This window comes from Thermobia domestica, chromosome 15 (genome assembly GCF_964235325.1).
Source record: "Thermobia domestica chromosome 15, izTheDome1.hap1.1, whole genome shotgun sequence".
In the NCBI taxonomy this organism is placed as follows: Eukaryota; Metazoa; Arthropoda; class Insecta; order Zygentoma; family Lepismatidae; genus Thermobia; species Thermobia domestica.
Window position 1 is genome coordinate 9888824 of NC_137468.1, and position 288358 is coordinate 10177181.

General features: G+C 36.9%; 1 long non-coding RNA gene and 2 other non-coding genes across 3 annotated transcripts; 2 read left to right on the top strand and 1 right to left on the bottom strand.

Moving 5' to 3' along the window:
- The first annotated feature begins 7315 nt into the window (after positions 1–7315).
- Positions 7316–7388, top strand: TRNAR-UCG (transfer RNA arginine (anticodon UCG)). Its single transcript has one exon. It is a non-coding gene; the product is annotated as a tRNA-Arg (tRNA).
- A 1103-nt stretch (positions 7389–8491) lies between these two features.
- On the bottom strand, positions 8492–8564 carry TRNAR-UCG (transfer RNA arginine (anticodon UCG)). The gene has a single exon. It is a non-coding gene; the product is annotated as a tRNA-Arg (tRNA).
- A 51197-nt stretch (positions 8565–59761) lies between these two features.
- LOC145672068 (uncharacterized) lies at positions 59762–237571 on the top strand. The gene is made up of 2 exons (XR_014128612.1): positions 59762–60041; positions 235444–237571. It is a non-coding gene; the product is annotated as an uncharacterized LOC145672068 (long non-coding RNA).
- The last annotated feature ends 50787 nt before the right edge of the window (positions 237572–288358 follow it).

The following is a 288358-nucleotide window of genomic DNA, read 5'->3' on the forward strand; positions in this document are numbered from 1 at the left end:
CAGTACCTTACTTATTGCTAATTTTACTTGCTTCACTCGTTTAACTTGCTTTTTCTAATAACATATAACGACAGGGACACGAACACAGAAACATCGAGAACAGTTAAAAATGATAGATGCTCTCCCGCCGAGAATCGAACCCGAGACTCCATACACCCAAGGCTCACGTGCTAGCCTCTAGACCAGCGGCGATGGCAACGCTCACTTCCTGTGTCGTTAGGGATTACGACCACTGTATTGCCAGCTATCACTTCTGTGGGTTGTATACTATGATCACATGTTTCTTTTTTGCTGGAAGAGTAAAACCTACATTATATGTAATACATGAGGTATTTAGACCTACATGCTCTTCATATAATGTAATAAAAGGGTCATGGTGTCGGATTTTAATACATGACGTATTGCAGTATACAACATGCTTTGCATTACTTGTTTGTTTGTAGACAGCTACTAGCTTAGTGTTCTGAAAGGTTGTGTATAAACTAGGGATGGCCTGTTCCGGAATTATTAGTTTTCGGACTCCCGAAAGTAAAGCCGGACAAATTCCGGAATTCGGAAAATTCCAATTTTGTAATAATTTCGGAATTCGGAAAAATCCGGAATTTAGAAATTTCTGATTTCGTTAACATTCCGGAATTCGGAAAATCCGGATTTTTTCGAAAGTCGGAGTTTTTCTCAATTCCGGAATTTTCTAAATTCCGGATTCTTTCCGAGTTCCGAAATTCTTCTGAATTCCGGAGTATAACTGAATTCCCTAATTTTGCGAAATCCGGAAAGTGAAAGTTCCGCTTCCGAAAAATGAATTTATTTTGGTTAATATGAATCGTGGCGGAAATAAGTCTTTGACCAGGTAATGGCGACTGCTTTGAAAGAAATGGGAAGTATGAGAATTCAATCTGTCATATTTGTAGTTTCGTGTGGAGAAATAACGAACTTATGAACCAGTGGTTTAAGAAAAATTCAAGTTATTAATATAAACTTTGCCGACTTCATAAAAGAAATACGAAAGACATTTTGAATCGAAAAATATAACATACAAGTTTGCAAGCGGAGACAAAGAAACCTAACGTAACCAGACTAAAGACGGATCGTTTACCGCGTAGCGATCGCGGTTCAGTGGTCAAGGTGCTTCTGCGAATGCACGTTGCAATTTTTTTTTCTTACTTTAGAATTTTTGATGGCGATTGATCAGCGATAACATACGTTTTATTATATTCAGATATTTGAATACTCGGATGTTTCAATACTTGAACTATCAAATCTTCAGGAATAATAATAGTAATAATAATAATTGTTATTATCTCGTAGAAGATTAAAAGCTAGAAGCTAAATTATCACTCAGGTCATACCATTACAAGGAGAAACGGAACATTTGGAAAGAATATTTCGGTTTGGTTTAATGTTGCTCACGAGGAGTTTCTCATCTCGTTTCTAAAACAAATAAAATAACATGAGAATTAACATTTTACATTCGAGACGGGTCAGGGCTAAATCAAAATTTTCGTCTCTCTTTGGAGATGAGAATCGAGCGGAGACGAAAAGTATCGTAAACATTTCCCGTCTTGTCTCGATTCTCGAAATAGTGTATGTCCATTCTTTAAGTAACAATTGCTCTGTAGACTGAATCTCATAGGCTATTTCGTTACATTGTATTTCAGAGCTCATTGAATTATGCTCTGTGTAGGTATTTTTGTAGCAAAGCTTTTATATTTACCTCTGCATATTCTAAAAATTAGTTTATTATATGCCTTACTGTCGCGTGATATTCAGTTATATTTATTACAGTTATTTTCCTCAAAACATACTTTCTACATGAAACTTCAATAAAAGGTTCTAGTTTAAAATGTTGGTAGTTGCAGAGGTGTGTCTTGAAGGTACGGAACCCTTTCCCCGAAATCTCTACTTTTAAGTAAGTTTTGCCAAATTTCAGGGCAAGTTTAAAACTATTATTATTATTATTATTATTATTATTATTATTATTATTATTATTATTATTATTATTATTATATCAACTCCATGTATAATCTTTAAAAGATATACGGTTTGTATCTGAATAGTAAAAGCTAATTGACTGTCGATCTCGGTCGTCTGGAAGTCTTCAGGAGGCAAGGACATCGGTCACGTTCTGGGTTTGAGTTCCGAAGGGGCAAGTATTCGGGCTCGAGCAAAAAATTGTTAAAAGTTATAGGCTTCATCCAAACATATTCAAAACAGCTGGGACCGGGTTTGGGCTTCTCAACGGCTCGAGCGGCTCGGCTTACAGCTCATTCAATATCGAACCGAATCGAGAAGTGAGCCGAGCCAACAGCTCACCACACCGAGCCGATTTGAGCCATCGGCTTAGTTGAGCTGAGTCGAAACGTGCTGATGAACTAGTTTCAACTTAGGTGGCTCGAACCGGTTCACATGAGCCGAGTAGGTGACCCATCCCAACCGAGAAAGCTCGAGCCATCGGCTCAATTGAGCTGAGTCGATGGCTTGTTCCAACTAAGCCGGCTAGGGTCATCGGCTCATCCCAACCGAGCCGACTCGAGCTGTTCGCTCAGTTGATACGAGCCGAGCCGGTTGATATCACTACCCGAGTTGGTCTTCTGCTTGGGCTCAAGAATTCGACCGTGCAGATCTCAGCCTTGATTTTAAGAACTACAGTATATACTTATATTGGTGATTACGACATTTGAGGCTGTCTCGTAATAATAATAATAATAATAATAGTAAACTCTTGTCTTCTCGTTACCTAGACGAGACGAGATACACTAAAATTGCCCCACGAGATGCACTAAAATTACGAGATGAGACTCACCTCTGTCGTGAGCAACACTAAAAGTATTCCACATTACTGCTTACATTTCTCATGGCTTTTGCTTTCCAGTCTGATCAGGCCAATATTTCAAAACGAGTTAAAACGAGCTGAACGAGCGAGAGAGCCATTATCAAACTCAACTCAACTCGAAACTAGACCTCGAAAACAGCGACTTGGCTCGGAACTCAATTCAAGAAAATTACCTTTGACTCGACTCAAATTGTACTCGAGTTGAATTGAATTTTGGCTCGACTTGTGCTCATCCCTATTCGTGTTTGTATTTTATGTTTCCACTTCAACAATGTCTACTCTTTTTTCTCCTTTTACCTGCTGTTTCTGGAATTCTCTTTCGGTGTCGTCCTTTATTTACACCGTGCACTATTCTTATTCCCAGCTTGTGACCCGCTTCAATGTCTTATTCAGTTTAGGCTTTTCTTCTTACATTGACTTCACATGTGATTGATTTAATTCTCACTTTCCGCGCACGACCGATGAAAATGTTTTATTATTATTATTATTATTATTATTATTATTATTATTATTATTATTATTATTATTATTATTATTATTATTATTATTATACTATTGAACTTGCACGGCGAAATTACTGTATAATACGATATCATTTCTGTAATTTTACTCCATTGTATGTTATTTAGTTTATTAATGGGCACTAAATTGTCTCCAGATCAACGAATAAATTAACTACGGCATGCACTTTGGTGGAAATATCGTTGCAATAAGATTATTGGTTCGTTCCAAACATGTTCATGTAATGATATTTCCACCAAAGTGCATGCCGTAGTTAATTTTTTTCGTTGATCTGGAGACAATTTAGTGCCCATTAATAAATTAAATAACATACAATGGAATAAAATTACTGATATGATATCGTATTATACAGTAATTTCGCCGTGCAAGTTCAATAGTATAATAATAATAATAATAATAATAATAATAATAATAATAATAATAATAATAATAATAATAATAATAATAATAATAAAACATTTTCATCGGTCGTGCGCGGAAAGTGAGAATTAAATCAATCACATGTCAAGTCAATGTAAGGAGAAAAGCCTAAACTGAATAAGACATTGAAGCGGGTCACAAGCTGGGAATAAGAATAGTGCATGGTGTTAATAAAGGACGACACCGACAGAGAAATCCAGAAACAATAGGTAAACGAAGAAAAAAAAAGAGTAGAAATTGTTGAAGTGGAAACAAAATACAAATACGAATAGGGATGAGCAGGAGTCGAGCCAAAATTCGACTCGACTCGAGTTCAATCCGAGTCGAGTCAAAGGTATTTTTCTTGTAGTACTTAAAATTATACTGTAGTTCTTAAAATTAAGGCTGAGACCTGCACGGTCGAATTCTTGAGCCCAAGCAGAAGACCAACTCGGGTAGTGATATCAACCGGCTCGGCTCGTATCAACTGAGCGAAGTTGTTGTATTACTATACATCTGCTTCCGCCCCTGTCAAATCTGGTCGATCTCGTTGACGCGACATATTTGCTTTTTTATACCCCTTTCTTCGTTTACTGAACAAAACAGTAACTATTCTGAAATATACTACTGCGCATGCCTCGTACATAAATATTTCTGATGCCAATAGTTTCCGTTTTGGCCAAGGGATGTTCTTTTTCTTATTCCCAGCATGACCCTTTTATTACATTATATGAAGAGCATGTAGGTTTAAATACCTCATGTATTACATATAATGTAGGTTTTACTCTTGCAGCAGATAAGAAACATGTGATCATAGTATACAACCCACAGAAGTGATAGCTGGCAAGACAGTGGTCGTAATCCCTAACGACACAGGGAGAGAGTGGTGCCCTTCCCGCTGGTCTAGTCGCTAGCACGTGCGCCTTTGGTGTATGGAGTTCCGGGTTCGATTCCCGGCGGGAGAGCATCTATGATTCTTAACTGTTCTCGATGTTTCTGTGTTCGTGTCTCTGTCGTTATAAGTTATTAGAAAAAGCAAGTTAAACGAGTTAAGCAAGTAAAATTAGCAATAAGTAAGTTACTGAAACACGTTCAGTGAGTCAGTTAAAAAAAAAAAGTGGACAAAGCACTGGCTTTTCGCGCCGTCCATGCGAGTTCGAATTAATCTCGGCTTGATTTTTTATCCATTTGAGAGAAAATATTGCTTCTTTACGCTACAGGTAGTCCACTCTTTTCGTATTTTTCGCTGTCGTTCACAGTTAAAGGAACTGACTATTATTCTTTCTACGAATGATGGATCTTCTCTTTGGCTTCAGGTCAAACACGCACACGTAATGAAAAGACTCTGTCGATAATAATAATAATAATAATATGAAATATTAGTAGCTAACTCGTGTGTGTATTTCGACAACATAATTTTATATTATTATGTGGAAATAAGTAAGGCTGGCTGGCGCCCCCCCCCCTATTTTTTTCGATGCGCTTTATGGGTCTACGGTGTCCAAAGTTGGTCCCATCCCAGTATCACCTCTCGATATAAGTTATTGACACTTTGCCTAAAGAGGGCTCTGCCGTGGCCCCATGACTACCCATGACAATGACTCTTCGTTCCTTTTGCATTGAAATTGCTTACTTTTCTGAGTACTATGAGTGCATACTGTCCAACGTTGCTCCCATCGCTCTACAGTTTCTGGTTCTCTCGATATAAATTGCTAATATTTTGTTTGTAAGGGAGATATGGCGTTACAATCATTATGTTTGAAGAAGAATTGATTAAGATATTACCTTGCCACAAACAACACCTATTATTATTATTATTATTATTATTATTATTATTATTATTATTATTATTATTATTATTATTATTTTACTTACCACTAATGGTGCCTACCTTTATTTGCAATGCAATGTGTTACTAAAAAGCAAATCAAATAACACTCCTCGCCATTCAGGCTCCCGAACTCGAAATACATGAGTTCTCTGTGTTAGAGGAATGCACATTTATTATATTATTCTTTCAAATAACACGTTACACAAGTTACTTCACTTTCAATGTGTAATTTCATATCATCACTAACAATCATCTTGTTCCGATAGGAAAATAACCCCCTCCTGCAAAAAAAAAAAAAAAAAAAAAAAAAACCTGACCGTAGCGAAAGGGCATGAACCTTCTTTAGGCGATTAATCGGGTCCAATATTTCAATAAGTTTCTGCACACAAATATTTCAGTAAAAGAGGAAAATTTATTCAAACTTTCTGAATACCTATTTATGGGCGAAATTTGGTTCCCTTGGAACTTTTTAAGAGTTTGAAGGGCCACCATTTTGAACATTTTCATCTGATTATTCTGGTTAACGAACTCATCAAGATATTTCAACAATTAATGTTTGTGCCAAGTTTCGTCTCAATCCGCTGAAAATTAGGGTGGTTATGGCATTCACAAATAGCGTTATATATATACAAATAGATAGATAAGTAGACACACAGAGGGAGAGAGAAAAAGTGTTTTTCTCCCTTCTCGCACCTGTGGTGCGTCAGAGCTAAACCGGGCCCCTTTGCAAACCGTATTGACCAACCTAACCTAAACACAAGCCTCTTACTTGCTAACGTAGAAACGTGGTCGGGAGGTGTAAGGCATGTAGAAATTGTATTTTTAATAACCATGAGTATGGTCCACTTCCATGTTTTTCTTTTTACTTTTTGCAGCTACATCGGAACGTTCAATTTTTATTCTTCACTAATTGCAAATGGCGTTTACATTCAAAATATGAGGAATTTTGGTGGCATTTGTTCGGATATTCTTCTCTTTGGAAATGAAGAAAAGAATAAAAGCAATACGCAAAGACAAAAAGTATTATCAGTACTAAACATTACCAATAATAATTGCTACGAAAAACTAAATACGACCTCTTTTACCATCTCTCATGAGTTGTATGTATTATTAACAAAAATTTTTTAAAATGTACTCGCTTAAGATTAGAACTTGCGTCCTTTGCATTTGTAAGCCAGCACCTTAACCACTACACCAAGATCATGGCATGGAGACCGTTTAGTTGTCGGCGTATTTGTTGTATTTGTGTTTTATGTTCCCACTTCGACAATTTTTACTCTTTTTTTGTAAGTTTAACAGCTGTTTCTGGCTTTCTCTTTCGTGTCGTCCTTTATTTACACAATGCACTATTCGTATTCACAGCTTGTGCCCCTCTGCAATGTCTTATTCAGATTAAGCTTTTCTTTTTGCCCCTCAGTAAACATTTGATTGATTTAATTCTCATACCCTCCACGGATGGAGCGCAGGAATGCCAGACTCGAAAAATAGGTGTACATTTACTTTCCTGACAGATCATACAATCTGGTGACTTTAATCGCCATCTTCGTTTCTTTGTTCCTTCCGTTAGCTCTTGTGTAGGAAAAGAAAGAAGCATGCTAATCATATCACCATGAAAACAAGCAGGAATGGAGTAACAATAAATCCATTTTTGTTCGCGCTTTCAGTATTAGCAGACAGGTATGCTAAACACGAAACCGGTCATAGAAGAACCTTAATCGCACCGAACCAATGACCGTGTGGCCTAATGGATAAGGCGTCGGACTTCGGATCCGAAGATTGCAGGTTCGAGTCCTGTCACGGTCGATAAGTATTTTTTTCATACTTGTAATAATTCCGCTCATATGTTTCAACAAAGTAAACGCATGAAAGAGTATCTTCCTTGTTTAACCTCCCCCCCAAAAAAGAAATTACGATAAAAAAAAGTCTAAGAATGCATTAGGCCAATGGTATTCAATCTAGGGTATGTGATGACTTCTTAGAGTGTACTAAAAATTAGTAGTAACATGTTTGTGAGAGCAGCGGTCCTACTTCTTTTCTTTTCAGTTATGCATAAAAATATAATTTATTTTTTTAAAAAAAGAATTTCCTTGAAAACAATTATTTTATACTTTTAAGTACGATTTATTTATTTATTTATTTATTAGTTTCCAGGACAATTTGTTTCATTCTTTTTTAACAAAGCATGTTTTTTTTAAAAAAAATATTTATTTTATTTCATTTTATTAAATTTATTATCATAATCCAGGCCTTACTATTATTCATCTAGACACATCTATAGTCGTATTTTTAGAGTCGCATTGTGTAAAAGTAGGGGAATTACGTATTTTAAAATGGTTATTTCTATGTATTGACAGCTATCAGAGCTAAAACTGTAATATATATATATATATATATATATATATATATATATATATATATATATATATATATATATATATATATATAATGGAGAAATGATTTTTGAATCAACTCAGTTCCGAAGAATAAGCTCCATAGAACAAAAACGATACTAGATAGCTAGAAGAGTATTTTGGAATTCGATTCGGCAGCATAGAAATAGCTTCCATCTTTGCCCATAATTTTCTACTATATCCAGAAGTGGTACAGCGTTCCAACTGCTCCCAGTTTCAATATTGGGGACCACTGTGGCTCAGTGGTAGAGAGTGGCTCTGTTGCGTGGGCTGCCTGGATCGATCCCAGTTACAGCCAAACGGTCTTTGTGATGGGAAAATGCCGTGGGTGTGAGTATTCTCGGGGTTGTCGCCTTTCTATATTTCATTTATATCTCATTCTCACAGTCTTCTTTAGCCTACGTGGACGTCTTCTTTAGCCTAAGTATTTTTAATATTATCTTCGGTCAGACATATAGATGGAATAATTACAAAATATGAAAAATTAGCGCTCTTCGACCGTGACAGGACTCGAACCTGCAATCTTCGGATCCGAAGTCCGACGCCTTATCCATTAGGCCACACGGTCCTTCGATACGCGTGATTAAGGTGCTTCTGTGACCAGTTTCGTGTGTACCATATCTGTCTGCTAATACTGAAAGCGCGCACAATGGATTGGATTTATTGTTACTCCACTCCTGCTTGTTTTCATGGTGATATGATTAGCATGCTTCTTTCTTTTTCTACACAATAGCTAACGGAAGGAACAAAGGAACGAAAATTGCGATTAAAGTCACCAGATTGTACCTAGATAAGTAACAGTGAGAGTGATGTTTTGGAGATTTCCGACAGTTGAAAGGGAAAAAGGATATATACTCGCAACTTATTGGAAACAGTGATTTATCTACAAATCCTAACATCCCCAAGCACCCCCTAAAATTTTCGGACACCCCCTGGAAATAAATTCCTTACACCCCCAACTAGAGGGTGCAATATTTAAAAAAATCATTCTCGTTCTGTCTAAAGCCCTCAATCGACTTTGTAGAAAATATTTTAAATGATCTTATTTTTAAGCAGAACGGGAATTCCCGTTCTGCCTAATCTTTGGAGACAGGGAATTAATTCTATGCGAGGAGGAAATTTTTAGGGAAATTTAGCACCGAAAAGCTTGACTCCTAACGTGTTTGTGTGCAGATCGGAACTCGTGTATAAAATGGTTGTAGTAACGAGGGCGGTAACTAAATCCAAACGGTCAAAATGCGAGAACAATTCTGACGAGAACGAAATCCAAGGGACAAAATCATAGGAGTATATATTGTATGTACCAGTGCACACTCTATATGATTATTTTTCCCTTCAATTGTCATATATTCTAAAATGTTATCTGTATGTTTTCAGCTGAAGTAACTTTTTCTTTCTTTTGAAATGCTGAAAACGCAATGAAACGTAAAAATGTTATAATAAAAGGGCAGGTTAGCTTTAATTACTTTCACACATACCCATTTGAGAGTTTAGGTATTCCTATTTATTATACCTTTAATATATTTGAAATACGTTTAGCATATTATAGTAAGACCATACATTTTAATTACAAAAAGTAACTGTGATGCTATTTGATTTTTAAAAAGTCGTTCTTGTGTGGTAGCATATAGCAGTCTTTTATTTTGAGTAATGTATAAATATTTATTTTAGTTCTCAAATACTGATCAAGACTTTTCTTTTTTTTTTAAGCAAAGATCAAAATGTGAAATATATACTTAAACCTACCATAACAGTCTTAAGTCTTTTATTGGATTTTCAGCATTGAAAAAAAAAAAAAGTTATTTCCTTAACGTGAATAATTTCAGATAACATTTTAGATACATGACAGTTGAAGAAAAAAATATTCTTTTATTAGACTAAGCCTATGATTCTGCCTCTTAAATTTAGTACGTTTTATCTTAATTTTCCTTGGGATTTGTCCTCTTGAATTTTGTCCTGCATTCGTAATAATCTGTTTGATAATTCTAACAGAGGCTGTAAGAAGAATAACTATTTCTTCAAGTTTCATCATAAATTTTAGATGTTCTTCTTCTTCTTGTCTTTCCTGGAAAAATGACGAGGATACAGTTCTTTATCAGCAGTGTTATTCGCATCTACTTTGGTAAAGATGAATGTGATTTTTTTAAATACCCGCAGGCAAATGGAAAATTGATTGACTCAGTTGCAAGAAGGCGGTTTGACATTCTAACTGAAACGAATATAAAATAAACTTAATTCGGTATAATATCAAATTATTTCACATCAAGATTTTATTCACTTTTTCAATAGTTCATCTCTAACGTGCTAAGAGTCTCAGTACGTAAAAGGTGCCACAGTTCACATCCTCAAGGCATGTTTGGCTGTAATGCAAGAGGATGCATAAGGCGACTCTTACGAAAGAATGTTAGTGTTCTACACCACAACTCCTTTTTCGGCATCACCTTATCAGCTGATTTGTCTTATACACATATTCTATACTATATGCAATAGTATCATATATATTTCTATTTTCATATTTATATTGTCAATGTAAATAGCAGCAATACAAAATATCAATATCAATATTGAAATACTTGTGTTTTTGTAGTTTCAATCAAATCAAAAGGTCGGATAATCGGGGATCAGGGCCGTCTTACGCGTCCTTTTGCACTGTTTGCTTAATATATGGCCAAACATGTCTTGAGGATGTGAACTGTGGCACCTTTTCCGTACTGCGAGCAGTGGCAGTTTTGGCCGGTAGGTCGGGTTTGAAAAATATATAAACACTAAAAGATAGAATAAAGAGTACATATATTTTCCACTTTTTATATTAATGGTAGATAATTATTTAAGAAATAGCATGAACCACTACTATAAAAGTAATTTCCTACTGTCATTAATCAATTAAATATGCATATGTATCCATACACGAGGGAGCGGGCCTACCCAAAATTAAAATCCTAAAGTCGCCCCTGACTGTGATCCTTAGCATGTTGGAGGTGAACTACTGGAAAACTTAATAAAATTTTGTGTGCAGTTTTTTAGACCGAAGTAAGTTTATCTTCGTTACAGCTACAATATCAAATGGCTTTCTGGCAACTGAGTCAATCAATTTTCCATTACTCTGCAGGTAGCTTTTTTAAAAAATCACATTTATTTTTACTGAAATAGATGTGAGTAACACTGTTAATGACAGAACTGTATCTAGTCATTTTTCCGAGAAGAACAATTAGAATAACATCTAAAATTTATGATAAAACTTAAAGAAATAGTTATTCTTCTTACAGAATATGTTACAATTATCTTGAAGCAATCTCTCCCTGGAAAGAATTGCTAGTCCCGAAAGATTAGGCAGTACGGGAATTCTTGTTGGGCCTAAAGATAAGATCATTTAAAATGTTTTCTACAAGGTGCTGGAGGTCCTTTAGGTAGAACGGGAAGACACCATTAATCTTGCTTTTTTGGTTTTTTAAAAATTTTGAATTCTTGTTTTTTAAGTGCCAATATAATAAAACAACTTACTTTCGACAAGATAAATTTTCAAGCAAAGCACGCAACGCAAGATTGAAAGGAAATCAACCTTTACACGGCTGTGATCGTCTCAACAACGTTTGATCAATCGATTGCCAACGATTTCATCACGACGTCACACGAAGCATAAGAAAGTCGACGCTAATTGGCTCTGGCTGAAAGAGAAATCCAATGCAATCGTTTATTGTATCAACGAATTTTAAAGTTCGTAAAAAAAAAATAAATTAAAGCTAATTAAAAAGACGATAATAGTATACGACCTTAATGCAAGATTGCACCCCCCCAGGTTTTTGAACATCCCCTTAAGTTCAAAATTCTGGATAAATCACTGGTTGGAAACAAAATTAAAAGTAATATATCTAAGACCTTGCAAGATTTAAACATGTCGCTAGATCAATAAATCCGCTATAGATTACCTTTACCTATATATACTACAATTACTACTACTAATATTCATACAACATACTTTCTTATGTGCACTGCACAAATAGTTCGTATTGAAAAAGGTTTGATAACTTCTCTGAAATAAGAAACTAAAACAAAAATATCTTTTCAGAATTTTATTATATTTCAAATGAATGAAAATTGAGCACTCTTTTTAGGTCTGAAAACAAGTAATAGTCGCTTGGAACCAGCTCAGGAAAGTACGATGAATGGGGAAGCAAATCAAAGTGCAATTCATGCAATTTTGCCATTGTTACGATCGACTTGTGACACGATTAATTTTCTTGGAGAAAGAGCACTTTTTTGTTTTTCATTTCGGGTAGGGTTTTCGTAATTTCTTCCTTCAAACGCACCAATAAGGCCATATAACATTCGCTATTAATGGTCTTTCTTTTTTTTTTTTAAGTTAATCGATGAATTAAATACCATGCACATCTTAGAATATGGAGGCCAAGACCTTATCAGCTGACATTTGTATTTTTGGTCGGTTTGAGCGGCTTTCACTAGGTTGCTGTCCATTCAACTGACTACCAATTTGACTCTGGAGTGCACTGATGGATCATGTTTCTTTCGTTATCACGTGCCGCTCGAAAAGAAAGTCCTTTTTATTGCGCTGAAACAGCTCCAAACAGCGAATTGAATCGTCGAGAGTTAGTTGTTGTTTTTTGGTCGAGAATTCCTAATTAACACGCAAAACTTTGATGTAAGTGACCCCTGGTTCTACTGTCGATAGGATTACTAAAATTGGGAATGATAATTTCCAAGGTGGGGTTTTCTAACGATTCATACATGTGACATGTATATCAATCAACTCTTCTTCACGTACGAAAGCGGTCAGTGCCAGAATTAACCAAATACAATTAAGAAATTCCCGACCCCACTGTGGCTCAGCGGTAGAGCGCTTATCTCTATGCGTGCTGTTCTTTGTTCGATTCCCGGCCAAATATGTTTCTGGTGGACAACATAACGGCCATGGTTTTTCACGGGGGTACTCCCGTTTCCTTCCACATTCTCACTCTACCAATTCTACCATCATCATTCACGTGTTTTAATAATTCCGTACTCCTTAATCTAACAGGCATCATCATGGGACGTTAAACTGAGAGATTTCATTTTCCCAGAATTCTTTAAATATCCCTCGTATTTTTAATCCCTCCATTACAAGACTTTCTATGTCGCTTCCAATTTTTTTTTTTTTTTTTTTTTTTTAGAAAAATCGTTAGGAAATCATAGAATAAAGATGTCATCTTAGAAAATTTACAACCAAGCTAGCAAAACGTAACAGTATTAAAAATGTCTGTGCTGGGATACGAACACAGTACAGTTGCTTGTTGAAACAAGAATTACTATCAGAGTACAGATACATATTGTGATGAATGACAAAAAACGATTCCAGGTGGCGCTGCCGTCATACGATCATTAAACAACTTCGTTATACACTGTCCACTTCTATAAAACACAACGGGACGGAAGTTTTTTCTCCTATTTTTCTGTTGTATTTTGAAAATAAAACATTTGTAACATTAAAAGTGAAACTACTAGAACACCATTGAACTCAGCAAGGTCAGACATGATATTAAAAAGTTGGAAGTGGCTTTTGTATCATCATAACTATGTTTATTTCCCCACCGTTAAAGAAAGAAAAAAAAAACGAAGTGTCTAGTCGAAATGTAACTACATACCATTTACAGAATGTGGACATTTTTTGCGCCATTTTAGAACCAGACAAGTAAATTTTAAAAAGCAAACTAAGCATTGTTTTGTTTATGTTATTCATACAAAGATTTATAATATAAACAATTTTTCACCTTGATCATTCGTTTTTCTCCTGTGAAAGTACTAAATGCGCTTTATTTTTTTTACAATTTTGCATTTTTATGCACGCTTTCATTCCTAATTGTGATATACGAGTTGCTGTTATCTTCAAAATAACGCACATAAAAAGCCACGTTTACTTTTCCTTTATGTATGATATTTTACAAAAATAGTTTTCACTGGCGGTTTTTAGTTGTAGAATGGAGATCATATCGTCACTAAGAATATTCATTTCTCTTGCCTTTAAAAACGATTCTGATAAGATCTTTTAAGTTAAATTAAGGAACTTCGCTCATGAAATGATATCCTTTTTTTTTTTTTTTTTTTTTTTTTTTATATTGCGTACAAAAGAAAACAAATGGACAATGAAACCTTTCGGTTTTACGCTTGCATTTATGTTGTAGACCAGCGTTTCCCAACCGGTGTGCCGCGAGGAAATCGAAACAAAATTATTAATTCTATAGCACCAAATTGCAAAACGTAGGGGAAAATGTATATTTGTATTGCACATTACTATGAACCTCTACTAGAAATTTACAATTTTAAGTTTCATACCGTGTTACTTTTCTGTACATTTAGTGTTGAAAAAAGTATTTGTTATTGTTATGACCATTATTGCTTCTTTATTGTTGCAGACTATTTCGTAACTTGAAAATTTAAAATATCATTCAATCCTTTCGACAAATTACCTACATTTCTGTTTTAAAAGTAAAAGAGATTTGTTTGTTCGTTCATTATTTAGTGATCTTCCTTCTTAGTAAAAGGTTGGATACAGTTTTCGAAAAAGAAAGCGTATTTTTAAAAACCTGAGTCCAATATTTCATTGCAATTGTTTTCCGTTTTTAAATTAGAATGAAAAATAAGCATAGTGATTTACCACGGGGAAAACCCAGTGATCGAGCTTTCTTTTCTGTGCGAAGGAGATCTGTAATCAGAGAAAAAAATACCACTATTTTTTATATTTACAAATAATAATATCTATAAGTATGCCGTGAGAATCCAAGTTACACCCGTAGTGTGCCGCAAGTTGAAAAAGGTTGGGAAACGCTGTTGTAGACGAAAGAAGACGGTATAGTAAAGAACAAAATGTAAATGGCTATGAAAAAATCTATGAATGAAAATGCGGGAGGAAACGAGAGATCCTCGAGCAATAGCGGTTCTAAACAAGAGAGGGCCAGCCAGACCCCAGGCAATGATAGTTTTTATTATTATTATTATTATTATTATTATTATTATTATTATTATTATTATTATTATTATTATTATTATTATTATTATTATTATTATTATTATTATTTGCTTAGATCGCTCCTTTCAGTTTCGGCATCTGAAAGTTTAGCCGAAACAGGGCTATCATCATTGCAATCTTCTTTGCTTTATTATTTTTCATCATTCATTTGCTTTTCCATGGACAAGGGTGAACAGAGACGAAGGATAGGAAAATTGGACGAAACCAGAACACTAAGAAACAACAAAACAAAAATTTTACACAAAATCAACAAAAAGAAAAGGAAAACAACGAAATAAAAATAGTTACTTTATAAACTCCTAACTACGTAATATTAATTCATCTTCTGACTTTTCTATTCTATTCTATTCTTGACTCAAGTTTAGCTTACTCTAGTCTTCAATTGTTTCATTTTCGTTGCTTGTATCATACTTAGCCTTTCTTGTACGAGGGAGGACCCAAAAGAAACCGGACTTTCGTTCTAAAATACATAATTTATTATAACATTTTTTACAAAATTCTTTCAGTATCCTTCAAAGTACTCTCCATTAAATGCGATGCAGTTCTCCCATCTTCTTTTCCACTGTTTGAAGCAGGCCCTTAGCCAGCCCAAAAATTTAGGGGGGCCTGTAGAAGTTAGGGGGGGCCCGCCCAATCATATTATACTTCATCATCATATTATAGTTCATTTGTAAGCCTACCGTGAAATTTTATGAGGGCCAGCCAAAATTTAGGGGGCCCCCTCTTGCCCCCCCCCCCCGTAGATACGGGCATGGTTTGAAGCACCTCTGGAACTCTCGAACTTTTATATCGTCCAATGCTCTCTGCGAAGTTCTTTTTAGAGCCACTACACCATCAAAACATTTTCCTTTTAGATTTTGTTTAATTCTCGGAAAATATCATCATGTTGGTCAAAAAGTTTGGATCACTTTAAATCTGATTTTTCAAGTCCTGGCTCAAATTCAGACGAATGATTTGATCCTGTGTGAGCAGGCGAGAAACAAACTTTGCGGCAACATGTCTCATTTGCAAAACCTCACGCTGGCACGAGCTCCAACTCACTCCTGCCTGTTTTGAAATATCATCGATCATGAAACGACGATCCTCGCTGATTTTGAGGCAGATTTGTTCGATGTTTTCGTCGTTTCGAAACGATGAAGAGCACCCAGAACGAGCACGATCTTCAACACTCATCTCACCACACTTAACGCGCCCAAACCACTCAAAAAATTGTGTGCGGTTCATTGTATCTTTCTTGAAAGCCTGTTGAAGCATTTGATACGTTTTCGTTTCCGATTTTCCAAGTAGGAAGCAAACACACTCCTTGTTCCTTTGAATCTGCCATAACGATTTCTCAGGCGGCAAACGAGAACAGTTGAGAAAAACAATAATACGATCAAAAGTTAACCTCCTACGCAGACGCCGCTTGGCGAACTGATCTGGGAAGGTCTCTACTAGACCCAAACTACACCCACTTAGCAGGAGAACTCTCTACTACGCCTAGGAACGGCAGCGCTCTTTCAATCCGGTTTCTTTTGGGTCCCCCCTCGTATGTTTATCATCTTCTTCATTGTGTCTAAGTTTCACCTGTATGATAGACTTTCCACCTATTTTTATATTATCATTTCCTTCATCGGATTTTCAATGATAGGTATATCATGAGTTTACTATACACTTTCAAAAACATATAAATAATAGCTTAAATTATTTTTGTCACTCAAAAACTGCAGGCGGGCTAGGTCCTCCGGCCCCGGACAAGGGCGCCGATTTCTCTGTAAATTTGGGGGGGGGGGCTCATTCAGATGCAGAAGGCATATTTATGAAGATTTTAAGACAAATTGCGTTCAAATTATGCCAAATATTGTATATTCATAAATACAATGCGGGGGCCCACATGAGCTTTGGGGGGCCGGGCCCCCTCAGGATTGGCGCCCTTGGCCCCGGGCTAGAAATGCCACTATCCTCGAGGTTAATCACTGACACGGTGCTTTTCACCATAAACTCAGAACAGCATAGAATCGAACCAGAGACCACTCGCTCTAGAGGCGAACGCTCTACAACTTCTTAGACTTGCAAACTATTCTAGCCATAAATGTCTGAAGTCTTATAAAAAGGCATTATTAGACCATCCGTCCATACGTCTGTCGACAGGTGTCAGAGCAAAAATGGTAACAGGTATCGAGAAGCTGTTTGTTGCAGTCGATTCAGCATCCCTAGCAGGGCAGATTTAGGGGGGTGCAAAGGTGCACGTGCATCCCCCCCCTTCGTTGTAAATAAAAGTGAGAAGCTAGCAGACAAAATAGCAACACTTTTTTCTAAAATTCCTGCTGTCATATTTGCGTTTGAGCTTAAAACAAAGGGAAGTTTTGCAAAATCGATAGTTTAAGTCAATTTTCTAAAAGTTGAAAGAAAAGGATTCAACAAAGAGACACTTAGCATTTCCCCTGCATTTCCTCATTAACAACACAGATGCCTAAAAGGGATTTTAAAAAATAATTCCAATTCAATTCAAATGTACTGGTAGTTATTGGTGTACTCCATCTCTCAGAAAATCCTGGATCCGACCCTGATCCCTAGAATAGGTTCCATCCCTTTTGTTAACCATCTATTCAAACCGGAAATGGTAGAAACAAATTATTTCAAATTTCAACTTGTTCCACCTTAGAATAAAACCGCTAACAGATAGTGAGAAACAGTTATTTACAATCGACTCAGTGTCTCAAGGAAACATACCGTAACCACCCGTAACAGTCTATCAAAACGGAATAGGGATGCGCACGAGACAAGATTTGTGGCTGTCTCGACTCGAAAATGTGCTGTAAAAGTGATGTCTCGACTCGAAAATATATATTTTTCTATTGGAAGAGCCGTGTCTCGATTCGAATTTTGTCAGGAAAATCCTGTCTCGACTCGTCTCGTATGCATCGCTAAAACGGAAGTGGTTGAAATTCACTAGAACTTCCAGTTTCGATATTGGTTTACGTAAAGAAAATGAAATATTTCAGTTTAACGTCCCACGATTATTCCCTTTAGGCTAAGGAAGAGGATGATTAAGGCACGGGAATGATAATGGAAGAATTGGTGGAATGAGAATGAGGGAGGAAACGGGAGTACCCCCGAGAAAATCCACGGGCACGATGTCCACCACAACTTATTTGGCCGCAGATTGAATCAGGGACCCCAGAACTAAGCGCTCTACCATTTTTTTAAAAGAAAAAGTTAACGAATTCATCAAACGTTAATCAGTAACTCAATTACTTAGTTATCACTATATTTACTTGATTTTTACTTTTTCTTCCATTAACCTATAAGGAGAGGAACACGAATACACAAACATCGAGGACAGTTAAAATCCCAGAGGCTTTCCTAGTGGTGGATCTAGCCCAGAGCCGGGGGGCCTAGGCACCCTCAGTTTTTCGAGTTTTTTTTTTCTTTGTTTGTTTTGTTTTGTTGCATTCGCTTAGCTGCGTTACTGTCAGCCGGTGTCTTGAGCATTCAAAACCGGCGAAGTATCATCATTATAAATGATTTCTCTTTTGCGTTTATTTATTTCATAATTTTGAAGAAGGAAAGAGAAGGGAAAAAGGACGTGAAACTAAAACAACAGATTGGACAAAAAAAAAATAAAATAAAAATAAAAGATTACGAGTGTAAAATTTGAAAAATGAAAAGAGAAAGATCCCGGTGGTGATCGCTTGTAGCGCCAGGTTTTGTAATAATAAAAAGAAAAAAATTGAGATGGCGGGTTTTGGGTTCATATTCCGTCTGTCCCTATTTATTCCCTGTGCACCACCGTTAAAGTCTCCGTTCCTCGAACTAAAATGGTTTGTGACTCGATAAGGATTGGTCTCACGGTTTGGAAATCCTATCTCCCCGCGGTGTCCCAGGGCTTTAGGGAAATAAGATCCCTCTAAAACCGTGTAAGCAAATGAAACTTGATATTATTCGCATACGTATCCTGAATTCACATGCTGCAACGCTGAAAGAGAATTTTGCTCTAATGTTTGGTTTGTGTGGACGAACTAGACTGACTTTCACTGACTTTCCAAATGGACTGAATGATAATAGTAGTAATAAGAATAAAACCAGAAAATAAACGAATATCCAGAATTTAGATTTTTAGTTGAAAATTCTGAAAATCAGTCTAATCCCCACTATAATCGAGAAATGCTTATATTGCCTAATTTGCCTAACAGATCCTTTGGAAACCAATGTTATGCTTAAGGTTAGGGATATAACTTGTTTATGAAAGAAAAAGCTTACAAATTTGATTAACAATGTAATAAAAGTTTTAATGAGCAAATGAAAACAATAACAAAAAAATGTTTTCTAAAAAAATTAAGCAAGCTGAAGGTTAATATTGAATTTTGGGTTTTCTGACAACAAATGTTCAGAATAAGGCATAAGGCCTTAACACAAAAAGAAATCAATTTAAGTAAATTACCTCGGGGCTTTCTTTCTTGAACTATGTAGTGAATGAATTGTTATCATTAACCTGACACAAATAAACAAACTGTGGAATTGATGTTTATAACCAGTGCTAGATGCAATCTTACATTGTTTACATTCTATATAGAGCTTTCCTGATTTACATAGATATCATACCAAACTGGTTAAATTACAATTTTGCATTGAAAAATACCTAATTATTTGACATCATATGCTAAGTATATAGTTTACGTTGATTAGCTGATTTATTTTGACTATAACCTTTTTAATATTTACGAGATTAAGATATTACATAGCTAGACGGAATTTTGAATATAATAACCTATATTTTATTCGGGTGAAAACTAAGTATTGAAATGATTTAAAATGAGTTAAACTAGTTGAAGTAAGTGGAAATGAGTTGAAGTAACTTGAACTAAAATAAAATAAATTGAGAAACAAGTCATGACTTTGATTTGAGATTTGTGGGAAGTATGAAAGAAACATAGAATGATCCAAAGGAGTTAAATAAACCTACTGCCTGACTGCTAACCATTTCTAATTATTTAAATTAATAACTGAGAATGAGAATAAGTGCACTAAATATGCACTTTGACATTTACCTAACAAGCATACACTATCAAATACATAAAATCAATGAGCGTAGCATTACCATTTCGTTATGCATAAAGGCTACATATATATACTCATATTAACACAAGTAGAAAATTAATAGACACAAACATATATCGATATATATATATATATATATGTAAAATCATAAGTAAATACATGCATACATACATAAAAAATCAAATAACACATGAATATAAATAATAAATGTCAAGACGTCTCTCGAGATTTCTTTAATCTGAATATATTGAGTTTTTCGTGATTTTCTCTTTATCATTCATAGGATTGGTATACGGCCGGACATTTTCATGTATTCCTCTAGTTTGTTCGTCTAGTTTATGCGCATAAACGTCTGATCGCTCGATTGTTAGAGGATCAGACTGACGTAATAATTGCGGCTTTACTTAGCCTACTTCGTATTTTTCATCTGTATTCTACCTGACTGTACTAATGTCGGTTCCGCTTTATTTATGGATTACGTATCTCCAACCAAGAAAATGATTAATTGCGAGACTAGTCGCATATACATCATAGTTACTAATTAATCCTTTAGCTCTCTTACGTAACATATTTTTGATGACTCATTACAATATTATTTATTAGAGTTTTACTAGTATATAGATCGAAATAGACTCATTTAGTACGTTCACTTCTATGCAAAATTACTTTACAAACACTATAATCTCTGGACAATTAAAGCAATGTCTTGAATATATTTTCTAGGAATATCTATTATGTCTTGTTCAAAATTATCTTAAAGTTCTCATATTACATGTACATAGCGCAGATGATGCATTTTTACTTCATACAAATTTCCATATGTTAAAGTAAATACTTCTTTCATCGTTAAAGGTCTACAACCTGTCATTCGATCTACTTTTAAATTAACTTTCTTTATATGTTATCAAAAAAAATCTAAGTGACAAATAGAGTAATGGCCTAAACTACTATCTCCTTAATAAAAACAACGACATATTCACTAAAGTCACAGAATATCTATATATAAGTATCATTAAAAAAATATCTCTATTTTAATAAGCCTTGCTCAAAAAGAAAGAAAAAAAAATCTAATTGTTTAGCAATTACAGTTCGAGTTGGAAAATCTTTTCTCCACGCGGTGTAAATACATTAACAGTTTTCAAATAGTTCCGACTTTATATCGCGAACGTCTTGCATTTTATTCAATGACGAAAATTTCCCTTTTGGAATCAACAAAAAATAATTTGGATGGGTCCTACCTTTCGCCGTACACACTGCTCTCACCACCAAGCTCACCACACACATACAGATGTCCCTGCGTTTACTGGCTTCCTTCTTTCGTGAGAAGTGTCCTGGATTCGGAGTTCCTCTCTTCGATTCCCGCTGCGTCCTCCTCTCAAACTGGAAGGGGCGTCGCTCTTGGGCGTCTCCTGATCCATCAAGGTGGGGCTTCTGTTGGTCCATCTCTGATAGGATGCACTCTCACTAACAGCACTTTCAAACGTCACACTGCACCAACATCACTCTCGGTGTTAGAAGTGTAGTGTTACACGGATAAACAGTGTTTATTGTTTTTAAGCATTGTGTATAATACTTCAAAACTGATTATGTATGATTAAAACTAGTTCAAGTGCTTTCGGTGCGTATGTAGGTTATTCTAATTGTCTGTAATAGCCCGTGATTATGTTTATAAGTACGAAACTCTGTCACTCAAAAACAATGTTTGTAGGCGTTTCGCGATCTATATATATATATATATGTTAGCAGCGTTACAAAGTTTATATATATATATATATGTTTATATATATAAATATATTTTGAAGAAGATCAATGTGTAGGTTACTATGCTAAGGAAAGATTGTAATTTCGTACACTCGGCTTCGGTGAGTTTAGCCGCACATTGTTATTGTGAACTTAACTTTTGATTATGAATGTAGTGTGTGTGTAAGTTCCGGGTATGTTTTTGTGTTGCGGTGGTGCGCTGTTTCCCGGTGAAGAATTATTTTACGACTGACTTGGAGTTTTGAATTTTTTAGCCGGCCGATCTTTTTGGCTACGCCTCTAACGGTGTCTTCGATTTCGTCTCTGCTCTCTTATTCGTTAACTTATTTTGGTGTCCTAAATTTTGATTCTCTTGGTCTCCGCCTATTTACGGTTTTCGGGCGTCGTTTCTCTAACGTACGTGCTTCCTTCAAATTTCACATGTTATATCGAAAATTTTTATGAGAGTTGATTTGGCTCCTAGTCGTCTCGTGCATGGTTTTGGACCATTTCACAGTTCTATGTTAAAATTTTATCTTGGTTCTGAGTGGCGACATATGGTCTATGCTGTGATTTTGACAAATTCGCAGAGATTATATTTCTACTTGGATTCTATTCAACGTGTTAGGACTTTATTATTTTTCTCAATTTCACAAAAAGATGCTAAAAGCTGTTTTGTTCTTCTTTCTTGCGTTCACGCCGGGAACTCTGCTGTGTGTGGTTTTCTACGTGTGTGGCTTAGGCAGTGGTATTGAGAGACAATGGAAGGGTCTTTCAACTGTCCTCGCCGCGCGGACAGGTATACAGAAAAAAATAAAACATGTTACTTCTCGGATAGTAAGGGAAAATAAAGAGAATGTTCTTTGGCTCTTTAAACAAACAAAAATGAAAATGAAAATTATATGCACTAATGTTCATAATTATACGCAAAATTGGGTTTAAAAGATTTATTTAAAAATTAAATAAAAATGGTAATGATGCAACTGTCACAGTTATCCCCCTCCTAAGATGGAGCAGATGATGCAACTTAGTTGAAGCAGATCTCCATCCTAAGAGAAACTTTGTGATTGACATTGCATCATGAATTCTAAGTACAAATTGAGCATTGCATAAAAATCCGAACCCTAGTCAGAAATTTCAAAGTTCACAAAAATATTCTGAAGTACATGAAAATTCTATCCCTAATTTTGAAGTTCATAGAAAAGTTGAAGTACATAAAAATCCAAACCCTGATTGATTTTTACCTCGTGTGCTCTGATCTTCAATCTGGATTATAGGTCTCAGGTATCGAGTTTGTGGTCAGTTCAAGCTGCTGGACACAAGCTTATGAGGCATGTTTTAAGTAATATGACTTTTATCTTAATTGTCTCTTGGAGTTCTTCTTTAATTTTCTTCCTTCTGGTCTGCATCATCGCAGGTGTAATAATTGGAACTCTTCGTTATTTTATCTGCGCGGGATACGACTTCTTACTTTTCTTCCAAAGTGCTGGCTGCCCTAGGTAACAAAACAACAAAACAATAATATTATATCATCTTCAACGTCTGGGATCATCGGGAAAGAGAGCATTGGTTACAGAGGGTGGCATGGAGCTTCAATTCCTCCATGTGCGAGGGCAAAGCCACTGCTCGCACTTCTGCTTTTATTCTTCGGCCATGATTCTTCTTCAGTAACACAACTTTAAAATATAAGGAGAGTAAAATAATTAAGGCAAAGTTCCATGTCGCGAACATCCAATTGGGGGAACTTGCAAACATCTTGGTGGAATGGTCATCTGCTCGCAGCTCGTAGCTCACTATTCTTTGGCTCGGCGCGTTTTCGCAGGTATCATCACCAAGGGGAAGGGGTGCGTTGAGTCTCTGCTCTAAACGCAAAACTCCACTTCAGAGAGCTCAAATCGGGAATCCTTCTCTACCGATTGCTCTGTATATAGGCACTTCTTCGTGCATAACAAAAATTATATCTCCTGGGCCGGTTTTAATGCTGGGTTGCGCACATTGGTGAACGTCTTTTTCCAATCTTCCTCTGTAATTTTTATTGCCTCACATCCGGTATCTGAAATAAAGTTAAAGTAAATACACTGGTAAACAATTTCACTTCTGGGCATTATGCGTCCATATAATTCATCTTCTTATTCTTTATGTTTATCTTCTAGGGTTAGCCACTTGGATAAAAGATGCAGTTACATTCAAATGCGCTGTGCCATATACAAAATTCACTTATATTTCTTTAATCAGTTTTCTGCTAAATTTTCTTCTCCGCGCTGATATTTCAGTTTTCAATTCTTCTTTTCTTGCATGATCTTCTTGCAATTCTTCTTCTTTACTTCTTGCATGCAATCATTCTATTTCTGGGCTTCCATTTGTTTTCATGCCATTATGTATTTGAGGTTGTTTTCCAGCAAGCTGTTACGTAACCTTGACTCGAACCTGGACCGTTGGAGTCAATTTTTAGTATGCAAGTATAGCCGGGTGAATGGTAACGATGCAGATACCATTCTTCTCATTTTCGGGGTTTTCCTCTCTATCATCTGGGTACCTCCAATTGTCATTACTCACTTCTTGAGTTCTCACCACTTTGATAGGGGCAATCATTGTATCGCCTTGGCCATCTTTACATCGTGCGTCTAACTTGTGTTCTTCTCTCCTGGTACCTTCTTCCTGAACGGTAATACGTTGCGGATTTGCTTCGTTCTCCCAGTTATCATCGCTCATCTCTTGTGTTTCATTTGGTCTGACTTGACTGTGAATCTCTTGTCGGTCACATGGACTTCTCTGGCCGTTGTAATTTATCCATGAATCTTTTTCTTCGAAATCAAGTACTCCTTTTCCTTCTACATTTCTGGAGTCTTCTGCCCCTTTTCTCCGTGCCGTCAGGTGATTATTCCTCCTGTAATAGTTATGGCTGCGTTGCCATCCTGGACGTTTGTTGTGGAAACATTTCAATCTTGCATCTTTGTGCCGTATTGGCTGTATTCTTGCCTTCCCAGGGACCATTCTTCCACGCAGTTTGCGTTTAATCTTGAATTTCGGTGCGTTTATATGGATGTCCACAGCTGAGTGAGTCGTCTTGGTCTCCTGACGTGTATCTTGCACAATTTCTTCTGATGGAGGTTCCTCCAGTATAGCTTCTTCCGGTTCGCTCCTTTCTACTATTTGACTGTGCTGTTCTCGTTCTGGAATAACCTCAGCGTCTTGCATATATTCCCCTTGAGGTGGTACTTCTGGAATCTCATCTGTCTCATTTTGCTTCTCTCTGAGCTCTTCTCGCTCTCTTCTCATTTCTTGTATGTTCTCGTCAATCTTCTTGTTAAGTCCTCTTATTTCTTCAAGCAGCTTCCTTGATTCTTTTTTTCGTTCTTCTTTTTGTTCATCTAACTTCCTGTTAAGTTCTTCTTTTTGTCCGTCCAACTTCTTGTTTATTTTTTCAAAGTGTTGGTCGAACATCTTGTCCATGTTTTCTAGGAGTGCCCGCAGGAAGATGGACATTTCCGGACTTAAGGAACTTAAGTTTAAAGTTTCTGTATGCTCCCCACTACTTGCTGTTTCTCCAGTGACCTGAGATCGCCTTTCCTCGCTAGGCGCCACTGTTGTGTTTAGGACGCCGCATGTAACACACTCCAGATTGGAAGATGATGGGGTTATTTCTTGCTCCCAGACATCTCTGCCGCAATCTGGGCAAATCTGTTGCTCTCCCGTCAGCATCTTGGTCCTTATTTGTTCTGTCTGTGCCCGCAGTCTTGGCATCTGAAACTAAAAATTAACGGCTTTTGCGCCGAATTATTTTTGCACACACACAAAAATATATTTATTACTTACTAGTTTAATTTTTTTTTTTTTTTTTAACAGTGTTCTTGAGGTATACTAGTGAAATGTTAAGTTTCGTCGTTAGTAATGGTTCACACACACAACACGTTTTACGTTATTTACTTATTTATTCATGAAATAAGCCTGAGTGTACGATCTTTTGCAATAATTCCAAAGCATAGTAATTCACACTTTAAATCATCTTATCTTAAAGTTTACTAAATGCTATACTTAACCTACATTAGTATTAATACGTTTCTAGCTTGACCCTATACATACTAAAAATTCAAAAAGTAAACGAATATATGCACACATCAAATATAAACTAATAGAAGAAAAGTTATTCCTATATAGATATATGAATGGATATCTTACAAATACATGAATGGTAGCAGGTTCGAGTTGATTTTAGCAACTTGTAGTTATTATCCTATTTCTATTTTCCTCACCTGGTTACCTTATTTTTCTTCTTTTTCTTCTTTTCCTTGTTCAATCACCCATTTTCAATGCAAATAAATTCTGCAAACTGAATATTCTCTATTGCTAGCTCAACGTAAACATAACTTACATTCTTCTGGCTGAAAAAGAAATGAAATTGGAGGGGAAAAGAACGTTGATCGTTCCTAGAAGTACTGTTCAACTTCCGTTGAATGTAGTTCGATTCCAAGGCTCATTATGTAGCTGATGATAATCTTAGCAAGTAGATACTTTTTTTTTTTTTTAACCCTTCAATGGTAATCGAGTTCTTTGAAGTGTATTCGTCGAGACTGTAAAGTAATTATCGTGTCTGACAATTAATTATCGCATCTAAAAATAAGTTATCGAATCTGAAAGTTAATTATCGGGTTTAAAAATTAATTATCGAGTTCGAAAATTAATTATCGGGTTTAAAAATTAATTATCGGGTCTGAGCGTAAATTATCGAGTTCGAAAATTTATTATCGTGTCTGAAAATAAATTGTCGAGTTCGAAAATTAATTATCGAGTCTGAAAAAATTAACTATCGAGTTTAAAAAAATTAACTATCGAGTCTAAAAATTAACTATCGAGTTTAAAAATTAACTATCGAGTTTAAAAATTAACTATCGAGTTCCTGTTCGGATGCGCCATATTTGTAAAATTTGAAAAATGAAAAGAGAAAGATCCCGGTGGTGATCGCTTGTAGCGCCAGGTTTTGTAATAATAAAAAGAAAAAAATTGAGATGGCGGGTTTTGGGTTCATATTCCGTCTGTCCCTATTTATTCCCTGTGCACCACCGTTAAAGTCTCCGTTCCTCGAACTAAAATGGTTTGTGACTCGATAAGGATTGGTCTCACGGTTTGGAAATCCTATCTCCCCGCGGTGTCCCAGGGCTTTAGGGAAATAAGATCCCTCTAAAACCGTGTAAGCAAATGAAACTTGATATTATTCGCATACGTATCCTGAATTCACATGCTGCAACGCTGAAAGAGAATTTTGCTCTAATGTTTGGTTTGTGTGGACGAACTAGACTGACTTTCACTGACTTTCCAAATGGACTGAATGATAATAGTAGTAATAAGAATAAAACCAGAAAATAAACGAATATCCAGAATTTAGATTTTTAGTTGAAAATTCTGAAAATCAGTCTAATCCCCACTATAATCGAGAAATGCTTATATTGCCTAATTTGCCTAACAGATCCTTTGGAAACCAATGTTATGCTTAAGGTTAGGGATATAACTTGTTTATGAAAGAAAAAGCTTACAAATTTGATTAACAATGTAATAAAAGTTTTAATGAGCAAATGAAAACAATAACAAAAAAATGTTTTCTAAAAAAATTAAGCAAGCTGAAGGTTAATATTGAATTTTGGGTTTTCTGACAACAAATGTTCAGAATAAGGCATAAGGCCTTAACACAAAAAGAAATCAATTTAAGTAAATTACCTCGGGGCTTTCTTTCTTGAACTATGTAGTGAATGAATTGTTATCATTAACCTGACACAAATAAACAAACTGTGGAATTGATGTTTATAACCAGTGCTAGATGCAATCTTACATTGTTTACATTCTATATAGAGCTTTCCTGATTTACATAGATATCATACCAAACTGGTTAAATTACAATTTTGCATTGAAAAATACCTAATTATTTGACATCATATGCTAAGTATATAGTTTACGTTGATTAGCTGATTTATTTTGACTATAACCTTTTTAATATTTACGAGATTAAGATATTACATAGCTAGACGGAATTTTGAATATAATAACCTATATTTTATTCGGGTGAAAACTAAGTATTGAAATGATTTAAAATGAGTTAAACTAGTTGAAGTAAGTGGAAATGAGTTGAAGTAACTTGAACTAAAATAAAATAAATTGAGAAACAAGTCATGACTTTGATTTGAGATTTGTGGGAAGTATGAAAGAAACATAGAATGATCCAAAGGAGTTAAATAAACCTACTGCCTGACTGCTAACCATTTCTAATTATTTAAATTAATAACTGAGAATGAGAATAAGTGCACTAAATATGCACTTTGACATTTACCTAACAAGCATACACTATCAAATACATAAAATCAATGAGCGTAGCATTACCATTTCGTTATGCATAAAGGCTACATATATATACTCATATTAACACAAGTAGAAAATTAATAGACACAAACATATATCGATATATATATATATATGTAAAATCATAAGTAAATACATGCATACATACATAAAAAATCAAATAACACATGAATATAAATAATAAATGTCAAGACGTCTATCGAGATTTCTTTAATCTGAATATATTGAGTTTTTCGTGATTTTCTCTTTATCATTCATAGGATTGGTATACGGCCGGACATTTTCATGTATTCCTCTAGTTTGTTCGTCTAGTTTATGCGCATAAACGTCTGATCGCTCGATTGTTAGAGGATCAGACTGACGTAATAATTGCGGCTTTACTTAGCCTACTTCGTATTTTTCATCTGTATTCTACCTGACTGTACTAATGTCGGTTCCGCTTTATTTATGGATTACGTATCTCCAACCAAGAAAATGATTAATTGCGAGACTAGTCGCATATACATCATAGTTACTAATTAATCCTTTAGCTCTCTTACGTAACATATTTTTGATGACTCATTACAATATTATTTATTAGAGTTTTACTAGTATATAGATCGAAATAGACTCATTTAGTACGTTCACTTCTATGCAAAATTACTTTACAAACACTATAATCTCTGGACAATTAAAGCAATGTCTTGAATATATTTTCTAGGAATATCTATTATGTCTTGTTCAAAATTATCTTAAAGTTCTCATATTACATGTACATAGCGCAGATGATGCATTTTTACTTCATACAAATTTCCATATGTTAAAGTAAATACTTCTTTCATCGTTAAAGGTCTACAACCTGTCATTCGATCTACTTTTAAATTAACTTTCTTTATATGTTATCAAAAAAAATCTAAGTGACAAATAGAGTAATGGCCTAAACTACTATCTCCTTAATAAAAACAACGACATATTCACTAAAGTCACAGAATATCTATATATAAGTATCATTAAAAAAATATCTCTATTTTAATAAGCCTTGCTCAAAAAGAAAGAAAAAAAAATCTAATTGTTTAGCAATTACAGTTCGAGTTGGAAAATCTTTTCTCCACGCGGTGTAAATACATTAACAGTTTTCAAATAGTTCCGACTTTATATCGCGAACGTCTTGCATTTTATTCAATGACGAAAATTTCCCTTTTGGAATCAACAAAAAATAATTTGGATGGGTCCTACCTTTCGCCGTACACACTGCTCTCACCACCAAGCTCACCACACACATACAGATGTCCCTGCGTTTACTGGCTTCCTTCTTTCGTGAGAAGTGTCCTGGATTCGGAGTTCCTCTCTTCGATTCCCGCTGCGTCCTCCTCTCAAACTGGAAGGGGCGTCGCTCTTGGGCGTCTCCTGATCCATCAAGGTGGGGCTTCTGTTGGTCCATCTCTGATAGGATGCACTCTCACTAACAGCACTTTCAAACGTCACACTGCACCAACATCACTCTCGGTGTTAGAAGTGTAGTGTTACACGGATAAACAGTGTTTATTGTTTTTAAGCATTGTGTATAATACTTCAAAACTGATTATGTATGATTAAAACTAGTTCAAGTGCTTTCGGTGCGTATGTAGGTTATTCTAATTGTCTGTAATAGCCCGTGATTATGTTTATAAGTACGAAACTCTGTCACTCAAAAACAATGTTTGTAGGCGTTTCGCGATCTATATATATATATATATATGTTAGCAGCGTTACAAAGTTTATATATATATATATATATGTTTATATATATAAATATATTTTGAAGAAGATCAATGTGTAGGTTACTATGCTAAGGAAAGATTGTAATTTCGTACACTCGGCTTCGGTGAGTTTAGCCGCACATTGTTATTGTGAACTTAACTTTTGATTATGAATGTAGTGTGTGTGTAAGTTCCGGGTATGTTTTTGTGTTGCGGTGGTGCGCTGTTTCCCGGTGAAGAATTATTTTACGACTGACTTGGAGTTTTGAATTTTTTAGCCGGCCGATCTTTTTGGCTACGCCTCTAACGGTGTCTTCGATTTCGTCTCTGCTCTCTTATTCGTTAACTTATTTTGGTGTCCTAAATTTTGATTCTCTTGGTCTCCGCCTATTTACGGTTTTCGGGCGTCGTTTCTCTAACGTACGTGCTTCCTTCAAATTTCACATGTTATATCGAAAATTTTTATGAGAGTTGATTTGGCTCCTAGTCGTCTCGTGCATGGTTTTGGACCATTTCACAGTTCTATGTTAAAATTTTATCTTGGTTCTGAGTGGCGACATATGGTCTATGCTGTGATTTTGACAAATTCGCAGAGATTATATTTCTACTTGGATTCTATTCAACGTGTTAGGACTTTATTATTTTTCTCAATTTCACAAAAAGATGCTAAAAGCTGTTTTGTTCTTCTTTCTTGCGTTCACGCCGGGAACTCTGCTGTGTGTGGTTTTCTACGTGTGTGGCTTAGGCAGTGGTATTGAGAGACAATGGAAGGGTCTTTCAACTGTCCTCGCCGCGCGGACAGGTATACAGAAAAAAATAAAACATGTTACTTCTCGGATAGTAAGGGAAAATAAAGAGAATGTTCTTTGGCTCTTTAAACAAACAAAAATGAAAATGAAAATTATATGCACTAATGTTCATAATTATACGCAAAATTGGGTTTAAAAGATTTATTTAAAAATTAAATAAAAATGGTAATGATGCAACTGTCACACGAGTATCAAAAATAATTGAAGCTATTATTTGTATATTTTTGAAAGTTTATAGTAAACTCATGATACCTGATTTTTTACCTTCTATATCCGCCACTGGGCTCTCACACCAGGAATCGAACCCAGGATCACGTACACCAAAAGACAACTAAGCTCCCGTGCCCCCTTGCTTTACATAGAGCACGAACGGTGAGTTATATCGAAAAATGCTTTTTTTCTTGAAATCAATTCAGCGTCCCAAGAATAGGTTCCACCTAATTCGTTAACTTCACCTCTGGTGCTTGGGGTTCCGGGTTCGATCCCAGCCCCCGCCAAGTGAACTTTGTGGTGGAGAAACACGGTGTCCGTAGGTTTTCTCGGGGTTCTCCCGTTTCCTCCCACTTTCTTCATTCCACCATTTCATTCATTATTCATCATCACCGTCTCCTTTAGCCTAACCGGCAAAATCGTGGGACGTAAAACTCAAAGATTTCATTTTTTCATTTTGTTTTTTAATTCGTTAACTCCTATTCAAACCGGAAGGGGTATAAGTCAACTGTTTCTGGTTACCACGTTGATCGTCATAGACCAAAAATAGTAAAAAAAAAAAATATCGACAAGCGGTTTTGATGGAATGGATCCAGTACATCCGGAAAACATTATAACCCCAGTAAAACTATACCGAAACCGGAAGTTGTTGAAATTTATTAGTACTTCCGGTTTCAATATTGATTTCCATAGAGCAAAAACGGTGAGATATCGAGAAGCGCTTTTTTTTTAAATCGATTCGATGCTGCAAGAATATGTTTTATCTCGTGCGTTAACCTTCAAGCCAAACCGGAAATTTTAGAAATCAACCATTTCCGGTTTCAACTTTGATAGCCATAGCACGTAAACTATAATAGATAGCGAGTTGAAGTCGATTCAACGTTTTAGAAAAAAGATACAACCTCCACCCGTATTTCTCTACTAAAACCAGAAAGGATAAAAATTTAGTATTACTTGCGGTAGGGTTGCAAACTTTTGAAAATGGAAATATCTTACACCCGTCTGGAGTACGTATACTCTTAAGATCGTGACGTCATCGCTCAAAAGTGTGAACATCCTGAAAATGGATACTTCACATAAAATTGAGCAATTGAAGCATTTATTAACCTTACTTATTCCACTTTTGATTGAGTCGGCAAATGTGATTTTTGTAGTCCACTATCAATAATACATCGTATAAAACAGAAAAGCAAATATAATTGGCAATATTATTATGGCATGCACAAAATATACTTGAAAGATAAGACTTACCAGCTTCGCTGGGGCTAGTAATTTCTCATAACATGCCTACATACATTTACTGAATCTGGATGCATTATTTAATTGGAAGATGTAGCTGAGGATGAGGTAGTGCTAGCTGCACTCTTGAAAATGTACTTTTGTTGACCTTTAGCGGTTTGATAAGTTCAGTAAAATTTCCTGCCTTCAACTCTTCAGCAAATTCCGCGCACGACAGGTAAGGTGACCAGACGTCCCATTTTAGCCGGGACAGTCCCTTTTTTTCACCGCTGTCCCGTTTTTAGCGGATTCTCAAACGGGACGCCTAAATGTCCCGTTTTAAAGCAAAGATGACCCAGGTGTCAAGTAATTATTATTCAAAATATAAATGGTCAATGCAAATTCTACACTCTTCTGTATCAACACTCATTGAGAAAGTTCAGCCGTGTCTGGAACTTCTGAATGTTCAAATGGGAATTGAGTGGTCTGTGCTTCAAGTGGAAATTCAGTTGGAATTCTCAGTGTTCAAGTAGTGAAGAGTATTGTTGGCTTGTACTTAAGTTAGAAACTTTTTTTTTTTTTTTTTTTTTTTTTTAATGCTCAGATCCGCCTCTTCAGTTTCGGCATCTGAAGATTTTAACCGAAACGGGCTATCATCATCGCATTTTATTTTTCTTTAGCCTTTTTTCATCATCCTTTATTTGCAATAATTGGAAAGAAGAAAGGGAACAAGGAAAAGGGTGGGAAGGACGAGACCACAACACTCAACATCCAACAACAATGAACAAAGAAACAAACTAAACAAAATTTCAAAACAAAAAGAAAAACGAAAAGAAAAACAAAAGGACTTGAGCTATCTAATCAATATTAACTAACTAAACAAGAATTGAATTCCTACCTAATTCCTACCTAGAAACGGTGTGTTATAATTCATACTTGTATATTTTGTAAATTAAAAACACTGCTGAGTCCCAAAATGCAATGTGGAAGTCAGATATTTAAGCCCCCCCCCTCCCGCCGGCCGCCGATTAGTATGCGTCTCGTTTTTGAAAGTAAAAATTCTGGTCATCAAATAGTTGAAATATTTGTTCCCCTCCGAAAATTGGTAGCCCCTCCAGTCATCTCTGAAATACATTACATAAGTCATTATCTATTGTGCATCACACTTACCAAATATTGTTAATTTTACTTATTATTATTATTATTATTATTATTATTATTATTATTATTATTATTATTATTATTATTATTATTATTATTATTATTATTATTATTATTATTATTAACTGAGGAAAATCATATTCACGAAGAAATTAAATGTCGACTAAAAGCAGGGAATTCGTGTTACTATTCGGCGCAAAATCTCTTGTCCTCGCGAATTCTGTGGAGGTATTTGAAGCTTAAAATATACAAAACGATAATCATGTCTGTTGTTCTGTATGGCTGCGAAACATGGTCACTTACTCTGAGGGAAGAACATAGACTGAAAGTATTTGAGAACAAGATCCTGAAACGAATATTCGGACCCAAGAGGAACGGGAATGGGGAATGGCGGAAACTTCATAAGGAGGAACTACATAATTTATACGGTTTACCCAACATTGTTAGGGTCGTCAAGTCTAGGAGGCTTAGGTGGACAGATCATGTAGCTAGAATGGAAGAAAGTAGAAACGCTTTCAAAGTCTTGACTGAAAGACCAATCGGAAAACGACCATTAGGAAGACCTAGGCGAAGATGGGAGGACAATATTAAGATGGATCTCACAGAGATTGGAAAACAAAGTAGAAACTGGATGCAGTTAGCTAAGGATAGAAGTCAGTGGAGAGCTTTTTGTAAACGCGGCATTGAACCTAGCATAGTAGTAGTCGTAGTAGTAGTAGTAGTAGTAGTAGTAGTAGAAAATATTAAACAATTGAAAGAATATTACAGTAATTCCTGTACGATAAAAATCATTGTTTCATCTGTCGTAATGAGATACCCACATTCGATTTCTGGTGGAGTAGGCCCTACATTGTGACTCGAATAAGAAACCACGTAGAACTAAAATCGAATCGTTAGGCCTATAATAATTCAACGCATAAACTTCTAAGCTCGCTTTCCAAATTTTCTGAATGCAATTGAATTACTTGCTGGCAAGCAGTTGCGTAGTTATTTACTAGTGAAAAAAAATAATAATAATTGGGTTTAAAATAATAATAATAATTGCGTTACATGTCAACATTTTTGCAGAATTAAAAGTGTAACCAATAGGAATAAGATCTTGCCTTTAACAATCTAACGCCATTACTGGAAATTTCCTAACTGATGCATTTTCTTTTTCCGTCACTAGATGACAGCATAGCAAACGTAAGGAAGACATCGTCTACTTTCACACTTACGCCATCTCGGAGAATTATAGGAAATTAGAACGTAATAATAAACTGATCACTTCTGATGCCAAAACTAGGAAAATATAAAAGTGAGTATAATTCTAGCTAGAATTGCGTGAAATTTCGTACAATAATATATTCAGGGGCACCAACTTCGGCGATGTTCAGGTCCTTGAGCATCCTTTAGAATTTTTGGGGATCCTAAGCACCTACATAAACAAGAGAAAAGAAAAACGAGACAACGAGGGAAAATTACCCTATAATCTTTCACTGTAGAACAGTCTGATTTTTCAGGGGCAGACACTTTACTACGTATAAAAAACACGTAGAATTCCGGAATTGTTGCGCTGAGCATTAAAGTATTCTACCTTTTGGCAGGTCCAGGGACTAGAGTTTTTTTTTTTTTTCTAGAAGTGTTTCTTCCACGTTTCTCGATCCTCAGTTTCTCTTTTAATTCCGAATATTTTTTTTTTCTTCTCTTCAAATCATCTATTAGTTGTGTTCTTCCCATTCCTCTCTTCCCTTCCATCTTTCCTTCTATTGTGGTATGAAGGGGACAATTTCTTCGCAAGATGTGTTCAATCCAATTGGACTTCCTACGAACGATGCTGGCCACAATAGTTATCCATTTTCTATCCATCTACACAACATTTCGAGGCTCTCTAACTTCCTTAATGTCCAAATCTCTGAACCATACAGTCCAATGTTCCTGTATAAATGTCCAATGTTCCTGACATATATGTATATAAAACATATGGGTGAAAAAACCTAAACACACAGGGAAAACCTGCAAGAAACAAGAAGAAGCCTAAGGTAAAAAGAAGAAGAAGCCAAAAGGTAAAAACATAAAAACATAAATACGCAGAGAACACAAATACCAAACACACATACAGAAATACACAATAAACAAGCAATCTAGATTCAAACTCTTTTGTTAAATTTTTTATAGTTTTTTTTTGTTTGTTTGTTTGTTTTGTTTCGTTTTTGTATATTTTCCCTCTTTTTTTTTGGTCTCTTTTCCTCCCCTATCCTTTCCCTCCCAAATTTTCCTATTTTTTTTTCTTTTTTTACTTATGGAAATAAATAAAAAAAAAACTACCATAGAAATCATTCGCAATGGTGATAACTCGTCGGTTTTCGAATGCTATAGGTAACCGACTAAGAGTAACGCGACTGAGCGAATGTAAAAAAAAAAAAAAAAAAAAAAAAAAAAAAAAAAAAAAAAAAGTCCAATGCTCCATATATAGCACTTGACCAATTTCTTCCTTAGTCCAATATTAAGGCTGCTAGTTAAGAGTGACGTTTTCTTGTTGAATGCTTCTTCGGCTATGACAATTCTTGACCTAATCTCTTTGGTGCAATAAACGTCTTTCGTCAAAATACTTCCCAGATACTTAAAATAATCACCTCTTCAAGTTCTTTTTATTCTATTTTGACCCACAAAGGCGCGTTTTCACAGGATATTCTTATGACTTTCAATTTTTCAATGTTGATTGCTATTCCATGTAATATCCCAGTTTTAACTATTTCGTCAATCATCTTCTGCAGTCCTTCTTTGGTTCTAGCTGTAATAACCAGCAGCGTAGCGTAAGAAAACGCCGGTATGCTCTGCATCGTCTGTTTGCTTGCAATTATCACAATTATTTCCACTGTAATGAGTGCAATCTTCTGGATGCGCTCTCTCGCCTTATTTTGACAAGCGAACCTACGCATGTGTGTCACTCAAATGCACATATTCTGTCTTTTTTTCTTGTCAGTCGTATGCTATGTTCCTTGGGCTTCCAAGCCGACTGTAAGCATCGGGGTTTTCGTCTGCTTTCTGTCGAAGGCGCATGTCCAACTACTTGCTTTCTTATTCTCCTCATCCTTGCAACTCTACATTTTGCTATTGCTTATTTGAGAATGCGTTTTCGAAGAGTTACCCTCTAGAGCGAACGCGACCAAGGTGGCTATTTGGTAACTTTACTTTTGCCAGAGTTATAAATCATACTGTGAGCCAATCAGGGTTTCCAGGTCTTTTTTGTCAAGTTTAGGTCCATAATAACAGAGTTCCAGTACTCTGTACAAAGCACCTTCCAAGCAGCTGTTTCTTGCTAAAAATCCCCTTGCCTGGCAACACATCTTTCCTTCCTTTTGACATCTTCTAAACAGCAGGCGGTCTATTGTTCCGAAACGCACCAAATACGCTCGAGCTGACGTTTTCTCCGCGTTTTTATTGCTTTCGCGTTTGTAGCGCATTGTGATTAGCCATGCACATTTAAATACATGGTCAGCGTATTCCAAGCGTACGCATGAGCAATAAAAACGCTTTGCAAACGCTACAAATAGCCGGGGAAGCTGGCGTATTCCCAAATATTTCCAACTCTATATATTTTGAACTAAGCTATAGTTTCTGTACAGAATGTACGAGCGCTAACATCAAGGAGATAGAACAAAACAGAAATGCCTTTTTCAAGCATGTCGGTTATGTAAATACAAAGGATGTTCAAAAAGTTTTGCACAGTGGTCTCTATTTTATTATTATTATTATTTGTTGCAGGAGGAGAATGAAATTTTTTTTGTGAACATACTTGGAACATTTAGCTATACACTGAGCCCACTCAATGTAGCCTCCATCAGCTGTGACGCATCTGGCCCAACGTTCTTTCCATGATATAAATGCACTTTGGTAAAATTCTGGGGATTGGCTTTTACGCCATCGCTTGACACAGGAAATAAGGTATTTCTCACTATCAAATGTTTTACCGCGCAGGTGGGCCTTCAGGTTCGGACAAAAACAACCATGTTTCATTCTGGGTAATGACGCCGTCAAAACACTGTTTCCACTCTTCAGTAAAGGTCGTCATGAGACCCTCGCACACATCCTTCCTCATCTTTTTCATTTCTCTTGTCAATAATATAGGCACCCAACGTGCACAGATTTTTCTGTACCCTAGTGACTGTAGCACTGATATCACACTACCCAATGACAAACCAGTCATTTCAGCAAGCTGTCGTATCATCACACATCTGTCATTTTCGATGATTTGATTAATGGTCTCCTTATTCACATCACTCACTACCGTCGATGGTCTACCGCATCGTGGATTATCCAGTAGAGAGAAATCACCTTTAAACCTCTGTAACCACCACTGGATAACTGCTGCGATTCAATGTGTCCTTCCCATAAACAGGGAGCAACTTCCTGTGAATCGATATGGCAGAGTCATCGCCGGTCTTGAAGAGGAACTCCATCACCGACCGTTGTCGCAACCTGACATCTACTTCACGGTCCATTATGACTCACCTGTAAATAAAAGAAAATACTTTTATATACCAACTTATAGCTAAATGTTCCAAGTATGTTCACAAAAAAAAAAAAAAAAAAAAAGCATTCTCCTCCTGCAACAAATAAAAAATTAGAGACCACTGTGCAAAACTTTTTGAACGCCCTTTGTAATAGTATAAAAATAGTTGCGCTTTATTCATAATTAAAGGCAAACTATTAATCTTCATCATAAATACATAGAATGTCCAGTGGCGTGGCCAGAGACTCTTTGAGGGAGCTCACACACACAAGCATAAATATAAAGCATTCTGTAGAATTACGGCCACGCCACGCCACATTAACGAAGTAAAGTTCCAAAGTTTTTTTTTTAAAATTGATTAGCAAAAGGTCTCTGCAAACCTTAACTTGTAATCCGACCAGTGAAATCACAATTATCACTCAGTCAGTAATCAATCTGGAAAATCTTAACTTTACAGGATAGCAGGGACCTAAACAATCCTCTTTACATGATAGCAGGAACCTATACAATCCTCTTTACAGGATAGCAGGGATCTACAGAATGCTCTTTACAGGATAGCAGGGATCTACAGAATGCTCTTTACAGGATAGCAGGAACCTACACAATCCTCTTTACAGGATAGCAGGGACCTACAGAATCCTATTTACAGGATAGCAGAAACCTACACAATCTTTTTTTCGGGAGGGAGTCCAAGATGTTTGACTCGACACACAGATTTAACGAACAAGTAGTTTGAACTATGATGAATCATGACAACAACAATTATTATTATTGGCTCATTACGGCCGATAAATGTTTACCGAAATCTCTGATATATTATCAGTATCCCTATTTGCAGCATGCGCAATATCCATCGTAGAATTCATGTATGTTTCGTTCACTTAGTGCAATTTTTAATATACAAAGAATTGTCATAATACACGAGAAGATAAAAGTGAAAACTTCAAAAATTAGAAACTTACTTAAAATAATAGAAGCCTTTGAAGGTAAATAATTTAATGAAAATCATAAAGCGTAGGAGGGCATAAATTTAGATTTTAAAAATATAGTTATAATTCTTCCTAACAGAAAACTGAATAAAATATAACGCCACATTGAACACTTTATATTTAAATTTACAAGTGTCTGGTATGCGTAAAAACATTCTCTGGATTATTATGAACAAATCTGTGAAACTTATATCAAAATAGATTTCATGGTTAGAGAGAAAATTGTGAATAAGCTCAACTACATTACATATCAATAGTATCTACATTCAAAATGTCCTACCTAAAAAAAAAAAAAAAAAAAAAAAAAAAAAAAAAAAAAAAAAAAAAAGTAAACGTTTTAACAATATCGCCCGAATAATTTCAGAGGTTATCACGGATATTGTCACATTTAGATACAGACGTGCGTAGATTTTTATTTATTTATTTTATTTATTTATTTATTTTTTTTACTTTTCTTCAACCTAAATAGGCAGGTTAATCGAATCCGATGCTTTTAATAAGTATAATGGATATTTTAAAAATATTATAAACTTCGATTTACGATGTTGATGCTCGTACAAGTGGTGCACCCACAGGAGGGTCCATAGGGTTTGGATGCCCCAATGTAAAAACTTAACATATATTTTGCACAGTTTCTCAATAAAACCATTCCCGGCGGGAGCTCATCTGGTTCGGATTCCACGTTAATCAGTAGGTCCACGTCTCATATAGCCTCGCTGCTGAAAGGGACGCTAAACTAAAATCAACTCAACAACAACAACTCAATAAAACCATACTTGTTTAACAGAGAAATGATTGATGTAGGATGAAAATTTGATCTTACACTTCATCTAAACTCTTTCCCTTATAAAAACAATCCAGTTCTATCATTTTTTTTTCTGAAAACCTAAGTGGAATTTCAACTACATTTTAGAATTCCTTGTCGTGTTTTTGGGTGCAGAATAATACCCGTTCAATGCTGCGTCGTGTTGGACACCCCTCTCCCAAGATTGGAACCTTCCAAACAAAAATGTCTGGGTACGCGTCTGGCTCGTACCCTAACTATCTTAGATTCACAGTTCGTACATCATCGTTTTTGGAATGAGTCACGATTTTGAATGACAACATTTGCAAGCCATGATTCATAAAATCGGGAGAAGCTCGGGAAAATATCCGGGAATTTTTCCAAGATTTTGTTTATTTCTTCTTCTTTTTTTTAAATTTGGGTGCTCATACTGGGGCATCAAGCTCAGGTACATACACGCAATTCATCTCGAATAAAATAAAATAAATATTTTTAAAAATCATGCTTTCGTTAAAGAATAAACATATCCTACTAGAAACTAATAAATAAATAAATAAAATCGTTCTTAAAAAGTACAAAATAATTGTTTTCAAGAAAATTACTTTTTGTAAAAGAATAAATCGTCGCTGCGCCTCGAAGAACCGCTATGTGACATTTTTTTGTCGAAAATGAGTTATGTCGTACAAATAAATCAGAAAGCTGTCAGACAGCGTCCCTTAAAATGTTATAAGTTAATATTCAATTGTTTCGCCACAACAATGAAAAATTATAGATTGAAATTAAAGGCTTCTGGTTCTCATTACGTACGCATTGATTAATGTATACAAATCGTCTATGTGCTTATAAAGGCGCAAAAGCTGCTACGTAAACACAAAAATAGTAATATAATACTGTTGAAGCAAGCTACAACAATATCCAGTGCATAATATACGCAGAACCAATTTTATTTCATTTTTCAAGTGTTTCCTTGTATTTGCCAAAATTTTAAGAGTTCGGAATGTTTTTTTAATTCTCCTGAAAAGTTGTGGTTTTAACACAGCGGTTCTTCGAGGCGCAGCGACGAAATTCTATTTATGCATGACCAAAAAGGAAAGCAGAAGTAGCGCTCTCATATACGTTCAATGTGTAATTTATTATCTGTAAGTAGTACCCATCGTTGCCAGGTTCTAATTCAGAAGTTGTACACAAGAAGACGAAAGAGAATGTCCTCACAGCCATTCCCCAGCCCGGGTTTTTATCCTATCCTGTTATGTAACTCCGCACATCAAATATGTATTACTGGTTATATACATTCACTGAGTTTAAGGAAAAGAAAGAACCAGAAACTTGTGTAAGTGCAGTAGTTAGTTGAATCCAAGAAGCAGTGGCGTAGGGAAGGAGGGGGCCCAGAGGGGCCGCCCCCCCAAAGAGGTCCGATAATATACTTTGGTACTTTGATGTTTGTAATTTTTTATATATTTTTATGTTTATATATTTTTTGTTTGTAATTTTTCTATATGTACTTATAACAGCACTTGAGCCCCTCAAACACACATCCTGGTTACGCTACTGCCAAGAAGTCACCTCATATAGAAAAGTACTACACTTGACATCCTTCCGCAAAGCTAATCCTTTCGCGTTCCCTCTTTTGTCTTTCATTCTATCTTTTAAGAGTCTTCATCCCGGCGAAATTAAAATATCGCTAATTTTACAGTAATTATGTGATATCTTCAAATAGATAAAAGATAATTGAAATATGGAACAAGAGCGCCCTAGACAATATTATTTTGCGTGAGGTACCATTATCACAAGTCACCTAGTGGCTTTCCGTTTTCAGCTGTTTAGAAACGCGAAAATAAATGCCGATTTTCAAAATGGCTCGAAATCGAAAGCAGATAAGTGAGTCGTGATAACGGTATCTCATGTAAAATAATATTATCTAGGGCGCTCTTGTTCCACATTTCGATTATCTTTTATCTATTTGAAGATATCACATAATTAATGTAAAATTAGTGGTATTTTAATTTCGCCGGGATGAAGACTCTTAAGGCTTTGTTTCATTTTGCAGTCTATTCAATTAAGTAGATCACAGTTTAGCTGAAAGTTCTAGAACTATGTTTGTCGCTTCTTTTATCCGATCATTCTCTTGTAGCTATTGAGCCATTGAGCTGGCATTCCTTTGAACATATTGCGGCAGTAAATGTTATCAATTGACTAAAGTGAAAATTTTTATAGGTAGTTTATACACTTTTAAGATACTCTTACACTCTATTCAGGAATGACTGTTGCATTTTCAATATATTTTAAAATTTATTACATTATGTCTATTTCTTCAATTTTTTGCCAAAATTTGGCCCCCTTGCGACGTTAAAAGGTATTAATCGATTTTGGTTTAAGTTTTGCCAATCTATTACGCGTATGTAAACAAAGTTGCAACTTTCGCACTCTTTGGATATTCAATTCTCGCATTTTCGATCCCCCGTAATGTGTACGGTAAACATAATCTACATATGTATGAATATAATTCGTTTGATGTTGGAAAATTGTTCCACAATAACATAAGAGAAAATGATCAGAAAAGTTACGGGTACAAAATTTGTCTCCCTGCAAATCGCTTAATACTCTAAAAACTGTCGTGGCATTGGTGTCTTCCAACTTGCGACAGTCCTATTAGCGACAGGAACTGTTAACTGTCCTATGAGCGACCGATTCGATCTGTTAACTGCCCTATGAGTCACCGATTCGTTCATACTAAGATAATAGAAGAAGATAAGGCTCTCTCTTCTTTAACTTGTTTCATGCAAATGTGATTTGGAACCTAACAAAATGTACTATGAAAAATTTCGCTCTACCTGAATTTAATACATGAGAATGCTCTCATTACATTAAAAATCTTTTATACGTTTTTCCTAATATTATATTTTTGAATTAATTTCTATGAATACATTGACTCTATCAAGGGGAAAACTTACTAAATATTTAGAGTAGCTCCGCCGTTGTCTATGATTCTAATATAATTAAAAATTTCATGTTAAAATGATACGGAGCATAAGTTTAGATTGAATATGTTTATGGCATAAGAAAGAAATCAGAAAGCGGTAGGGGCGCCCGAAGAAAATTTTCTAGGGAGGAGCATCTCCATGGTTGCTGTATCACGTCTGGTATATCTGGTATTGAATATACGTGGTTTGTTATATTACGTATACATTTTTGTGAGCCAGGGAGTCGACGCCTGCCTTCCCAACGGGCGCCCATCGAAAAAAGGTGTTCACCATTTGAGAATATCAAAGAAATCTAAAAAACACGGTGTATTCGAAGAAATTATTACACAACTTACAAATCTCTCGCAGAACTTAACAAGTTCGTCTAGTTATAAGGGATTATTTCAGATTGCTACACGACAAGCTTTTAAGTCAAAACAAGGGAGGAAGGCAAATTAAGCAATTATTGTAGTTTACGTTTTAGTAGCTTACAATAGGGGGAAAGTAGTTTAAAAAGTTTTACCTTTTGGATTGTTTAGAATGAACTGCACTGTAATTGGTGGGATTAGTTGATAATAGCCAATCAGATGTAAGGGATCTCAAAAGCTGTCTTTTATCATTGATATATTTTTTTAATTTTATTCATAGAGTCTTAGGAAGTCTAAAAAGTAGATAGTTGGCGAAACTGTTACACGTTTAAGTTTTTCAAAATAAAATATATTACTGTGCTTAGTGAGTAATTAGATTTTAATCAAATTAAGTACAGAAAACAGAGCTTTTGAAGAAAGGGAATATTACAACTGGGTTTTCAATAATTACATAGGAATATACTTTTCGTGGAAATATCCTTGTTGTCTCGTTAAGTTAAGTTATTGTTTTATGTCAAAACTAACTCAAAATTAAAATACATTTTATTTGCATTCACAGTAAAGGATATATATATTTGACGAACAGTATCACTGGCACGTACATATTTCATACCAAGGTTGTTCAGGCGCTAATAACGCCACAGGCAAACATATTTTACGAGATGGAATCATATCATCTTCCATCATCTCAACATAAATGAATCGGTCGCTCATAGGACAGATAACAGTTCCTGTCGCTAATAGGACTGTCGCTTCTGGGACTAATTCGTGGCATTTCTTGGTTTAAATCCAGTGTCTATATATTACAGTGTAGTAATTGAAGGGGGGAGGAAAGGGGAAATTCCCAGGCACCTCTAAACACTTCCCCGGAATCTCGTTCCCTTTCTCCTTTGGGGCGGAGGACTTGGTAATGACATCAAACCTTCATGTGTAATTAAAAATTTAATTTATAAACGAATAAGAAAGAAATCATTTAGTGATTACACAAATTACAATTATGAGCATACTTTATGGAGACGCTCTCAGAGGGTATCCAAGCACCTTTACACGCTATGCACATTAGAAAACCTGATTTTTAAAAAGTATTTTGTGTGAAAAATATTGTGAACTGAGGAATCATAACCTTTTCCGTATTGTGCACAGGGGTATTTTCCTGCGAGTAAAAGTTTCTTTTGGACAAACACTGCGTGCGTGGGTTTCCTCGGGGTTCCCCGTTTCCTTCCACTTTCTTCATTCTACCATTTCACTCACTTCTTATCCTCACCGTCTCCTTTAGCCTAACCAGCATAACCTTGGGACGTAAAACTCAAAGATTTCATTTCATTTCATTTCAAATTAACAGTCCGCAAGAGGGCTCTCCTAGTACAAGTATACATATTTTAGGCACACACTAACTCCCGCCCTAGAAATGCTTCAATTTCCACACTGATATATTGGTTTCTGTAATTAAAATTTTGCACGAAAATACGGAGGCAGATAGAAGAAGCGCTTCTCTTAAGGCTCAAAGCGACACGCTATGGCTGGAAAACGTGAATGCATGGATAAAAGTAAGCAACAGACTAATTCAATAGAGTTAGTGTGGTAACGGATAGTGTTACAAGCAAAACTCCGAATTAGAGTTTTACCTCAGGTCGAATCCCATTCATTTTCTTACTTTTTTAAAAACTTTTTTATAAAATAGTAGAATACGTGAAACACATTAAAATTAATAACAACTGGTACAATGTAATATGAAAGGTAATTAATTTAATTTTCTCCTTAAATATGACACGTTTGATAATGTAAGACATTGTACTCATGGCTTGTACATCAATTTCGTCTTTAGAGCGAAGATAAGATTTACGATATGAGCTATCATGGCCTCTTGAGTGGAAATCGAGACTAAACCGCCGTTTCAACAATGTGATTCTGTTAACAGATTATTAAATTAGGATTTTAGTAAAGTTTGACGTTTACATCACCTTATAGTTGACCAGTTACCATTCCAATGAACAGTAGCAATTCTTTAGCTTCAAGAAACACGTTTTGGTTTCTGAGAAGTGTAATAGCGTAGCCGGCGGATATAGCCAAGCGATTCAAGGCATTTGGTTGATGCTCGTGAGGTGAAACTCACTGGTTATCTTAATTCCTCTGTATAGCATGGATGAAATTTTAAGTATACTGAATATTTCTATTTGTGTGTACTAGAGATGGCCACAAAGTTCCGGTTCCGGCGGAACCGGTTCTCGGAGATCCGATTTTCAGTTTCGGTTCCAGACCTGGATCCAAAGAACCGGTTCCAGACCTGGATCCGTAAAACCGGTTCTAGACCTGGATCCGAAGACCAGTTCCAGACCTGGATCCGAAAAACAGGTTCCCTACTGGGTCCGAAAACCGGTTCCGGAACCGGATCTTCTAGAACCGGTATGTTCAGACCCGAAAACCGGAACCGGTTCTGGCCATCCCTAGTGTGTACCTGTCGTCGGATCCAGCAGTCTCGAACAGTGGTAGAAAGAGAAAAAAGAAGTCAGGAAGTTATATTTTTTAAAAAAAATAGCCAATAATGCACCTGCCCTCCAACTTGTAGACCCGGGTTAGAAAATGAAATGAAATGAAATCTTTAATGTTACGTCTCACGATTATGCCGGCTAGGCTAAAGGAGACGGTGATGATGAGAAATGAATGAAATGGTGGAGTGAAGAAATTGGGAGGAAACGGGAGATTCCCGAGGAAAGCCCACGCAGACCCGGGTTAGAATCCTGGTATGTGTAAGCATTTTGTGTAATTTTATCTTCGTTCCAATACGGCTGTGAGGCTCATCCAGATGCTTTAAAATTAATATCTAGGGTAGTAGAAGTGTCATAGGAAGGAAATGACTAAATTTTAGATAAGTTTCGAAGAGTGGAATAGGCATGTCCGTCTGGGCGACGACGCAGCAATGGGCTTTTCGTAATCAGGACAGAGCAAACAAGTTGCAGAAAGGAGCGGAGGTAATAAGATAGGTAAAACTGAATAAAATTGATGTTGTCAGAGTACTACAGTTACTCGTGAATGCTGGATAAGTAAATACAAAATATATTGACGTTCAATTTCTCTCCTACGCAAACTAATCTTGGACAGCGAGTTGAACACTTTGCATGAAGTTGAAAGCTAACACAAAGAACTTCTTAAACATTCTGAAAAGTATCTCACATTCATCCATTGCTCGTTTGAACTTTTAAGCCTTTCTTCTGTGGATTTTCAATTGAAGCTTTCCTGATATTCTCACAATGATTTGCTTTGGATTTCGGTATGTTTAAACACCGTTTCAACACTGAAAGCTTAGCAGAAAGATATTTGACCATACCTGAACAGTAATGTGCCTCTTCTACTGTGAATTCACTGATATTAAGTCACTAGTGTCAGAGCCCCCAAAAATGTAACTCAGATCCCATTTTCACAACACTCAGGTTCACAACACAACAATTAGCTGAGAGGTTTTAATGCATCTATCGTATACCCCGTATCTGGTACCGTTCTATAGTCTATTTCTGTCTCTGAAAAATTTTCTGAATGGTTTAAGTTAGTTTGAAGCGAAGCTGGCAAAAAAAAAAAAAAAAAAAAAAACTCGTGTCACAATTTTCTTTTTGCCAGAAATAATCAAAGTTCTATAGCAACGCGATTGTGGTTTTCCTGGAATAACGACAGAACGTCATCGAATAAAATGGTGCATATATGTTTTTATAATGTTATTTTTAAATAACAATAAATGTCTTTTCAATTCTAAGTTTCAAGTGCTAAATATTTTTAAGACAACCTGATATTACTCTTATTTTTCTGTGTGTAAATAGACATGGGGAATGGCGGATACTTCATAACGAGGAATTATGTAATTTATACCGTTTACCAAACATTGTTAGGGTCATCAAGTGTAGGAGCATCAGGTGGGCAGATCATGTAGTCAGAATGGAAGAAAGAGGAACGCTTTCAAAGTTTTAACTAGAAGTCCAATTGGAAAACGACCATTAGGAAGACCTAGGCGCACATGGGAGGACAATATTAAGATGGATCTCGCATAAATATGAATACAAAGTAGAAACTAGATCCAGTTGGCTAAGGATAGAAGTCAGTGGAGAGTTTTTGCGAACGTGGCACTGAACCTCTGGGTTCTATAGGCCACAGTCCACAGAGTTAAAGCCTGTGACAAACATCTTGGCATTTCAGCTAAACGAATAAAACGCAAGCTCTGGCGCGACGCTACCAAGTAGTAAAGGGGTGTGGCTATGGTTAAGCAGACAAACTACAGCGCGATCAGGTGACAGGGGATAAACGTGGATGTGTACAAAATAAACCTGGCATTACCGCTGGCCTCTCATTTGCTAGCAGTATTTAAAGGGAACTTGGAGCGCCGCCTTCAAATGCCAAGATATTTGTCACGCCGTTTAGTTAGTTATATACTAGGGGGCCACGATTTAAAACGGTTGTGTGTACCACTTGTTTACGTTATATGAGAGCAGAACAACTTTCTCAGAGATTGTCTCTCACTCTACACCAATAAATGTTCTTTTGTATTATATAAAGCGGAATCTTTGCTGGTTTGTTCCGTATACAAAACCACACTCTTTGTTGGACATAATTCCAGGTATGGAATACTTTAAGGTAACTGTAGGGAAGGGACCATAAGTTATTTAGAATTTTTCCTAAACTATGGATAATTGGTACAAATCAGTGGTGTACACAGAATTTCGTCCGGGCGGTTCAAGCATCCAAGTTCATATAATTTCAGGTGTTTGTACACATATCTTAATTAGCGATGCCAACCTGTGAGGAAAATCCCATTTTGTGGGCATTTTGATATTAATTTTTCGAATAAGGATAAAGGGAATTTTCGTAGAATTGGCAGGATATATATATAGGATTTTTCATATGTTTACTTCATCACATGGGTGGATCCAGGGGGGGCGATCGGGATGATCGCCTCCCCCAGAAGAGGAAACTTCCTTATTTTATATATAAATAAAACCCATCCCAGAGTATGGAGCTCTTAAAGGTAGCTCTAAGTAGCACTATTAGGCTTACAACCCATCGCCCCCCCCCAGAAGTCCGTCCTGGATCCGCCCCTGCTTCGTCAACGCCAATAAAAACTCATAATGTGAAAGATATAGACTAACGAGTCTTCAAAAGGCGTGAAATCAACTCTAACTGCCAAATTTTGTTACTGTAAGATGTATATTACAAGTAATATGGAATTGATTTACACAGTGGCTTGAGCATCTCAATAAACAAGTGCCAAGGAACGTAAGTTGCATCTGATATTTAAAAATAAATAAATAAATAAATAAATAAAAAGAAGAAGGATTTTAGGATTTAGGATTTACATTTTTGGCTTTCGGCATCAATGGCCATTTACCCGGTCACGTATGAGGGATGACGTCCCTGGCAAGTACACTATCCGGGGAAAGGGAAGGAAGGAAGCGGTCTGAGACCTATAAGGTAGGCCTGTTCCGATAATCGAGTAATCGATAATAATTCGATAAAATTTTAAAATCGTTTCGTCGATAAAGAATTTTAATTTTGTCGAATTATCGAACTTTCGAGACTCTCGAAATGTTTGAGACTCTTGAAGTGTTCCAGACACTCGAAGTGTTCGAGACTCTAGAAATGTTGGAGACACTCGAAGTGTCCGAGACTCTCGAAATGTTCGAGACACTCGAAGTATTCGAAGCTCTCGAAATGTTCGAGACTATTGAAATGTTCGAGACTATTGAAATGTTCGAGACACTCGAAGTGTTCGAGACTCTCGAAATGTTTGAAAGCAGCTAATACTGAAAGATCTCAGCATGATCGCAATTTATCTAGTCGTTTGAGCATTTTGAAAAGTTCAGAAAGTTCAGAAAAAACAATGCAATCGAGGTTATCATAAGTGCACATGTAATACATATATGCAGGGTGTTCATTTTAAAAGTTGCCTCTCTTGAAATGAAGTGACAGAAAAGTTTCTTCCCACAAGTCTTAGATACTCGGAACTTCGATAATATTCGAAATTTCGATAGTACTCGAAATTTCGATAATACAAGAAAATTCGATATTTCAAATACTCAAACGCTTTCAAGTAACCTTGACAATTCGATAAATTTTCACTCCCGAAGTTTGACAGGTCCTCAGCATTATCGAACACCCCTACTATGAGGTAGGTACCACTCCGGCATTTGCCTGGTGTGAATGAGGAAAATCCAGGAAAACCTCATTAACAATGACTGGCCTGAAAAGTTGTTTTTACAGTTTTTCGACCGAGTGCCTCCAAAGGAATCGAAACCGGGATCGTAGAAAGAAGAAGAAAGTAGTACAAAACAAGAAACAACCAACTTGCAAAACGTTTGGCACGTAATGACTTGAGAATGAAACTTGTCTAGTTTCGTTACGTTCTCTAAGTGACTACAACACAAACAAGCGTGCTTCAAATATTACGTTTAGACAAAAAAAAAAAAAAAAAAAAAAAAAAAGTCCTTGCTTTCGTCAACATTTTCAAGGAAGACACTTATTCATAAATCATTTGATAAACGTTGAAGATCAAAATTTACGGATAATTCACTCATATATTGAAGAAAATGAGTGACATAAAGTAGTTTCATTTTTCATATTTTATAATTTTTGAGTAATTTTAAGTTAGTAAAGAGTGGGAAATTCAAGATCAAAATGAGAATTTCTGCCCCTCGAAATTGAATTTTGTGACGTTTCAGATTGGTATCACTGATCATAATAAAATAAATTTTTGTGTTTGTATACTTCACCAAAGAGATCAGGTCAAGAATTGTCATAGCCGAAGAACCGTTCAACAAGAAAAGATCAGTCTTAACTAGCAGCGTTAATATAGAACTAAGGAAGAAATTGGTCAAGTGCTATATGTGGAGTATTGAACTGTATGGACTTGAACATTACAGAGTTAGAGAAGAAATATTTGGAGAGCTTCGAAATGTGTTGTTGGAGGAAAATTGCGAAGATAAAATGCATTGAGCGACTAACAAGCGCAAATGTTTTAAGACGGATAGGAGAGAAGAGGATGGTTTTAGCGAGCATCCTTCGTGAGAAGGCCAATTGGATTGGACACATCTTGCGAAGAAATTATCTTTTTCATATTGCCATAGAAGGAAAGATGGAAGGAAAGCGAGGAATAGGAAGAAGAAGAACACAATTGATGGATGATTTGAAAAATAGAAGAAAAATTTAGAAGTTAAAAGCGGAAGCTGAAAATCGAGAAACATGGAGGAAGATTTTTCAGGCCCAAACTAAAAATTAAGAAAGAAAAAAGCATTAGTCCCTGCCAAAACGCAGAATAGTTAATAATAATAATAATAATAATAATAATAATAATAATAATAATAATAATAATAATAATAATAATAATAATAATAATAATAATAATAATAATAATCTTACTGAAGGGATCAGTTAAAACTCCGAACCTTTTGGAGGCCATAATTATTGTTATACAGGGTGTTTCAAAACAACACCGACAAGTTTGGGAAGTGATTCTTGACACCAAGATAAGCAAAAAAGTATATAGACTAACCTGGGTGCACAAATGCTTCCTTTCGGAGTTATAGGCTGCCGAAAACACGAAAAAATGAACTTTAAAGGTTCATAGCTCCGAAACTATGGGACCTACCATAGTCGGGTCAAGACTTCACTTAGGAACTAGTATGTGCCCTATCCGAATATCCAAGTTCCAGAATCCTAAGGTACTCATGCAACACTTTTTATAAAGGGAGTTTGGCTACGGGCATACAATTTGAAGTACTCACCAACTATCTCTGTAAAAAAATCGTTGCGGAAGTATCGCAGGATTCTCAAACATGGATATTTGGATAGGGCACATATTAGTTCCTAAATGGAGTCTTGACCCGACTACGATAGGTCCCATAGTTTTGGAGATATGGACTTTTAAATTTCATTTTTTCATGTTTTCAGCAGCCTATAACCAGTGCTGTGGTCTTAAAATTTTCAGAGGGTATACGCTGTTTTGTGATCATCTATGATTATGAATAAAGACATAGAAGGTATTTTCATAATGAACAATGTAAAATACATGTATTAGTTAATTCATTTAAAATATAAAGGATACATTATGTATTATAGTCAAAAGCATTTCATGCTATTCTCATGATGATACTCTTTACCTAAATCACACGATTAATAACATAAATGGATGTAAGTATAGGGAAGGAACCAACTCACTCCGAGAAGAAACAAAAAATCGCGCCCGATGTATCAGAAATAAGAAAATTGTGCCCAAATTTAACTCTATAAAATTATTAAGACTTTTTTTTTTCAACAATAGGTTCTATATTGCTCAAAGTTACGTAATTATTACCGTCGGCATGACATTGAAAATATTCATACCTTAGTTTTAAAATATCGAACAAGTTTGATTTTCTTCTACAGCCATCGACCTTAAAACGCTTTGATAACCTGTCAGAACAAACATGTATCGATCTATCCCTTCATCTTAAAAACTAACAAAATTTTGTGTTTTAATTCCTTCCTGTATAATAAGGACTCATACCGGTATATTTGATTACCTGCTAAGAATATAAAACTAAACTAAAAAAAGAAAAAAAAAAAAAAACGTGATATAGTGACTTTATCATTGGAGTCATGTCTCGATGAAATAAATATAAAGCAAACAAAAGTAGAAAGTGCTATACGGTTTGAAGCAGAAGGTACACTCTGATTACTAAGGTTAAGCAGAGAGTACTATACACGGCGTGTATCGCCGTTTACCCTCGACTACAGCCTTGCTTGTAACCCCGAAAGGAAACATTTGTGCACCCAGGTTGGTCTATACTTTCTGTCTTATCTTGTTGTCAGGAATCACCTCCTAAACGTTGTCGGTGCTGTTTTGAAACACCCTGTATATACGTATTATGCGTATATACAGGGTGTTCATTTATTATGTAGTCAAAATCCACTGAAAGTCCATATGAACATACGGCAAAAACCGCGTTGTTTCAAAGTTACGAGATGCCGAAATCGAGAAAATTGTAACTTTGAGGCTGCCCACCTCGAAAACTATAAGATATATCAAAGGCTGTTAAACAAATACGAGAGGAACTAGTACACTGTCTATCTAAATAAGCATGTTTCAGAGTTGCGACGTATCGGCGCAACGGATTTTATAGAGGGAGCTGCGGTATAGGTTCCACTCTTCCATCTCTCTGAAATCATGTGCGCCGGTACAACCCAACTCTGAAACATTGTTATTTAGATAGAGAGTGCACTAGTTCCTGTAGTATTTCTTTAACCGCCTTTGATATCTCTCATAGTTTTCGAGCTAGGCAGCCTCAAAATTACAATTTTCTCGAATTCGGCATCTCGTAACTTTGAAACAATGCAGTTTTCGCCCTATGTTCATATGGACTTTTTTTTTTATTGTTTATGTGTAGGGATTTCAACAGTGTATTTTGGCTACAAAATAAATGAACACCCTGTATATACAGCATTCTCTAGTGAAATTTCAGGAAATTCTGGATATTCAGATTTTTCCCGATCAATGCTGTGTATTTCTGCTGCTAGTATCCAATGCAATGAATAAGTAAAAGAAATCCATGAATGAGATATACGTATATGTGCATTTCAAATAACTTGACGTGTATGTTCTTGATATAATTTTACACTAGGTTACAAATTACCGAAGTTGTTTGTTGATTACGTCAGGCTAATTAACGCGTAAGATGTAATTGGGTATTGGCAACCAAGAAGAAAGACGCAAGGAAACCATTTTATTTTTATTTTTTCTATTATTCAGAATTTTGTGGCTGTTCTTTTGATAAAGTAAATACATTTGCATATTTTTTGTGTGAATAAAAGTTCTTTCAAGCGTTTTTGCAGAAATATATGAAAAATCAAGATTCAACCTTGGATTTTTTTTCTTATTGTTATTTTGATCTTGCTTATTAATGGAATTGCTAATTCTTCAGATATTTATTTATTATTCTTTTGTACTTAAAATGACTGAAACTTTACACCTCAAAAGATGCTGTCAAAACAACATAGTGGTATACATAATGCAAAGCCTTTTAGTAAATTTTGAAAACAATTTTTTATTATTTTTTTTTTAATTTTAAGTCAGCAAATATTTCTGAGAAAATTGCAGTAGAAATGTTATACTTTTTCTTTTTTCTTCTTTTTCTTTTTCTTTTTTTTTTTAGCATTAAGCTTAAAGTTTCCTTATAGTAATTAAATAAAGTGCTTTTGCTAGAAAATGTTGCAATTCTACAATATTTATTACCGTTTTAAGGAAAGAATGTTCAAAGATTAGTAATATACCAACTGTAATATTTTCGATTGTACAAGTTTTATTTTTAACAGACTTTTACATCTGATGTTCTGGTCCTGAGAAGTAAAGTAGTGTAAGTCATAAAATATTAATTTCACAGAAGAAGCGAAAAAGTGTTTTCAAGACAATATTTTGTTGAATTGCGTCGATTGTTTATTAACGGAAAAATTGTTCACTTTCTAGTTTACAGTTCTCCACATTTCAAAACTTTCAGTGTCCCTCATACTAATATAAGTAAGAAAAAATATGATAACTCACTTTCGGTCAAAAAAATGACTTAGCATAGTTTACCTCTCAGCCCCAGATATACAGGGTCGGATTTAGGGGGGTGCAAAGGTCCATACACGTGCATCCCCCTTCGTTGTAAATATACACTATCTAAAATGAGAAGCTAACAGCGAAAATAGCAAGACTTTCCGAAACTTACTGCTATCATGTTTCCGTTTGAGGCTTAAAACAAAGCAGAGCTTTGCAAAAGCAATAGTTTAAGTCGATTTTCAAAAGGTTGAAGAAAAAGGATTCACCAAGCAAAACAATATAACATTTGTCAAATACGTAGGAGAACAGAAGCCAAGAGGAGAGAACATTCTTTTTTCTGCATAACCCTTGAGACCCTCTTTAAAATACTTTCCTCCGTTCCATGCATCAGTGTTGTCAGGCGTAAAGAATATTGTTACATGTCACTTTGAAGAGTTTTAGTGTGATCGGTTATTTTGGTAGTTATTGGTGCACCTCCCCCTCAGACAATTCTGGATCCCTGGAGATATATATATATATATATATATATATATATATATATATATATATATATATATATATATATATATATATATATATCTTAACGTGTAACAGTTTCGCCAATTATCCACTTTGGCTTCATTAGACACTATGAATAGACAGGTACACTCATGTCCAAAATGATTGTCGCATATCTATAGCTGTCTTCTTGTAAGCATATAATATGATAATAATTTTGCAGGGTACTTTTAATACTGATACTGTGTGTATAATCGGAAAATGTATATTTGTGGTAAATTTCATAGGAAAAAAATTATAAAAACGAAAATTACAATGAGTAAAATAAAATGTTGCTAAATGGATAAGAAATTTTTATTTTCGTTTTATTGTTGTTATTTACTGCTGTTTTGACATTAAATTTGCGACATACATACATGTCTTTGCCGATTATTCACGTACTAACATTATAAGAAATACCCGTCCGAATTCGTTATCAAATTATATTCCTACAACAACATATTTATAGACATGCGACAATAATTTTGCACATCAGTGTACCTAGGTACAGTGGCGCATCCAGGATATCATCAAGGGAGGGGCTAAACCATATTTTGCCGTTTTATCAAGTGTTAAGCAGGATTGAAGCCCATTTAATCCAGTGTAAAACTGAGCGTCAATGGGGGGGATAGCACCTGTAGCCCCCCTTGGGTCCGCCACTGCCTAGGTATATACTGTATACTGTAAATGCATACAAAAACACGGTGTTAAACATCATATTACATCCATTCTTGTTTAATTTAAGTTCTTCTAGGAAGCCGTAGTGGCTCAGTGGTAGAGCGTTCTCCTCTTGTGCTTGGTTCGATTCCACTTCACGTCAAGAGAGCTTTGTGGTGGATAAATACTGTGAATGGGTTTTCTCTAACTTCTCCCGTTTCATTTCATATGCTTTATTTCACGATTTCAGTCATATCTCTATCACAACAGTTTCCTTTAGTCTGGTACGTTAAACTGAAAAAAATAATGCCATTTAATATATTTTCTCCTAACAGTCTTTGGGAATAATTGTTCATTAATATAAATTGATTAACTAAGTCATTAATTAACATATAATAATTACTTAACGGTCTTTGCGAATTAAGGTATTCTGCCTTTCGGCAGGTCCTGGGACTAATGAGGATTTTTTTTTTTTTCAATTTTTTATTTGGACCTGGAAATGTTTCTTTCACTTTTGTCGATCTACAGCTTCCTTTTTTAACTCCCAATATTTTCTCCTATCTTTCAAATCATCGATCAGCTGTGTTCTTCTTCTTCCTATTCCTCACTTCCCTTCCATGTTTCCTTCTATGGCGGTGTGAAGAAGACAATTCCTTCTCAAGATGTGTCCAATCCAATTGGCCTTTCTACGAAGAATAGTGGCTAGAAGTGTCCTCTTCTCTCCTATCCGTTTTAAAACATATTCGTTTGTTGCTCTCTCTGTCCATTTTATCTTCTCCATCTTCCTCCAACACCACATTTCGAAGCTCTCCAAATATTTCTTCTCTAACTTCCGTAATGTCCAAGTCTCTGAACCATACAGTCCAATTTTTCATATATATATCAGTTGACCAGCTTCTTCTTAAGTCCAATATTGAGCCTGTTAGTTAAGAGTGATCTTTTCTTGTTGAATGCTTCTTTGGCTATGACAAATTTCGACCTAATCTCTTTGGTGCAGTAGACGTCTTTCGTCAAAATACTTTATAGATACTTGAAATTATCGACCTCTTCAAGTTCTCTATCTTCTCACTCTGATCCGTAAGGGCGTGTTTTCACGGGATATTCTAATGACTTTCGACTTTTCGATGTTAATTTTCATTCCATACATTTTCTAGTGTCAACTATTTTGTGAATCATCTCCTGTAGTCCTTCTTCGGTTTTAGCTATAATAACCGTATCATCTGCACACCTGATCTTGTTAATGATCTGCCCTCCATCTTTGAAATCTACAATTCCCATTAATTCTTCCTTCATTAAACATTCACTGAAAATGTTGAATAATTGAGGCGACAAACTTCATCCTTGTCTGACTCCTCTTCCAATCTCTATACGATTGGTTTCTCCTTCATTCAAGCGCATCTTCACTCGTTGTCCTATGTACAGGTTTTGAATGAGTCGCCGATCTCTCCAGTTGACTCCGATTTCTTTAAGTATTTTCAGAAGTTTCGTCAAATTGACTTGGTCGAAAGCTTTTCGCCAGTTGATGAAGCACAAACACAACTCTTCGTTTACATCAAGAATTCTTTCTGATATAATTCTCATCAATCCAATAGCTTCTCTGATGCCTTTTCCTTTCCGGAATACAAATTGATCTCTCATCTATCTTACTTTCCAGCCGCCTGTTCAGTATGCGTGCAATGATCTTTCCAGTGTGGGAAATCAGGCTAATGGTTCTGTGATCGCTGCACTTCTTTGCTTGATTTTTCTTGGGCAATGCAGTCATTGTAACATCAAGAAAATCCTTTGGTCATTCTCCACTCAGGTAGATCTTGTTAATAAGTGAGGTCAGCACTTTCACTGCATTGTCTCCTAATTCCTTGAGCAAATCTACTGGTATGTCGTCTTCTCCAATGGCCTTTCTCCTTCGCATGTCTTTGATTGCTTGTACTACTTCACTTTTCAATATACTGGGTCCTTTTTCATCATCATCCACCTCTTCCTCTTCTTCGATCGCAATATCTTTGGGGTGGTTCTTCTAATCATACAGCTCTTTTATGTATTCCTCCCAAATTTTAAGGATTCTTTGATGGTTAGTGGTTACATTAGCTTGTTGATCTTCGATGCCGAACGTTCATATACTTTTGTTAGCTCTCCTTTCTAATTCTTGTGCTTTCTGGTACATCAGATCATATCTGCCGCACCGTTGAAGTTCCATTATTTCATCACATATCTGCTCCATGTACATTTCTTTGGTTTTGTCCGTTTCTCTTCTCAATTCATTATTCAGCCTTCTTTATTAATTGATGTCCGTGTTTTTCGCCCTTCTGCGTTCCTCCATCTTCTTAACCATTGCTTCAGTTATCCATCGTTTTCTCGGTGCTCTTTTCATCCAACCAATGTTATTGTGGAGTGTGTTAAGTAGAATCTGTTTAACTTTTCCCCAACTATTTTCTATATTATCAACCATATCTCCCATTGCGCAGAATTTTTCTTCAATCTCTTCTTTCACATCATCGTCGATACTTCTCAGTCGCTCTAAGTTCCATTTTCGATTTCTCTTCCCATTTTTCTTGATCGACTTTAACCAAGTTTGCACTTCAATGATCCGAATCAATGTCCGCTCCTGGCAATGTCTTTTCGTCTCGTACACTATTCCTGAAACGTTGCTTCACAAGAATGTAAACGAGCTGTGAGACGAACCGCTCGGGCTGTTGACAAGACCCAAACCCAGACCAAGCAGTTTTAAACATGTTTGGCCGGCGCCCTATTACTTTTAACAACTTTTGGCTTGAGTCCGAATACTTGCTCCTCCGGAGCTCAAACCCAGAACCTCATGACCGATTCCTTGCTTCCTAAAGACTTCTCGATGACCGAGATCGACAGTCAACTAATTTTCAATATTAAGATACAAACCGCCTAGCTTTCATGGTTATACACGGTGTTGTATTATTATTATTAATAATAATAATAATAATAATAATAATAATAATAATAATAATAATAATAATAATAATAATAATAATAAGTTGTAGTAGCAGTATCATTGATAATTATATTGTCTATGTAGGATACTTAGAGAGTACTTGGAACTACACAGAGGGTTTAGCTCGAATTGGCTCGTTTTGGCTCTTCTCGACTCGACTCGAAACCCGACCCGAATTCGAGACGAGTTGGAGGAAAATTTTCGAGCCGAGTTCTCGAGTCGAGCTCAAAGATGTGTTTCAAGTCGAGTCGAGTTTAAAAAAAAAAACTCGCTCGTGCCCATCCCTAGAAATAAGCTATTGTTGTCCTCTATATTAATATGATCACCTTTTGTTTCAAAGCGAAAGGTTTATTTTAGTGGTGGGCACAAAAACCGGTTTCTCGGTTTTCTCCAAAACCGGTTCGGTTTTTCACCTGATCCGGTTTCGGTTTTCTTCAAAACCGATTCCGGTTTTTTCCAAAATTTGTTCTATTTCTGACCAGAATTGTGTTTTCTTGTTCTCCGGAAACCGAATCCATTTCCACAGAAATAGTTTTGTGTGTTTTTGAAAAGTTTTCACCGAAACCAATTTCGGTGAAAACCGAACCGGTTTTGGAGAAAACCGAAATGTCGGTTTTCGGGTTTCGGTTTTTATAGAAACCGGTTTTCGGTTTTTATAGAAACCAGTTTTCGGTTTTTATAAAAACCGGTTTTGTCCATCCCTAGTTTATTTACACACAAAGCAGACACGGTTACACAATATATTCACTCTGGTATCAAAATCTACTTCCCTTTGACATTTTACTTTTAAAAAAAAAACTTAAATTTGTCAAATTTACATACTGTAATACATAGTAAAAAGTTTATACTAACCAATCACTGCCTTGTTCTTGTTTTATTAATATCAATTCTTATTATTATCTTATTAATCTCCACTACCTGCAAAGAAACGCCTATTTTGCCTGTCTTTGCTTTTAATTTTGCGCGCCACCTGTATCCTACTTTTGTCAGTGGTATAATTTTTCGATTTTTCATTAAAGATTTTTTCAAATGTTTAGGAATATCAAATGAACAAAAGTGAAGTGTGATCACTTACAACAAGTATAGAAGCTTTAAACGAATAGACAGGAAACTACACAAAATTTATGCCAAGTCTATAAAAGAACTGATAATAATTTACAGCAACTGGGTAGCTAAGAAAATGTTGAACCAAATAAGTCAGTTGAACAAGACGACATTCTTCAAATTGTCAACTAGATATTTTTATTTGCCAACATGCCAAGAAACTGGTAACTTTGGGGAAAGGCTCCCCCCTTAACGACGCCCCTGGAACAAGGGCGCCGATTTCTCTGTAAATTTGGGGGGGGGGCATTCAGATGCAGAAAGTATATATATAAAGATTTTAAGACAAATTGCACTCAAATTATGCCAAATATTATATACTCATAAACACAGTACAATAGGGGCCCACATGAGCTTTCGGGTGGCCCGGGCCCCCTCGGTCCCCAAGGATCGGCGCCCTTGCCTTGGAACTGTCTATGGATTCCATCTCCACCTATATAAAACAAAGAGTTCTAGATGCCGAGATAGCTTCAAACAATATTTCGTATGTGTAAAAGAACGAAGATCCCCGACATTATTTTCACTATGTTACTACAGATGTGGATTGAACTTGAAAGTTGTTGCGTCTAGAAGTTACTGAACAACTGAGAAAATGAGAATAATAACTCACTGATCTTATTTATTAATTTAGATTCAAATCATAGCAACCAAAGCTTTTTAACCAATTTATATTTAGAACAATAATAAACTATCAATTGACAAGGTTAATAACTACGTATATACACAATGTCAGTTGTCAGAATGCTTGCTATAAATAAGCTGCGTGAACATTGCCCGTAACGTTATGGTTCCACTAGTTAACAGCTGATAGACTGCCTTTTTTTCGTGCGAACGAAGTTTTGTTTTGAAACTTTCTGTCAGAAGAGGCAGGTCATAGCGATAAGTTTATTTGTGTCAATTGAAAGATTAAATTCATATTTTAAAAAGAAAATAAATGTAAATCTTCCTATGCATATGTTAAATTTATAATTTTATCAGTTTAGTGCTAAATAAAACAACATTCAAAGTCTCAAAATTGCAAAAAATATATGCTTTTCTTTCTCCGTTTTGTGTACTTTTCATTTTAACAGGAAAGTTCTTCACGTGACTTGTCTTGTAATGACGTCATGTACCCAACAGGTGGCGGCAACACTGCTATAGGTGACTTCAGATCGTGGTTGTCGGCGTGTGTGCGAGCTTCTCGTGTGTTGTGTGGAATGTTTTGGTTTTTAACTTGTATTTTTTTTACCCTGAAAAAACAGTAAGAAACAAACAGTGTTTTGTTTTATTGTGTGAACAGTTTGTTTACCAAGTGATCGGAACCATCTTATAATTGTTGCAGGAAATGTCGCAGAAAGTGCTGCAAGATCAAAATGAATTGGGATACCAACATACTTTGGTGAGTATTATATATTCTTTTGCATTCCTTTTAAATAACATATTGTGCATGACAGGAACGCGTGAATATAATACGAGTTATGATAGCTTTGCCATTAATGTTTATATAAACATGTGCTTCTGTCATTTTTATTGACTCTGTATGTTACGTAAATATTGTACACAATACATACTATTTGTTTTAAGAACAAAATAATTGACAAATACCGGTTATTGTTTGGTACTGTGCTTCAGACGATTAAAAACAAGAAAATGAAATCTTTCAGTATAACGTCTCGCGATTATGCCCTTTAGGCTAAAGGAGACGGATAAGTAAGACAAATGAATGATGATGGAATATTTGGTGGAATGAGAAAGTGGGAGGCCAGAGAAAATCCACGGACACGATGTTGTCCACCTTAAATTTGCTTGGACGGGGATCGACCCAGGGCCCCATGCACCAGATGTAAGCGCCCTACCACCGAGCCACCGTGCCCCCTGATCTTAAACAAGTAAACTATACTTATTGCAATGTGTATGTTAGGGCCAAGACACGTTGTGTATTGTCGTGGGTTCGACTCCCGGTAAGGATAATACAGAAATTTCTGTTTATTTGTGTTGTGTTGTGTAGGTAATACAGAAAATGTTTATCCATAAAATGTGATGGCAGGGTAAGTTTGTGGTGGACAACAACCGTCTTCTCTGGCCTTCCACTTTCTCATTCCACCAATTCTTCCATCGTGATTCACTTGCAGTGGCGTATTTAGGGGGCTTCCAGGCTTAAGCCCCCCTCGAAATCTTACTATAGTAAAGTATACGAAATATCTTGCAGAATTTTCACATTTTCAGGCAAAGCTTCACCCCCCTCCCGAAACAAAATCGTAAATACGCCACTGTTCACTTGCTTTAATTATCGTCTCCGGGACGTTACATTGAAAGATTTCATTTCATTTAGAAAGTCTTTTGGATACTATTATTATTAATCAGTTAATATATTTAAAAAAATGTTACACAAACATTTAAGAATAATTTGCCAGAAAATTTTCGAAAGTATTCCGTGCAGAAAATGCAGCTGTATAAATCAGTGTTTCCCAACGTTTTTTGACTGACGACACTGTACTGAATGCCCATGATATGCGACACACGCATTTTATTATTATTATTATTATTATTATTATTATTATTATTATTATTATTATTATTATTATTATTATTATTATTATTATTATATAAACTGTAGTAGTGTATACCTGTAAGTTTCTAGTGGTATTGAGTACTGCCACTGCCGTTAGAAGCATTCACTGGTACATTTTTGTGAGAATTAATTTTAACTAATTATTGAATGTTTCGTCATCACTTTTAAATTATAAAATTTCGTGACACACCCAATGGGACCGTGCGACACATAATAAGAGAGATTGATAGGCTGTGGGATTATTTTTTAAAATTTGGTTATATATATACATATACAGTCCCGTAGCCAGTCCAAAAATTTAGGGAAGGGGGCGGTCGAAGGTTGGGGGGTCCGATCCAACCATATTATAGTTCACTTTTAAGCCTACCGTGAAAATTTTAGGAGGGGCCAGTAAGAATTTAGGGGGCCCCCTTAGACCCCCCTGGATACGGACCTGTATAGCTATATAATGGTCATTCCTTTCAATAATATTACAGTTCGCGCGACGTCAGTGGTATTGACATTATTTTATTTCATTAATTTATTTGGGGTGACATTTTTCTTTAAGGAAAAGTGACTAAGTGGTATAGAGCGCTTATCTCTGGTTCGATCCCAGGCTATACGACTTCGTCAAATGAAGACATAGGCCTATTTCTTGTTTAACTTTCTACGATAATGCACCGATGCTAAGGGACTCTTTGATGATGATAATGGATGAAATGATGGAATAAAGAAACGGACAAAACGAGAGAACCCCGAGAAAACCCATGCATACGGTGTTTGTCCACTACAAAGTCCACTTGGCTCGAGGTGGGTTCGAATCTGGGACTCCACGCACCAGAATTGAGTGCTTTATCACTGAGAGCTCACACGAATTTTTTTCGTATATAGCATCGTGTTCCGAGGTTTTCTGTTTCCCCGTTTTTTCCCAATTGTTGTACATAGTATTGTGTCCCGAGATTTTCTCAGAATTTTCCCATTTTCTCCCAAATTCTCATTTCATCGGTTATCGCATAATGGTTCAGATTAATTGATTGTCGTCTGCTTTAGCCTAAAGGGCAGAGAACATTGCATGTAGGACTACGAATTTCATGTATTTTGTTTCTGTAGTGTTTTAGAGTTTTCTTTCCGAAATCTCATATTTAAGTGTTCCTTTGTGTGGAAATTGTGTTCTATGGTGTGTAATGTTAATGTTTATGCATCAAATTTAATTACGAAAATAATATTAAATTCGCAATGGAATTTAAATACGAATTAAAACCAATATAATCAAACTATTAGAATCCCCGTTGATTTGAAAGAAGAAAAGAACAACCCCCCTTCTGCCTATAATAGAATATACAGTAAATCATTGGGCTGAGAAGCTAAAATAGTATACGTTAGGTAATCAATATCTTTTCCATAAACTTTTCCAGATATATTGAATGCATCGTAAATCATGGCTTGATAACACTGTGTTTTCCATGTAGTGTCATAAGCATTTGTACAAAACAGAAATATGCAGCACTGAAATGCACTACTAAATCAAATGAAGTGCTTTGTTTTGTTTTGTGTAACGAAAATACAGATAGTTGCGTTTTTAAATACATTTTTACTTCTACTTTTACATACCGTGTAATGTCCGCACGTTTTATCCAATTTTTCAGCTAAAATTTCAGAGTGCAGACATTACACGGGTTTTTTTCAAGTTGTAAGTTTGGTTACCAGAGCTCCTTCGTGGCTAAGCGGTTAGTGTATGCGCCTTTGTCGTAGGAGACCCGGGTTCGATTCCAGGCGGAAGTTTGTGGTTCGGATTCCACGTTAATCAGTAGGTCCATGTCTCATATAGCCTCACTGCTGAAAGGGACGTTAAACTGAAATCAACTCAAGCTTGATTACTGGCACTTGCACCGTGTCTGGAGCAAATAAAAGGTGTTTAGTGGACGAAAGTATCGCTTTCAATATTGCGCATATTTGAGCTGTTTCTTTAGTAGTTGTTGGGAAATATTCCTACATCATAACTAATAGATAGTAGAAACATACTCGATCTGAAGTATGGAAATCCTAGAGCAGACATTACGTGTAAATCCTAGAGCATTTTTCCTTCTGTACTTGCCGAGAAATTTTTATGTAAACATTCCACAGGCATATGGATGGTTTTAAATCAATTACGATGCAGTAATCTTTAAAAAGATACGATCCTCTGCATTTTACTGCAGACTTGATTAGGGTAGTTTGGTCTCAATAGAGGGCTTGGTTATCATACGGCATCAATTCTTAGGTTTTCAAAAAAAAAAAAAAGTTTTTTTCCTCCATATTATCGAAAACTACGCATGAGTTTATTGATTGGTAGAAATCTTGTCTCCGATTTTTTTTTTTTAACTGATAACATTGTTGAATAGGCTATAATTCATTTTGCCCTGTAGGTAATGAAAACTGAGGGACCAAGGAGACGGGGATTCCATTTGCTTCACACTAATGATGACAAGTTGTAACTTGCTGTTCGTTTGTCCCTCCTGAGCCTCGGTGTCGCTGCAGGTGCTTCTGTGTTTCTGGACTTTACCAGCTACGCTTTCCATAAAACCCTACAGGTTCCATGTTTCCGTTATCTTAATCCGACAAGATTCCCTTGGTGAATGCATTCCTGAGTTCGATATCAGATCTGAAGAAATATATGTTTGTCGTCATCATCGTTAAGTTATACGGCCTAATCTTCCAGCAGTCGACATACCGAGTTTTTAGCTTATGCTGTAATCTTTCAGCAGCTGACGTACATAGTTTTTAGCTTATGCTGTATTTTTTCAGCAGCCGACATACCGAGTTTGTAGCTTATGCTGTAATCTTTCAGCAACCGAAACATCATGTCGGATTTGTAGCCGCAGCTTTAAGCCATTAAAGTAAGGATTTCGTTTCATGTTTCGCATTTCCAAAGTACACAAATCGCCACCAGATGATATGAAGTATATTCTGCTTCACAAATGCTTAATGTTGAAGCAATAATTATTCAGTTTTGCCTTGTATAGTCCATTCGTTTCGACCTTGCTTTCAAAACATCGTATTTGGGATAACTACACATTTGGCCTGTAGCCAGAGAACACTAAAAAGAAAAACTGAGATAATTTTTTTTTGGGGGGGAGAACTCATTCGTGGCTAAGCGGTTAACGTACGCACCTTTAGCGTGGGAGACCCGGGTTCGATTCCCGGCGGGAGCTCATGTGGTTCGGATTCCACGTTAATCAGTAGGTTCACGCGTCATGTAGCCTCGCTACTAAAAGGGACGTTAAACCCACAATCAACAACTCAACTCAATTTTGGGGGGCTAACCACACATTCTTAACTGGTGGCTGTTTTCTTCTAATACATTATATTTATCTAAAGAAGCAAGTGAAAGGGTGAGAGGGTTAGAGGTAATCCTCCTAGCTACGATCGTGCCCTTTCAACTGTTAACCAAAATTGCTTTAATCTAAAGAAAGCACGATTGAAGATATTACACAGCTATGAATACTACACGAACATATTCCGTGAAATGTTTCATGCATTCCACAGATGTCAGCCACACACAATAGAAGGGACGTTAAAAGAAAATTGCTACATTATTACGCGAAATCAATTAAGTCGTTTCCAGATAACGTTCAACTAACGAGATAGGAATGTTTACAACAGTTACGCAATCATCATACCCTAGCTTCATTGATACGTTCAAAGTGATACATTCATGTCACAGGAGCAAATGTTTCATATATTTTTAAATGGTGAAGACCTTAGTTTAATTAATCTTTTCCATTTTCATGTATTTTTAGCCCAGTTTTGTCGTATTTATATAATTTTAGTGTTTAATGACAAAGAAGTCCTAGAATGATACATATATCAATTGATAGATCGCACTATGCTGAACAAAATGATGCATGTAAATGTAGAACTTCATGTGAAGTTTTCGAGAAAAATCATGGAAAGCGAATTTGTTTCAAAACCTGAAAATTGGCGCTGTATGAGAACCATACAATCTGTCAACGTGAATTGATACTGAAGTATACCGTCATCCAGGGGTAAAAGTTAGGAGAAACGCAGGAGGGCTGTGTTTCCCCACTTCTAAAAAAGTATCGACGGCGTCTCTCTACTTCCTAAGAATTACAAAGGGCAAAGATAGGCATGCGGAACGACGTGACGTCATGCGTCCCCTTACCTTTTCAGATCTACTTTTACTCCTGCCCTCATCAACAATGATGCTGCCATCTTTAATTTTTTGAGGCCGGGGGGACAAGTGGAGAAGCAGATACTTTTTTGGGTGGGCAACTACAGCTGACAGATGTCGAGAAGAACCCTAGCAGAAGTAGTGTGACGTAGGTATGGGCTCGCCCACTTTTCGCACGAGGTTTTCAAATGACACCACGGAATAGCACACAGATAATTATCCAGAGTAGCAGACGACATCTAAGTATAGACCACACCTCAAAAACCGAAAATATACTTAACCGTGTCGTTGACCTTTTCCCGCTTCCCTTCTTTAGGGTTCTTCTCGTCATCTGTGGGCTGTACACTTTGTATACCAAAGCTAAGAGTTGTATACCACGTGACGTAACACTACAGTATAGCATATCTGGGAAAGCAGGGAGTAGAGGGTGGCATATACCCACATTTACCCCTCTAGCGTCGTCAGTGCTCATCAGCATCTTCTGTGCTCCAATAACGGAGATACTCCTAATTTGTGAGATCCCCAATATCTCGGACCACCTGGGTCTCGAGATAAAAAAAAGTAGCTTTTTTAAGTATGGAGATTCTTTTCCTTAAAAAAGCCGGGTTTTGAAAAGAAAGAGCAAACTTTTTCTTTTTTAACCTTTTATGATATTCATATATCATCAGGGGCGGATCCAGGATATGATCAAGGGAGGGGCTAAACCAAATTTTGCCGTTTTATCCAGTGTAAAGCAGGATTGAAGCCCATTTTATCCAGTGTATACCTGAGCGCGCCCCCTTGGATCCGCCACTGTATATCAGTTTTATTTTACTATCAAGTGGACGATTATCCTTGATTATTGAGACACTTATATTCTTTTCTTCATCATACAATTATTATTAAATGTTTTCTTTTACGTTATAATGTAAAAAAGAAAAAGGTAATGTGTGCTATTTTTACATTAAAGTTAATATGTTCAAAAAAGTTCAGAATTTCCCAGGCAAGGGAAATTTCAATTTTTTCCACAAAAAAATTTTTGTTTTTCCCAAACCCTTGCATGTTTACGTGGGTCGTCATGTTTTTGAGTCATCTGGGTCTGGATTCGTATCTTAGAGCTGAAATCGTATCACGTCTATAGCATTATTGGTGAATTTTATGTGGGCGAGCTGAATGTTAGTTCTTCGCATGGGGGAAATAGGCTATGGAAAATTTTTGAAAGATGTATATCCTCTCTTCTCCCTTAAGATGCATTTTTTGATAGAAACTGGAATGGCGAGGACTCAGCTGAACTAGTGTTGCTCGCGAGGCGAGAAATGGATTTTCGAATTCCAGACAAGACGTAATTTCTCGATCCTCGTGAGCAGCACTAGTTCACCCAGGTTTTAGATTTGAAACACTGTTTTAGTATTTTACATGATTAATGCTCGTAGTATGGAAACTGTAAATTCATAAATTGATTATACGAACATATTAATGAGCATATATAAACATTTAACGGTACCCAATCCTTACACGGGACGCGGTGACTCAGTGGTACCCTCCCTACTGGTCTCGTGGCTAGGACGTGCGCCTTTGGTGTACGGGGTTCCAGGTTCGATTCCCGGTGGGAAACCGTTTGGAATTTTAAATGTCTTGGATGTGTTTATGTTATTGTCTCTGTTGTTCAAGGTTACTGGGAATAACTGTAAAACTAGTTGAGTTGGTTTTGGTTTAGCGTCTATATCAGCAGGGAAGCTATATGAGATGTGGGCCTACTGATTAACGTGGAATCCGAACCACATGAACTCCCGCCGGGAATCGAACCCAGGTTTCCCACGCCGAAGGCGTGTACGTTAACCGCTTAGCCAACTGTAAAACCAGTATAACGGAGTAGAAAATAGAGACAAGTTACTGATACGTTCTTTAAATGTTCTTTTTTTTTTTTTTTTTTTTTTTTTTTTTGCAAAAAGAAACTGGTAGATCGTTAACCTTCTGGTGCGTCGGGTCCTTGCTTTGATCCCAGCTCGCGCCAAGTGGACTTTGTGGTGGACAAACACCATGTGCGTGGGTTTCCAAGGAGTCTCCGATTTCCTCCCACTGTATTCATTCCACTTTTCAGTTCATTTCTCATCATCACCGTCTCCTTTAGCCTAGCAGGCATAATCGTGGGACGTAAAATTGAAAGATTTCGCTTTTGGAGTCATTTACATAATGTACTCCAATAATAAACATGGTTCGAATGTTGTTATGTGCACATTCTTGACGTCACACGGAATAATTCTGATAACTAGTAAATAAAATTAAGAAGAAAATAAGTCATAAATTTACGAGACAAGAGAAGCTTTCCGACAATCGAGACGAGACGACAATTCGACAACAAAAGAAATTACAAGACAACGCCACTGAAATTGTTTCTCGTATTGTCGGTCGGCAACACCAAGTTCAAGCGAAGTGCTGAATATATTCCCTCTTTTCCTTTCTTGCCTAACCACTTCCGTGTAATTTCCTCTTTCTGTGCTATTCTGATTCCTAGGTTTGTTCATTTCCTTGCCGGCGTTTGTGTAGTTTGTATTGAAAAAGTCTCCGTTGGAAACAGTAGAAAATATTTTATAGCGTGTATTTTATGGCGTAAAACAACGAAAAAATGGATAAGTGTGTATTTAAATGGAATAAAATAATGAATTTATTTTTGCGGTGTGAAATATTCTGTTTTGAACTCGCGCTTCGCCCTTAATATCCGTATTTTAATGAAAATGGGGAGGACGCTGGCTCAGTGGTAGAGTAGTTACCTCTGGTGCGTGGGGTCCCTGGCTCGATCCCCGGACAAGTAATCTTGTGGTGGACAACATCATGTTTGTAGGTTTTATCAGGGTATTCCCGTTCCTTCCCGCTTTCTCATTCTACCAATTCTTCCATCATCATTCACTTGCCTTAATCAATGTCTCAACGTCTCCCTTAGCCTAAAGGGCATAAACGTGGGACGTTAAACTGAAATGCTTCATTTTTTAATGAAATTGTGACATGATAACTCACTTCGAGGTAGGGGGCGCGGTGGCTCAGTGCTGGGGCGTTCACCTCCGGTGCTTGGGGTCCCTGGTTCGATCCCAGCTCGCGCCGTGTGGACTTTCTGGTGGACAAACACCATGCTCGTGGGTTTTCTCAGGGTTCTCCCGTTTCCTCCCACTTTCTTCATTTTACTCATTTCTCATCATCACCGTCTCCTTTAGTCTAACCGACATAATCGTGGGACGTAAAACTCAAAGATTTCATTTCATTTTCAGAGTTTCACTTCGAGGTAGGTTGGTAACTGTGTTTAAAAACTCGTGTCAGTCGGTTCAGCTGTAATGTGATCACAAACAAGATTAAATTTACATTTTGATTAATATGGGTTTATTTCTACTGCTCGAGCTCAGGCATTCTTGTGTTTTGATTTCCGAAGATACATTATTTCTTAATCAACATACTGTTACGGATTACGTTAAACTTTTGTCCCTGATTGTACTGAATATTTCAAATATAATTCAATGTTTATCACCCCCGGAAGAATAATACAAAGGTGGTACAATAAAGTAGAATCTGGACACAGCGGCATCGCCCGTATTCTACGCGACTATTTTTTTTTTTTCGGTAGAGAATTACTTGTTCACGCTTTGATATCTCTCGTAAGAATTACAGGATACTTTTTGCAATTACCTTCCAGTGTAGAGCTTCAACATATGCATACACAAGAGACAGGAGAAAATCATGCTTTTTAAACTTGTGAAAACAAACGCGAGTTTATCTGTATCTACAACGAGGTTTCATGGTCTCCATGTCTGAACTTGTGTAAATCACTTTTCCGCTATTTCTCTGGTGCTTTCATCTGTTGTCAGGAAGCTACACACATTTCTTGTAGAGTATTTGCAGGGGATATTAGGATGAATGAAAGTCAGCCATGTGGGCTGTTTCATTCTTGGCGAAACACACTATTTGCAATAAATCCTCCTCCTGCTTTAGTTGTTTGTTTTGAGTTTCTAAACTATGTAGATCACTATGATTTCTTGGATAAATGCCATTTTGTATTTTACATACGTTTTTCAACCCTAGTGCAGGCAAAACAACAACTAATCTCGTTGAATTCACACACTTCATTGCGGAGCAAATTGACAGTAGAAATCAAGTTGATGCAATATATACGGATTTCAGTAAAGCTTTTGATACACTGGTTCATGATATTTTATTGAACAAGCTTATTTCATTCAACTTCAGTCTCGAAGCTAGACAATTCCTAATGTCATGCCTGTTTCATCGCAGACAACATATAATTTATAAAAATATAACAACTGCAAGTTTCATTGTAACGTCAGGGGTCCCTCAGGGCTCAAACCTTGGTCCATTATTATTCTTAATCTTTATAAATGATCTCCCAAATGTGCTACCAAATTGAACTAAATTATTATTTGCTGATGATGTAAAACTCTATCGAAGAATTTCCCAGCCCTCCAATGCTCTCGCACTACATGAAGATCTAAGCGGTGTATATCGAACTTGGTGTAAGCGGTGTATACTACTTGGTGTATATCGAACAAACTTAATCTTAACATTAAAAAATGTAACGTTATTGCATTCACTAAGAAACCTAATAATCTCAAATTTAATTACAGTATAAACAACACTCCTGTACAAAGAGTGGACTCTGTAACTGATTTAGGGGTCGCTATTAGCTCCAACTTTTCCTTCAACAAGCATATCAATCGCATTGTTAGTGAAGCCTACAGAAACCTCGGCTTCGTAATCAGACTTGACTTTGACTTTTCAAATACTAATGTTCTTAAAACCCTGTTCAATACTTACGTTAGATCCAAACTTGAGTACTCTTCAATCATATGGCATCCCAACAGTGAGAAAAACAAAGCACGTCTTGAAGCGATTCAATCTCGTTTTGTGAGGTACTTAACTTATAAGGAAACCGGACTATATCCAAAATTCGAAAAATATACTGACCACCTTCGTAAGCACGATATCTCATCTCTCAAAGATAGACGTACCACCCAACTTTTGATTTTCTTAATGAAATTATTGCAAAATAATATAGATTGAGTATTTACTATCCCAGTTAGAATTACATGTTCCAGGTAAACGCACGCGCCTTAGAAATGTTATTTTTCATTTATCTACAGCTAGAACAAATACGCTATACATGTCACCTATTAGGAGAATGTATTGTATTTTTAACTCCTATGCTGAAAGTAATCCTTACGAGAAATCCAATAAAAAGTGCGTGAAACTGCGATCGAAGTTTCGAGTAATGACTGTGGTAAAATTTGTTTGTGAGAGAGTTTTATTTACGTGTATGTTAGTATAAAAAGTTGGTCTCATCACGACGACCAGTTGTATTTATTCGCGTGTGTCATCTTTCTGTTTCCTCTCCCTCTCTCTCTCTCTCTCTGTTATTAGAATGCAACAATACCTCCAGTTGCATCAATACTTCGTACATAAATTTTCTTTTTTCTTTTTTAAAATCAAAAATACTCATTGAATAAAGATTACACTGCATTTCTCTGGTTTTATCTGCTTCTATACTGGTATATTTGTGTTATTTTTACCTTTTAAACACATTGCATTATACAGTAAAATCTTTATTAACCAAATCATCACTGGTTCCATTGAAAGCCAATCGTTAATAGGTGCCGTCACTTTCTTTTCCAATACAGTATTGTTGCTAGACATACAAAGCATTTTCACACTACAGTTGCATGACTGTGTGTGTGTGTGTCATTACGACCGTGTAGTACCCGCGCCATTTTCCTTTAGCCTATTCATTGGAGAGTATTCTCTTTTCCTCGAAATGAACTGGAATTTTGATGTTTTGATTTCACTGATATCTTCTTGAAGTTATCATCATCGTCATCAGATATTCTGCCATTACTGGCGGGTCACTTACCGCAACTGAGAAGCTTCCATATTCCATGGTCTTCTGCTAACCTCTTCGTCTTCATGTATGACCTTTCTGTTTTTATATTGTTCATTATTGTAGCCTCTTTCGCCATCTTTTTACTGTCACAATATCTCTAACACGTCCCTCGTGATACAGTTCCTTCTTATCTAATGTCCCAACCAGTTTCTCTTTCTCTTTTCAATGATATGTAAAACCTTTTTTTCTTCCTCACCATTTCTAGCACCCAGTGATGAACATTTTCCGGAAAATTTTCCGATTCATAAAAACATACTCCACTTATTCCTACATCGTTGTTTAGCTGTGATGTGAGGTGGAAAATTTTCTTCTATATTTTTCCGGAAAATTTTCCGTTTTTAACAAATATCAGTGATCAAGTTACAATCCCTCAGTATTCATAAAATTGATTTAATTCATGTATAGAAATGTTAAAAAGTGAAAGATCGTTTAAAGAATCTGAAAGTTTTCATGGCTCAGACAATTTTCAGTACTATGTAGGAACAAGTGGAACAATTTTTCATGAAACGGAAAGTTTTGAAACGGACAGGACAGACAATTTTTCGATTCATGAAAAATTGTTTCATTTGTTCCTAGATAGTACTGAAAATTGGCTGAGCCATGAAAATTTTCAGATTCTTTAAACGATATTTCAATTTTTAACATTTCTATACATGAATTCAACCAATTTTATGATTGCTGAGGAATTATTTGATTACTGATATTTTTTTTAGAACGGAAAAATTTCCGAAATGGAAAATTTTCCACCTCACATCGCTACTAGTACCCTTTCATTCGTTTTCCGCTAGATCCAACTATAGATATGCTACATTAACTTGATCCCTAGTCTTCCGTTGCAAGCGCTGCTATCGGCTGGAGGAATTCCACTCGCTTTCTTTCGCTTAGCAACAGCTGAACCCTTATTGGCTCAACGCGTGGGTGTGTGAGCGTTAGTTCGCACTTTTGCCACTGCTCAAGACATTTTGGCAGCACAATAGTTCTCTCCGTTCTTCTTCCACCCAGTCGAAAGCTTCCAGTCGTTTTAAATCATTTTTGTGTGATATCCACGTTTCTGACTCATACAGTACAATACTCCACACAACGCACTTTATGAGTCATTTTCTCTATGAGTCATTTTCTCAACACTTTATTCAAGGTTCCACGAAACAGATTCTTCCTGCTCAAAGGTTCTTTCAGCATTCCTATTCTTGTTTTTATTTCACGTTCACACTTGGATTTGGTTTGATTTGATATTTGAGTTTAGCGTCCCGTTCAACAACGAGACTGATGAGACGCAGACCTACATTTTAACGTGGGATTCGAACCACAGGAGCTCCCGCGGTAAAGCAAACCCGGGTCTCTCACGCCAAAAGGCGCGTTACCCAGGTGTCGAAAACTAGTCACATGTTAATTAATTAATGTACTTAATTCACTTGAATTCGGTGAGAATTTAGCGTTGCTGTCAGCAGCGAAACCACTGGGACCTGCTCCCACAGGGTCTTCCACGTCAAAAGCGCGCATGTTATCCACGTAACTACGTGAATCTCTATCTAGTTAATTATCTGCTGCTTTGCCTGGGTGAATTTCCATCATATATGTACGGAAATTAAATTCAATTTAGGCCTTATAGATATTAAAATTATACGTCACGGAAAATAACGGTCGTAATGCAAGGAAATGGATTTGAAGGACAAAATTTTACTGTATTTCGTTGGTTTGTCGTTTACGGCATCTGTTTACTGTATTTTATTCTCGTACTGTATTGTACAATTGTTGATTGTAAGATAAACGGATCTGAGTCTCGTTTCTTTGGCTTGGTGACTCAGACTAATACTACCGACGAGATAAGAAACAAGTTTTTTTTTTGTTTTTTTTTTTCGTGTCGTCTAATCTTGCTTCATAACTTTTGTAGAAATTTTCGTAAATCTCGTTTCGATTCTCGAAAAGCTTTTCTCGTTTTATTCTATGAATTTGTGTAGAAAATTTATGCCCAGATATTTTTCGTAATTTCATCTAGCAGTTATTATAATCCTTTCACGTCAGGAGGGGTCCACAAAAGGTGTGCAGTTGCGTATTTAGGGAAGGGGCTTCCGGGCTTAAGCCCCTCCGAAATCTTACTTACTATAGTACAGTATATGAAATATCTTGCAGAATTTTCACATTTTTAGGCAAGAAAGTCCCCCCTCCCCGAAACAAAATCCTAAATACGCCACTGGGTGTGATATAAGCATTTTTACTTTTGGAGTATATTGTGTAATAACTTAAGGTGTTAACTGTATTAATTATCATTATTTTTTTTACTGTAAATCATGTAATACTAAATCAATAATTAAGAGCTAAGACTTGAGTAAACTACTGTTGCACACGAACTTGTTGAAATTTCTCCTTTCGTCACCAAAACGCTACGATAATCCTCGCGTTTCTCGTTTTGTGTCAAATTTTAAAATAATTGTAATTCTCGTCTTCTTTGCGAGACGAGACAAAGGATTTCTCGTCTCCTGGTCAAGGAGTTATTCGGACATGCCCAATGACTTGGAATCAACCGAAATATCGGCTCTGGAATATTACTGCAGAATTATATAGTGGCTTACCGTTGTTCACTACTCAAGCTGAAATGTTTGTGTTTCATTCCCGATGTGATTAAATTACTGCATTTTAATTATTTCAAATATGACTTTCATCAAATTAATAGAACGAAATCTTGTAAGTTTTACGACCCACGGTTATGCCGGCTAAGCGAAAGGAGACGGTAATTATGAGAAATGAATAAAATGGTAGAATTAAGAAAGTGGGAGGAAACGGGAGAACCCACGCTCACGGTGTTTGTCCGCCACGAAGCTCATTTGGCACAAGCTGGGGTCGATCCAAGGAACCCATGCACCAGAGGTGAACATTCTACCACTGAGCCACCGTGACCCAAATATTCTTTCATGTTTATTCGTCTGTCCATTCTGAAAAGATAATGCACCGGTTTTGATAGAAATCAGCAGCATTTCTGATGTTCACGGTAAATTTCACACAGACTCGTTCGGTTAAATTTTGACGAATTCTTATAAGGAAAATATGTAGTTTATCTTTTCTAAGCATTTTTACTCTGCTAGACCCTGTAGTTATTTCTAAGTGCAATGCTTTCACACTCACAGATGCGCACTATTGGAGGAAAAAAATATTATATATTGAGTGAGAGTCGTGTTTGGTAGAATTACGTTACCAGCGTTGTACATACTCTCCATGTGTATAATGATTTTTGATCGCCATGGGTTACGAGTCTGATTGCTCGTTACATCACATGAAAAATATTAAGAAACTTACCAGGCTAGATTAGAGTCGGAAAGAGAGAAGTAGTGATATATAATTCGTAGATAGTTCGTATATTACTATATCATCAGTTGCAATGAGAAGTGGAGATGATAAAGAGTGGAAAATTCGCAAAGGCTTGCTTTGAGACAGCATGGCAACAGGTGACATGTGAAAGAAGTCCAAAGTTTAAAAGATAAGAATGCGAAACGGGAAAACTGTACTTCTCAATACCAACAGTAAATGTTTAAGTTACTTGCAGTAGTATAGGTTTGAAAAAAAAAATAAACATACTGCCGTCTAGATTTTAATAAAATTCGCCTGACGTACTCACATCTGTACCCATTAACTTAGTCAGACATGTGTTGGAGACTATTGTGCTTGATTTATAATAAATTAGAACATGTCCCACACTGAGTATAAAAGGTAAGGATGTCAGTCTGTGCGTTACGATATCCTGAATGTTATACAACCTTGCTTAAGAGACTTGTGATGTTGGATGTGGAAAGACAAGGGGCATAATCAGAATTCCTTATAATAAACGGTAAACGGTACACTATTCTGAAATATTATACGACCTTCTTAAGAGATTTGTAATATTGGTTATCGAGAGATAAGGAGCCAATGAGAATTCCTTATAAAAAACGGCAAACATCTGAGTGCGGCACGCTATCCTGAAATGTTATATGACCTTATGAGATTAGTAATGCTGGTTGTGGAGAGATAAGGGGCACAATGAGAATTCCTTATACTAAAAAACGGCGTCGTGGTATCCTGAAATGTTATACAACCTTCTTAAGAGATTTGTAATGTTGGTTGTAGAAAGACAAGGGGCAGAGTGATAATTCCGTATAATAAACTGCATCACGATATCCTGAAATGCTATACAACCTTGCTTAAGAGATTTGTAATGTTGGTTGCGGAGAGACAGGGGCACAATAGGAATTGCTTATTCAAGTAATAAATGGGAAAAGTCTCAACGCAGCACTAATTGCCCATGGAGTTGTTGTGTATGACGAAGTCCTTGAATAATTGCATAATAATAAGTTTTTAAAAAATGCAGGCCGACTTCAACGATACATACGTGATCATATATATATTATTTATTATTGTTAAAGATTGTCTTTTGGCAGGTCCTGGGACTTATTTTTTTTTAATTTTAGGTTTGGGACTAAATGTTTCTTCCACGTTTGTCGATCTTCAGCTTTTTCTTTCAGTTCCCAATATTTTCTTTTATTTTCCAAATTATCGATCAGTTCTGTTCTTCTTCTCCCTACTCCTCGTTTTCCTTCCATCCTCCCATCCTTCCTTATGAAGAAAACAATTTTTTCGTAAGTTGTGTCCAATGCAGTTGGCCTTCCTACGAAGGATACTGGCTAGAAACGTCCTCTTCTCTCCTATCCGTTTTAACACACATTCATTTGTTACTCTTTCTGTCCTTTTTATCTTCTCCATCTTCCTCCAACAATATATTTCGAAGTTGTCTCAATATTTGGCTTCTAACTTTCGTAATATCCAAATCTCTGAACCATAGAGTCCAATACTCTTTATACCTAGGTATAATACTTGACGAACTTCTTTCTTAGTCCCGTATTAAGACTGTTTGTTAAGAGTGATCTTTTCTTGTTGAATGTTTCTTTGGCTATGGTATTTTTTTACCTGATCTCTTTGGTGCTAAACGGTACGCCAAACTTTTAATTTAACCACCCAACCATCAAATTGGTGAAGGATAGGATGATAAAAGTCCTACCATTTCTTTAAAAGTTGTTTCCTTCTATAATTTGTAGTATCACTATTAATAATCTAATATTGTGCATAACTGGCGGTTACTCATATTACAGCCTACATGAATCATTTTCCAATGCAAATACCAGTGGGGTCGTTGTCCTGTGCTTAATTAATTCCATACCAAGATAAATACTGTATGTCTCGTGTGGCTGTAATTACGACTATTGTGTTGACGGTTGACCATAATTTCACAGTATGATATTTATTGTGGCAACACTTGTTTTAATTTTAGGGCGGGGCTGTGTCTGTGAGACCTTGTTATTAGCTAATCATTATAATTAATGCTTATTATAGTGTATGGTTAAAATGCTTACAGATAATTTTTTGTTTGTACTTTGACGTGGTTTCGCTTGCATTTTTTAAAAGTCTTTATATATCGTCGTCAAGAGCTTGATATTTGCTAATGTATGGTTTCAGCTAAGAAGGAGAAAGAAATTGAGGTCATAACTTTCTGAAGTATCAAATTTTCTACGGAGGGGTTGTAGGCTGTAGTTATTCGCCCTTGCTCCCCAGTCGGGAGGTCCCTGGTTCGAAGACAGTTGCCAGCGATTTTGATTTTTTTTTAAAGTTGCTTCGGTGTTTCGTACTTCGGAGTTCAGTTTTATATGATTGTATAACACCACGTGCCCTTTCATTTCCATGATCTTGTGCATTATTATTTAGCTATTTTGTCTCCTCTGAGCCATCAGTTTAGTCTGGAAGGAGTCAGTTATCGTTATTTCTCCCTCTCAACAAGTTATTGCTAGGGACAGCTATCTGAGTGGCCTCTATCAGCCAATTCACTTTGACGAGCGGCCTAAACTAAGTGGTATTGGCCGTAAGCTCTGTTTTAAATACATGTAGGAGAAAAGAAAAAAAATGTATTCCTCATTACTATACATCATAATGTATCTCGAAAGAAATTTTACTCTATTGCAGTGGTTCTCAGCCTAATTTCTATCACGACCCCCCGTTTTATCACATCCTCTTATAATTTCTCGTTTGTAATAAGCTTGTGTGGGATTTTGCGGAGGATCGAACCAAGGACGCATGCACCAGAGGTGAACGCTCTACCATTGAGCTACCGCGGCCCAACGAAAAACTAAACTCTGTCAGAATGTACAAAGCCAAAATAATAGTCTATGTTTACAAACGAAGTTAAAAGAATTGGAAAGCAAATATAATAAAGAATTAATTTCAAAGACCGATTCTAAAATATAATATTGTGATCGTTTCAATAGAGTGGTTAATAACCGGTGGTGGATATATTACGAAAAAGTTTTATACAGGGCCAAGTAAATATGCTAATAAATGGCAAGGAAAAACTAAGATGGAGTGATTAACCCTTTGGGGATCCTGGCTTTTTGGGCTATTTTTTACACTTTCAGTCAAGCAGCTACTTCATCGTCACTATTTATCCTAGGATCATGGTTCATACCTCATTCTCTTCAGAATAGAGCTGGCTTTCAAATGGTACTACTTGCATACCCATACCATATACCAGGAGAGGGAAAATTGATGTCGAAGGGAAAATTTTGAGGGGAATTTTTTTTGGTCCAACTTTGGGCCCCCCTGCCCCCTTCCTGTGTGAACGTAGAGACCTCCAAAAAATCTGATAAATAGTTTGTAATAAGCTTGTGTGGGATTTTAAATATACCTATTGCGGAGATCTCACAATATCCATCTATTTCTGTAAGTTGAATCCATTTCTGGTATGTAGTGGATACACTAATTTCCCTAAAAACTAATGGATTGAAACCAAATTTGGTCAGTTCATTCATAGTACAAATATCGAATCCGATTTGTCATACTGTTTCAGAATGTAGGGCGTTTAAAAATTTTAAAACGTCACAACTCCCTTAATTTTGGGTGATATGATAAAAAAAAAATAAATAAAGTGATTTTTAATTTGGTTTTAAAAACAACTTGGACAGTTGTTAAAAAGTTATTGAGTATATTAAATGACTTGATAATGTGCATCACGAAGATTGAATCGGACATTGCTGTACTAGTGAAATCACACTATGCTTAGGTATGTCATTAGCTTTCAATTTTAATTGTATTTCAATATGCAGGTATTGTTACATTTGTGTTTTTCTAGTATTTCAATATGCAGTTCTCATTAGTTTCGTATCGTACCTCTTTCACTTAAATTGATTTTTAAACAATTCTGCACCTGTTGAAAATGTTTAGTAGACCTATTTTTTATTGGTCTTAACAGTATGTATAAAAATTTTTTAAAAAATGCCTATCAGAACAAAATCCAAACTGATATTTAAAAATATTTTGCGGTACTAGATTCTAATTATATTTATCTCTTTCACTTATCATCGCGACCCCCAGGTTGGGAAACTTTTACTGTAATACATTTGTACGTGAGCTCATTTGGAAAATGAGATAAACTTATAATGAATTTCATGCCGTGTATTGTTTAACATTTGTAATGTGATAGAATTTATGGCATCTGTTATTCGATGTTGTCAACTTTTGTAGCGCATACTTTTTCTCTTTGATGTTCTCTCATAGTAAAAATAAATAAATAATAATCCAACAAGGTAATGTCATGGAAGATTAAGAATTGTACACGGAGATTAAGAAAGTGGTCCACCGTGGGCAGTCAAACGATTTGGGAACGTGGCAAAAATGTCGGATCTGAAGGTTATATAGTGTTGTGCGGCGTCATCCTGTTGCAAGATTGTTTTTATGTACTCGACAACGAAGTTCTCCGACTTAACCAAGTAAGAGTTATTATTGGTAACAGTACCTTCTGGAAAGAAAGAAAAAAGGGCTCTACAATCTGATTGTCCATAGGACGACAATCTATATGTTTTCTATGAATGCGTGGGTTTTTTCTAAGTCTCATATTTGTACATTGTGGCGATTTAGTTTCACCTATAGGTAAAAGATGGTTCTGTTATTTTAACATTGTGCATGGTAGAAATATATTGTTCCCAGCAATTAGAAATGAAATATTTAAGTTTTACGTCCCACGGTTATGCCGGTTAGGCTAAAGGAGACGGTGATGATGAAAGATGAGTGAAATGAAGAAAGTGGGAGGAAACGGGAGAACCCCGAGAAAACCCACGAGCACGGTGTTTGTCCACCACAAAGTTCACTTGGCGGGAGCAGGGTTTGAACCCGGGACCCCAAGCACCAGAGGTGAACGCTCTACCACTGAGCCACCGCGTCCCCGTCCCAGCAATTAGACCCAATAGGGAGGTTGCAATTGTTTCTCGTTAGTCGTTAGGGTGATACACAAACTCATTCTCCTTATCTGGAACAAGGAAGAATTGCCACAAGAGTGGAAAGAGTCAATCATTGTTCCAATTCACAAGAAAGGCGACAAAACTGACTGTAATAATTATCGAGGCATTTCTCTTCTGTCAACATCCTATAAAATCCTTTCAAATATTCTGTTAGCAAGATTGACCCCATACCCAGATGAAATTATTGGAGATTATCAGTGCGGATTTAGACGAAATCGATCAACTATCGACCAAATATTTACCATTCGCCAAATACTCGAAAAGAAGTGGGAATACAATACCCCGGTACATCAACTATTTATTGATTTTAGAAAGGCTTACGACTCGGTTAGGAGAGAAACATTATACAACGTCCTTACAGAGCTTGGAATACCGAGAAAGCTAATTAGATTAATTAAGATATGTTTAAGTGAATCCCAAAGTAAAGTCCGGGTAGGAAAATTTTTGTCCACGAGCTTCCACGTCGAAAATGGCCTGAAAATGCGTTGTCGCCATTATTATTTAACTTTGTGCTGGAATACGCCATAAGGAAAATCAAAGATAGCAACCAGGGCCTAGAGTTCAACGGCATTCACCAGGTTATGGCATATGCTGATGATGTAAATTTAATAGGGGATGATAGGAGAACAGTAGAAATAAATGCAGAGATATTATTAAACGCTTGCAGGGACATGGGTTTAGAAGTAAATGTAGAGAAAACTAAATACATGGAAGTGCGTCGGGACCGTAATACGGCAAATTGTGGAGGCGTTAAAATATTAAATAATACTTTTGATAAAGTGGATACTTTCAAATATTTAGGATCAATATTAACAGACGAAAATCATATTCATGAAGAAATTAAATGTCGACTAAAAGCAGGGAATTCGTGTTACTATTCGGTTCAAAATCTCTTGTCGTCGCGAATTCTGTCGAGGAATTTGAAGCTTAAAATATATAAAACGATAATCATGCCTGTTGTTCTGTATGGTTGCGAAACATGGTCGCTTACTCTGAGGGAAGAACATAGACTGAAAGTATTTGAGAACAGGATCCTGAGAAGAATATTCGGACCCAAGAGGAACGAGAATGGGGAATGGCGGAAGCTTCATAACGAGGAACTACATAGTTTATACGGTTTACCCAACATTGTTAGGGTCGTCAAGTCTAGGAGGCTTAGGTGGGCAGGTCATGTAGCTAGAATGGAAGAAAGTAGAAACGCTTTCAAAGTCTTGACTGGTAGACCCATAGGAAAACGACCATTAGGAAGACCTAGGCGCAGATGGGAGGATAACATTAAGATGGATCTCGCAGAGATAGGAATACAAAGTAGAAACTGGATCCAGTTAGCTAAGGATAGAAGTCAGTGGAGAGCTTTTGTGAACGCGGCACTGAACCTCCGGGTTCCATAGGCCATAGAGTTAGTTAGTTAGTTAGTTAGTTAGTCGTTAGGGTTGATTTCTTGCACTAGTACCTTACACAGTGGAAACACCGTCAGACTTCGTGAATTGTCGACCTTTTCATTCCCAGTTCTCGTGCTGCTTGCCTATTTGTCTTCTTTGGACTTCAAACAATCCCCTTACATTTTCTATAACATTGCCGGTTGACAGAAACTGATAATGCTACCTTTTTATTTATGGTCTTTAATTGTCGGAGGGTCATTACTGTACACTCGAGGAAAGTTTCATTGCATTTAAATCATGGATTTAATTTTTCATAGCACCATACAACCTGGGATCGTCGTTTTAAGAACAGCTTACTGTTACGCCGCCACTGTGGTTCTGTAACATAAGTCAACGTGAACTTGGGGTGATTTTTTTCTTCTGCTGTTATGAGGATCTCTACACGATGACCTGAAATGATGAAGAAATAGACTTTTACATATTGTTATGGAATCTCACGGTGAACACGCTGTACTAATTAGTGATTTGAAGAACTGTTTTGTCTTAGGTACAGGTTCCGGTCAGTGCAGATATTTTCTGTCTATGGATGGCCAATTCGGTAACTTTTACTTCCCGAAATCCCGAAAGTAAAATCGGAAAAATTTCGATGTCAGAAAAATTCCGAAATTCGGAATTTTACCGACAGAATTTTTCCTAATTCCGGAATCTTTCCGAAATCCTGAAAGTAAAATTTTCGATTTCGGAAAGTTTTGGCCATCCCTGTTCTGTCCTTTAATCCAAAAGGCAGAAACATGGGACGTAAAGCAAAAATTAAATAAATAAACCAGTTTCACTGCAATAGATTTAGTATTTTAAATTTCTAGGCTTTCGGCATTTGCCATTTAGCCCGTCACGTTTTGAGGGATGACGTCCCTTGGCGAGCACACTATCCGGGGAAAGGGAAGAAAGGAAGCGGCCTGGGACCTATAAGTTAGATACCAGTCCGGCATTTGCCTGGTGTGAATGAGGATAACCCAGGAAAACCTTATTCAGGGTGACTTTTTCGACTTCGACATTCGTTGTACACTTTTTCGACCGAGTGGCCCCACCGGGAATGGAACCCTGGACCCCTTGCACCGAAGGCGAGAACGTTAGCGACTACGCTACGTGGGGCCACTTCACAGCAATTGAATTATTCGGCGTTTGCAATATAGCAATACACTAAAGCTTGCTTTGTGTTAATTCTAGAAAAAGATGTAATAAAATTGAGTTGTAGATGGACACGCTAGACTGGATTACAATAACAGAAAGAACATTTTGTTAAAGAATGAAGAAACAGGAAACAGGAATATGCTTTGCGTTGGTGTTCATACAGCAATTTGAGTGAAAATGAAAATGAGGCTTCCGGATTTTTTTTTTTTTTTTTTTTTGCCTTAAATTTCATAATGATAAAACTATTCGTCAATGTTGCTTCAAAACGGAATTTGACAAGAACTGTTCGGCGAAGCTTTTTTTTTTCTTTAAACATTCTCGGAAGTAGTGGTTTATGTTAATTTTTGTGTATACAGAGTGTGCCAAAAGTTCTAATATTTCTAAAAGTACTAACAATAGCTATCTTTAAAAGATGTGAAAAGACTGTGAATTTCGGCGAATAATATTAAGTATTATTTTGTAGGTAAGTTGCCCATGAGACGAAAAATAAGTTTGTCTCGTCTCTTAAAAGTTTCCGTTCGTATGATGAAGTTCGTGCTGTCGTGAGTCACTATAGTAATCGCATCGAGTCGTGAAAGTTGACCTAGATTTACCAATTTTACCGCCCAATAGCACGCAAGGGTGTATCCAGGTCGCCAATGTCGTCCCTCATGTTTTACGGAGAACATCTACTTAGGGCACGATGTTGTGGGATTGCTGCTAAGTTTCGTTTTGTTGTAATTGTTGTGGATAAATTATATTTTTGCTAATATTATTCTTACCATTCTATTGAAATGATTCTTGTTGTTCGTGTTATAGTTCTTTAAGTGCTCTTTTTTCTTGCCGGTCGTTCGCCATGTCTTCCAAGTTTGGAAACATTGTTTGTGCACTTTTATTGTTTAACATTTTCTCAAGTGTGCGTTCGGTAGACAGTTCCACGAATTGTGTCGAATTCTTCCAATTCATCACACATGAGGCAAAGCAGTTCTGTGATTGGTGTAGAGTACAGGCTTCATGAGTCCTCGTGGTCACTATAAGTTTTGTTAGTTGCAGTCTGGCGTTTTCCGGGTCACGAGTCGCGAAGTTCTTGTCCTATGCATACCATTACTGGAAGGAGAACATATCGCATGGCCTTAATGCCATAAGAGAAAGTTAAGTATCACATAAATAAACTCTACTAAATTTGCTACCAGCAGCTCAGGAAGGGCTGTGGCGTGCCAGATGACTTAGTTGAGGGTCATTACATCTGGCGATTTATCCCGATTTCCAAGTATTTTGATTTTAAAAGATAAACTATCCGTGCGGAGAACGTATATCCTACCACTGCACCTCTGTAAATTTCTTCTGTTATCTAATAATAAAATTCTGGGTATACTGTTGAATGCACCGACCTGCAACACGGTTATTTCTGTCCTTTTAGCGTGGTCTCGGGGTCGACTTTCGTTGAGAGAGGGTGTATAATTCTTCGATTAAGAGTCACTGAACCCCAGTCTGAAAAGCACATAAAGGGGATGAAAACTAACATATTCTTGATATTCTAGATGAATACAATGAAAAATGTCCCTGAAAAACTTTTTATATACCGAATATATTTACTCACTTGATAACGTACGTAAGTTGTAGTAATATAGGCAGCTAAAAGAATTCTACTTCTTTCGTCGCTCACAAGATGTCTCGAAGATCTTCGATTTACAGATTTGGCACTTTGTCCCCCAACGCTTTGCAGGTGGATCATACACCACAAATTGTCGTAGTTCACCAACAGATGGTACATTGTGGCCAAGCATCTTGTTAAACCAAGAAGTGCCGTAGCAATCACGTTTGGGAAAGATGATAGGACCATTAGCTTGAGTTATACTTGGCACGTATCAGTAACACTTGTTTCGTTTCATTCTTAATAGTTCGGTTCTATTTTACAATAATTCAAACCTGAGTACCCAGAGTACCATACGCGTTGAAAATATCTGCTGCAAAATTAGTATGAAAATATCTGTAATGAATATTACTGTTAAGTATTCTGCCATTTTGGAGGTCCTGGCCTTTTTTTTTTTTTTTTTTTTTTTTTTTTTTTTTAAGGATTGGGCCTTAATGTTTCTTCCACATTTCTCGATTTTCAGTTTCCTCTTTTAACTCCCAATATTTTCTTCTATTTTTCAAATCATCGATCAGTTGCGTTCTTCTTCTACCTATTCCTCATTTTCCTTCCATCTTTCCTCCTATAGCGGTATGAAGAAGAACATTTCTTCGCAAGATGTGTCCAACCCAACTACCCTTCCTACGGAGGATGTTGGTTAATAGCGTCCTCTTCTCTCCTACCCGTTTTAAAAGATCTCATTTGTTCCTCTCTGTCTGTCCATTTGATCTTCCTCATCTTCTTCAAACACCACATTTCGAAGCTCTAAATATTCTTCTCTAACTTCCATAATGTCCAAGTCTCTGAACCATATAGTCCAATACTTCATGTATATAGAACTTTACCAATTTCTTCCGTAGTCCAATACTGAGTCTGCTAGTTAAGAGTGATTTTTTCTTGTTGAATGCTTCTTTGGCTATGGCAATTCTTGACCTGATCTCTTTGGTGTAGTAAGCGTCTCTCGCCGAAATTCCTCCCAGATATTTGAAATTATCGACCTCTTCAAGTTCTCTTTGTTCTACTCATAATGAACACAGACTTATGTAATTAGGAGGTTGTATGATCAGCGCATCGCAGATTCTGTTCACATTAAAAAGATTTAAAAAATAAAGTTCGTTACCTCCATTACAGATAACTCATCACTTGTGTACTCATGTTTTCTCCAATGTCACCCGTCCAAGTATTGACCACAAGTCAGCACTGCTTTATTCCGAAGATCTTACGAGAACCGGCAGACCAGAACACCTGAGACGTTCGCACATGTACTCTCGCATGGCACAAAAAGACCCATGGACATTCAAAAGATATCCGTTTGAGAATATGGGGTTGTCCCGTTTTTCAATGGATATCCTGTGGGCTGCGGGATTCCTATAAAGCAGGGTTTCTCAACATGTGATACGCGTACCAGTGGTGGTACGCGAGCTGGTGTTGGTGGTATGTACGACTTCTGGTATTCACGCACACGCGCCCATGTTTTGCCGTAACCACACGCGGTACGGGGATTCCCTTACTCTAAAAATAACTGCCCATAGATTTGTACTTTAAAGGTATTTTATTTAGAAATTTTTACTACAGTATAACCTATGTATCTATTTGTTAAAAACATCAAGAAAGTTTGGTAATAGTTTTTGTGCGAACGCCAAAAGAATCTTTTCCAAATATGTTGAAATTGCAAAAAAATAAGCTAAAAGTTTTAAACCGTAAGCACATGGGGTGACGGGGATTGCCCACACTTTAGAAATGTATTCTCCTCGTAATCTGTAGTACTATTTTCCAGAAGCTATCTTTATTCTTGCTTGGTATGTATGAAAAAGTAGATTTTACTAAATGTAAACACATGAAACATTTCCATGTATACACATTTGGAAAACTAATATATTTGTGGGTTCATCCACATCACTACATACAGAATCCGCATCATCACCACCTATGGTTCAGCTATGTCTTCATCTTCTCTTACTGAGTTCTAAAACCCGTCTCTGCTCTTTCTCATGCTTCATTCTGATCACAGATATAAGTAACATGATTAGTAGTATGATCATCAAAAAATAGGAACGCATGCACACGCGGTGAAAGCTTTCCCCGCAACACTTTGCCTTTCCACAGCGAAAGTTCACAGAAAATTGAGCGTGCCATTTACACGCAGAAGGAAACAAATTATTAAGGTACAAGGCGCTTCACTTACGAGCATAAAGCTATTGTAAAGCAGTCACTTTTTTTCTTCAAATGCGGGGAACCCTCGCTAGCGCATGTGCTTAAGTATTAATATACTTTCGTGGTACACCGGTGGAAAAGGTTGAGAATTCCTGCCAATAAAGAATTTTTGGGCTCTTTGCGGGATAATCATAAGATGTCCAAATATTGTCCTGTGACAGACTTATCCCACTGACATCAAGGAAAATACCATGAATATATTTTCAGCATTCTTAAAATTTCTGCTGTGACAGGCAGATTGCATTGAAATTCCATAGATATTACAATTATCGTTAAAAGTTCTTCTGCGAATCTGAATGTCCCGGGACGAGTGCGGGATCAGTGAGTCGTCCGAAGGACATATTTTGGGAATGTTTTGGTATATGAGCTTAGGTCTGCATACATAAATTTACATGGGGCAACGTTGCTCATTGGTAAATCGCTCACTTGGTTCAATTCTAGGTGATGTAAGTTTATGACGGACAGCATAATATCTTCGAATTTTCTTGAAGTTCTTCCGTTTCCTCTCACATCCTCGTTCCTAGTGATGCTCCTGAGACGAGACGAGTCGAGAAATAAAGCTTTTCTAATTTCTTCTCGATTTTCGAAAAGGTTTTTTGCGTCTCACTTCATAAATTTTTGTTCAAAATTTCTCCTGATTTCGCTTTATTTTATCTAGAAGTTACTGGATTTTTTCTTCGTCACGAAAGATGTGATATAACTTTTAAAGCATATTTATTATTAGAAATGAAATGAAATCTTTGAGTTTTACGTCCCACGGTTATGCCGGTTAGGCTAAAGGAGACTGTGATAATGAGTAATGAATGAAATGGTGGAATGAAGAAAGTGGGAGGAAACGGGAGAACCCCGAGAAAACCCACGCACACGGTGTTTGTCCACCACAAAGTTCACTTGGCGAGAGCAGGGTTTGAACCCGAGACCCCTAGCACCAGAGGTCAACGCTCTAATACTGAGCCACCGCGGCCCCTCTTATTTATTATTAGAATATGTTGTGTAATGATTTGCGTTGATAAGTGCTCTTTGTTTTGTTCGTACGATCAGTTTATGAAATTGTAGTTTTGGTGAATTTAGTTTATATGATTCATCTAACCTAAAACACTGTTTGATTGCATTGGATTTGAAAAATGAAAATGAAATCTGTAAGTTTTACGTCCCACGATTATGCCGGTTAGGCTAAAAGAGACGGTGATGATGAGTAATGAATGAAATGGTGGAATGAAGAAAATGGGAGAACCCCGAGAAAACCCACGAGCACGGTGTTTGTCCACCACAAAGTCCACACGGCGCGAACTGGGAGCGAACCAGGGACTCCAAGCACTGGTGAACGCTCTACCACTGAGCCACCGCGCCCCGAATGCGTTGTATTTGAGTTTAGAGTCCCTTTCAGCAGCGAGGCTATATGAGACGTTGGCCTACAGCTTAAGAGTCCCTATCACTGCGAAATTAAAATACCGCTAATTTTATAGTAATTATGTGATATCATCAAATAGATAAAAGATAATAAAAAATTGGATCAAGACCCTCCCCCCTAGACAATATTATTTTGCATGATGTACCGTTATCACGAGGCACCTAGTAGCTTTCCGTTTGCATTTATTTAGAAACGCGAAAATAAATGCTGATTTTGTAAATGGCTGGAAATCGAAAGCAGATAAATGAGTCGTAATAATGGTATCTCACGCAAAATAATATTGTCTAGGGAGGTCTTGTTCCACTTTTCGATTGTCTTTTATCTATTTGAAGATATCGTATAATTACTGTAAAATTAGCCGTACTTTAATTTCGCAGTGATGAGGCCTCGTAACATGGAATCCGAACAACATGAGCTCTTGCTGGGAAACGTATCTGGATCTCGACGCCTGCGCTATCCACATAGTCACGAGGGCGCTCCAAAACAGCGTTTGAGGTCTAATGGTGTTCACGAGACTCGTAAAAGTTTCTTGTCTCATCTCGAATTTAAAACTAATCCTGGTCTCTACTTTCGTCTCGTTTTCGAGACGAGACGAGACGAGAAGAGAAATTCCTTAGCTTGTGGGCAACACAACTCGCCCTTGCAATTACTTCATAATCATTCACGGTCTCATTTAGTAGAAAGGGCATAAGCATAGGATGTAAAACTTCATTTAATAAACCTACGTACACGTAAACCATCCTTTAGAAACATTATTATTACTCTCCTTTTTACACACCATACTCTCTACAGGATCTTTATTTCCGCCACTGCTTGCAGGAAGTCTGGTGCGCGCGGTCGCTTGTTCGATCTCCGTCCAAGCAAATTTGTGGTGGACAACATCGTGTCCGTGGGTTTTCTTGTGGGTATCCCTGTTTCCTCCCTCATTATCATTCCACCAATTCTTCCATAATCATTCACGTGTTTAAGAGTCTTAATCCCAGCGAAATTAAAATACCGCTAACTTTACAGCAATTATGTGATATCTTCAAACAGATAAAAGATAATTGAAATATGGAACAAGAGCGCCCTAGACAATATTATTTTGCATGAGGTACCGTTATCACAAGTCACCTAGTGGCTTTATGTTTTCAGCTGTTTAGAAACGCGAAAATAAATGTCGATTTTCAAAATGGCTTGAAATCGAAAGCAGATAAATGAATCGTGATAACGGTATCTCATGTAAAATAATATTGTCTAGGGCGCTCTTGTTCCACATTTCGATTATCTTTTATCTGTTTGAAGATATCACATAATTACTGTAAAATTAGTGGTATTTTAATTTCGCCGGGATGAAGACTCTTAGCCTCAAAGGTATAATCATGGGACGTGAAATTGAAAGAAAAAAAGAAAATGCTTACAGGATGTTTACACTTTTTCTGATAATGCACGACTATATAGACTGCAACGTTATTCTGAGCCTAACACAATTATTACCGGGATATGAACCGAGTACTACGAGCCATCAGTCTAGCTGTTTGTATATTGAAGTATAACGTCTCTTTTAAGCTGTTTGTTGATGTTTAACGTCCGTTTTCAGGTGTTTGTTGAAATTTAACGTGTTTTCAGCTTCAAGGCTATATGAGACATGGACCTTCAGCTTAAGATGAAATCCAACTTTAAGTTCAGTGCTCTTCTGTCGCAAATCGAACCAAACTACTTATCTCCAAGCTGAGTCAGTGAGAATAGAATATGATGCGATAAAATTACCACCAACTTGTCAACGTGGATATCTAGAAACTTAATTTTATTTACTCGTCTCTTGCGAGCTTAGAAAGCTGTCAACGGACATTGGACAAATAAGAGGGCTGTGATTACTACGTAAACACACGCAATGTATAGAGGCTGAAGATGGTGACATTTTAGATTTATTCGCTCATATATTTTGTTGTGAAGAAAATGAAAGCCGCTAAGAGAGTCCATTAGGTAAATGAAAACTGTATTTTGCGCAGCATTGATATTATTTCTTTTTAACTGTGAAAACGTGTTTGCAATGCCGACTCAAACGAATAAGCAGACTCTGTTCTATTCTAAGAATACACGATTATTCTTTCATTATAAACAGAACAAGATGCACTGAACAACGACTGATTGTAGCAGCGTAAATAATGTGTGTATGTAGAGAGGAGTAAGGTGCGTCAAACAAGCTTTGACGCACCTTTGTACATTACATGACGCAGTCTTCTTTGTGAAGCTAAACATCAATTTTTCATTTTAATGACACAATTAACCTATTAACTTAAGTAAAATTTCTCTGTCAGACTTTGGATCTCAATATTTTCTACAGTATATACAATAAAAAATATCTGTGTTCAACACAATGGCTTTGTGATTCCCCGAATTGTGTTAAGTGGTGACAAATGCGTGGTGCTACTTCGCAGTTTGGAGTAGGGATGGCCAATTCCGAAATTTTTATTTTCCGGAATCTCGAAAGTAAAATCGGAAAAATTCCGGATTTTTTCCGAAATCATAATTCCTGAATTTTTCCGAATTTACTTTCCGGATTCCGGGAGGTAAAAATTCCGTAATTCGCCATCCCTACTCGAAAGTGCGAAGTAGCACCAGAAATTTGTCATCAATTAACACAATTCGGGAAACCACATAGTCATTGTGTTGATTTAAAAGTTTTTTTTTTTTTTTTTTGACTATATACTGTAGAAAGTATCGAGGTCCCGTTCCTCGTTGAAACGCAATTAATAGCTAATAACACATTTTCATGATTTTAAATCAATTATAATTGCAATACTCATTAATAAATAATGAAGGAAGATTATTTTGATATTGTTTTGTAAAACACAAAGAAAATATAATAAAAAAACAGAGTATCTCTTATCCTACATAATGCTCCTTGATTTTTTTTCTTAATAATGACTGCACTGTTTTTGTGTAAGAAGTGTTTACTTAGGGATTGCCATTACGAGGACATATTGAGTACATATCAGACAGGCGTCGCAGAGGTTGATAGTTTAGTGATTTCGATATATAGAAGAAGATTAAGAAAAAAAATGGTTGATGTTTGCCCTTGTAACTGATATATACGTATAGTTTTTTTCCATGTTGCATTGTTTCGTTAGGGAAAAATTTTCCTTTTTTTGAATATACTTGTTCAGCATATGTTGAAGAAAGTGAGTGAAGAAAAATATGTTCGGATTTACGTGGCATAAAATTCAGAGAGATCATGATGAAGAAGTGTATGTTTTGGGATGTGAGGTATGTTAATTTCTTTTAATTTAGTTTGTTTTGGAAGGGAAAACTAAGTACCTTATAGCACTATAGGCAGTTTTTCATATTACTGATTTATGCCTGTGAAAAATGCGGCTTTCATTTTCCTAGAATTGAAGCATTTTGTTATTTTAGAACATGAAAATGTTAAGGCCATTAAATAAATCAGATTAAGTGAAAGAGTGGTTCTCAATCTTTTCGAGTCTAGCGCCTCCCTTGAGTGAATGTGATTGTTTTGAGCGCCGCCCCCTCTCTTCATCTTAACTCAATCCGCCCATACATAAGGCAAAATGTGAGATTTGGACGAAGAAGTTTACGAGACTTCAGTTCTTAGAATGTGCCTTGAAAAATGTACAGGGTGCACTGTGAAAAAAAAAATTGTAGGTGGCGTACTTAAAAAGATAGGTTACACGTGTAATTCCTGTAGGTTTTGGACAACGTACAGCAGACGTGTAACTGAAAACGCTTGTTTTAAAATACTTTCTGTATAAGTGTTTCATCTATACGTACTTTCCGTATGCAACAATGTAGACGGTCAGGATCTCACATACAAATGGATGTATATAACATATAGCTGACGAAGTTAACATAAATATATGTATGTGATATACGGAAAATTGTTAGATGTCAGACATCCTGCAAAGGCATGATGTAACATTTAAGGGCAGTGCCTATGTAGCATACGGATAACGTATGCTCCGTACTGATTTCTATAGTAAGCAAGAGGATACCGTATATTTGTACAATATACCGGTGTCCGGAGAACGGATTTTTCTCTGTGTGTTACTTAATTAATGTAACAAATGTCGGGAGGAGACTTCTGACACCGAGATAAGCAGAAAAGATTTTATCAACATATAGCATATTTTGGGCCTATTGGCAGAGGTAGCGACGGCCGAAAGCGTGGGAACAGTAACGTCGAAGCGATGGATCAACGTGCAGAGAGACACAAACGTATGTTCGTCAGACATATCACATGAGATGTTCAAAGTGTCCACCATGTACAGCAATGTATGCATGACAACGCTTCATCATGGTTTGGCGAACCCGTTCGAAGGTGCCTGGATAATGGCGAACAGTTGCATAGGCGTAATGGTTACACTGTTCCAAATCGTCCATATTAGTGACAGGAGTAGGATACGTCACACTTTTCATGTGTCCACGGACAAAAATTCAGTGATTTCACGTCAAGAGACTGAGCAGGCTAATACACTGGACCGCCACGTCTAGTGTCTTGGGAACTTGTTCTTCAATCATTGGTGGACATTCATACTGAAATGCGCGGAAGCCCCATTATGCATGTACCACATCTTGCGGCGAATCGCTAGGGAAACATTTTCCAGTATTTCGGACAGTGTATCCTGCAGGAAAGTCAAATACTGAGCTCCATTCAGTCTTCGGTTTGGCATGTGTAGGCCGATCAGTTGTTCATGGACAGTACCATATCATACATTGAGTCCAAATTGGTGTTGATTGATGAGTTACAACCGTACCATGTGGATGTGCATGTGTCCACGTGTGTGTGTCATGCATGTTGACGACATCAGCCCTTCCAAACGTGGGCTCATCAAACTTTCCGTTGTGACATAAGTAATACGACAGACACGAGAGTTTTCCAGTGTGACACAAATAATACGACATAGATGAGAGTTCCATTGTGACATAAGTAATACAACAGACACGATAGTTTTCCAGTGTGACACAAATAATACGACATAGATGTTAGTTCCATTGAGACATAAGTAATACGACAGACTCGATAGTTTTCCAGTGTGACACAAACAATACGACATAGATGTTAGTTCCATTGTGACATTAGTAAGAGGACATAGGTGAGAGCTATCCGTTGTGACACAAATAACACTACAAGATGAGAGCTTTACATATAAAAACAAAATAGTTCAATTAGGGCTAATGCCTAAAGCTTTTCGAATTTGTGTTTCCTTGCAATAATACGAATTAAAGTAATCAATCACATGAGTACGTATTTTCAAGTTATTACATATAAAACGCATACGGTTATCTACGTTTTATTGCAAATCAATAATTGAATCGTTGAGTTCGAAAACCGGTCATCTCCATCGAAGCTAATTTGAGAGGAGTGACAAACAAAACTAAATTAGTCAATATGCATCTGGCATATAGGGCTATTTTCATTGTCGGACCGTAGAACTGACATTTGTCTACTTTCCAAAAATGAAAATAACCCTGTATGTCAGATGCATATTGATTAATTTAGTTTTGTTTGTCTCTCCTCTCAAATTAGTTTCGATGGAGATGACCAGTTTTCGAACTCAACGATTCAATTGTATTAAATGTAATATCAGATTGTTTATATACTAGGGAATTAAATGTAGTAGAAGTACTAATTTACTTATAATACATATTAATTCATGTTTCAATAATGTTTGCAAAGGCATTCCTTATTTAAACCAAACAAATCCTTTATATATGCCGCTTAAGGATCTGAATTAAAAATTCTTCACTTGGAACATCATCTCCTTCAATAGAAATCCTCATGCAGTGGTCCAATGATGAGCCTCCGAATTGATTTCTTACTTGTGTCATTATACAATTAATTCTGATAAGACCATTGGTGATACAAACATAGTAAACATCTTCACACGTGTGCTTTTTAGTGCATCTTAACCTAGAATTTAACTCAAAATATATTTTTATGCAGTGCTTTTCAACCTTTTTTCTCGCCTTCCCCTAGAAACAGTTCACCGTCCAATTGTGTACCTCTGAAGCTATTTAAAAGAAATTAAATCGAAATTAACTTATTAAACTTAATACACATGTTCTGTTGATTAAAAAAAGGGACCCAACAAAAAGAGAAGCAGTATGCCAATCAAAAGACAAATTACAGAGGAATACAGTGCACATCCGAAAAAAAATTAACATGGGAAATCTCATAACCAGTTCTACTAAGGAGGATTTTCCCCTCATCCTCCCTGATAATTCGCACACTGAGGACAACGTTAAAAATTCAAAAACTAAAAGTAACTGTAGAATTAACCTGTTAATGAGATGACTGAGCTTGTTTCCGGGACGACAATTCCTCGATTCTTGGTCGAATCTTCAAGAGTGCGAGTATCAGAGCTGATTCTGGATTCAAGCAGTTTTTGTGCTTCGTTTTTATTGATATTAATGCAGAGAAACCCTGTTCCACAAATATGTTGATGGAAATGGAAGAAGTTATGAAATAACACTGTCACTAATTTCATTGTACTCTTTTCGAGCATAAATACAAAAGTTACAAATAGACAAGTTATCGAATTTTATTTGCAGTGAACTGTCAACAGACATTTTCAGCAGACTCCCAGAAGCAGCATTACGTACCCCCAGTTGAATAGCACTTTTAATGGACTGTTATTCACACTTTTTTTACAGACATTTTCAGCAGACTCCCAGAAGCAGCATTACGTACCCCCAGTTGAATAGCACTTTTAATGGACTGTTATTCACACTTTTTTTTTTTTTTGCCAAAAATTTGAAGGATTTTATTTCTGCTTATAAGTGACCTTTAGGTATATTATGAATAAAGTGACATCTGATTTCTACCAGCAGCCGAATATGGTCAAAAGTTTGAAACAAGAAACACAAGGCGATTAAATGTACTGCATCTCTGCAAAGTCTTCGTTCCAACTCAGTTGATAAATTTTAGAAGCATTTCTATTTTTTTTTTCTTCAACAATCTCAGATAACTTTCCTTTTTATGTCTTCATAGGTTTCTGTAAGATAACTTAGTGTTTTTCATTTCTCTGCACTGTTTTTAGATCTTCAGAAATCGATTTGAACTGTAAGCTTGTACTTGAAATTAATTCCGGTAATACGCATTGCTAACTGACAATCTTCCTTTGCAAACATTTGCTTAAATTAAACACAACTCCCACTCTCTCCACCGGACAATAATTTAAATGCTCACAAGTCATCATTATTGAGCCTAACATTTCTTAATAACAGAAAACGTGCTTAATGACTTAACCGACGTTTTTTTCTTTTTACTATTGTTTAAAGTATGTTCTCTTTTCGGAGATTGTTGAAACAGTTTGTATCATTGGTGCGAATGAAATGGCCTTATTTGACATTTGATTGAAAAGATACCTCAGCAACACAATACATGCGTCTAACGTCAGAAACTCTGGGGTACGCGTCCAGCAATACAAGCTGGGGGACCCAAACAATCAGGAAGCAGTGCGTGGTTGAACAGGTCATATTTCAAACGTCTTAAACTCTGTTGTACACATCCAGCAATACAGGCTGGGGTACCTAGAAACAATCAGGAGGCAGGCTGTGGTTGAACAAGTCATACGTCTAACGTAACAAACTCTAGTGTACGCGTCCAGCAATACAGGCTTGGGGATCCAAACAATCAGAAAGCAGTGCCTGATTGAGTCATACATACAACGTATTAAACTCTGTTGTTCACGTCCAGAATACAACCTAGGATACCCAGACAATCAGGAGGCAGTGCGTGGTTGAACAAGTCATATACTTTTGCACCACATAGAATATACAATTGCCAGTGGTTTTTCTTTAGGAATTCGAACTGGAACATTATGCACAGGAAACTGCAAAAAGCTTTAACAGTGCATTTGGGCCAAGAATTATGAATAACCGCAAAAACGCGAAAATATTTTCTTTGTCTTCGAAATGAAATACAATAGACAATTGTTGCTAACGAAATGAAGAAAAATAATATCGAGTCAAAGTACAAATATGTAGTGGAATATATATATATATATATATATATATATATATATATATATATATATATATATATATATATATATATATATATATAGATAGATAGATAGATAGATATAGATATATATATATATATTACAGTATATAATAGTATTTACGAATTTCAGATTTTATATGCAAATTATTCACCCTTATTTTGGAACGTTGGACAATTTTCTGGTAAATCTCGAAGTTTGGGATGTAATATCTTCCTCCGCCTCCCCCCCCCCCAATGAAAGAAACATTGGTTTCTAGTTTTCAGTAAGTGACTAATCCGTAATAGGAAAAAAAACTCAATAATGATTGTAAGGATAAAAATTTAGATAGTATGTTCATCTCATATTTTGTTTACCTTAATTGAATTTTGAAATGAAAGTATTGATTGGGCATTACGTAGCCAAGCACCAACCACAAAAAAAAAAAAAAAAAAAAAAAAAAAAAAAAAAAATTAAATGTACTGGACTATATTGCTTGAGATAATGTGGAGTCTGAAAGTAGACTAGGTTAATGATGCCTCTTTAGATTTAAGATGACGTAGGCTTCTCTTACGTTGAAAGAACTTAGTAAACATAAACAAGTAGCTACACCAAACACTCTTACGTGGTAATAAACTTCTTCCTTTTACATTTTTCATTAAATAACTGTATAAAACCTTTCTACTCCGATTCCAGAATATTAACTACCAATTAATTCAATACGTAAGTGCATTAGGAGCGGCTAAAGATTGGTTTCGAAATCTGGATAATTGCCATTACCTTGGACAGGAACAGCAAAAGTACTGTATAATATATCTCGTTGAGTTATATTTTATTTTGTTTATAGCTTCGGGAAGGAGGTTCGGTGTACGTTTAATTTTGTAAAGGAGGTTGGTTTACCACAAAAAAAATCTTTATATACAGGGTGGACTATTTATTTTGACACAAACTTATAGACAAAAGAACTATAAAGTTTTGTATCGTGCAAATATCATCAGGGAGACATTATTTGATATATATTGTGTGATACCAGTGTTTCCAACCCAGCATAAAGTTACATTTTTTTCAAATGGCACTGCATCATCTTATTACACATTTCAAGTCTACATGTTTAACGAAAATTTACAATGTTACATTTATTATTCAGTGGTGTAAACTAAGGACGGCACAGTATCACAAACATCCAAATTTTGATGGCTGTTGCAGCAGTAATAACACAAATGAGGCAAATGAGGGCGACGTATATATCCCATCTAAAGTACTTTGCAGTCTAATACTACGACCATGATATGACAAATTTTGAATTAATACGAACAAAGTTACAAGATATTAAAAATTTGACTTTTTTCAAAAGCCTTTGTCGAAAAACTGCTGGCTCAGTGGTAGAGCGTTCACCTCTGGTGCATGGGGTGCCGGGTTCAAACCCTTGTCCCGCCAAATGAACTTTGTGGAGGATAAACACCGTGTACGTGGGTTTGCTTGGGGTTCTTCCGTTTCCTCCCACTTGATTCATTCCACCATTTCATTCATTTCTTATCATCACCGTCTCCTTTAGCCGAGCCGGCATATCCGTGGGACGTAAAACTCAAAGATTTCATTTCGAAAAACTGCTTAGGTAAGTACCTCGTCTAATTGAATGAGTGGTTTTTCAGCACATTGAAGGTCACAATGCCGTTTAAGACAGCTTGATATCTCGAACCGTTCTGGACATACAGTATTAGAAAAAAAATGTTAAAGTTTGCAACACTATAGATTATGCAATTTCGATAATTTGTAATTATATCTACCAACAAGTATTTCTGTGATGCTATAGAAACAAGGTGTATTAAAATTTGTTTCAAAAAGTTCCCACAAGTATGCCATTTTAAGCAATATATAAAGTTTTATATTTTTTTCATATTTCTCGAATGGTTTGGTTGGTAAACAACATTATGAACTTTATGCATATTAAAAACCATACACATAATTGAATGTGGTACTTATCTAAGCTATTTTGAAATTAAGTCATTTGGAATTAGTCAAATTTTCAATTCCTTGTTACTTCGTTTCTGCTTTTTCGAATTACGTCATATGATGACCATAGTATTCGACATTAAGAGCCTGCCTTACTAAAAATAACACAAAATTTACCATTTTTCTTTTGCTTGTTTATTCATAAGTGAAAGGAGATAATGATATGGAACTTACCGCAATGATAGATTATGTTGTTCTACAACAGAAAATATGAACCTGAAGAATTTTCAGTGTTGCCATCCATAGAAATTACAGTGTTGCCAGAATAACAATTTCCCTAAAATCTAAGTTAAGGCAGCGACTAGAGGAACGAACTCAACTGCATTTGATTACGTATCATGTTGTTTTGGTTTCCTGTGTACTACTTTTTAAATAATAGTTGTATTTAGTTTGTAATAAACAAAATAGTTTTAATATACAGTTATTAAAATTAAATAATAATGCTATTTAAAAAGTAGTTCACAGCAAACCAAAACAACACAATACGTAACCAAGTGCAGCTGAGATCGTTCCTCTAGTCGCTGCCTTAACTTAGATTTTAGGGAAATTGTTATTCTGGCAACACTGTAATTTCTATGGATGGCAACACTGAAAATTCTTCAGGTTCATATTTTATGTTGTAGAACAACATTATCTATCATTGTGGTAAGTTCCATGTCATTATCTCCTTTCACTTATGAATAAACAAGCAAAAGAAAAATGGTAAATTTTACATTATTTTTAGTAAGGCAGGCTCTTAAAGTACTTTCGATATGTGTTATCTCATCCGTCTCACTAGCGTTATTACTATTGTAGGATCTTCCAAAGTTTGGTTGTTTTCTTTGTGATACTGCAGTGTTCTTAGTTTCCAACACTGCATGACAAGTATGGTATTGTAAGATTTGTTTTATATGTAAATTTGAAATATGTAGTAACCGACGTAGTATTATTTAAAAAAAGTACAACTTATGTTGTGTTGGCAATACTGTTAGTCTGGTTGTATTGTAGAGTATGTCAAAGAATATCCCGCTGCCGAAATTTCAGCGTTTTGTATCTATTAGTTTAAAAGTTATAACGGCGTATCATGATAAATGGTCCACCCTGTATATATCCGGTCTCTCTGTCCGTGTGACTGCCTCGTGGCTAAGCGGTTCGCGCACGCGACTTTGACATAGGGGACCCGGGTTCGATTCTCGGATGGATCTCGTGTAGCTCGGATCCCACGTTAAGCTGTAAGTCCACGTCTCATATAGCCTTGGGGCTGAAAGGAACGCTAGACTGAAATTTAAAAAAAAATGCCCGTATGTCCTTCCATCTGTGAGACAAAACCATACGTCTGTCCGGAAGACAAGAACTACTTGATAGGTTATGTGGGTGGAGGCCAGGCCCGTATCCAGGGGGAGTCTAGGGGGCCGCCCCCCCTAAATTTTTGCTGGCCCCCTCTAAAATTTTCACGGTAGGGTTGCAAATGAACTATAATAAGGTGATGATGAACTATAATATTGTTGGATCGCCCCCCCCCAACTTCAGCCGGGCCCCCCTAAATTTTTGGGCTGGCTACCGGCCTGGTGGAGGCTGGAAATGGGGTGCCATTACAGATTTTTGTTATTACTTTATCATTATTATCAGTATATACACGGCACGTTCAATAAGTCCCTGGACTTTCTCGAAATAAATACGTAACGGACACTAAGAAATTCATTCACTGAAATGTTATTCGTCACCGCCGTTACATTTGTTTGAATCTATGAATCATCCTCAAAAACGCTCCCCTTTGAGGGCAAATTTGAGCTTGAGTGAGCATGAAGTCCGCTGATGTTCAAGGAATGTGGTCCTTCTTTTGGCCAAAGCGAAAGAAAACCATTCGAACACTTTGCTTCCAGAAGTCAATCATGCTCATACGCTTTCTGCATCATTCTGTAGATTTCAGTCGCGGCTTTATCCCGTTTAAACAAAACGTGATTGCAGGACGAAGTTTCATTCTCTCAACATGGGCAACGAATAGAGAACGTGGCGGTGCTGTACAGCGTTCCAGTGGACGACTTCCTCAGGAGTTCTAGAACTTCTACGACTGGTCCCGCGAATGTGTGGCGCGGGAAAAAATGAATTACATCACTAGTACTAACAAACATGGTAATACTTCTTTTTACTTCTGGATGTATTTTATTTGGAGGGAGCCCCGGAACTTATTGAACACTGTGTATAAAATTCCAAAGGCTAATCTCTGATTATTGATATAACGTGTTTGTGAACAAAGTTTGAATAGTCATGCTTTGAATTTGAACTATCTTGAACATTGACACGCCATACAAAATACATTAAAAAGATTGGCACTTACTACGATTTTGAATATTGTCACACCATACAAAATACATTAAAAAGATAGGGGCAGTTACTCCGATTTTAAATATTACCATCCGTACAACATACATAAAAAAGATTGGGGTATTTACTTCCATTTTGAACACTGTCACTCCATACAAGATATATTAAAAAGATAGGAGCACTTACTCCCATTTTGAATATTGTTACTCCGTACAAAATACATAAAAAAGATAGGAACACTTACTGTCATTTTGAGTATTGTCACTGCATGCAAAATACATTAAAAAGATTGACACTTACTGCGATTTTGAATATTACCACTGCATACAAAATACATTAAAAAGATAGGGGTACTTACTCCCATTTTGAACATTGTCACTCCATACAAGATATATTAAAAAGATAGGAGCACTTATTCCCATTTTGAATATTGTTACTCCATACAAAATACATAAAAAAGATAGGAACACTTACTGTCATTTTGAGTATTGTCACTGCATACAAAATACATTAAAAAGATTGGCACTTACCCCCATTTTAAATATTACCATCCGTACAATATACATTAAAAAGATACGGGTACTTACTCCCATTTTAAACAGTCATTTCATACAAAATATATTAAAAAGATATTGGCAGTTACTCCCATTTTGAATATTGTCACTCCATCTAAACTACGTTTAAAAGATAGGGGCAGTTACTCCCATTTTGAATATTGCCATCCATAAATATACATTAAAAAGCTAGGGGCATTTACCCCCATTTTGAACATAATCACTCCATACAAAATATATTAAAAAGATAGGGACATTTACTCCCATCTACTGGTTATTTCCCGTCCTTTTAATGAAGTTTAACCACTGGTGACAGAAAGATTGGTTAGTCTTGTGTTTTTTGTTAAACAGTTCATTTCAAGGAGGCCGTGTTCATTATCTAGTGACCTCTAATAACTGAGTTTTTGAATTATGAACAAAGAAACAGTACTTTTCTAAACTTTCGCTGATCCCCGTAACTCTTGTTTTCCTATTTCGTGGCAGAAAGCATTCAGTATTAACTGTTGATTTGATGTACTGGATGACTCAGTTCGTCAAGAGATATCTTAAAATGATCTCGGTGCCGCATGAACCATCAAAGAAAATGGGTCTTCCTTTTCCGTCTTGTGAGAGGAGACATATTCAATTATGTTTCGTAGATTTGTCTGTTTGAATATACTTAACTGAAAAGAACGGTCTCTCTATGAGAGCAAGACATTATCTTTTGGCAGATAGTGACTGTTTTTCAATTTCTGTTACAGAAAACTACATTCTTTTTTCTTTTGAAATGGCCATGCGTGAGGAAATCAGAGTAAATGGTCTTTTTAAAGCTTTTTTAAACATTAAGTTGTGTAATGATTCATTTCCATTATCGAATATAATTATAGCTCCATTAGTTGTTATTGGGTTGTAGTAATGGTTCTCGTTTTCATAATCATCCATTATCGTCTTAACTGAGGACTTGGTCACAAAAGATGAGTCAATAATGTTGATGGATATTTGTGTAATTTGCCAACCTAAAGAAACATCCGAGAAGAAACAAAAGAAAAAAGTTAGTTTGTTTATCTTTTGCCTGGCTGGGTTGACTGTAAACATACACCGACAAATTTTAAAAGTTGTGCCTTGTTTTTCGTGTAGCGATAATGCATTTTAAATAGCGGCTTGTGTCATTTTTCGGAAAAATGGACACAAAGATGTCGGGCTTTTGATATGCTCTGTAGGTTCTATGTAGATAGTACTCATGTGTGTTTTTGAATGTGATAAAACCGCCTATGTTTGGTTCAGTTCCGAATAGAAAAACAAATCTTAATGTAGTTCAAAACCAGTGACACCTCTCAGATGAATTTAATGAGACTCGAGTTGCGGAGCTGAAGTGGTTACACCCTCTTTTCGTTGTGGAGTGCTGATTGGCCGAGCTGGACGTGAATGACCGTTGAACATAATCAGGTAAGGAACTGCTATTCGTTGGATAGTTAGCATTACTTGATCTAATTATCAAATCCGTAAATGAGTGCAGAGATAAGGCTATGTTCGAACAGTTAAGGATCTGTTACGAAAAGACGATAAGTGTCGAAACGCAATGTCATGTGTTTGCTTTTCCAGATGACTGATTGGTTAAACTACCATCTGAAATTCCATTGGAGCACTGTTATAAAAACGGTTCCTCGTGACGAATCTCACATAATTTTCGCCACAAATATGCGTTTGTCGGAAGATATTGCTAGTACGTATAAATATTGGCTTAGACTAATAAAAAACTTTGATTTTTTAAAACTTTTTTTAAAAAGCCAACAACACCAAAGTTATGGAGGACAGGACCCAATGCAGATGTAATTCGGGGGGCCTAGGCCCCACCAGTTTTTGAATGACAAAAAGTTACAAAAATAATTGAAGGTATTATTTGTATGTTTTTGAAAATTTATAATAAATTCATGATATACCTTTCATAGTCTGAGTTCTGGCTTCCCGCTCCCCCAGTTTTTATCCCTATAATGTACACAGAATTATATATATTACACACAGAATTGTACACAGAATTATATATAACACATGCACACACAAATTGTTACGAATAAACACTCAGATACATTTAGGGAATAAGAGAAACAAATAAAAAGTAAGAAGAATAAAAAAAAACAGCATTTTTGTCAGATATCAGTAAGCCTAGATGTATTCATTGATGGTCTGCTCAATCGACTTCGTGAACAGATTGATTGACTGAGATTGTAGTGTATTGGGATGGAAGGTCATTCCATGTAGGGATAGTGGATACAAAGAACGATGTCGAGTAATATTTCGACGATTGTATGGGGAAGAGAAAGGAGTTTATTTACACCTGATCTTGTATCGTGATCGTGATGAGCATTTAATGGTTGTAATCGTTGAAATAAGTAAAAAAGAAGTGTGAGTCGATGCAGATGAGGTCTATCGGCAAGTTTCAGCAGGCCCAGCTTTCTATAGTATGGGGCTAAATGATTTGATCGTTTGAGATTATAAACACACCGTATGCAGGCATTTTGGATACGTTGTAACTCGTACACTAATTCTTCATTTAATTCTGATAAAGCTACATCACAATACTCAACAAGAAGTAATTTTGTGTCAATGGGTAGAATTGTCTTTACTAAGTAAATGCAAAGATCAAAACATTTTGTTACATACAGCGTTTATGTGAGGTATCCAACAAGAAATTGATCTACTATTATCCCGAGATTTGTGATGGTTTCAGAAAATGGAATAATCATTTCATTTGTCTGTACTGCTGGTATATTCGAACGGTGCATTCATACAAGTCGTTTAGAGGAGACACAAATGTACTTAGACGTCAGTGGATTTGCGGTTAACTCATATTCATTTGACCACAAGTAAATGCAGAATAAATCATCATTCATTTGTTGAACTGAATTGTCCAAGTTTTTTGGGTTGACGTGAGATATACATGTAGATATGAAAATCATTTGCGTGTAAGTGGTACTTACAATATTGTAAGACAGAAAGATGTTCATTACTATACAGACAGAATAGGAGAGGGCCAAGGACTCTTCCTTGAGGGACGCCATGAGTGAGATTCCGCAATGAAGAGGAAGTATCTGAACGGTTACAAATTGCTTCTGTCCCTGTAAATAATTTTGAACCCATTTCACAGCAGCATCGGAGAATTTAAATTTCGTTACCGTAAGGAAAAGGATTATACGTGTACTTGATTGAAAAGCTTTAGAGAAATCTAATAGCGCAAGAATAGTTACCTACTTTCTATCCATTGCTAATCAAATGTCGTCAGTAACACAAGCAAGAGCTGAAGCAATATTGAAGTACTTCTTGAAGCCTGATTGAAACGGATCGACGAAAGTTCTTACGCGAGTATACTACAATGTGAGCATTATCTTAATTGAAATGAAATCTTTGAGTTTTACGTCCCACGGTTATGCCGGTTAGGCTAAAGGAGACGGTGATGATGAGTGATGAATGAAATGGTGGAATGAAGAAAGTGGGAGGAAACGGGAGAACCCCGAGAAAACCCACGCACACGGTGTTTGTCCACCACAAAGTTCACTTGGCGGGGGCGGGAATCGAACCCGGGACCCCAAGCACCAGAGGTGAACGCTCTACCACTAAGCCACCGCGGCCCCCTTATCTTAATTGATGGTGTGGCTGTCGTACAACATAAATATTTAAGTTTTTGAAAAATTCATTTTTTCTCGATTTTCTCGAAAAGTACGCATGAGGATTTACACCCACCCATATAGTTTTACCTCAATAACATCTATTGACTTGTACATACAAGGTGGACCACTTGGCTCTTGATACGCCGTTATAACTTTTAAACTAATAAACAAAAAACGCTGAAATTTCGTAACATATTGGCAGGGGGACATTGTTTGACGTATTCTGCACTACCACTAGGTCAACAGTTTACTAACGCAACAAAGTTATTATTTTTCAACTGGTGGTACTAAAGGTTATTACACATTTCACTCTACATATTAAACAAAAATACTTACAAATATCACATTTGTTATTCAGTGTTGCAAACTAAGAATGCTACAGTATCTGAAACATCAAAATTTTGATGACCTTTAGAGCAGTAATAACGCAAATGAGACAGGCAGGGCAGTGCACATCGAAAGAAAGTTAGTGTGTAATACTATGATAACAATTTGATAGATTTCAAATGAATAGGAACAAAGTAACAAGAAATTGAAGATTTTGACTTTTTTTTTCCAAAATCTGTTACATCGAGAACCTGCTTAGATAAGAACCTTATTCAATCACACACATGGTTTAAAATCAATATATTTTAAAATCCTAATACAATTTACAGTAATTTGATATCTCAAAATGTTCTAAAGATATAGTAAATATTGATAAAGTTTGCAACACTGCTTAAAATTATGTAATTCTGAGAATTTATTGTAATTTCATCTGCCAATAATCGTTCAAAAAGTTTCCACAAATATGTCATTTTAAGCAACTTCTAATTTTTTCCACCCATATTTCTGGAACGGTTTGACATATCAAATGATTGTAAACGGCGTTATGGTCTTTATGACTATTGAAAACTATCTATTGTACTTAATTGGATGTGATACTTATCAGAAAACTTTTTCGGAATAAAATCCTTTGAAGAAAGCTAAATTTTCAATTCCTTGTGTAACTTCGTTTCTACTTCTTCGGAATACGTCATATGAAGACCATAGTACTCGACACAAAGTTACTTGGGATGTGCATTGCCCCGCCCGTCTCACTTGCGTTATTGCTGTTGTAGAACACTCCAAAATTTGAAAGTTTTCTCATACTTGCGACACTATAGATTATTTAGTTTGCAACACTGCATGACAAGTAGAGTAAATTTTCGTTTAATATGTAGATTTGAAGCATGTAATAATCTGACGCGGTGGTATTCGAAAAAAATATAGCTTTATGTTTGCTTGGCAATACTGTTAATCTGGTTGTATTCCAGAATATGTAAAGGAATGTCCCCCTGTATATCGTAGACGTTTGCATGATAGGAAATTTCAACGTTTGCATTTATTAGGTTAAATGTTACAAGGACTTCGCGTATCAAGCTAAATGGTCATATATATATATATATATATATATATATATATATATATATATATATATATATATATATATATATATATATATATATAGATAGATAGATAGATAGATAGATAGGGTGTTTCAAAACAACACCGACAACGTTTGGGAGGTAATTCCTAATCCTAACACCAAGATAGGACAAAGTATAGGCCAACCTGGGTGCATAAATGCTTTCTTTTGGAGTTATAGGCTGCCGAAACCATGAAAACATAAACTTAAAAGGTCCATAACTCCAAAACTATGAGATCTACCGTAGTTGGGTTAAGACCACTTACTAATTAATATTACTCTATTCAAAAATACATGTTTCACAATCCTAAGGTACTCGCGCAACAATTTTTATAGAGGGAGTTGACTACGGGTATATAATTTGAAGTACTCATCAACTACTTCTGTAAAAATTGTTGCGGAAGTACCGCAGGATTCTGGAACATAGATTTTTGGATAGCGCACATATTAGTTGTTAGTTCCTATGTGAAGTCTTGACCCAACTACGGTAGATCCCATAGTTTTGGAGCTATGTACCTTTAAAGTTCATTTCTTCATGTTTTCTTCAGCGTATAACTCTGAAAGGAAGTATTTGTGCACCCAGGTTAGTCTTTGTCTTACCGTGGTGTCAGGAATCATCTCTTAAACTTGTCGGTGTTGTTTTGAAACACCCTGTATAATATCTCACCCTACATTAAATGCTAATGATATTGTTTAATTAATTTATTCGACAAATGAGCTTTTGCTGCAATTTTGTTTTTGTTTTTGTTTTTGATGTTCCAGTGTTACCTATCGAAATTGTGGTTACCCTTGTTTTGAAACCTTACAACACTATGTGGGTGTAGTACGTGGTCTTCTCCAGCCTCGATGCGTAAGATGCAGCAATTTCCTCAGTAGCTGCTGAAAGAGTAAGAGACTCGATGAGGGAAATTCCCTGCCTTTGACTCATTTGTTTCGAAACGCGATCGTCAACAACAGGAAGCGAAATAGAATGAATTGAGTTTAGGTTCGGGTTATTTAGTCTTTAGACCTTCTGTCGCTTGCAGCGCTTACGTGATTTCTTTTAATTATATATATCGTCTGACGTCACCAGCGGGGCTAAACGGTACATGCTATGCTATCTGATCGTATTTCACTCTTACCCGTGCGTTAAATCATGGGCTACACAACGGAATTATAAACTCTTCATAAATAAAAGTATTCACGTAATTACATGTTTTTATACTACAAGTTGTTGTTGACGTACAGAGGTACGGTGTACGCTACTGACAAGAAAGTAGACTCTCTTGTTATGTCTGAGGAGGGCATTTTAGAGAAGTAGCACAATGTCTGGTGTTGAGATTGGGATTTTCGAGTTGAGTTGATTTTGAGTTTAACGTCCCTTTCAGCAGCGAGGCTATGTGAGACGTGGACCTACTGATTAACGAGGAATCCGAACCACATGAGCTCCTCCTGGAAATCGAACCCAGATCTCCCACGCCAAAGGCGCGTGCGCTAACCGCTTAACCACGGAGGAGCTCTGCGATTTTCGAATTAAGTCTCATTCTGGGTCAAGTTAACGAATTTCTAAACAAGTTCATAATAGATCAGTCTTTTACTCGTTTGAGTTTGGGCTCGCTATTCTATATCAGGCTTGCGCAAGCTCGATCTTGTTCTTACTAAGATTTGGGCTCGTGTTACTTCGATCTGGTTCTCACTAAGACTCAGGCTCGCTATCTTGTATGAGGCTCGCGCTGGCTCAGTCTCGTTCTCACTAAAACGCGGGCTTCCTATCCTGTATAAGGTTCGCGCTAGCTCAATCTTCCTCTTGCTAACTCTTGGGCTCGCTATGCTGTATAAGCCTTGCGATAGCTCAATCTCGTTCTCACTAAGACTCATACTCACTATCCTGCGCTAGCTCAATCTCGTTCTCACTAAGACTCATACTCGCTATCCTGCGCTAGCTCAATCTCGTTCTCACTAAGACTCATACTCACTATCCTGCGCTAGCTCAATCTCGTTCTCACTAAGACTCATACTCGCTATCCTGCGCTAGCTCAATCTCGTTCTCACTAAGACTCATACTCGCTATCCTGCGCTAGCTCAATCTCGTTCTCGCTAAGACTCATACTCGCTATCATGCGCTAGCTCAATCTCGCTACTCGGGCTTACTATTCTGTATAAGGCTCGCTTGATCAATCTCGCTAACACTAAGAATCGGGCTCGCTATCCTCAGTGGAGTTTGCACTGGCTAGTGCTTGTGCTCATTCTGTATCTCATTGAAAATCGCACTTGAAGATCCTTGTTCTGCAAGCATTCTTTAAATACTTCACTGCACGTTCCATTCTCATTTTTTCCTTCAAAGTCGAAACAAACTTGAAGTTAGGACTTAACTGTGGAGATATTAAGTCCGTTACGTTCTTTTGTCCAAGCAGCATTCATTAATGAAAATACATTCTCAGTAAGCATATTACTGCTTTGTGTGGAAAGAATGTATGAACAGATTTTCTTCAAATTCTCAAAACCTTTTTCGCTTGGTTTTTCGAAACTTATAATTTATACTGCCTAGCCAGGGTTGCCAATCTAATGATTTTCCTACGAAATTTTGGAACTCTGAACTTTTCTTACTTTACAACTTACAAAAATGTACTGATAATAATTTGCAAATTCTGAAATATCTGAGACTGGAGCCATCGAACCATCAGAATAATGAAAAGTTAAACATTTGTATTGAGACAACTGAGAAGCAGAACAAATGGGCGTCCGGCTCGGGTACTAAACCGGACCCAGGACAGGACCTTCAAAAGCCGGACTGTCCGGCCAAAAGCAGGACATCTGGCAACCCTGCCTCTGGTACATGGTGTCTCTGGTTCGATACCCGGCCAAGTAAGTTTGTGGCTGACAACATCGTTTCCGTGGATTTTCTTGAGCTACTCCCGTTTCCTCCCACATCCCCATTCCACCAATTGTTCCATCATCATTCACTTGCCTTAATCATCGTCTCGCTTCGCCTAACAGGTATAATCGTGGGATGTTAAAATGAAAGATTTTTTTTTCATTTAATTCAATACTAAAACAAGTGTTTGAGATCTAAGACGTGGGTGAATGGGTACTGCCCAACAGATTCAAGAAAATTCTTATCTTGTCTCGAAAACGAGACGAGAATCATCATGTTTGTCGGCTTTATCCCGAATTTAAAAAGGCACTTGTCATCTCGTTTTCGAGACAACACGAGAAATTTCTTATCCCGCGGGCAACAGTAGTCTTCTAACAACATAGCGTTAGTGCCGCCTCCTTGCTCTCTTTGTGTGGTTTACTGTGAATATGAGCAGGTAGCTGTGACGTCACAGAGTGCTCAGTTGAAAATGACTGGTATAGTGTGTGTCCCAACAACTATGACGTCCTAAAGTGAGCACCGAGATTTCTTACCTGCAGCAGGTATTATGTAGTAGGGAAAAGTTACTGACTTATTTCATAGCATTTTGCAGATGAAGTATAAAATTATATAAAAGCAACCCCTTTTATAAAATTAAATCATGCATTTAAAAAAAAACACCGTACTAAAAAAAATAAAGAATAAAGAAAGGAAAATCACTAAAAAGATTTTATAAATCTATTTTCAAGAAAATTTCTTTTAAGTCTTTTTATGTATGAGTAAAAGGAAAAACATTATTACCTGTTTCATATGCAGAATTCCCATTGACCTGGAAATCTTGAAAAGTCAGGGAATTCTGCTTTGAAAAAGTCATGGAATTTTAAGTACGGGTTTTTACTATCTTCTTTTTGCCTTACCGAGCTATTTGAAAGGGGATTTTTTTTTTAAATAAAATAAATCATATTGTTTTTCAAACTTCTCTGTCAACACACACTATACATGTATATGCATAGTAAATGAGGAACACCCTGGTTGCATTTTTTTTAACATTATATATACATACCTGGAAATATGGAAATTGTGACCTGGAGAACCTGAAAAATTTATTGAATTCATACCCGTTAAATAAGTGTGAATCCTGATATACAGGGAGACCCAAAAGTAGGTATACAGTACAGTATTGCGTTTTGTATCATTTCTTATTGTTATGCATCAGGTGGACTTAGTTTCATTATCATTTGTTATTAATGTGTTATTAATTACATCTTATGCAAATAAACCCATAAACTAAAATGTTATACTTGATCAATGCAGGGGTGTATACCTACTTTTGGACCACCCTGTAACATGAATTTATTATCTATGAGCAGGCCCGTATCCAGGGGTGTCTAGGGGGGCCGGGCCCCACTAAATTTTCGCTGTCCCCCCTAAAATATTCACGGTAGGCTTGCAAATGCACTATAATATGGTGATGAACTATAAATGGTTGGATCGGCCCCCCTAACTTCATCCGCCCCCCCCCTACATTTTTGGGCTGACTATCGGCCTGTCTATGAGAGCTTTTCTTCTCTTTTTTTTTTTGTCATGCATAAATTGCATGTTTTTAAAAAGTAATCTTCAAATGAGAATTATTGTTCATTTTTTAGTTAGTTTTTTTTAAAGAAAGCATATTAAATATTATATGAACTGTTTTATTGTATCCTCGTTTAATATACAACACCTTCATTCGATACAGCATCACATTTCAAAGACTTCCGTTCTCCGGTTTCTTTTTCCTTCTGCAGTCCGTGCTCTTTACTGAATCTATAAGCTGTAAAAATAAATAAAATCCCATTGACTCACTGACTGATTGATTCATCAACAGGTTTTCGAAACTATTAGCGGTAGAACCAGGCCCGTATCCATGGGGGTTCTAGGGAGGGCCGGGCCCCCTACATTTCTTACAGCCCCCCCCTAAAATTTTCACAGTAGGCTTGCAAATGAACTATAATATGGTGATGAACTATAATATGTTTGATCGGCCCCCCTAACTTTTTCCGCCCTCCCCCCCTACATATTTGAGCTGGCTACCGGCCTGGGAAGTACCTTGAATTTTTTGTGCAAATATCTTCTTAATAATATCTAAAATTGTTCTTCCCCCCCCCAACTATTTCTAACACCCTCTCATTCGTCTTTCTCTCGACCCAACTAAATCTCTCCATTCTTCTCCACACCCACATTTCGAAAGTTTCCAGCCGTTTTTCATCATTTTTGCGTAATGTCCATGTTTCTGATCCATACAGTACAATATTCCACATGAAGCATTTTATAAGTCTTTTTCGTAACTCTTTATTCAAGGTCCCACAAAATAATGTTTTCTTCCTCCTAAAGGCTGTTTTCGCCATTCCTATCATTGCTTTTATTTTAGTTCACACTTCATATCATCACTAAAATACTACCCAGAAATAACATGCTGAACTAATGTTGCTTTTTGTTTACCATAGGTCACCTTATCCATATGAAGCCCAAATGGCTGGCGCAATTTTAAAAACTCACAATTTTAAATTTAAAACCAACAACGCTCCTCTGTTTCTATTTTTTCGTATCTATACTCATATCGGAGTTGGCCCTGGACATCCTGTATAACGACGCGAAACATGTTTTCTATTGTATTGCTTCAGTATATCATAATTTTAACAGCTTCGTGACTTTTGCAGTGGAGCTATGCACATACCAGTCTCCATACTACAACAATCGAGAACATAATATGCTGAACTCGTATTTCCGGTTCAGCATCTATCGTAAGGATGGGTACTTTCCACAACAAGTTGTATCGTTGGCCTTTATAGAGCAACATAAGCAGAATCCATGTCAGTGACTTTGCTAGCTTGTCACGAAATAACACTCAATAACTTAGCATAATTTCATCGTATCCTCTTTTCCCGTGTTTTCGTAGTATAAATTATGATTAATAATTCGTATTCAAAACTCTATTACTCTACAACTTACTGTTGCTAAAGATATTTGGCTCCTTTTAGTTGTGTTATGTATGGTCAGTACTTCTACTTCCGTTGCTATCGAGGTCGAGGTTAGCGAGTTTGTTGCAAAGTAACTTCTCAATTTCTTGTTGCGTGTCCTAATCCGGAGTCGAACTCGATAATATCGATACTGCAATATAACATTGTATATTACATTATACAATTTCACAGCTGTATTTTTGTTTTGCTTTGCACGAATGTTTGAAAGACCCCCCTTGTACTTAAATGCTTTTCATTTTTGTATTGGGTGCCTCAGATCCATGTTCAGTTCCAGGCGGGAGTTCATGTTGTCATCCAATGTGACGCTGTGAGTTCACATTTTTTTTTAAATAGCCTTGATGCTGAAACGGGCCTTAGAGTCAAAAACAGACAACCAGACAGTTTAAAAAGGAGTTTCAGTCATTGTCTTACGAACAGCGATTGGCTGCATTACATAGCTCCACGGACCCAGTGTCAAAGTGATTTTTTTTTTTTTTTTGTTTGTTTTGTTTAACGTCTCCACAATTATGTCGTTTAGGCCAACCGAGGCCGACAATTACTGAAAATGATTGACGGTGGAAGAATTAGCGAAAAGAGAATAACGAGAAAAAGGAAAACTCCAAGAAAACTCTCGGTTAGGGTGCTGCCCTTCACAAACTCCATGCCCTGGGATCAAACGACTGACTAGAGACATGCACGGGCCGAATTTTTCGGCCCGAGCCCAATCCAGCCCGAATGTACCTAGGCCGATTCAGCCCGGGCCCGAAAAAATTTGGAGATTTTCGGGCCAAGCCCGGCCCGGCCCGATAAGTTTTTTAAAATTCTTGGCCCAAGCCCGGCCCGGGCCCGATAAATTTTAAAAGTTTCATTTTGTAACATTTTTCACGGGCACACTTCTTCAACGTTTGCCTTTATTCTAATTATCGTTTAACGAATGTCAATAGCTATTAAAGAATTGCAATTAATCGGCCCCAGCCCGGCCCGACCTGAAGAGAAATCAGTGTCGGCCCGCCCAAGCCCGGCCCGTGCAGGTCTCTACGACTGCCCTTTTGCATCAAAGATAAGAGTTCTGTTCTAGAGCTATCATGTCCCTGTTTCGTCTCGTGAGCAACACTATTTCCACTAAACTACGTAGACAGTGCCGTGCCATGGTAAATCTGCACCCGGAGCGACGGTATTCGACGGCGCCCCTGTACATATGAATGAGGTCGATACACCAGCCGCGAAGCACCACCATGGTTGTCGCAAAGCGTAAGAAAATTTTCAAAAATAAATTCTGCTTTTCCTTGATTTTTTAAAATAACTTTTCCTTTCATTTTATATACAGTACAACTCCTCAAATCCGAACTAATTGGGGTTGAAGCCTGTTCGGATTTCGGGGGGTTCGGATTACCCGGGAAATAATATTACGTACTTATTTTCTAATCACCGATAGTTAAAGATAACTGACTTCAAGTGAAAAATCAGTGTTTGTTTAATCTTGTGTTGTAATTTTTCGTGTGAATCGTAATCCAGTTAACCTAAAATGATTTCATTGTTTTGGATTGTTTGAAATACGTAAGTAGACGTAAACTGTTTCCTATTTTATCTAAACTTAACTGTATTTTATAACATTTTGAATAAGCATTAAGTCTAAAAATGTTAAAACCTAAAAAAAAAACTAATCTTTTTTTTTCATTTTCCAGCTGTAGTTATTTTTTTTCCTGAGAACGTGCTCGGATTTCCGGGGTTCGGATATGAGGGGTTGTACTGTATATCTTTTCTTTTTTCCTCCCGAATTTTGCGCCCTCTTACTTCGGCGCCCGAGACTGTCGCCCCGCCCGTCCTCCTACGGTACAGCACTGCACGTAGAGGAGAAAAAGAGCAAGCAGAAAACCTAGCGTTAATAAAAGACAACAAATTCTATTCTCCTTTTTGGGGGGGGGGAAGAGCAGTGGCTCAGTGGTAGAGCGTTCACCTCTGGTGCATATAGGTTCCTTGGTTTGATCCCAGCTTGCGCCAAATGAGCTTGGTGGTGGACAAACACTGTGTATGTGGGTTTTCGAGGTTCTTCCGTTTCCTCCCACTTGAGTCATTCCACCATTTCATTCATTTCTCATCATCACCGTCTTCTTTAGCCTAGCCGGCATAAGCGTCGGACTAAAACTTAAAAAGATTTCATTTCTGTTTTCTTATTTTATTCCCTCATGTCCTTTCTTCATCGTGTTTTTCTCTGCTTTTTCTCTGATTGTAAAAGCGTCCTTCTGTGTCATACATCGGTCGCAGTGGTCGTAGTTGTAGGAAATTTCTCTGGTATAAGTAAATTTCGTAGGTAAATTTAACAAAAGGTGAAAATGGTATTTTTTCTATAAAACGTGAAAATCCAGGGACAATTGTGTGCTGAGTAATTGACCAATATAAATCGTTAAATTTTTCTTTGTTCTTCAGAAATAAACCAAATACAATAGCAATAGAGAGTGAGTGAATGAGTGTGTGTGTGTGTGTGTCTGTGTATCTGTCTGTCTGTCTGTCTCTCTCTCTCTCTCTCTCTCTCTTTCTTTTTTCTCTCTCTTTCTTTCTCTCTCTCTCTCTCTCTCTCTCTCTCTCTCTCTGTCTCTCTCTCCACAGTAGCATAATTTGCATTTATTATTGACGGTGTATTTGAGTTTATTTTTCCTTTTTTAAAAAAAGAAAAATAAGGAAAAGGTAAAAATTATAGAAGTAGGAAGCAAATTAACAAAACAAATTTAGTTAGCACTTTAATATACAGGGTGGCCAAAAAGTAAGTATACATCCCTTCATTGATCAAGTATAACATTCTAGTTTGTGGGTTTATTTGCTTCGGCTTTTCCGAGTTTACGATATAAGTAAAAACACATTAAAAACAAATAGTAAAGAAACGAACTCTACCTCATGGATAACAATAAGAAATTATATAAAATACAATGAGCTGTTCAGTACGGTACTGTATACCTACTTTTGGGCCACCCTGTACTCTCCGTCTCATATAGCCTCGCTCCTGAAAGGAACGTTAAACTCAAAATCAACTCATTCCTTTAATATAGAAACTATATTAATCTTATTACAACTTCTGTCATTGGAACTGAACACTCAACAAACAAGGGGAAATTTGATAACAAAAGGGAACATTTTGTGTCAGTCGAGGATATTTAAGAGAACCTACAACACTGCTCTTCCTGTTGATAAATGTCTACTCTAGCGTCTAGCGTGCGCCTTTGGTGTGCGTTCTCCCCAAGGGCGCCGATCCTGGGGGGCCCGGCCCCCCAAAGCTCATATGGCCCCCCTATTGTATTTATAAATATACAATATTTGGCCTAATTTGAATGCAATTCGTCTTAAAATCCTCATATATATGCCTTCTGCATCTGAATGCCCCCCCCCAAATTTACAGAGAAATCGGCGCCCTTGGTGGTCCCGAATTCGATTTTGGGTAGAAGAGAGTTTAACGTATAAAAGTGGTCCAGATTGCACCTTAAACTGAAGGTCCACGTCTTATATAGCCTCGCTTGTTGAAAAAAGGCGAGACACTAAACAAACAAGGGCATAACTTTAACAAACACAGAGTTCATAAAACGTAACAAGCTTCGAATGCATCTAAGAACATTATTCTAGACCGAGAAAGTTATGCAGTGCGCTCTTTAAGACATGGATAGACACAATGAAGACGAAAAAAAAAAAAAAAAAAAACAAATGAATGCTAACATATGAAGGTAATAGGAAAGAAGCCGGTAGTGTAGCTGATTATGTACAGTATGTTGTTGAGGAATCCCGTATGCTAATTGCCTGTCTATTATGGTAACGTGTTCTTTCTTTCTTTTTTCTTTTTTCTTCCTTTGAAATCAGCTGGTTTGTACTGAGCCACGCTTCAGCTGACCTTGTAACACTTTTAACTGTGAATTCTCGCAACGAATATTAGAGAACTCATAGCCTTGGTATTGGTTTTCCTATGCACTACCGTTTTCGCTGCTTGTAAGAAGATGATAAGATCCGTAAAAAGTTTTTAAATATTCTAGACAGACACGTACGCAGGAATTTATTTTAGGAGGGGTCCGAATTCAATGTGAAGATAAATTATCTTTAACCTCCCCAGAAATTAGACTATGTTTACATAAAAGTCTGGATTTTGAGGAGTCCTAACCCCCAGGATCCATTTCCTGCGCACGTCCCTCAGTTTAGAACTTGTAGACTGTAATTGGTTAGACATTGTTATCCAGTTTGATTCCCGGCGGGGACCTAGTCTTCTAATATTTCCGCAAAATCCATTGTCTGGAGGTGAAGAGAAAATACATTTTGGATGGAGAAGTGTGGCGAAATTTAATCTAATTCGATACATTTCTTTTGCACTTGAGCGTATCACTGACACCGCTAGGAATTTTACATTGGATTACCTTCAACTAAAGGTACTCACTGGGGAACAGAGATACCGTGCCTCTTTCGTCCACGACATACTCACTAGTGTTACTCACATGACAAATAGTTCAATTCACTTTGGTATTTATGGCAGGAAAAATATCTAGTGGTGTACTTGGTACTACCGAACGCAAGATCTGTAGAATAGTGAGCCTTTAAATGATTAGATGAGAATCGCCAAGGAGTAAGTAATATTTGCTAATTTGAATGATGTAATAGGTTTATGAATATTCAACATTGGCTCGTTTCTATTGAAAATTCGTTATTTCAAGGTTTGTAGATTACTGTGGTACCTCACACATCCTTATAATGGAATGTCCCATAGGAAGGAGACTAGGGGCCTTCACTCTTAAATTTTCTCTGTCTCTGTAAGTTATAACCAGTATTTGTCTTTAAAAAAAAAAAAAAAAAAAAGTTTCCTAAACTTTAATATAGTATATCAGGTAGGGAAATGCAGTATATCAAATGAAATGAAAATTAAATGAAATTAAATGAAATTTCGAATTTTACGTCCCATTGTTATGGCAATTAGGATAAAAAAGAGATGATTAATGAAAGTGGAAAAGCATGTGGGAGGAAACGGAAGAATCCCGAAAAAAATCACGGACACGATTTTACTGGCCACCAGCTCACGTGACTTGGAATCAAACCACGCACCTTCACCCCACAGGTGAACTCTCTATAATTGTAAGCACCTTACCACCTCCCCCTCCTTTTCCTTCTTATCATTATTTTATTACAGCAATTAAAGTAATGATTCTATGCGCCTATTTAAAGATTAGACATTACGATATGTGTCCATGATTTCGCTGCTACATAAACACGTAAAGCACATCTGCAGACTTCCGTCTTCGTGATCAGCTCCTCAAGCCTGCTTATACTAATGCCACATTGACTTGACCCCTAGCCTTCCGTTACAAGCGCTGCTATAGGCTGAAGGAATTCCACTCGCTTTCTCTCGCTTAGCAACAGCTGAACCCTTATTGGCTCAACGCGTGGGTGTGTGAGGGTGTGAGCTTTAGTTCGCATTTTTGCCACGGCTCAATACATTTTGGCAGCACAATAGCCTATGTAAGGGCCAATCAGTGCACATCCACAAGGGATGTGGGTGAAGTTGTACTCGGGATCTGTATGTGTTGTAAATATCTCGCTTGAATGGGGCCTGTACAGAGTGTGGCGAGCATTTGAAGATCCGAGCAAGGCACGCTCTGAAACACCAGATAACGTGGACAAAATAGGAAGCTACGATGTAATTGTTTTGAGACGTGGTATATATAAATTTAAAACGCAGTTGAATACGAATCTGACATCAAATGTTTAAAAATCAAAATGGCAGATCCAATATTGCGGACACAAATTACAAAAACCAAGCTTTGGATCTGAAATTGAGTATAGTATAAAGATATTTGCTGTCGCTATGTATGAATCGGATACCAAAGTATAAAATTCCTAATGGTCGATCGAAGATTGCGGACAAAATGCAAAACACTGCTATGGAACTGAAAGCGGGTAGATATAGGTTTTCGTGGTCGCGAGTTCGAATCCAATGTTAAAAGTGTAAAATGCAATATAACTGATCCAATATGGCGGGAAAAAAGTGTAAAAAATATCTACAGAACGGACAAATGTGATTATTACATATACAGTAGTAGAAAAATACGTATATAACATAACGGGGCAAATCATAGCTTCGTATTTTGTCGACGTTTTGTGATATTTTGGAGTGTTGCTTGTTTAAATCTTCAAATGGTTGCCAGGTCTTCTCCAGGTCCCATTGAAACGAGATATTTGGTATATGATATGTACTCGGTGTGATTTTTCTAACAATATGTAACACATGCATATCCCCGTGTACCACTTCACCCACTTCCCTTGTGAGTGTGGCCTTCGGTAATTATAACTGAAAAGAATTCACTTACTTTTTGATCATTCCTTTCGTCATAAAATGTATTTGTGTAGCAAGCAACTAAAGAGTTCTTTATTTATGTTTTTTCTATATGTTTGAAGTATAATCACTTGAGCTGAGGTCACTTATCACCTTAAGTAGGGTCTATTAAGTCGTAGTGTTCGCATTCTGCAGATGAGTGCAGTTCAGATGCCGTCATTGAACTCTTGTGCTTTTATTATCAATGATATCTACCTTTTGTGACGTCCAATGGCATTGTCTTCTTCTACAACATATCAAGAATAACATAAAATATTCATTCCTTTGTATTTGGTTCATAGTACAAGGAGATGTAACTCAGAACATTAGGTTAATAAATCCTTGTTTTTTTAAGCCGAACTTGGTTTATACAGGATGTTTCAAAACAACACCGACAACGTTTGGGAGGTGATTCCATCGTGGGTGCACAAATACTTCGTTTCGGAGTTATAGGCTGCCGAAAACATGAAAAAAAAAAAACTTTAAAGGTCAATATCTCCAAAACTATGGGACTTACCGTAGTCGGATCAAGACTTCACTTAGGAACTAACAACTAATATGTGCCCTATCCAAATATTCATGTTTCAGAACCCTGAGATACTCAGGCAGTAATCTTTATACAGGTAGTTGGAGAGTACTTCAAATTATATGCCCGTAGTCAAACCCCCTCTATAAAAATTGTTGCGTGAGTACCTCAGGATTCTGAAACATGTATTTTTGGATAGCGCACATATTAGTTCCTAAGTGAAGTCTTGTAGGGATGCGCACGAGACGAGTCGAGACAGGATTTTCCTGGCAAAATTTGAGTCGAGACACGGCTCTTCCAATAGAGAAATATACATTTTTCGAGTCGAGATATCACTTTTACAGCACATTTTCGAGACGAGACAGCCACAAATCTTGTCTCGTGCGCATCGCTAAAGTCTTGACCCGATTACGTTAGGTCCCATAGTATTGGAGCTACGGACCTTTAAAATTCATTTTTTCATGTTTTCGGCAGCCTATAACTTCAAATGATGGATCTTTGCACCCAGGTTGGTCTATACTTTTCGTCTTATTTTGGTGTCAGGAATCAACCCCCAAACATTATCGGTGTTGTTTTGAAACATCCTGTATAAGAAAGTAATAGTCATTATTAAGGTTGCGCACGAGACATGACCAGATAGAGTTTTCGAGTCGTGACCCTTTCAACGGGGCTTGTTTAGATGAAAGGGGTAAAAAAGTAGGTGAAAAATAGAAGATTTGCAGGAGAAATGATTTGAAGTAAGGAAAACGTAATTGATTTGTGTTTCATCTAAGAATGCAATAGAAGTACATGTAGAAATGAGAAAATGCAAAACGTTGCAGTGACTATAAGTACATTCATGTCTAAAAATGATTGTCGCATATCTATAACTGTCTTCTTGTAAGAATATAATATAATAATGATTTTGCAGGGTATTTTTAATACTGATACTATGTGTATAATCGGGAAATGTATGTATTTGTGGTAAATTTCATAGGGCAAAAATTATAAATACGAAAATTAGAGTGAGTAAAACAAAATGTTGCTAAATGGACAAGAAAGTTTTATTTTCATTTTATTGTTCTTTTGACATGAAATTTTCCATATACATGTCTTTGTCGATTATACACCTACTAACATTATAAGAAATACCGGGCGAATTCGTTATCAAATTATATTCCTACAATAACATATTTATAGACATGCGACAATAATTTTGGACATGAGTATACTTATCGGAAGCGCACATAATGAAGTATAAATACAGTGATGCAAGTAGTTAGTACTAACGTAACCTAACCAAACCTAACCTAATATTAACAGAAATATGCGAAATTTTATATTTTTTTTATTCAAAAAAGAAAGAAAGAAAGAAAGAAAGAAAGAAACGGATGACCTCCTTCAACTAAACACTTGCTTCAGCTCCTCTCTCTCTTGCCCATCCCTAGCTGTGTTTCTTTGAATTGAATGCCGTTTTGGACTAAGGTTGGCTTTGATTTTTTTTTAAGTATGATAATGGAAAAATTAATGGATTGAGAAACTGGGAGAGTACCCCGAAAAAGCCCACGGACACGATGTAGTGCATCACAAATTTACTTGACTCGGGATCAGGGCCTGCGCTAGAAGTTTTGGCGCCCTGGGCGGTACTTTCAGATGCCGCCCCTTTATTATTTTCTTTATTAAATTTTGCCGTCCCTGTATTCTTTTCGTTTTCAAATTTTTCCGCCGTGGTCGGTGGCACGGCTCGACCCTCCTCTTGCCGGCCCTACTCGGGATCGAACCAGGATATCACGCATTTGAGGTAAGTGCTCTAGCACTGAACTACTGTGCCCCACATATTTATAAATAGTGTAAATAAAGTACACTGAACTCTTAGAATGGAAACGCCTTTCTTTATCAGGTTATAAACAATTGCCTACGGGTAATTTTACTTATCTAAAAGTAATAATCCAGTAATTATAAAGTTTTGTTTTGAACTTCCATTCCTTAAGAAGGAAGGAAAAATATCTTTTAAATGCCACACGTACGATGTAGATAATAGGAAAAGTTTATAATATGAGTGTTTTATTATTTTCATAAAGCAAATGTTGATAAACTGTTTAGATTATTATTGTCATTGAACGCTACGAGATACATTCCGCAAGAAAACGAAAATAATATTCAGAAACCTTTTCTATTACAATAGTGGAGTAAATACACAGACTCTCTGATTTCACTCATTATCATATTCCAAAACTATTAAGCGTAGAATTTTGATATTTCATATAAATACTAGCTGAATCTGTGCTCTCTATACAGCGCATCATTCACATATGAGTATGGATCTCCTTGTTACTCCTCGCAACTTCTATACATGTCTCTTTATAGACATAAGGGAAGGACGTCTTGTTAAAAAAAAAAAAAAAAAAAAAAATCGGCAAAGGGCATCATAAAGGGGAGATTTTTTCGACTATTTTTTTCTCAATATCTCGCACCGTTTGCAAGATTTCAGCTTATTTCCGGTTGGAGTTTCTGATTCATGTATAATCAGTTTTTTCTTTGTTCTTGCATGTAGTATGTAATAAGCAAATGAATTACATACACAATTGATTTTAATGTCATATACAATTAATTTTAATGTCAGTGATATATGGTGTTGGGTAAAACACTCCAAATAATAAAGATTCATCTTAGCCTGGAGAAATGGTTATCCTTCATTTTTCGTTATCAGTTGGCCATGAAATAAACGCCTGAGAGGTATACAACCCCGGTATACAATTGTGTGGTGTTGGAATGTCTAACTCGTAGGATATGATGCTTTTTAAAAAAATCAATACTTCTAGTGTGCGCCTAAAAGTATAATAAAGAAATAACAGTCATGTTGTTTTAAATATTAGAATATAACTGAATAATCTATACAAAATTTACAATCGATCAGTGAAAACGCCATCTTTCTAGAGGTTGTGGTTTCCAAGATATCATTGTCAAAAGATTTAGCTACAAACATATCAACTTTTCTGTACCCCACACATATAAACCTAGCATTTTCATATACGTGAGTGGCGGATCCAGAGGGGGGGAAGCGATATTGGCAATTGCCCCTCCTCCAGAAGAGAAAACTTTCTTATTTTATATATATAAATAAAACCCATCCCAGAGTTTGGAGCTCTTAAAAGTAGATCTAAGTAGCAGTATTACAACCCACCGTCCCCCCAAAAAGTTCGTCCTGGATCCGCCCCTGATATACGTATATTATCCTTGTACCCTAGACTGACGATCAAACTAACAAACAAACAAATAATAATACAATAAAAATATATGTGTATGTTTGAAATATGATCCAAAATATTTTTATTAAAAAAACTGTGATTCTGCTAGTAAAAACATCCATGACAGTTCTTTATTTTTCATTTATTATGTAATTATCGCATCTCATTTTCTGTTGATAGTTGTGAAGGTTAGTATCGGTTTGTGCCAATGCATTAAAGAAACAACCCTTCGTCGTAAGCATGCTGCCAAGAGTAAATATAGCCTAATTATTCTGAGTATTACCATACTGATGGACAGCCGAAGATTAAAAGCATAATTTGTTGTCAAATCATATCGTTCATTAATGCATAGGTGTGTAGGTCAAGAAAGTGGTGGCGGTTAAAAGTCACAGCATTAGGAAGTTAGTCATAGTGTTAATGCTTTTAAAGGTTGTTTCTTAATTCTTTTTTGCCTATCTTGTCAAAGTTGAGGGAACATTTTTCGTTTTAAGCCTTGCAAGGTAAGGTTAGTATCGGAATAATTTTCAGCTGAGAGCTTTGACCGTGTCTAAAATTACAAGTAAGGTGTGTGTGTGTGTGTATCACAGTTACAGAAAGACAGATAATAATAGTTGTAATCTCCTAGTTAAGTGTATTTTGCTATATACAGTAGGAACTCGATAACTGGAAGCTGAAGAGAATATATAAAAATCCGAGTTACCGGGCTTTTCTAGTAATCAAGATTCGAGTTATCGAGGTGGCCACAACAAAAATTCGAGATACCGAGGTGACCTCACGAAAAGTGACTAAATACCTCTAGAAGTCGAAGTTTTATTCATTCAACCTACCAGATATGACTAAAACACAGTTATAGTACACATTAGCAACAATGACGATTACGTAAAAACATAGAGGTCACGTGCTTCGAGTTATGGAGGGTAAACTTCAACTCGTGGAGATTCGGAGATACGTAAGTTCAAGTTATCGAGTTACCACGCTGGTTCAGTGGTAGAGTGCTTATCTCTGGTGCATGGAGTCCCTGATTCGATCCCCGGCTTAGTAATTTTATGGTGGACAAAAAGCGGGATTTTCGTGGATTTTCGTGTCCGTGTATTTTCTCGGGATACTCCCGTCTCCTGCCACTTTTCATTCCACCAATTCTTCCATCACCATTCACTTGGCCTTAATCATCGTCTCCCTTAATCTAATGAGCATAAACGTATGACGCTAAACTGAAAGATGTCATTTCATTTACTTTATTTCATCCTGTGTTCAGTTTTGGCACTTTTGTCTCTCTCTCTTTTTTTTTTTTTTTTTTTTTTTTTTGCGACCTGTACTAATTACAATATTCTCATTAAAAAAATACATTCACATTAACAACTACATCTGTGTTCGAGGTGTAACTTTGTTTAGATTAAGGAAACTGGTGTGTTCCATGTCTACATTAGTGCCGAATTCATTTACGATATATGTGGTGCCCCTTCTTCAAGGGCGCTCATGTTGTGGTTTCCAAGGGGGGGGGCAAGTATAAGCGACGTTTCAAATATAGTTTCAAATTTTGATGTACTAATGAAAAATTCTATTGGGTTTTCGATATTCCTAAGTACAATTTCCTCTTAGGGGGGCAAGCGCCCTCCTTCCCCCCTGGTGGGCGCCCTTGCCCTTCGTCGAATTCGAGTATAGCGTGAAAACAGTACGCGTGCCCGGTTCACATTTTTCTCACTTCGGCTGCTTACGGTCTACCGGCACGAGAATTGTTTTCTAGGGATTGACAACTATTCTTGAAACATGAAAAGAAAACCACTCGAATATCGCTTTGTGTAAGTCAATCATGCCCATTCACGTTCTTCATCGTTCTGTACGTTTCAGTCGCAGTTTTATCTCGTTTTTAACACAAAACTTGATTGCAACATGCTGTTCCAATCTCTCAACCGTGACAACACGTAAAGACAACGAATCAAGAATGTGACGGCAGTGCAAAACAGAATTCCAAGTGGACGACATTTCTTGGCGGTACACAACCTGTAAGACCAGTTCCGCGATTGTGTAATGCGGGAAGAGAGAATTTTTTCTTGCATCATTGAGTATTTTTAATTTCGAGTTAATCCCGGAACTTATTGAACACACTGTGTATTATTTCGACCGAATTCGTTAACGAAGTAAATCCATTTACTACTATTGGCAAAGTTATGTCTAGACTAGGCATGACCAATTCTTGAAATTTTTACTTTCTGGAATCCGGAAAGTAAAATCGAAAAAATTCCGGATTTCGGAAATATCTGGGTTTCGAAAAATTTCGATACCGATAAAATACCGGATCTTTTCCGGAATTCCGGAAAATTTTAGCCATTCCTAGTCGAGACCTAAGATACGTACCACTTCCTTAACGATCAATACCGATACATCTAACAGAAATCAAATAAAAATTATTCTTTTCGCGACTCGATTTGGAGAAATTGTGGTAACCCTTTTTTTTAAAATGAGAAATCTACTTGATTTCTGTTTTTATATAACAGTAAGTTTTAATGAGGAATATTTGCTTGAAAGCATGAGTGCTAAAAAGATAAAACGGTTCGGATAAACAGCTTAGATAAATTTGTAACAAAAAAAAAAATATTGCGTTTGAGGTAAGAATTTGTTGTGAATAGACATTGCTTTGTTGATAAGGTGAGTTTTTGAGGCGTAAAGTATCTTTGGTTTGTTTCCCTTCGCTGATCTTTACTCATGCTTGTAACTTGAAAAATGTTAACTGTGTTGATCTTTTCACCTGCCAACAGAGTTCAACTCCGAAATATATCCACAGAATACTCTCCAAGAAGAGGAAGAAGGAAAAGATCTGTGTAACCGTAGAGCAGTGGTCAACTCCACATTCTCCAAGATTAAGGAAGAAAACTGCTGACAACTGACGTAAGGGCACACACATTCCTTTGATGTGTGTGTGTGTGTGGCTATCCCTTTCCCACTTAAAGGTGTGCATTTATAAAGACAGAAAAAAAAATATACATTTGCAAGTGACCACACGGCAACATATAAAACGAAAATAGTCATGGTCCCAGGGCTCATCAGCAGAAACTTCCACAAACAAAAGAACGCCGCAACACACACGAGACAAACATAAGTGTTTTATTGGCCGAGTGTGTTGTGTTGTTGTAGTGTGTGTGTAATCGGGCATAGAGTCCTCCTCCAAACCGCGTGAGTTTTTTTTTGATCGCATGTACCGGTTTTGTTTGCAATTATTGACAATACTTCCAAATACCTGATATTAATTAGTGATTTTTTTTTTGTTTGTTTCTGAAAAAAATATGCAAAATATGTATTGTAGCGTGTGCATGGATTCTGATGAAGAAGAAGAGGTACAGAGACATGTTATTAATTTTTACCCTCCTTTGAACAAATTGAAACCCAATATTCCAGTTAATTATTTATATTTTATCGCTCTTTTAGCAGAAGAGTGACACAATTCAAACTCAACTTGTCAGGAGAACGTTTTGAATAATTGAACTGCTGCAGTTAACAGGGGCAGGCTTATGTCACACTTGGTACCTTGGGATGGAGAATTACCTTCACATGCGAAGTTTCTACACACAGTTCTTGTAGTCTTTAGGACCATCATATTTCAACAAGGGCCATTATTGAGTTGTGTCACTTCTCTGTTAAAGGATATTATATAATATACACACCAGTAGGACTAATATTTAAGTATTTAAAGTACTTAAGAGTCTTCATCCCGGCGAAATTAAAATACCGCTAATTTTACAGTAATTATGTGATATCTTCAAATAGATAAAATATAATTGAAATATGGAACAAGAGCGCCCTAGACAATATTATTTAGCGTTAGGTACCATTATCACAAGTCACCTAGCGGCTTTCCGTTTTCAGCCTTTTAGAAACGCGAAAATAAATGCCGATTTTCAAAATGGCTCGAAATCGAAAGCAGATAAGTGAGTCCTGATAACGGTTTCTCATGTAAAATAATATTGTCTAGGGCTCTCTTTTTCCACATTTCGATTATCTTTTATCTATTTGAAGATATCACATAATTACTGTAAAATTAGCGGTATTTTAATTTCGCCGGGATGAAGACTCTTAAGAGACCTAATCACTGCGAAATTACATACAGCTTATTTTTAATTTTAAATACCTGCCGTAATTATGTGATATCTTCAAATAGATAAAAGATAATCGCAATGTGGAACAGGAGCTCGCTAGACACTATTATTTTGCATGAGTTACCGTTATCACGAGTCACCTAGTAGCTTTCAGTTTGCAGGCATTTATAAACGCGAAAATAAATGCCGATTTTCAAAATGTCTGAAAATCGAAAGCAGATAACCGAGTCGTGATAACGGTATCTTATGTGAAATAATCTTGTCTAGCGAGCTCTTGTCCCTCTTTTCGATTATCTTTTTATGTATTTGAAGATATCACATAATTACTGTAAAATTAGCGGTGTTTTAATTTCGCCGAGATGGGGCCCTCTTGTGTTCTGTGTGCGAGAAATGTAAGGAAAATGAATTTCGCTTGCCGTTTCGTACAGGGCAAGTTAAAATGATTTCAGAAATTTATTGTATAAAATCTAGTAAACATTTGTTATTGTGAGATATGCGCTTCGAAAGGCTAAGTTTCAAAGTTTAGTTTCCACGTAGTGTTTCTACTTTCTAGCGCTAGGGGTCAGCAGCGAGCAAGAAATGAATGACTGATATCCCAAGCGGGGTCCTATAGGGACCCCAGAGAGTGATATTTGGTGATATTGCTGCAACTATAAGAACCAATTTATTCTCGATTTTTATGTGTGTCCTGTATCCCTTTGGGATATCTATTACATAATTAGATCAACGATGCGTTTGTTAAAAAAAATACAAAAAAATAAAACACATTTGAAAATGTAAAAACTCCATTGTTAAACCTGTGTTTCAGATTTACGAACAGAAAAGTATAAAATTGTATATGAAGAATTGAATATTGCTCAAATAAACATAATATTTGATGTCAACAATGTTCATTTAACTTAAGTATGCTTCTAGACATCTAAAAAAATAATAGTTGGAGTAAACCCTCTGCAATAGTATGTTGAGAAATTTAAATAATACTTGGGGTCCCCAGAAGACCCCTGTTACGCGATTTGCTCATACGGAACACTTGCGATATGTTTAAAGCAAATTTTGACTGTGTAACTTTCTTAGCACGTCTTACAATAACGTCTGTTTGTTAGATTTCACCGAATACATTTCTGAAATCGGTTCAGTCGTGTTGACTTGCCGTCTATTATAGTTAATTTATTTTGTTGAGCGCACTTCCACTTAAAAAAAAAAAAAAAAAATGAATAACTGGGAGACAACGTAGAATTCCAATGACGTGGAGAGTAATCCAGCTAATATATCTACAAAACGCTATTATAAGAACTGCCATGGTGTATTTAGGGTGAGATATCGGGCTCAGTCCATCCCCCCCCCCCCCCGAAATAAATTCGTTAGTTTTTCGCATTCAACGTACAACAATAATCCCTCTTACCGTTTCTAAGATTGTCATTGGCTTTCCATTTTCTTATGCTCTTTGTTCAGAAATACTGTATTTGTCAAATTTCATTCCATGTAAGAACTGCGTTCTTTGTCCTTTCTTTCGTCCTTCTACTCTTCTGTTTCTTTTTCTTAGTTTTACTTTCGTTTCTCCTATCATACTTTCGACGGTTGTTAGTTGTGGTTCAAGTCGGCCGTCGTCAGTAAAACCAAAACTAAGAGAAGCTGATAATGCAAACTGGCGTTCTACACCAACTTGTACCGATATAAACATAGCGGGATTTTAGTTATTATAACAAAGGAATATTTATATCGTTTATTATAAAGAAAGGTAGATGTTTGAATTAAAGAAAATCAAGAGAGGAGGAATAAATAGTCCGGGAAATTAGGTAGGCCAAGAGGATGCTTCCTTTTTCTTCTATGGATAGAATAAAAGGTTAGATTCATTGCTAAATTTTTTGGTGTATCATATCACATTAAGATTCACCAGTCTGTAATTCTTGCCATTAAAATTTCAATTTATGCATAAATTAAAATGTTTAATTCTAAAACTCAGATGAGCAATTGCCTCCCTTTGCTTCTCCGTGTTGTGCATAGCCCTCCCCGAAACAAAATCCTAAATGCTCCACTGTGAACTCCTAACCTTTTCTTGTAGATCAGAAATTTGGATACGAACTTTATGATTTATGTCATTATCTTTAATTTAAATTTCAGTTATTTTTTTAAAGTAGGTGTCAGCCTTCCGATCCGAAGACTTTGATTGACCTTCACTATTAATACATATAGTTCGGATCCCATATTACATTTGGTGGTCGACATGCTAGTTTCTATGCTGAAAAGAACGTTTAAAATGCCAACAACATTTTCGAATCAATTCTTTATATTTTGATGTTTCCCAGGTTATTATTATTATTATTATTATTATTATTATTATTATTATTATTATTATTATTATTATTATTATTATTATTATCTGATATTAACCCACCTGTTTAAAAGGTTACCGGCGGAAACCTGGGAAAGTGAAGTAAAGTGCAGTATGTTGCTGACTCCGTCAACTCCATGAGTGGCAAAGTTAAGAGAATGTGGAGTACTTACTGCCACATACCCTCCTTGAACCCCAAGACCTGTCCTTTCAATTGGATCATTCTAATGGGCATTATGAAATTGTAATGTTAGTCCATCTGTCCGTTACTCCACACGATAACTTCAACGAAAGCGTATTTTTAAAATTTAAAGTTTAATGAGACAGCTAGAGCCATTACTTAGGCCGGAGTTGGTTAACCCTTATCCGGGCAAGCTATTTTTGTAACGTAGACTGCAACTGGGGCCTTACCAACTCTATTAGCCTTACCAACTCGATATGTTCATAACTTTAACTTCGACTAAAGATAGAAGAATTCAGAATTTTATGACATCGAAATATTTATGGTTATTAAGAAATTCGAAGAAAAATATGAAGCTACTGGGCCTGGGAGGCCCCGGTTGCCCGGATAAGGGTTAATAGAGTCCAATCCCTTAATATCTTTAACTGTGGTTATCCATATTACGTTGAATATTAATAACACCCCCTAGCTTCCATGCAACCTGCACAGTAGCAAAGTGATGTTGGTTGACTATAATAAAGGATAAGTAGCTTTTCTCACAAGGTAAAATGCTCCTTCGAATATCCCATATATCGAATATCATTATTCTCTTTACTGTCTCTAGCAGAGTATGGTTACTTTCTTTTCTTTCTCTTCTTCTTTCTTCTTATTATGCTTCCGTTTACAGTATCGAAGCGTTATAAGACAGGAGTGGAAAAGTGAACTTTGATCCTGACCACAGGTATTCTTGTCGGAAGAATGGCAACAATTCATGCAGTTGTTATTAAATTCTGATATTGCGTAATTGTAGGACATTCGTCAATTATGCTCATGGTTCTTTGGTTCATTTCCTGGCATGATCCAAGAGTATGCGGCGATGGTCTAGCGTTATATGATTCATTGCTACTAGTTAGGGCGAAATCAACATCGGCTCAGCTTATTTAATAATAATAATAATAATAATAATAATAATAATAATAATAATAATAATAATAATAATAATAATTTATTCCTGAGTTCGCCCTTACTACCCGAAATGTTCAACACAAACTAAATACAACTTTCTTACAAGGCTGTATATAATCTTTATTATAAATTAACTAGAAATGTTACAGTTTGGGAAGTATATCACTTCCTTCTTCAGACTATTACTCCAACTGAAATCACAATAATATTACATCATTTGTTACCTCTACCAATCAGGAATCACTTTTCATTAAAATTCAATATATATGTTCATTGTTGTGACATTTGTAGTTAATTTATACTAAAGATTATATAGACAGCCTTGTAAGAAAGTTGTATTTAGTTTGAGTTTGAGATGGACACAAGGCCTTTTTATCATAATATCCGAAATCTTCATAGAAGCAAGTAAAGAACTAGTAGTACATGTAAAGAAGGAAGAAACGAAATACAGTTTTCTCGTCTTGTTCTCGTAAAGTTGTAGAATTCTTGACTCGTGTCGTCTCCAATGCTGCGGAACTCATTTTTCGTCTCGTCTCATTTTGTAAATTCATGTACGAAATTTATGCTCTGACTTTTTTTTGGATCAAAAGATCCAATATATTTCAATCGAAAATTTGCTTGTAGGCTTTATATTTGGAGAACTACATATAGTGTAACCAAACCCAAATTATCACTTAACTCAGTATGATGTGCTTATTCCGTAGAAAATACAAAAACTCAATTTAGGGGCCCTTCAAAAATTTTGTGGCCCCTAATCTAAAAACTAATTATTGGCCAAGATCTCAATCATTTGATGCATTTTTTTTTGTATCATTCCTAAAATTCCTGTTTGTCCACGTATGACGACATTTAAACCATTGGATTATGTTATGTAATGATTTTCATGCTGCATGAAATGTTGATAAATACTCTTTATTGCGTTCTTACAATCATTTTATCAATATGTAGATTTATATTATGAATCGTGTAACGTTAATACTGTGTTTTAAGATGTAAGACTTCGGTGAACTAGTGTTGCCCAGAAGACTTGGGAAATTTCTCGTCTATTTCTTTGGCAACACTAGCATTGAGGTCGATTTGGTAACCTTATATGACGCATTTTGCACTAAGAAAAATCCGTTATTCGGACTATATATTGCAGAAATATATGGAATTCATATGTTTACTACGGAAATCTGTACGGAACATACATTATCTATGTGCTACATACGTACTGCTTTCTTTCCTGCTTAGATGTTACATCATCCCACTGCAGGATGTCTGACATCTAGCAGTGTTCCGTATATTATAATCTTGTACGTATGTTACATACGTCAGCTATATGTTATATACGTCCATCTGTATATGAGATTCTTATCGCTTATATACAGCCATACGGAAAGTAGGTATACATGGTGCGCTTACGCTTATACGGACAGTATTATAATACATACGTTTTCAGTTATACGTTTACTGAAGGGTGTTCTATATAGTTGTACTTTAAGTCCCGAAAATACAGGATTTACGCATGTAACCTACGTTTTACGTACGCCATATACGTTTTTTTACCTGTGTTCGCAGACTGAGTATTGTGAGTCATAAAAAGGCTACAGGATTGCAACTTAACAACCTTAGCTTCGATATCATACTCACAATTGTTATTATTGAGTAAGGTCCGAAATAAATATGCGCATCATTCAAATAGATAATCATATAAAGTATATCGCATCTGATCCTGTTCTAATTTGATTAAAACAAGAAAGCAGAGAAATTTATCTATCTGATAAATGTAGTATTGTCAATAACCAAGCAATATTGTGATGTACTTTCTAGTTTTTTTTTCTTTTTGTAGTATATCTTATTTGAGAACATTTTTTCTTGCTTTAATACTTTGTTTTTGCCCTACATCCTTTGTTTAATTAAAAAAAGATCTTTAGCATTATCTGTCAATAAGATAACCGAGTTTCTCTGCACTAAAAATGTAGGAACGTTGTGTGGTTTAAAAACATTGATTTGTTTTTTTTAGATGTTACTTGCGTCTATTATCCTTTTCTCTGGGTTAAAATAATCAAAATTAGTAACATGTTTCGTTAATCAGTGACTTTTTACTATTACTGAAGCTCTTATTGATGGGCGATGTGTTTTGTCTTGCATTGTTCAACCAGAACATATAAATTTTCGGAATTTCCAACTCGAGATATTGCCACATCAAGTTGGTCGTATGAGAAGAAAGGGATTCTCTCCCTCTCCCCCAACTTGCGGGCAGAATTTGATTTAAACGGCATCGGAAGTGTCACTGTTCCTCTCAGCAACCCCGCAAACTATGGATTGGACTCTAATGTTGCTCATTTTGAATCATTTTGATGTATCTCTCCCCTCCCCCAAATTACGGGGCTGAATTTGTATTTAAAGAGCATCGGAAGTGTCACTGTTCATCTCAGCAACCACGAAAACTATGGATTGGACTCTAATGTTGGCCATTTTCGTTCATTTTTACGTATTTCTCCCCTCCCCGAAGTTGCGGTGCTGAATTTGGATTTAAGGTTCGTGTAAAAGGAAAAGTTTTGCCAATAAATGTCACTATAGTCTCCGTCTCTCTCTCTTATGTATTTTTTTTATCGTTGACGAAAATTCACGATTTCTCTTACAAATTTCATCCTAGAGATTTAAAATATTTAGAGAAGGAACTTCATAACCTATTGAAGGCAACAATCCGTGCCAATTTTTTTATTTAGAATTTTATTCATTGTTCAAACAGTTACATTGTTAAAGGTTTGAATATCCATTTCAACAATCAATCCTTTTCAAAAATGTAGAAAATTTTAAATAAAAAATCGGCACGGATTGTTGCCTTCAATAGGTTATGAAGTTCCTTCTCTAAAAATTTGAAGTCTCTAGGTTGAAATTTGTAAAAGAAAAAGAGAATAATTTGCAGTTATGTAGGCCCTATCCAATTACTTTTCCATTTTAATGTGCATATTTCAATTACCATCTCTGTTTACCGGGTGTTTAAATAAGTTTTCCGTTATTTTGTTTCTGTTATATCATGTATTTATATCTATGCTTTTTAGGTTCCCGTGAAGAATTACTGTTAAGTTGCTACTGTTACTGCCATTGTATGTATAGCAGGGGTAAAAGTAGATCTGAAAAGGTAGGGGGACGCTTGACGTCACTCCGTCCCTTGTGTCTATCTTTTTAGGAAGCGGGGGACGACGTCTCCTCGCGTTCCTCCTCACTTTTTCCCCTGATGTATAGTAAATATTTGATATACTGGTGGCTTTGGCAAAAAGGTCCATAGATTGGACTGTACACTACGTTAGTAATAAAATTTGTATTTGAAGTAATTTTTTAGTTGTAATTTGATATTCAGAATCTCTAATTTTTAAAATTGTTTTAGACGATAATTACTCAGACTTTTCACGTAATTATCTCGTGGTAGTTGCCAGCAGATAGTTACTGCAATAAACAATGTCTGTTGAGATAAATATTATAAATGAATCACGTGATCTAGTTGCCGACCGTGCGAATTTTCCCATTGCTAACATTACCTCACCTTTAAATAAAGTAACAATGTTATATCTTTTTCTTTTTGTAAACGCTAGAGCTAAGATTAGTTTACTCAACAACGGCAAGAAGGAAAAAAATGTTTCATTGTTTTATTCTTACGTAATTAGAACTTATATTAATTAATTGAATTTGATAAATTGCTGTTGATCTGAGGAGTGATATTTGTTATGTAGAGCTGTATAATATTAAATGTGGCGAAATACCCAAAACAGGCTTCGTAATATTTAGTTCCTTTTGTTCTGTGCCCAAGGGCGCCGATTTCTCTGTAAATTTGGGTGGGGGGTGGGCATTCAGATGCAGAAGGTATACATATATAAGGATTTTAAGACAATTGCACACAAATTATGTCAAATATTGTATATTCATAAATATAATAGGGAGCCCACATAAACTTTTGGGGGCCTGGGCCCCCCAGGATCGGCGCCCTTGTCTGTGCCTCCAGTTCTCTAAAGAATCCAATCCTTTAACTAGAGTTGCCTACAAGACGAGACAGAAATGAATTTTATCGTCTCGTGAATTTTGTAAAGTCTCGACTCGAGAATTTTCTCGTCTCGTTTTGTAAATGTTGTGTACAAAATTTAAACCGTGATTTTTTTTTCTTAATTTGATCTATAATTTATCAGAATCCTTCCGCGTCACGAGTTCAGGACGCGTAATTCAGCGAAAATTTTCAAAACAATACGAGAAAGAATTTCTCGAAAATCGGAACGACAGAGACCACTGTTCCCAAATGGAAACAGTTTATTTTTTTTATCCCTTTTTGTTAATGGATTAATTGTTATGGATTTATTTCGTCTTTTACAATAAGGACCTCTTACAAGTCCATCTGTTACCACTAAAATCCTCAAAATGTATTAAATAAGGTTAGAATGCTTAAGTATAGAAAGAATTATGAAATCCTGAAACAAATAATAGTAAGAAGAAAAAGAAAAAGAAGAAGTTGAGCTTAAATGGGTTTAATATAGCAACCATGGAGATGCCCCCCTAAAAAATCTTCTTCGGGCGCCCCTGGACACCATCAATTTTTACGCTTACAAAATTGTCCGTTTTCCTGGAAAATTTTCACTAACCATATCATGTTGTTTAGCTCCATGACAGCTGTCGATTCGGGTCTATATTTCATCTTTTGGCATTAATTTTTCGTTAAACTGTAAGTATTTTGCAGAAGTTAGGATTAGTTAAGTTTCTTGTAGATTTACACGCATCATTATGAGTGACTATGTTAGGAGAAGGTTCAAAGGAACCGGGTGCTCCGTAGTGACATTCCACCCTCCCTACTAGACCCCTTCCAGAGGTGTTTAGTTGTATAGATAGCAATATAAAAGTACTATTTTCGATATGCATTAAAATATTATATAAAATATTTCAGTGTAACATCCCCTGGTTATGCCTTTCAGGCTTAAGGTAAGTGAGTGATGAAGAAAGAATTGGAGCAATGAAATGTGGGAGGAAACGGAAGTGCCCCGAGAAAACCCACGGATACGCAGTTGTCCATCATAAACTTACTTGGCCGGGATCGATCCAGGGACCCACACGCAACGGAGGTAAATTCTCTACCACTGAGCTACCATGCCTCGATACATAAATATACTTGTCTTCATCAAAATGTTTCTATCCCTCTGCTTGCACTCCCCAGGAAAGAAAAGCTGGCATCGTCGCTGATTGTTATTAAATACCATTTCGATGGTACCCCCTTCCGAAAAAAAAAAAACACACTTAGAAATCACATGACCACTTAGCTATCAATTCATCGACAATAGAATGTTATTTGTCGCTTATCATAAAACACTTTAGAACCAGTGAGTATTCGACTTGTTATGTTTAGGTTGCGACAATATGAGTGACGCATCACCGCCGTTTGAGCGTTTGTATAAATAATTTTGAGCGGCCTCTTTTTTATCAGGAAGTTGTAAAAGGCTACCATGTCGTTCCTGAGTGGCTGTCGCACGCTTGTTACTAAAGACAGTAGCAGTTAACCTTGAGAAGAGAGATCGCTTATGTAACAAATAGAACATCACCAAAAGGTAAACACCGGCAATCAAAATGCACATTCAAAGTCATAGACCGGCAAAGTAGAAAGTAAATATGACCAGTGGCGAATGCGAGGAGTGAACCTGCTGTTTTAACTTTAATTAATCTAGTTAGGTTTATTCTAATCAACATAGTCGTTGTTGTTGCATGAAGTTTAACATTCTTTTTTGAGCACCAAGGCTGTATAAAACGTGGACACACAGTCTAAGGTGAAATCTGAACCGCTGTTCATTGTTTTTTTCTCCGGGAGTTGAACCCGCGAAACACACACACCGAAGCCGTCCTTGCTAGCCATTAGACCAAAGAATAGCACTAATCAACATGTTTGTTGTTTTTTCAAACAAGGGAATTTCCTTTTAGTGTGAAAAAAATGAAATCTTTGAGTTTTACGTCCCACGGCTATGCCGGTTAAGCTAAAGGAGACGGTGATGATGAGAAATGAATGAAATGGTGGAATGAAGAAAGTGGGAGGAAACGGGGGAGCCCCGAGGAAACCCACGCACACGGTGTTTGTCCACCACAAAGTTCACTTGGCGGTGGCTGGGATCGAACCAGGGACCCCAAGCACCAGAGGCGTACAGTGTGAAAGTATGGTGTAATACGGTAATGGTAAAATTACAGCAATAGTTAGAGGGATTCAGGGGGACAAATTTTGTAGTGGTTAAAGCGTTGGATTCACGTCTGCGTGGTTAAGGTTCGATTCCCAGCCTGTGCTTCCCAATTTTCGACGTGCACCCAGCGTCATGAGGTAAACTGGGAGTCATATGAAAAAAAGACGTGACGGCCCCTAGCTCTAGAAAGTAGGGATGGCCTTTTTCGAAAAATCTGTTTTTCAATTTTCGGAAATTTCATATTTCGTTTTTTCGTTTTTCGCTTTTTCGAAAAATTTTTCGTTTTACGTGTTTCGTTTTCGGAAAAGTATTTTTCGAAAAAATGTGGCCATCCCTACTAGAAAGATCTTGGTACGCTTGTTCGAGACAGGGCGACATAGTGCGCTGATCACGTGTTTTGTCACTAGGCTCGACGTAGTTTAGCCGTTCGCTAACAGATGGCGTTGGTGCAGCTCAGGCCCATATTGTTCTATCATGACAGTGGTTATTTTTAATTTACCTTATGTGGAATTATTTACCACTTCTGGTTTCAGTAGAAAAATAGCTGTGGAGATATTGCTTATTCTTGAGATGCTGAAAGTATACCAGAAACAGTTTCCCGCTATTTTTTCTACAATTTTTGTTGTGTTAGAATGAAAAATAAAAACCGGAAGTGATTTTGGATCCTTTTTAAGGAGAACCTCTTTCTGCCAAATTAAATTTTGTTCCAAAACCTTGAAGTACTGTTGCATTCTGATCTGTTAAAATTGATAAGTACTTCTTCAGGTTGATAGTGGCCACTACATGCGATTATTTTAGGCAAGAATAAAATGCGTAGGTAATACAGACAATAATGAGGTGTGAATTTACGTAAGAAGATAGCGATTTTTTTAAAAAAAGAACTTTGATCTACCAAAACTCAGTTCTCGTATTTATTCTGTCTGTCCGTCCGAGAGAAAAATCCAAGAACAACGTAATGAATCATAATCAATTTTGTCAAGATTTATAGGGTCAAAAATTGGGAATCGAGTCCGTTGATGGAGATCATCCATCCAGTTGATCCCAAAATATGGACGATCAAAAATCAGTTTCCCAAGCACTCCTATGGCAGTAATTATGAATATCATCCTAGCCTAATAGACAACCCGCTGTGCTGCTAAGATTAGCGTGTTAGTATAGTCTTCAGGATACAAAGCACTAACCTGTGCTTGGAATACAAGGCTAAAATAAAAATAAGTGCCTTTCTGGTTGACAGATCTAAAGACATTAATATTTTCTACGAAGATGTATTAAAGAAAGTATGGTAAATCTTCGATGTACTGAAAAAGGTGCAGAGATAAATATTTGAAACTCTATCATGTTTGACACGTGGTACCATACTAACATTCAACGTAGGAACCATTACAGTGCAATATGCAGGTTGCCTCTATGCAATCTTTTTGAAGCGGACATAATTTTGCGCTGTAAATGGCACAATGGAGCTTTAATTATGCCATAATATTCCTTTTAAGAACAGATGAAGTTGCGAAATTGACTAAAGTTTACTCTATACAAAAAGTTATCTTGGTTTGACACAACAGACTCCTGTGTCATTTCTACTACTTTTTTCTGGGGGCGGGGGGTCAAAAATACCACTTGCGCGAAATAGGCACCTCTGATGGGAAGGGTGTGATGTAACAACACTTAAAATATTGTTATTATTGGAGTATGTTGTGTAAGGACTGGAGTATCTTTATGAGTTGATTGCTAATCTCTGACGGGGCTACGGTGGCTCAGTGGTAGAGCGTTCACCTCTGGTGCTTGGGGTCCCGTGTTCGATCCCAGCCCCCGCCAAGTGGACCTTGTGGTGGACAAACACCATTCTCGTGGGTTTTCTCGGGATTCTCCCGTTTCCTCCCACTTTCTTCATTCCACCATTTCATTCATTATTCACCATCACCGTCTCCTTTAGCCTAACCGGCATAACCGTGGGACGTAAAACTCAAAGATTTCATTTCATTTTTTTGGTAATCTCTGGTGAGTAGGATTCGTGATTCCATCCCCGACCAAATAAGTTTGTGGTGAACAATATCGTGTCCGTGGGTTTTCTCGGGGGTGGTCCGGTTTCCTCTTACTTTCTCATTCCACCAATTCTCCCATCATCATTCATTTCCCTTCATCATCGTCTCCCTTTGCTCAAAGGAAATTACGGGATGCTAAACAGAAAGATTTCATCTCATTTTTCATTTATACGTTGATAAATGCTAATCATTGTGTTTGTTCTTCATTCACTTTATTAATTTATAGTTTTTATACAGTGTTTGGGATTAAGACCCTGCCTTACTAAAAAAAAAAAAAAAAAAAAAAAAAAAACTTACCATTTTTCTTTTGCTTGTTTATTCATCAGTGAAAGGAGATAATGAAATGCAAGTTACCACAATCGTAGATCATGCTATTCTACAACAGAAAATATGAACCTGAAGAATTTTCAGTGTTGCCATCCATAGAAATTACAGTGTTGCTAGAATAAGAATTCCCCCAAAATCTAAGTTAAGGCAGCGAGTAGAGGAACAAACTCAACTGCATTTGGTTACGTATCATATTGTTTTGGTTTCCTGTGAACTACTTTTTAAATAATAGTTGTATTTAGTTTGTGATAAACAAAATAGTTTTAACGTACAGTTACTAAAACTAAATAATAATGTTAATTAAAAAGTAGTTCACAAGAAATCAAAACAACGTGATACGTAATCAAATGCAGTTGAGTTCATTCCTCTACTCGGTGTCTTAACTTAGATTTTAGGGAAATTGTTTTTCTGGCAACACTGTAATTTCTATGGATGGCAACACTGAACATTCTTCAGGTTCATATCTTCTGAAGTAGAATAGCATTATCTATGATTGTGGTAACTTGCATTTCATTATCTCTTTTCACTGATGAATAATCAAGCAAAAGAAAATGGTAAATTTTGTATTATTTTTAGTAAGGCAGGCTCTTAAGACGTGTGAAGTAATGCTCGTGAATTTTTTGCAATCTTCTCCAAAATGAAACAACAATTGTATTGTTTCTTGTCTCAAATAATAAAAAAAAAAGGCACTTCTCGTGTCGTTTTTGACACAAGACTAGAAATCTCTCATATTGTTGGCAACATTAGGAAGGAATAACCATAGAGGATGAACAGATGGTTGGTAATTTGTTACTCACTTCCTAAACATAATGTAATTTCATGAGTGATGTCACACTTAATAATAAAACGCCTCAGTATGTTGGTGACTCGAATAATCTAGATCAAACAGATGTCACGCATTAGTTTTATTGTAGTATGTCTATACAGGGGAAAACAAATCAGCACATTTACATTTTTATGAAGTACAAGAGAAAAATTCTGTCGCCTTACAGGATAGATTTTGGATTACAATGAGGGCCGCCGGCTTTCATTTCTTGGGGGAAAGGGGAGTAACAGACAATTTGGGGGAGGCAGCTTTTTTCTATACCGAAAATAGTAGTTTGATATTATTTAACCTACATTACAATACATGTCTGGGCACGGGCGTGTCTGGCGGGGGGACGAGGGGGACGAGTCCCCCCAATATTTTGAAGTACAAAATATTCAATAATTTATTCCAATTTAATTTATTTACTAACGACAGAATATCATATAATAATTATATTTATTTGGAATATAATATTCAGGCTGTGAAACGATTGTAATCGAGTTCTTGATATACCTTAGGGGGTCTGTGAAGGTAAGCAGAAAGGTAAAAAATGGAGTCGAAGATAATAAACTGGTTGGGCTAGGTAGTACCATTTAAATCACTTTCTTTGATGTCCCTCCCAAATTTTACATACCAGAGACGCCAGTGTGTCTGGGACAGAGCCATAGTTACGATAGGGACGCTGGAACCGGTCCCCCCAAAATTAATTGTGCTTCCCAATGAAACTTCAACGCAAATTGCTCGATATGTTTTATTTAACGTTTATTAGTTCAGAAATTTCGACAAAGTGGATACTTTCAACTACGTAGGATCAATATCAACAGACGAAAACCATATCCACGCAGAAATTAAAAGTAGACTAAAAGCTTGGAATTCGTGTTGTTTTTCAGTTCAAATTGTTCTGTCGTCGCGAATTCTGTCGAGGAATGTGAAGCTTAAAATATAAAACGATAATTATGCCTGTTGTACTGTATGTTTGCGAAACATGGTCGTTTACTCTGAGGGAAGAACATAGACTGAAAGTAATTGAGAACAAGATTCTAAGACGAATATTCGGACTTCAGAGAAACGGGAACGAGGATTGGTGGAAACTTCATAACGAGGAACTACATAATTTATACGGTTTACCAAACATTGTTAGGGTCATCAAATCTAGGAGGCTCAGGTGGGTAGGTCATGTAGACAGAATGAGAAAAATTAAGAACGCTTTCAAAGTCTTAACTGGAAGTCGAATTGGAAAACGACCATTAGGAAGACCTAAGCGCAGATGGAAGGACAATATTAAGATATATCTCGCGGAAATAGGATTACAAAGTAGAAACTGGCTGCAGTTGTTTAAGTACAGATGTCACGGGAGAGCTTTTGTGAACGCGGCATTGAACTTCCGGGTTTCTTAGGTCATAGAATTAGTTAGTTATTAATTTAGAAATATCTTTCCTCTTTTCTTGTTTTTTTCTTTTTTCTCATATTTTTTATACTTGACATATTAAAATCACACCCTACCCAGAGGGTTGTCTACGAGATAAAGAGTTCAAACTGTCATATCTCGAAAATGTGTTCTGAATGTGGTGTCTTGTCTCGGAAACAGTACAGAGATCTATAAGTAGATCGGAAGTGTTGTTATTTAAGTATGTTTTGTTCAATTATTTCTTCAGTAAGATATCTTGCTTTATTATACTATATGCGGTTTATGTTATTTCTAACATTAATCCTGTTTCTGCAATAAAAACTAAAATAAACAAATAAATAAAATTAAAAAATCAAATCAAATCGTAAAGTGTTGCGCTCTTTCGCCATCTTGTAGTAAACACAGTCAACCACCTAAAATGGCAACACGGCAATATTATTTTATTAGGCATTTATTCCGAAGTTGGACGTCCGCTTTCGCCGCGTTTTTTCGCTGTCATTTCCTTTCCACATTTTCTGCAATTTATTATTAAGTTCATTAATCCGTGCTCTTCACAGACTTTTAAAAGATTTTGCTCGTTATCAGCGTATTGCTTCACAAATGTTAAAACTGTTAGTTCATATCTCTTGTACAGCGGGGGACACTTCTAAATGGTACAGCCATATGGAGATTTACGGCTAAGGTGTACCATTTAGAAGTGTCCCCCGCTGTACAGCCGCCATGTTGATAACACAGTAAATGCTCGTTACTTTCCCACAATGCAACTGTTCGGTTACTTTGCGCCAAGTAGTTCCCTCCGCTCGCCGTATAGTCCCATGTTTATAACCGCTTATATATAACAAATTATCAAACTTTTCGAGATCCTTATATATTATCAAGCACACAAACGGTCAAATTATCCATATCTTCCCTGTAAATTTTCAAAATGATGCTGGAAACGGACGTCCAACTTTGGAACTTAATCCTTTTATTACGGTTATTATAATTTGTGAAAAATTTTCTATTTATTTAATTCAGTTGGGACTGTGTTAAATTTAAAGTATTTATGCCTAGAATTGTACTGACAGTCAACATAGAATATCTTACAATTGAAATCCATTGCTTATCTTCGTTCTCGAAGAGATTAGTCCGTCTGTGTGGGTGTTTCTATTTTCCTTTTTCATTTTCTTTTTTTCTTTTTAATCAGAACATTGTGTTTGTAACATGGCTTTTTCTTCTTCGTTATAAGAGAAAAAACAAATACAGCATTAAAAAGACGTTTTGGATTTTATGGTAGTGTGAATCATTTCTCGGCGGAAGTTGCTCACAATTTTCCTCTAAACATGTGACGTCAATATGCTCCTTGGTAGGTAGGTAACATTTGTATCAATGTGGTTTTATTGACAAACACGCCAAAGCTAAAAGAATGAAGAAAAACTCTGTGTGATCTTATCCTCTGCAATGTTTCCTTTCCCGTGTTGACAATGGATATCTAAAAGAGTAGCCAAGTGTTTATTTTACATAAGAAACTTAAATTCTCCGGTTTAGAAGTACGTATTTCAGTGGTTGACAACTTGAAAGGAAGGAGCGTCAAAGGCATCCAAGAGGCCGTGAGAAATTGAAGAGTTTGATGCAATAAGGGCGTAAGTCTGAAACTTGCAGTTGGAGAAAAACGATGTTGAAAATTTAAGTTCTGTTTTTTTCCTTTCGTACATAAAACAATGTAATATGCAGTATTTGATTCCGGTATTGAATTGAAATGTTACCACGAGGCTAAACAAGCATGGCAAAATCCACAAATGCGTTTGATGCAAAAATGGCGTAAACTCACTCACGCCCTTATTACATCGAACTCCTCAATTGTACTCGATATCTTGAATTCGTTGATAACTCGAATTTTTACACATTCCGTTGCATTCTCCGTAACACTGAATGTTAAAATAACTTCCGTAAATCATCATCATTATCATCGTAGGTATTCTGCCATCATTGGCAGGTCACTTGTTGCAACTGAGAACCTTTCATGCTTCACGGTCTCCCACTAACCTCATCGTCTTCATGTATGAGTTTTCTGTTTTCATATCGTCCATTAATTGTAGTCTCCTTCGTCCCCTCCCTCTCTTTCCTGCCACCATATCCTTCAGTACGTCCCACATGATACAGTTCTTTTTTAGCCAATGTCCCAATCAGTTTCTCTTCCTCTTCTTGATAATATCCAAAATTGTTCTATTCTCCTCCACCATTTCTAACACTCTGTCATTCATTTTCCTTGCAATCCAGCTAATTCTCCCAATTCTTCTCCACACCCACATTTCGAAAACTTGCAGTCGTGTTTCATCATTTTTGTGCGATATTCTTGTTTCTGACCCATGTAGTATAATACTCCAACGAAGCATTTTATAGTCTTTCGTCAACTTTTTATTCAGGGTCCCACAAAATATTATCTGTAAGTTGATTGTTTAACCTCGATAAGTCGAAGATTAAGGGTTTCATAATCATATTTAAAAACCTCGGCAACTCAAGCTTTTGTATTTGCGAACCTTTACATGTCGAAAAGTTTACCTCTATAATTCAAATTTCTCTTGACGTGACCTCGATAACTCGAAGCCATAGTTCTATGCCTTTACGTAATTTTCATTGTTGCTAATCCTGTCATTGTTGCTAATGTGTACTGTAATTGCGTTTTACGCATGTCTAGACATAAAAGCTTTCCCTCCAAAACAATACATGTAGAATACAATCAGTAGCGTATTTACGATTTTGTTTCGGGGGGGAGGGGGGCTTTGCTAACTTTATTTTTGGAAATGTGAAAATTCTGCAAGATATTTCAATTACTTTAAAACAGTAAATAAAGTTCCGGGAACTTAAGCCAGGAAGCCCCCTTAAATACGCCACTGAGTACAATACATACAATCAAGGGCGCCATTCTGCTGGGGACCTACCCCCTCAATGCTCATAATATTTGGCATAATTTGAATTCAGTTTGTCTTAAAAATCCTCATATGTGCCTTCTTAGATCCTTGTGTGCAAGCAAACACACATCTAAATGCTCCCCCCCCCCAAATTACAGAGAAATCGGCGCCTTTGTCTGGAAAACTTGACGAGAATTGTTGTATTTCTCATCTCGTCTCGTCGAATTTAAAATTTTACTTTTTTTGTCCCGTTTTCGAGAATATAACAGACGCGACGAGAAATTTCTCATCTAATGGACAAGACTACTCACATCCTCACCGGGATTCGAGTCAGGACCTTATAATGGGTAGTTACTCTCTACCAACTACGAGAATGCGGCTGTTGTTAGTGATTTTTTTCTTTAAAAAAAATGTAAAAAGGTTATGGAGGGCCTCAATCAATCGGTGATCGACAAAAGCGTAAATCTTGCTCGTAATGAATTTAGTCATTTAAAGTAAATGTAGTCATGAAAGGCATGTCCTACATGTAAGACGGAAGTAATGTTTATGTTGTAACATTATGACGTAAGTATATGATGCTTTTCTTAGAAGGCACAGGTTAATGGGAGACGAAGAGAAGGATGTTCCCAAATTATAAAAGACGTTGAATCACATGAGTCTAAAAGACGAGAGCGTAGTTTGTTGACTCAGTCCGATTCCAGCTCAGTAATTGAGCACAAGTCGGTGTAATGGCGGACTTTATATAAGTTGTTTGCGATCCAGCAGAGCTTCCCGTAAATCTAGCAAATTAAATAGTGTTATAAATTCTTTTGTTCTGTGTGTACTACCAATGGACTAATTTTAACCAAATCTCACTTAAGCTTATGGTTTTATATATAGAGTGCTCCAGTAATGTTCCTGTTCTATTGGTGGTAAATGTTGAAACCAGTGAAAATTGATAATTTGAACCATTTCCGGTTTGAATAGAGAGTTAGTGAAGGAGATGAAACTTATTCTTGGGACACTGAAACGATTACAAAAGAAAGCTACTTGATATATCTTACCATTTTTGCTCTATGAAAATCAGTATTGAATCCGAATGTAGTATAAAATTTCAACTACTTCCGGTTTCTATAGTGTTTAACGGGTTATGATGATATCTTAAGACGCTAAATCGTTTTAAAAAACTGTTTCTCGCTGTCTGTTACAGTTTTCCTTCTATGGCGATATACATTGAAACCGGAAATGAACCATTTCCGGTTTGAATAGATGATTAATGGAGGAGATGAAACATATTTTTTGACGTTGAATCGATTGCAAAGAAACGCTTCTCGATATATCTTACCCGCTTTTGTTCTGATACCTATTGGCAGACGGATGAACGAACAAAGTCGTTCTATAAGATTTCCGATACTTACTGGTAGACGGATGGACGAACAAAGTCGTTCTATAAGACTTCCGATACTTACTGGCAGACGGACGGACGAACAAAGTCGTTCTATAAGATTTCCGATACTTACTGGTAGACGGATGGACGAACAAAGTCGTTCTATAAGACTTCCGATACTTACGCATAGAATAATTCGAAAGTGTAAAAATCGCCTATCGCTATCTATTAGTTTTTCTTTCTCTATAGGAAGCAGTATTGAAATCAAAAGTTGTCGATTTTTACTGCTTCAGTTTTCAATAGAGAAATAATAACAGATTTTTGAATTCTGAAACCATATTAAAAGAAAAAATGTTTTCCGGTACTTATTATGTCTTAGATATGAAAGAATTAATATTGAAACCGGAAGTTGTAGATTTCCTCTGCTTCCGGTTTCAGTACAAAGATAAAGACAGAGTTCGAATGTGCGCTGAATCTATAAAAAAAGCAAAATCGTGCTGTCTCGTATGTTTTTGCTTTATGGATTTCAATATTGAAACCGAAGGTGATAGTTGACTTCTACCACTTCCGGTTTGAATAAAGGTCTTAAGAAAGGAAATGGAATGTATTCTTGTAGCAGTGAGTCTATATTAAAGAACTATTTCTTGGTGCCTCTTACCGTTCATTTTTGCTTAGATTTTTTCCTGGCAGTCAGGCGGATGGTTATAGCCGTTCTATGAGATTTAACACTGGCGTATAACATAATTTAAAAGCAGGCCTGTAGCTAGGGGGGTTGTCAGAGGGGCTGAGCCCCTGCTTGAAATGAACTTTATTTTTCAATACCGGCTAGGAACCCCGAGAAAACCCACACACATTGTATTTGTTCACCTCAAAGTCCACTTGGCGCGAGCTGGAATCGAACCAGGGACCCTACACATCAGAAGTGAATGCTCTACCGCTGAGCCACCGTGACCCCCTGAACCCCTACTGTGACCATCGTCAGGTCCTGAAATTCTCAGTTGTTTGTTGATACATATACATGAATGCAAGTTGGACTCAATTTATTTCCTCCCAAAATGTTTTCAGGATACTCTGTCTTAGAGTTCCGGCTACGAACCTATTTGGGAGTCCAAAAATCTATTACAATCTTGTTTCTTTCTTTTGTTTTCTTTTTCCGGACCGAGACATCATTCATCAACAACGAGCAAGCTGATCCACTCGGATACTTGAAAGCATTTGCAAAATCTGCTGTTTGATTGTACATAAAAGTTTTCAACCGAAACGTGTATGGCTTTGTTGTTACATAATGAAGTATGCAATTGCTTTGTGTCGACATTGTTTTGTTTAATAATTTTGAAAAACAAAACAAAAAAAACCTCATGAAGTGGAGTAAGTGTCCTCGGTTGACCACATTTACGGCTTTTTACGAGTTGGTATCACAATTGTAATAGCCTAGTCATTAGTGGGTTTGTTGCATGAATTATAACATTCATTGACAGAAATTGCATTATATGAGTCGTTACAGTGTTCTCTGTTTTACAAACGAATAATGGATTGAAATAGCAAATTTATAGACAGCTGCCGCCATTTCATAGTATGCATATTTGCCTTTTATTTATAATAACAAATGGTAGTGCAAATAACATCCACAGGGAAATGCAGTTGCATAATGGTATCGCTTTTAACAAGTTCAATCAATGTAAAATGTTTGATGTGATTGTAGAAATCTCATTTGTAATTTTTCCTATAGTGTTTTTTTTATAATATTATTATATTTTGTTGAAAATTCATATATTGACAATAATAATTTAATTTTTCTAAGTTTTCATCTACATCAATTAGTTAGTAATATCTTTATTTAACTAGCTTATATGTGGGCGTAGTGATACTAAAGATCAGTGTTTCTTTCAGAAAAAAAATGTTCCAGGGGGGCACACTTAGTATTTGGAGGGGTAAATATTATTTTCATACGGTACTGTAATATTATTATATTGCAGATGTATTATTTTGATCTCCTTCGGGGGAACTCTCAGAACCTCCGGAGGCACAGCCCCACGAAAAACATGTCTGGAAGAAACACTGCTAACGATTATGTTTGTTATCCATTAGAACGCAAATATTTAGGGAAATTCTTCTAAATCTTTGAATTTACTAGAATTTCCGTACTCTCTTCTAAATATTCGATTCCGTTAATTGTGATAAATATTTTCAAAATTACTTAAAAAAAAAAAAAAAAAAAAAAAAAACCAGTTCAGAGAAATGCGTATTAACCTGGGTCTCAGTGGGAATGTGTTCCTTTTCCCAAGTAAGAAAATTTGTTCAGAACGATACGTACCCAAACATTGAAATCTCGTATTAATGAAAATTTGAGAGTTTCTGAGAATCGCGCAGGCAAGTGTCTTATTTGTAAAATTTAGGGGTACCCACTTCACTGACTCTTTTACTTTAGAGCTGATAGTGGGTAGTACTGAGTTTCAATTAATTCTGTCTTTATACGAACTGGTGGCTCTATGTAGCGTAGTCGCTAACACTCTCGCCTTTAGTGGAAGCAGTTCTGGGTTCGATTTTGAGAGCACTCGGTCGAAAAGGTGTACGTAAGAGCTTTTTCAACGCAGCTATTCTGAGTGAGATTTCTCCTGAGTTATCCTCATTTACACCCAGTAAATGTCGGGATGGTACGTAACATACAGATCCCAGGTCGCTTCTTTTCTTCCTTTCTTTCACGGATAATGTGTTCACCGGGAGACGCCATCCTTCATACGTGACGGGCTTACGGCCATAGATGCTGGTAATACCAAGCAATATATGCAGTATAGTCCCTAAAAGTCGGAACTCAATAACCCGGCACTCCGGATAACTCCGCCACACCCTGACAGGGCGAACAAAAAAAAAAAAAAAAAAAAAAAAAAAAAACGCACACAGATCCATTTATGCCTTCATAAAGTATTTTTCTGAGGTCTCTCTTATCATATAAATTATTTTACAAGTTTCATTTTCATATATAGTAAAGGCTCTATGCCTTCATAAAGTACGTACTATTTTTTATTGTTTAAGGGAAATTGGGCAGTTTATTCTCTATTAAAATAAACACACTGCTGAACAAGACTGCACTTATTTAATATAAAAAATACATTTGCACGTGACGTTTCGATCTTCTAGCCAAGATCCTCATCAGAAGTACATTCAAGTCTTTATCTCAGTACGTCTGATGAGGATCTTGGCTAGAAGATCGAAACGTCACGTGTAAATGTGTTTTTTTTTTTTTAATATTAAATAAGTGCAGTCTTGTTCAGCAGTGTGTTTATTTTTCTGATTTTATTTGCAAGATGTATGACTATGATTGTGTGTCAGTTATTCTCTGTTGTATTTTCAAACAACCAATACATACAAGTAGAGTACTGCATTTTCTGAGGAAATACTCATACTTATTCTTTTTTTAAATTTTTTTAACCCTGTTCCTGATATATATATATATATATATATATATATATATATATATATATATATATATATATATATATATATATATATATATATAATATAAAATATAAAATATAAAATATTCAAAAGCGGCTACTGATACTGTATAGGCCAACTTCGATTACGTTGGGCTTAGGCTTAGAGATTTGAAACACAATTTATATTTGTTGTGCTTTTAGGACTGATATGTTTATGACAACGATTAGTTGTAGTACATATTTATAACACAAATGAAAAGGTTGTTCTCCCACGTGTACGTGTATCATATTCAACGTACAAGTAGATAGTAAAGTAAAATAAGGTACTGCTAAAACTTCAACGATAATTTGGGCCACACTGGCCGTAATAAAGGGAAAAGTTTCGTAAAAATTTACAACTAAAACAACAGACAGGTGGGCGTTTTTTTTTCTTTTAATGGCACGAGGCCAATCGAAGCTTTTAAATAAAACGAAGATGACGTCTAATTGTTAAGAGAGAAAGAAAGGAAAGAAGAAGAAGAAGAAGAAGAGAGATTTATGTGTGTGTAGAAAAACATTTCGCTGTTTTACATGTCGTGACGAGTTGACAAAATTCTTTCTGTTGCTCAAAATCTTGTTCTCTGTGTCAATTTGATTGCGTGACGAGTTGAAGATGTGTTTATTTTGTTTGTTTGAATCTTATCTCAGTCACTTTTTATCATATGGGCTAATACAGATTCTACATACAGGGATTCGAATCTCTACCCTAATCTGATTTTTTTTTTATCAACCGGGAGGGAGACACAGTTACTAAGTAATAGAGCGCTTATCTCCAAGTATTGTGATGCACAACCCATGGGTTCTCCTGTTTTCTCCCACATCCTCATTCCACTATTGCTTCCATCATCATTCGCTTGCCTTAAGAGGCCTAATCACTGCGAAATTAAAATACCGCTAATTTTACAGTAATTATGTGATATCTTCAAATAGATAAAAGATAATCGAAAAGTGGAACAAGAGCGCGCTAGACAATATTATTTTACATGAAGTACCGTTATCACGAGTCACCTAGTAGCTTTCCGTTTGCAGCCATTTATAAACGCGAAAATAAATGCCGATTTTCTAAATGGTTGGAAAGCGAAAGCAGATAAATGAGTCGTGATAACGGTATCTCATGTAAAATAATATTGTCTAGTGAGCTCTTGTTCCACTTTTCGATTATCTTTTATCTATTTGAAGACATTACATAATTACTGTAAAATTAGCGGTATTTTAATTTCGCCGTGAGGCCTCTTTACTCATCCGTCTCCCTTAGCCTAAAGGGCATAATCATGGGACGTTGGAAATAAATACTATTTTGAGTTGAGTTCATTTTGAGTTTAACGTCCCGTGCAGCAGCGAGGCTATATGAGACGTGGACCTACTGATTAACGTGGAATCCGAACAACTTGAGCTCCCGCCGGGAATCGAACCTGGGTCTCCAACGCCAAACGCGTACGCTAAGCGCTTAGCCACGAAGGAGCTCATAACTGTTATTAGTATTTGGTCCAATGATGTGGCTAACAAGATTTGTTCGTTACATACTTTATTATTATTATTATTATTATTATTATTATTATTATTATTATTATTATTATTATTATTATTATTATTATTATTATTATTATTATTATTATTATTATTAAGTACTCTGCCTTTCAGTAGGTCCTTGGAACTAATGAGATTTTTTTAAAAAAATTTTAGTCATCAATGTTATATACTAAAGGAGAAATATATTTTGGATACTTTATTATCGATATGTGTTAACTGATATTACTTCAAAATAAAAACGAGGAAACAATAATAATTCTTTTTTATAATTAAATTTTTGGACGCCATTCAATTTTATATGATACATCTTCTGCATATGGAAAGAAGCACCTGTGTTTTGTGCTAATTTTATCAATTCCCAAGCACATTGCATATTCGTGTTCGGTGGGGAGCTGGTCATTGTGCCCTTTGGATTGGAGGTTTCTTTATATAACGAGGCCAACCAACGCAGAGGGAAAGAGGTGCGAAATCTCTGTTCTTTTGTAACGCTTGCCAAACGAAGATTATGGATTACTTCAGGAAGTGTGTATATACGGATGATATGAACGGATAGATAATTATTTTCGTGGTTAATTTTGTACTTTCGCCTCTTTGTTTAGTTGCCTGACTTCTTTGAACTCGCCTCGAGCAAACTTTAACTATTTTTCTTTGTAACCATTAGACGCCTATAGTAGAAGAAACATATAATTATCTTCTTTATGGTCATATGATTAGCGCTGAAGACTTAGGTTCGATTCTCGAAATGAAACTGAAATGAAATCGTTCAGTTTACCGTCCCACGATTAGGCTGAGAGAGACTATAATTAAAACAAGTGTATGATGATGGTTGGATTGGTGGAATGACAATGTGGGAGGAATCGGGAGTACTCCGAGAAAACCCACGGACATGATGATGTCCACTACAAATTTACTTGGCCGGGGATCGAATGAGAGACCTCACGCGTCAGAGGTAGGCACTGTACCACTAAGCCACCGTGCCCGCATGTTCAATCCTCAAGGGGGATACAGTGGCTAAGTTGTATAGTGCTAATCTTCGGTGTGAGGTAGGGATGCGCACGAGACAAGATTTGTGGCTGTCTTGTCTCGAAAATGTGTTGTAAAAGTGATGTCTCGACTCGAAAAAATGTATATTTCTCTATTGGAAGAGACGTGTCTCGACTCCTCTCGGGCGCATCCCTAGTATGAGGATTCCTGGTTCGATTGCAGACCGTGTGACAATGTGGTGGACAGCACCGTAATTCTCCGTGATGCTTCCTACTTTCTCATTCCATCAATTCTTCCAGAATCATTCAATTTCATTAATGATCTGCTTGCTTTAGCTTAAAGAGTATAACCATGGGTTGGTTAACGGAATAATATTCAGGTCGACTCGTCCTCCAGGTTTTTCTCTCTTTTTCTAAGTATGTCAAATATCAAAACGCTGAATTGTGTGTTTTGTTATTGTTGGAATTATTTCTTTACGTAGGTTCTAGTTTCTTTCTATAAACTGGTAATCTGTCTTAAAATGTCCCCAGTAATCTCTATCGTGCTTCTACAGCAATGCCACTACAAAATCACTACTTCACAAATCTTCTCAAGTTGTTTTATTCTCAATCAGAACCTATCTGATTATTTTCTTTACAACTCATTATCATCATACACTCTTCTACTCATATTTATCATCCATTTAAACTCTAACACAAATATCTGCAACGACCTCTTCCAAATATCTTCATAAACTCTTCCATGAATCTAATCTCTATAATCTCTACATAATCTCTATATTTGCACATACTCATAACTATATCTCTTAGCAACGGCTAGTGTTACATTTTAAAAGCCTTTTTACCTACCTACTCTTATATTCCAACAGTTATTTTAAATCAAAAGAGTAAATACACAAATTCAATTTATCTATTGGGGATAGTGTGGCTCAGTGGCAAAGCGCTTACCGCTGTTGCGTGGGGTCCTGGTTCGGTCCCCGGCCAAGTAAATTTATAGTGGATAACATCGTGTCCGTGAGTTTCTCAGGGTACTTCCGTTTCCTCCCACATCCTCATTCTACCCATTCTTTCATCATCATTCACTTACCTTAATCATCCATCTCCCTTAGGGCATAACCGTGGGACGTTAATCTGAAAGATTTCATTCCAGTTTTTTTTTTTAGTTTGTCTACACCTAAAGAATTCTGAGATATGAGCATCTTTGCGAACTATCCCTCCTTTTCCTTCGTATATTGAAAAAGAAATACAACTCAAACAGGTATTTAATTATTTTAAGTGAAGAGTCTGAATAACAAATTGAATGCCTCTAAACTGAAAGAATTTCGAGATATGGACATCTTAATATACTAGTAATTACGTGTAATTATTTAAAATGAAATGTCCAAATTTCCTGTCTATATCCTTGAGAGATTCCGAGGTATAGAAGTCTTGTTTCAATAATTGCAATTCCAATTTATTTCCCTTCAACGTCGGATTTCTTTTAAAAAAAAATCCTTAGTTTACCTTTCACCACAAATGTTTTATAGTGTCCATATTTCCAGTTTCTTAACCCCTTACCGCATGCCGTGCCATATATGGCACATACCCTTTTTTCACTTAGCTTCTTTTGTGATTTATCAAAGGCGCCAAATGACTGTTTTGTCTGCTTTGTGAGATATTGACGTGTATGAATAATAAATGTTGGTGTCATCTGGCAGGTTCTTTGTGAGTTGTAAGCAGGGTGGATTGATTTAAATCAGTCTGATTTAAATCACGATTTTAATCAAGATTTAAATCACTTGATTTTTTAAATAAAAATCGTTGATTTAAATCAAATTCCGAAATGAATTAATTTAAAGTGAAAGTAAGTAAAATCCCGTTTCTGTTCTGTTATTTCGAGTATGGAAGATAATAATCATAATACAATAAGACTCAAATGTATGTAAGCACAGTATGAAAACGAGTATCATGTAGAGAACGATCAGGGAAAATCCCGTTTGAACGGGTATCGGGTGAACCCTGCTTTCTTCTCTTTGTAACACAGGGTTTTAAAATTTCTATTCCAACGGGGAAAGCACCATGGACATTTAAGATGAAAACTCTTTTGTGTCCACGTCTATTTGTTTGTTTCCAGTTATTTTAGAGGGGTCCGATCCCCTCCAAAACAACAACAACAACAACAACAACAACAATAATAATAATAATAATAATAATAATAATTTTAAAATTTTGGGCGAAATTTATGTACTAAATACATAGAAGTTCCTCGGAATCGTAATACGACAAATTTTGGATGCGTTAAAATATCGAATAACACTTTTGATAAAGCGCATACCTGACCCCATTGCAGAACACGCCGCGATCTGCGATGTGATCGCAGAAAATTTGCCGTGCCTGTGCAGGAAAAATTGTCAGAGGAAATAAAATAGCCAATAGAAAAGTATAAAAACGTGCCTGCTATGTATAGATGTCTTAAATGCACGGACAACTCGCATTTGAACTGTTTTTCACGTCACATAAAGCATATTTTTAACAATCACAAGTGTTTCTTCTCATGGAACTGATCATCTTGATTTTTTTTTTTTTTTAATTCCTGCAGAAAATTTTTGACTTACAAAAGCTCATCGCATAAAGACAAAGAAAGTTCTGCCATCGGCTAATATATAGGATCAGAAAACGATATTCACGAAGAAATTAAATATCGACTAAAAGCAGGGAATTCGTGTTATTATTCAGTTCAAAAATCTCTTATCGTCGTGAATTCTGTCGAGGAATTTGAAGCTTTAAAATATATATGAAACGATAATTATGCCTGTTGTGCTGTATGGTAGTGAAACATGGTCGCTTACACTGAGGGAAGAACGCAGAGTGAAAGTATTTGAGAATACAATCCTGAAACGAATATTCGGAACCAAAAGGAACGGCAATGAGGAATGGCTAAAACTTCATGATGATGAACTGCATAATTTATACCGTTCACCAAGCATTGCTAGGGTCATTAAATCTTGGAGGCTCAGGTGGACAGGACATGTAGCGAGAATGGAAGAAAGTAGGAACGCTTTCAAAGTTTTAACTGGAAGTCCAATCGGAAAACGACCATTAGGAAGGCCTAGGCGCAGATGGGAGGACAATATTAAGATGGATCTCGCAGAAATAAGAATACAAAATAGAAATTGGATTCAGTTGACTAAGAATAGAAGCCAGGAGAGCTTTAGTGAACATGGCATTGGACCTTCGTGTTCCATAGGTCATAGAGTTAGTTAATTTTAGGCGAAATGTACTTTATATGTATTTCGTGCCGCTAGCTAGTTCCAATTGTTTAAAAATATGCCTCTGCCAAATATCAGTAACTTTCGTGAAAAGAAAAGTGTCATGTTGATATACATTGCTGTACTTTTTCCTTAATGCTTAAGAAACATTGTTTGGGATTGAAATAGGTTAACAATTGGGAATTAATTCAAAATTAAAACACAATACTTTCACTTAAATGGCATAATTAACATTTAATACTGATTCCTAATGTTTTTTCTTCAGTTCACGACTCGTATTATACGAAGAAAAATATTTGATTTAAATCAAAAAAATCGATTTAAATCAAAAAAATCAACAAAAATGATTTTTTTAAAAAAAATCATGATTTTTTTCCACCCTGGTTGTAAGTGTGTCATATATGGCACTTATATATTTCTCGTCGGAATTAAGTAAAAAAAAATAATCTAAAATTCAAGTTTTAATTCATTTTTCAAGTTCCCATACAAGGATTTTCAATACTGATTATTTTTTTTTTTCGCTAAAAGAAAAAAAGTCGTGCAGAAAGGGGTTAAGCAGTTTGGCCTGGCCATTGATCAGTCTGTCGTCAGTTAGCAAGGATTTCTTTTATATGTAAGGATATATATGAGACAGTTTTTGAGGCATCCAGTACCAGTTATAACCATCGTGGCTTAAAACTATTCACATCTTGTCAAACTTTGATCGTTTACCTCAAATGTTATAGTTTCTGGTGAAGTGAATATAAATATATGATTTGTAGTGTTTCCCACGAGACGAGACATAAGGTTTTCTCGTCTTGTTTTGAAAATCTGCGTATTAAAATGCTACAATAGCAGTTAGCAACCCCTAAGCTCCAACCTATAACTTTGGCTTTAAAATCTTTCATTTACGGTTATGTGTGATTTCATGTCTAACACAGACAAACATTTTAAGTGTGTATACTTTAAATAAGTTATTTAAATACATCTTTTTAGTAAAGTTAACGATTTAAAAATATTGTTCAAAGTCTTTGTATTTTAATAAGCCTTCTCCAAAATCAATGCAAATGAATCATGCTGCCATCTTTGGAGTTCTTTTAGACTACATGTTTGTGGACGTTTATATGTTTTCCTCCGTGGCCAATACTTTTGACAATGTGGGGCCGCGGTGGCTCAGTGGTAGAGCGTTTACCTCTGGTGCTTAGGGTCCGGGTTCGATCCCAGCCCCCGCCAAGTGAACTTTGTGGTGGACAAACACCGTGTGCGTGGGTTTTCTCGGGGTTCTCCCATTTCCTCCCACTTTCTTCATTCCACCATTTCATTCATTACTCATTATCATCGTCTCCTTTAGCCTAACCGGCATAACCGTTGGATGTAAAACTCAAAGATTTCATTTCATTTTTCCTTTTGAAAATGAGATATCGGAAACTACAGGCTCTAGAAAGATTACGTTTTCACTGATCGATTGCAAATCTTGCGTAGATTGTTCAGTTCTAATTGAATATTTAAAAAAACATGGCCATTATTTCTTTATTACATTTTTACGGGTATACTGGAAGTTGAAATTAAAAACAAAAACCTAAAGCATCATATCCTACGCATTATACATTCCAACACAACATAGTTGTATATTGGGGTTGTATATGGCTCAGGCGTTTGTTTCAAGACCAAATAATAATGAAAAAGCAAGTTCTTTAGTCTAACTTGTAAGATGAATCTTTACATTTGGAGTGTTTTGCCCAATGAACACCATACGTATATCATATAACTAACATTATAATTAATTGTGTATGTAATATATTTGCTTATTACATACTGCATGCAAGAAGAAAGAATACACTTGTCATCCATGAATTAGAAACTTCAACCGGAAGTAGGCTCAAATCTTACAAACCGTCCGAGATACTGAAAAAATAATCGAAAAAATCTCCCCTTTATAGTATGATTTGCCGATTTTTATCACAAAGTTTTTTTAACTTTTGTAAAGGGACATGTACAGATGTTGTGAGGAATGGCAAGGAGATTCATGCTCATATGCGAATGATGCGTTGTGTAGAGAGCGCAGGTTCAGCTAGTGTATATGTAAAATGTATGCCTTCATTTTTTAAAAATTTTATCTAGAAGTTACCAGAATTCTTCCACATCACTAAAAGTTCACGAAGGGTTTGATATAACATTTAACCCATGTTTATTGTTGGGGTATATGACTTAGGTATCTTTAAACGTTGATAAATGCTCTTTACTGTGTTCGCACCAACATCTATCAATTTATATTTGGTCTAGGAATTAATTCGTGCGGTTTTTAATAAAAATTGAAGCTTTATTTCAAAAACAAAGTAAATGAATACGTTAACAAAAATATTGTCCATCGCTAGCCACTACTTTCTCCCATCTTTCAGGCAATTTACGGATTCCGTGTCGAAAGAATTCCTCACCTTTTGACGCAATCTAATCAAAGATCCATTTTTCGATATTTTCTGAAGAAGTGAACCGCTGTCCAATCAAATCGTTATTCATTGTAACAAAAGCCGCCACTGAATCAGAGTTGGAGAAAATCGTCAGGACGACTTTTATTACAAATCAGAAGAACTAAAAATAACTTAAATTATATTGTAAAACATCGAAGGAAAGAGAGTAAAATTATTGTAACATTTTTTTTTAATAATTTTTGAAAAGGTAAAGATCCTGGCACTTAAAAATAAGAGAAAAATAAAAGGTGATATTGTTATAGTATTTCCAGGCAACACTGATTTCTTCTTTCCTCCGGGCGTAGCGGACTCCCGGCCGGTGAGTTGCGCTCGGAATTGTAAGGTGTGAAGATGTCTAATGGAGGCTATAGTTAACAAGAGGAAACGTGAAATCGTAATACGAACACGAGTTTGTGCAATCGGTGTTATTAACTTCGTGATAATCTTGCATTTTTAGTTCAAAGGAGACAAAGTTTAATAATTAATACTCACGGTTATATCGGGAAGTAAAAAGAAAGAGTGACTCGAAAACACTCTCGTAAAAAGAAAAAATAAGTGGAGCAAGAAAGTGCGGTTGTGAAAATCAAGGAATTGTTTTAATTCCTAGTGCAATTTAATTCTGGTATTGAAAAGAAAGAATTTAAAGTGAATGATTTTTTGTATAACTACATATATTACCAGATTATTAATTGCAGCAAGATTCGATATAAAATCGAATACTCCACTTTATTCCGTTTACTTAATTACGTTATTTGATTCCTTGGAAGAGGATAGTCTTACGTCTTTCCTTACTTATTTGTGGTATTTGGAGTTGGTTTAGTAAGCCAGAACGAAGGTCAATTTCCATTCAGAGGAGGACAGCGAGACAGAGGTGGTAACGAAAGGTATAAGACCATTATTGAGAAGGTAAGAATTGTTTCAATTTTACTTCCTTGTGACCCTCGTTAACTGTTAGGGCTGTGTTTTCATTAGTACTTGTTGGTCGTCTTGTAGTTATCGTTCTTTAAGCAGGATTCTTCCGTTGTTCGATAATTTCGAAGTTGACTGATCCGTTATTATATTTAATTACCGATATTTTTACTATAAATCTCAGCTCGATCCTTAGTAATAACGTTTTTCAGCATTGGAAGAAGGAGAAACATTACATTGTTGTCTGGAAATGCTACGTTTATTTTAGAAAGAGAGTTATTAAGAAAAATTTAATATCAATAATTTGACTGGATCAATCCCAGTACCATTTTGTATTAGTGGGTAGCGTAACCGCTCACATATATTGTTTCTTGAATATACATTCTTGATTTGATCTTCAAATTTTTCAATAAAAGAAAGAAATAAAAGTATAATTATATAATACGTAAGGTTAGGTGGAGGTTTCCCCCCCCCCTTATTTTGTGAATCAGTATCGATTGACATTTGCTTGTTTCAGATTCTCACTAGATAGCTTTAAGAACTGTTAAGATTTCGTATTTATTCAAAGAATTAAATTAAAGAATTAAATTTCTCCTTATATTTGCTGTTAATTAACGTAACGTTCAAATACGTCATATAAAATATATCTATTAATCGTTGAAGTTATTGTTGTTTCATATTGCTTTCAAATACTCATATTGCTTATTATTTTTTAATATATTTGTTATCTACATTTAGAACCAAATAAAAACAATAAAATCCAGAATTTGGTGTGATTATTTCCAGAATTTGTGTGTATGTATGTTTGTGTTATATTTTTGCAGCCGAATTTTTGTACGCTATTTCCTACTAAAAATTGAAGGAGAAGAAACCACTGATTGAACCAATAAAAGGTAAGGGTGTTGTTGGGAGGATTGAGCTGAGATCTTGTATAAAAGGAAATTTAGATGTCCCGCACCCAAAGCGCCTGATTGATGAAGGTTTTTTTTTTTTTCTTTTGACCGGATTCTTTACGGGCGCGTTATAAGTTAGTTCCGAGCGCAACTCCGGTTCATTCAGTGGGTTTTTTTTTTATTTAGTAGTAAAGAATAAGAGTTTATTTAAAAATAGCGTTCATTATTTTTTCAATATAAGATTATTTTGTACACTCAACCGCATAAGTGTTTGCTCCTTAGTAGAGTTCGGTTGCTTTGGATTGTGAAATTAAGTGTTAATTAACAGTTTGTTCACGGAATTGATAATCAGAAACTGGAATAAATAAGTATTTGGATTTAATTTACATTAAAATTTATGATGATTTCATATTTTTGAACAAGTTTTCTGATCGCAGTCATAGTTACTTTTGTTCAGTTGATGTTGAGTGGTGTTGCTGGTGTAGTGGTACTATCTCTGTAGTGTTACCGTACTTTAAGTATTTTGTAGATAATATATTATTTGTTTATATTAATATTTATGTATAAATTGTTAGTTATATTATTAATCATGTGTTCTTCGCAGTTGAATGATTGTGTTATTGATATTCCTGAGGAATTTTCGGAATACGTTACGGTTGATCGTACTGGCTTTCCCGATAATAGTAATAGTAATATTGATGAAATATCAATGTCTCTTACACCTCCATCGAATATAAGGGGGATTAATAATTATTCAAGGATGGGAAACGTTAGCCTTAATATTAGTGAGCATAATACAGGGTGTTCTAATTTGTCAAGGGCAAGTCGAGATGTCAATGCTTCCTCTGTAAATAACGTTAATCCCTATTCTAGGCGAGTTGAATTTGAAATGCCAAATCAGATTAATACGAGTGGTCAGGCACAGGATCATAGATATTTAAATATGCGTAATTATTATCAAAGAGTAACTCAGATTAGGAATTCGACGCCGAAAGGTTTTTCTGCTCATACCACATACTTTAACCCTTTGACATCCAGATTTCCCGAGCGTAATGATGTTCAGTTTTCACAACCTAATAATTTGCAGTCTAATGAAGCTGGAAGTTCTAGGCAAGATTTATATCAAGGTTTTGAAGGGAACTTGATGTTAAAGTATACTTTTAATAAAACTAGTCAATATCTTGAGGATAGGTTCCGGGATATTAAAAATTTTAGTGGTGATGATAGTTTACAGACCTTTGAGGTTTTGTATAGAATTGAAGAGTTGTTGAATTCCACTAGTTATTCAATACAAATGATTCTGACTGTCCTTATATCGAAATGTGATGGAGCCTGTTTGAGAGAAATACAGTATGCCCTACAAAATCATTTAAATTGGGATCAAATTTGTAAGAGGTTTACCTCATTATTTATGACTTCTGTTTCTAAACATACTTTAATATCGGAGAAAATATTTCGTAGGCAAGGTCTTTCGGAATTAGTAGATCATTATGTTCGGTCAATCATATATTCAATTAAGGTCTTAGGATTTGTAGGATCGGAAGGCGAATTAGTTGAGTTAGTATTGAATGGTATGAATCCTTCAATACGTTTTAGAATGTTAGATGATTATGTTCCTAAAAGCCGATCAGAACTGATTGAAATTTCTGAGAGATATGTATTAAGACAACGTAGTCAATTAGACTTTAATAGAAGAATGACATCTAGTAAAGGTCAAAATAATTTTATTCCTAGTTCTTCTCGGAAATTAGATAATAGAAAGTTTTCAGGACATAATGTATTCTCCGTCCATGATTTTTCGGGGTCAGATAAAAATTTTGTAAAACCTCAGAGACAAATAATCGAGTCTGATGTACCGGGTTTTCCAGGTCGAGAGATTATTCCTTCCGAACGAAGTGATACAGTAGCTTCTTTTATTGATGGAATTATAAATGGACAGAGAGTTGATTGTTGTTTGGATAGTGGGTCATCGTTTAATTTGGCAACATACAGGTTGGTGAAAAAGTGTGGTGCACTTCAATATATTAGAAAAGTTCCCGAACGAACTGTAGATGCTGCATCTGGTCTACAATTTTCGACGAATGCGGAAATTATTTTATTTCTTAATTTTTCCGGACACTTTGAAAAAATTAAATTTAAAGTGGTGAATGAATTGCCATGTGACTGTATATTAGGCACACCATTCTTACGTGGAACTCAATCGACAATAGATTATGCATCGAATTGTTTAGTGCTTAGGAATGGCAATAAACGTCTTCGATTGAAATTTAAAAGAATTAATCATGTGGATGGTGATTATTCAGGATTTAGATCCGGAGATAGGGGTGACCAGTCAAGACAGAATAGTAATTCCGGGAACTTTAAGGTTCCGGGAACCTTAAGACAATCTTCATCGGAAGTTAGATCTGGCGATCGGATTGACCATCGGGATCCGCAATCTAGATTTAAATCAGGAGATGTGGTAGGCCACTTTCGAAAGGATAGTTCTAAAACATCTTTTGGAAGTTCTACGAAATTTAAATCGAAACAGAGAAATTTTTCCAGATTACCATCGGGTGATCGTGATGGCCAACGTTCGGATGGTCGAAGTTCAGTAATGATGGATAATAGAGAACGTCGTAAGGATGATGGACATGTAGCTATGAAAGAGAGTGATGATCTCTTGTACTCACATCCTGGTGTATCCTATGGCGATGAAGAACATATGGTTTCGTTGTATCTTCGTTCGGAGAAGAAATTTAATCGATTTCAGAACATTGGTGTGCAATGTGAAATAAGTTTAGATGACGTTGAACGGAAATTATTGCATATTACTGCTCCAAGTGATTCCAACTTTAAAGAACTTAGAGATCTGGTTCGTAATATGGAGGAGAACCCTATAGGGGATCGAAGTATATGCGATAATGGGATTGAAGCAGACGTTTGTAACATTTCAACTAACACATCGCATTATGGTTTTGCTTCAGTAGTCCCAGGCCGGATGGAAGATCTAGTTGAACCCAGTGGTGTTGTGAACGTCAATCAACGTGGAAGGGACCAGGCACTCCAACAGGTGTTGTCACCTGTTGAGGATATTAATATTCGGGAAGAAGATATAGTTTCTTGTGTTGAACAGAAAAAGAAGAGGAAAAAGAATAAAAAGAAGAAAAGGAAGGTTGAAAAGAAGAGTGATGATGTCACCTGTAACCAGATGGTATCAAAAGAGAATCCGTTAACACAGAGGGTCGTTTCTCCGGTGGATAATTTTGATAGTGATTCGCAAGCTTCGGACTTTGATCTAGAACAGGCTAATAACTTTCACAAATTATTACATCGAAATAAAAAGTATTTAGACCCGGAGTTAACTCACCAGGGGAGGAACCAACCTGAACTAAACACACAGGTGAATAAACCTGTTAAAATTGATAGTATTAACACACAGGTGAATAAACCTACTCAGGAGGAAGATAAGCTTAGGACTTGGAAATATTCGGGTTCGGATATTGAAGATTTTGTATCTGAGGTTAAAACATCTTATAATGATGTTATAAACAAAAAAGTAGGATGTATTAAAGACTTCGTTGGTCGATTATACTTGAAAGAACAAAAACCTTTTAAAGAAACACCATTTCCGATACCTCGACAAAAGGAACAGATTTTTGATTCTCAAATTAAGGAATTGATTGATCAAGGGATTTTAGTCGAAGTCGATCATTCTAATTATGCCAGTGCGTGTTTCCTCGTGAAAAACAAAGACGGTACGCATCGTCTAGTCGGGAATTTCTGTAAAGCGAATTCATTGATTGTTAATGACGTATATCCTTCGCCTAATCTCGAGGAATGTTTGACTGCCTTGGCGGGTAATACAGTGTTTTTCCAGGCTGGATCTTAAAAAAGCATATCTACAAATCTACCTCCATGAAGACTCTAGAGAAATAACTACCATAGTAACACCTAAGGGTAGTTATCAATTTACTCGAATTCCGGTCGGAATTAAGACTGGAGGTAATATACTCGCCCGGGCAATGGAAAAGATTCTCGGAGATTTGGTTAGTGAGGGTGTACGCATCTATTTTGATGATGTCCTTTTAAGTACAAAAACTATAGAAGAACATAAGAAATTGATGATTAAGGTGCTTGATCGTTTTCGAAAATATAATATAACAATTTCTCCAGAGAAGAGTTTGTTCTTTTATAGGAAAATTAAGTACCTTGGCTATATTATAGACGGTAGCACTATGGAAATAGATCCATCTAGAGTTTCTGCGATAAGAAATATACCTCCACCCAGGAATAGAAGGGGTTTAATGAAGATTTTAGGACTTTTTTCATATTACTCTAAATTTGTTCCTCAATTGCAGGAAATTATGGTTCCCTTAAGTGAACTTAAGTCTATTAATAGGAAATTTACTTGGACAAGTGAGGAACAAAAGATTCTAGATAAGTTGAAAGATCTGTTGATTAACAATATAGTTCTTAAAACACCAGATTTAAATAAAAGGTTCATAGTTCATGTTGACGGGGGAGGACGTGCGATTGGAGGAGTCCTCGCTCAGAAAAACGATGAAGGTATAGCTGTCCCTGTCGCATTTTATAGTAAACGACTCTCGGAAGCAGACAAACATAGGAGTATTTACGAGATTGAGTTTATCAGTCTCGTAAAAACAATTTCAAGATATAAACATTATTTAATTTCAGAATTTGATATATATACAGATAATAAGGCTTTGAGTTGGATCCTAAACAACTCAAAGAGATTGTTGAAATATGGCCCTTTGGTAGAGACCTTGTGTCAATTTAATTTTGTTATTCACCACATCCGCTCAGGAGATAACATTATAGCTGATTTTTTAACACGTATGCATGATCCTTTTGAATTCAATATTTGTGACAGTCCTATTGGTTTGCCTTCATTTAGAAATAATATGAAAATAGCAAATACTTGGCGTTTGCCATTAGTTAGGGAGCCAATAGATGTTTTGCAAAAAGAAGATCCTGAACTATCGAGAATAATAGAAAGACTAGAAACAGGTGAACAAGTTAAAGGATATTCTTTAAACAATAAGATTTTGATGAAAAGAACGAATTCTGTCATCAATCCTTTCAAAATAGTAATTCCAAAAGGACTACAACGTGTTATTATTGAATATTTTCATGATGACCGACTTACGGGCTCTCATTCTGGGGCTTTTCGAACTTTAAGGAAAATCATGAAAAGATTTACGTGGAATAATGTCGTGATGGATGTAAAGCAATATGTGAGATCGTGTGATATTTGTCAGCGTGTTAAGGAATCGAATCAAAAGAAGATGGGTCCTTTAGAATCTAAAATATCTAAAAGAATAAATTCTTGTTGGGCTTATGATATTATTGGTCCACTCCCATCCTCACAGGGCTACAAGTTTATTTTAATAGGGGTAGATTATGCAAGCAGGTTCGTAGTCTTAGAGAAAATGAAGAAGATTACTTCCTCCTTGTTAGCTAAGATGTTTATGGACATTTTCAGTCGTCTAGGGTATCCGGAGACTCTGGCAACTGATAATGCTTCGGTTTTTGTATCGGAGTATTTCTCTAAGTTTCTCTTTGGACTTGGTATTAAACATATAAGAATTAGCCCATACCACCCAGAGGCGAATCCAGCGGAAAGGTACATTAAAACTCTGAAATCGGCGATGAGAGCTTATTGCTCAGATAAACAAACCCAATGGTCCAATCTTATTCCTGAGCTCCAGTATTCTTTAAACATCTGCGAACATTCAGGACTGAAAGGTGTTCCAATGGAACTTTATTATGGACGTCCGAATTTTACACCATTAGAAAACCGTTGGCACATTTCAGATCTTGATCTTGAAGTTAAATCAGGTAAGGAGTTATGGCAGAATGCCTTATCCAATATGGAAAGGGCTTGGAATAAGAGGAAAAAACTAATGAATCAACGGAGAAGATCAGTTGTTGTTCAAATTAATGACAGAGTTTTAGTTAGAAGTCATGTAAAATCGTCCTTAAGAGAAAATATATCTAAATCGCTTAGCGACAAATGGATCGGACCTTTTGTGATCAGGAGATTCCTTACACCCAATACACTTTTACTTTCAAATGAAAATGATGACCAAGAGTCATATAGAAGGGCTCATGTTTCTGAAGTGAAGAAGTATTTTCAGAGGAGAAACTAGAATGATTGTAACGCTTAAATAGACAGCAATGCTCGATATCAACTGACAAAAGTAGTATTTTAGTATCTTTGTGTGTGTTAAATGTATTTTATCTTTGGCCAAAGATGAAACTTTTTAAAGGTATTAGTAAGTGTATTGTGCAGATAAATAGTTCCAAAAATAAACTTTTAGTAAAATATATATATGAAAAGTTTGACATGTTAATTATAAATAAATGCAAATTTATTAGTCAAAATAAAATGCTTGAAAGTTTTAAAGAATAAAATGAATTTTAATGTGTTTTTCAAATTTTTAACAGAAATCGCCAATATATGCAATATATTAATGTAAATTTTTATGTTCCTAGCATTGTCTTGTATCCTGAATTCATGATGCTGCCAGATGTGTCTTTTTTTTCCTCGAGGTGGGGGAAATTGTAACAAAAGCCGCCACTGAATCAGAGTTGGAGAAAATCGTCAGGACGACTTTTATTACAAATCAGAAGAACTAAAAATAACTTAAATTATATTGTAAAACATCGAAGGAAAGAGAGTAAAATTATTGTAACATTTTTTTTTAATAATTTTTGAAAAGGTAAAGATCCTGGCACTTAAAAATAAGAGAAAAATAAAAGGTGATATTGTTATAGTATTTCCAGGCAACACTGATTTCTTCTTTCCTCCGGGCGTAGCGGACTCCCGGCCGGTGAGTTGCGCTCGGAATTGTAAGGTGTGAAGATGTCTAATGGAGGCTATAGTTAACAAGAGGAAACGTGAAATCGTAATACGAACACGAGTTTGTGCAATCGGTGTTATTAACTTCGTGATAATCTTGCATTTTTAGTTCAAAGGAGACAAAGTTTAATAATTAATACTCACGGTTATATCGGGAAGTAAAAAGAAAGAGTGACTCGAAAACACTCTCGTAAAAAGAAAAAATAAGTGGAGCAAGAAAGTGCGGTTGTGAAAATCAAGGAATTGTTTTAATTCCTAGTGCAATTTAATTCTGGTATTGAAAAGAAAGAATTTAAAGTGAATGATTTTTTGTATAACTACATATATTACCAGATTATTAATTGCAGCAAGATTCGATATAAAATCGAATACTCCACTTTATTCCGTTTACTTAATTACGTTATTTGATTCCTTGGAAGAGGATAGTCTTACGTCTTTCCTTACTTATTTGTGGTATTTGGAGTTGGTTTAGTAAGCCAGAACGAAGGTCAATTTCCATTCAGAGGAGGACAGCGAGACAGAGGTGGTAACGAAAGGTATAAGACCATTATTGAGAAGGTAAGAATTGTTTCAATTTTACTTCCTTGTGACCCTCGTTAACTGTTAGGGCTGTGTTTTCATTAGTACTTGTTGGTCGTCTTGTAGTTATCGTTCTTTAAGCAGGATTCTTCCGTTGTTCGATAATTTCGAAGTTGACTGATCCGTTATTATATTTAATTACCGATATTTTTACTATAAATCTCAGCTCGATCCTTAGTAATAACGTTTTTCAGCATTGGAAGAAGGAGAAACATTACATTGTTGTCTGGAAATGCTACGTTTATTTTAGAAAGAGAGTTATTAAGAAAAATTTAATATCAATAATTTGACTGGATCAATCCCAGTACCATTTTGTATTAGTGGGTAGCGTAACCGCTCACATATATTGTTTCTTGAATATACATTCTTGATTTGATCTTCAAATTTTTCAATAAAAGAAAGAAATAAAAGTATAATTATATAATACGTAAGGTTAGGTGGAGGTTTCCCCCCCCCTTATTTTGTGAATCAGTATCGATTGACATTTGCTTGTTTCAGATTCTCACTAGATAGCTTTAAGAACTGTTAAGATTTCGTATTTATTCAAAGAATTAAATTAAAGAATTAAATTTCTCCTTATATTTGCTGTTAATTAACGTAACGTTCAAATACGTCATATAAAATATATCTATTAATCGTTGAAGTTATTGTTGTTTCATATTGCTTTCAAATACTCATATTGCTTATTATTTTTTAATATATTTGTTATCTACATTTAGAACCAAATAAAAACAATAAAATCCAGAATTTGGTGTGATTATTTCCAGAATTTGTGTGTATGTATGTTTGTGTTATATTTTTGCAGCCGAATTTTTGTACGCTATTTCCTACTAAAAATTGAAGGAGAAGAAACCACTGATTGAACCAATAAAAGGTAAGGGTGTTGTTGGGAGGATTGAGCTGAGATCTTGTATAAAAGGAAATTTAGATGTCCCGCACCCAAAGCGCCTGATTGATGAAGGTTTTTTTTTTTTTCTTTTGACCGGATTCTTTACGGGCGCGTTATAATTCATGCAATCGATCAAGTAGTAGTCAGACGGAGCAGTGTCTGGTGAATATGGCGGGTGGAGTAACACTTTCCATCCGACATTTTCCAAATAGGTTTTGACCGGTTTTGCGACATGTGGTCGAGCGTTATCATCTTGATAAATAAGTTTATTATACCTGTTATTCCATTCTGGTCGTTTTCAGGCCAGAGCTTGCTTCAAACGCATTAATTGTTGTCGATAGCGGTGTCCATTAATAGTTTCACCAAGTTTCAGAAGTTCATAGTACACCACACGTTTCAAATCCCACCATATATACAGCATAACCTTTGCACAATGAATATCTCGTTTCGGTTGTGAAGGACCTGGTTCACCTTGCTTCACCCAGGCCTTTTTTCGTTTAGGATTCTCGTAATGAATCCACTTCTCATCACCAGTTACAATTCGATGCAAAAATCCCTTCCTTTTCTGTCTTTGAAGCAGCAATTCGCAAACGGTTTTTCTTCTTTCAACGTCTTTCTTTTCAATTCATGTGAAACCCAATAAGACATCTTTTGAATCATTCCTATGGCTTTGAGACGTTTGGAAACTGTTGTTTGCTCAACTCCAAATGCTTCTGCAAGTTCGTCCTGCGTTTGACACGAATCCTGATCAAGCAATGCTCTCAATTCTTCATCTTCAAATTCTTTTGGCTGTCCAAATTGCTTTTGGTCTTCCAAGCTGAAATCACCACCTTTAAACCGTGCAAACCACTTCTGACACGTAAGCTCAGCTAGAGCATGGTCACCAAACACTTCCACTAAAATATGATGACTTGCGGTAGCGCTTTTCTTCATGTTAAAGCAATGAAGAATAACTCCCCGCAAAAACACTTTATCAGACACAAAATGCGCCATTTTAAGTTGAAGAAAAAATGTTGTTGTTTCCGCTTCAAGCAACTGACATATACTAAACAAGATGCTCAATGACAGTAGTTTTCAACGCATGTTTGGATCAACGAAACTATGGGACAATAAGCTAGTTACGCCATCTTTTGTAAAACCGCACGAATTAATTCCTAGACCAAATAGTTTTTAAACTACGAATTTTTATGGTTTTATACTATGAACATGGGATAAAATATGTGTGAGCAAGACAAATTGCTATGGTGATTGGAACGAAGCGGTCGGCGTGAACTATAGAACTAGAGGAGGGGGAGAAAATAGAACAGATGACTAGTTTCCGATACCCGGGTAGTATTATTACTGATGATATCAAGTGTGAAAGTGAAATAAAAACTAGGATAGGAATGGGGGAAAGAAGCCTTTAGAAGTAAGAAAAGACTATTGTGTAGGACCTTGAATAAAGAGCTGAAAAAACAAAAAGACTCATAAAATGCTTTGTGTAGAATATTGTACTGGACATGGGTCAGAAACATGGGCGTTACGCAAAAATGATGAGAAGCGACTGGAAGCGTTCGAAATGTGGGTGTTGAGGAGAATGAAGCGAATTAGCTGAGTTGAACGGAAAACGAATGAGAGGGTATTAGGAATGACAGGGGAGAAAAGAACAATTTTAGATATTATTAAGAGTGTTCATCCCGACGAAATTAAAATACCGCTAATTTTACAGTAATTATGTGATATCTTCAAATAGATAAAAGATAACTGAAATGTGGAAGAAGAGCCCCCTAGACAATATTATTTTGCTTGAGGCACCGTTATCACAAGTCACCTAGTGGCTTTCCGTTTTCAGCTGTTTAGAAACGTGAAAATGAATGCCGATTTTCAAAATGGCTCGAAATCGAAAGCAGATAAGTGAGTCGTGATAACGGTTTCTCATGTAAAATGATATTGTCTAGGGCGCTCTTGTTCCACATTTCGATTATCTTTTATCTATTTGAAGATATCACATAATTACTGTAAAATTAGCGGTATTTTAATTTCGCCGGGATGAAGACTCTTAAGAAGAGAAAGAGAAACTGGTTGGGACATTGGCTGAGAAAGAGCTGTATTATGAAGGACGTGCTAGAGGGTATGGTGGCAGGAAAAGGAGGGAGAGGGCGAAGGATACTACAATTAATGGACGTTTTGAAACAGAAAAGTCGCACGTGAAGGCGAAGGGGTTAGTGGAAGACCGTGGAGCATAGAAGTTTCTCAGTTGCAGCAAGTGACCTGCCAATAATCGCAGAATATCTTTGATGCTGTTACTATGAATCAAATAACACTAAAGCATTGTTTGAGATCTCTCGAAAACGAGACGAGAAAATTGTAAGTTTTTGGTATCGTCTCGGAAAAGTTATAATCTAGTCTCGTGAGAGACACTAGATCTGTCTTATTTGTGGTGTTGCGTGTATCAACAAAGAACACTTTTGCCGTATTTCAAACTACAATTTAAAACTAAGACTGGGGAAAAAACACACATTTATCGTCATTAGTTACGCTTGTACTTGACTGAGTGCGTGTAGTTTTCACGGCTCATAACGCCAATGATGAAATTTTCTTCGTAAGCTTCTCTACCAACAGGAGACATCTATAAATATCTCAATTAGAGTCAACAGTTCATAACAAACACATACTGTATATTGTATATATATAAGCATTGGACATACATACATGTGTGTGAGTCTCACGTACCAATTGCAATATTCTGTCTACGTGAGCTGCGTTTTACAATTTAAAGAAACAAGCCCCTCTCTTGTGTTTATTACATGTTGAGTGACGCAACTATCGAAGGTCGCTCGGTACTATGTTCTGGCCAGGAAAGTAGTTGTCTCAATGGATTATGACCATCAAAAACTAACTCTGCATGCATGATGTGATGACCCATGGCTCTTGTCACATATACTGGATAATAATATGTATGCAAGTGACAACGATGGGTGTATGATTAGTACATAATGAGGAATGAAATAAAATTAATTCGCATAAGTTACTAATGAATCATCGGAAGAATATTTGTGACATTGCGATGACTCTTGTAACGCAGCTTTTTCGGTTTTACTTTCACAATGATAGAAGACAAAATATGATGGCGAAAAATAAATCTAATTCGAGATTAGAACTAATTTACGTTTCATAGCCCCACATACCAAACTGTGGGCCATACCGCTCAACGTACTCAAACAAATTTTTTTTTTTTTAAACTTAAAATTTCTTATAAGGTTACCCACAAGATATCGAATTTTCTTCCTACATCCAAAAAATAAGAAAGGGGAGACATACAGTATTATTAGCACACACACACACACACACACACACACACACACACACACACTATATATATATATATATATATATATATATACAGTGGCGGATCCAGGATATGGTCAAGGGAGGGGCTAAACTATAGTTTGCCGTTTTATCCAGTGTAAACCTGAGCGTCAAGGGGGGCTATATATATCTTAATGAAATTTATTTTGCTTAAAACAGAAATAAAATACAGTATTTCTAACCATTCTTTGGCACTAATGGAACGTGACTGTCAAACTAGCATCTTAATCCGTACTATGTGATGGTAATATCTTAATAGTACAAATTTAAGCAAAATATCTATTTAAAAAAAAATAAAGTTAATGGTCCATGAGTTTTTGACAATTTATTTAATTTAATCATTTTATACTGTACAAGAGACTTGACGAGAAAACTTGAACCCGTTTAACATTCAATACTCTCAATTTTTAGTTTAGAATTTTAAGTACCATTGTAATACATATCATAGTTTTTTTAAACCGCCATCGAAAAGTATATATATATTGAAATCAGTTTGAAATCAACTTTTGAACGAAAATAGTATCTACTTCAACCTGTTTTTTGATAATACCACTTTGATTAAAATATGTAGGGATGCGCACGAGACAAGATTTGTGTCTGCCTCGTCTCGAAAATGTGCTGTAAAAGTGATGTCTCGACTCGAAAAATGTATATTTTTCTATTGGAAGAACCATGTCTCAACTCGAATTTTGTCAAAAAAAAAATCCTGTCTCGACTCGTCTCGTGCGCATCCCTAAAAATATGTATCCTAAGAAGGAAAGGGGTTTAGTTTTTATGCCAAAAGTAAAGAATCTCAGGAGGTCCTCAAATTAGGAAGATGAAAATTCATTTTTTTCTTAATTTCATCTAAAAGCGACTAGAATCCTTCTGTGTCACGAGAGGCCCACGAAGGGTGTGATATAACAACATTCAAACCATATTTATTATTCGAGAATACTGTGTAATATCTTATGTATCTTTAAACCTTGATAAATTCTTTTCATTGTGTTCCTACGATCACTTTATCAATTTATAATATTGAAGATGAAAACTTTGCATCTCGTCTCAATTCTGGGTCTAACGAGAATCGAGACGAGACAAGAAAATTCTCCTTTCTTGAGCAACACTACCTAGCGCCATGAGAGAATTGCCGAGCAGCTCGTGAAGCCGATCCTGAGCGCCAGTGCCTTCCTTATTTTGTATAACCAAAGAGTTTTTAGTTTTCTTTATCCCTTTCAACTGAAGCGTTCGTTTCAAAGCCTCTTGCTTTTCCACGAGAAGATGGCTGTTCCTTCGGGAGAGATTATTTTGGTTACAGTAACATCTCGATCGATTGGCATGGACAAGTTTTGTAGTCTGTTGGGACGCGTGCTCTCTTTAAATATTCTCTAGGTAATTGAATTGCAGTATTCACACCATTCGTAAATATCTTGAGGAGACGAATTCGTTCGTTACTGTTAATTTTGATCAAACTTTTTTTTTTTTTTTTTTTTTTGGTGAATGTTACATACAATTAGTGTTTGTAAAACACTACAAAAAATAATTTTTAAAAACTACAATAGCGATATGATCATTACCTGTTAGTTATGATAATAAGCGTTGGTGTAAATGTAAAACAATTGAAACATGTAAGTTAGAAAAAAAGTACAGTTAGTGACAATAGTTCTTTCCGTTTCGTAAAATTTAGTTTGAGAATAACTGTGGTAGGACTGGAATGAACACAAAATTACATTCTTTTTAATTTACCGAAAACTGTACTCAAATTGTCCTTCTATTCTGAAGTTATTTTCGAAACCAATTTCGTCAAGCGGAAACAACTTTTGTCCCTGATTGTACAAAAATTGTATAATTTACAGTATTTTATAAAACTCCCGTGTGAATAAGTGGTTAGCGTACGTTCCTTTGGCGTGGGAGACGCGGATTCGATTCCCGACAGCTCATATGGTTCGGATCGCACGTTAAGCTGTAGGACCACGTTCTCATATAGCCTCACTGCTGAAAGGGACGCTAAACTCAAATCAAATCAGAAAAATACATTATTTTAAATAAGAATGAAACCTCACCGAAGCAAACACTTGTTATTAGTAATCTGTGTTGTAGTTTCGGCAACATAACATTGTCTTCATCAGACACATTCCTACGTGATGATGACAGTGATATCTTGCCGAAACTCTAATATAGTTTACTAATAATAAGTATTTGCATTGTTACTTAATTTCTAAGCTAGAATAAGACGTATTCAGTGTAATTTGTACAGGGAAAGCACATTTAAATGAACGGTAGTATAAATTAGGGAGCAGGCATCAGAGGTCAGAACCATAAAAGTAGAGAGTTGTAGATTTTTGCCGGCGGGGGGTCTAGAACATGTCAGCAGAAGAATTTTAGGAAAGTTTACCATGACGAACAGTATAAGCAGAAAGGAGTAACATGTACACCAAGTTTGGTTAGAATATTAGTAACTAAATTTTATGTAACCAAACTAACGTTTGAGCGTTCACCTCTGGTGCTTGGGGTTCCTATTTCGATCCCACCTCGCACCAAGTCAATTTTGTGGTGGACAAACACCGTGTGCGTAGCAGTTTTCTCCCATTTCCTCTATTCCACCATTTCACTCATTTCTCATCGTCGCCGTCTCCTTTAGCCTAACTGGCATAACCGCGGGACGTAAAACTTAGATTTAATTTCATTTCACTTCAAACTAACGTTTGTGCACTGTAGGGTTGCATACCACTAAGGGGCAATGATCCATTATATAAAGGTAACCAAGAAAGTTCTGTCGCTTTTTCACCCACCACCTTCGAACATCGATATGCCACGTAAGACGTACCTGGAAGATCACACATAGTCCCCATCAGCATCGACGACCTTCTGCCAATATTCTGGAAGGCCATGGATTCCATCGTGGTACAACGTGGTGCACCATGAAGCGAAATAGGTATCAAGTACATTTTGCACCTCTGCTAGGGATCCGAACTGGCGTGCTCTAAGGTGATTGTCCAAAATTGGACAGTGCAATGTCCGGGAGTATGACAGATGCAATAGTGTTTCCCATCCAAGGCATATAATGGTGTCCCGGGTCATCCTAGTCACGTGGGGCTTAGCGTTGACCTGTAACAGAAGGACCTCTTTGCGATGAAGTGCTGGCTCCAAAGTTTTGAGTTTTTCTTGAACACGACTCAACTTACAGTACACTGTTGTATTGATGCTCGGACCAGCTGTTAGCCAGTTCCCGATACGCGATGCCGTGAGCAGTCCACTAAACACACAGGAGGACCTTCTTCTGGTGCAGTACTGGTTTCGGCTGTTTATGTTTTGGAACCGGTTCATAGGATGCTAACCAATGATGACGGCGCCGTGAAGTTTCGCACAGGACCCACTTTTCATCACATATGAGCACCCAGTCCAGAAATGGCTCCTTCCTCAGAGGGGACAGCAAAGAAATACAGGTGTCTGATCGCGTTGCCTTCTAGCCCGGAGTCAAATCATGTAAAACCCATCGATCTAACTTGTAGTGTTTTCCAAGTTGATGGAGGTGCTGCCGAATAGTTTCTTCACTCCACTGAATTATAGTCCCAGTTCCTCACATGTCTTGCCACTGTTCGTCCTAATTGCTGCCTGAAGATCTTCATTTTGTACGTGTTGTCTTTCGGCACGTGGTGCGTCTTCGAGTGTTTGCTCACCGTCCTTAAACTTGTTAAACCACCGCTGCACTGTCCACGTAATCACGACACCCTCACTAAAGGCCTGGCATTTCTTTCGCCCCCGCTGCAGCGGCGTTTGACCCCAGTTTGAACTCGTACTGCATACACGCCCTTATGACGCTCTGTGGAGGTCCCATGTTTACTCTGTCCTTACGAAAGTTCATGGTGTAACTGAACTGCCAGAACCAGGTAGTTTGTTGGATATACCCACATCAACAACTGACCTTCGCCTTATCTCCATTCGCATTCAACTCACGGTGCGAGAGCCAATTGAACACAGACCTCCAGGAAAAGCGACAGCACTTTCTTGGTTACCTTTATATAATAACCCTGTCTATGGAAATAGATGGGATGAATATCTTTGGATCACGTAGATGGATCAGTTTAATCATCCAACTTTGTTCCTAACTTTTAACTCTTCATCTGCTGACCATAGTTGTTGTGTTTTGTGTCTCCCGGACGAGCAGACTAGGTAAATATATAAAGAAGTTCTCGTTCGTAAAGCAACTCCTTAAAAATGAACGTGCACTATCAACACAAATCAGGTTGTGACCGACAGGAAATTTGAGAAAACGAAATGAAATATTTCAGTTTAACGTTCCACAATTACGTCTGTTAGGCTGAGACAGATGATTAAGTCTTAGGCTATTTGAGTAAGCGTTCCCCCTGTAGCGAACGCGGCCAAAGTGGCTATTCAGTAATTTTACTTTCACCAGAGTTGTAAATCATATTGTGAGCCAGTCAGGGTTTCCAGGTCTTTTTGCCAGGTCCAGGTGTGTAATAGCAGAGTTCCAATACTCTACACAAACCATCTTCCAAGCAGCTGGTTCTTGCTACAATCCCTTTGTCTGGCAGCACGTCTTTCCTTTTTTTTTTCCTTCCTTTTGAAATCTTTTAAACAGCAGGCGGCCTATATTGTTCCGACCCGCACCAAATACGCTCGAGCCGACGTTTTCTCAGCGATTTTATTGCTTTCGCGTTTATGATTAGCCATCTACATTTAAATACATAGTCAGTGTATTCCAAGAGTACGCATGAGCAATAAATACGCTTTGCGATCGCCTCAAATAGCCGGGTACTAAAGCAAGTGAACCATGACGGAAGGATTAGTGAAATAAAAATGTGAGAGGAAAGGGAGAATGGCTCGAGATAAACCCAGACACATAATGTTGTCCACTACAAACTTACTTGGCTCGGTGATCGAACCGGGGGCTCCACGCAGCAGAGGTAAGCGCTCTACCACTGAAGCAACGTGCTTTTCAAGAGACGAAATTTGAGACAAGACTTTACTGTCAGATATATTTTCAAGACTAGACAATGTAAAGATTTGTTTCAGGGGCCGCGTTGGCTCAGTGGTAGAACGTTCACCTCTGGTGCATGGGGTCCTTGGTTCGATTCCAGCTGCCGCCAATTGAACTTTGTGGTGGACAAACATTGTGTTCGTGTGTTTTTCCGTTACCTTCCATTTTGTTCATTCCACCATTGAATTCATTTCTTATCGTCACCGTCTGCTTTATCTTAGCCAGCATAACCGTCGGACGTAAAACTTCAAGATTTAATTTCAAGAATTGTTTCGTGCGCATCCGTGAACATAAGTACTAAAGTTAAACCTTCTTATAGTAAATATCGTTCATGCGTTGGTTAAAATGATACTAATGGTATTCCAAACTTATATATAGAGTTTTATTTATTTATTTATTTATTTGTATTCTGGTTGCTTAATTGATTTTAGAAAACCGCTTGTCACAATCTATTATCATTTTTGATCTATATTGATCAACATTAAATTTGGACAGAATTAATTTCTTATCACCTCCACCACAAACGCAGAAAAAGCGCAGTAGCTCAAGTGGTAGAGCCTTGGCTTCGTATTCGGGAGGTCGCGGATTCGATTCTCGCTGCCGACAATCCTGACTGAGGTTTTCCAGGGTTTTCCTGAGTCCTATCAGGCAAATGCCGGGATGGTACCTACTAAACAGGCCCTAGCCGATACCTTCCCATTGTTATTGTTGTTGTTGGATAGCCAGTGTAAAATGGCCTCTGAGCTGTATCTGGTGATTATTTAATAAATAAATAAATAAATAAATAAATAAAAAAGGGCAGCGCAGAAATGCATACGGGAAGTAAGGAAAACACTGCTAAGTGTTATGCGGCAAGAAGTCTTTGGTATGAAACCGGTGGATAGTTTATTATGTAAAGCAAAAAAATAGCGATAATGAGTGAGTGAAGGCCATTGAGCAGCAAACAGGAAGATCCTAATTGGTTTATTCAGGGGTAGCCTTCTTCCTAGTAACCAGCCGAACGACACAACAAGAAACCAATTCATTGGGAGAAAGTTAAGTGTTCATGCTTCATTTGAAAGAAAAGTCAAATGTAATGAGAAAGTAGTGCTTCCTCGAGTTCCTTATGTTTAATCTATGCAATTGTAATATACTAATTATTTCCTTTATTATTTTACTATTACGATTATTATAAAGACATTTACGGGGAAACATGAACTAATTTTATAAAAAGGACTAGCTAAAGCACACGGCGTTGCATAGCTGGAATTAGTTTGTGAGCTAATAAATTTCCCTCGTCCTTCATTTTTTAAAAATCGAATCTAGATCGTAAATACTTTCTTCCCGTAATATGTTTAAGGTTGGTGTAAAGGGACAAGTTTTGCCGATAGATGTCACTACGGTCTTCGTATCTCTCTCATGTATTTTTTACCTTTTACGAAAATTTACAATTTCTCTTACAAATTTCAACCTGGTTGACTTCAAATTTTTAGAGAACGAACTTCATAGCCTATCGAAGGTAATGATCCGTGCCGATTTTTTTTTTTTTTTTTATTATTTAGAATTTTCTTAGTTGTTGAAACAGTTCCATTGTTAAAGGTTTGGATATCCATCTCAACAATGAAGACATTTCAACAATGAAGAAAATTCTAAATATAAAATCTGCACAGATTGTTGCCTTCGATAGGCTATAAAGTTTCTTCTATAAAAATTTGAAGTCTGTAGGTTGAAATTTGTAAGAGAAATCGTGAATTTTCGTGAAAGGTAAAAAATACATGAGAAACATACAAAGACTGTAATGACATCTATCGGCAAAACTTGTTCCTTTAAACCAACCTTAAGTTCAGTCTCGAAGTTTGCAGATCAATAACTCGGGAACCAAAAATCTCCACTTGACCAAATGTGATATGTTGGTACGGCTCAATAAGCTTAACATTTGTATGAATATAATGGCGTACAGGCTATTCATCCGTCAGTTATTTTCACATAAGTCCAAGTTCCCCAACTTCGATGGCAAATAACTCGAAAACCTAAGATCTGGACATTATATTTAATACGGCTACGAAGCTTAACGTCGCTGCGCCTCGAAGAACCGCTATGTGTTAAGGGTTTTCACTACAGCGAAATTAAACTACCGCTAATTTTAGTTTTTTTTTTTTTTTTGTAATATGTTCAAAAAAAATATTCGAAGAATAAAAACGTAGTGCACTAGACAATATTATTTTGCATGTGATACCGTTGTCATAACTCATCTATCTGCTTTCGATTTACAATTGTAGACAGATTTAGTTTTTTTTTTTTTTTTTTTTTTTTTTGCGGGTTCTGTAAATAGCGGCATACCGAAAGCAGATAGGTGAATTGTGGTAAAGGTATCACATGCAAAATCGTATTGTGTAGTTCACTACGTTTCTGTTTTTCGAATATTTTATTAGTTTTGAAGATATTACAGAAAAACTCTAAAATTAGCGGTAGTTTAATTTCACTGTAGTGAAGACCCTTAAATAAAATTGGTTCTGTATACATGGGCGCCGATCCTGGGGGGCTGACGTCTTCCCCCCCCCCAAAGCTCATGTGGGGCTTCCTTATTGTATTTAAGAAAATACAATATTTGGCATAATTTAAATGTAATTTGTCTTAAATTCTTCATATATGCCTTCTGCATCTGAATGCCCCGCCCCCGCAAATTTATAGAGAAATCAGCGCCCTTGTCTGTATGTATATGCACTACACACTGTTGTAGCTTGCTTCAGCAATATTATATTAGCCTACTATTTTTGTGTTTAGGTAGCACATGTCGGTTTATCATTTGCGCCTTTATAAGCACATAGAGAATCAATACGTACGTGATGAGAACTTGAAGCCTTTTATTCCAATCTATTATTTTTTTCATTGTTGTGACGAAACAATTGAATATTCACTTATCACATTATAAGGGACGCTGCCTGACAGCTGTCAGGTTTATTTGCACGACATAACTCATTTTCAACAAAAATGACACATAGTGGTTCTTCGAGGCGCAGCGACGTTATAAAGGTCTATCAACATGGCTAATTTGGTTAAAATCGGGTGAGTTCCATCAGTTTAACGTCGCCCTATTATGCTCTTCAGGCGAAGGAGACGATGATTAAAGCAAGTGAATGATGATGGAAGAATTGGCGGAATGAGAATGTAGGAGAAAGGGGGAGTACCCCGAGAAAACCTATGGACACGTTGTTCACCACAAACTTACTTGCTCGGGGATGGAACCAGGAACCCCACACACCTAAGGTAAACGCTCTACCACTGAACCACCGTGCCCCCCTCCCATCGGTACAAATAAAGAGAACAGGGTAATGTGAGGAATATGAATGATAAAACAGCCATTAGTTCTGTGCTGCATCTCCATTTAAAAAGTGGTGTTTTATTATTGTCTGTATCCTTTTGCACGTATATTAGTTTATTAAGCGTTTAAGTTGGATTAGATTCCTAATTGCTTTGCGTATACTTTCTTAAAAGTATTACATCCCCTAAAAATGTAGTCCGATACCACTTCGTGACACAATTTGCTGTATTACCACTTGTGTTTATCGACATTCTGACCGAAGTCAATAATATTCTCCGTCGTTTTATTGCATTACTATCAAAATAGTACCATCTTTACTTCTGATTTTTTTCATTATTGCTTACATTAACTTTCTAACTATGAACACCATTTCTTTCTTTTTAACACCCTACATAAATACTAGTGCGGCAGTTTAGCTAGAATATTTCAACATATTGTGCACTTTTTGATAAAAGCACCAAATTTGGCACAGAGGTATATAGATGTAAGATGAACAAATTTGGATGTGGAGCCATCGGCCAACTGACCTCTGGCGGCCGTGGTGGCCATTTTCCAAAATGGCCGCCAGTGGACACTCGAAAGACAACATAAGTTAGACAAGGTTTTTTGCAGAAGGTTTTAGTGAATGTTTTGAAGAAAAGTATGCCAGATAATTTGTAAGTTATATATATTTAGTTAATAATATTACATTTCAGAGCATTCCCCGTCGCAGGCACACAGTGGTGTGCATTCCAGATTGGCCTTTTTGCACTTGCACTTTTTCATGCAGTCTTTGCATTTGCAAGAGACGAGCTCCCAGCAGATCTTGCATGCTTCGAGTAGCGTTGTCCATAGAGGTTCATACAGGCCGCTAGTCTTGATCCAACTCCAGTCGGTTGGTGATGGCAGTATTGGTGCAGGAACCAGGGCCTGGCCCCAGATATGTCCGCCCTGATATACTGCTCTTCGAACGTGCTGCTCCAGGGCTGCTCTTTTTGGTGGGATCAGCTGGAACTGCTTTTCTTTGCAAACAGTTTGCGACGTGCCTTGTCAATATCCGTGTCTGTGCTTGTTCTGTCATAAAGCAGTATGATTATCCTTTCAATTATATGCATGGCGTCTTAATTAATACGATCTGGTGCAATGGAGAGAAGAATGTGCGTGTGCGTGTGCGTGAGCTCAGGTAGCACTGTCCACACTGCCCATGCTGTCATCTTTTCCCAGTCTAGCGACGAAACATCGGTAGTGCCTGAGCTTTTTCAGGACCCAGAGACTGAGCAATCTCATGGGCTGCCAAACAACGTAACGTCTTCTCCGAGCCAAAGGATACCCACATTTCAGTTTCCTAATTCCAGGTGTGTGCCAGAGCCGGCGCCAGGACAACAATATCAGTGTCTACTGTGCAGATGAGGATCTTCTTGTTGCCATTGTGAGCAGTGTGAACGGCGTGCAACATAATACGGGTATAGGCCTCCTTGTGGTTGCAAGATGCCAGGGCTGAAGTATCCAGAAGCGGTGGCTTTCTCAAGACATCATCTCCTTTTGCGATGAGCAGCTCCTTGTCTGCAAGTAGGAATGAGTCGTAGAGGATGTCAGATAGGAAAATAAATAGTTCTTTCTTGTTTTCGTCGACTCTGAGGAAGCTAGCAGAGTTTCCGGGTATAGTTGAATTACCTACCACTCATTTTCTCACCCCTTTACCCCGCTTGGTTCTTGCTGCACCTTTCAACGAGTTTCTTATGTAGCGGTCCCAGTCGAGGTCCAGTCGCGTGGCTTGATGAAAGTTATGAGAGTATGTGAGGCACAAAAACTTGCTGGGCATATTCTTTGAACGTTTTTCCCGTAGCAGGTTTCAGCAACTGGATGATGACTGCTCCATCTAGGACAATGCAGCTTGTTGGAGGAACCTCAGACCTAGGCTGACTGAAGTCTTCTAGATGACTGAGAAGATCACTCTTTACACCAAACCGGATGCCACCGCTGTCCAATAGAGCAGGAGGAAAAGCTTGGTTTTTATGTTTGAAGAATTCGTCTAGATTTCCATCCTGGTTCCGGCATCCGATATATAGACGAGAGAAGAGGTTCACGTCATTTCTGAGAGATTTCTTTTGCTGCTTGCCCTTTCCTTGAGATTTTGTAGTAGATTGACCAAATATTTTGAGATTGTTTCTTTTGATAGGATCTTGTATGGGTTTCGTTCTTTCCACCAGGCGATCTGTGACAAATTTGTCAAATTGCACATGTCCCTCTTAATATGCACGACGGAGGTCGTTTACAGCTCGAGATGGCGCGAACTCCTTGGTGTCGAATACTAACAGATCTTGACTATCCTCTTCAAATGGACTCTCAAAGTCTTCCATCACTTTGACCATTGACTGAACGTCTTTTTGGAAAGCAGTTTGCACATTTGATGTCTGGTCATGATGCTTTGTGTCTTGTGATCGTTGTTGATTAGAGTCCTGAAACTCTTCGATGAGCCTGGCAACCTCTGGTCTTGCTACCATCCACCGTCGCAGTGCGCTGGGATTGCCAGTGAGACCTACTGCACTTCCGTTTCCTATTATGGCTGCAATGTTCTGTCCGTGGACTTGATCAATAGGGATTGCGGAGAACGGCCTAGTCGTTTTGTGGACTGTGAAATTCCCTGAGAAGAATTCATCGGCGATTTCAGGGTGTTTAGTTGGCAGTTCCACTATGTCTTGCAGATGCACAGGAATCCAACGCGCGTAGTTGGTGTTACCCAGGGCATGGAACCCCACTGCTAGTTGTTTGAGGACATCGACGTACATGGCAAACGACACTTGGCGCAGAGGGCGCACGTATACCAAGATCGGCACTTCCAATTCCAGTACAGTTGCCCAGTAGTAGACCTGGGAGCAAGACTCCGCCTGGCACCACTCTGCGAACTCAAGCTGTTCGGTGCCAGCGTCACGCAACTGCTCAATGTAGTGGTTCTATGCGTTCTGCTGCAGGGTGAAGAGGGCTGCTGCTGTTACTTGATGCGCTCTCCTGGTTAGAGTGACATGTGATACCCACAGGAAGGAATCCGCAGTGCTTGCACCCATCCGCTCCCTCGCAACAAGTCTTCAGCGCTGCCATTTCGATATAAAGACCTCCGAAGAAGATGAATAACTTCTCTTCGCCGTATATCTGTGGCCAATTCCATTGGATTTGTTTTTCCAGTGCAAAAAGCGGTTGGTCGAATGTGAGCACTGGAACCTGGCTAGGGTTAATATGTTCCACTGCGTTCCTGACGACATCCATGGAGAGCTTGATCATAGCGACGGTATGGGCACTCTCCAGGAAGAGTGAGAGTAGTGCGGTGGAGCAGATAGCCCGAATTGTGTTACTGGATTTCAGACTTGCATGGTATGCAGCCCATGAAGTGTTTTCTAATGGAGAACTTTCTTTTACGGCTAATTCAGTTTGTATTAGCCAAAGATATTCTGTTTCAATATTTTGTTTGAAGCCGCTGTTGCCTCTCAAGGATGTCACGTTGGTAACCGGTACCTGTGTGTTTTTGATGTTGCTGTTGACAGATGGGACATCTGTATGGTATTGTGGCAAACGGTCAACTGATTTGAGGCCTTTCTCGTTCGACCCTCCGAGGATACCGATGCCGGGGTCAACCCCGGCTCCATGGAAAGCAAGATGTTGCAGCAGGGAAATAGCAGTCCCATTAAATGACAGTTTTGAGATCGAAGAATTTGGATTATGGTCGATGTTGTCTACAGCGGCGGTGGTGAAGACTTTGCCTCTCATCTTGGGAGGACAGACTACTTGCTTCTGGTTGTAGAGGCGGCAGGCACTGTTCCGCAACGGTGCGGAGAGGGACAGGACTCGATCGTAGGAAATAGAAATTCCTATGTGTGACAGCTTGTCGACTAGCTACCTTTCACGAGTGTGTGCATGTACGAATAGCATGAGTCCGATGTAAATGGGAAGTGGCGTCTCCTGCGTGGTGGCGTGCCGGACTGGTCGAGACGTACTGTCTGTCTCGGCTCTTCGGTGCTTCACACAATTGAATTTGAGGAGTTGGCTGATATACAGGGCCGCTTCTGTAGTGCTTTCTCTAAGATCTTTTATACTTGATCCTTCCAAGATCATAGTGACTAGGGCAAAAAACACGGATAGTACGGAATCCTGTTGACATTCTGGAGGAAATCTGTTGAACACATTGTCATCTCCGAAGATGTGGCGTCACACAATTTGGGCAGCGCGCGCCAGATGGACAGCATCAGTATCTGTATCCAATTCACAAGCCTTTGCCAAGGCATTGCAGAGGTCTTCATTAAATGCAAGCAGGACATCGCGCCCCTTATGCTGTACACACATGATAGAAAAGTAAGCAAACAGTCGAGTGCACTCTTACTTCCTACTTACTCCCAACATCTGTTCCATCGGCGAAGCATATAACTGCGCCAGGTCTGCAAGTTTAAAAAGCGGAGCCGTCTCGCCTTCCGCTAAAGCTTCTTCAATAAACACGACCAGTTGTGCAAAGGCAAGTCCTTCTATTGCTTGTTCATCATTTGAACTTTTAAGAGATATTTCCTTACTCTTCCGAACGCGATTGTACAAATTTACGAGGCAATTGCGGTGGTACTTCGCATCCTGTGCAATCATGTCCCCAGCGTTGTTTCGTCTGTAGGTCCATATCGCCTAGAATCATTGCGCACGATCTGATACGCGAGTCCAGTTGGAATGTCGCAGTTTTATGAAGAGGGGCACAACCAGCAATTTCTCCGCAAAAGAAACATTTCACCTCTCGTTGTTTATTCTCAGTACTTAATTGACATGACAGACTGCATTAGTATTAAAAAACATCATCTTTCGAAATTTCAAGGCTTGCTCAAATTAGTGATTGTGTATTAATAGTCCGACATTGTAGCTAGGATATTTCAACATATTGTACACTTTCTGACAAAAGCACCAAAATTTACAATCCGGTAATATCGTATCTCAAGTGACACTCTGGGAGTTTTTTTATAGTTTTTTTTTTCAAAATTGTGGTTGTATTTGTAGTTATGCAATGGGAATGAAAGGGTTAAGTGTTACTGTTGTAGGTGTTGCACCGACATATATATATATATATATATATATATATATATATATATATATATATATATATATATATATATATATATATATATATATCTTACAAGACGGCATGTTTTTAATCAAAATATTCAATAAAGATTCACTAAAACCTTCATCAACAAACTTTATCTAACTTCTGTTGTCTTTCGGGTGTTCACTGGCGGCCATTGTGGAAAATGGTCGCCACGGCCGCCAGGGGTCAGTTGGCCGATGGCTCCACATCCAAATTTGTTCGTATTATATCTGTCTACCTCTGTGCCAAATTTGGTGCTTTTATCAAAAAGTGCACAATAGGTTAGCTAATCCGCAGTACTATACTGGTATACGAGAGCTTATAGTTTCACTCCAGTGGGCATATTCCGTAACGATTTTCGTCAACGTAACGCAAAATTTGCGATTCAGTTTGCGATAAACAGCATATTACCATAACTTTTTACATTGCGGTACGCAGAAGATTTGCAAAGATTGGTACGGATTGACTTCTCAAATGTGTATGTGTATAATAAGTGTGTGTATGCGGGGGGTACTTTAGACTCTAATTCACAATACCGGTACCTACTGGCCGGATCTGAACGAAATTTAGTGAGCAAGTAGCCCATCGTATAAGGCAGTGTTTGTCAAACATTTTAAAGAGAGAACCAAAGAAAGAGAAAAAAACTTCAGGCAGGCGTTGATTGGTATAGTTTGTCTCAAAAACGATTTTAACTAATTATTAATAATATTAAATGGGTCACGAGTTTTAAATTTTAAGATTTCGCGACCACAACACACGAATTGGGAACCACTGGCTTAACGAGTACAATAGCAACATTAAATAATTAATATTTGTTAAGTCAGTGTATGGAGGTTCTTAATGGATCATTCTATGTGTGTTAAGTGATAATCATTTGTAAATAATTTGGAAATGTTCTTTTATATATTTGGGTGATGTAAAGCGCTTGTGATGCGAAATGTCAACTTGTAAATCTTTCTTTTCGAGAAAGTTGTAACACATTTAGATGTTGACAAACAAGTAATTTGAATTTGGAAACCAGCCAGCAACAATTAATCTTACCCTCCATGTCTTTGAATTTTTTTTTTCCTCTACAGTGCATGCACTGCACTTAATACTGTGTTGAAATCTATGAACAGTCCTGTACAAAATCAGCTTCAATTAATCTAATTCAGTAGTTCTCATCCTAATTGCTACCACGATCCTATTTTATCACACCCTCTTGCCAGCAAGCCTCTTATAATTTCTGGTTTCTAATAAGCTTGTGTAAGATTTTTAATATACCCATTGCTCAGATCTCATGATATCGATCTATTTCTGCCCCCGCCAAGTGAACTTTGTGGTGGACAAACACCGTGTGCGTGGGTTTTCTCGGGGTTGTCCCGTTTCCTCCCACTTTCTTCATTCCACCATTTCATTCATTACTCATCATCACCGTCTCCTTTAGCCTAACCGGCATAACCATGGGACGTAAAACTCAAAGATTTCATTTCATTTTCGATCTATATCTATAATAGTAAAATCCATTTCTTGTATATAGTGGATACAGTAACTTCCCTAATTCGAATGGATTAAAACCAAATTTGGTCAGTTCATTCATATTACAAATGGACGGTCATATCTATGTACCTTTTTCATCAATTTTGAGTTAATGAATGCTCGTTACATAAAAAATGCGCTTTTTCTTATGCCAGAATGAGCCAGTGGTCCTTTTATTTTGAAATTAATGCTGATATTGCCTGGCTCATTCTGGCATAAGAAAAAGCGCAGGTAGATAGACTACTCTGGCATATGACCATCCAAATATCGAATCCGGTCCGTCATACTGTTTCAAAATGGAGGCCGTTTGAAAATTTTAAAACTTCATAACTCCCTTAATTTTGTGTAATATGATTAAAAAAATAAAATGATTTCTAATTTTGATTTAAAAAATTTGGAGTTGTTAAAAAAAATCTTTGAGTATTTTAAATTACTTGCTTATATGCCTCACGAAGATTGAACCGGACATTGCTGTACTAGTGAAACCACACTATGCTCAGGTATCTCATTAGCTTTCAATTTTAATTGCATTTCAATATCCAGGTTTGGTTGCATTTGCATTTTTCTGGTATTTCAATATGGAGTTCTCATTAGTTTCATATCGTACCTCTTTCATTTAAATTGATTTTTAAACAACTCTGCATCTGTTGAAAATGTTTAGTAAACTTATTTTTTGTTGTTCTTAACAGTATGTGTAAAAATAAAAATATGTCTATCAAAACAACATTCAAAATATTTAAAAATATTTTCCTGTATTAGATTCAAATTATATTTATCTCTTCCGCATATGTTCGCCACCAGAGGTTCTACCTATGTCTCAAATATTGTTCCCTGATAGTGATGGCATCTACCAAGATGATTTGGCACCCTGTCAAGCTGCAGAAACGGTGAAACCATGGTTTGAGGAGCATGACCAGGAGTTATCACACCTCCCCCTGGGTCCCACAACCACCAGTTCTGAACATCATTGAGCCATTGTGGTCTGAGTTAGAAAGGCGTGTTCGGTCTCATTACCCTCCACCAGCATCCCTTAAGGAACTGGAGCATGTTTTGGAGGAACAATGATACAAAATTCCACACACCACGATTCAGGAGCTGTATACGTCCATTCCACGTCGGATCCAAGCTGTTTTGGACGCAAAATTAGGCCCCACACCATACTAGGTGATTTTCACACTTTTGCAAACGTTTTAGATTTCTTTTCTTTCTTTCTTTCTTTTTTTTTGGTCCAACGCCTGTATATGGATTATCATTAGGAAATACCAAATACTCTACAAAACCTATGTAGTGCCATTTCAAGAAAATAATGTTCCTAGTGTATCGAATGATTTTAATATCAACTTTGACGCAGATACGTCGAACGGTAAGGAATACATCGGAAGAAATAATTTTGTAATAGGTTGGTAACACTGATAACTAGGTGCTTGAAGGTAATCGCTTTTCTTGAATATCGAAGAATATTCACGCCAACTTTAATAGAAATTTTGTTGAGCGGTGTGCAGATTGCTGTCGAACAAAGACATATTTTGAGTTTCGCTATGTTACAAAAAATACTCCCGAGCGCCATTTTGTTTTTTGGTGAATTCCTGAGAAGCAGTGAATGTTACAGTGTGGCATGCGGCGGATATGAATTCAGCAACAACAAATCGTACTGAAACAGCAGTTGAAGCGTTTTTCCTCACAAATGCCTACCCAACTTTATCTTTAAGGATTTCTCCATATGTGTGCAACTGAGTAGTTAGTGTCTTTGGCATAATAGTTCTTATCGTGTACGCCTAAGGCTCCCTGAAACGACACAAGTTTTCGGTACTTTAGTATGAAATGAAATATTTCAGTTTAACGTCCCACGATTATGCCCTTTAGACTAAGGGAGACGAATGATTAAGACAAATGAATGATCATGGAAGAATTGGTGAAATGGGCACGTGGGGGGAAACGGGAATACCCGAGAAAACCTACGAACACAGTGTTTTCCAGAACAAACTTACTGGATCGGAGCTCGAACCAGGGACGCCACACCCCATTTGGTACTTCTGTGACACTCGCTTTACGGTTTCTAAATATCATGGCTACATGACGTTACAATTAAAGAAATAGCGTGTGACGAGAGTCGGTCGACGTAAATATATAGCTCCTTAATAAATGATGTTTCACATATTCTGGAAAACAACTTTACTTGTCACAAGAAATATATACGAGTGAAGTATGATACGATATTGTCGTTTCGAAATCTGTTAACATCTGTTGTTTGTTGTAAATTGTTTCGATTATTTATGTTTTTAAGTTAGCTGAAAAAAAGTCTGTTGTCTTATGACGCTCCATAGGCGATAGATTTTGCTTCGTGAAGAATTCTTTGCTCGAGAGGCTAAAATTGAACTTCCTTGGTTTAGTTTTGTCTGTGTTGCAATCTACATACATCATTGCCGTGCATTGCACTCTGTATGCATTTTTTTTCCATCTTCATATACAGAGTTGATCTGGTTTATAACAGTCTGGCGGAAGAAGCCATGTGTAATTTTTTAAAGGACGTAAATAGATAAGCAACTCGTGATAGCAGAGCATTGGCCACTTCCTGTAAAGAGTTTTGTGAAGTCTTCTAAATGGGAGAAAAATAACTTCACTTTCTTTCCAGGAAATCAGTTCGATTTCCACATAGATATACGGTAAATTTAAGCCTAATATAAGTTTCGAAGAAGTGTGTCCTCAAAAACTGTTTCCTGGGTTTGATTATAGTTTATAGTTATACATATGTTACAACTTGAATGTCGTGTGAGCCGCGTTGGCTCAGTAGTAGAGCGTTCACCGCTGGTGCATGGGGTCCTTGTTTCGATCCAAGCTCGCACCAAGTGAGCTTTATGGTGGACAAACAACGTGTGCGTGGGTTTTCTCGGGGTTCTCCCGTTTCCTTCCACTTTTTTTCATTCTACCATTTCGTTCATTTCTCACCATCACCGTCTCCTTTAGCCTAGCCGGAATAATGAATGTCGTGTATTCGTACTTTTTTTTAGTTCGTTCGGTAACGTTCCTTTTCAGGAAATGAGGTGTACGCGTATAACAGAGAATTTAGGAATCGAACCCAGATCTATGCTACAGAAGACGAGAACACTAACTTTTTCTCGAAGAAAAATCTCCCTGAGAATTCTTCGTATCGCATATAATATTTTATTTTGAAAACCTTTCTTTACCGAAACTAGTCCTCGCTAATGTTGTTAGCGGTTCGACTCACTTCTCAGTCACCACCAAGCCGAACTCAGAAGTGAGCCGAGCCAACAGCTCACCCAACCGAGCCGACGGCTCACCTGAACCGAGCCCAACCGAATCTATGGCTCATCTCAACCGAGCCGGCTTGAGCCGATGGCTCACCTGAGTGAAGCCGAACCGAGCTGGAGCTCGAGCTGAGTTGGTGGCTCAGGGCTCGAACCGAGCCCGTTAATATCACTAGTCCTCGTTCCTCCTCCTCCAGCCTTCCGGCCGCTGTAAGATAGGTTAAAAGAATGCACAATTAAATGATCTATTTGTTTACATTCATCAAATTTATTTTTTAAAATAATGGTTGAGTTTGCTCACCAACCAGTCTAAACTCCATACGATATTTATGCAACTGTTCAAGGAATGATCTCGTGTAGCGTAGTCGCTGATGTTCTTTTTCTTTTGGTCCAAGTGGTCGTGTGTTCGATTCCTGGTGAATACACTATCGAAGGGTAAAAGCGTTTTCAGCGTAGCCATCCTGAGTGAGGTTTTCCCTGGCCTTTCCGCATTCACATTAGGCAAATACCGGAATGGTACCTAACATAAAAAGTCCCTTCCTTTCTTCCTTATTAGTCGGATAGTATGATAGGCGAGGGGCATCGTCTCTTATACGTGACGGCCAAAAGTATAATTCCTACTTCCCTAATTATTCAAGGACTTGGTTATGCACAACAATATGTTGATTTAATCATTGAGTACCAAACGATAGCGCAGGTAGTGACATCTACATCTACTGCCGTGACTTTTTGCTACTAGAAATCAGTGTGATACACAGACTGAAGATTAGATATCCACCTTTTATTATAAGGACACAGGGGCAGATCCAGGAGTGGGGGGAGGCGATTGCCCCCCTAGAAGAGGAAACTTTCTTATTTTATATGCAAATAAAACCCGTCCCAGAGTTTGGTGCCCTTAAAAGTAGCTCTAAGTAGCAGTATTACAACCCTTACACCAGAAGTCCGTCCTTGATCCTCCCCTGTAAGGACACATGAAGCTACTTGAAACTTGCACGTCACAGAGGCGTTTTCCAGTTACTACAGTATAGGGTTGCTAATTTAGCATTGATGTATCAAATAGAAACTAAGTCGTTAGATCGGTTTTCGAGAAAATCGTATCTTGTTTAATCTTCTCTTTCAGTAAACTACCCTTGATTTTGGAGTTACGCCTCTGGGAAATTGACGAAAATCTGAAGTTTAACATTTGGGGCTGTTACTGGAATGGTATGGTTTCTGGGCGAGTGTACATCGACCTGAACAAATGGTCAGAGAAACATTTAAAAATATAGCTTTCTTGGCATGTAGAAGCCATGAAATCTCAAATTAAAAAAAAAAAAAAAAAAATCGCGACCACTTTACTTTTTCTGTTCCATAACCGCTCGAGAGTAAAACAGTTAATGATAATCATGCTCAGGCCATGCATTACGCATAAAATTCCTCGTTACGGATTGTAGCGTCACAGTGTCCATACGTGTCCTTAAAATAGTTATGTATTTAGGAAAGTAACTCTATATCGTTTGTGTTATGTTTGTGGATAAACACAAGTTAACTCTTTGTGTCTGTGAATGTGAAGTAAAGTGTACTCGTTGCTTTTATGTTAGAAGGCATATATTAGGTTAACGCAATGTTTATCATTGGCCAGTGACGTCATTCATTGCGTATGATGTCCATTTCCTTTCAAGTTACCGCCAAGGATACACCCCAGCTTTGTTTTCTCTCTTCGTGTATTTTTATCGTTCAATGTGATGCAGCGTTGCATTTGCGAGAATCAAGTGAACAAGTTATGGGTTATAACAGTTGTGAGTCATTGTATGCCAATACCTTCGGACGATTCAGTTTCATCAACAGTGTCCGTAGGTTTTTTCCTTTCTCGGGTTTCCTCCGTTTCCTCCCCATGTTCTAATTCAATCAATTCTTTCATAATTCATTCTTCGTTTCTCATATGAATGCAGTAGCCAAGTGAACTGCAGTAGCTTACTCAATGTGAATATAAAAATCTTGCGTTTTACAAAACATAGGAAACTAATGCAATTTCAATATACAATAAATGAAACTCAACTACCCATTGTAAGTTCTCTAAGTTATTTAGGTGTAATAAAATATGATTAAATGAAAATCACATTTAATACATTGATATCATATATTTGGATTATTGGACTGTATAGTTCAGAGGCTTGGCTATTACGGAAATTAGAGAAGAAACATTTACACTGAGAAAAATCCGTTATCCGGACAGCAGTATATTGTACAAATATACGAAATCTTATTGTTTACTACAGAAATCAGTACGAAGCATAAGTTATCCATATGCGACATAGGCAGAGCCCTTAGATGTTACATCATGCCGTTGCAGGATGTCTGACATCTAAAAGTCTTCCGTATATTACATACATATACAATAAATGTCACATTCGTCAACTATATGTTATATACGTCCATTTGTATGTGAGATCCTGACCGCCTATACTGTTTCATACGGAAAGTACGTATAGATGGAACACTTCTATGGAAAGTAATATAAAACATGGATTTTCAGTCACACGTTTGCTGTACGTTAAGTTTAAAAACTACAGGATTTACACATTTAACATACGTTTTTAAGTACGCCACATACGATTATTCCCTCAGTGTAGAGGGCTTCGAAATGTGGTGTTTCGATGGAGATGCAAAACATGGAGGAAGATGGAGAAGATAAAATGGACAAAGAGTAATAAACGAAGATGTTTTAAAACGATTAGGAGAGAAGATGACGCTTGTAGCAGCATCCTTCGTAGGAAGGCCAATTGGATTGGACACATCTTGCGAAGAAATTGGTCTTCATTCTACTCTAGAAGGAAAGATGGAAGGAAAACGAAGAATAGGAAGAAGAACACAAGTGATCGATGATTTGAAAAATAGAAGAAAATATTGGGAGTTAAAAGAGGTAGCTGAAGATCCAGAAACATGGAAGAAACTAGTCCCAGGACCTGCTAACAGGCAAAATACTTAATAATAATAATAATAATAATAATAATAATAATAATAATAATAATAATAATAGATAGCATAATATATCACGAGAATAGAAATCTTGTGCTTCTTGTAAGAATTAACGTTCTTCAGAAGACCTACTGTTTAACGTAGAATCTCAATCACTCGTGCTCTTACCAAGCATTGAATCCTGATATTCTATGCCGAACACGGGTTTGTTTTTGTTAGGGAGAAGAACAAAATCGTGAAAGTGGGTAGAGCCCCCAAATTTCATTATGGACAAATCCTTCAATGGGTAACATCCCGGAGCAACGCTATAGACAGTGCCTCATTGGTAAAGTGCTCACAGCTTTGGCACGTGGTATCCCATGTTTGATCCCAGCTCCTTCAAGTGAGCTTGGTGGTGGATAAACAGCATGTGCGTGGGTTTTCTCGGGGTTCTCCCGTTTCCTCCTACTTTCTACCATTATCGTTCATGTTATCATCATGTATCTTATCCTCGGTGTATAATTATACAACTTAGCCTTGTACATGTACAGTCTTCAGTTAATGGAATATTTGATACAAAAAGATCTGAAATTTCTAGTTTTACGCCCGTGATTATGTCCTTTACGCTAAAGGAGATATACGATTAATGAAAACGAATGAATATGAAATGATTAATGACATGGAAATGTAGAAGAAAAGGAAGAACCCCAAAAAACTCACGCATACGCTGTTGTCCACCATAAACTGACAGGATGTGGTATCAAACTTTTTGCACCAGAGATGACCACTCTATCACTGAACCAGCGTGCCTTTTTGATACAAATAAAAATATGGTTGTGTTCAAATACCTAAGCTATAAATTATGCATATTTTAAAGCTAAAATAATATTTCAATTCACCTTATTTCGTTTGGAGTAAAGTTACATGACAATAGAACATTGTATAACGAATGTTGTATACCTTCCCATATTTATACACAGCCACATGTGGACATGTTCCTTGGGGCACTGCTGCCCGGAGGAGACCAAAATAATACGTCTATAATATAATAATAAATAAAATAGTACCAGCGGTGCCCCTTCCCTCCCAGAATGCTAAGTGTGCCTTTTGGAACATTGTTTCTGAAAGACAATGTTCGTACACACTCAATCTTTAGTCTCATGGAATTTTTTGGTACAATATGATGGAAAATGTAATCATGGGGGCACGGTGGCTCAGTGGTAGAGTTATTACCTCTAGTTCGTAGGGGTCCCTTGTTCGATCCTCGTCGAGGTAAGTTCGTGGTGGACAGCATCGTGCCCTGGGTTTTCTCGGAGTATTCCTGTTTCCTTTTACATTCGCATTCCACCAATTCTTCCATCATTATTCACTTGCCTCAATCATCGGTCTCCCGTAGCCTAACAGGTATAATCGTGAGACGTTAAACAAATATTTGATTTCATTTTTTTTCAAACTGTGATCATGTATAATGGCTTAAATATTCATACTACGCTACACCTGCTATAACATTAATTACCAAAAAAAAAAAAAAAAAAAAAAAAAAGAAAACAAAAGAAAAGAAAAACAAAAAGTGAAACAATAAAGAAAAAGATCCAATCATGATTCAGCAACTGAACAAGTTATTCATCCGCCATCTTTCATCATCATCCATAATTTTGATACTTTTTTACATTAGAATTACTATATTACAAAGCAATTATTAATAATAACAAAACTCCGTGGTATAGATAACTGGAACCTAGATTTGCGCCTGAAAATATAGAACGTCAGTTGAGATTATGAAAGAAACGAAAAACTAAACAAGTTTATGATGAACAAGGAAAAGAGTTTCAAAAAATATATCATTGACCTTGATTTTTTTTTGTAAACTTCCGCTGTGATGTGTATTTTTTTCATACAATTGCAGTGCAAGGTAAAAAAGAAGAAGAGACAAATTGGTCGATCTTTTCAAAGTTGTGTAAAGTTGTGTGCTTCCCTCAGTCACAATCAGTGAAATAAATTAATAAATAAAGTAATATGTAGATTTGTTGAATTTTTGCTTCTCCAATACTTCAATAGACTGTTTGCTAAAGCCCTTTATATAACCCTATAGAAATATATATAGGGTGGCCCGGAGCCAAGTGATACATTTTCAAAGTTGAATATTGCGCAGGTGCGATAGGTTGGAGTGCGTTACGGGTGAGAGATTGGAATAAAATAAATGCCATTTTATAGGAATACTATAACAGTTACTATGGACATCGCTGGAGCGTTGAACAATGTTTTCTATGTTTGTACTTGTGTTTTATATATTACGAAACGAAGTCAGTAATTAAAGTTCAGCGATTGTTCGTACACTTCATTGTTATCTGACATTACGCCACTGTAGCTGTTACAATGTTCGTATGAAATACTACCTTATCCACTCTCCATATCCCAGCCGAACCCACTCCAAGCTATCGCGCCTGCACAATATTCAACTTTGAAATGTGTCATCAGTCGGCTCAGTGCCATCTTATTTATATATACAGGGTGACTGGTAATTCGATGCATTCCTTGCACGGGGATATTCTACAAGTACTTTAGAACATTTTCACCTATATGAACCGGGGGTCGCAAATAAGTAGTTTCTGAGTAATTTGCACATGCGCGATTTCTTTGAAATTTGCCGACTAGCGAGAGGTGCGCGAGAAAGTTCTATCTTAACTCACTTCCGCATATCGTAGACGGATGAAATTTTACATGTGTAATTCCGTATACCTATGTGGGTCATGTGCTAATGTGCGGCTCTTAACTCTGCACAGTTGTTGTGTTATAGGTTCGAACTTGAAGTAAGTTGTAGTGGTCCAAAATCCATTACTGCACCACACGAAGCAACGTGGCAACAACGCAGAAGTACTTGCCCCTAGGCAGGGCCGGATCCAGGATTTTCTGAGAGGGGTGCACGTGTGCACCAAATAACTGCCAGTACATTTGAATTAAATTTGAGGTTTTGGCATCTGTGGTGTAAATGAGGAATTACCCTGCAAATGCTAAGTGTCTGCTCTCGATGAATCCGTTTTCTTCAACCTTCAGAAAATTGATGCGAAACTCACTGCTAGCTTCTCACTTTAGGTATTGTATATTTACAACGAAAGCGGGGTGCACATGCACCTTTGCATCCCCTTTAAATTCGGCCCTGCCTCAATTTCTCACACATCAATTTTTATAGAAGGAGTTTGGCTACGGGCATATAACTTGAAGTACTCACCAACTAACTCTATAAAAAATGTTGAGGAAGTACCGCAGGATTCTGAAACGTGGATATTTGGATAGAGCACATACTAGTTCCTAAGTGAAGTCTTCACCCGACTACAGTAGGTCCCATAGTTTAGGAGCTACGGACCTTTAAATTTAATTTTTTTTTTCATGTTTTCGGCAGCCTATAACTCCGAAAGGAAGCATTTGTAAACGCAGGTTCGTCTATACTTTTTGTCTTATCTTGGTGTGAAAAATCAGCTCCCAAACGTTGTTGATGTTGTTTTGAAACACCCTGTATATAGGTATATGGTGTCTTAAAAGTCCCCTGACATAGGGTAAGTCTGTTATTATTAGAGTTACAACAAAATGTGAGAGAAGAAACCGTTTCCAAATATATTTTCAATCTAAAGTGAAGGAATTTTTCAAATCGGAAGAGCCGTTTGTTCTGTACACTCTTTATGCACCCAATGTTAAATATAAATGCAACGTTGCCATTTATCTGGACCCACAACATAAGTGAATGAAGTTACTGTTTGAAATGCGGGCTGGCCATCGACACGTTAGGATAAAAGACAGCAACTTCATTCACTTATATTGTCGGTCCAGGTAAATGGCAACGTTGCATTTTCGTTTAATATTGAGTGCATAAAAGAGTGTACAACCCAAACGGTTCTTCCAATTAAAAAAAAAAAAAAATCCTTCACTAGTATGTGCCCTATCCAAGTATCCATGTTTCAGAATCTTGTGGTATTTCCGCAGCAATTTTTATAGAGGTAGTTGGTGAGGACTTTAAATTATTTGCCCATTGCCAAACTCCCTCTATAAAAATTGATGCGTGAGTACCATAGGATTCTGAAATATGTATTTTTGGATAGTACACATATTAGTTCCTAAGTGAAGTCTTGACCCGACTACGGTAGGTCCGATAATTTTGGAGCTTTCGAGCTTCAAAGTTCATATTTTCATGTTTTTGACAGCCTATAACTCTGAAAGGAAGCATTTGTGCACCTAGGTGGGTATATACTTTCCGTCTTATTTTGGTGTCAGGAATCACCTCCCAACCGTTGTCGGTGTTGATGTGAAACACCGTGTATAATCACAAAATACTAGAAACACACACACACACACACACACACACACATATATATATATATATATATATATATATATATATATATATATATATATATATATATATATATATATATATATATATATATATATAATACAGTGGCGGATCCAAGATATGATCAAGGGAGTGGTGAAACCATAGTTTGCAGCTTTATCCAGTGTAAGGCAGGATTGAAGCCCATTTTATCTAGTGTATACCTGAGCGTCACGGGGGGCTACAGCCCTTATAGCCTCCCTTGGATCTGCGCCTGATATATATATAATATTAGTTTAAGGTCTAATGATCATGCACCGAGGCTAAGTGAGACGGTGATGAAATACATTATAATGGTGAAATGACAAGGGGGAGAAAAGGGGAGAACTCCGAGAAAACCCATGCACACAGTGTTCATCAACCACAAAGTTCACGTGACGGTAGCTAGGATCGAACCAGAAGTTAGCACTTTATCACTCAGCCAGCGCGAAATCTACATTGTTATTAGTGATCAGTAAAAAAAAAAAAAAAAAAAAAAAAAAAAAAAATGTTTAAACACGAGACATAGGCAAGTCGAGCAGTATAAAATATGACTGAATGTAAATCCTCATGCGCAATTTCCGAGAAAATGCAGAAAAGTTTTTTTTTTTTTTTTTTTTTTTTTGTAAACCTAAAAATGAACACTGTACTATAAGTATGATACATATTAAGATGAAATTAATCCGTAGTATATGTTCATAAGGAAAAGCACATAATATGTTTAATCAGATACCGCCCAACATTATGAATTATGTTACAGTGATAGAAGATAGTTGTTTACAGTAGATTTGAGATTTTAAAACAAATCAAAGTTTTTCTGCAGTAATCATAAAATATATAAAACATCTACTTTGTTCCCGTATATCCTGCTAAGCATATTTATCGTGCATTTTGATATTACTTTTGGAAAGGAGGAGCATAGCCCCATATGCACATGCAATGAGCATCAGAATATTAATTCTGTGATATTTGTGGTAAATCTGACGCTCATTTTCATTTCTAGAAAAAAATTGCATTATATATATATATAATAAATAATCACCTCCTTCGCCCCCTATGTCCCCCTAAGGCGGCGCGTTGCCGAGATAGCATTCCAAATTTGAAAATGTCATACCTTCTTAGTAGGACAGCATCAAATTTCACATTAATTGATCCAAAAGATAGCTTCTCCCGGTAGTTCCTGCTAAGGATATTTGTGGTAAATTGTTGATGTGATTTTTAGAAGATCGGCTAGGCTGTGGCCTTACGTTGGTCACTGGCACATCCAAGGAGCATCGGAGTCAAGGGCGCCCATGTTGTGGTTTCCAGAGGGGAGCAAGTATAAGCAACATTTCAAATGTAGTCTCAAATTTTGCAGTAATTCTAAAAAAATCTATTGGGTTTTCGATCTTCCGAAGTACAATTTCCTCTAGAGGGGGGCAGGCGCCCCACCCTGCCTCCTTGATGGACGCCCTTGATCGGAGTATTGATTCTGTGACATTTGTGATTAATCTGGCACTCACTTTCATTTTCAAAATAAAATTTGGAGTTTTTTTTATAAACAACATCAAATGCTATGTTTGTGATCTGTAACCATTGACCCCCCCCCCCACCAACGTTGTCCAATGATAAAGGTTATGTCAGTCGAAGGATCAAATTAACCTGAACAAAAAATTGAGAAGGTTGTGGGTAGTGTCATGCGTAGTTTTCGAAAAAGTCGAGAAAAACTAATTTTTATATGTCGTTAAAAAAGTGTCATTTGGTGCCAATCTGATGCATTTGATAATTTGTATTGTACCGGAATTGATTATTGATTCATTGATTTTGTGTACTGTTAAGTAAATGGTTATATGCATTATTGTTTGATTTCTTCTAACGTTGACAATTTCACACACAGTCGAACAGGGACGCATATTGTGTTGCTAGAACAAAATAATAATAATAATAATAATAATAATAATAATAATAATAATAATAATAATAATAATAATAATAATAATAATAATAGTCCATGAGACGAGACGAAAAATAGAGTTCTTTTGTCCCGTTTTCGTAACTTTTGTACAAGTTTCGTCTCGTCTTGATTCTCGAAGAATTCTTTGTCGTCTCGTTTCACAGGGATTTTTTTCTGATTTCTCCTCGATTTTCGGAAACCTTTTCTCAGAGATTAGGGTTCCCGGCAGGAGCTCATGTGGTTCGTATTCCATGTTAAGTTGTACGTCCACGTCTTATGTAGCCTCACTGCTGAAAAGCATTCTAAAATCAAATCTAATGAAGGGTTAGGAGTAAGATTTCTGAACTTTCAGCAAATATGGCCCATGCCCATGTTAGCCCATCATACATATCAGGGGTGACGTCCCTCAGCCATCACACTGCCCATGGTATTGCAGAGGAAGAAAGGAACGGGGAAAGAAATAGTCTAGGACCATTATTCTAGGTACCATCCCAGCATTTGCCTGGTGTGAATGAGGAAAACTCAGGAAAAACCTCACTGAGGCTAGCAGGCCTGAAAAAGCTATTACAGCTTTCCGACCGAGTGTCCGCACCGGGAATCGAACCCGGGAGCGCTCACACCAAAAATGTTTTCGTCGTCTCGTCTCGATTAGTAAATTCATGTACGAAATTTCTGCCCCGATTTTTTTCTTAATTTCATCAAGAAGTTATCAGGATCCTTCCGCATCGTGAGAAGTCCACGAAGGGTGTAATATAACAACATTTAAATCATATTTATGATTAGTATATTGTGTAATGACTAGTGTATCTTTAAAGAATGATAAATGCTCTTCATTGTACTCGTAGAATCACTTTATTACGTTATCGCACTTTGAGTTCTAAGACTTCGGTGAACTACGTCTCTCGTTTCGTCTCGTCTCGTGCGTAATAGTAACAAATATAGATGTGTGAGATATTGATGTTACCATTTACTGCATTAGATACATATTGTATTAGATGAGGGTTAAAGAAAGTAATTCGTACATCACAACAGAGGTTAGCAGACTGGTGAACATGAAAATTTGCGAGTTTGTATCCAATGACCTTTCAGCGTTTGGAGAATGTTGATGATGGTAACTGAGAATATACCAAAAAAAAAAGTTGACGAACAGACTCTCCTCCTTTGACATTGAACTAGCGTGTCATTATTCGATAACGCAATTGGTTCAACCGACTCGCGTTGTCCCCTTTTAATTCCCGCAGCCGAGTGAAATGCGTTGGGAGAGTTAAAAAGTGTGAAACGCGAGGACCGAGAGCACCAGCTGGGATCGCTTATTACCCGTTAGTAAAGGCTGATGCCTACAGAGATAATAGGCTGGTTGTTGGGCAGTTTTCTTTAATTAGAAACTGCAATCCTTTTTTTCTCTCTGTCTCTCTCTCTCGTTCATTCTTCGTGTTGTTGCTAGTAGAATACAAGTTAGTTTAGTTGCCTTGCAAAATGCAACTAAATCCTCTGGTCGGTAAAATGTTTCTCAATCGATGGAGCGCGGGATCGTATTTGCGTAGGGTCTCACAGTGGTCCTATTTACAAAAAAAAGAAGTCGAAAAGATAAATTTAAACTCTTCTAAAATTCAGTATTTCAGGATTTTTGAAACTGGTTATTTTGAGTTTGATATTATTATTTGTTGACAAACAAAATGGCAGATTCAATATGGCGTACGAATGGTCCCGGTGGGGACAATCGGTCGAAAAGATGTAAAAGTTTTTTTTCAGCCCAGCTGTCCTGAGTGAGGTTTTCCTGCATTTTCCTCATTCACACTAGGCAAATGCCGGGATGGTTCCAAATATATAGGCCCCACGCCGCTTCCTTCCTTCCCTTTCGCCGGACAGTGTGATCACCAAGGGACGTCATCCCTCATACATGACATACGTGACGGGCTAAATGGCCATAGATGCCGAAAGCCCAGAAATCTAATTCCTAATCCTAATCCTTTCTTCTTTCCCTTTCCTCGGATAGTGTGATCACCGAGGAACGTCATCCTTCATACGTGACGGGCTAAATGGCCATAGATGCCAAAAGCCCAGAAATCTAATTCCTAATCCTAATCCTTTCTTCCTTTCCTTTCCTCGGATAGTGTGATCGCCGAAGAACGTCATCCTTCATACGTGACTGGCTAAATGGCCATAGATACCGAAAGCCCAGAAATCTAATTCCTAATCCTAATCCTTTCTTCCTTCCCTTTCCTCGGATAGTGTGATCGCCGAGGGACGTCATCCCTCATACGTGAAGGGTTAAATGGCCATAGATGGCGAAAGCCCAGAAATCTAATTCCTAATCCTAATCCTTTCTTCCTTCCCTTTCCTCGGATAGTGTGATCCCCGAGGGACGTCATTCCTTATACGTGACTGGCTAAATGGCCATAGATGCAGAAAGCCCAGAAATCTAATCCCTAATCCGAATATGGTGTACATAAAATAAAACAAAAAACGTTCGATTTCAATAAAAATGTGTATTAGGGTTTTCGAGGATGTCGATTTATAATTTTAAATAATAAGCCTCCCATTGACCGTTGTGAATGCTGGAGAAGTTCCTAGACGTAGAGATTCAGAAAAGGAAAGGAAATACAATAATCTCCCCGATAAATTTATATTTGCTCCAATAGCTATCGAGACCAGTGGAGCATAGGGTGTTCTAGAAGCCTTGTTTTTATTAGAGAGGTAGGCAGACGCATATCTATCGTTTCTGGAGATGTTCGTTCAGCGTCCTTCTCATTCCAACACGTATATCTATTGCGGTCCAACGTGGCAACGTTTCGTCAGTTCTTGGTACTTTGCCGCCTGGAAGGGAACTGGAGGAGGTGTTTCTTCTCTAGTACAACAGATACAAGCGAACAATAGAATAATAAAAATAATAGAATGTATATATTTTGATTAACTAAATTGATTTCCATTTTCCTCTTAATAAATAAAATAATTTCATTACTATTTGTGTTTAATATTTTTATTCATTTTACATCAACCAAGAACAAAGCTTGCAATGCGCGCTTAAAAGAAATTGATACATCGCCACAGAAAACTTTGGATAAAACAAAATGGAGTAAGCGTGGACCAGACGCACCCCACAAGTTTTTGTTAAGGGGTCTAATACTAAAGTCACTATTTGTGTGTAGTTTTGAACGGATATTATTCTGTGCCCGATAAGTAATTGCAAAATCTTTCCACTTATATTTTCAGAAGAAAAAAAATGATAGAATTGGATTGTTTTTATGAGAGAGAAATTGTAAATGAAGTGTAAGATCAAATTTTCATGCTACATGAATCATTTCCCTGTCGAACAAGTATAATTTTATTGAGAAAGTGCACAAATGTATTTTGAGTTAGGAAGTTTTTTTTTGGGGGGGGGGTTCGAACCCGATGGACCCTCCCCGTGGGTGCACTCCTGACGTGGACATCTACTTTTTGTGATACATGAATATGAAGAACGATCAAAAACGTCGACAAAAAATGTTTGAGAGTGTGATCTCACGTGACATCTGATTTCTGTATATTTTAATTTGTATATGTTAAACTGGAACTTTTTTTTTTTTTTAAAAAAAAAAGACAGTAAATGCTCCAATAATTTAGTAATTATTACATTTTATTGCATTTTATGTATATAATTGAAATTTACTCACTTTCAGTTGTTGACTTCATTTCAAAATAATAATGACAACTACAAACACAAGGAAATAAAATACCATTGAAAACTGCGTTTGTTTGCACTCTAACCGAGATTCCTAGGGCAGCGGCGCAAATCTGTCTTCAAGATTGGGGGGGACGGGTAAGACAGTTTCTGCAATGTTTATATAGATGATATATAAGCGATGTTCAAAATATTTATGAAGTTGAAAAACAATGCTGCGGAGGATCAGGGGGAGCAGAGTTATCTTCAACACTGAGAAGCGGGAAGATTTCATGCTTATTCTGAAGGGACATAAATTTAATCTCATTTTCCTTTGTGGCAATCGAACACAAATCATCACATTTCTCTCTGAAAAACATATTTCAAATCGGATTATGGGGGAGGGACAGTCCCTCCAGTCCCTCATCCCTCCGGGATTTGCATCAGTGCCATAGGGGATGGGGACGGTAGCTTAGTGGTAGAGCGCTTACCTCTGGTGCGTGGAGTCCCTGATTTGATCCCGGCCAAGTAAGTTTGTGGTGGACAACATCGTGTCCATGGATTTTCTCGGGGTACTCCCGTTTCCTTCCACTTTCTCATTCCACCAATTCTACTATAATCATTCACCTGCTTTTAGTCATCGTCTCCCTAAACTGAAAGATTTCATTTTTTCAAAGTGAGATCCGGATATGACGAGTTCAGCACTAAGATTGCAATAGATTTCGACAGCCAGCTACGTGGGTGGATCTGTTCCTCAAAAAGGGTCGTTGCTCATAGTAATGATAGGTACCAACCTATTTCGGGTCTTATGAGTGTCCAAATCTAAACTCTGATTTGAAAAATTTTGGCTTTTTTTTTTTTTTTTTTTTTAATTGGGACTACTGTGGGTCGGGAGGAACGAATACGCGACAAAACGTACTAGCGACAAAACGTACCACCGACAAAACGTACCACTTACCCTGAGGGATGCTTGGGAAGGGTTTTCTAAAAACACTTTAAATAATGACAAGGGACAAAACATACCACTTGCCTGGAGGGCTACTTGCGAAGAGTCTTCCAATCAGCCATCAAATAATGACAGGCGACAAAACGTACCACTTGATAGGACAGCATATAAGTATATATATCTTGGCCAAAATAAGGTTAAAAGTTGAACAGATTGGTGGTGAGAAAAGTACCGATGCAAGACCAAGACTACGACTAAGGCTAAGACTAAGACCATACCTGCAAGATTCTCGCCAGACCAAGACCAGCAAGAATCTTGCATATGCAAGATTTGAATATTTGCTGATTTCCATCACACTTTATCCAGGCTTTGGACCAGGGACGGATAGGTATTATTAGAGGGGCGCGGGCGCCTTCTCCCACAAGGGCCACCAGCATCTCAATGTCACAAATCAAGTTGCACAGTTTTCTTTCTACAGTAAGTCAATAGTATTAACAATTGACAATTAAAACCTGATATTCTTTCATCAGTATATTACTCTGAATTGTTCAAAATATTATATGAAGTTCAAGAAGAACGTATACTATATTACAAAATTAGCAGATGTTTTAGTGTACTAGTTTTTGATGCTACTGTATCTATCACTTTTGCATTCGAAATATTTTTTAATAAATCTTTTTCAATAGACATCAACATAAATGTTTTCAAATGTTTCTGAGACATGGTACTCGTTATTAGCCTATTTTTAATGTATTTCAGTTTATTTCAGTTTTGAAAAATTTCTTTCACATGTTACCTGAGTTACGGGCAAACTCAATAAAAATTTGTATGCTGGAAACCTGGATAAATATTACTGGAAAATTTACAATTCTGCAAAATTAAAAAACAGCACATTGGACAATTTTGCAACACGTTTTGCATTCGCTTTCCTTGTAAAGAAATATAGTTTCTCCTAATTCTGAATCACTTGCACCATCAGCACAGTCATTTTTTCTCGGTTGTGCTCGTCATCAAGACTGACTTTCAAGAATATCCACGTCCTTCAAAAGTCCAAGAGAATACATTTATAGTATCCTTGGAAACTTCTTTACTGAAGTTTTTCAGAAAATATGTAAGTTTATCGAAAGGCACGTCTGGAAGTTCTGTTATTTGGTTGAAGTGTCTAGGGTCCAAATAATCCATAAAGTACATTGCTTCTTGAATCTTGAAGAAATACTCGAAACTACCATGTCCAATATTGTGTTGAATGCGTCGATGCAGTACCTGGTCATTGGATAGAAGCAGCTTCATCTTCATATTCACAGGAAAATCTTTGTCCATCTCTGAAGGCGAATTGTCGACAGGTCAATAGAAAAAAAAAAGTCACGTTCTAAGTCTTCAAATTTGTTATTGGCCCATTCTGCAAAGCTTAATGCGTTCTTAACGGATTCAAAATCATCTCTCTACTCTTTCACTTGGAACAGAGTAGTCTGCACCATCCGATAGGACTACACTAGCAGCACCCTCTATTTGGAGATAATTTGACAGAGAGGTCGTCACTTGAAATATCTTAAGGAACATTTGTGCTGTCCGAATTGTTTTGAACTTGAGAAGATCTTTTATATATCCTTTCGCTTTACACCTAGCTTTAGGTTTGATATTTTCTGTAGAAGCAATTTGCTTAATTATTATGGTCAACTCTATATATAAAGCACTTTCTGGGTTCGAAAAATGACCAAACTTTTTCTGATAAACAGTGTGTTTTCTACCATCTTGTTTCCGCAATAACTGTAAGACGCCTTTGTTAACATTTGATCTTCCAAATGTCCATTCGCTGATAAGACTCACGCATAAAGATCGCACAGTCATTCAGCAGAACAATGACACAGAATCAATGCATTTTTTTTTTTTTTTTTTTGTCAGATCACATATGACATGATTGAGTATATGAGCGTAACACCACACGTGTAATTGAGTTTCTTAGTGGTTAAGCGGTTAGCGTATGCGCCTTTGTCGTGGGAGACCTGGGTTCGATTCCTGGCGGGAGCTCATGTGCTTCGGATTTCCCGTAAATCAGTATGTCCCGTCTCATATAGCCAGGCTGCTAAAAGGGCCGTTAAACTCAAAATCAACTAAATCACACGTGTAACTGATCATAGGTGAATTGAAAAAATTCGAATATTGTCCTTGCATGTTACTTGAGCCATCGGTTGAATTTCCAATACACTTCTTAATATCAAGGTTCAACTTCTGCAGAATTTCCAGCAGTAAACCGCAAGGACACTGGCTTGTGGTAGATATGCATTTTACAATGACAACAATACTTTAACAACCATTTTAACAACATACCGTAAAACAACAGAGCACTGGCCTGAAACTACTATATCTTGAGTAGTGTCTAATAGAACAGAAAATATTGAAGCTTGAGAGACTTCTTTCGAAATATCTTCTCTGATAAGTGTGTTGATAGCATTCAAAACATAATTCACCGTGTTTAGGAAAAGTTATGCGACCACTATCCTGCTTACTTTTTCGTATATGACTCTTCTCGGTGACCTTATCTAAATTACTTTTAAGCGGAAGATCAAATTTGCTTAAGAAAGGAATAATATCCAAAAAGTTTCCCAGATCTATAGCTGTGTCTTTCAGTTTATAGGCTGCTACATTTCCTCTGTAAATGAGCCCTCTTTTACCAATGAGTTTCTGCACTTTGACAACTCGATACATTACCTGTCTGTTCTTCTCAACCTTATACTGCCGTTGTTTTACCTGTTCATGAGGAAGTAGTTTCTGAACATTATGTTCTCTTTTGTTAGATATGTAAGCACCCACATTAGTCTAATGTATTTTGGAAGACTCGTGTTCTCTTACTCGATGATAAACGTGTATAATGTTACGTTTAAGAGAAGTTTGTTCGATCTGGAGAATAATCTGTGAACACACTGGAAAAAAAAATGCTTGAAGTGGTACGTTTTGTCGCGGATTAAATATCCGAAATGTTTTAATTAGTCCAAGACAGGTTGTAATTTATATAAGTGGTACGTTTTGTCGTGGAATAAATATCAGAAATGCTTTAATTAATCCATGACAGGTTGTCATTTGTGACAGGTCGTCAAAAGTGGTACGTTTTGTCGCGAAAATTCAAGTGGTACGTTTTGTCGCTGGTACGTTTTGTCGGGACACCGGGAGGAACATGTAACGCTAGATCTGTTCAAGAAATTAGACATTTCTGATAAGTTGAAATATTTTCTCAGATATCCACTACTACTAGCTACAACATACAAAAAATAAACATTGTCAGTAATCTGACACTTTCATTATTCGGCACTGTTATGCGCAAGAAATGGCCAGATCAGCGAGTGTGCAGTGTATTTTGTGCAATAAAAATACATTTGAAATAAGGTTGTGACCTCGGAAAGTTTGAAAATGGCATTTTTTGGCGGGGAAGAAAAAGAGTAAATCAGGCGATGTAATAGAGAGCATGGAACGGTAGAACCCCCCCCCCCGCCTCGAGTAGAAGATTATATGTTTTCCTTATATTGAATTTAATGAATTAACTATTATTTGTTCCAAGGGGTGCGTATCCCCCACAAGAGCTTTAGTACAAATCCCGAAAATTATCACTTTTACACCAAATTTTGCCCTTTTCTTTCAAATTTGCTATTGTTCTCCCCAAATATACATTTCCCTCCCAAAATAGTATCATGGGCGCAACATACGCCCCAGAACCCACCTTTCAATTCACATTCTGTAAACATACGGTGTTGCTATAGCCTCACAAAACATAATTTACTGTTCCTCGAAATTGTTTACTTGCTAATGACATATTTTATAATCTAGCGCCGGAATTCCAGCAAGTACTCCGTTAATTGTAGTGTAGAGGAATGACTTTTATCTGTGGTGCCATCTTGTAGCAAGAAGCTTAACCTAAAGAAAATTGCTGCTAAACAGAAAGGGTAGAGAGTGTCATTTAATTTCGTGTTGTCTGTGAAGCAAGGAATCACACATCGCTGGCTGACTTCTTAGGAAATAATTTCACTTAGATAATGAATGATAACTTGAATATTATACAAGGACACGGAGAGGTTAATAGAATGAAAATTAAGAAGCAATGAGAACTAGTTACGCCTGCATTCTTTTTGACCTGGCGTAATACAAAGTTTTGGCGCCTCTATTGTATTTTATGTTGAATTAATGACAGGTCTTGTACTAAGACTAAAGGCCAATCTACACCATAAAAGATCTTGTACAAGATCTTGTAGCTGTCATAAAAAAAATCTTGAAACCCTACCATATTTCCCCGTGTACACATAGTCTTGATAGGGTCATAAAACATTTTTTCCATCTTGCAAGAAGTTCAACAGTGTCCAACTTTTTGGGCCGTCTTGCTTGCTACCTGCTATCGCCCTCCCGCTGACATAAAAGAAAATCCAGTTGCGCCGCTTCCGAAACAACGGTTTCTTTTGGGCTGGAGGGGGAAGAGCCAAAATACACATTTTTACGACTGCCAGGGAAAACAAGTGTCTCTTCTTTTGTTAACAGCTCGGTTCCATGAATGTAGGCATCGAAATAATTTAGCTTCCTCACAGATATGAAAATAGCATACTGAATTCAGGATGGTACTGCAAGCTAAATTCTGTAATCATAGCAGCTTTAATCGAAGTTATTATCTTTCACAATTACTAATTTTCATAATAATAATAATAATAATAATAATAATAATATTAATAATAATAATGTTTTTTCCGATAAACTGATTGTCATCAAATATTATATATATTATATATATATATATATATATATATATATATATATATATATATATATATATATATATATATATATATACAGTAAACCCTCGTTAACACGAATTCCAAGGGACTGAAAAATCAGGAGTTCGTGTTAAAAGAATTCGTGTTAACCGGGGACCCAAATTTTATTATTCGAATACATTTTCTCCATACATACGCACTACAGTATACAGACTATACATACCACTACAGTATATTATGTATGTCATAGAAAACACTAGAGATGGTATCGAGATGAGACTAAGTAGTCTCGGTTCCAAATTCGAGACGAGACCAAGACTATTCTCTGTCTTGATACCATCCACAGAATTGTATCGAGACGAGACTGAGAGTTTCGTTCTCGTCTGGATTTCGAGAAGCACACCTCGATCTCAAATTCGAGTTAAGATCGAGATCGAGACTAGTTTCGGTCTCGGTACCATCCTCTAAAAAGTGAAAACACTACAGTAAGTTTATTATCCTATCTTCGAAGATTTACAAAAAAAGTTTCCGCGCAGAAAATCCAGGTCAAGTTATAAAATTGATAACTCCGCTAGCAGGGTGAGTACCGCTGGAAACGGAAAGGTATTTATGATTGCTGTCACCAGTTTGGAGTTACAGGGGAGAGATGATGTTTTGTTTCGAGCTGTCGCCAGCTCGTCTGCCAAGCACCTGCATGTTCAGCGCTTGACGGAGGACAGAATCAACACCTCATAAGAGAGGAAAGATACATGTTTCTGGTTTTTCTCTTATTTACAAGGCAATTTTCGTCTGTATAAATACTGTATGACAAAAACTGATCTGGAGTGAAATCTGAAATAAGAAAAATGATCTGAAAAAAAAAAAAAAATAAAGAGTTGAAAGTTTGTGTTAAATGAAAACATTTACTGACTCAAGGGACTAAAAATTAGTTCGTAATTCGTGCTAACCGAAATTCGTGTTAACCGATAAAACTTCCTATAAGATAACATACAGCGATGCCGGGACCGAAATGTTGTTCGTCTTAACCGAGTGTTCGGCTTAAGCGAGTTCGTGTTAACGAGGTTATACTGTATATATATATATATATGATGGATTAAATGGAAATTTGAACCGATGTACATAGTTTTCAGGGTTGTACTTGAGCAGAAATCTTTAGGTTTTGCAATTATTCTAATTATGCCTATATTTTGATTGTAGATAGAAGCTGCGGTGGCTCAGTGGTATTGCGTTCACCTCCGTTGCTTGGGGTATCTGGTTCGATCCCAGCTCGCGCCGTGTGGACTTTGTGGTGGACAAACACCATGCTCCTGGGTTTTCTCGGGGTTCTCCCGTTTCCTCCCACTTTTTTCATTCCACCATTTCATTCATATCTCATCACCGTCTCCTTTAGCCTAACCGGCATAACCGTGGGACGTAAAACTTAAAGATTTCATTTCATTTTTTCGCAATAATTCTGTAAGAAGAATAACTCTTTCTTTTAGTTTTATCATAAATTTTAGATGTTATTCTACTTGTTCTTCTTGGAAAAATACCTAGATACTATTCTCTTATTAGCAGCGTTATTCACATCTATATCAGTAAAAATGAATGTGATTAAAGAAAAAGAAAAAAAAGAAAGAAAGCTAACTGCATAGAAATTGAAAATTGACTGACTCAGTTGCAAGTAAACCGTTTGACATTATAGCTGAAACAAAGATAAAACAAACTTACTTCGGTCTAGTATCAAGTCATTTCAATTGTATTGTTTTCCAGAAGTTCACCTCCAACATGCTAAAGCTCGCAGTCAGGGGCGGCTTTAGGATTTTAATTTTGGGTAGGTCCGCTCCTCGCGTATGGATACATATGCACATTCGATTGATTAATGACAATAGGAAATTACCTGTACAGTAGTTGTTGATGCTGTTTATTAAATAATTATTTACCATTAATAGAAAAAAGTGAAAATATATTTACTTTTTATTATATCTTTTAGTGTTTATATATTTCCAGTTTTATATATTTTTGGGTAGCCCCGTGTCTACCAGCTAAAACCGCCACTGCTCGCAGTACGTAAAAGGTTCCACAGTTCACAGCCTCAAGATATGTTTGGCCATATATTAAGCAAACAATGCAAAAGGATGCGTAAGACGGCCCTAATCCCCCATTATCTGACCCTATGATTTGATTGAAACTACAAAAAAACATACTAGTATTTTGATATTGATATTGATATTTTGTATTGCTGCTATTTACATTGGCCATATAAATATGAAAATCAAAGTATATATGATACTATTGCATATAGTATAGAATTATGTGTACACTGAGAAAAATTCGTTATTCGGACAGCGGTATGTTGTACAAATATATGGAATCCTTACGATTAATACGGAAATCTGTACGGAGCGTACGTTATCCATATACTACAGAGTTACTGCCTTTTTCTCATTTAGACATTATATCATGTCGCTGCAGGGTGTCTGCCATCTAACAAACTTCCGTATACTACACATGTATACGTATATTATATACGTCAGCTATATATTTCATACATACATCTGTATGTGAGATTCTGACCGTCTATGGACAGTTGTTTCTTTCATCATGAGTGACGTCATTGAACAAAGAACAACTGTCGTTTTCTTGCGAGTCGGTTTATGCATATCGTATCATGGCATGGGAGATCGTAACACCCCTCATTCTATATCTTCTACTTCGTGCTGTTAATACTTTACTACGCAACACGCTCTTATTAGTTTATTATACGCTTCATATATTTACTAACTACCGAACGATATTTGTAGCCTCGGGCATTAAATTGGTGAATAATAATAATAATAATAATAATAATAATAATAATAATAATAATAATAATAATAATAATAATAATAATAATAATAATAATAATAATAATAATAATATGATGATGATGATGATGAGTCATTTACTGAACGAGGTTTGTTTACAACTAAAAAGAACAAAGGAAGGAAACAAAAGCCTGAGTAAGTACAACAGTTATTATAACATCAATTAAATATTCCTTTAATTACCGATTACTTTAGTATAACTCGCTTTAAGTTTAATATATTAGTAACATGTTAACGTGACTTATGGTTGATGATGAGATAGGTGATAATAGTTGAATAAAGTTGGATGCAACAGGAGAATCCCAAGCACACAGTGTTTGTCCACCAAAAGCTCACTTGACAGTGGCTGAAATTGACCTATGGACCAAACACATAAGAGTTGAGCGCTCTATTGGGTCCAAGTGCTTTTCGTGAAACACTGTGAAGGGAGGGAATCAATTTTGTGAAGATAGGCGAATAGCACAGAGAGTTGAGGCACCAAATGTGATGGAGGGGGAGTTACTATCAGTCAACTTCACTTAATTTTACTATGCATGCAGATTCACTAGCTTATCTGACCTACTTTTAAGCGCGTAACGTTCCAGTTTTGGATGTTCGAAATCTGAAAATATCGTGTTGATAGGTTTTGGCCATAAATACTTTCAATATAGAAAAGTAATTCACGTGAAATATATTTACGACGTTAGAAGGTCCGTGGCATTATTTACATCTCATAGTTTATAAAAGGTATAAATAATACAATGTATATATATACTGTATGCTGTAGACTTATAACATGAATAAAGGTTTGCAATTTTATTAATAGAGGCCGCGATGGCTCAGTGGTAGAACATTTACCTCTGGTGCATGGGGTTCTTCGATCCCAACTCGCGCCACGTGAGCTTTCTGGAGGACAAATATCGTGTGCATGTTTTTTCTCGGGATTCTCTCGTTTCCTCACACTTTCTTCATTTCACCATTTCATTCATTTCTCTTCATCACTGCCTCTTTTAGCCTAGCCAGCATAACCGTGGGATGTAAAACTTAGAGATTTCATTTCATTTCATTTTTGGAGTAGTGACTTCGACTTTATTCAGCGGAAAGTCAAAGTTTGGTTTGGAAAAAATCATCGAAATTAATTTTATTTCTTCGGAAAATTCGATTACGCCGTTTTGGTGTTTTAAGTTCTTCTAATGTCCTTTTAACACGCAACCACCTATTACTGCAAATAGTTATGGTACTGCATGTAAAGTATTGCTTAAATTGGAGCTTTTGTACAGGGCAACTGTAGTTGCTTCCTCTAAAACTGTAGTTGCTTTCTCTATTATTAAATAATGAGTTACATAGCCCTATTTTAGATATCGTATTTGAGGCAAGAGATTAAATTTCCAGTAATTCTTTCACAGAAATATTATCATATAGGAAATTTTGTCACGGTTATTTTTCACCTTTGTTGAACTAAATAGAGGCAAAGCATAAGCGTCTTTAAATATAGCCTTATGGAGCTATTGAGAAGTGAAACATGGATGGTGGACGGCATTTTTTCAATGGTTCCTTAAAAAAAAAATCACGTATATGTTATTTGAGGTAAGACTTCCTTTACTAGGTGTAGGCCTACGCCTTAATGCACTGCAACACACAAAATTCATATGAAAAACTGTTTCGTGTGGTGGTGCATCAGTGCAATAAATTTAGTGAATATCCAGACCCTGTAACTGTGGTTATGGATTTCAAGATAGAGGAAATGCGGCTGTAAAAGCAACTTTTGGAAATTCAAGTCGTATACACCGTTGGGTTTTTCATCTGACTCAGTCAACATGAAGGAAGGTCCAAGAGCTTGGACTCACAGAACGGTACAAGAGCAATGAAAATATTCGTCTATTTTGCGAGAAAACGAATGGATTGGCATTTCTTCTCATAGCAGATGTGCATCAATTGATACAAGAGAATTCAGAGGAAGAGCTGGAACTTCTGGACTATTTTGATAGTACTACGTGTCCGGCGCGTATTGCCGTGTTAAAGCTTGGTCTGGGAATATTCGCTTACGTAATGTGCCCCTTCTATATTCTCCAGACACTTAGAATGTTCACCAAGCCACTTTGAACAGCAACTAGGACAAATAATATTTGTGAATCGTGGAACTAGAAGTTTCATCATTTGGTAGGAATGTCCCACCCAACTATTTGGAAGTTTATTCATGGAATTCAACAAGTTGAAGAAACGGTTTCAACTGCGCTTCATCAAGATGCTGTGGGTCAACCACCAAAAGAGAAAATTGGAAGAGTGTTTCAGATTTTGCAGAAACGACTCCAGTCTTTGTGCATAACGTATAACACTGGAACTACATGTTTGAAAAATTTTTGCTTGTTGTTTCTTATAATGATATGAATAATAGAAAGTGGACATGTAAAACACTTATTGCATTATAAATAGTTATATTTTGTTTGCTATTTTCTGTTCTGAACTTTTGATATTGGCAAAACCTACTATTTGTAAATAGTGATATGTAAATCCATTAGCGGCCCATTTTTCCTGTGCGTTTAACATTTGCTGAACCTGACATTATGGTTTTCTTTGCTGTTTGTTCTTGCGTCGAGTATCCGGGACTTCGATTTTCCAGAGTCGAATACCAACTGAATTGTTTTCCAAGTTTGATTAACCCTGGAAGTCCAAGCTTTTTTTTTTTTTTGGTCTCAAGTAGGTCCAACAAGGGAGGCTTCTCGAACCCACAGAATAAAAGTGAGATTTTTTATAGTTTGGTTGAAAAAGAAAAAAAACTTTGTATGGTACTGGTACTGCATAGTGTATTTGGAAATAGAGTGTAAACCCAAGTCAAGTCAAGTCGTGAGTGGGAACCTTTCATCCTTCGTGGGGATGATATATAATTATCTTATTAACTTAGAGTATTCTAGATTTCATCAAAATAAAAGAATTCTTATTATCGGACTTCCGAAGAGAAAATAAAAATGTAATAAATGTATGACCGTGTTTATTTCAACTTGAGTTCCCAGTCACGACCCAGTTTTTCAGTTTTTATTTTTAAAAGGAGGAAGAAGGAGAGAAAGGAAAAGAAGAAGAAGAAGAGGAAAATGGAAGAAGGTAAAAGAGGGAGAGTAAGAAGATGGAGGAAAGAGAAAATCTGTTATTGGTTAATTTAGGGGATATGGTAAAAGGAGTTGAAAAGTTGTCGAATTGAAATTGATTTCAATGATTATTCGGTAATGATTTGGTATTCGATGGTCGAGATAGCCACATGTCGACTCACACACACCGGACCTAGCACCAGGATGACCACATTTTCGGGGATCACCCCAGGCTAGCGCCGAAAATCAATGAGAAAGTTGATATTATCATTTCAAAACTGTTCGATGTTAATTCAACACTTGAGGTTTAAATTCTGAGATCGATTGTACTGTTAAACTGGTCGCAGGAAAAAAAAAATATTTAATTGGTCTCTGGAGATTCAATATTCCAAAATATTAATAAACAATGGTTAGTTCCGGCTTCTTTTGTTCTCTTAGCTCCTCTCATAGAGCCATTTCAGATAGAATCAGCGGTTTTCATTAGTATTTATTAGTAGTAAACTGCAGCCACTGATTACCATTAATGAGCAAGTCTACATATAGGTAAACACAAATATTTCAATTCAAACTAAATCTAATGTCCAGCCACACACACACTCATACAGGACAGCGTATAGGATTTGTATATTTAAATTAAACTAACCTAACTACAATTTACAAAACAGTTTATTACATCTATTAAAAAAAATAGTTTAGCAGAATACAGATAAGTTACAATTGCATAAGTTAAAAAAAATGTTTGTCATCAATAGTCACATAGATACGACAGTATGGAATTACTACATTATATGTATAGATATTAACGAATTTAAATACATTGAAAGTAAAAGAAGAATGAATAAAAAAAACATAATGATACTTCAAGTATTGACAATAGGATGTTAACATACTTAAATTTTCGTGAAATAAATGAAAAAATAAAAAAAAAATCTTTCGTTGACCATTCTACAACGTGTAATTAAAAAAAAAATGTTTTAGAGAAAATCTTCGATGAGTTTTGTTTCATTTTAAGCCAAATTATTCAACTTTTGAGTCCTGTCTCATATTACTAACATCAATTTATTTAGCGAGACTCACTTGCACTAGTCAAAGTGTCCATATATATATATTTTTATTTTCCGTGGTCTCTACCTAAACATATATATATATATATATATTCACGTCGAAGACATGTCATATTCGTTCTAGGGTACATCACTCGATGCACATCAAATAAACTTTCAGTCCATATTTTTATTTCAATTACATAAACATTAATTCCATTTAAATTTCTAGGTTCGACTTCTCATCCCCAACCATAGGGAGAAATATCTTTCATTATAAGTTATTCTGATATAATAGGTCCTTGGACCACTCCTTGGTCCCCTATACTAATTGAGAAATATTACGCAATTTAGGTCAATTTCAGGAGCACAAAACACATCTTAATTTCCAATCCATGGAGATTTAATCACTGCACTGGTGAAATTAAATAGTTGCACTTTTGAAACGTATCGGGAGGATTTGGGACACACTGTTTCCGAATTTCGGGTTTGTAAATTCACAGAGGGGAAAAAAATAATATTCGTCCAAGTTTTTTTTTTTTTTTTTTTTTTTTTTTTTTTTTTTTTAATCTTGGTGTACTGATCACAGGCGAAAAATGCGGAATTGTTTTTCGCTGAAAATGTACTTTATTTTACGTCACATACTGGAGCTATCCAATGTCTTAAAACAACTATAGACTATTTCTATATTCTATGTATATTACTACAATACGGTATCATCCCTGTGATGAACGCATAAGATACCAGGATTACATTGTTGCCTGCTTCTTTATATTTATACAATCTTCCAAATTACGTTTATAATACTGATCTTTCTGTAACGTAAAACGTGCCCATGGAAGCTAATTAGTCGTCTATTAGGTTTTGTTTTATGTATATGAAGGATATATATTAATCATCCGATTTGCAGCCACCCCTAAAGCATTTCTGGATTATGTTATTATTATTATTATTGAGTTGAGTTGATTTTGAGTTTAATGTACCTTTCAGCAGCGAGGCTATATGAGACGGGACCTACTGATTAACGAAAGGCGGAAATTTTGGTACCAGTAGTTTTGACACGGTAGTTTTGGCACCGGTGATTTTGGCACCAAGAAACGAAGCAAACGGAAATTTTGGCACCATTTATAATTGAAGTACAGAAAATGTGGGAAAATACTCTGAATGTAATAGATATTTAAATTTACATGTTATGAACTAGAATTGTTCCAACACGACGAATCAAACCAGTGACGAATGTACAATCAGCGACAAAATTTCTTTCTCTTCTGTAAAATTTATTTTGCTTGTAACTTTGGAATTGATGGATTGATTTGAGTAGTTTTCTGAAATTTGCCGAAAACTATATCTGCTTTAAGTTGCTGAATATTGAACTCAAATCTGTCCGTCCATTCTGACAGTACAGACACCGGTAAAGATACTATTGGCAGTTTCATTATATATTCAAAGCAAGTTAAAATTCCCCTCTAATGGGTTTGTATTTTACTTTCAAGTGCAAACAGTAAAAGCTAATTGGAACCGAATTGAAAGCTAACGAATAACCTATCTCCTTTTGCTTTCCTGGTGGGAATTGACCCCTTTTCATTTTCTGTTGCGAATTATCCGTGACCCGGTTATATATATATATATATATATATATATATATATATATATATATATATATATATATATATATATATATATATATATATATTGCCCACTAGCCCGGTCAATGAAGGGAAAATGTCAGAACAAATTTGTAGCAAGATGAATTATCTACCAATCATTAGCACACATGTAAAGGTATAATTTCTCAAAATTCTTCTAAATTCTCCCAGATGCTTATCCCGCTATTCCCCTAAACCCCCCTGTGAAGCGTTTATGGCATCACTCATATCTTCGTTACTATATACCCTAGCGCCTTCACTCCTTTTTTCCCCCTAAGATTACGTAGTACAAATACGATTCAGTACAATTTATAGCTGGAAGTAACTGGTTAGGGGATATTTGTAAAAATCGAGACCCTCTCCCTCTGGAAGCGTTTACGGTATCACTCATATCTTCGTTATCGTACAGTCTGGCTTGTTTGTTCGTTTTTCATTTTATTTCTAAGACTACTTCTACAAAGAAGGTTCACTAAGATTTTTAACAGGGAGTAACGGTTTGGGAGATATTTGTAAGATGAATCGTGAAAACACCTGCTCGCATCGTGAAACACGGGCCAACAGAGCTGGCATGGCGTAACAACTGACTCGTTATCCCATCCCCCTTCTCTGATATTACACTTGCCTCACTTTTAGATATGATTTAATTAATGGATAGAATAGAAACGTTCGTAATATAATATCATCTTTTGATGTTAAAATATACTTTCAAAAATAATCAAACACAAGCAGGTTTCTAATCCTGAGAGAAATCCATATTCCATGAGGAGTAAAATATATAAATTAGTCCCTAACGGAGCGCTTGTTTAAAGGTTTTAGGAAAAAAATATATATAAAACGTCTTTCAAAAGGAAGATTCTGGGTGCGTTCGCCACTCCTCAGTGCCGCCTCTAGAAGGGTGGAGATAAATACGAATTATGAAGCACTGCAGTCCACACTTTTAGTTAGCGAACCAAATATCGAAAAATGTTTCAAGTTTATTTTTCAAACCTGCCCGCCCCCTCAAAAATTCCTGGATCCGCCTCCGGTATCGGCTGTTGCCAATTAATTGCTAATAGTCATAGCGTACCTTTTGAAATGATTTCAAACGTTCTTTGCATAAAGTCCGTTCGCACATGCACCCTTTTACTGTGCGCCCTGGAGCAACTGTTCCACTCGCTCCATTGTAGTTACACCACTGACCCAGGTCATACTAATATACTAAAAAATGTGATATTTGGAAGAAAAATCATTTTAATATGATAGCAAGGAATCAGAAAGGATTTTAAATTAAAATACGAACTCAAATGGGGAAGCGGTAATGGGTGTTCAAATGTTTTACCGAGAGTATTTTAGAAATCCCTTAAGTAAGGGACGTGAAATTCGGCATATCAACTCCTTGTTATAAATAACTGAACACATGCTGCAGCGTTGTCAAAAATTTCGATGTTGAAGAGGGAATAAAGGCCAATTTCTTTAATATTTCAAATTTTGCGATTCTTTGTTTAGAAAAAGGTCAAATGTAAGGATTTTTTAAATAGTAGGTGTGTAATTCTGTATTTGAACTCTTAATTAAAAATAGTGAATATCTGAAAGCCACATAAATGTGAAGAAAAATACAATATATAGACTTCATTCAGGTGATTCAGGTAAACCCATTTGTCATCCAGGCAGAACCCTGTAATGAGAAGGTTCACTATTTGTCCACTAGAGCGCAGTGCTGCATGGGTGGAAATGTCTTTCTTGCTTTCAAGAAGTTGATATGTGTAGACAGTAAATAGAAAGATTGGGTTTCAAGATTTTTTTATGACAGCTACAAGATCTTGTACAAGATCTTTTATGGTGTAGATTGGCCTTAATTCACTGTCACGAAGCTTCCCAGAGGGTTAAGCCGACCATCGTAATTTAATCTGGATTATCTGTGATCACCTTATAACAACCATCATTGTTGTTCATTTTCTTGACTGGAATCTGCGAGATCGCTCTAGAAGTCTAAAGTGCACAAGATCTTAAGCGTATTCAACCATCAGACATGCACAAATCCTAAAGTGCAGAAGTTGTAAAATCATCTAGATGCATTAGTCCTAAAAATTGTCTTTGATTTGTTTCTATGATTAAGTAAGCTCACTATATGGGTGCAAAAAGACCTCGCCGTTGGCGCACCAACAAAATCTCTCGCTCATTTAGATGCAGAAGTCCTAAGATCATCTACATTCATTACTCGTAAAGTGCAGGGGTCTTAATATCGTCTATATGCATTAATCCTAAAGTGTAGAAGTTCTAAAATCATCTACATGCATTAGTCCTAAAATGCAGAAGACCTAAAATCATCTAGGTGCGTTAGTCCTAAAGTACAGAAGACCAAAAAATCATCTAGATGCATTAGTCCTAAAGTATAGAAATCCTAAGATCAACTAGGCACATTAGTCCTTAAGTGCATAAGTCCTGAAAATCATCTAGATGCAGTAATCCTAAAGTATAGAAGTCCTAAGATCAACTAGGTACAGTAGTTCTTAAGTGCATAAGTCATAAAAATCATCTAGATGCATTAATCCTAAAGTGCAGAAGTCCTAAAAATCATCTAAACGCATTAGACCTAAAGTGGAGAAGACCTTAAATCATCTAGAGGCATTTATTTCTAAAGTGAATAGGTCCTAAGATCATCTAGATGCATTAGTCTTAAAGTGCAGAAATGCTAAATATTAACAACGTTTAATCCTAAATACAGAAGTCCTAACAATCACTTCTAGATACACAAGTCTGAAAGTACGGAAGTCCTAAACTAAAGAAGACCTACAGTTCAGGACTTTACGCTCAGATTTTTAGGACTAACGTAACTCTCCCAAATCCGCTACTTCTTTTATTCAAATAACTCTCCAATCGTCCTTACGACAATGAGTGAACTCCGCAGTGCGACTATCAGTTTTCCCCTAATATTTATACATTCAAGCAATGACCAGGCTTCACATATCACTTGACTTCGGTGATTTTACTGGAATCCAGTAGCCCAGCGAGGCTAAGGCATAGGAAATGAGGATGAAGTCGAAAGCTGTAATTTAAATTATTTGTTGTATCCAGGGTGTCTCAAAATTCCCCTGACATAGGGTAACTCTGTTATTATCAGAGTTATAATAAAATGTAAGAGGGAAAGCTGTTTCCAAATATAATGTTTTCAATATAAAGTGAAGGATCTTTTAAAAATAGGACGAGCCGTTTGGGCTGTACACTCTTTATGCACCCAATGTTAAATGAAAATGCAACGTTGCCATTTACCTGTGGCTGGGGGAGGGAAGGATGGGACGGAAAGTGGGCAAATTTTGTAAGAGTATGGTGAATGGAGGCATGTTTGAAATGGGGGCTAGCCATCGACACGTTAGCATCACAGACAGTAACTTCATTCACTTGTGTTGTGGATGCAGGTAAATAGCAACGTTTCATTTTTATTTAACATTGGACGCATAAAGAGTGTACAGCCCAAACGGCTTGTCCGATTTAAAAAAGAAAATTCCTTCACTTTAGATTGAAAACGTCATATTTAGAGACGGTTTCTCCTCTTACATTTTGTTGTAACAGAGTTACCCTGTATCAGGGAACTTTTGAGACACCCTGTATAAAATGTTTCTTCAGATTTATAGTGTCTGTTTACATCATCTAGGCTACATGAGATGCTTATCTACAGTGTTTAAGTTGGAATCGGAACTGACTTAATACGTTCAATATATAGGTAGTACCTCACCTGGGAATTGAATCTAAGACCAAGTTTATCACAGGCATTCATGCTGGTCACTAACTAGAGCTAGATTACAGGGGTGGATCCAGGGGGGCGGTCGGGGCAATCGTCCCTCCCCCAGGAGGAGGAAACTTTCTTATTTTATATATAAATAAAACCCATCCCAGAGTTTGGAGCTCTTAAAAATAGCTCTAAGTAGCAGTATTACAACCCACTGCCTCCCCAGAAGTCCGTCCTGGATCCTCCCCTACTAGATCATCAGGAAGAACATTAACGTATTCAATTAAAGCAGTATGTTTACATTCTTGGGTTTTCCTGCATCACATTTACTACTTCCCCAGTTTTGCTGCGGGGGAATCACAGAATGCTATTCTATCTTGAATTGTGGAGTCCAAAATTTTAATAACCGCCACTGGTGTTTTTCAGATAGTCTTCATTATTTAGGGTTACCATATGACAGGCTTTAAAAACAAAATTAGATTTCACAAAAAAAAAAAAAAAAAAAAAGATTAAGATTAGAAGAAAGTATCTTAATGGCTAACAATAAAATGTAATTTAAAATGTAATTTATTCAAGTAAACGTTTACCATATCGATTAAGGAGATATTAAACTGTGCAGGTCGAGTTTAGGCAGATCACATTTCGCAACATTTACAACTAAATCTCGGTATCGAAAGACATGTTTATAAGAAAGAAATTTCTGCAGGTGCGGCAAAATTAAATAGTAAGTAGTACAGTTGTATTCTAGAAGTGTCGGGTTACTATTGTAAAATAATTACAAGTGCTATACGACGGTTAAAATAAGTAAGTGCATATAAAAAATGGACTGTAGCTGTCAGGGACTTGCACAGGAGGGTCTGTATCTCCCGAAATTCCGACTTTTCCATAAATTTGGTTCAATTGAAGGAATGATTTAACAAATTTGAATATTATTATAATCCTCATGTTGAATTTGGACTTCCCCCCGAAATAAATTTCTGCGTACGTCCCTGGCTAACTATTAGATATTAATTTTTGATGGCGTAATATGTTGAACAGATATACAGAAGCTGTGTTTTATTTTGTAAGTGTAGCATAACTAGTGTGAAATCATTACCAGTGCTATAGTAACTAGTATTATTGTGAAAACCCACGTGTTTTCAGTACCCTCGCTTATGCGCAAACCCACCCTCGCTTACGTGCCTGCTCCCTACAGGCACATCCCCACCAAGGTGACCAGAACTTTTACTTTTAAAAACGGGACGCATACGAATCGGCGACGGGGGGTGACTTCCACATTGCATTTTGGGACTCAGCAGTGTTTTCAATTTACAAAATACGCAAGTAAGAATGATAACACAGCGTTCCTAACTTAAGTACTACCTAAAAATACTTTTAACTACTTCAACACTCAGAATTACCACTCGATTCCCACTTGAACCACAGAACACTCAATTCTCATTTGAATATTCAGAAGTTCTAGGCACGGCTGAAATTTCCCAATGAGTGTTAGTACGGAAGAGTGTAGAATTTGCATTGACCATCTATATTTTGAATAATAATTACGGGACACCTGGGTCATGTTTGCTTAAAAACGGGACATTTAAGCGTCCCGTTTGAGAATCAGAAAAAAACGGGACAATGGTTGAAAATAAGGGACTGTCCCGGCTAAAACGGGACGTCTGGTAATCTTGATCCCCGCACCATTCGTGCTTTGGAGTAACTACCTAGCAGATTTTTTTTTTTCACTATAGTTTTATGACATGACTTGACACTGTATTTATAGGCCAATCATGAAAGAGTTGTGATTTCTAAACAATTACTTCTGGTGGCCCTCTTGAACTTTATGTCCTAAGTCAGGAATTGTCATGCTGCCGAAGGGAATTCTTTTGGAGGACAATATGAAGAAAATTAGTGAATGAATTATAATATTCAACTATTATCTCGAGTAGTTACTTATTATCATAGTTGGAAAATGTGCATGTTGAAATGAGACGCTATCCTTTTAGCGGTATGTATTTGCTTTGAAACTGCACATTATGAATAAAAAATCTCCCCTTTGCATTTTTCCTTCAGATGCAAGGTTTACAAACAATCCTTGAGTGCATTTTTTTAAAAATTCTTTTCTCTGCAACAATGTCTCTCGAACTCGAACCGTTTTTCTTTTTCAATGTCAACTGAAGAGGTGAACCATGACTGTATTTACAAACCATTTAGCACATGCACATTAAACTACTGTTCTCAGTGTTTGTCGTCGGCAAATTGTCAGATCTTATACCAAATGGTTCTTCCGTATCCTAGGTTATTTCAAGCCGTGAACATGCAATATGAGAATAATTTATTTAAACAGTATAAACACTTTTCATTCTACAGCAGGGGCGTCATTTAGGGGGGGGACAGGGAGGGACATTTGCCCCCCCCCCCTGAGTTTGAGATTTGTATAGATTTTATCAATAGAATAGTAGTAAGTAAGTCAGTGAAAAACACGAAATTTTTTTCATATCAAGAGGTCTTGCCCCCCAAGCTAAATCTGAAATGATGCTACTGTTCTACAGTCAAGGGCGCCCAATAACGTGGAGAAACCTAAATTACATGTTGCATATAGCGGTACTAGAAGTATGAATATATAAGCTGTACAAATGACCATGGATTACTAATTGGGTTTGTGCTCATACACGGGTAATTAATAATCGGTAAGACGAAGATGCCTTATGTGCTAGTATCGTTATCCTTACATAAGAGAAGGGAATTTACAGATTTTTTAAAATTTGGGAACTGTGGAAACGTTGTGTATTAATTGAGGTAAACTGTTCCAGAGGCGTGTAGTACTTACTGCGAAGGACTTTGAGTATGAATCAGAATTGTGACTGGATATGCAGAGCAAGAAATTATCTTGTGATCTTGTGCTTCTAGTATGAAAGTCCGATAAATATAAAAATCTACGTGCTAGGTACTATGGTTCTGACGTAGTAAGTACTTTGTATAATAGGTTAAGATTATGTAAATTTCTTCTTTCAACTAACGTCAACCATGACAGTTTTTTATAAAATTATGTGAGATGTTCCCTGTAAGTTAAATTGAAAATAAATCTAATGCAGGCATTTTGCACTCTTTGCAAGCGCTTTGATTGATTTTCGGTTATATCAGAATAGACTGAGTCGCAATAGTCAAGATGTGGAAACACCAGTACCTTGACAAGTTTGATCTTCAGAGATATTGGTAAGAAATTTCTTAGTCGATTTAATAACTGACAAGCTTATCCCAGGATTTCGTAAACTAAAATCTTCAGAGCAGTGGTAATGGGTTTCTGAACTGGGTTGCTTGATCAATGAATTTGAATACTTTTGAATTGGAAACAGCTGATTTGTGTTCTGAGAGGATGAAAGAGAAAAAGAATGAACTTAGGATAGATAAAACTCTACACAACACTTAGCCTGCCTGCAACATTCAGCGGTTTCCCATCGATGATTCTCTCGTTGTATTGTTGTCTTCTTTTAGGAAGATGAAGTTGGACTATGGACGTTTAGATAGCTCTTAACAGAAGCTCGACACGGAAGCATCAAAATTAGAATAAACCTATAGCGTTGAGTAACACGGAATACGGACACTTTCTAACAACAAAGTCATTCTTGTTGTAGATAAAACAATACGCAATAATTTGCGTTACCCTAACGAATATGGGTAATGTTTAGATTCCAAAATCAAGAATCGCGGAGTGTTCTTTTCAACATCATTGTCGTTGGTTAATTTTGTCTACTCTGTCCCTTGACGTGTATTTTCTCTGTATTTTGTTCCAAAGTGTACGTCATTAAATTTCTAGTTCAATGAATCGAAGACAGGCTGATGAAATGCAAAGTGTGTAGACTGACGTAAGAAAATGTGATTTTTTAGAAATGTGTACAGAGGAACAGTCTGGATGTTTATTAATTAAGAAGCACATAAAAGAAGAGAGTGAACACAAAATAGAAATTAGTTTATGTCTGAACGTGTAAATGAACTGTAAGTTGCGCTGAAACAAATCGGAATTAGAATATAATTTTAACATTCATCTGATAAGAAAACTTCACTAACCAAGATTTTAAATAAATAACGTTTGTTGTTTTCACATAATTTCAGTCGGCAGTCCAATATATCACGTATCCAAAACTTGTTATTGTTAATCACATAATTCATCATGCTGGGCATATCTTCACATCCCAGCTCTATTCTTAAGTCGCAAATGTTACCGAAATCTTGTGATTAGCTGTAAGAAAAATATATCATTTGTAGATCAAAACGTTCAGCACTGCTGAGTGTACATATATATGTTCCAATTTTTTGTGATATCATCTTATGTCAATTGAATGAATTACTTGTCTTGTTATATTGATTAACAAAAACTTGAGGACCCTCCGAAAGTTTACTTTTGTATCCAAAAGTAATAAAATTTTCTAGTAATATATATATATATATATATATATATATATATATATATATATGACAGTCAAGTGACGTAAACACAGTATAGTTCAGTCGTAACTGAGTGGGGAAGTTCAGGGGGTGTGAGCAACACAGCATTAACTCCACGTCAGCGAGAGTAAACAAATGGGTTGGGCGTGGCCGGGATTAACAGCGACGAAAAGTATATTTGTGTAAAGTTGAAAAATGATGCTGTACGCCATCTATTAAAATAAACTTAACCCTGAAGTATACACGTTAACCAAGCTTTCCATTATCACACTAGGAAGACGATGGTAGACAATTATGGTTAGTGAGATATAGTCCAAAATTATGGTTATTTTTATTTATTTATGTATTTATTTTAGTTGTAACTTTCTCAAAAGGTAGGGCAGGTACGTATCAATCTGTACACAGCCGGCATCAAGCTGTACAAAATGAAATCAAATGAAATCTTTAAGTTTTACGTCCCACGGTTATGCCGGCTACGCTAAAGGAGACGGTAATGATGATGAGAAATGAATGAAATGGTGGAATGAAGAAAATGGGAGGAAACGGGAGAACCCTGAGGAAACTCACTCACACAGTGTTTGTCGACCACAAAGCTCGCTTGGCGGGAGCAGGGTTTGAACCCGAACTCCATGCACCAGAGGGTTAATTCTCATTTGTAGTTTTCAACAAAATTGAGAAAATTCAATTTTTATGGCGTTAAAACATATATCGTAGGTAGCCAGCCAGTGACCCCCGCGTAGTGTAATCGCTAACGCTTTCGCCATTGGTGTGAAGAGTCCCGGGAGACACTCGGCCAAAAAAGTCGAAAAGCTTTTTCAGGCTAGCCATCCTGATTGAAGATTTTCCTCATTCAAACCAGGCCAATGCCGGGACGGTACCTAACATAATGGTCCCAGGCGGCATCCTTCCTTCCCCATTCCTATCTTCCTCCCGAAATTCCCCGAACAGTGCGATCACCGGGGGACGTCATGGCTCATACGGGACGACCTAATATGGTGATACGTGTCGAAAGCCCAGAAATGTAAATTCCTAAATCCCTAATTTGTAATCCCTAAGTTCTGTCAGTCTGATGTAGATTTGAAGTGACAGTTTAACCTCGAAAATGACGTCATCCCTACTGTCAAAATGTCGTCCCTTGAATGGACGCTTCATTTCTGGAAAGAGAAAAATGTCACTTGATGCTAGGTCCGGTGAGTACGGGAGTGGGGCAATATTTCATATCCTAATTCCACTGCCTTCGTCATGGATGCATGGGATGGAGAGGAGGGGTTGTTTCCATTGTTTGCTCATTTCGTTTGTTTCTGCGTCATAAAGACAAACCCAACTTTCATTATCGCTCATCTGCCGAAAAAGTCCTTTTCATCCACCTCATAGCGATGCAATATTTCTCTTCCAGCGTCCTCGCAATTTCTTTCCTGGAAAGATGGGAGCAGTCGTGGTAGCCACCGTCCTTACACACTTCCTGAAGATTAGGGATGGGCAAAACCGGTTTTATAAAAACCGAAAACCGGTTTCTATAAAAACCGAAACCCGAAAAACCGACATTTCGGTTTTCTCCAAAACCGGTTCGGTTTTCACCGAAACTGGTTTCGGTGAAAACTTTTCGAAAACACAAGACTATTTCCGTGGAAATGGATTCGGTTTCCGAAGAACAACGAAACACCATTCTGGTCAGAAATAGATCAAATTTTGAAAAACGAAACCGGAATCGGTTTTGAAGAAAACCGAAACCGGATCAGGTGAAAAACCGAACCGGTTTTGAATAAAACCGAAACCGGTTTTTCTACAAACCGAAAACCGAAAAACCGGTTTTTGTGCCCACCACTACTGAAGATTCAGCTTCTTGTGAATTATATTCCAGGCAGGCACATAACTCATACCTACTGTACACATAACACTTTCAATGGTATCCTCAGGTCTTCCATTATGATCTCAATTTTTTCCGTCAAGGCGGCATCATCAGTGAAAGATAGTCTTCCAGACGTAGAGGCGTCCGCTGTGATCATGTGTCCAGTTTGGAATTGCCGTTCTTACTTGGATACCATATCAGATATGGCCTTTCATCTCCATAAACTTCTTTCGTCTCTTCGTGGATCTGCTTTGCTGATTTCCCCTGAAGATGGAAGAACTTAATGACGTTCCTTCCATCAAGCTCGTGAATCATCACACCTTCAAGAATCTACCTTGCAGAAAAAAGAAAAGAATTGTTCTAACGAGTCAAGAGTTCGCATGGTTAACATACAAGGACCTAACTATAAAATGCATGTCCAATGGGGTTCATAGATCGTCACCTTCTAGATGATTGCACACGAACTTTTTGAAACCTCCTCGTATTTTCAAACTTTCCTGCCAGATGAAACCAGATGACTCTTCTTAGGGTAATTTTTACATCGTATCGTGCTCTTTACGTCATTTATGTTATTCAAATTATGTTTCTTGTCTGAACGTCGTTAACCACGTCCTTCAAGATTAGTTAGGCAGGAGTTGAAACAACAGAAGCATCGAAATTATACGCGTAACGAGGAAAACAAGGTAGGCAATGAAGAAAATAAGTCATGTTTTTTTTGATTTAAATATTTGATCTGGGGGGAGGGAGGTCTTTTTTTCCTTCTTTTTGGCAGGCAGTGGTGACTTCTGACATTTGAAGTTTTGTTTTGTTGTCGAAACGTGGGGGGAAGGGAAGAGGACCTTAAGAGTTGTGTAGAAGAAAAGGTGGATACGTTTTGGCGAGGGAACACCGCCAAAAATCCTTGCGAATCGTCTTCAGTGAAGAGTCGGCGCCAAATAAAAAGAAAAAAAAATAGAAAGAAAATAAGAATCGTTTCATCTGTAACAGTGTTTTCTGAGTGCGGGGTCAAAAAATCACTTTTTAAAATTGTGTCGTGGACACAAATAACCAGTGTCGGCGTCAAGCTCTCTTCTTAATACATGTATTACAACACCTTCTCTGTCTCTGTTTTATCCTCTATATTCTGTCTCAGGTCGCGACGAGAAATAACGTTTCCACAACCCGAAAATGTTCTTCAAATCAAACTAGTGGCATCGGCAATAATTCTAGTGGCGGTGATGGTGTTGGGTCGATTATTGTAGTAGTAATTTACAACAAAGAGAGAGAAATAAACAAAAGGAATTCTGCCTGTGAGGTGGTCATTGTTTGTTGAGATGTCTCGTACGTTGGCCAAAATAGAGGAAGGCGATGAGGAACAGGTAAGCTCTCTCTCTCTCTGTGTATGTGTACTCCCTTGTTACATCCACGTTACTGCCCTTTTGGCTTCTGCGATTGTCACTGTCTGTCCATCAGAGACTATGCGTTGTGTCTTAGCCAAGGATTTCGAGATTTATGCACTACTTAAATTCTCAATTCAAATGTTTTAACAACTCAAATGTGGTTTGGAGAAAATCAGAACGCAGAACTAAGCTTTCTGAACTGAAATTTAATTTTTTTTTTACTCAAACCAATAAAACAAATGAAGTGAATTTTCTAGTTTTATATCCCATGATTATTCCCTATAGCTTAAGAGAAGACGGATAATTAATGAGAGTTTATGGTTATGTTAAAATTAAATGACTAAGAATGTATGTCGGGTCTCATGACCTGGCATCGAACCAAGGACCCCTCTCATACCAGAAATAAGCCTACCTCTACCACCTAATCACCTCTAGTATAACCCCTGACTGACTTCCAAAATTTGTTTTGTTATTTCACCGTTAATTACTTTTATTGTAAGATGACATTAAAGCTTCCGTTCAATTGGTAATAAATAAATTAACAAAATTAATAAATTCGTTAATAAAATGTATTAATCAAATATATTTATTCAGTTTCATATGACAGTACATAAGATATTAAGAGTCTTCATCCCGGCGAAATTAAAATACCGCTAATTTTACAGTAATTATAATAGATAAAATATAATCGAAATGTGGAACAAGAGCGCCCTAGACAATATTATTTTACATGAGAAACCGTTATCACAACTCACTTACCTGCTTTCGATTTCGAGCCATTTTGAAAATTGGCTTTTATTTTCGCGTTTCTAAACAGCTGAAAACGGAAAACCACTAGGTGACTTGTGATAATGGTACCTCATGCAAAATAATATTGTCTAGGGCGCTCTTGTTCCATATTTCAATTATCTTTTATCTATTTGAAGATATCACATAATAACTGTAAAATTAGCGGTATTTTAATTTCGCCGGAATGAAGACTCTTAATGGATTAATAAATGTAGGTCATGGTTGATTTCTGAAATTTCTTTTTGTGTTCCATTGCTAATTGTTTCCAGTATAAAACGGCTTCACAGCTATGTCTATTAATAAATACATATAATTGTTAATAAATTTGTTAATAAGTTACTGACATTTCTATTTATTAATTAACAACTATTAACATATTTACTAAGAAGGTAATAAACACAGTAACAGCTATTCTGTTAGTAAGTAAATTAATAGAATGTTTAATAAATTAATAAATGTAAATATTAGCTGATTTCCAAAATTCCTTTCCATGACTCATTGTTAATTACCTTAGTGTAAAATGTCACTTTTATGGCCTTTGCTCCAGAGGTGAGCGCTCTACGATTGAGCCACTGAATCCCCTGTAAAACAAAAGAGTGACATACATATTCAACGTGTATGTCACATAATTACACATTTATTAAGTTAACCCTTAAGTACTCTGGTGAAAATAAAAAAGTTACACTAACACTCCGGTAGGATCTGACAGACCCCAGATGTTTCATTCACGAATATTAACTTTGTTGTGTGTTATTATTAAGAAGGGGAAGAGAAACTGGTTGGGATATTGTCTAAGAAGGTACTTGTATCATGAAGGACGTGCTAAAGGGTATGGTGGCAGGAAAAAGAGGGAGGGATCGATGAAGACTACAATTAATGGACGATATCAAAACAGAGAAATCGTATGTGAAGACGAAGAAGTTAGTGGAAGACCGTGGAGCATGGAAGCTTCTCAGTTGCAACAAGTGACCTACCAATAATAGCAAGTGGCCTATGGTAATGATGATAATGATGATGTCTGTGGTTCTTTGTTCTAATTTCACGACTAAATCAGTGTTTTGTATCATGTAGTATTAAAGTTACCAACATATATGAACTCGTTGAACGATTAAATGCAAATCTGCTGGAAAATTATTAGTGTCTTCTTGAGAAATATGAGGCAGGATAATTTTTTTCACGAAGACAGTGATTGTTTTTTCTCTCTTTTGTGCTATTTTCATCTCCAGATATGCAATGTAAAATGCACTGAAAATAACTGTTACTTCCTTCTTCCACATCGTCACCGTCATGCATTTCCGCCAAGACAAGATTCGTCACTAGTGATTGAGTGTCAGTCTCTTACAATTGATTTTTACTTACATCGCTTTCTTTATCTTCGTTTATTTCCTCTTCGAACTGTCTGCAAGACTCTGAGCATTCTCTTCGATATTTACTCCTTGTCTTTAAAAAAAAAAAAAAAATGAAAAAATAAAGTTTTACGTTCCACGATTATGCTGGCTAGACTGAAGGAGACGGTGATGATAACAAATGAATGAAATGGTGGAATGAAGAAAGTGGGAGGAAACAGGAAAACCACCATATTTGTCCACCACAAAGTTCATTTGGCACGAGCGGGAATCGAACCAAACAAAGGACCTCATGCACCAGAGGTGAACGCTCTAGCACTGAGCCACCGTGACCCCTCCTTGTCTTGGAGTTGTTAAGTAAACCTTAATTACAAAATACACACTCCAGTGTATATATTTATACATTATTATGTATTTTATAAAAAGATGCAGTTTTATATCATTTAAAAGTGAGCTAATCGCAGAAAGTAACACCTTCTCTACGGCCAGTGGCATCTCTTGTGTACTTAAGAGAGTTCTATGTATAAAATGGAATTTACAAAAGCAAAACGGTATATATAAATTGAGTTTATCATTCACGACATTCAAGAAAAAAATACTAACGTTTATACCTTGATGGGGTATCTCAGACCCCAGCAAGTCATATTGCGAAAAGCTTGAGTATTTGTTTTTGTTCCTATGTACGTAATGACTGTTCACGACAAACTATGGGGGTAGAGAAGAAACCAGCATCATGTATTGAGTGACCACCTTTAAATTTAGAGGGGAACCTACGACAGCTGGGGTATATAAGACCCCAGCAGGGTAGTTAAAGATTAAAGAAATATATTTTTAAATGAGAAATATATATGTAATTCTTTTAATTTTTTGTTTAAAAGTTTTTTTTTTAATCTATACTTATTATGTAAAAGAAACTCACCCATTAGCGCCAACTCACTCACCCGACCATAGGGATACTGCAATAGCTGGAAACGTCAAACTTGGACAGATGGCTCCATTTGGCACCAAAGCAGTGGCGGATCTAGTACGGGGACGGGGAGCCTAGGCCCCCCAGTTTTTTGAATGACAAAAATAATTGAAGCTATTATTATCTGTTTTTGAAAGTTTATAGTAAACTCGTGATATGCCTATCATAGCGTGGGTTCTGGCTGCCCCTTCCCGCCGTTTTTACCTTCTGGATCCGCCACTGCACCGAAGCTAGGAATAAGGAAGAATTTTGTGAAATATACCTCTTATTGGCGGTAAAGGAAAGTTTCAAAAAAAAATCAAGAATAAAATACTGTATGAATCCATGAACTCGAAGAGTCTTCATCCCGGCGAAATTAAAATACCGCTAATTTTACAGTAATTATGTGATATGTTCAAATAGATAAAAGATAATCAAAATGTGGAACAAGAGTTCCCTAGACAATATTATTTTAGATGAGAAATCGTTATCACGACTCATTTATCTGCTTTCGATTTCGAGCCATTTTGAAAATCGGCATTTATTTTCGCGTTTCTAAACGCCTGAAAACGGAAAGCCACTAGGTGACTTGTAATAACGATACCTCATGCAAAATAATATTGTCTAGGGTGCTCTTGTTCCATATTTCAATTATCTTTTATCTATTTTAAGATATTGCATAATTACTGTAAAATTAGCGGTATTTTATTTTCGCCGGGATGAAGACTATTAAACCCTTCACTAAAAGTAACGCGTGTTTCAGCACTTGGTAAATTCCGCTTCTTAAAAGGGGCAATTAGTACAATATTCAAATTTTCTAATTTTTATTCAGGAAATGCCCAATGGGAATATTCTCTTAAGTTTGAGGTGTGAAATTCCGTATATAAATTTTTAAGTAAAAATAAGGGGGAAAAACGCATTGCAGCGTTTTCAAAAATTTCACTCCTGTAAGGGAAATTAGGACAATTCCTGCATGTTCCAATTTTTCCATTTCTTATTCAGGAAGTGCTCAGTGTAAGAATTCACGTAAATTCAGTAACCCTAAAATTAAGTATATAACCTTCTAATTGAAAATAAAGAAATATATGTTTCAGCGTTTTGAAAAAATCGCTTCTGGAGGGGTTTATTTAGTATTCTAATTTCCTATTTTATATACTTAAAATTCCGAGCGGCTGGGGGGGGGAGTGGTCTAATGGTAGAGTGCTCACCTATGGTGTCTGGGGTCCGTAGTTCGACGGCCAGCCAGGTAAGTTTGTGGTAGATAACATTATGTCCCTGGGTTTTCTCTGGGTACTCTCGTTTTCTCCTACATTTTTATTCCACTAATATCTTAATCATCGTCTCCCATAATCTTCGGATGTTAAACTGAAAGATTGTTTATTTTATTTCATTTTGAAAATTCCGAATGAGAATATATGTTTAATTTGAAAGCATAAAATTCAATATAGAAAGGAGCATATATATAAGCGATTTCGAAAATTCCACTTCTAAATAGAGAAAGGCGGGCATTTTTTTAAAAAATAAGATTCAAATTTTCCTGTTTTATATCCATTTAATTGTATTCTCGTGCAAAGAGTGAGTATTTCCGATAGTATCTGAATAAGGATCTCTTGATAATCATTTTATTGTGGATAAAATATCATTCGATGTAGAATAAAAATTGACATTAAGCTCTTGTACTTCTCTTTGAGGTTGGTTGTTATTTGGATTTTTTTGTCTCTTTTCAACACCGAGGCTTTATGAGACAGAACCTTTGTTGAAAATGGGATCCGTACCATTACTCGAGTATGTATTCGATAAGTATCTCCAGGTTTTTTTTTTTTTTTTTTTTGTTAATTGGACTTTATTAGGAGCACGCAAATCGACCTTATAGGATTGTAATGTTAGTACGTCCATACGATACTTCACCCGATAACTCTAAAACGAAAGCGATTTTCTGAATTATGTTTTTAAGAGGTAGATAGAATTTATCTCAGCTGATTTCGCTAGTTGAGTCAGTCCTTTAGTATCATTAACGGTGGTTATCCATATCCCTTGAATATTAATATTTCCTAGCTTTTATGCAACCTGCACAATAGCACAGAAATGTTGGTTGCCTATAATGCAAGCATAAGTAGTTTTTCTTACTACAATTATCTCCGCCGATTTCGTTAATGAAATCCATCTGTTAACATCTTTAACGGTGGTTATCCATATTCTGTTAAAAATTAAGAATCTTTCCTAGCTTTTATACGACTTGCACAGTAGAAAAGAAATTTTGGTTGCCTATAATAATAGCATAATTAGCTTTTCGTATTGCAATTATCTTTTCCGACTTCGTTAATGGAGTCAATCCGTTGACATCTCTAACGAGGGTTATCCATATACCGTTAAAAATTAATAACATTTCCTAGCTTTTATGCAACCTGCACAATAGCAATGAATGTTGGTTGCCTATAATGAAAGGATAAGTAGATTTTCTTATTGCAATTATTTCCGCCGATTTCGTTAATGGAGTCAATCCGTTAACATCTTTAACGGGGGTTATCCATATTCCGTTAAAATTAATATTTCCTAGCTTTTATGCAACCTGCACAGTAGCACAGAAGTGTAGGTTGCCTATTATAAAAGGATATATAGCTTTTGTTATTGCAAATATCTCATCTGATTCTCTTTAATGTGTTTGGCCACGAGTAAAATACATTAAGAGAGTTGCATTTTATGATTTCTAGAATTATATACAGATTTTTTTTTTTTTTTTTTTTATCTAGCGCGAAAGCTACCTTGTTCACTGAACACCCTTCCAAGTTGCACGAAGATTACATCTGTCAAAACATGTAACTTCTGTGATAGGAGGAACCAGACAACAATTGCTCTAATAGCCCGTGCTTGCAGAATTAGGTCTTTCTAATCTCGTTGGAACGCAGTAGAAATTAATTACTTTATAATGAAATGTCTCTTTTTTTCTCTCGTTTTTGAACAATTTAGTGGACTTCAATTATTGAGTGTTAAAGTATGTTACTTAGAGCAGTTGAAAGCAAGGTTCTTCACTTTGTTAGTACAAGGTCCGACAAAACAACCTCCCGTGTTTGTAGAGGGCGCTGTGTGAGTTGTGGTGAGGATACGGCGACGGAGAGGGTATCGATCGATAGAGGTATACGTGCCATTTTCAGTAGTCGCAATGACATAGAATCGTGCGTTTGTTGCGCAGGAGTAATAGTAGTTGATTACTACCCAGCGGGCATTTCGCATTCGATTCGGACTTGGCCGACATGACTCTCTTCCGGAATAGAAAAACTATTCAAGTTTTCGGTGCCAAACTTTAGAGCAACAGGCTCTGCACTGAGAAAAAAAAATCGCCTGGCCGATCGTGGACCGTAACAACGCCGGAAAATGTGGGATGTGTGAGAGCATCCACCCAGCAATCTCCTAAGTATTCAGCATTTAAACAGGTCGGCCAGGCGATCCTTTTCTCAGTGCACAACCTGTTGGTCTAAAGCTTGACACCCAAACTTAAATAGTTTTTCTATCCAGAATAGAATCATGTCGGCCAAGTCCAAACCGAATGCAAAACGCCCGCTGAGTGATAATCACAGACCCACCGCCACGAATATATTCCTGCACAACAAACGTACGGTGCTCACCGAGCTACGTCATTGCGACTACTGAAAATGGCACGTGTACCGATATCGATCGATACCCCTCTCGTCACCATATCCCCACCAGAACTCGGAGTGCCCCCTCCAAATACGGGAGGTCTTGAGTTGAGTTGATTTTGAGTTTAACGTCACGTTCAGCAGCGAGGCTATATGAGACGTGGACCTACTGATTAACGTGGAATCCGAACCACATGAGCTCAAGTTACGAATCGAGCTCGTCGATGGAGGAGATCCATTCAGTTGATCCCAAGATATGGAGAATCACAAACCGGTTCTCCATGTACTCTTATGGGAGTAATTATGGCTGTTATCCTTGCTCGATAGACTACCTGCAGTGCTATTGTGATTAGCTGGTTAGTCTAATACTCAGGATACAAAATACTAGTATGTGCGTGGAATACGATGCTAAAATGAAACTAAATGATTTTTTAGTCGAGAAATCTAAATATTTAAATAATTCCTGTTTTCACATACACATTTATTTTACTAAAGTTTTGGAAATTCAAAAATCCAAAATTCAATTTGTACACACGTTCCCCTCTGGTGCTTGGGGTCCGGGGTTCAATCCCAGCCCCTGCCAAGTGGTGGACAAACACCGTGTGCGTGGGTTTTCTCGGGGTTCTCCCGTTTCCTTCCACTTTCTTCATTCCACCATTTCATTCATTACTCATCATCACCGTCTCCTTTAGTCTAACCGGCATAACCGTGGGACGTAAAACTCAAAGATTTCATTTCATTTTATCAATTTGTACACTGTGATAAACCAAACTCTTTTACGTTGTGTACGTTGGGACAACCGATACATTGTGCGTCAAAGTGTAAAGAATCTTAAAAAGCCAAGAGAAAAGAATTTCAAGACAAGCTATTGGCGGCACATTTTAGTTCAAGAAGACCTTATCCCCTTCGTTATCCTTCTGTCCGCCAGAAGCATGCAGGAGACACGTCATTTTGTGAACAGTGGAATGAGAAAACCTCTGTACCCCGTCATTGTCTTAAAGTACAAGGTATGTTAATTCTTGTTAGATTGGCTCCGTAACGTAAACAGTTGGCAGCAAATGCGTAAGCAGGATAATAGTGTACGTAAAGTTATTTGTACAAAGTTTAGAAGTAAAAAATAGAAGAAACACGCAGGTCCTGGATATTTTTAAGTAGAGAGAATTTAACTTCCAATTAATTAGTTTTTAGGGAAATAAGTTAAGGAAAATACTCATAAAATGCTTCATGTGGAGTATTGTACTGCATGGGTCAAAAACATGGACATTACGCGAAAATGATTTAAAAAATGATTGAAATGTGGGTGTGGAGGAGAATGAAGAGAATTAGCTGCGGTCGAGCGGAAAACGAATGAGAAGGTGTTAGAAATAGTTGTGAAGAATAGAACAAATTTAGATATTATTAAGAAGAGGAAGAAGAGAAACTGATTGGGACATTGGCTAAGAAGGAACTGTATCATGAGGGACGTTTTAGAGGGTATGGTGGCAGGAAAGAGAAGGATGGGACGAAGGAGACTACAATTAATGGACGATATCAAAACAGAAGAAATCATACGTGAAAACGAGGAGGGTAGCGAAAGACCGTGGAGCATGGAAGCTTCTCAGCTGCAAATTACCTACCAATAATGGCAGAATACCTGTAATAAAATAATAATAATAATAATAATAATAATAATAATAATACAGAAATAATGTGAGAGAGATTGGAAATAATAATAACTATAAGAAAAGAAAAAAGAAAATAATAAAATTAGTATAATGTATACAAGTAAATTAAGTTTTTAATAATTTTGAGTTTACGTCCAACAGTTAAGCACTATAGACTAAAGAGAATTAAAATAGAAATAAAATGTAATCTATTAAATTGTCCCCGATTTTATGCTCATTAAGCTAAGAGAAATTGATAATTAAGGCAATTGAATTATGATGGAATAATTGTTTGAATGGGAATGAGAGACGAACCAGGGCAAAACCGTTTTCTGTATTATAGAGAAAAACCGATTTTCAAAAAAAAAAAAAAAAAACTTTGTTTCAAACTTTTTAAATATAAAAAAAGGCCATTAATTCCTTAATTTGACGTACTCAAATGCTACCCGATTTAATTTTCTAGTTTTTGACTATGGAAGTGTTTATCAATGTCTAGCATCAGTTCAGTTGATATAAGTTCCTATCAATGAATTTCCCAGCTGTGAAAAACAATTATCCATCATTGATTGTAACAAGTGTTTATCGTGAGTACACACCGCATTTACTTCACAATTAATATGTTAATCTATGTATTTTAGTTTCCTTAATTTTTGTTCTATATAGGAATCATTAAGGAAAAAAAACACGTTAAGTCCAAAGGACTGCATAAGAAAATATTTTACATGCATATTATTGATATTAAACAAGTAGTTATTTATCTCGTCGCCAAATTTGACCAAGACCATGTGTTGTTTGTAGATTTCTATTCTCGTGATTAATTTTTAAGAAAAATCAAGTAAAGGGCAAAAAACAATCGACAATTTCAGTGAAAATTAATTAGGTTTGGTTTCTAACATCCCAACTTTTCATCGAATAACTGATCTTATTTCAGGGTGTCTATCGGTCACGAAAGTCACGAAATCAGAAAACGGTCGTGAATTCCAGAAAAAGTCACGAAATTTAGCTTTTGGATCACGATTTTTTAAAACTCTGTACAAATGTAAACACAAATTTGAAAATTCTCTTCTATAAAACGTCAAAATTCACCACCAGAAATGTCTATGGTCGACTTTAGACGCTCTCAAATCGCAAGCAAACCACGCTTCTATCTCATGGATGAAAATTCGGCCTAATTCGCACCTAAATTCGCTCTTAAGAGTGTTATGAAATTTTATGATTTGGTAAAGAAAAGGTCACGAAAAAGTCACGATATTTCGTTTTGGAATTTTAATAGACGGTATTTGATACACCTGTTCAATAACTGTTGACTATTCTGTATATTGTGGTATAACTTAACAATGTTTTTGATCATTAATGTCCTAATATTAACATAAAATGATGTTCTTTTTGTTTTACAGGTGAGTACACGTCATCGCCCGGTGTTTCCAAGAAGGAGTAAGGGTAACGGAAACATGTGTTGTGATAAACGTTTTGTTTCACTCACTCGCACTGGAATATGTGAAAGGAAGTTATGGACGAAATATTATCCCTGCATGATGCTTCAGGAGATATTGCTGCTATGTTTTAGTCTAAAAGGTAAATTTAGCTTCAATAATTACCTAGGTAGTAATGTTTCATGTGGGTGTCTATGTGCCGTGGGCCACAGGTTGTATTTTGTTCTACTCTTTACAAACATGCTAAATATTATGTGTGATTCATGCCTTGATCAAAGACATTGGATCGGTTCAGTTCAATCACGTTCCTTTGTTCTCGATACCGGTGTCCCTCAAGGCTCTGTTTTATCTCCGTGGCTGATATAACTTAACCCAAATCTTCAGCTTTTGTACTGCAGTGTGTAGATAATACTGCTTGTATCATTTATTAATGAAATTAACCATATAAATTGACCTGGCCCTGACATTCTCATTGGCTATTGTCTGAAGAGTAAGGTTAAACTAAATCCAGCAGACGCCAGTATTGACTTTATTTAAATTCAGAAAAACAATTTTTATTCGCCCATATCTTGAACGCCCTAATCCGTTACTTGTAAAATCAGAATTAGTTTTCATGAGAACTTGGAATAACGTTCGATATGTAATTTTCTTTCGTCATCCATCTTAGATCTGTATAAATTACTGTTGCCCACAACACGGGATATAGCTTCTCTAGTAGAACCATATATACAAGGTGTGATAAAAAAAAACGGTGAATCAATTTATTAGAAAAAAAAGTAATAAGTTTACATGGAACTTGATTTAATTCCCTTCAAAGTACTGTCTTTCAGTAGCAATGCATTTATCCCAACGTTAAATCCATGACTGGAAGCATTTCTGGAAGACTTCTTTTGGAAGGGCGTTCAGCTGTTCTGTCATGGCTCTCTCAATGATAGGAATGATATAAAACGTTTTCCTTGAAGAAGGGTTTTCCTTTTTTGGGAAGAGACAGAAGTCGCATGATACTAAATCTGGTGAGTAAGGCGGATATGGAACACTTTCTCCGGCCGAACACTCACGAATCAAAAGCAAGGTGTTGGGTGGGGCGTTTTCGTGATGTAGAACGAAACAATTTACCCATTTAATCGGCGGTTAAAATGCTTTTCACGGACTCATACGAGATGTTTAGTTCTTCGAAAAGCTCTCGAATAGTCATTCACCTGTTTGAACAAATCATTTGTGCCACTTTGGGTACGTTTTCATCTGTTTTTGACGTCGAAGGACGTCTCGATCTTTGCTCGTTTTCAAGCCACTTCTTGCCGCTTTTGAATCGCTTATGCTACTTGTAAATAGTCGTCAATGGCATTGCTTCATGGCCATACACTGATTTTGTCATTTCGTGAGCTTCTTTGGCACTTTTTTTTTTTTTTTTTAGTTTAGAATAAAACTTAATATTGGCGCTTGGCATACACTCTTAACACGTCCTCGCTCCTGTCTCTAGAAAGCAGTTGTAGTGCTGCCAAAATGTCTTGAGCCGTGGCAAAAATGCGAATTAAAGCTCACACCCTCGACACACCTATGCGTTGAGCCAATAAGAGTTCAACTGTTGCTAAGCGAGAGATCCTTAGCAAAGGGGAGTGGAATTCCTTCAGCCGATAGCAGCGCCCGGAACGGAAGACTAAGTGTCAAGTCAATGTGGTATATCTTTAACATGTCACAACTCACTCAATACTGACTGTACCAAAGGATTAGGCTACTGGGCTTAGGTCTACTTGTTGAAGTGGATACAACATCGATAGGTGGCACTGTGCAACTACATTTACTGTAGTGGGAGACCCGGGTTCAATTCCCGGCGGGAGCTCATGTGGTTCGGATTCCACGTTAATCAGTAAGACCACGTCTCATATAGCCTAGCTGCTGAACGGGACGTTAAACTCAAAATAATAATCATCATCATACATTTACCGTACTTATTGATTGTATCTTGTACTTTTCGAGACAATACAACACTCTCACGATAGTTTTTCAAGGCGAGACATCCCCAAATCTAGTCTGTGGACATTACACTAGAAGCTAACATTAAAAAAAAAAAAAAAAAAAAAAAAAAAAAAAACTAATTGGAATCTGAGCGTTAGGCTGCTTCATCACACACAAACATTTCGTACGACTGGATATCATCCACTGTCATTTTAGCTTTTATGTCTGTATCATCAACATTTTATGAACGTTTGACAATTTTAGAACACCATACAATTTATCTCGTATTTTCGCTGCTTCAACCATGAGGTATGGAGACAGACATAAGGGGTAGAATAATGTGTAAATATAATTAAATGTAACTCTTCTCCTCCAACCCTTGCCCATAGGAATGTCTGATTGTGTTTACATATAGTATTAAATATCCTATAAAATAATAATCAATTTCCAATTGCCAAAATATAAAATAAATAATTCTCAATTTCTGTGTTTATAGCAGATTATATTTCGAACATAAATTTATAATTGATATTTACAATGCTTATGTATACAGTTTAAAATGTGTGTGTATAACATATTAAGAACGAAATACAAAATTCAGATTCTAAATTCAAAATTATATATTTAAAATGTAATTTGATCTCTCTTTCTTATTTCAACTTCTTAAGGACAAATAAAAATAAATATATGAATAAATGTTCATGATAAAAAAAAATAAGACAATCAAATTATATTACAATAATTATACAAATTTTTCAAATTTAGATTACAATATTTGACAGTAATTTTATGTCTGTAGAGGCAGAATTTAGTATATTCACTTTATATGCATTCCTGTATACGTGAGTTCCATATTTATAGTCCGTCTACCGCTCTCGGACTTCCTTTGATACGTGGACTTAGTGTAAAGTGATATACTACCTCAATATCAAAGATTTATGGTTACCACTAGATATTGATAAATCTCACGAAACGTGGCTTCAGTTTGCAAAGATCACAGCAAACCTAAAAGAAAACAGACTAGGGATGGCCATTTCCGGAAAAAGATTTTCCGGTTTCCGGAAATCACATTTTCCGTTTTCCGGAAAATTTTCCGTCTTCCGTTTTCCGGAAAATTTTGTTTTCCGTTTTTTCCGGAAAATTTTGTTTTCCGTTTTTTCCGGAAAATTTTCCGTTTTCCGTTTTTCCGGAAAATTTTCCGTTTTCCGTTTTCAATTTTCCGGTTTACGGAAAATATATTTTCCGTTTTCCGCTTTTCCGGAAAATGTGGCCATCCCTAAAACAGACAGCAAAACCTGGTACCATTAACGAAACAAGACTGCTAAGTGAGGATGAAGACTCGATGCATTTCATACTAAAACACTTTTGTTGCACCCATACTAATATTAATCAAATCACATAACACTAGATCAGTGGCTCTCAACCTTTTCTGACTCACGGCACACTTTACAGAACTTTCAGGACATCGCGACACACTAGTTTGATATTCTTTTAATAGCAATAATAATAATAATAATAATAATAATAATAATAATAATAATAATAATAATAATAATAATAATAATAAATATAATTGTGTAACCCTATAAGTTGTTATAATGTAATGACTAGAGACCGGATGTTTAGGCATTAAAAACCTGGAAAATAGACAGGCAAATAGGCACTTAAAATTAAAAAAAAAATAGACAGTAAAGTAGGCACTAAAATGTAACTCTAAATAATGAAGTTAAATACTCAATACAATTAAAAAAAATAAATTCAAGTGATACTGTTCAAAGAATAGAGAAATATATCTGTTTGTTAATAACTTCTTTTACCGTATATATATAAAAACGAAGCTTGACATGTATTCAATGTATATTTGGTAAATACGTTCTATACAGCAGTGCTATTCAACCTTTTTTCCTCACGTACCCCTAGACACAGTTCGCCATCCAATTGTGTACCCCTGAAGCTGTTTAAAAGAAATTAAATCGAAACGAACTTATTAAACTTAATATCCATGTTCTGTTGATTAAAAAGGAAAGCAAATAGAGACACAACAAAAGGACAATCAGTGTGCCAATCAAAAGACTATTTACAAGGGGCTAAAGTGCACATCCGAAAAAAATAACATGGAGTTTCAAAACATATGGGAGACATCCAGTCCTAATGAGGAGGATTTTCTCCTAATCCTCCATGATATTTCTTACTCTGAGAACAATGTTAAAAATTCAAAAACAAAAAGTAACTTTAAACTAACCTGCTGATGAGAGAGAGCTTGTTTCTGGGACGCTAACTCCTCGATTCTTGGTCGAATCTTCAAGAGTGCGAGAATCAAAGCTGATTGTGGATTCAAGCAATTTTTGTGCTTCGTTTTTATTGATGTTAATGCAGAGAAAACCTGTTCCACAAATATGTTGATGTAAATGGAAGAAGTTGTGAAATAGCACTGTCACTAATTTCATTGTCCTCTTCTCGAGCATAAATACAAAAGTCACAAACTGACAAGTTATCGAATTTCATTTGCAGTGAACAGTCAACAGACATTTCCAGCAGACCCCCAGAAACAGTGTTACGTACCCCCAGAATCATCTTCGCGTACCCTCAGGGGTACGCGTACCCCCGGTTGAATAGCACTGCTATACAGCACTTTGGCACTACTCATAATAGTCCAAATTTTATACACTTTATCAATACACACAACAGTCCAAAGTTTTACAGCATTTTATCAGCACACATAACAGTCAAAAGTTTTACGACATCTTATCACTACAAACAACACTCGGAAGAGGCAGAATCCTTTCTTGAGATACTACTGTAAATTATATATTTTTCTCAATAAAGTCTTATTTTGAAGAAAATGCATAGAATAGGCAACATTAGGCACTAAAGCAATTGTTTAGGCAGGAAGGTTCAAAATAGGCTAAATAGGCTAAATAAAATTGGTTTAAATTGAAACTATAAACTCCCATATAAACTCTAAAACGTTATTTTTTAAAATCATATTTTTAATATTAAAGAATAGGCATTTTGCCTAACATCCGGTCTCTAGTAATGACTTTGTAATACTGAGCATTAATGCTGCCGCTGGAGATGTTGACTAATACAATCAATCTCAAAGTTGACTTTAACTAATTATTATTAAATTCTTCATCATTTTTAAAGTCTAAAATTTCGCGACACACCCTAGGGGATTGCGTGTCACACTAATGTGTCGCGACACAACGGTTGAGAACCGCTGTACTAGGTCACTATTACTAGGTATATATACATATTGGATATTGATATCACCATATAATAAGAAATAATTTCTTTTTCAAACGTTTTGGTTAAACGTTAATTTACTAAAAAAATCTTAGAAGATGATTAGCTTCTCGTATTTGTCTTATCAAAGTAACCAAGAAAGTTCTGTCGCTTTTTGCGGAGGTCTGTGTTCAATTGACCTCACACCGTTAGTTCAATGCTAATGGAGGTAAGGCGAAGGCCAGTTGTTTGTGTGGGTATATCCAACATACTACCTGGTTTTGGTGGCAGTTCAGTTACATCGTGAACTTGCGTAAGGACAGAGTGAACATGTGACATCCACAGAATATCGGGCGTGTATGTTTTACGCTTCAAACTGAGGTCTAACGCCGCTGCAGCGAGATGGAAGATATGCCACGCCTTCGGTGAGGGGGTCCAGACTACGCGAAGTTTAAAAACTGTCGAAACATTCGAAGACGCACCACGTGCTGGAAGACCAACACATGCACAAAATGAAGATCTTCAGGCAGCAGTTAAGGCGAACAGTGGCCAGACATGTGAAGAACTGGGACCACAATTCAGTGTGAGTGGAGAGTCCATTCGGCAGCACGTCCATCAACTTGGGAAGGACTACAAGTTGGATCGATGGGTCGCACATGATTTGACTCCGGGCCAGAAGGCAACGCGAGCAGACACCTGTGTTTCTTTACTGTCTCGTCTAAGGAAGGAGCCATTTCTGGACAGGATGTTAACATGTGATGAGAGTTGGGTCTTGTAGGAAGCTCCACGGCACCGTCATCATTGGTTAACAGTCCCATGAACCGGTTCCGAAACCAGTACTGCACCAGAAGAAGGTCTTTCTTTGTGCTGGATGGACTACTCGCGGCATCGTGCATCGGGAACTGCTACCAGCTAGTCAGAGCATCAATGCAACTGTGTACTGTCAGCAATTGAGCCGTGTTCAAGAAAAACTCAAAACTCTGGAGCTAGCAGATCTGAATTGCAAAGGGGTTCTCCTGTTACAGGACAGCGCTAAGCTCCACGTGGCTAGGATAATCCGGGATACCATTCTACGTCTTGGGTGGGAAACACTATTGTATCCGCCTTACTCCCCGGACATTGTACCGTCAGATTATCACCTTTTCTATTCCTTGGACATTCACCTTAGAGGATGCCAGTTCAAGTCCCTGGGTAGGGGTGCAAAATGCACTTGGTACCTTCTTCCCTTCATGACCCACCAAATTCTACTGCGATGGAATCCATGCACTTCCAGAACGTTAGCAGAAGGTCGTCGATGCCCATGGGGACTATTTTTTATCTTCCATATATGTCTTAGGAGACATCGATATTCGAAGGTGGTGCGTGAAAAAGCGACAGAACTTTCTTGGTTACCTTTATATATAGCAGTTATATTTCTTTAGATCATGGGTCTTTCTTCTCCATAGAAGTAACTTCTTACTCAGTTATGTATTGTGGTGACAAGTAATTTAAAAAAGTGATGCGAAAGAATTGAAATAGACATTTATGTTTGTTTTCAAGTGACATTATCAACGTGACAGATGTTCGTGAAAGATTTTATTTTATTGTTCAGTTCTAGCTAACGGATATATATGTTTTAGCATGTCATCCGACGGAAATTGCGTCATACTACAAAAACTCGCACCTTCCGCTCTAGGTTTTACGTCATTTATCCATTTTCCCGTAATGATGAGTCAAAACGTACGTTCTGATATTTCTACTTTTTATGTATGTATTGTGTTGATGTCCTCCTCAATTCATGCTGTAGAGTAGTCACCACCAACTAGACCAGTGGTTCTCAACCGCTGTGTTGCGACACACGGGTTTATCGCGCAATCTCATAAGCTGTATCATCAGATTTTAGAATTTAGTGTTAGGCTATTTGAGAAAGCGTTTTTGATGCGTTAGCCCCTGTAGCGAACGTGGCCAAGGTAATTTTACTTTCACCAGAGTTCTAAATCATACTGTGAGCCAATCAGGGTTTCCGGGTCTTTTTGCCAGGTCCAGGTGTGTAAGAGCAGAGTTCCAATACTCTGCACAAACCATCTTCCACGCAGCTGTTTCTTGCTACAATCCCTTTGCCTGGCAACACGTCTTTCTTTCTTTCCTTTTGAAATCTTTTAAAACAGCAGGCGGTCTATTGTTCCGAAATGCACCAAGTACGTTCGAGCTGACGTTTTCTCCGCGTTTTTATTGCTTTCGCGTGTGTGATTAGCCATCCACATTTAAATACATGGTCAGCGTATTCCAAGCGTACGCATAAGCAACAAATACGCTTTGCGATTGCCTCAAATAGCCGGGTACTTAATGAACTAGTTAGAATGCATTTTGAGATAGACTGTACCAGGTTATGCCTCCAACGGTAACAACAATGCCAAGCATTACCTAGAGTCAGTACTTTATAGGAACTCATAATCTTACACTATTATATATAAGGGAGTTTGGGGGTTTCAACCCCTTCGAGCAAGATATTATAAGATTATGTTAAGATATATATACAAAATCATTCATGTCCTGAAACGATATGAAATTAAGTGCTTGAACCCCCCTTGATGAAACTCTGAATACGCCACTTACTATTATTATTTTAAAAATCAAACAATTGTGTCGCGATATCGTAGGCGTAGGTTAAGTGTGTCATCAGTTAAAAAAGGTTGTAAACCACTGAACTAGAGGGGGTGTGTTGTCACCGTTTGTTGCTCACATGCTCATATTCTCAGCAAAGAACACAGAGAAGAAAAGGAATAGAACTAGAGCAGGCCCGTATCCAGGGGGTCTAGGGGGCCGCCCCCCTAAATTTTTGCTGGCCCCAATAAAATTTTCACGGTAGGCTTGCAAATGAACTATAATATGGTGATGAACTATAATATAATTGGATCGGGCCCCCCTAACTTCAGCCGGGCCCCCTTATATATTTGGGCTGGCTACGGGCCTGAAGGAGAGGTGGGGTCGGTAAAAACCATTGGTGACAGGGAAATAAGCAGGTATTCTTCTTCTTTTTTTTGTGCAGATACGCTACTCGTGCTCTGACAATACTTATTTTATTTCATTCCCGTCTTTTACTTTGCCTGTTATCTGTGCGCCTTACCTAATTGTAAAAGCATTGCTAGTGCGCTGTATAATGGACCAATCGGAAATAACCGCTGTCCATTCCATCTGGGTAATATGTGATATCACAGTATTCGTATCTTAGTAGCACGTAAGACACATATACAGAGCAGACGTCAGCCTCTTGAAATTGTTGAAGCAGTGTTGGCAAGGAAACAAAGTTTCATTTCACACTGTGAAACTAGGGATGGCTTTTTTTCGAAAAATGTTTCGATTTTTGGAAATTTCATTTTTCGAATTTTCGTTTTTCGAAAAAAATTCCGTTTTGAAAAAAATATTTTTCGAAAATTTTTTCGTTTATTGAAAATTTTTCGTTTTCTGTTTTTCGAAAAATTTTGAGTTTTTTTGTTTTTCAAAAATTCTTTTTTCGAAAAAATGTAGCCATCTCTATATGAAAGTACGGAAGACTTCCAAACTGTGCAAACTAAAATCCTGAAACTGGTCGTAGTGGATCTGTAGTATAACTTATAATTGCAACACATTAATGTAAAGTTAGAAACGAAACTTACTCCTGGGATGTTGAAGACATCAAAATAAGCCATTTCGTGCTTTCTCCTACCGCTTTTGCTATATGAAAGTTAATATTCAAATAGGAAGTGGTAATAGATTTCTGCAATTTCCGGTTACATTAGAGCAGTGGTTCTCAACCTAATTCCTACCGCGACCCACTATTTTGTCACATCCTCTTGCCAGCGACCCCCTTATAATTTCTGGTTTGTAATAAGTTTGTGTGGGATTTTTAATAGACCTATTTTGCGGATATCTCACGATATCCATCTATTTCTATAATAGTAGAATCCATTTCTTGCATATACTGTAGTGGATACAGGGGGGCGCGGTGGCTCAGTGGTAGAGCGTTCACCTCTGGTGCTTGGGGTCCCGGGTTCGATCCCAGCCCCCGCCAAGTGAACTTTGTGGTGGACAAACACCGTGCTCGTGGGTTTTCTCGGGGTTCTCCCGTTTCCTCCCACTTTCTTCATTCCACCATTTCACTCATCTCTCATTATCACCGTCTCCTTTAGCCTAACCGGCATAACCGTGGGACGTAAAACTCAAAGATTTCATTTCATTTTTTTGTAGTGGATACAGTAACTTCCCTAAAAGCAAATGGATTGAAACTAAATTTGGTCAGTTCATTCATATTACAAATATCGAATCCGATTCGTCATACTGTTTCAAAGTGGAGGCCGTTTGAAAATTTTAAAAGTTTATAACTCCCTTAATTTTGTCACATGAAAAAAAAAAACTGTTGAAAATGTTTAGTAGACTTATTTTTTGTTCTTCTTAACAGTATGCATAAAAATATGCCTATCAGAAGAGAATTGAAAATTATATATAATTATATTTTCCGGTATTGGATGCTAGATATATTTATCTTTTCCGTTTATCTTCGCGACCCCCAGGTTAAGAAACCCTGTGCTAGAGGAATAAAGTCGGAAATGGAATATATCCAGGTCTGGATTAACCCATCTAGGGGCTAGAAAACATGTGGCCCCTGGCAAGGGCGCCGACTTCTCTGTATTTTTTTTGGAGGGGGGCATCCAGATATAGAAGGTATATATATGAGGATTTTAAGACAAATTGCACTCAAATTATGCCAAATAATGTATATTCATATATACAATATGGGGCGCACATGAGCTTTAGGGGACCCGGGCCTCCCGGCCCCCCAGGATCGGCACCCTTCGCCTCTGGTGACTTCGCCTAATACTTTTGTGTGAAAATACAGTAGGTTATTTAAGGGAATATGTTTCTTATGTTTGGTCATATTCTATTTTATGATAATAATTGTATCTTCATGATTCTGTTTAAATAGACAGTTGAGATTTTGATGAGAGTGGAGGCCCTTGTCCACCTGGAGACTCGGGGTTAGAGCCCCCCTAAGCCCCCCCTTAATCGGACCCTGAATATATCGTACTCTTCGTACATATTAGCGGTTGCAGAAAATTGCTCCTCGCTTTTACCATTTATGTTCTAATGAAATCCACAATGAAACCGGAAGTAATACTAAATTTCTGCTACTTCCGGCTTTAGTAGAAAAATATTTCAGTTTAACGTCCCACGAATATGCAGCCTGTTGGGCTAAGGAAGATGGATGATTAGGGCAAGTGAATGATTGGTGGAATGATCATGTAGGAGGAAACGCGACTACCCTCAGAAAACATACGGACACAGTGATGTTCACCAATAACACTTGCCCGGAGATCGAACCAAGGACCTTACGCATCAGAGGTAAACACTCTACCACTGAGCCATTATGATCCCTGGTTTTAGTAGAGAAGCACGGGTGAATATATTATGGTATTTTTTTCTTCAGACGATGAATTGATTGCAGCATACCGCTTGTCGTTACCTGTTACCGATTTTGTATGCGATTAATGTTTACCGGTTTGAATTAATACCACTTCCGGTTTGAGTAGAGGCTTAGTGAATAAAATGGAACCTATTTTCAGGACGTTGAATAGGATTCCACAAAACCGCTTCTCCATATCTCTTACCGATAGCCTTTCTAATCATCTAAGACTTCAATGTATGCATAATATAGTTTGGAAGTCTCAAAACGTTGTTAGGTGTTAGCGAAGTACATCGTCTTGTAGGTAGGGTTATATACGTTATTGATAAAATATGGCTTGAAAGATTATATACAGGGTTTTTCAAAACAACACCGACAACGTTTTGGAGGTGAATCCTGACACCGAGATAAGACAAAAGGTATAGACCAACCTGGATGCACAAATGCTTCCTTTCGGAGTTACAGGCTGCAGAAAACTTGTAAAAATGAACTTTAAAGATCGATAGCTCCAAAACTATGAGACCTACCGTAGTCGGGTCAAGACTTTACTAAGGACTATATGTGCTCTATCCAAAAATACATGCTTCAGAATCCTGCAGTACTTCCGCAACAATTTTTATAGAGGTAGTTAGTGAGTACTTCAGATTGTATGCCCGTAATCAGACTTCGTGTACAAAAATTGTTGCGTGAGTACCTTGAAATTCTGAAACATGGATAGAGCAGATATTAGTTCCTAAGTAAAGTCTTGACCTGACTACGGTAGGTCCCATAGTTTTGGAGCTATAGACCTTTAAATTTCATTTTTTCATATTTTCGACACACTATAACTGCGAAAGGAAGAATTTGTACATCCAGGTTGGTACATACTTTTCGTCTTATTTTGGTGTCAGGAATCACCTCCCAAATGTTGTTGGTGTTGTTTTGAAACACCCTATATATATATATATATATATATATATATATATATATATATATATATATATATATATATATATATATATATATATATATCGAAAAATTGAAAAAAATACGAAAAACAGCGGATATCGAGATATCAGAAAAAATTAAATAGAAAAAATGCCGACTATCAAATAATGAAAATATTGGAAAATATCTTAAAGTATAAAAAAATACGAAAATGGAAAATGTCAAAGATCAAAATATCGAAATAGTTTTTTTAAAAAAATATCGAAATATATCAATCCTGAAACTTTAAAAGAAAAAGGAAGAAAAGCATGAAAAACATCGAAAAATTAAAAGACACCAAAAAATATTGAAATATCAAGATTAGGAGATATGGAGAATTACAGACATACCGATAGTTTCGTTTTTAATGATCTTGATTAAGTTCTGCGGGTAATGCAGTCGTCATAGACTTTATTCTCATATTTAATCGTTCGATTGTAATGGTTAACGTGCTCCAAAGAATTTTCATTTGACTAGCTGAACCTGCGCTCCGTACACAGCGCATCATGAACATGAAGAATCTCCTTGTCATTCTTCACAACATCTGTACATGCCCCTTTATAGGGAGGCACTTGGCTCAGTGGTAGAGCGTTCACCTCCGGTGCTTGGGATCCTCGCGCCGTGTGGATTTTGTGGTGGACAAACTGTGTTCGTGGGTTTTCTCGGGGTTCTCCCGTTTCCTCCCGCTTTCTTCATTCTACCGTTTCATTCATTTCTTATCATCACCGTATCCTTTAGCCTAACTGTGACACGTAAAACTTAAAGATTTCATTCTTTATATCCCTTTAGAGACACAAGTGAAAGACGACTTGATAAAAATCGGTAAGGGGTACCATAAAGGGGAGGTTTTTCCGATTTTTTCTTAATATCTTGCACCGTTTGCAAGCTAGGCTCCTGTCTAGCCTAATGGCTAGAGCGCTCGCCTTTGGCACGCCTAGTCGCGGGTGCAAATCCCGCTGGGAGCCTAATGCCTCGGCTCAATTCCGAGATGTGCTCCAATGGGCACTTGAAGCTGTCGGTCCCGTCTCTGAAATGGTCACGCTGCTGAAAGGGACGTTAAACTCTCAAACCAATCCAATCCGTTTGCAAGCTTTGAGCCTATTTCCGATTGGAGTTTCTAATTCATGTATGACCAGTGTTTTCTTTGTTCTTGCATCCAGTATGTAATAAACAAATACGTTACATTCACAATTAATTATAATGTCAGTGATATATGGTGTTCATTGGGCAAAATACTCCAAACAATAAAGTCTCATCTTAGACTTGAAAAATGGTTCTTCTTGTTCACCTCAACCATAGGTTGGTGGGCAACATGGAAATTTTAAAAGTTTTCTCTCACTTGGGAGACCTGTTTTATACCTTGATAAGGCCTCTTCTTCGTAACTGCATAGATATTCTATCCTTGGTCTTCCTCTTCCTGGTTTTCCTTCTGCCTTTCCCTCTATCAGCACAGTGATCCAATCGGAGTGTCGAATAAGATGGCCAAGCATGCTGTTTCTTCTTTTTCCTATTATCTTTATGATCTGTCGTCCTTCATTAGCTTCCTTTAGTACGTCTTCATTCCTTTTACTTTCGGTCCATGATATGCGCAGCATTCTGCGCCTACATCACATTTCAAATGCTTCCAGCTTGGGAAAGATGGTTATCCTTCGTTTTTCATTATCATTTAGCCATCAAACAAACGCCTGAGAGATATACAACCCCTGTATACAAGTTTATTGTGTTGGAATGTATTACTCGTAGGATATGATGCTTTACTTAAAGAAAAGAAAATCAGCACTTCCAATATACCCCTTAAAAATGTAATAAAGAAATAACATCCATCCCTTTTTTTAAATATTCAACTAGAACTGAACAATCTACACAAAATTTGCAGTCTATGAGTGAAAACAGCATCTTCCTAGAGCCTATAGTTCCCGAGAACTCACTGTCGAAAGGATTGGCCACAAATATGTAAACTTCTTTTAACCATAAACATATAAGCCTATTGTGCTGCCAAAATGTCTTGAGCCGTGGCAAAAATGCAAACTAAAGCTCACACCCACGCGCTGATCCAATAAGGGTTCAGCAGCTGCTAAGCGAGAGAGCCTTAGCGAAAGATAATGGAGTTCCTTCAGCCGATAGCAGCGCCTGAAACGGAAGACTAGGTGTCAAGTCAATGTGGTATATTTATAGCATTTTAATATATAGTTTACGTTGAGTAGAAGATGATGGCATAAAGGGTAAATTCTGACAACAAAATGTACTTGCTTTCGGTAACATTTTCAAATCTTTCTATCAAGTAAGGAAAAGTCTTATTCGTAAACTGTTCCTAAATGTATAACAGTGGTCGCCAAACTTACGAAGCTTTGAGCTACCGTACCGTTCTTTAAATCCTACTGTGAGTTACCAACCAAAAGAACTATCAACTTTTTTTTTTTATTATTTTAAAAAATCTTAGATGTGATTACTGTCTATAAATTTCTACTGAGTATGAAAGCAAACTATCAACGTTAGCAAATGTCTATGTCCCCGCAAACTACTAATAGCTCGCGATCGACGGTTTGTTGATCACTGATGTAAGAGCGAAGCTTACGGCTAAGTCTAGTGTCATATTGGAAGTTCATTTTCCATACTGTATAAGTTTTTAATTTTATTTTTGTAATTAGTGTAACGCGGGAAATTCGAGAGTAAAATGGAAATTTCTGCCTTTCAACATGGGATTTTGTAGAATTTTAGGTTGGCATCACTGTCTGTTTCCGATGGGAGACCAATTAGTGTTGCCAATTTAGGGAATTTATCCCTAAATCTAGTGATTTGATATTTTAGAGACAAGATTTTTTTCGTTTACCATTGTTAAACAAGGAATTTGGCGACTTTTGAAATGTCGTGCAGCGCATAAACTAAATGGCGTGACAAACATCTTGGCATTTGAAGGCGGCGCTCCAAGTTCCCTTTAAATGCTGCTAGCAAATGAGAGTCCAGCGGTATTGCCATGTTTATTTTGTACACATCCACGTCTATCCTCTGCCACCTGATCGCGCTGTGGTTTGTCTACTCAGCCATAGCCACACCCCTTAGCATTCGGCAACGTCGCGTCAGTGCTTGCGTTTTATTCGTTTAGCTGAAATGCCAAGATGTTTGTCACAGGCTTTAGCATCATTTCCATTACAATTAAGGTTTCTAGCAACTTTTCACTGTACGTTTAGTGACATTATTCTTAATGTTATTGACAATCCTGGGGACCATTGGTTCTATTACAATAGTTCAGATTCCAGTTTAAACGTACAGTGGGTCAATAAAGAAGTCGGATATATACATACTTAAACATTTCAAGAGAGAATACGCGTAAGCATGCCAAGAGTACGCTTCAGAGGAGAAAATGTATATTTTAAGTACTATATATTATTTACTTATGAAAAATAGAAACCATCGATGACAAAACTGAAATTCATGACTATAAAAAATACAAAAGTGAAAACGTAGCTCAAATCCATGTCAAAAAAGAACTCGGACACTTTATTTGAATCAAAAGTGTAGAATGTTATTAGGTATTTTTAACATTTTATTGGCAATCATTTATTTTTCACGATAACTTTCAATCTTACGGGCATGGATTTTACAAGTTTTTTGCAGAAAGAAGGATCAATTTTTGCCCATTCAGTCTGAAGTGCTGAATCCAAGTCTTCCTTTGTTCTAATAGTATACTTTTTTAACTGATTTTCCAAATGAGCCTATAAGTGCTCAATAACATTAATATCAGAAGATTTCGGAGGGTTTCCAGCACATGCGGACAATTATACAAGAGCCACAAACGCACAATGAGTGCTTTGTGGTTGGGATCGTTATCCTGGTAGTACTGGAAGTTATCTTTTAGTCCCAATGTTTTAGCACTTGTACCAAATTTTGCTTCAGTATGTTTAAATACTTTGTTTGGTCCATAATACTATCGATTACACAAAGTTTACCTGGACCAGCAGCGGACATGCAGTCCCAGACCATTGCCGAGCCACCTCCATGTTTCACACTGGATCGTAGATTACGCTCTCGGAGTTCTTCATTAGGGTTTTTTTTTTTTTTTGTCAGATATAACATTGACCATCTGAGCGGAGCAACTTAAATTTGCTTTAGTCTGCAAATAACACAGTGCTCCAAAACGAAAAATCCTTATTTTATAAGTTTTTGCAAAACTGAGTCTCGTTTTCTCTATTGCATTTGCTCGTGATCGGTTTTTTACAGGCTACTCTTCCATGTAAATTGCTTCTTCTTAAAACTAACCTTATTGTTTCGGGATGCACACTTTTATTAAGATGTTCTTATACTTCTTTGGCCAGTTTAGGAGCACTTATCTTGAGGTTTTTATTATCCTGTAGTACAATCCATCGCTCGTCTGTAGGGATGCGCACGAGACGAGTCGAGACAGGATTTTCTTGACAAAATTCGAGTCGAGACACGGCTCTTCCAATAGAGAAATATACATTTTTCGAGTCGAGACCACTTTTACAGCACATTTTCGAGACGAGAAAGCCACAAATCTTGTCTCGTGCGCATCCCTACTCGTCTGACTTTAAAAAACATTCTAGGTCTACTACTTTTTGGTTTATTTTCCACTGATTTTGTTGATTTAAAACGTCTAGTAATGTCATGAACTGTGGAATGTGACATATTTACTAATTCCCCAATATCATGAACTGATTTTCCTCTTTGTAATATTTTAAAATAAGTTATCTTACTTCTAAAGAAGTTTGACCACGTTGTCTTCCTATTTTGTTTCACTCACATGGAAATAGTACGGCTTCGACTCGCTTCACTTGGACACCTAAAAACTGTCAAGTAGACAAATTCTTGGAAATTCCCCTATTAAACCCAAAAACAAAGAGAGTGCTGCCACGTGTCCGAGTTCTTTTTTGACATGGATTTTAGCTCTATTTTCACTTTTTTTTTTTTTTTTTTTTGTATTTTTGTAGTCATAAAATTGAGTTTTGTTATTGTTGTTTCTATATTCCATAAGTAAATAATATAGAGTAATTAAAATATATGTTTTGTTCTCTGAAGAATACTCTTGGAATGTTTATTCTCTCTTAGAATGTGCAAATAGGTAGCCCTATATGTCCGACGACTTTATTGAGTCACTGTAGGTCTCAATCTATATAGCTGCTGACAAGGACTGCATGCAAACCAATCAATCAGTGAAAAATATAATTCGTTATCATTATTTGATCTTGTCAATTGCGACGCAGTTAGTTCAACATGAATTGTAGTAGGTTATTCTATTGTAATATGTTGTTAAGTACATGAAAAAATTTATTTCTAGATGTCTTTTTCCTTCTTTAAATTAAACGCTGATAAGCCTCTTGACCTTGTCTCCTATTAATATGACCTCATTAGTGAAGAGTTATTGTTTAGAAGTTTCTCTTTCCGTTTCAAACAAAGCAATAGAAAGTAATCGTATTTCAAATTCATATCAGTTGTGCTAGCATTGCGCAAAAATGTAAAAAGTAATACTACCTACTTTCTCTCTTAATATTTAGTTAAACGTTTAATGTTTCCGGGACCCTATTCCGTTTCGGTTATCGCAAAATTATGAAATTATGGATTGGAACCCAATTATATATATATATATATATATATATATATATATATATATATATATATATATATATATATATATATATATATATATATATATATATATATATATATATATATATAATATATTATATATACAAGGTGTTAATGAACTACGGACAAACTGTAAGAGGTGATTCCTCACATCAAATAAGAGAAAAATTCATATGGATCTATGGCGAAAAGTGCATAGTTTCAGAGCGAGGGCTGTCTAAAAGCGCGAAAAAGCTAAATTTCAAGAGGCCCTATTTCGAATTCCAAAAATTGTGGATGGTGGTCTTATCAGCGTAAAAGAAGCCACGCATACACAACCAAAAAGTGTATATTTCATCAATTGTCAATAGATGTATAGGGTATTCCCTACAGGGTGTAATTCTCAGACATGCTCTCAATAGGGTTTTCAGATATACCGTGATTTCAAGGAGGGTCCAAAATAGGCAGGAGGTAAGCCTTGACAACAATGGACATCCAATGGTTCGGAAGGAAGTTGGAAGTGTTAGGAATAGGCAGCTGCATGCTTTTCTGTGTTCGAATAACGTGTGATGCGATGTATTTCGTCAGGGTATATTTGATGTTTTCTGCACTTATAAGCGTTAAAGAAAACATTACAGCATGGGCGGCGATTAGGGGGGCAAAGGGGGGCAGTTGCCTCCTCACTTTTTCGAAGTAACCCATTAATGCATATAATTTCATTTGAAAATAAAAAGTTTTTGTATGTATTACTGTTTCATAGAAAAAAATGGTGCCATATAATATTTGCCGTTGCGTGAGTAGGTATTGGTTGTCTTCCCGTTAAGTTAAGAAAGCTACAGAAATTGCGTTTTAATTGCCACGAAAAAAAAAATTAACCTATTGGAGCACAACAATTCCAGTATTCTTTCAATTCAGGGGTATAGAAGCAAAACCTGATAAATCCATTTTCCAATTTTGTCGGGAAACGAAGAACAAGTGACGCCCTTTTGTTTGAAAACTGTTGCACAAATTTTGGCTTAGTGGTCACTACTTAATACAAATGAGTGAAATGAACCACTAAACAAAAAAAAGTTGTTCAACAATTCCGAAAACATGAGGGCGTCACTTTTTCTTCGTTCCCAGACAAAATTCAAAAATAGATTTAGCAGGTTTTTCTTCTATACCCCCCTCTTACAAGAGCGCGATATGTTAGTCAGCCGCTCTAAAACTAATTGACAGTGTTGCCAACAAGTTGATACAAAAGGTCGCTAAATTGGAGATGAAATGACTCCAATTTTGGGTGAAAAGTCGCTAAAAAAATTTTTTCATATTATATATATAAAAGACTCAAAGATTCATATATAACTAACAGTAATTTCACTTTTATATATTTTTAACTTTATGATCAATTTTGCTTCAACAAAATCAAAAATGAATTTAGAAAAACGAGCAAAATTAAAGGTTTAGAAAAAAATTTACTTCACTTCTAATCACGCTTCTACAGATAATCAGTTTGCTGTCGGTAATGTATTATTTGTGCCTCTAAACGGAAGCTCTGTAAACTAAAGGACATTTAAAGCTGGAGTTCGTCCCCGTTAGAAGGAAGGTAAGAGATAACAGCAATCAAAGCGGGAATATAGAGATAAATGTTATGTACTTTCCCAGCTCGTCAACATTTGAACTGATTCAAATAAGCAAAAGTAAAATAAACATTTTTATATATCTGAACTGATTCGAGTTAATAGTACTTACTTTAGGATAAGTTGTTCGCAGCGCAAAAGTCGCTAGAGTTGTAAGTAAGTCGCCAAATCGTCATTCCAAAATCACCAAAAAAGTCGTTAATCGGAAAAATTATTTTTTGTCGTTATCCTGGAAGACGAATCCCCTAGATTTAGCGACTTTTCCCCCAAATTGGCAACACTGCTAATTGAGAGAACATTTCAAATAATAATAATAATAATAATAATAATAATAATAATAATAATAATAATAATAATAATAATAATAATAATAATAATAATAATAATAAATTCACAAGGTATTCTTTAATTGCACAAAAATTGACAGTTCCTAAAATATCTTTTCTTCTTTCTAAAGTAAGGAATATTGATTAAAATGAGTGTAATAAGAAAAAACTTCCACCTTTTCCATTGTTTTGTAGTGTAATATACGAGTGAAGTGGTGTGTTTAGGGATGTACGAGTGTATACAATTAAATTTAGTGAATTCAACAGAATTCTAGGTTTTAGGATTGTTTTGTATAACTGGAGTATGTAGTGATTTTAAGTATTGTTGTGTTTTGATGTGTTGCAAGAAAGTGAAAACTGCACCTAATGGCTACAAACATGTTTCGGGAAGTTGTCAAAAGCAAGTATTTCTTTAAATGTCGCAGCATGTGCTTGTAGTTTTTACTGTCTTTCATTTTCTAAGAGTAATAATATACATTTAATAGCATGTGGGGGAATTTAAAATTAAGTTGTTCATTAATCCCCAGTTTCAATATAACTTCTACAAAACAAGACTCGTTTTTCATTACTATGTTTAATATTATTCTTTCTGTTTATTTGTTATGTAAATTTGTTATTAAATAATCTGATGACACAATTTTTCAGCAATTTATCTAATAAAATATGAAATATGATGGACGGTATTTTAAACGAAATAGATAGAATCCTATTAGTTATACAAACCTTTCGTCAAACAAAGTGTTAGAAAGAACCGGGGAAACTTAGATTGATATACAAATATTCAGATCATGTCTTGCTCCCCCCCCCCCCAATTTCAACGTCCAATCGCCGCCACTGCATTGCAGCATGCGTTTTCCCGAGTACGAGAGACCGTGCTGCTGACGACCCTTAACACTTTTGACATCGCGCCAAAGGATTCCGTGTTCACTGCTATCAAGGCTTATCGTTTGCCTACATGGGACCAATCATAAAGTCAGAGCATATCTCAAAATTCGGTTGATGGCATGTCTGGGAATTTCACCCTGCACGGAATACTCTGTACACCCATTGAACATTAATTAAATATGCACTTTTGGATTGCGTATGCGTGACTTCCTTTATGCTGATAAGGACCACCATCCACAGTTTCTGGAATTCGAAATAAGACCTCTTGAAATTTGGCTTTCTTGCGATTTTGGACAGCCCTAGCTCTGAAACTATACACTTTTCGCCATAGGTCCATATAAACTTTTTCTCTTATTTTGATGTGAGGAATCGCCTCTTACAGTTTGTCCGTATAGTTCATTAACACCCTGTGTATATATATATATATACCACTGTACAGATTATCGCAAATTAAAACTCAAATTTTGCGTTGCGTCGATGCAGAAAGCTGGTGAATGAGGCTTCCGAAGTTTTTCTTCATGCTGTTGAATTCCTGTACCATATATATCTGTGTGCCACCGGTCCAGACTCACCCACACCCGCCCCACCAGAAAAACTTTCTAACTCAACATACATTTGTACACATTCTCAATAAAATTATACTTGATTAATAGAGAAATGATTGGTGTAGAATGAATCAGGTATTATTCTGCATCCGAAAAGACTATAAGTATTATAAAATACTTCCACATATATTTTCAGAAAAAAAATATAAGAAAGAGTACAGATGAAGTGTATGATCAAATTTTCATTCTACATGAATCATTTCTCTGTTGAACCAGTTTGATTTTCTTGAGAAAGTGTATAAATGAATGTTAAGTTACTAAATTTTGGGGGAGTGCGGACCCAGTGGACATCCCTGTGAGTGCGCCCGTGTGACAACGTAATATGACGGACGCTCATGATCCACACACCCAGCCATGTTATGTTATTGAGGGTTTTATCTACTTAGTCGTACAGTACCAAAACCTGACCTTACTGTCAACCGTGCAAAGAGGGTTAACCGATCCCCGAGTGACGTGAGCGTGAGGTTTAAGACCCACAAGTTCTACAAGTATGACAAGAATTCCGTGAGCTTCTTCCGGACATAATATAAAATGATGTCATGAAGGAAGTTTCAACTTTTGTAGCGGTCTGTAGCAGAGTGATTTTTATGTAACGTTGCAAGCAAGGCGTGGAACAATGATATATTATTGCATATTGGTGGAGAGGATGGATGCCAAAAGTATTGTATGAAGAGTCCTCCACCTGTTCCTGTGTCGGGATTCTCTCCAAGGGAAGGGAACTGCCCAGAAGGAGCTGCCCGATTTAGCCTGGCACCTGTAACCTCCGCGGGGGAGGAGGGACGGCTGGTGAAACCACTTGTATACACATGAGTAGTTAGTTGTTGCTTTTGTTGTTTCTTTGGATCACGCTTTGACCACTCCGCTGCCATTGCCAATATTCGTCTCTGGTAATCAAGTACGCCACGTTGTGCAAATGAATATCACGTTTGACGTCAGTAGGTGAACTGCCAGTGGTGATAGTGCTGTCATACTGGCCACTGCTCAATCAGGCAAAGATATTTTGAATCTAATTACGGAAATGTTAAGAGAAGTTAGTCTTAGATATGAGAAGACATGCCAGTCATTACTGATATCATTTTTTCACTCCAGCTTAGTAATTAATTGTCAGCTAATTGCTCTGTGACGTCACAGCTTCTTGCTCCCATTCTCAGCAAACCACGCAGAGAGAACAAGGAGCAAACTTGATGTTGATGAAAGCTAGTAGTGACAAACAAACAGGAACATGGATGACGTGACCCGTGTTTCGAAGGGAGTCACTCGTGACTCACCACACCTGGTGACCCGGGAAGACCCATGACCTAGAGTGAACCGGACAGACCCCTGGGGTGTGAGCGTGACTCGAAGGGAATCACTCATGATTCACCAGACCTGGGGACGTAACCCGTGACTCGAAGGGAGTCACTCATGACTCACCATACCTGATGACCCGGGCAGACCCAGGACCCGGACAGACACGGGGACGTGACTCGTGACACGAAGGGAGTCACTTATGACTCACCAGACCCGGTGAGGCGGCAGTCCCATGTCCCCATGACACTGACAGACGCCGGGGACGACGAAACATCGTCATACACATGGAGAACATGTGTAAGGTTGCTAATGTAATTCTAACGAACACAATTATATCCTTTCTCTCAGTCTTCTTACTAAATCTATAATATTTCGCGCTTGTTGTTCTCATGTGTAATTCATATCAAAGCATTGGAGAATCTCAGAAAACATGAACTACATGATTTTCCTACAAAGAATCGTCTAGGTTTCATCGAGGAACCCGTAAAACCTGTCATTTGTTTTATTTTTTTTATTTTATTTATTTATTTATTTTTTGTATAGGGTATGTTCAAAAGCCAACGTTATTTTTCAGTAATGGAAGACGAATAAACAGGAAATTATATTTCACATAATCAAAACGTGGTACCTTGATTAAGAGATGTCACACCGAGGATCAAACAACGCATTAGTGGACATCGTTAATCCACTACGAAATCCTGGTATAATGCTACTGTGTGCACAAGGAAAGGTGGCTTCTGACAGTTGAGTAGTATTGGAGGCGCTGTTGCCAGAGGCTCCCCAACACAGACACCAGCTCTGACGACAAACTTAAGGCGTTTAACAAGTCGTCTCAACTACCGGCAACAGCGCGGTCAACGACCTTCGTTGCCTAGCAGCAGTGTGAAAGAATACTCCTGTGATTGGCGAACAATTCGTCCTCTTGTTTTGATTACAACATGTGCAGCTATCTGTCAGAGGCCACCTTTCAGTAACTCGATAATACATAGCCGATATTTACATTGCTTCCGGGTCGCTGGATCTGTTCGAGTCACTGGGTCTGTCTCGATCTCTTGAGTCTGTTCGAATCACCGAGTCACACCGCATCTGAGAAATGACACCCAGACCCAGATGACCTGGTCAAAAGTCGTGACTCAAGTGACCCGTTTGGTTTTGCAGATCTGCTATTCATGAATGCATGACCACTTATACACTGTCAGCGTTTGTTTTACTCCATTATTCTATCTCTTCTCTTTCCCTCATTTGTTGTATTTGTTATCTCTATTCCCTTTGTGAGTGTGGAGACGTACTTGTACGTCATGCATCGGCCTTTGGGAATGAATGTTTTGTAGCTTAGCAGCATTACGTAGGGCAATGGTCGGCATTGTTGAGAATTGGTAATTGCAAAGATAGAGTTGAAGAATGCGTCAGCGCAACGTAAGACAATGGTCGGCAATGTTGGGCATTGCTAATCGCGAAAATAAAGTTGAAAATACGTTAGCCCAACGTAGGACAATGGTCGGTGTGGTTGGGCATCGGTAACTGCAAAAATAAACTTGAAAAAATACGTTGGTCCAACGTAGGACAATGATCGGCATGCTTTAGTATTGGTAACTGCAGAAATAAAGTTGAAAATACGTTGGCCCAACGTGGGAAGTGGTAATACCAAAGATAAAGTTGAAAAATACGTTGGCCCAACGTAGGGCAATGAATGCGTTGTTGGGAACTGGTAATTGCAAAAATAAAGTTGAAAGTCCAACGTAGTTTAAACTATGTTTGCCAACCAGCAATTTGCCGTCGTTTATCCAACAGTTTCGACCTCCCAATCCCCAATGTTAATCATTATCATAAGATGTTACGTTGACGGCTGAGTTTGTTGGCAATTGCTTGGCAAAGCGATGTACAGTATTGCAGAACATAGGACTGACGTTGGCGGTTCGATAGCCTACCGTTTTCCACTGTTGGGATTACTGTCTGCGCTGCTAGTAGATTGACGTCATGGAATGATTTTTTTTTTTTTTTTTTTTTTTTGTCAGCTTGGTCAACAATATTAATATCATGTGGGAAGGAAAAGTAAAGCACATTAGACTCAGTGACGAAGCGTGTTGAAGCCCAGATTCGTGTATCGAAATTTTAGTCAGATCATCTAGACCTCGTAATATTATCAAATTTGAAAACAGATTTTTTGGCTTCGACTCAGCATACACAATATCTTATTTTAATGAAACTTGGCCTGTGGTTTCTTTCAGGGTTAGGAAATAAGAATATAGCTTACGGTTGAATTTGATGTAGAATAACGTGTAAAAAGATGATAAATGTAAACCCAAAGTGCAAAATAGAATTAAATGAAACCTTTTAGTGTAACGTTCCACAATTATACTCGTTTTGCTAAAAGAGACAATGAGTAAGGCGAGTGAATGGTTATAGAAGGATTGGTGGAATGAGAAAGTAGGAGGAAACGGGAGAAACCCCGAGAAATCCCATGCACACGGTGTTTGTTCACTACAATGTTCACTTGGTGTGAGCTGGGATCGAACCAAGAACTCCTTGCACCAGAGGTGAACGCTCTACTACTGAACCATCGAGGCCCCATCTCGAAAATAAAAGGGGGCAGGGTGGCTCAGTGGTATAAAGTTTATCTCTAGTGCGTGGTGTCCCTGGTTCGATCCTTGATTAAGTAAGTTTGTGGTGGACAACATCGTCTCTGTGGGTTTTCTTGGAGGGTATTCCCGTTTCCTCCCACTTCCTTATTCCACTAATTGTACCAATATTCTTCTCTTAGCTTAATTATCCTTCTCCCTTATCCTAAAAGGGCATAGTTGAAAGATTTCATTTAATTTAATTTCATAAACAAGACGAGAATTGTCATGTGTATAATCTCGTCGCAAATTTGAAAAAGATACTTCTCGTCTCCATTTTGGAACGAGATCCAGGACGACACGAGATTTTTTTTTTTTTTGTATTGCTGGACACACTATTGTTGATTGGTGCCTTATACTTTTTCTTCCGACAGAGCCGGTGAATGTTCTCTTCTTCGGCATCGACGTAGCTTTTAGAAGCTATAAAGCGTTGTGGAATCTGACAAGGATCTACACTGTAAAGCCTTGTGTTCCAATCTGGTCCCGCTATTTATTTGTATTCAAGGTTAGATAAACAATTGGGCCAGATCCTCAAACGATGCCACAATAAAATGAGACAATAAAGAGAAGAAAATTCCGAAGGGAAACACCACGAAGCTCAACAGAGATACCGAGTTAATAGTATTTATATTCTTCGTACATTGCGTCCATACTTCAAAACAGAAATAGCGTAATCAACGTTATTTCGAAGCAGAACATTGACTCCAGTCTAGAAGACCCTGGCGCGTTTGAAATGTAATGCCTTCTTGAGTACGGTGTGAACATGCGTATGTTAAAAAGTCGTAACGTATGTTATGTGACAGCAAATCTAGTTGGCATTAACGAATAGTACAGTAGTTTGCAACTAAAATAGTAAAGGATAGTGTGTGTGTGGGTATAAATAGCCCCCTCTGCAAAGAAAATTTAGTAGGTTATTTTGGTATAATGGAGATGAGACCGTTGGCCAGCAAACGGATCCTCAATAACAAGCTGCGTGCGTCACTTAAACAAAGCATTATGGGAACTATGACAAAATGGACACTGTCCAAATTACATATCTTTTTCATTATTATTGTTGTTATTACTTTGTTTTCGTACTTGCAAACAGCCATTTGTGTTTGTCCTGTCCTTGTAAATACAATGTCTGCTAACATTGAATCCTTTTGGTAGAGTTAATTACGATCGTAGAACAAAGAATACTCTCCATTGTAATAAGAGATATACTATCTAGCAATACAGAATAATTAAAAGGAACATTATAGTAGTTCTAATGTGAGTGAAATTAATATGGTTTGCTATAAAAATCTATTAATAGGCGCTTGAAAGTAGTAATTATAATTCGTTTGCTAGTTCTTAGAAGGGTGGTTTTCTTTGATTTCATGTGCTCGTACGTTATTGACGTCATAGTATTGATAGATAAAGATATTTACGCTTACAAGATATAGTTCTAAGAAGCACTCACCTTGATGCGAGATAGAAGTTATTTTCTACAGATGATGGTTAACTGTGTACGCAGAATTTCGTCAAGGGGGCTTTCGTCTCCCAGGCAGGCCCGTAGCCAGCCCAAAAGTGTAGGGGGACCCGGCTGAAGTTAGGGGGGCCCGATCCAACCATATTATAGTTCTTCACCATATTATATGCCTAGTTCATTTGCAAACCTACCGTGAAAATTTTAGGAGGACAGCAAAAATTTAGAGGGACCCGGCCCCCTTGACTCCCCCTGGATACGGGCCTGCTCCCAGGTGCATGTCATTTCAAATGTTGCTATATTTATCATAATATTGTAAACAGGGTTGGGGGGGGGCACTGTGGCTCAGAGGTACAGCGCATACCTCTGCTGTGTAGGGTCCCTGTTTCGATCCCGACCAAGTAAATTTGTGGTGGATAACAGTGTGTCCGTGGGTTTTCTCGGGGTACTCTCGTTCCCTTCTCATTCCATTAATTCTTCGAGCATCGTTTAGTTGTCTGGATCATCCATTTCCTTTACCCTAACAGGCATAATTGTGGAACGTTGAACTGAGAGATGTAAATAGGTTTTGCAAAAAAATATGTTTAAAAACACTCAGTGGGTTTTATTGGATAAAAGTGAATAAAGCCACTTGTGGTCAAAATTTCTGATTTTGGAACTTACATTTATTGAACCGTATTATTAAACCGCCTTTTTAGAGATGTTATACAATTCAGGGGCTGTGGAATAGCGATTTTCGTTTCAACCGATTTTTTTCGTTATCCGAGCAGGGTTAGGTCCCGTAATGGTAGGTTAACTTGAAGTCTACTTCCTTCCGTTTACTTTGTATGTTTTATTGCGCAGTATCGTTGGTATTTTTTTTCTTAATTTCATTTCTATTTCAATTTGAAGTATGTTTTCCTTTGTATTTGGAAATTGAATGATAGAAATTGGGGGAAATCAGAAGTAAAATTCACTAGGATACCAAGTATCTCTCTCCCGGAAGATCAGGCGGAACATTACTAGGCTATTACGAATTTCTCTTTCGCCTGCATCTACTATGAGATAATTATATAAATTATCGGCAGGACTTACAACTTAGGCGAAACAGAAATAGACCAAACAGGAAGAAACTTATAGATCTAGTGCCAAATTTTTCATGAGCACCTATCAAGAGTTGCCGACTCCATATTAAAATAACTAAAATAATCTGTATTAGGCAGTTCTGCATTCTTATACGAGAATAAATGCCCCCGTAACTATATATATATATATATATATATATATATATATATATATATATAACCGTGTGTGTTTGTATTTAAAATATATTTCTTCATATTAATTTGGAAGCCGTGTAACTTTGTGACTATATTATAGAGCCGCCTCTGAATGAGTTGGAGGAAATGGCCGAACAGAAATGAATCTTACGGACTGCGTAATAAATTTTAGCATCATAATTTGAGAAGCAAGGCTATTATGTCTAGGCTTTCTATATTTAATGCTACTCAACAGAAAATAATCAGAAGAGGAAATGAATGCAGTGGAAAAGAATCCTGCTGAGTTAATGATTTAATAAAACAGAAAGGCGTCCCATAACACTTGTGTACATTGTATTATCTAGTTGTGAAGAGGGAGTGTGCTTGTTTGGGAAGAGATTACAGCGAAAATGTTTCCTCTTGCTTATCACAATCACTCTGTGAATGCTCCATATAAGAACTTTATTTCTTAGTCAGCAGAAGACATAAAACAACATTGAATGAAGTGAGGTGTTTAGTCTGTTAAGACATGTGACAAAATCATCGACAACAAATATTAGTAATCTGAAAATGAAATGAAATCTTTGAGTTTTACATCCCACGCTTATGCCGGTTAGCTAAAGGAGACGGTGATGATGAGTAATGAATGAAATGGTGGGATGAAGAAAGTGGGAGGAAACGGGAGAACCCCGAGGAAACCCACGCACACGGTGTTTATCTACCACAAAGTTCACATGGTGAGGTCTGGGATCGAACCCGGGACCCCAAGCGCCAGAGATGAACGCTCTACCACTGAGCCACCCTGTATATTTTTTTTATAGCACAAGCTGAACGCGTCAGCGAATCATTTTTAAAATTGAATGAATACAGTCATTCTTCAGGGTGTATCATCTTAAGATCTGGAATTTCATTTTAATCGGATAAGGTTGGGCTTATCGTGTTAAAAATTGAATGACTTGGCTTATCTTTTAAAATCTACCTATCTTGCTCTGAAAACCTTTATTCATACATGGAATTGTGTAAAATAATGTGTTTGAGCAATACGGTCAACGAACCTCTAACGGATCTTACGAAAACAGAAGTTCGAAAACAGCAACGATAGGCGCAGTGGTGATGTCAGAAATTTCCACCGAGGAGGACTCAATACACGGGTTTGAAAGGAAGCACTGCAAAAATGCTGGTAATACACATTGATCACGATGAAAATATAGCACCGGGAGGATTTTAATAGCTCCAGGGCCGGGGATTCAGTCGAGGGCCAACTCCTGAAATCGGCACTGCATAGGATTAGCCTTAGAGATTAGATTTCTGATCTTTTGGCAACTATGGCCGTATTAGCCCGTTACGTATGAGGGATGAGAACCCCCAGCGATCACACTGTCCGGGAAATTGGGAGTAGGAGGGAAGAGACGTGAGATCATTGCATTAGGCACCATCCCAGCATTCGCCTAGTATGGGTGAGGATTACCTCACTGAGGATCACTGGCCTCAAAAAGCTTTTTACACTTTTTCGACCGAGTGTCCTCACCTTGACTGCTCGCACCAAAGGCGAGAGTGTTAGCGGCTGCAGTACTCGGAGCTGCATAGAAGAGAAAAGTGTGTGGTGATCTTGGAAACAAAACAAAAAGAATCGATATTTGAACGGATTTACACGTTTCATGGCGCCTACATGCCAATTAAGAGATTTTTTGGATGTCTTGTCAGTTGGTCAATAGTGTTCAATGTAACCGGACCAAATTTTAAGCTTAAGGTTTCTATAAAGATCTCTAGTTCCCCATAATTGTATTTGTAGCCCAGAAAATAAGGGAAGTTTACTGGAGGGTTAAAATTTAAAAAAGAGGATTATTTCTCAAAAAAAAACTTTTCTAATGATTTTGTATGTTTGCTTAAATAACTATTTGATGATTAACTTAGAACATGGTGTAAGTATTTTCTCAGAAAAATCCATAAATAGTAGGTTATTCCTGGAAGTGATATTCTTAGACGATGTTTTGTAAGGACGCGGTGGCTCAGTGGCTGAGCGCTTAGGCCTACATCTCGTGCATGCGGTCCCTGGTTCAATTCCCGGCCAAATAAGTTTGTGGTGGACAATATCGTGTCCGTGGGTACTCCCGTTTCCTCCCACAATTTCGTTCCACCAATTCTTTCATCATCATTCACTTGCCATAATCATCGTCTCAAAGACATAATTGTGGGACGTTAAATTGAAAGAAAGTACCGTAACGTTAGTGATTTCACATGAAAAAGAAGTCTACAAGGAATAGTTTACTCTTAGAAGTTTTTTTTTTTCATATGAAGTTTTTCGAAAACTACTCAGAAAATTTTCTGCATACTTCATTAAGAATGTTACGTTAGTATGTTGTAGATAATTTCTCATTAAGGGTCTTCAGTACAGCGAAATTAAACTCCCGCTAATTTTAGAGTTTTTCTGTAGTATCTTCAAAACAAATAAAAATATTCGTAAAGCAAAAACGTAGTGAACTAGACAATACAATTTTGCATGTGATACCATTATCACAACTCATCTAACTGCTTTCGATTTGCAACTGTAGACAGATTTAGTATTTTTTGCAGGTTCTGTAAATAGCGCCATACCAAAAGCAGATAGATGAATTGTGGTAAAGGTTACACATGCAAAATCGTATTGTCTAGTTCACTACGTTTATGCTTCTCGAATATTTCTATTTGTTTTGAAGATATTACAGAAAAGCTAAAATTAGCGGTAGTTAAATTTCGCTTTAGTGAAAACCCTTAAATATATATATCCACGATGTTCTGAAACGATTCAGGCGATTTTATTCGTAGCTCTTACAATATGGCAAAGTGATTAATAAGAAGTCCGAAAGTAGTGCAGTTTACTTTTAGGAGTAAGTTATTTTCGGACGTTCTTTTCTGAGAACGCTTACTTATTCATCATTTTTATAAATGAATGCAGCTTGATATGGTTTAATTTAAAGAATGGTAGCAACAGTGAAGCCATATCTAGCATCTGGGTGCTAGATCTAGCATAATCCACATGCATTTAGCATCTAGCATCTTGAACTTAGCATCCTGGCCAAATCTAGCATAATTTCATTCTTCCCTCTGGTAAACAGAAAAAGGACGAAAATTTAGATGGTTCAAGAACCGTCTGGAATTATTCTATTTAGTTGAAGTAATGGTTGGAGCAATGAAACCAATCAGTATTTCTGCGGTTGTAATCTTGTGTTGAATTCAGAGCAAACGCAAATGTTCAAAAATAGCAAACGTGACTCTGCAAAATATATTTACTTGCCTATAATTTTATTACTGTCAACTGACATCTGAATGTGTGGTTATCTGGTATGTTTTTGTCCCTTTCAATTTACAACTTGAGAGGGGAGGGATTTGAGCGTTAGGGGACAGCTAGTAATACACTAAAAGAAATGCTTCAGGGCTGTGTCGGAAGCGGCATGTTGTGTATAACTAACTAAAAAACTAACTCTATGGCCTATGAAACCCGGAGGTTCAGTGCCGCGTTCACAAAAGCTCTCCACTGACTTCTATCCTTAGCTAATTGCATCCAGTTTCTACTTTGTATTCCTATCTCTGCGAGATCCATCTTAATATTGTCCTCCCATCTGCGCCTAGGTCTTCCTAATGGTCGTTTTCCTATGGGTCTACCAGTCAAGACTTTGAAAGCGTTTCTACTTTCTTCCATTCTAGCTACATGACCTGCCCACCTAAGCCTCCTAGACTTGACGACCGTAACAATGTTGGGTAAACCGTATAAACTATGTAGTTCCTCGTTATGAAGCTTCCGCCATTCCCCATTCTCGTTCCTCTTGGGTCCGAATATTCTTCTCAGGATCCTGTTCTCAAATACTTTCAGTCTATGTTCTTCCCTCAGAGTAAGCGACCATGTTTCACAACCTTACAGAACAACAGGCATGATTATCGTTTTATATATTTTAAGCTTCAAATTCCTCGACAGAATTCGCGACGACAAGAGATTTTGAACCGAATAGTAACACGAATTCCCTGCTTTTAGTCGACATTTAATTTCTTCGTGAATATGATTTTCGTCTGTTAATATTAATCCTAAATATTTGAAAGTATCCACTTTATCAAAAGCATTATTTAATATTTTAACGCCTCCACAATTTGCCGTATTACGGTCCCGACGCACTACCATGTATTTAGTTTTCTCTGCATTTACTTCTAAACCCATGTCCCTACAAGCGTTTAATAAGATCTCTGCATTTATTTCTACTGTTCTCCTATCATCCCCTATTAAATTTACATCATCAGCATATGCCATAACCTGGTGAATACCGTTCAACTCTAGGCCCTGGTTGCTATCTTTGATTTTCCTTATGGCGTATTCCAGCACAAAGTTAAATAATAATGGCGACAACGCATCTCCTTGTTTCAGGCCATTTTCGACGTGGAAGCTCGTGGACAAAAATTTTCCTACCCGGACTTTACTTTGGGATTCACTTAAACATATCTTAATTAATCTAATTAGCTTTCTCGGTATTCCAAGTTCTGTAAGAACGTTGTATAATGTTTCTCTCCTAACCGAGTCGTAAGCCTTTCTAAAATCAATAAATAATTGATGTACCGGGGTATTGTATTCCCACTTCTTTTCGAGTATTTGGCGAATGGTAAATATTTGGTCGATAGTTGATCGATTTCGTCTAAATCCGCACTGTTGTGTATATATTTCTTAAAATGATATTCATTCATAAAATATAAATTCGAACATCCTCCCCTATAAAGTGCCATTCACCATCAGTTCTGACAGCGTCATTTAGCTTTGAACATAAGTACAGTTGAAACACTTCATTAAAATAATGAAAATAAGTGGGGGCTCTTTAAAATTAGTTAGGAAAGATAATTTGAAAATCTGGCATAATTTACAAAAATCTAGCATAATTCAGACCCGTGTTTGGCATCATCGCGAATCTTGAGTGTGGTAACCCTGGGTAGCAAGGAAATTTAGTGCTTCAGTGACACTGAAGCACTATGGTAAACTTATTTGAAGATTAGCTTTAAATATAGATAAGATGGATAAATTTAGTTATTCCAACCATCGTTCCTAAAATAGAACTATATTTAGAGCATAACAAGTTTGACCTTTCGACCTGGTATTGACATTTTTGACCTTACCAAAATTATCTCCATTTTTTTTTTTAAATCTCTCAATGTTAGTTTACTGAAGATGTAACATGCTGTAATACCAGTAATATTTATATCACCAAATGAAATTTGATCTTCCTTCATATAGCGTTTAATACCGGATCACCAGCTGTTTAAGCTAGACTTATGTGGGTCACTGCCAAACATCCAAGTCCACTTATGAGTTAAAAGTTAATGTAAACCTGACAACGAGTGTTTCTTGAAGATAGTGTTTGAATTCATAGGGGAGAAGGGTGTAGCTTTAATTGAAATTTATTGTTACGGTAACAAAATAATAATTATGTATGTTAAACCAACGTGACAATATCATGGGCGTAGCGTCCATGGTAGCTGCGGAAGTCACTTTTCCCTAAATAAACAGGAAAATGCATTGAAATTCTACAATATTGTTAGCATTTAACGAAATAGTGTGTTGAGTCCTCATGCGTATAGTTTTCCAGAAAATCGATTTTTTAAAATTTAAAAATTGATGTTCTACGTCCGTAAATTTCATGGGTTCCCAGAAAAAAATACTAGTAACAAACTTGGCAAAAATGCTAAATGTAGTGAATAATCGTTGCAGTTGGTGATTTTAGCGGTGAGCGATCACAATCGATGTTCAATGTTTGTTATAAATTTTAAGCTTTCGAAATGTGGGTGTGAAGAAGAATAAGAGAATTAGTTGAGTCAACGGAAAACGAATGAGAGGGTCTTAGAAATGGTGGGGGGAAAAGAACAATTGAAAACATTAAGTCCTAGGCTAGTCGAGAAAGCGTTACCCCATGTAGCGAACGCGGCCAAAGTGGCTATTCAGTAATTTTACTTTCACCAGATATGTAAATCATACTGTGAGCCAGTCAGGGTTTTCAGGTCTTTTTGCCAGGTCCAGGTGTGTAATAGTAGAGTTCCAGTACTCTGTACAAACCATCTTCCAAGCAACTGTTTCTTCCTACAATCTCTTTGCCTGGCAACACGTCTTTCCTTTTTCTCATTCCTTCTGAAATCTTTTAAACAACAGGCGGTATATTGTTCGGCCCGCACCAAATACGCTCGAGCTGACGTTTTCTCAGCGATTTTATTGCTTTCGCGTTTATGATTAGCCATCTACATTTAAATACATGGTCAGCGTATTCCAAGAGTACGCATGAGCAATAAATACGCTTTGCGGTCGCCTTAAATGACCAGGTACTAAGAAGAGGAAGAGGTTGTAACATTGGATTAGAAAGAATTGTATGGTAGAGGGTAGGGTGGCAGGAAAGAGAGGGCGGGGACGAAGGACACTACAATTAATGGACGATATCAAAACAGAAAAATCGTACGTGAAGACGAAGAGGAAGACCGTGGAACCTTTTCAGTTGCAGCAAGTGACCTGAGAATACCTATGATGAATGATGAATTACTGTATAATGCCAATATAATATGTAGTTGGCGAGCGTTTTGGTTTGGTTGTCCGGGCGGGGGGGGGGGGGAGCGCAAAGGCGAGTTCTTGCTCTGGGTGAAACTAGCCTAGCTGCGTCGCTGCGTCACGGACCGTAGAGTTGAAAATGACGTCTTATTTATGCTCATCTGGCCGCGCAACGAATCTACTACTGATTCCTGTAAATAGTCGTGTTTCATATCCCAAATAAATCACACATGTTATTTGGTTCTTGATATATAATATATGTAGACGGAGCTTTTCTTTCGCTCAGTTGTCTAACAGCACCATTGTCTGGCTACCATTTTGTAATAAATTAGGGATTGTAGGCTAGGTTTTCACGAACTGCGATATTTTTGTGTCTGAGGTCGCTGTCAAATGCGAAACCGGCAGCTTAACAAGTGACAAAACATTCTCATCTGAGAGAGTGTTATGGTTCAGTCAACAACATCTCTATAATTGTTCAACGTTGCTTTAATTTGTTCTTTGCGTGCTCTTAAGCAAACAGCGTCATGCCAAAAATAAATTATACGTAAAAGACTGTTTAGACAGATCATATTTTTCTATCGGATCAAACTTTATCAAACTTAAGATTGAAGATTGAAGATAAAAATTAAATGAAATGAAATCGTTAGGTTTTACGTCCCATGGTTATGCCGGTTAGGCTAAAGGAGACGGTGATTATGAGAAATGAATGAAATGGTGGAATGAAGAAAGTGGGAGAAAACGGGAGAACCCTGAGAAAACCCACGAGCACGGTGTTTGTCCACACAAAGTCCACACGGCGCGAGCTGGGATCGAACCAGGGACCTCAAGCACCGGAGGTGAAGATTGAAGATGTACGACGCTGATTTGTATAGTCACCATATGAGAAACGAAAAACAGAAGAAGATTTTTAGATTTGACAAATATATATATACAGTGGCGCATGTAAGGAAGTTCCGGTTTTTAACCTCCTCTTGGGAATCTTAATGTCATAGCCAGAAAATTAATTTATATAATTAATCTTTTAAAATATGGATGACGGAAATGTTAATTCTGTTTTTTTCTTCACGTCTACAGTCGGATGGGTTGTATTTTCTTGAAAATTGAACATTTCAACAATATTAATATTAACGATTATTTACAAATATAAAGGGTATCCTAGAATAAATAGGGAGTAAGAAGGAGGTGATTTTTTGAATGCAATAGAGGAAATATGTTCCTGAGAAATATAGGTGAAAAGTTACGTACTAGTTTTACCCCTAGATTGCTTTGAATATGTTGGACTGTAGACAACACGGGAGGGCAAACAAGACAGAACAGTACAAGTACTATTTATTGGAACATATCAGAGTGTCACTACAATAGAAGTTCGAATTGTTTACTGTAAGCAGTGACGTAACTAGGGGGGGCAAACGGAGCTTGTGCCCCGGGCGCCGGATTGGGATGGCGCAAAATTGGGCAGATACAGTGACTCAAAAAAGTATTCATACACCCAAAAATTTCGTCGTGGGTGAGTTATATGAGAGAGCAGAAAATTAAAAGTTATATTCAAACAAAGAGACGGAAGAGCACTAACAGTTGCATGAGTTGAAAATCTGCCAAGACTATAAGGAGAGGAACACAATGTGAATCACTTAATTATGACACTCAAAAAAGTATTCTTACAGAGGGATTGTTATCCTGTTCTGTCCTTGAACACTTGTACTGTTCAACTCGAGCAATTGTACTGTACCTGCATTGTTCGTTACCTGCAGCTCATTGCATGTCTGTTAGTCTGCTCTTGTTGTGAGTGCTAGTAGTCAAAATGCGGAGCAAGAAAAGCGAACTTTCCTTGACGCAACGTGATGGGGTTGTTTGTCTTTATAAAGAAGGTAGGAGTTATCGTGAAATTGCAAAAACTCTCTCAATTAGTTTTGGTACTGTAGTTCCATTATAAAGAAGTATAAAGAAACTGGAACAACAGAAAATTGACGAAGATCAGTACACCCAAAAGTGCTTAAACGCCGCGACCAACGGAAAGTAGTCAATTTAACACGAAAATCACCCTTCCGAAGTGGTGTGTCTTTGGTTGAAGAAATCGCGTCAACATCTACTTGCACTGTGAATCCTCAAACTATACGAAGTGTACTATATAGTGCCAATTTTCATGCTAGGACAACCAAAATAAAAAATATACATCTCAGAAGTAAACCGACAAAAGCGCCTAAAATATGCCAACGAATACCATACTAAACCTAACGAATTTTGGGATACTGCTGTATTTTCCGATGAATCGAAGTTTAATATATTCGGATCAGATGACAAAAGATGGGTATGACGAAAGCCAAACAGTGAATTGCAATCGCAACATATTATCCCTACAGTAAAACTTGGAGGAGGAAGTGTGATGGTTTGGGGATGCATGGCGTCTTCTGGAGTGGAAAACTTAGTTTTTATTGAAGGGATCATGGATGCTAATAAGTATATTAGTATGTTGCGCCTGAACTTATCAAACAGTGTGCAGAAGTTGGGTCTTGACAGAGTCTTTGTTTTCCAACAGGACAATGACCCTATGCACACCGCTTTGAAAATTAGGGAATTGTTACTGTACAACGCTCCACAACGGCTTCTGACTCCTTCACAAAGCCCAGATGTCAATTCTATCGAACACTTGTGGGATTATCTCGACCACACCACCCGTACAGTACAGAAATGCCGTCCATCGAGCAAAGAAGAACTACAAAAGATATTTTTGGACGAGTGGTCTAAGATTTCCCCAGAAATGACCAAGACGCTTGTTCGGTCCATGCCAAGGCGTCTCGAGGCAATGATTTGTTTTAAAGATATGCATACAGAGTATTAAAAACTTGATTTTCTAGTACAGATTGTTAGAACTCGTCGAGATTTGTAGTTTGTGTTGCTGTATGAATACTTTTTTGAGTTAAGAAAGTACATTTATTTATTTTTGTCATCTAAATATTTCTTCTTTTGATATTTTTTGTACAAAAAAAAACATAATAAATTATGTACATTTTAAGATGATTGTAACATTGTTTTTATTTAACCTTTATATATAATCCTACGTCAAAAACTTTGTGTGTATGAATACTTTTTTGAGTCACTGTATTTGGGGGAGAGTTTTGGTTTGTTCGGTCAGGGGGGGGGGGCGCTAAGGCGAGTTCTTGCCCCGGGCAACAACTGGCGTAGTTGCGTCGCTGACTCTAGACTGGAGATAGATATAGATACGGCACTGTGTAGTGCCTCGCTTACGGGCAAAAATATCGGGTGGCATTTCACAATACGCTACCTCTGACCATTGGCCTTTGTACTGGTCGCTATAAATATCACGTTGGACATATTAACCAATGGGGATCATCGTCCTGACGGCCATTGTGCCACAGAGTAGATCCAGCATGTAAACCATCTAGTGGGCAAATTATCAACTTCTCACTTATACTTCTGAAGAATATCTTTTATTTATAGACGTCAAGGAATCATCTCCTACCTTACTTTCCACTTATTCTGGGACATTTTGTATATGTTTCGAGCCTGAAAAAGAGGACATGTCCGTGTAAAAGAGAACATCTGGTAACCCTAGACAAATAGCGCCTTATACAGAGTCGTTTTTAGCGTTGTACAAGGGCGCCCATATTGTGGTTTCAAAGGGGGGGGGGAGTATACACGACGTTTCAAATATAGGTTCAAATTTTGCTGTAACTAATGTAAAAAAATCAATTGGGTTTTCGATATTCCGATTTCCTCTGGGGGGGAGGGAGATCATCTCCCTTGCCCTCCCCTGATGGGCGCCCTTGGCGTTGTATCCATTACACAGATAGTGTCTGATGAAGCCAAAGTGAATAGTTGGTGAAGCTGTTACACATTAAAAATTTTAAGAATAAATGTAGTTTTCTTCAGGGAGTAGTTTAAACCAAGTGCACTCGCCATTAGAGCAGTGGAGTTGAGTTGAGTTGATTTGGAGTTTGACGTCCCTTTCAGTAGCGAGGCTATATGAGACGGAACCTACTGATTAACCTGGCATACAAACCACATGCGCTCCTGCCGGAAATCGAACCCGGGTCTCTCACGCCAAAGGCGCGTACGACTAACCAATGGAAAGGGGCAACGTTTAATCGTGTGTAAGATCTATACTATAGAGTTTAGTTCGAGTTCGAGCTCATGTGGTTCGGTTACCACGTTAAACTGTAGGTCCACGTCTCATATAGCCTCGCTGATGCGAAGGACGTTAAACTCAAAATCAAATCAAAGTATAAACTTAAGCGTGCTACATCATAATTCTAATCAGTGTTACTAGAGACATTCCAATGAACAGTAATAATAATATACAAAGATAATAATAATAATAATATAATCACATAGCAATAATACGAGTAATAATATTCGTATAAATACTTCGTATAAATATAAATAATTCGTATAAATTCGTATAAATACGAGTAATAATATTCGTATAAATAAATAATATAAAAAAAAACTTGCTCTACTAATCATAGAATTGGTTGTTAAATGATTTTAACGATACCACTGTTTATATGATAAGACTAAATAATTTTGCTATATTGATCACATTTTTAAATAAATCCAAATCACTCGTCAGAAATAGTACGTACGTGATTCCCGTCGCTTTTCCTGTTGTTTATATTGATAAAACCATAGATAAAATACAATAAATATAAGTATAGTTTTTGAGATTCTTTCAAAGAAATGTTTCAGAGTACTACACTGCCATCTAATGGAGAAATAATTCTATATACTCATTGAGATTTCTGCGGTGACAACTAGATGGCTCTGGGAGCAATTATTTTATAGAACTCGTATCCCTTTATATCTATCTTTGTGTGTGAAATTTTCTGCAAGTTGTTTTTAACGGGGCCGCTAGGACAAAAAGGGGCGTTTGATCGTAGGGATGTAAAGGGATTGTAAGATAAAAGATGCCCAATGTAAGGGAAATTATAGAAAATTTCCTTTCATTTTGTCGTATATAACGAAGAGGAAGAATTACACACATACAAGACTTTTCTGGTTCTTAGAGTGCTTCGTCCAAGTCTTACCTTCAACCTTCTGCATGAATGGATTGGGTTGACATGATGGGGTGTGCTAAGGACAATCTCATTTACGCAAGGGAGCGTTATGTTCGAAAATTTTCAAAACCACGGACAGTGCCGGATTTAGGTTTGGTGGGGCGCTAAGCTATTGAAAGGAGTCCTTTATACATCAAGCTTTCTTTTTCAGCGACAAAATTCGCCGTTTCTAAGAGGCCTCATCACTGCGGAATTAGAATACCGCTAATTTTACAGTAATTATGTGATATCTTCAAATAGATAAAAGATAATCGAAAAGTGGAACAAGACCTCTCTAGACAATATTATTCAGCGTGAGATGCCGTTATCATGACTCAGTTATCTGCTTTCAATTTCCAGTCATTTAGAAAATTGGCATTTATTTTCTCGTTTCTAAATAACTGCAAACGGAAAGCTACTAGGTGACTCGTGATAACGGTACCGCATGCAAAATAACATCGTCTAGGGAGGTCTTGATCCACTTTTCGATTATATTTTATCTATTTGAAGATATCACATAATTACTGTAAAATTAGCGGTATTTTAATTTCGCAGTGATAGGAACTCTTAAGGTTTGAGTATATGCTATACGCTAACTTATTGACCTAACGGATATCTAAATACAAACAAGGGCCCATTACAAACAGAGCTGGGAAACGGGGGCTCCGTTATAAACGGGGCTGGATAACAGAGGCCCCATTCCAAGCGGAGCTGAGAAGTAGAGCCCTAGTACTTGCTTCATAAAAAGCCTAGTACATAACAATACAAAACACCATTGTTGTATGTGCGTTAATTGCTTTTTCTTGCAAATATTTGGAAGTTACATTACAATCAGTTTTTTCTTTAATTTTTTAGACTCCCAAGCGAGTGGAGCCCTAAGGTGTAGCTTGTTTACCTTATACGTGAATCCGGCACTGACACCACTTGCCTAGCGCTAGAGACCTGCACGGGCCGCTCTGTAGGGATGCGTTCGAGTCGAGTCGAGACAGAATTTTCCTGACAAAATTCGAGTCGAGACACAGCTCTTCCAATAGAAAAATATATATTTTTCGAGTCGAGACATCATTTTTACAGCACATTTTCGAGTCGAGACAGTCTCAAATCTTGTCTCGTGCGCATCCCTACCGCTCTGCTATTTCTTTGATCCGGGTCGGGCTTGGGCGGGCCGATACTGTTATTTCTTTGGGCCGGGCCGGGCTTGGGCTGGCCGACACTGATTTCTCTTCAGGTCGGACCGGGCTGGGGCCGATCAAATTGCAATTCTTTAATAATTATTGACTTTCGTTAAACGATAATTGAAATAAAGCCAAACGTTGAAGAAGTGTGTCCGTGAAAAATGTTACAAAGAATGCAATGTGTTGCTTAGCGGCCTCACTTTCACTATAGATGATTGCATGCATTTTGCGGTAAATTGAGCTCTGACCTTGACCTTCACTGAACTCAAAATATAACAAGAAGGGATGGGAATGTTTTGCCTGTCGCTAAACAATATTGCCATCTTCAGTTTATGCTAAAAATCAATGAAGTTTGATTTTTGTTACAGGGAATGGAGTTTTTGTTCTCTCGGTGACAGGCAAAGTTCTAGGAGGCAATGGTACTATTCGGGAGGCAAGCGTCAGGTTGTGAACCAGAGTTTAGAAAATGTTTCTGAGGGTTAGGTCAAATTTAGTACTAAATTTTGAGAAAGATTCGGGCTTGAGCTAATATTTTTAAAAATTTATCGGGCCGGGGTCGGGTCAAAACTTAAAATTTATCGGGCCCGGGCCGGGCCTGGGCCAAGAATTTTTAAAAACTTATCGGGCCGGATTGGGCTCGGGCCGAAAAATTCGGCCCGTGCAGGTCTCTACCTAGCGCTGCAGCTGTTGCAGGTGCTAGTTGACCGGAGGATTTTTTTTTTTTTTTTTTTTTTTTTACCTGTAGTTCAAAACCTTTATAGTCTTTAACAAAAGAGACACTGACCAAAGCTTAAAACCTACTGTATTTTAAATTATAATTTGTAACTGTTTCGGATAGCTAGCATATCCTCCTTCAGACACTATCGAAAATAAATGAAAATATAGTCATTGTTATGACAAAGTTTAAATTCTTTAACCGTGATATATATTAATTGGGATAAGACGGAAGTATTGGAGATGGAGAAAAGAATGATAATAAGGAAGTGGAAAGAAGAAGATTGGATAAAGAAGGTAGGAAGAGAGAAACTGATGAACTGGACAAGGGGCTTACCTATTAATGAATTATGGTATGAGAAAAAGAAAATTTAAAAAAAAGGCCCTTATAAGAACCAAAAATGAAGGAACGTGTTTAGTTGGAAAGTGAGCACGAAGACTTATGGGATTGGCTGAAGGCCTCAGCAAATAGGGGGGGGGGGGGGATTAAAAAAATAGAAAAGTACAACAATGACTATATTTTTGTCTGTTAAAAGAATTTAAATGTTTTGATAACAATGACTGTATATATGACGGTTAAACAATTTAAACTTTTTCATAACAATTACTATATATATATGTCTGTATTTTCATTGTTATATGTCTGTATTTTCATTAATGTTCTATAGTGTCTGAGGAAGGATATGTTAGATATCCGAAACAGTTACAAATAATAATTTAAAATAAAGTGGGTTTTAAGCTTTGGTCAGTGTCTCTTTTGTTAAAATAATCAATACAAAGCCATGAAACGACCCGCTCGGGGGAGTAATGCTCCCGGAAGTACGTTTTTCCGCGCGCTACTCTAACCAACTATTTTACGCGCTATCCTAGCCAGTTGTTTTAAGTTGGTCACAAAATTTATATCATGAAGTACAAGGGGAACAAAACGAACCCTATATCATGGAGTATCTACAAGGACATAAGTACTACAACTACTTATCTGCACAAAAATAAATAAATCACTTTTTTAAGTATTATTTTCATATTATTTTAATTTAATAAGTGTTATAAAAATGTAAAAAAAAAATCCTCGGGTCGGGTTTGAACTCGCGCCAAAAGAGACTTTCATGACTAGCATATAGCGCTAGCCCACTCGGCCACAAAGGCCGACAGCAAGAAGCGTTTGATTTCTGGTATTTTAATACAACGTGGCAGGAAGTGGATAACGCTAGCCAATCAGAACTGTTTTTCTCGTTTCTACTTCCGGGAGCATTACTCTCCCGAGCTAGTCCTGCCATGAATAGTCTTACTATCTATAGTCTTATAGTCCTATAAAGAAAATTGAAATTTTAGGAATTAAAATGAAAGGATAAATTGAGAATTAAGATTTCAGGTACCCAATGATGTTATTCAACCGGTTCGCCCAAAGTATTACTTAAAATTTTCTGAGCTTTCCGTAGTCGGTTGTTAAAATTGTTTTCCATCCCTAGACCCAACTCTTACGAAATTATTTTTGACGATCTAGGACATATTTTCTTTCCTTTCCAGCTTTTAAAGAGACAATTAAGATCAATGATGATTTCAGAAGGTTGCCTGGAGAGAATATCCACCCCTCTTAACCTTATGTCCTACCGTGCTCAATGTATAGGGAGTACCATAAAGAACGCTACTTTTGAAACAGGGTTGGCTGGTTTAAACCAAGGTGGTTTAAATCATGGTTTAAAACCCGCTAGTTTTTCCAAAGAAAAACAGCTGTTTTAAACCAGAAAACGAAAAATTTTCGTAAAAGTGTAAATGTTCGTAAAATTTTGATAAACACACATTTGTGGGTTATCACGTTTCACTCCCGTATATTATTAGTATTATATTCAGACATAAGTTCCCCATTCGTAACTCAGACATTATACTACAAAAGCAACTTTTTTTTATAAATTTATGAATGTTTCGTTTGTGATTTTTTTTATAGTTTGTTATTCTTGTTATGCAATTGCAATCAAAGAAAAATTCTAAATATTGTTTCGTTTTAATAATGTTTACTATTGACAAAATACATCGAAATGCCGTAATTTGGGGGGGGGAGGATCATACAAACCCCACGAGAGGCATTTATTGAAATCAGAAGTTTCTTTGGTATCTATTTATGTATAAATGGGTCAAAGCCAAAGTGAACTAAAATAATTCTTATCTTTGTTCACTTTTCTTCCTGATATGCAAATTAAGTCGTCGTATTTCTTTAACTTGGTCTAATAAAAGTCGTAGTGAACTAAATGGGACTTAATTAGTTCTTCTGTACTCTGCAGTATTTTGAAATTGTCCATATGTAATTCTGTATAATGGTTTCACTTGTTCAACTATTTATCTTTTTGTCGTTGTGAAATGACTTGAAAATTATATTAACAAATACGTAAAGATCAGTACAACGTTTTTATTTATTTATTTATTTATTTATTTTTTTATCAGGCGTCCTTCATGAGTGAGTCTGCAGACGTATCGCATTTATGGCAAATCAGTCCCGGTTTCGAGTTCAGATAGAAGACAATTTCTCTTGGATGTAAGCCGAGAAGCGGTTTGGGTTTCGCTTTAAACTTATGTGATCCCTTCCAGCATAACCTGGTTGTTGTATAATAACACCAAGGCAAAACAAACTTATTTTTCTCCATACGTGATATAAATACATAGAGCAAATTATTTAAACCAAAAAACGGGGTTTAAACCAAAAAAAACGTTTTTTTTTTGGTTTTTCAATAAAATCCATGGTTTTTGCCAACCCTGTTTTGAAATGCTCTCCATTTCTAGTTCTAGTAAGTTGGCAACACTGAGCGTTACACGATTTTCATTTGTTGTCTTTGTGGTTAGTAGTTACAGAACGTCGAATGCCGCATAATCGTCATCTGTTTTCTGTACGAGTAGTAATGGAGCGTTTCACGAATGGAACAGCGTGTTGTCATAGTGAAAACTTATTTCAAATGTTGTGAATATCATACAGACTAACAAAAAATAAAAATAAACATTTTCGCACTAAAAATTAAAAAAAAAACTTGTCATTTTAAGCCTGTGATGTATGCAGCCGAACTTGCATTGAGGATGAGATTGTTGCATATATGTAAGGGGTAATCGAAGCTTTCCCCCTAGAAATAGATGGGAAACCAATTTTGATTGTCGATGTTTTGCAGCCAACTGGATGGATGAACGAACTCTATCCGTAAGCTTTGACTATGTACTTTCTGGTTCAAATTGGTGATCCATCAATAGGGATGCGCACGAGACGAGTCGAGACAGAATTTTCCTGACAAAATTCGAGTCGAGACACAGCTCTTCCAATAGAAAAGAATACATATTTCGAGTCGAGACATCACTTTTACAGCACATTTTCGAGACGAGACAGCCTCAAATCTTGTCTCGTGCGCATCCCTATCCATCAATATTACTTTTTGAGATTTTGTGTCTCACAGACGAATATACGATGAAAGTAAATAAATATATAAGGAAAATGAAATGAATTCTAGTGTAAAAATCCCACGATTATGCACAGAGGCTAAATGAGACGGTGATAATGAAAGTAAAATAAGAAAGTAAGAGGAAACGAGAGAAGCAAGAGAAAACCGACGCACACGATGTTGATCCACCACAAAGTTCACTTGGTGTGAGCTGAGATCGAGCCAGAAACCTTACGCATCAGACGTGAATGCTCTACCACTAGCCACCCCCACCGCGTTCTAAATATACTAAGGGAGTTTTTGGTAATACGAACTCCTTAAAACAAAAATGAGAAATAGAAATTATTTTCGACGTCATTTGATGAAGAACTGTGTTCTGAGGATAGGTACGGTGGCTCAGTGGTAGAACGTTCACCTCTGGTGCATAGGATCCCTTGTTCGATCCCAGGTCGCGCCAAGTGGACCTTGTGGTGGACGAACACAGTGTACGTGGGTTTTCTCGGGGTTCTCCCGTTTCCTCCCACTTTCTTCATTCCACCACCGCATTCATTTCTCATCATCATCTTCTTCTTTAGCCTATCCGGCATAACCGTGGACACGTAAAACTGAAACTGTTCTGAGGATCGTACTGGAAGGAAAGAGTTTACAGTAAAAGAAATTTTAAACATAATCACCAAATCGTGCCAAATAAACATGGATTTCGACACATTACGTGCTTTTTGATTGAAATTGTAGGTTTTGTCTTAAGTGCCTATTGATTAGTTATGTACTTAAGTGACATAAAAACAAGCGTGCTAGATAAAGAAAGAACTGTTGATCACAAAAACTACGCAACTGCAAGGAAAATAAACTTCTTAACTAAACTTTGTCAGTTGTCGTGAGAGATGGTGACAGCTGTATATAATTTGTCAACAAAAAATGATTTTAAAAGAATAACTTTGTACAAAGGAAGTAGATATATATTTTTTATCTGTGTTAAATATGGACGAAACTGTCTTTTGATAACAAGCGTTTGGACTTTACTGTCAAGAGGAAAGAGAGGAAAGGAATTTTCAGGAAGAAATCACAAATCAGGTCATAAACATGTTTCAAACAATGGAATTGTTCGTATTACTTCGTAGTTTTTAAAGTGTATGCTTTCAGTAAAAAGATGTAACAGTGTTGTTCAAATATCGTATAAAGCTGTCATCTTCTTTAACACAGTGTAGAAACAAAATGTCAAAACAGTTCCTTTTCCGGAAGAGAAAGTTTTCCCTGTAACCCTTTCGCTGCGGAATTAAATTTTCGGGTGGTTCCTGGAAAAGGAGTAATTAGCCTAAGCATCCAAAAAATGAAATTTTCATATTTCCGTGAAATATGGTTTAAACATACCAAAATATCTATTAGAAATACATAAATTGTATAAACGGCTGAACATGTCAAGTCATTGTCTTTTCCCATAAATGATATACAGGGTGACCCAAAAGTAGGTATTCACCAATGAATTGATCAAGTATAACATTATAGCTTTTAGGTTTATTTGCTTCGGTTGTTCCGAGCTTAAGATGTAAGTAAAAATACATTAAGATCAAATAATAAAGAAATTAAGTCTACCTGATGGATAACAATAAGAAATGATATAGAAAGGAATGAGTTGATCAGTACGGGACTGTATACCTACTTTTGGGCCACCCTGTATATAACACATCAAATATAACAAAATAACATATTGTGAATGTCCAAACTTGACAAAGTGCAAAATTATACAATATTATGTAACATTAGTACTAAAACGTTATATTTGAAATACATAAAATTTGTACATGGCTATGCAGCTATCTGAGTGTCGCTGATTGTCCGGCTGTTGTCCGGCATTGTTTCCCTGTTGTACTTAGCTAACTTCAAACTCACGACAATAGAATAACGCAAAGCTTTCGTATTCATTCGTACTTAATTTCAGAGTTCCAAGAAATCGCCACTAGTTGGCAGCACAATGCAACGCATTATCACTAGCACATGTTCCGTATACAATGAGCGACTGAAATCGACTGTCGGAGCGAAGGATAAACAAAAATACGGTGTGGACTAAAGTCGATTTCAGCACAGCAGCAAGAGGCAAAAATTCTCAGATTAACTAAAGTCGACTTTCGCAGCGAAATAGTTAAGGCATCCAAACTAGGGATGGCCAGACGGATCCGGATCTCGGATATCCGGATCCTATAAGATCCGGATCTTGGATCCGGATCCGAAGTTTCGGATCTTGGATCCACACCCGAAATTTCGAAGTTCAGATTCGGACTCCTGTTTTGAATATTTTAGGCCTTAGATTGAGACCCAGAACTAAAATTATCCATATGTATAAAATTTACTAGGTGAATTTTATCTAACTCAGATAGTATGAAGACAATTCAATTTAAATCACAAAAGATTACATCAAAATCTCATTTTCACATTTTTCGGGGTTAGACCACTGTTGCGCACACCCCATCATTTAGTCTTTAGTATATCTTTAAACGTACTACAAGTATGCCACTTTCATCTCAAGTCAGTAGTTGTATAGATCTGCCTTTTGTTATATATTAATCGAGTTAGGATTAAAATTCGATTGTTTGTGAGACCTATGATAATATTTTCAGAATGAGTTATAACGTTGAAAAACTGCATAGTAATGCTGCATATTTTCTTTGTGCCACATTGGAATTTAATGTAGTCTATCTTATACAGTCGGCTCTTATGATTAATTCAATGATCTGAACTCCTGCAGCATTACGCTAAAATCATGGATGTCTTTGAATTTTCGTCATCATTTCTATTTTTTTTATTACGAGCAAAATAAATATCATAAGCGGTATATTACATAATACATATACCGGTAGACGCAGATCATTCAGTTGATTGCTTAAAGTTTATAGCAAAGCTATTACATTTCTAAGACACTGGCGGCCTTAGGACAAAATCCATGGCTTTCCCATAAAATCTTAAATATCTCTATATAAAAAGGGCAAAGTCCTGAGTGACTGAGTGAGTGAGTGACAGATCACCGTACAGGCCAAATCGCTTAAGCTACAAACTTGAAATTTGGACAGTTTATAGGCTTTGTGACGTAGGATACCACTAAGGAAGGACTTTGGGAAATTCGACGAGGAAGGGGGAAATGGGGTGGAAAATATTGATGATTCTTGACGTTAGATACTTCAAATTTGGTATTTGCATTTCTCATTGAAAATAATTTGACATGTGTTTCAGTGTTTTTTGGCGTTTTAGTAAAAAGGAAAAGAAAAGAGATGGAAAGGAAAGAGGGTGGGGATTGTAATTATTATAATAACATGTCGATATCTGGGAACCTCTGAAGGTTAGGAGCATAGAATTTGGTATTTGGACTTTACATTTGAAATAATTAGGTATGTACTTAAGCGTTTTTTGATGTATGTCTTAGAGCGAAAGAAAAGGGGCGGGGAGAAAAGACTTTTATATCTCGGAATCCTGGAATGTTAGAGAAATGAAACTTGTTATTTGAACAAAAATTCGTTATGAAATGAAATCCTTGAGTTTTACGTCCCACGTTAATGCCGGTTAGGCTAAAGGAGACGGTGATTATGAGAAATAAATGAAATGGTGGAATGAAGAAAGTGGGAGGAAACGGGAAAACCCCGAGAAAACCCACGAGCACGGTGTTTGTCCACCACAAAGTCCACACGGCGCGAGCTGGGATCGAACCAAGGACCCCAAGCACCGGAGGTGAACGCTCTACCACTGAACCACCGCGCCCCCTTAAAAATTCGTTATGTTTGCAGGCGTATGATGTGCGAGGCCGTAGACCGAGCAAATTTGTGGGCTGGGGGGAAAGCCCCCATGTACTCGCACTGAAATTCGGTATGTCTCGGGATACCGGAATGTTATTACATACAATTTGATACTTGAACTGAGATTCGGTATGGTTGTAGGTTTACGAGGTACGAGGTCATAGGCCGATCAAATGAGATAACAGAGGGTCTAAGGGCAAATCCCCAGACATTTCTTTTTAAATTGATTATGATTAGAGGCTTTTGTGGTGCGAGGGTCTAGTAACGGGGGTCTAGTGGCGAAGCCTCCAACTAGCCGAGGTCTATTAAGTATATAAATGTATTTGCGTAATGACTGGAAATTGCATGTATGCCTGTGCACAAAATTGCATAAGTAGCCACGAGAAATGACAATCCTTTAAGATAATTTTTTTTAAAAAACTACCAAAATGTACTCTTGAATGAATTTTATATTATGTTTGCGCAGCGGCGAATCCAGAACGGACTCCTGGAGGGGGCGGATGGGTTCTTAGGGGGCGGTTGGGGATGCTAGCAGTGAAAAATTACTTAGATGATCTGAAATTGCCACAAATTACTACTAAAGTACACTGTTAATGGTGCTGCTGGGTAGGGGCGAACGACTTTTCACCCTCCCCCTGCATCCGCCTATGTGTTTACATGAATGATATAGCTCCTTATACAACCTATGCAATTAATAATAGTGGATTACTAATTACAAAGATACGTGTTACTGCTCGAGGCTCCATATAGTATTTTGTATACACATACACTACATTAATACATTGATTTTGATACATTAATTGCTATTTAGAACTTCATCTCTACTACAATTCTTAATTCTAACTGGAGTGGTACGGTCACAGAGAAACGTATTTTTAAAGAAAGAAAAAAAAAAGCTCATCAAGAGCAAGAAAAGGAAGTTCCTCCTTAATTTGATTTGATCTATATTTTATGGGCTGTTCTATTAGCAATGGCCTAGCCCATCACGACTAGGAAATGGCCTCATTCAGTGACCACAATAACTCAGAAAGAATTAGAAAAGTAAGCAGCCTGAGCCTAATGAAGAAGCTTGGGCTTGAAACTAAGGTTTCATCCCAGCATTTGACTAGTGTTACAGAAAACAAAGGACACATTTCCATCAGGACGACCGCTTTAAAAAAGATTTACTACCTTTTCGGTCAAGTATTTCCACTAGAATCGAATCTCACAATGAGATTGCTCTCACCTAAGTCGACAGTTTTACTCAATCAAATTTGGAGTATTTGTGACATATTAAGGCACGAAAACCAAATATCAACAGAATGAAGAGAACGCAAGGCTGTCACACGTTCAGATACCAAAAGTGTCTTAAAATCTTATTTTAAACATAGGAATGAAAATCACTTTGTCAATAATTTCGAAAATTTTGCTGATTCGGAACACCCGAATTTTCTGACACGGAGTTTCGAATCCGGATCCAAGATCCGGTTTTTCAGGTCCGGGTCCAAGATCCGAAATTTCGGATCCGGATCCAAGATTCGGATTTTCGGATCCGGATCCAAGATCCGTTTTTTCGGATCCGGATCCAAGATCCGGATTTTCGGATCCGGATCCAGTGTCCGGATATCCGGATCCAAAAATATCCGGATCTGGCCATCCCTAATCCAAACTATGCTTTCTGTGAGAAATTTGAGAAGACTTAATAGGGCTGCCACCGTTTGGTAAGTATAAAATGGGACAAACTTAGCGACCATGTGCAGATCGCTGCTTCCTCAGGCCCAAAATTGTATATGGAACAAGTTATTAAGAATGCTAGTAGGAAATATACATATCCATGAATGGTAATTGGAATGAAAATGGAAACCAAAAAGACAAAACGGAACTACTTTCGCGTCAGCTTGTTGGCGCTTAGTTAAACAAAAGTTATGAATAGTACAGGTCAAACAATGACACCATTGACGATGATTTCTCATCCAATATGAGAATTTTTAGCAATAGATCCATATTGCTATCTCAATAGTCATAGGAGCATATCCTGGATTGAAATTTACAAATATCACTCGCATACTTTGTAATTATTTTGGATAATTTGGCGTCTCGCAATGTAACCAGTGGTGGGTCCAGAAGGGGTGCCGGGTAGATACGAGAGACGACTATTCAACGTTATTTCAGAGAGATAAGATGACAACAAAAGTTTAGACTGTAGTGACCGCTCAGGCCCTCAAGGGAAACTGGGCCCGGAAGCGGTACCACCAGTAGGAATTTTTAGTGTTTGATATTAATAACACTACTTCTATCACTTGCGTGGAAGGTAAAAGCTCGTCAAATAGTCGCTTCTTCAATCTCATAGTTGGCTACGAGGCCCATAAGGCAATACAAACATGGCAAAACACAATAAATATGATTTAGATGAATTATCTGAGAGTCACACAGATAGCATTGGCCTAAACAAGGGGCGGTGTGATTCATGGTTCTAAGGTTAGAGAGGAGGAGGAGGTAATCGTAGAAGGAATTAACTCACACACTAACAGTCGATTCTTGAAGAAGGAGACTGGCAGTGATTATTAGTAGCCCGAGCGGATTGGCTAAAAGATGTTTAGTTCTTACCTGTAGATGGATGCGGAGGAGACGTCAACTACATGCGTCTTAGTCGAGACATGATGTCGGCGGAACTTACCCAGGTGATGTCCCTCGATGTAGAAAAATATCCCCGGAAGTCAACAGGACTCTGAAACACTAGACAGCTGAGATCACTCTCATGACGGCCCAGCGGAAGATGGCTTATCACTTAATTCACAGCGTGTGGTCCAAGGTGGAGACGTTACCTAATACAAGCTTACAATGAGGATTTGGGATTTAAATACCGGTCTGTCTGAGAAATTAAGATATTAACAACAGAGCGAATGTGTTGCCGAAAGATTTATTAGAGTCCAATTTCTTTACAGACCGTAATTACAGGAATGTTCTAGAACTGCTAGTAAGCGACAAAATAAGGTCAAAGTTCACAGGTTTCCAAAGATCAGTTAATTTAGGCGTAGTGTGGCATTCTGGTAGAAATCAAAGTCGACCTAGTGAAGGTTGTTAAATGCGCACAAAGAATCGGTGCGGAGATACATCACTTAAGTTGCGAAATAATCCAGAATACTTGGGCGATAGTTAATGAGTAAAACGGCCCTCTCAGTGGACCAGAAGGGATTCAGTACTTACAGACCAAACGGTAATAGAAGTACATTTGTCAGAGATGGACATGGTAGCAGCAACCTCACACTTATAGTTGGCACAACGCAATTTACAATTTCACGTACTTAACTAAAAAAGGCCAGAGATGTCCAGGAATTTAACACACACACCATTATAAGTACATGCCTAGACAAAGGCATAAATCAGACGTCTTATCTAAGTAAAATACAAAGTATCTTATCCCTGCAAGAATTGCAGAATCCTGCCTCCCGTGGAGGGAGGGACTAAAGTACAAGTTACGTGCTCATCGTGGACGTCGTTGGTAATGACCTCGAGAGATCTCAGTTCCGTGATTTTATGTGGATCGAATTTAGGTCTGTCAGTATTGCATCAAATGGTGTAATAGTTAGGAATGGTTCTGTACAATTTGGTTGGCTACCGATGAGGCAATGGTTTGGACCACTTGGTGAGATCTAATTGGCTGGGGATGATCTTATAAGACGCAGGATAGGCTCGCGTCGATTCTGGTGACTGATAATTTTCCAGTGCTCACACCCTCACAAAGATACGCATAATAAAAAAATAAAAAATGGAATACAGAGATGGGTTACAACTACAACCAGTTAGTATTGCACCATATTACACCAGAGGGAATGACGCATAGTCACCACCAATGTTCAGTTCAAAGGTCAGACTCAGCAGCTGTACAGACTTATTGAGACAAGAATCTTATCATGTCATCGTTGGTCGTAAGGGTTGGGAAGATTGTCTGAAACGAAAGGGAACCAGGCACTTCTTAACATCTATGCTCTTTTTAAGTTTTTTAAGATATACAGAGGTTGTTCCGTCTACATTTGGCCAATTTCAACTTACTTAAAAATTTAGAAGAATCCATGGCGCCAGGTCCGTAAGTGCTCGATGTGTTTCCCTTGGTTCCTAACAATAGCCCGACAGCGTAATTTCCACTGTAATAGGCTTCTCTGAAAAACGGGGAGGGGAATCTTGTCCCATTCCCTTTGCACAGCTTTCCAAAGTTCTTCCACAGTTGTCACACGCTGTTTTCCCATAGCCCGCTTTCAGCAATCCAAATCCACAATAGTCCATAGGACTTGCATCTGGAGATTTAACAGGTACCTCATTGAAAGGTATCACCTGTATACCACTTGCCTCCTCCATCTCCCTGTAGAATGCGAACGACGATCGTGAGGTATGTGATGAGGCGTTGTCCATGTGAATGCGCACCAGATTGGCGTCATTTCCGTACATTGTTGGAATCTCATGCTCGTAGATCGGCCACATGATCTGCTCCTGAAAATACTGCGAATTTATTTTGCAGTTCTTCGCCACCCTACGAATCCTCAGTTTACCTCGGTAACAGTAGCCAATAACGACCAAGAACCCTTTTGGGAAGGATTCTTTACAGACACGGACTCACCTTCTGAAGTTCTTGGCGCCTTTCTCTCGATACATGATGGCTTTCGTTTTGCCGCAGTCGGAAAGGTAAATGCATGCTTCATCGAGCGTTACGACGTAATCCACCTTCGTTTTGCCAGATGCCGTTCGTACAGCTTCCGGGCGTTACACTTTCGTTCCTTTTGGTAGGCATCGTAAGATGGCCGCGAGCTCTCATGACTTTTTCCAGCTTGAGTTGACGGTGTAACGTCCGGCTCACAGTCCCCAAAGAGACGTCAAGACGATTAGCCATACACCTTTGTGTTGGCGGATTTTCTTGCATTACCATTTTGCGAAGTTTCCACTGCATGGTGGAGGTAGCTTTGGTGCATTCCCGCTTCCTAGGCAACTTCGTTGGTGATCCAAATGGTGGAGCTTCGTTGCCCTTGTACTTCTTAACATTTTTATT